This window comes from Heptranchias perlo, chromosome 27, assembly GCF_035084215.1.
Source record: "Heptranchias perlo isolate sHepPer1 chromosome 27, sHepPer1.hap1, whole genome shotgun sequence".
NCBI classification, from domain to species: domain Eukaryota; kingdom Metazoa; phylum Chordata; class Chondrichthyes; order Hexanchiformes; family Hexanchidae; genus Heptranchias; species Heptranchias perlo.
This window is the reverse complement of record NC_090351.1, coordinates 7,505,177-7,793,534: the sequence shown is the minus strand read 5'-3', so window position 1 is coordinate 7,793,534 and position 288,358 is coordinate 7,505,177. Positions and strand designations below refer to the sequence as shown.

Genomic DNA, 288,358 nt, shown 5'->3' with positions numbered 1-288,358 from the left:
GAGAGCTCTGTTATAAACCCAGCCAAACCCCATTCACAAAGCAATTACAATGCGAGGCGTCCTGGGCACCTTTTACTTGTGGTTAAGCACTTCGGTGATCAGAATGGAAAAGCTACTGGGAGGTCGAGGGGGAAATAGGCCAATTTTAAACAAAGGCAAAAGACCCACCTGAAAATCTCAAGGAAACATTTTCATTTTCCAGCTCTGGAGATCGCAATCATACTAGATCAGAAAGTCAGCTACATTCATTTGTTCTGAGTTTATTGCTTGATGAACGGGGCTTTTTTGTTTATCAATAACAACATTTCATGAGGGAATTGGATAAATAAATATTTGAAGGGGAAAAATTTCCAGGGCTACGGGGAAAGAGAGGGGAAGTGGGACTAAGTGGATAGCTCATCCAAAGAATCGGCACAGGCACGATGGGCCGAATAGTCTCCCTTCCATGCTGCATCATTCTACGACCCAGAATAGAATTTAGCATCAGCAACTTGTACTTGTGTACCAACTTTAACATAACAAAATGCCCCAACGTACTTCACAGAGGGGCTGATCAGATACCGAGCAGGAGTTGGGAGAAGAGTTAAAGAGAGATGACCAAACAGGCAGGTGCTAAGTAGGTTTGTGAAGGTGGGGAGAGACGTGCAAAGCCGGAGGGCTTTCGGGAGAGGTTTGTATATCGCAGGAGCGTGATAGCTAAAGGAAATGCAGTGAACGTGGCTTTTTAAAAAACATTTGATACGGTGAGAGACTTATAACTAAGATAATGACACATGCAACGTGGGCATATGGATAGAGAAATGGTCGGAGGGCAGAGGTAAAAGGAAGTTTCTCAGACTGGAAAGGTGTGGGGAGTGGTGTGCCACAGGACTCTGTGTTGGGGCCACACTTAGTTATTATAGATACATAAATGGTCTAGAATTGGAAACTGAGGGGTGAATATTGGAATTTGCAAATGACACGAAATAGGGTGTACGGCAAATGGTGAGGAGTGCTGTGAGGGGGATTTAGATAAGGCAGCAGGATGGGCAAGTCGGTGGCAGATGCAGTTCAATGGGGGGAAACAAAAACATTGTGGAGGCAAGAATAGGAAATGGAAATACATCTTAATGGTGAGATTTAAAATTAACCAGAGGAACAGAGGGACCTAGGTGTGCAGATGTACAAGTGATTAAAAGGTGGCAGCACGAGTAGATAAAAGGCATAAGAAAATGGCAAACAGAGTCCTTGGCTTTATGTTTAGAGGCACAGGATACAACAGAAGGTAATGTTGAACTATTACAAGATCTCAGTTAGGCCAAAGTTGGAGTATTATACACAGTTTTGGGCACCCCATTATGGGAAGGACATAAAAGCAATGGATAAGTCGCAGTGTTAATTCTCTGGCTTGCGGCTAGGGATGAGGGGATTGTAGTTACGAAAAGAAATTGAGAAGCGAGGGATTTATTTTCCGTTAGAGCCGAGAGGTTAAGGGGAGACATGATAAAAATTCATTGGCTCAATAGGTAAATGGAACAAGTACCATTTCTGCCATGTAGACCAGGTAGGTCCCAGGTTGGATGCCTGGTCTGTACTGAGCTAAGTGATTAGATCGAAGTAGAGGCCAGATGGAGGAAACGGGGGTGGGGGGGGGGGGGAAAAATAGAATCAGCCAATCTTCCAGCTCCTGATTCTGTGCAGTGACTCCCTCTGGACATTGTGGGTGGGTGGGTGGACGTGGTTTGCATCTGATGCTCTCCATCGTCTAGTGACCTAACCACATTCACTGTCTAGACTCTCATATGGATGGACAGTTGGGTGAGGTATTGCAGGGTTGCTGGTGTCTGTGGACTTGTACTCGAGCCTAATTGACTTCAGCTTCAGGAGAAGGAGGAAGAAAACCTTTAACAACAACAACTTACATTTATATAGTGCCTTTAAAGTAGAAAAACGTCCCAAGGTGCTTCACAGGGGCGCAATCAGACAAAAATTGACACGGAGACAAAGAAGGAGATATTAGGAGGGGTAGGCTCCAAGGAGGGTCTTAAAAGGAGGAGGGAGGAGAGAGAGGTGGAGAGGTTTGGGGAGGGAATTCCAGAGCTTAGGGCCTAGGCAGCTGAAGCAATCCTACCCCTGCCGTTCCTGAGACCAGTTAACTCGGCACAAACCAGGAACCCAACCGAGGAATGTTTTGTCTGCACAGCTGAGTCAGTACTTGACAATTAATTTACTAACTGAACCTTGGGGCTAATGTTTTAAACCTTGAACCCTCCCAGATCTCCGCGCTCCTCCATTTCTTGCCCCTTGCGCACCCCTGATTTTAATCGCTCCACCATTGGCGGCCGTGCCTTCAACTGCCTGGGCCCTAAGCTCTGGAATTCCCTCCCTAAACCTCTCCTCCTTTAAGACGCTCCTTAAAACCTCTCTCTTTGACCAAGCTTTTGGTCACCTGTCCTAATATCATCATATGTGGCTCGGTGTCAAATTTTGTTTGATAATCGCTCCTGTGAAGTGCCTTGGGACGTTTGATCACGTTAAAGGCGCTATATAAATGCAAGTTTTTAATGTTGTTGTTGATCTGACTGATGCCCCTTTTCTGCTTTCAATACTTGGAACCAAAAAAAACTTGCAACACATCTGGAGAAAAGAAAAAAAAGTCATAAATTGCTCAGATGGAGTCGAGTTGGTGAAATGCACTGAACCACGAGATTATTTAACTCGTGTTGTTCTGGTGACATGTGAATCGGAACCCTCAGCTTTCATTCGAACGCTCTAATTCCAAGTGAGCAGCCACAAACTTTCTTGTCTCATCATTTTCAGATGGGGAGGAGTCTGCATAAACAATGTTTGCCCGAATGCCCCCCTCCCCCCTACTGTAGAGGCTGGAATGGGAAGCCCCCCCCCACCACTGCAAAGGTCATTCGAGCGAGCGTGTAACTAGCAGTCACTTTCGAAGTCAACGACTGTAGAAAATAGGAGCTTAATCTGGGGCGGCGCGCTGAGCTGGGCTGTGGGGGTGGGGGGGGGGGGAAGATGGAGATTATTCCAACTCCATCTCCTCCCAACCATCGCCCCCCGCCTCACTGCCAACTTCCATGGGTGGGAGAAAAAAAGATTACAGTGTCCTGGATAGGGCCTTCCATAGATCAACACAACAGGCAGCTAGGATTACACATTAGACATCTCTTGTATTTGATCACACTGACTATTATAATTACAGCTTTGTGTGTACGTTCCACAAGGTGCCCTAATTATGATTTACTATTGGCAGGGAACAAACACTCCGTCTTCTGAAGCCTCGCAGATGCATAAACTCCGTGTCCTTTGAACACTCTGAACCTAAAAGGAAAAAAAACTGTAGGCCCAGGCATTAAATCACAAGACTGGAGAACAAAGCTCAGATTCCCCACGTACAGCAGACATTGCCATTTTAAGAAACTGGAACACGTTGATATATTTTTTTTTTCTTTCCCTCTTTCAGCCTTGAATCGCTCTGATCTCACCCTGCCTCCACTCTTCTGGCAAAACTGCTCGGTCCAAATAAGGAGAACAGCTGTACAGTCCAAGCTATGTGTGTGTGTGTTTGTGTGTGTGTGTGTGTGGGAGGTGGGTTGGGGGGATGGGGAGGATGGGTTTAGGCCACAGCTCCGTTTGAAGCAACTGCAACACCAGTAAGCAACAAGGTTTGGCAACTCCCTCCGTCTGGCTTTATTCTGTGAATGGCATTGAAAGAGAACACAAGCCGACTACTGGTAAATGAATAAAATGTTTTATTCACGCCATCCAACACATCTGGGGTTTTCAGAGTTCAGCCTTGACTGAAGGATTCAGCAAAACAATTTTGAAGATTCAGTCGAAACTCATTCAGACTTTTAATTGTAATAAAAACCTCCCATCAAAACAAACTGGTCCCAGGTCCCAGCTAAAGAGGTCGAACCTCAAAATGCAAAAAAAAAATCCTCACTTCACCGGTTCCTGTAGTTACCACACTTTCAAAAACCAAACTCCTCTCGCTAGTTAAGTTTAAGTGTTTGTAGATTAAGCAGAAAAGCCTCATCTTGCTCCAGTGGGGTTGATATTAAGATATTACAATGCATAGGGAAGAGGAGAGACTAACAGAAAGAGACAAGAGAGCCAGACAGAAAGGGAGAGAAAGAAAGGAGACACACAAAGGAGGGAAAGAAAGGAGAGACAATAGAGAGAAACAAAAGGAGACGGAAAGAAACAATGGAGAGGAACAAAGAGGCAGTGACTGGCCCCAGTCTGAGTGTATGAACCTTCTCCCAAAACCCCAGTAGATCGACAAAATAGGTGTTAGCTGTAATATTACTGGCCCCCCGAGGACGATGCCAAAGACTTTCGACTCGCCATCAAGAGGTTCTGACAATTGAGACAGTCACTTCTGTACCCTGCGACAGCACAAACTTTCAGAGAATTCAATCTAGGGTTCAGTTCACCAAGTCCAATACCCGCAGGCTTTTATTACCCTCACAGACACTCACTTTGTTTGTGGAGGTGGCAGTTTGCAGCCATTATGAATTCAGCTTAAAGACTTCCAGCAACTCTCCGAGTTACTCCACTAGTCTGACTGCGATCGGCTTGTGCAGTCTGGGATGTGAGCTCTCTCATATTCAATCATAAATACAAACACATGGGTGTTACACAAACAGTTCGGATTTGCTCATCCTCTATTACAAACCACATAGATTCAGGGAGTCCTTAATTTCATCACAGTCTGTCGCAAATAATTGCGCAAAGAAACCCAGAACTGGTTAGTTGAACTTCAATAACTCAGAACTATAATTATCTTCAATATTTTGCAAGTGAAGGAAATAGTTATCCATCTTCTAACTGGAATAGTTTATTAATACCTCCCCTACTGCAGTACCCACATCATTAATATACAAGAATACTTGGAATGAGTCCCACTCCTTCCACAGACCCTGTACAGTCTATCCCCTCATGGACACCACTCAGCTCATTTAATCTCCTGCAGCAAGTTCTGTAGAGGGCCTCCCTGATTAAAAGGTAATCAGACAAGACTCCAGAATATCCACCCATCCTCACATCATTGATTCTATCATACAGCACAGGAGGCGGACATTCGGCCCATCGTGCCTGTGCCGGCTCTTTGAAAGAGCTATCCAATTAGTCCCACTCCCCCTGCTCTTTCCCCACAGCCACAAAAATGTTTCCTTTTCAAGTATTTATCCAATTCCCTTTTGAAAGTTACGACTGACTCTGCTTCCACCACCCTTTCAGGCAGCGCATTCCAGATAACAACTCGCTACGTAAAACAAATTCTCCTCATCTGCCCCCTGGTTCTTTTACCAATTATCTTCGATCTGTCCCCTCTGGTTACCGACCCTCCTGTCAGTGGAAAGTTTCTCCCTATCTACTCAATCAAAACCCCTCATAATTTTGAACACCTCTGTTAAATCTCCCCTTAACCTTCTCTGCCCCAAGGAGAACAATCCCAGCTTCTCCAATCTCTCCACATAACTGAAGTCTCTCATGTCTGGTACCATTCTGGTAAATCTCCTCTGCCCCCTAGCTTAAGGTCTCTATTCAACCGACTTGCTGCTCTCCGAACAACATTCCCCTCTGTTGGAGCACGACAGGGATTCCTGGATCCCCAACACAGCGGCATAAATCCAACGGGATGGGACTTGTACCCACTGAAATCGGAGATCCTCGATGTGCCTCTCTTCTCTCTCTCCCCCCCCCCCCCCCCCCCCCCCCCCCACCACCCCACCCACCCACACAGACGGAAATCCCGGGGTCAGCTCATTTCAATAATGCTGGTGGGACAATGGCGGGAGTCCCACCAGCAGGGGGCCGGATAGGCTGGGGGAAATTCGGGAAGGGAGCGCATTTAAAAGGGCCTCATGCAATTAAAGGGTTGAGCAGGCTCTTGGAAGAGGGAGTGAAATGGCTGGAGCTAAAGAAGGAAAAAGGTGAGCACGTAGCTTTCTCAGAGGCTGATATGGAAGCACTGCCGGCCCAAATTAGGGGATGGAGGGGGGGATGGAGGGGGGGATGGAACAGTTGCTAGTCCCACGGATGAAGCCATCACATGAAGCAGCACGAGCCACGTGGACAGAAGCGAAAGTGGCTGTGAGTGGGACCTCCATTATCCCACGGGCCACCTTGCATTGTCGAAAGAAGTTTAACGACCTTACTAGGTCAACAAAGGCAAGAGTGTTTTAAGATGAATAACAGATAACAGAATCAGAGAAATAAATGGGTATTCTCTGGAACAAGAGTCAAATATTGCCCTTTGGAATATCACATGGCACCATGTTCCTTGTCCCAGAATCAAAGACACTTAACATCATTTGTGCCAATTGTCTCACATCCTGTAATGCCTGCTAGTACATTGAAGTATCTCATCTGAGGTCCCTGCTCCCTTACACCAGCCATTAGTACCAACCATCCCACCAATCCTGACAGACTGTGACTGCAGGATCTGGAGACTGCAGCAGCCAATTACCACTGTGCATTCCTCCAGCAGGAGAAGATGCCACACAATGCCAGGGGATGGCAGCCACTGGGAGGAGGTGCCAACTTCAGGCATTCAACAAAGGAGGAAACAATGGCAATAACGGGCTTCAATATTGACCAGAACACCAGGGAGAACCATCGAGGGACCAAAGGATATTCCAGCAGTGCTCTTTCAGGGATTAACGGATTGCTCCTGAATGCTTGAGGTGCATTCACCCACTGATCTCAGGTGACCAGAATCCTGTTCCCAGTACCAGAGGAGAAGCTGGTGGGCCCCTCATGGCAACAGCAACACAGGGGTGCTCTATCAGCTCCGTGCAGAAGCCCTCATCTTCATCATGGGCTCCTTGGCAACCTGATCCCGCAAAGAGCCAGGCTGTCCTCTCCGTGTCCATCCCAAGGTCAGGGAGCCCAGAGAGAAAGACCACCTCCATCCCAGGAGGGTCTGAATACTTTGCAGCAGTTAAGAACATTGCACATTGGCCATTTAGGACTGAGATGAGCAGAAATTTCTTCACTCAGACAGTTGTGAATCTTTGGAATTCTCTACCCCAGAGGGCTGTGGATGCTGAGTCATTGAGTATATTCAAGACTGAGATCAATAGATTTTTGGACTCTAAGGGAATCAGGGCATATGGGGATCAGGCAGCAAAGTGGAGTTGAGGTCGAAGATCAGCCATGATCTTATTGAATGGCGGAGCAGGCTCGAGGGCCGTATGGTCGACTCCTGCTCCTAATTCTTATGTTACGTGTCAGAATAGGGCAGAGAAAAACTCATGTGGTCACAAGGGATGAGCAAGTTGACAGAACCATACAATGGAATTAGTCGTAATAAATCAGTGGAATTTTTTTTTTACTCGTTCATGGGATGTGGGCGTGGCTGGCGAGGCTGGCATTTATTGCCCATCCCTAATTGCTCTTGAGAAGGTGGTGGTGAGCCGCCTTCTTGAACCTTTGCAGTCCGTGTGGTGAAGGTTCTCCCACAGTGCTGTTAGGAAAGGAGTTCCAGGATTTTGACCCAGCGACGATGAAGGAACGGCGATATATTTCCAAGTCGGGATGGTGTGTGACTTGGAGGGGAACGTGCAGGTGGTGTTGTTCCCATGTGCCTGCTACCCTTGTCCTTCTAGGTGGTAGAGGTCGCGGGTTTGGGAGGTGCTGTCGAAGAAGCCTTGGCGAGTTGCTGCAGTGCATCCTGTGGATGGTACACACTGCAGCCACTGTGCGCCGGCGGTGAAGGGAGTGAATGTTTAGGGTGGTGGATGGGGTGCCAATCAAGCGGGCTGCTTTATCTTGGATGGTGTCGAGCTTCTTGGGTGTTGTTGGAGCTGCACTCATCCAGGCAAGTGGAGAGTATTCCATCACACTCCTGACTTGTGCCTTGTAGATGGTGGAAAGGCTTTGGGGAGTCAGGAGGTGAGTCACTCGCTGCAGAATACCCAGCCTCTGACCTGAATGTAAGGGCAGCTTGGCTCTTTTGTCGGACAATGGGGAACAAGTAATGTGCTGATGTAGAAGCTCAGGATTAGGATGTGAGGGCGAGCTGTGAGAAGCAAGGATTTTGTTTAGAGGTTGGTGAAAGGAGGAGGATCTTTGATGGACTAAGACTTCCCAATAATAGTGCTCTATTTTTCTCTGAAGGTTTGATAAATGAATCTCAGCTCTCCAGCAGCCATCGCCTCCACACCTGGTTCCTGTTCCCCATGGGCCTGGTCTTCAGCAACACCAGTGTCATCAGCAGTCCCTCCAGCATCCTCTGGGGCATCTTCAATTGGTCCTTCCCCGATTGTGAAGGACACAACGAGCTTCTGTGATCCGCAGGATGGTACTGGGCATGACTGTATGGTACTTGGGCCAGAGCTCTCCAGTCAGATGGTACAAGAAGCAATATTAAACAGAGCTGAGGCTGTCCTGTGTCTGAAGGCTGATCTGGAGTGCTCAATCCTATTCCCTGGGGCATCACACAGCACCTGGAAAATTACTGCAATTATACATTCTACAACTGCAGAGGTCGACAATGGCCATGGGCTGATGCAACGTAGTCACATCGACCCTCCTGTGTTGTGCTGGATTCATTGGTATGTGAATCTAGCCCCCATTTCCCAGCACCAGAAACACAAAGCTCAGCACATTTTCCTCCCTTCGCCTCCTTGCTGAAACACACTTCCACACATGCTCATATCCTCCAGTGCCTCATCTGACTGGCCACGTGTGGGCCTTGATGGTGAGTATCGATAGGCTATTCCAACGTGTGTGATGGAGCCATTGCCCAGCACGATTAAAGTCCCTCTGGCTGAGTTCCCAGCCGCCTCCCCCTTCTCTTCCCTTCCTTCCCCCCCCTCCCCCAAATCCAGGAGGCGTGCGAGTCAATTGTAGCCCCGCTACCCCTGCCCCAGGTGAGATCAACTAGCTCAGGGCTCAGAAGTGGAACCTCCCTGGTCTCTACCGCTCAGCCACTCAAAGTTATTGAACAGAAAATTCCAGGGAGCATGCCCACGACATCCAGATACATGCTCCCCATTGGTGATCCTCATGGCCAGGAGTGCGATTTCCTAAATCAGCTCTTTCGTGCACACCGAATGCTGGGAACCCTTAAACCAATTTCAGTTCATATAGTCACACACAACCTGTCCATCACAGGATCAAAATCCTCAGCTTTAACAAACAGGAATTCCAGAGGTGAGGTGAGAGTGACGGCCCTTGACATCAAGGCAGCACTTGACCGAGTGTGGCACCAAGGAGCCCTAGTAAAATTGAAGTCAATGGGAATCGGGGGAAAACTCTCCAGTAGCTGGAGTCATACCTAGCACAAAGGAAGATGGTAGTGGTTGTTGGAGGCCAATCATCTCAGCCCCAGGACATTGCTGCAGGAGTTCCTCAGGGCAGTGACCTAGGCCCAACCATCTTCAGCTGCTTCATCAATGACCTTCCCTCCATCATAAGGTCAGAAATGGGGATGTTCGCTGATGATTGCATAGTGTTCAGTTTCATTCGCAACCCCTCAGATAATGAAGCAGTCCGTGCCTGCATGCAGCAAGATCTGGACAACATCCAGGCTTGGGCTGATGACTGGCACGAATGTTACTTGCCACTTAAGTGCCAGGCAATGACCATCTCCAACAAGAGTCAGAGTCTAACCACCTCCCCTTGACATTCAACTGCATTACCATCACCGAATCCCCCACCATCAACATCCTGGGGGTCACCATTGACCAGAAACTTAACTGGGCCCAACCAAATAAATAAGTCAGAGGCTGGGTATTCTGCAGCAAGTAACTCACCTCCTGACTCCCCAAAGCCTTTCTACCATCTACAAGGCACAAGTCAGGAGTGTGATGAATACTCTCCACTTGCCTGGATGAGTGCAGCTTCAACAACACTCAAGAAGCTCGACACCATCCAGGACAAAGCAGCCCGCTTGATTGGCACCCCATCCACCACCCGAAACATTCACTCCCTTCACCACCGGCGCACTGTGGCTGCAGTGTGTACCATCCACAGGATGCACTGCAGCAACTCGTCAAGGCTTCTTCGACAGCACCTCCCAAACCTGCGACCTCTACCACCTCAAAGGACAAGGGCAGCAGGCACGTGGGAACAATACCACCTGGACGTTCCCCTCCAAGTCACACACCATCCCGACTTGGAAATATATCGCCGTTCCTTCATTGTCACTGGGTCAAAATCCTGGAACTCCCTTCCTAACAGCACTGTGGGAGAACCTTCACCACACGGACTGCAGCGGTTCAAGAAGGCGGCTCATCACCACCTTCTCGAGGGCAATTAGGGATGGGCAATAAATGCCGGCCTCGCCAGCGACGCCCACATCCCATGAATGAACGAATTTTTAAAAAGGCAAAAAAGTGCCTCTCTTAAATCTTGAAAACATACAAAACACTTGGGCCAAATTGTTTTCAGTTTTGCTTCCATCATTTTTGTTACAATTTCCAACAAAAGCAGATTCTTCAATTAAATGCAGCTGCCAGGAATTCCCCCTCATGCTGTTATACACCAATCCAGACAGGGTACATGGGGAAGCTAGTGAGGGAGCTGGTTTCTCATACACCCGGGTATATACACACACACACGCACAATACTTCAGAACGTGATCCTATTATAAAATGACTGGTAATCGGTTGGATAAAAGACAAGTGGCTGATTTGCTAAATTACCATCAAAATTTTCCGTTCATTTTAAATATTGATTATGTGTCTTGTAATTGAGGTCAGATTGCCAAAGGCTGAAACTTGAAAGTTTGGGGAACGTACAAAATTGACGGGCAGGAAAAGGCCAGCTGGTCCATCAAGCCTGCCCCACACCAGGTTGGCTGGAGCATCATGACTAAACACACTCTCTCTCTCTCTCTCTCTCTCTCTCTCTCTCCCCTGCCAGTCATGTGATCTCCTGGGAGAGGCAAAAAAAGAGAAAATACCCAGGGCCAATAAAGGAAAAAATACTCTGGAAGATTCCTCTCTGCCTCCCTCAGGCAATCGAAACCAGTCCAGGAGATCACATGGTAAAGTCAGGAGTGGCTCCACACGTTCCTTCGTATTTTTAAGACATTAAGGCCAAAGAACCCGATCTTAGAAATGACACCAGAATTCCAATCGCAGACCTGGTTTGAAGGGGAAGTTTTAAAAAAAAAATTCGGTGTCTGAGCCTCAGGTGGTGGAGATCTGTTCCGATGTAGAGGCAGCTGTGGGCTCGGTCGATGTAGGGTGTGGGGCATGAGGAAGAGCCGTTAGACCAGCAAACACAATCTAAACTTGCTGCTAACATGACAAAGATCATAGTTACCCTTTATTTTTCTTTAACAAGGGAAGACTCTTCTGCCCCCATCACATTACAGGCTGCCTCTAGTGTATGCCTGTATTTACTGTTGCGATATCACTCTGCAAGAGGTAATCTTGACTGATGTTGGCCCTCTCTAGTCCAGGGGCGCTGAGGCCAGTTTTAGAGGTCCCATCACGCTGGGGCGTAGAGGGTTAAATCAGGTTGCACAGACTAGGCTTGTATTCCCTTGAGTATAGAAGATTAAGGGGAGATCTAATTGAGGTGTTTTAAGATGATTAAAGGATTTGATAGCGTAGAGAGAGAGAAACTATTTTCTCTGGTGGGGGAGTCCAGAACAAGGGGGCATAACCTTAAAATTAGAGTTAGGCTGTTCAGTGGTGATGTCAGGAAGCACTTCTTCACACAGAGGGTAGTGGAAATCTGGAACTCTCTCCCCTAAAAAATTGTTGAGGCTGGGATTCAATTGAAAATTTCAAAACTGAGATTGATAGATTTTTTTTGTTAGGCAAGGTTATTAAGGGATACGGAACCAAGGCAGGTAAGTGGAGTTAAGATACAGATCAGCCATGATCTAATCGAATGGCAGAACAGACTCAAGGGGCTGAATGGCCCACTCCTATGTTCTCATTTACGAGACAGAGATCAGCTAACGCAGCACTGACTGGGAATGGGACACAGGGCCTTCCTGATCTGCACAGCTCAGTTGCACGCTGCCTCTACTAACCAAGTGCAACTCATCACCCTCGTCATGGTCACACCGCGATTGAGGGGGAGTGTTCTGCTCCTTCCAGATGAGGGCACTGGGTGTAGGTGCGACATGCAAACCTCTGCCTTTTGACATACGTTCCAGAAGATAGATTGATGAGAGGCACTGAAGCGAGACGTGCAGAAAGCACCTTGGCTGCAGGGTGGTCCGGCCTCACGGGGCCCCGGAGGAACTGCCAGGACACAACGTTCTCAGTTTCAAACAGACAAAACGGGTTCAGCAGGTTCTTGTGCGTGTGTATGTTTATTTTCCAGATGAGAGAGTTTTCGGTCCTGATATGCAGGTCTAACCCAGAAATCACAGGCCATTAGCTTTAGTTAAAGGGGGATGGCGGTGGCGGGGGGAAAACAAGTTTAACTGGAGCTCATGTGTCTGATTTACGCAGGTTGGTCTGTCAATTCCACCACACCCACCCCCGTCTCATCACCTCACTCCCTGTTTATCGAGTGGCAACACATCAGAAGATTGCAATGTGTGTTCTGTAGGACCATCAGAAATTAAAGTGGCAAAACCTGCTGGAGTATTTTGTTATTCATAGGAACAGGTGTAGGCCATTCAGCCCCTCGAGCCTGTTCTGCTACTCAATTAGATCATTGCTCTGATCTGTATCTCAACTCCATCTACCTGCCTTGGTTCCATAACCCTTAATACCCTAACAAAAAAAACACTATCAATCTCAGTTTGGAAATTTTCAATTAACCCCCAGTCTCAACAGCTTTTTTGGGGAAACAGAGTTCCAGATTTCCACTACCCTTTGTGTGAAGAAGTGCTTCCTGACATCACCCCTGAATGGCCCCTTGTTCTGGACTCCCCCCACCAGAGAAAATAGTTTCTCTCTATCTACCCTATCAAATCCTTTAATCGTCTTAAACACCTCAATTAGATCACCCCTTAATCTTCTATACTCAAGGGAGCACAAGCCTGGTCTATGCAACCTGGCCTCATAACTTAACCCTTTTAGCCCCGGCATCATTCTGGTGAATATTCATGAAATTAGAGCTTCCACCGGTAATAAAATGGCTTGGTAGGTCGAATAGCTGATTCCTGTGATCCTAAAACAAGATCTTTTGCAATGCCGTAGGGTATCAGGAATTCGCTCGGTGTCTGTAATTTTCCACATCTTAACTGTTTATGCTGCCTGTCACCTCACCTCAGATGCTGGAAATCTGTGACAGGAACAGAAAATGCTGGAAACACTCAGCAAGTCAGGCAGCACAGAGAAGAGTTAACGTCCCAGGTGTGGACCCTTTGTTAAAAGGAACGCTCTGACAAAGGGTCCATACCCAAAACATCAAATCATCCCGTCTATCTACAGATGCTGCCTGACCTGCTGAGTGTTCCCAGCATGTTCTGTTTTTGCCTCTGGATGCTTCAACCGATGAGAGGGACAGATAAACAACCTGCTTAGTCATCTCCTGGATTCTGAGCCACTGGTTAGACGCTCTCTCGTCACATCAAGCACGCACAGGGCTAGCTATCATGAAGGTTAGATTCAGAATAAGCTCCTATGCAACGCCCACCATGCATTCCCTGGTCCTTATTTCCTGCTCTAACTCCTTAGCCCCTGCTTGAGCCAGGTCGCACATTTCCATTCCCCGTGCTAGCCACATTTATGGCACCGTCCCCACTTAGGACATATTTATATCGTTGCTGGGTCAAAATCCTGGAACTCCGTATCTATCAGCACTGCAGGAGAACCTTCATCACACGGACTGCAGCGGTTCAAGAAGGCGGCTCACCACCACCTTCACAGGGGCAACGAGGGATGGGGCAATAAATGCTGGCCTCGCCAGCAACACACATATCCCAAGAATGAATATTTTAACAAAGTTTGTCAGTTTAGTGTAACTCTGCCTTTTCGCACACGGAAGCTGGAATGTTGCAGTAATAATAATTTAATCCATATTAAATATATTTTTTCCTCTGTTAGTGTGTTAAAACTCTTGCACATAGCACTTTCCCCATCACACACCGATGGTACTGTTCCTATTGTCGTAAAATAGCTCAACCTCGGAGCAATGCCACAGGAGGTCTACTGGTATAACAAAGGGAGCGGTTTTGGAGAAGCTTCTTGCTGAAGGTTGCTAGGACATGGACTGCCCTTTGGTGGGGGGGGTGGGGGGGGGTTGCTGGGTCTACAGTCCATAATTGCTTTCAAAATAGAGGTGGGTCAATAATTTATGGATGAAGGCAGCCATTTGGCCCATCTTATTCCATCCATCCAGAACAATTCTATGCTCCACCCCAATTCCAAAACCGAATCGTTTCTTAAATGATTCCAGGGTTTTCGTCTCCACCCCTGACTCTGGAAGTTTACTCCGTTCATTGATCACTCAGTGTGAAGAATTTCCTAAGATCAGTCTGAAAATTACCTTTTACTTGTTTGCGCCTCTGTGCCCTTGTTCAACTCCCAAAATTTAATTTATAGTAATATTCCAAGTTTACTTTTTCCATTCCTGTAACAACGTTGTATATCCCCCTGTAACATCACCTGTCCCATTCCGCCTTTCTCGGGTGAAAATCCTAAGTTTCTCCAGTCTTTTCTCATAACATTCACCCCTGACACTAGAGGGGGGGGTGGGGGGTGGAGGGAAGATCAGCCTTCTGGTTCTCCTCTGCACTGCCTCCAGCACTTGAATGTCTCCCTGGCTTCTTGGCGACCAGAACAAGTACTCATGGTGTGGTCTGCCTGGACAACTGTACAGTTTGGTCCTCTTGACTTATATTCTACTGTCTTGGTTATTGTAGTTCATTACCCTATTGGCTTTGTTGATTGTTGCTCTGCATTGGTCGGACATGTTGAGTCCACTAAGACTCCAGGGTCTCTGAGCTGCATCTCTATCTATTTCAGCTCCACTCCTGGAGTACATGTTGCTTTTCCTCCTTCCTACATGTAGTATTTTACATTTGTCTGCATTAAATATCATGTCATTGCTCTACCCACTTGCCCAACTCAATCTGTAATTTCTGTCTTCAGATTCCACTTCGCCTCCTAGTTTTACATAGAATTTACAGCACAGAAACAGGCCATTCGGCCCAACAGGTCCATGCCGGTGTTTCTGCTCCACAAGAGCCTCCTCCCACTCTATTTACTTCATCTAACCCTATCAGCATATCTTTCAATTCCATTCTCCCTCATGTGTTTATCTAGCTTCCCCTTAAATGCATCAATGCTATTCGCCTCAACTACTCCTTGTGGCACATTCTCACCACCAGTTTGGTATCACCTGCAAATCTGACCACTTTGCATAGAGTTTGAGTCTAGATCGTTTGTGAATTAGAAACAGTAGTGGTCCCAGCACTAGCTGGGACAACTAGCTCAGTACTTCACTGTCCTTCCACCTAGACACAACGCCTTTTAATGAGTACTTGTTGTTTTCCACCCTTCAGCCAATTTCTTATCCATTCCCTGGGTTTACCCTGAAGCCCCAGGCTTTCATGTGGAACTTTATCAAAAGCCTTTTGGAAGTCAAGATACACCACATCGTAGGTCTTTCCACATCCTCAAAGATTAGTCAGGCAGGATCATTCCCTTCTGAATCCATGTTGACTAATGTTTGCTAGGTTATGATTGTACAGATAATCTTCAAGATTATCCCGATCATCGATTCCATTATTTTACATGGAATGGAACTGAGACTGATGGGTCTATAGTTGTCCATGTCTACTTTGTCATCACATTAGCCTGTTTCCAATCTACCAGTACCTCCCCAGTGCCCATTAACTCCTTCATCATAATAGTCAATGCCTCCCAAATCTCTTCCCTAGTCTCCCTCAGCACTCTGGGATAAATAACATCCATCCCTGGGGATTTATTAGAAAAACAAAAATTTAAGAAGGGATGGGAAAGGGCAGGAAAATGGCACTAAATGGGGCAGCACAGGTGTGATGGACAGAATGGTCTCCTTCCATTGTATAATTTTATCTCACACACACACAGACACGATGATATTGCTACGTCTTATACATTAAGACCAAGGGGATGTGCTTCTAAAACCCTTCAACTTGTTTAAAATGCTTCTTTAGAAAAGAAGTCTCGTCAGTAAAAGGCTACTTAAGTAACAGATACTTTAGGAAATGCTGCAATCAGTGGAATGCACCTTTTTGTTTATTTCTCCATTTACAGCCTAGGCTCCTAAAAGGTTCCACTTTTTGCGGTCTCTTGCTATTCAACAGCAGTAAGGCATCAGAGTGTCTGAAGGAAGGATATGCTCAGAAACCCTCCCTTTGTCTTGGGGAGTGCTGACGGGTCTCAATTGACTGGTCTGTCCTGACAGAGTTACAATAGCGAGAGAGGCGAGGCGTTCAACCAGACAGAATAAATCTCAGGGCATTTTAGACAGGTGGGATTAACTTTCTGTTGAAGTGAAGACAGGTCAGGAATCTTTGGCTTGCAAATTAGGAAGTCCCTAACTCATAAAACTGGTCAATTCCTTTAGCCAGGATGGTGTTGAGTTTTTTTTCAATTAAGAAACTCAGATGAAGGGCCAAGGCCCATAGAGCAGGACACCAAGGGTGAAACAAGAAGCAAATTTGAGGTAAATCAGCAAGTAATCACCAGGAGATGCCAAGAAGGTTTTCTAAGAGGGTTCATTCTATTTTCTTCCAGTTCCCAAGACAATGGACCTCTTAAGAATGACCAGGCCTCCTGAATTCCACTCCAAAGGCAGCTAGAAGCAGAAGTCTGGCAAGGGGACAACTCGGTAGTGAGATGGCTGGCTCCTGCTCAGTGCCTCCCCATGGCACTGTGACTGGGGAGGGGGCTCAGTGGTAGCACTCTCTCCTCGGAGTCAGAAAGTTGCGGGTTCAAGCCCCACTCCAGAGACTTGAGCACATAATCTAGGCTGACACCTCAGTGTTGTACAGTCAGGAGGTGCCGTCTTTCGGAGGAGATGTTAAACCGAGGCCCCGTCTGCCCCCTCAGGTGAGCGTAAAAGATCCCATGGCACTATTTCGAAGAGCAGGAGAGACCTCCCTGGTGTCCCGGCCAATATTTTTCCCCCAACCAACCTCACTAAAACAGATTATTTGGTCATTATCACATTGCTGTTTGTGGGAGCTTGCTGTGCGCAAATTGGCTGCTGCGTTTCCTACATTACAACAGTGACTACATTTCAAAAAAGTACTTCATTGGCTGTGAAGTGCTTTGGGATTTCCTGAGGTTGTGAAAAATGCCTTTCTTTCTTTACCTGATGAACCTTTTCTCCCTTCTCTGTGGTGAGATGGCAGACTCCCACTCAGTGCCTCCCCACAGCACTATGACTGGGGTCAAGACTCAGCAGTACGGGGTAGCTCAGCCTTCAGTGGTCACCGCAATTCAGGGACGTTGATTCAAAACGCTGGGACACCTCAGCTCTCAGTTTTGAGCAATATCACAGATACCCCTGACAACCAGAAGGTCCTGAACAAAGGCTGAATCTTAATATTCTTATCTGGTCGGCTGGTCAATTAATATACAGACATCTGGGCAGGGAACGAACAAGTGCTCAGCAGAAACAACTGGACCCATCACAGGAACGCAGCACGGCTGCCTGCAGGGGACATCCATCCAAGTTCGAAAAGCTGCTTGAATTACAAAAACTGTATAACGTAACTCCACAGGGACAGAACCATGTGGTTTACATTGGTTGGAGGGTCCACGATATTATCCCTCTAAATCAGTCACAGAATCTTCCGGAAACTGAATGTTTGCCTTCTCCAGGCAACTGTAGAATGTGCAATAAGTCATGAAGGGTAAACACAGAACAGGGGTTGGGGGAGTGGGGAGGGGCATTCAAACAATGAGGAACAGTGAACATGCGAGTTTGGATGCCAGGGGATGAAACAAAAAGGAGATTTTTTTTTTTCAATAATTAAGTACAGTAACATTACGATAAGATATTTTCTTCCTGGACAACACGCTGGCTTTACCCCATGCCAAAACATGCACCAGCATGGTGACAAGCATTGCTACAGTCTGCACCCACTTTGTACAGCTCCAGCAGTGGCACCGCCTAGCATCGTCAAAAGGAGTGGGGACTAGAGCAGGAGCTCTGCCAAATAAGGTCTTGGACAGTGAAGGGGTTAACGGATGCCACGCCACCCTTCAGCAGTCAACTCCGAGCCTTAAGTCTATTGAATGTTAGCACCTGGCCAAGCCTAAAGAGCTAAAACTCCTGTCAGTTCAGCTCCACCGATCACAGGCTCGTAGCTTAACCTGCACTTTACACAGACAACCTCTGAGGAGAATCCAAGTGGGCAAAGTGCACACACCTGCGGAAACGGGATCCGAATCGGTCCACATCATAGCCCTCGCATTCTTCCCTTCAAGGGCTTTCATCTATCACCACATAAACTCCATTCAGGAGTGCAGACGAGCAGAAAAGAAAGAACTTGCATTCATATAGCACCTTTCACATCCTCAGGATGTCCCGAATGACTTTACAGCCAATTAAGTACTTTTGAAGTGTATACACTGTTGTAAATGTAGGAAACGCGGCAGCTAATTTGCGCACAGCAAGGTCCTGCAAACAGCAATGAGTTAATGACCAGATAATCTGTTCTTAATGATGTTTTGTCGAGGGATAAATATTGTCCAGGACATCAGAGAGAACTCCCCTTCTCTTCTTCAAATAATGCCGCGGGATCTTATACATCCACCTGAGAGGGCAGACATGGCCTCGGTTTAAGGTCTTATCCGAAAGATGGCACCTCTGACAGCGCAGCACTCCCTCAGTCCTGCACCGGAATGTCAGCCTAGATTATGTGCTCATAATCCCCCTGGAGTGGGACTTGAACCAATGACCCTCTGACTCAGAGGCGAGAGTGCTCTTAAGACTGACTTGAAGGGGACAGTTAGTCACACATGATGATTCACACAGCAACATTGGAAAGATTAAACCCCATCGACACAGTGCCAAAAAGAAACCTGTAGCATTCCTCCAGTAGACTGGCTTGCAAAGATGTCTCAGGCTCTCCATAAACTAATTTACCCCGATTAGAAGTAATCTGTGCAACACTGAATACATTCCCACAGTACATCTTTACAGAAATGCAGCCACTCTCCAATATCAACTCACAAGTAAATAGTCCCCCCAAAACCTCCTCCCTCAACACTTCACATAAAAAGAAGCAGCTGGAGTGTGTGAAGGTGGCACATTATGTTCAAAACTGGAACAGTAAATAGTATGTTCTACACTCCCCCATAACATAAACAAATGGAGGCTGGGGGAGGAATTTCACCAGAAGATAGCAAAATACAAATCTCTTCAGGCCAATCGGTCGACGTAAAACTGAACTAGAAATCTGAATACTTGTAAAATCAACAGGTACTGAAGAGCCACTGGGGAAAAGTCAGAGTGTTAACACCTTTTAACACCAACATTCTCTATCGCAGTTTCAATAAGGGTCAGGGGTCATAGGTCAAACGGACTCCCAATGGAAAACAAAGAGTTTTGAAGTAACTTCACTAAAGTCCTTCAAAGACTGCCAGCCCCAGAGTGGCCAAGTAAGGTGAGGCTTTTCAGTAGAGTTGCCAACCCTCCAGGATTGTCTCGGAGTCTCATGGAATTAAAGATTAATCTCCCGGACACTGGTGCAAGTAACAGGTGGAAAAATCCAAGGGTCATTAAAAAAAAATTGCAGATTTTTTTCATTTTCTTTGAACGTTTTTGTTTATTAGTTATAGAAATATTGGCAGATGGTTAAAAAAGGCTGTTTAACTGACAGTCAAGAATCATCCAGTTGGGTAACGAAGAGTCTGTTGGCTTTCTAATTGGCGGCAGGAAGGCGGTGCTCCACGAGGATGGACATGTCAGGCGACCAATGGTGGGAGAGTAGGGGCGGGGCAGTTGGGGGCGGGCGGTCATATGATGAAAATTCCTGGGATTCGTCCAACCAGAATTGGCAATCCTACTTCTCAGTCTCAAAGATTGACATCATGTGCATTACAAGACAGATGGATTGACTGACCAACCATTATCCACCCAAAGGTGGCCATTATAGACGCCTTACACTTACTTTTCAAACATTAGCCTAGGTTTTCTTTTGTAAACAATTTTACAACACCAAGTTATAGTCCAACGATTTTTATTTGAAATCTACAAGCTTTCGGAGGCTTCCTCCTTCCTCCGAAAGCTTGTAGATTTCAAATAAAAATCGTTGGACTATAACTTGGTGTTGTAAAATTGTTTACAATTGTCAACCCCAGTCCATCACCGGCATCTCCACATCATAGGTTTTCTTTGATAGAGTATTCCAGCAGATCACTACCAGTGTAACCGTAGCACATTTTCCCCCCAATACATAAAATCTTACCGCACAAGAGGCAGCCACTCGGTCCATTGTGCCTGTGCCAACTCTCAAAGTACTATTCACACAGTCCCATCCCCCTGCCCTTTCAAATTTTTCTTTTTCAAATATTTATCCACGGCCTTTTATCGATTTCTCTTCCACCGCTGTGTCCAGTTGGGCATTCCATGTGCTAACAACCCTCTGTGAGAAAAAAAAATTCTCCTGACTTCTCCCTTTGTCCTTTTGGTGGCAATCTTCAATCTGTGACCTTTAGTTACTGACCAATGGAATCAAAGCCTCTCATAATTTTGAACTCCTCTATTATATTTCCTATTAACGTTCTAACGAAAGGAGCCCCAGACTCTATCGTCTCTCCATTTAACTGGAGCCTCTCATTTTTATCGTATTAGTGAATCTCTTCTGCGTCCAACCTCAACACCCTTCCGAAAGTAACTGTGGCCTAACCAATTAGTATAGATTTAGCATTACCTCTCTGCTTTTGTTCTCTATGCCCCCTTTTATAAAACCTAAGATCCTTGTAAAATTTGTTTAACAGCATTATAAATTTTCCCTCCCACGTTTAAACATTTGTGTCAACTTGTTTAAACAAGTGTTAGCTGTGGCGCAGTCGGTAGCACTCTCACCTCTGAGTCAGAAGGTTGTGGGTTCAAGCCCCACTCTGAGCACAAAATCTAGACTGAGACTTCAGTGGCAGTACTCTGAGGGAGTGCTGCACTGTCGGAGGTGCCATCTTTCAGATGAGGCATTAAATCGAGGCCCTGTCTGCCCTCTCAGCCAGGCGTAAAAGATCCCATAGCACTGCTTCGACAAAGAACAGGGGAGTTCTGTGTGTCCTGGCCAATATTTATCCACCAATCAATATCTTTAAAAACAGATTATCTGGTCATTATCGGATTGCCGTTTGTGAGACCTTGCTGTGTGCAAATTGGCTACCGCATTTCCTATATTACAACAGTGACTGCACTTCAAAAATACTTAACTGTCTGTAAAGCATTTTGGAACGTCCTGAGGTTGTGAAAGGCGCTATATAAATGCAAGTCTTTCTTATATCTGAACCCCCTGAGTGTCACTACTCCTTTTAAATTTTAACCATTTAGGGTATATGTTATTTCCTTATTCTTTTTACCATTAAATTTCATTTGACCTCTATCTGCTCAATCTACTAACCTGTCTGACCTGCTGTAGTCACTTAGAATCCTCTTCACAGGTAACCACACTCCTGACTTCCTTCTCTACAGCCATCACATCTCCTCCTCCTCGTGTACCCTTTCATTCCCATTACCACCCTCTCCGGTAAAATGCAAGGCCAAGTACTCATTTAGTATCTCTTCCAGTCCATCAGAAGATTTTGGCCCGGAATTTGCTCGGACTTTCTACTGCTGCATCATTGTAACTTCACCGTGGTTTCCGATGCACTTCCAGCAGAGTAATGACAGCCTCGTGACAGACGGTCCAAGGAAATTCAGGGTCTTACATGGGTAAGATGGGTATAGAGGGGATATGGGCCAAGTGCAGGCAATTGGGACTAGCTTAGTGGTATAAACTGGGCGACATGGACACGTTGGGCCGAAGGGCCTGTTTCCATGTTGTAAACTTCTATGATTCTATGATTCCTTTTCTTACCTCTAATTGGCCCTAACTTTTTTTTAAAAAAAACTATTCTTTTACTTTTTAATGTACTTAGAAAATCCTTTACCATTTCCCTTTGTGTTACCCGCAAGGCTATCTAATCACTTCTTGCTTCCCTCCTGTACTTAACTTGATTTCCTAACATACTATTAGCCCTAGACTTGTTAGATGTCTCATTTTACTTTCAATTTCTCTACCCATCCAAGAGACTCAGCTTTTGCTTGCCTTTATATCGAGAGTATGTCTAGTTTGTACCCTAACCCCCTCTTGTTTAAATGTTTTCCGATGTCTATACATTACCAATTTTTCTCTCACGTTTATCTGGGCTAAATTCCCTTTATGACTCATTAAAATTAGTCCCTCCCCCAATCTTTGTTCCCTCTCCTTTTCAATTTTTATATCGTAACTGTGTTATGGTTGCTGTCTCCTCGATGTTCCCCTACCCTCATACCACCTACCTGCCCCACTTCAGTTGCTAAAAGTAGATCCAGCACTCCCTCTTTCCACATTGGACCAAAGACATACTAATCCAGAAAGCAATGCCAGACATATTGTAGAAACATCTCCCTTTCTTTGCCGCTTGCATTACTCTTACATCTGTCATTGGATAATAATGACCAGATTGTCCTTGTATTTTTCTCTAATAGGTTAACATTATCTCCCCCTCTATTTCCCTTCCGCCATTCGGCAGTCTACAACATACTGCCAACGGAGTGAAAATTCATTTTCGATTCCTTAACTCTCACCAAGTAGATTCAGCCTTTGCACCAACCCCTAGATCATGTTCCAGCAACATAGTCGAATGTTTGATTAACACTTGCCGCCCTTCCTCCGTTTTTCCCCACTCTATCCTGCCTTGACATTTGTGACCAGGAATGTTCATGCCCCGAGCCCAACCCAGACTAAGCCACATCTCTTAATGCTATTCTATTGTACCTCCTATCCCATTGCAATTTGTATCTCTAGCCCAGAGTTTCCTTGGCAGCTCTCCCAATCCGCCACTGTAACCTCGGCAGAAGTCTGGTGGATTTCTGGCAAAGTTATGGAGCAGGAGCAGCGCAGAGCAAATTCCGGGCCTCCTTCTCAATAATTTTATTCACAATACTTTGCGCATTCATGTACATACAACTCAAACCTCCCAGTATCTGTTTGACAATGTGACTCATTTTCTTCCCTCCTCCTTATCTGTTCTTCTCTTATCTATCCTACAGTCCTGGGTCCTTTTGCTCCTTCATCATCTCCTCCACCCACCCCACCCGCCCAATCATATTAGTTTAAACCCTCCCCCACAGCAGTTGTTAGTCTCCCAGCCTTGTTCAGATGAAGCCTGTCCATCTTGTACAAGCCACTCCCATCCTAGAACTGGTCTCAATTCTTCCTGCCTACGCCATCTCTCCAGCCATGCATTTAACTCCCTAATCTTACTATTCCTTCACTGATTAACTGATTAACCAGGAGCAACCGAGATTACAACCCCCAATGGCCAGTTTGTTAATCTAACTACGGTGTCAGCCATGGCTCAGTGGTAGCACTCTCGACTCTGACTCAGAAGATTATGGGTTTCAGCCCCAGTCCAGAGACTTGAGCACATAATCTAGGCTGACACTCCGGTGCAGTACTGAGGGAGTACTGCACTATTGGAGGTACGTCTTTCGAATGAGACGTTAAACCGAAGCCCCGTCTGCCCCTCTCAGGTGGGCATAAGAGATCCCATGGCACTATTTAGAAGAAGAGCAGTGGAATTTTTCCTGGTGTCCTGACCAACATTTAGCGCTCAACCGACATCATTAAAACAGATGATCTGGTCATTATCACATTGCTGTTTGTGGGACCTTGCTGTGCACAGGTTGGCTGCTGCATTTCCTACATTACAACAGTGACTACACTTCAAAAGTTCATAATTGGCTGTAAAATGCTTTGGGACGTCCTGAGGATGTGAAAGGTGCTATATAAATGCAAGTTCTTTCTTTCTAGTTGTTGAAAGTCCTTTTGCAGCACCCAATTCCATTTTTTCCTACGTTACTGATTCGACACAAACCACGACTGGTGGCTGTTGTCCTTCCCCCTCCAAAATCTTTTATACCCACTCGCCGATATCCCTTACCCTGGCACCTGGCAGACAACATACCATTCAAAATCCCCAGTCTTTTTTTTTTGATACATTCGCAGAATGTGTGCATTGTTGGGATTTATTGCCCATTCCTAAAAGTAAAATAAATGACTAAAAATTTCAGTACTTACAGTACTCTCAGGCTCAACCCTACTTTCCTGGTCTTTTGCACTCCACTGGTCTCTCACAGCTCAGCATTAATCTCTTCCTGATCAGCTCAAACTTATTATCTCTTAACTTACACAATAGCCTAACTGCCCAAGAAATAAAACACCACGTACTTAATCAATTAATTAACTAACCTATTACCAACTCAAACCGGCCCATAGGTAAGACACCAGAGATAAACAAACATAAACAGCTCCTAGTACTGAACAGCTAAAATGAAGTAAGTTTTAATAGGACAGACACATAATAGTGTGGAGTTCTCCCCAGTATCCAGGCCAAAATTTATCCCTCAACCAACATCACCGTAAAAACAGATTATCTGGTCATTATCACGTTGCTGTTTGTGGGATCTTGCTGTGCGCATATTGGCTGCCGCATTTCCTACATTACAACGGCGACTACACTTCATTGGGACATCCTGAAGTCGTGAAAGGCACTTTATAAATACAAGTTCTTTCTATCTTCTTTCTTAATGCACAGTGTATTATTCTACTGCTAGCATGGAGCCCTGTTTAGCTCAGCCTGTTTCCTTAAGGCCACAAAATCTAATTGTGAGGAATAGGCACATCTTGAGCTCATTTAAGGCTAAAGCCTTTTTTTTAAAAAAAAAGATATTACTTGCACATTGGTTTCCCAATCTCTTCAGTTTGCTGCTTTATAAATATTAAATCTGAGGTAATCGGGTGTTTGGGGAGAGGACAAGGATGAGAAGGAGGATGAAGGTGATGAGGATGGGAAGGGGGGGAACAAAGGGAGCAGAAAACGAGTGGGTTAGAGATTGATAGATTTTTGTTAGTTAAAGGTTACGGAATCCAAAGCAGGTAAATGGAGTTAAGATACAGATCAGCCATGATCTAACTGAATGGCGGAACAGGCTCGAGGGGCTGAATGGCCTACTCCTAATCCTATGTTCCTGGAACACCGTATATTCAATTTTGGGACCTGGGTTCAAATCCATCTCAAGGAAGGGAAGACAGAGAGGTACAGAGTTCCAGAGTTTTAAGAATGGATTAGAATAGTTTTGATTTCAACACAGTGAGGGTGCAGAAAGCAGGAAGTGGTCCAGGAAGTAGGACAGTCTATATGCTGTGTAGAGGGAAGATGGATATATCTAATATGACAAGAAGGCTGGGCATGATGTGCATTAAAAGACAACATTGGTACACTGCCATTAGTCAACAGCACAATATAACCATACCTACCCATTAACACATCAAACCAGGAAACTGTGTCTTACACATTCACTAGCTCTCAGGCTCCAAGCTCCCCTAAAGGTACCGCTAGTATAGAACTAAACCACACAGTCCAGAAGGTCCCTCCCATGTTTCATCCCCAATCTCAGCAGTTGGGGTATTAAGTTGGCCTCAGTATTCCCAGACAAGGGAACAGGAAATCTGCCAGGTTTCCTGCCCCTGATCACTGCCCCCTTCCGATGGAATATGGATGTCGGGCGAGAACAAAATTCAAACCGGACCGTGCTGCTGCCTAAAGCTGAATAGCCTGCGGACACCCAAATGAAGATTGGGCAGCTGAGACCAATACAAGGCGGCATCCAGTGCGCCCAGGAAACTACACGCAGCACAAGTCGCAGCCTTCGGAAGGGAAGTGGGCGGGGGGGGGGGAAACAGGAAGGGCGAGAAGATATCTGGGGGGGGGGGGGGGGGGGGGGAGAAATGGAACGATCACCACTAAACATGGAATTCCTGTTGACAGTCACCATTCCCGGAAACATGCAACACGGCTCAGCAACTGCACTGTGTGAAAATGAGCAACACCAGTCCTCCGAGAGTTAACTGCAATTCCTCAGGGAAGATGCAATCACATTCCCGACTATTTAAATTTCCAAAATAGGATTTTTTTTTCATCCACTGGGTCAAATGACCCAAGGGCCAAGTTGTGTGTGGACATTTCTTCTGAAAAGAGGAGGGGCCACCGGGAGAGGCTACGTTAAAGGGGCTGATTTACAGACTGCTTCATCAAATCTGTTGGCAATAGATTTGCCAGACAGTCCCCACCCTCCCCCTACACACAATACCCAGCCAATCACACCCCCCACACAGAATCCCCAGACAATCCCCACCCCACCCACACACAATCCCCACGTGCGCAAATCCCCCCACCCACATACAAATATTCCCACCCCCCCACCCCGACGATCTACCCCCGATCCAACCCACCACCCCCCGCAGGGTGTCCCTACCCCCCCTGCCCAACACAATCCTCAGAGACTCCCCCACCCTGGATTGTGTACCAGCCCCATGTTAGACCATTAGGTGGATTTAAGAACAAAGAGCAATGTTTGAAACGTTGATTCTGCCCCTCTCTCACTGTGACACCATATGAACTATTGATCAGGTTTAGTAACCAATGCATCCAGCATCATGCCCAATTTCTCAGCAAGGAAGAAAGGAAATTCCCGTAAATTCTTGTTCCAATCTTCCTCTCCATAAGTGAAGGAACATTGGGTTCCCCAAAGTTTAAGTTCAAACAAGCCTGAGGCCCCTGCACTTTCTGTATGACTGTATAGCCTAGGCGTAAGCCTGTACTCTCGCCTCTGATTCAGTAGGTTGTGGGTTCGAGCTCCACTCCAGAAACTTGAGCACAAAATCTAGGCTCACACTCCGGTGCAGTGCTGCACTGTCGGAGGTGCCGTCTCTCGGATGAGACGTTAAACCGAGGCTCCGTCTGCCCTCTCAGGTCAACGTAAAAGATCCCACAGCACTATTCGAATAGGAGCTGGGGAGCTCTCCCTGGGGTCCCGGCCAATATTTAACCCTCAACCAACATCAATAAAAAAAAAACAGGTTTTCTGGTCATTATCACATTGCTGTTTGTGGGATCTTGCTGTGCATGAATTGGCTGGTGCGATTCCTACATTACAACAGTGACTACACGTCAAAAGTTCTTCATTGGCTGTAAAGCGCTTTGGGAGGTCGTGAAAGGCACTATATAAATGCAAAGATTTTTAAAAAATATTCCCTCAATCTCCTTCCCGCATCATGTTGGGACTGACCGGGGGCGGGGGACACAGGAGGGGAACCGAGTGTTTCCCCTATTTCATGGTTTAACAGTGAATCCTCAGGCCCCTCACAGTTAGGTACCTTTAATTATCAAATACCTAAAAGGTCTCCACTGGTTTAAACGCACACGTTCAAATTTAAGCAAACCACCCCCAGGATACCATGAAGGCAGAGAGTTTAATCAGATCAAATACACTGATACATTATAGCCAAGCACTTGCTGGTTCTGGTAGAAAATAACAGCTGGCGTTTAACAACAGGTCTGCCCCTCCGCCTTTATTCAAAGGCCCAGCTGGCCATGGTAGGACGGAATTCAACTACTGGAAGGGGTAGATGCTGAGGGGATGTTTCCCCCTGTGGGAGAGACTAGAACTAGAGGCCACAGTTTAAAAACAAGGGGTCTCCCATTTAAGACGGAGATGAGGAGAAATTTTTTCTCTCAGAGGGTCGTGAGTCTGTGGAACTCCCTTCCCCAGAGAGCGGTGGAGGCAGGGTCATTGAATATTTTTAAGGCTGAGTTAGATAGATTCCTGATTAACAAGGGAGTCAAAGGTTATAGTAGGTAGAGGGGAAAGTAGGGTTGAGGTCACAATCAGATCAGCCATGCTCTTATCAAATGGTAGAGCAGGCTCGAGGGGCCGAAAGGCCTACCCCTGCTTTTAATTCGTATGTTCGTATGTAACTGCTTCTAGCTTTTGTGAATAAATTACGCAAGTAAAGATTCCTGCAAATCCAAGATCAGTGTCTCTCTTCAGGGATATTCAAAATCTGCACCGTTTTGAGTTCTGTGTACTGATTTATGGGATTCATTTTGCAAGCTGTGTGCACACACGAAACAGATACGCTCACTAAAGGCCCACAATCTTTTTAAAAGGAAACAATCGAAAAAAGGGACGTTGAAAGTTTGGTTGGCACTGATCAAAATTACACGTTTTTAATCCTCCCCCCGGCCCACCCACCCACCCAACTCCCCTCTTCATTCTAGCTGGAAAATGTCCTTGCCTCTCAGCTTGGCAATCAGGCCTGGCCAGCCAAGTGGGAATATTGTCCAATTGTTGAGAAGGGAGGAGGAAGAAGACCAAAGGCACAATTGAAGAGGTAGATTTTGAAGAAGCTTTTAAAGGAGGGGATGAGAGAGCAAGGTAAAATGGTTCAGGAAGAGAATTCTGGTGGCCAGAGATATAACAGCAGAAGGATCGGCCGCCAGTGGAGAAGCAGAGTTGGGAGTCAAAGGGTAATGCAGTCAGAGGAATGAACAGGTCAAGTTAGCACTCATGCTGGAGATTTCCGAGATTTCCGAAATAGGGCAGGGTGGGCCACAGGGGGAATCAAAAAGAAGCAAGAGGCTTACAGTGGATTTACTGGAGCATGGGGGAGATGGGCCAGGGGACTAAGACAGCAGAGTCTGGATCAACTGCAGTTTCTGAAAGGTGGAATGAGGGACACCAGCGAGGGGTAACTATATGAAGTCAAGATGTTACTAATTTAAATAACTCACAAATCTTAAACAGACAGATTATTTATGCCAACTCGACCCAATTTTCACAGAGATACATATGGATATATAGTTGAAAAGGAGAAATTTGCAGGGCTATGGGGAAAAGAGCAGGGAAGTGAGACTAATTGGTAGCTCTTTCAAAGAGCTGGCACAGACACAATGGGCCGAATGGCCTCCTACTGTGCTGTGTTATTCTTTGAACTAAATTCAGAATAATTAGAAAATGGATTTTGGCACAAGCTGACAAACCATACCGCCTTTCCTTACATCTCACTGGATTTAAAAACCATAAAATTAATACTTACAGATTACATTAATTACATTAGTCTTTATTTTATTTCTTTTAAAATACCATTTTATTTCTTCCTCCTCTCCTGAAGAGATTGACTTGTGCGCACCATCACAATGAGTAGCAGCAGGCTAATGGACTGCGGAGGGCATCACAAAGCACTTTTGAAGTGTAGTCACTGTTGTGATGTAGGAAGCGCGGGAGCCAAAATGCGCACAGCAAGATCCCACAAACAGCAATGAGATACAAGACTAGAGAATCTGTTTTAGTGATGTTGGTTAAGGGATAAATGTTGGCCAGGACAGGGGAGAATTCTTCTTTGCAGTGCCGTGGGATCCTTTACGTCCACCTGAGGGGGCAGATGGGGCCTCAGTTTGATGCCTCATCTAAAAGACGGCACCTCCGACAGTGCAGCACCCCCTCAGTACTGGCACTGGAGTATCAGCCTAGATTGTGTGCTCTAGTCTCTGGAGTGGGACTTGAACCAATGACCTTCTGACTCAAGAGGCTGTGGGGAACCCTCAATGTGCCACCCCTCTCTGTCGCCAGGAGAGCAGAGGACAATTGTAGCGCCTCCTACTGAGATCCACTAGCTCAGCAAAGAACGGGGATCCAACCCTGGGACCCTCCTGCTCTCCGTGAGCAAGTTACACGCAGCCCTTACCAATTGAGCCATCAGGGGAGCTCCACAATGGCATTTGCTCTATGGTTTTAAATGCCCATTGCACAGGCAAGGTCCCACAGCAAGGACTGGATTTGTTTAACAACCTTTCACAGCTGGGTGACCTCCAACAAACAAACAAACACACACATGCATGCACTTAAATGAAGACTTTCACAGAGCTGCTGTAAAACTAAATGTTTCCACGTTGTGAACATTATTTAATATTCTGGCCATTTTCAACGTTTCCTGCCAGGGCTAAAAATATTCCTGCTCCCTCACATCATGTGTTTATCTAGCTTCCCCTTAAATGCATCTAAGCTATTTGCTTCAACTACTCCTTGTGGTAGCGAGTTTCACATTCTAACCATTCTCTGGACAAAGAAGTTTCTCCTGAATTCCTTATTGGATTTTTTTTTAAATGGCCTTGTTAACCTGCATTGCTACTTTTAATGATTTGAGAATCTGTACCCCTAAATCCCTTTTCTCCTCCAGCACATTCAGACTCTTATTTTCCATGGAGTATGTAGCCTCCTTGTTCCTCCTTCCAAAATACACCACCTCACACTGGTGGTGCTATATCACCAACAGGTAATACAACATTCCATTTGGTCCCAACCACACTAAGTGAACTGGGACATGCTTTAATCCCCCACTGTAGTATATCTAAATTCACTGGTGATTTCTATCAAGTCATCTGGCCCAAGTGATTAGTTGTTGCTCACTCAGACTGAACCAGACCGTGTTACACCTTGTCTTCTTGTTGGTCCCAGAGCTGAGCTTGAAACTCCACATCCTGTCCATCACCAAAATCCTGTTCGACATTGCTCACCTCCGCACCTACCTCAGCCGAAACCCCGGTCCGTGTTCTTCCCACCTCTAGACTTGATTATTCCACTGCCTCTTCCTTTCTGGCCTCCGCCCTCCACAAACTCCAACGTGTCCAAAACGCAGCCACCTGTCTCCTCGCGAAGTCCCACTTGCCCATCCCCCATGTCCTCACTGGCCTACAACGGCTCCCAGTGCCCCCAACATATTAAACTCTTTATCCTCATCTTCAAATCCTTCCATGGCCGCGCCTTCACCCTATCCCTACGGCCTCCTCCGGCCTTAGATCTCTGACTCAGTCCCCTCACCCTTCGCCCCACCATTAACACGGCCATCTGCCCCTACTCTCTGCAACTCCTTCTCTAAACCCCTACTGCCACTCTCTGCAACATTAAAAAAAACAAATTACAAAGAATTACAGAGAATGTACAACACAGAAACAGGCCATTCAGTGAGGCCTGTGGAACTGAATCCCAGCAAGAAGCAGGGCCTACAGGAGAGGGGAGGAGAGGACAGGACACTGAAGGGAGAAGTGAACTGGTACTCAGCCAGGCAACATCTTTGTAAAGACCACAAACCTAAATAATATCGATGGCGAGACGGCATGCAGCTCCAGTGCCTGTCGGTCCTGCAGTAACCAACATATATGGCCATGGCTCAGTGGTAGCGCACTCGCCTCGGAGTCAGAAGGCGGTGGGTTCAAGTCCCACTCCAGAAACTTGAGCACCAAATCAAGGTTGACATTCCAGTGCAGTACTGAGGGATTGCTGCACCGTCGAAGGTGCCATCTCTTGGCTGAGATGTTAGGGCAGACGGGGCCTCTGTTTCTCAGGTGGACGTAAAAGAAATAGTTCCATTCCAAGAAGAGGCGGGGAGTTCTCCCTGGTGCAATATTTACCCCTCAACCAACATCACTAAAAATAGATTATCTGGTCATTATCACATTGCTGTTTGTGGGATCTTGCTGTGCACAAATTGGAGGCCGCGTTTCCTACATTACAACAGTGTCTACAATTCAAAAGCACTTCATTGGCTGTAAAGCACTTTGGGACGTCCTGAGATTGTGTAAGGAGCTATATAAATACAAGTCTGTCTTTCATGTATCCCATGTGTACAACTGTACACATGTGCTACTTCTGAATTAACGTCCAACATGGAAACATCCACAGCTCTTAAAACCTTCAGGGGAACCAGGCACTGGAACGTAAACCCTTCATGGAGAAACCATCTTTAAACAGCCCTTGTGATCAGTCAGCTCCGACTGAACCCAGTTCTTTTACTCAACTTCCTCCAACCAACCTCTTCCCCCTCTTAGACAACACACCTGGAAACTATCGCTCCCTAATGGTCACTAGCTGAGGTCAGGGCACAGCTTGGGGGTGGAAGTGAGTCATCCAAGCCAGGAAACCCTCAGCTTCAATTCCTCGCCTGTGTTGAGATCGTTAATTGTTGTCAGCCAGTGTGGCACTAGGAGTGTTCTAATTGGCCTCAGTGCCCCCAGGCTAGGGAGGAATCACTGCCTCCAGGAGGGGAGTGGAGAAAACAGGAGAGCGAGATCTGGAGATTGGCAGTAAATGGAACTGGTTTCCTGAGAAGTGAAAGACTCTGCTAGAACTGGACAACAAAACAGTTGACAGAAAGAAGATTGTGAGCACGGATGGGCAGATTCTCCAGGGAGCTGAGGGTCAGTAGCTGGCAGCGCTGCAGTGGCTGGGCAGTGCAGCAGGCTCAGTCGCTAACTGTGAGAGAAAGGGTACAGGATATGACAGCCCAAGTGGCAAGAATGTCCCCAGATATCCCCACACCCCCATGAACCAGAACCCCTCCCAACCTGAGCAGTAGTTTTGTGGGGGGAGAAAGCTATTGGTGTCATGAAGAGGGGGACTGCGAAAATCACTCAATGTCCCACAGTCCCATACTGCTTCCTACATTTTGTACTTTTAAAAAGGGTCACCTCACCTTCACTAATAAATTGTCTTCAACAAAGAAACAGAATGAGGTCATTGTAAACGTAACTGTTTTAACTTCCCAAAGACTCAATGTTGCCAGGACTGGAGAATTTTAGCTATGAGGAATGATTGGATAGGCTGGGGTTGTTTTCTTTGGAACAGAGGAGGCTGAGGGGTGATTTGATTGAGGTGTACAAAATTATGAGGGGTCTAGACAGAGTGGATAGGAAGGACCTACTTCCCTTAGCGGAGGGGTCAATAACCAGGGGGCATAGATGTAAAGTGATTGGTAGAACGATTAGAGCAGAAATGAGGAAAAGTTTTTTCACCCAGAGGGTGGTGGGGGTCTGGAACTCACTGCCTGAGAGGGTGGTAGAGGCAGAAACCCTCAACTCATTAAAAAAAATACCTGGATGTGCACCTGAAGAGCCGTGACCTGCAGGGCTACAGACCATATGCGGGAAAGAGAGATTAGACTGGGTGGCTCGTTTCTCAGCCAGCACGGACACGATGGGTCAAATGGCCTCCTTGTGTGCTATAAATTTTCTGACACTCTTTCGAAGACATTTTTTGCAGTCAGATGATCTGAATGTGAGGGGGTTCGCAGGGTAAACGTGGAACTCCCCACAAGACCTCAACAGTGAGCTGTCTCCCCGACCTCAGCAAAGTGCCCACCCCCACCCACATCAGTGCGATGCTTGTCCGTTTGCCACACAGCCATTCCGAGCGACATGGCCAATTCAGCACCAAATCAAGGGCGGTTTTGTGCTGCTCACTAAGAACTGGATCGAGATCTCCCAGACTCATTTTATGAAGGACCCTTATTCATCCCATCAGTCTGGTTTGGATTTCAACTCCAGCCCCAGACGTACAAGTCCAGTGTCTAACCCACTGCACCAACTAGTTCTCTGCCTCCTCCCCCACTTATTTTTTAAATATTGGGGAAGGAGAAGATCTTTTGACCCTGATATTCACCCCCCCCTCCCCTGACCTTGAACTTGAAGTGTGCTCCATCTATCCAGGTTTCAGAGCCCCCTGAATGTGGTGGGTGGGGTCATCAGGGACTGGCTGCACCCCCAGCACAGGCCCATCCACCAGGAAATGAGGGCCAGGACACAGCCGCAGGACTGGCCAGCAGCTTTGGCGCGTTCTGGTTGCTGTTGGAGATGAGCAGTCAGGAGGCCCTGCCAATCCACTGGGAGCCTGCAACTGAAAGAGGGGGTGGTTTCTTCACAGCCCCCCTGGCCTGTCTCTCCCAGACGCTCCGATTAACGGTGGCCCCAGGCACGAGGAGCCCCCGCCTGCATCTTCGGGCGCTCCACAGAAAAAGGGCGCCCTTCTGAGGCAGAGGGGAGAGTGAGGTGGGAGGGCCGGCAACACAACCCAAAACAGGAGGTTGCCCTGGCCTTGCATCTGTTCTAAGTGGAGGCCCAGGACCAGCAGACTGGGGAAAGTTCCCATAGCAACGTAAAGGGGGCAGAACCCCCCAAACTAAGGGGTGCCCATCCTCGCTCTTCTCCACAGCGCCTGGGAAGGGTCTGATTCCCCCTTCCCCCAGGCACCATGAAGAATATCGGCGCAGTGTGCTCTTCATATCAGGGCGTGCGTTTACAGCGTTGGATCAAATTCATTAAAGGGGATTCCAAGATCTTCGATAGTTTGGGGATCACACTCCGTGATTCAGCTGGAAATTGCAAACCAGTGGCCTTGACCTGTGCCCAGGGAGGAGGGACACAGTGAAACACTGACACATTGCGCTCAGTTTAGTTACATGCATGTAAACAAATAGAGACTAAGGTTTGCCAAAGACTTCTCCATGCAGATGGTGCCCCTTTAAGACCACTCAAAAAGGGAATAACCATAAGTTACAAATAAATTCACGACACAAAGCGAAGGGCCAGAGAGTTTTAACAAATTATTTTAACTGTAAATATTGTTCAAATATTAGAGTCTTGCTAAAACATATGCTTCAACAGATAAGGAGAGACTTGAGATGGGGGGGGCTATATTGCAAGCGTGGGATTTGGTGCCTTAGTTCAGAGGTTTTTTTTTTAAATGGAGTAAATCTTGTTCTGAAGCCAAGGAGCCTCAGCCAGAGTCTGTGCTGAACTCTGAGTAACCACTCTATCACTTCCTGCAGCTTCCGCACTCCGATGTGTTCAGGAAACAATTGAAAGCCCAAACACCCAGATTCAAACTGCAGATTAGCCGAGATTTATTCTTTCATCTGGTTCCTCAAATCAATATTAATATATACATGCCTCGCTGGAGATCTAACCAGATGCTTATCAATTTTTCCCACTGCCCAAGGTGGATTTTTTTTGTTTTTTCGCTTTGTTTAAAGAGAATCTTGCAGCTTGTGAAACGGACCAGCTCTTTCCTGCTTCTCCAGCTTTGGGCAAGTGGTCTATAATCAGCCTCCCGCAGGCCCCTCACGGTCTATCTGAACCATTTACATTCCCTCCCTCAGTACATGAGGCTGAAATTCAGCATTTACAAAACCTTAGAGTGTGTGAGGGGTAAAGGCAGTATTTACAGAACCTCACAGTGTGTGAGGGGTAAAGGCAATATTTACAGAACCTCACAGTGTGTGAGGGGTAAAGGCACTATTTACAGAACCTCACAGTGTGTGAGGGGTAAAGGCAGTATTTACGATACATTACAGTGTGTGAGGGGTAAAGGCACTATTTACAGAACCTCACAGTGTGTGAGGGGTAAAGGCAATATTTACAGAACCCCTCAGTGTGTGAGGGGTAAAGGCAGTATTTACAGAACCTCACAGTGTGTGAGGGGTAAAGGCAGTATTTACAGAACCCCTCAGTGTGTGAGGGGTAAAGGCAATATTTACAGAACCTCACAGTGTGTGAGGGGTAAAGGCAGTATTTACAGAACCTCACAGTGTGTGAGGGGTAAAGGCAATATTTACGATACATTACAGTGTGTGAAGATTTAATGAGACATCTTTCAGGAGAGAAAAATTGAGCCCATCTTTGAAGATTGCAGTACCTGAGGGCCACTTCCTTCACCACTGATATGTAATATCAATTTATAAACAATATAAACATCATTTTAAAAATTCCAAAAAGTATAAAAGTTAATTAATAAATCAAAAGGAAATTAAAAATTAGATTAAAGGAATTTAAGTGAGTTATCACATAATTGGAGTTTAACTTCATTCTACAATATAACAGTTTTCTCTCTTAAACCCTGAAGCTTTTTGTTTGGTTTCCCAAATATGCGTAGATGGAATTAACAGTAAGAGCGAGGGCGGGGGGTGTACTTAGCACCACACACCCGCAGTATATTCGTTCCCTCTTTCTCTGTGCTTGTCCAGATTCAGCTATAGACGTGGTAGTTAAGGGAAAGAAGACCGACCTAGATTTCTATAGCTCCTTTCATGATGTCCCGAAGTGCTTTACTGCCAATGAAGTACATCTGAAGTGTATTGACTGTTGTAACATTGGAAACGCGGCAGCCAATTTGTGCACATCAAGCTCCCACAAACAGCAACGAGATAATGACCAGATAATCTGTTTTTAAGTGGTGTTGATTGAGGGATAAATATTTTCCAGGACACCGGGGAGAACTTCCCCGCTCTTTGCCCTCAGATGGACGTAAAAGATCCCACGGCACTATTTCGACAGACGGGGCCCCTCGGTTTAACGTCTCATCCAAAAGACAGCACCTCCAACAGCGCAGCACTCCCACAGCACATGGAAATGGTGGGTGGGAGAAAAAAAAGTCCGAGTTGCACAGTCCCCTGCTCCAGCTCAAGCCACCATGACTGGGCTTGGGATGGAACTGAACATTCACAAGGAATCAAAAAAAAACTTGGGATATTCTAACTAGGGGTAACCCAGCAGCACCAGCCTACAAGAATCTCAAGTAGAGGGCACGACTCAATCCCAGCCTCCACCAATATTCCCAATTCCTTACTTCCCCCGAGTGTTTCTGCCAATCTGGGTCCCCGAGGGTGGGGAAGGCTCCCTACTCATCGCTGAAGCATGCCCATTGGGCGAAAGCAATGTCTGTCGGCCACACCATCCCATCCTTCCCAGCGAGGGCGGGGTTGGAAATGGAGAACAAATATTCGGACATGCTGTGGTTTGTAAATAGACCATTGGGCTCTGTCGGCTGACTTGGTGATTGCACTGCCCAGTGTGGACAGAGGCCGTACAATCCATGAAGATCCCAGATTTAAATCCCTGGTCAGTTAGCTGATCTCAAATGGGACACCAAGTCACACACCATCCCGACTGGGACATATTGTGCACTGTGGGAGCACCTTCACCTCATGGACTGCAGTGGTTCAAGGTGGCGGCTCACCACCACCTTCTCAAGAGAAGCTAGGGATGGGAACAAATGCCAGCCTCGCCAGCGATGCCCACATCCAGAGGATGAATTTTCTCAGTTGTACAAGTGGCATCATCATCCCACTTGTGATCACCCAGTAACACCCACTGCAAGGGCACATGTGGACATCGGGCGGGGGCAAGGTGGGTCCATCCACAATGTCCCCCAAGGCCGAATAGCTATGTTGACACTCACCGTCTAGGTTAGTGCATGAAGCGTGGACCACCAGGCTCAGATACTGGTGGGACTGCACGTCGGCTTCAGGAGAGATGGAGAAAATTAGAGGTGTGGAGAGAAGCTGAAGGGTAGAACACTCATGTCCAAGGCTTTGCGGGTCCATCCTATTAGTCTACTGGCGGCCGAGGCGGCAGCGTCACAGGCCATGGAAAATATTCCACTCTCCGTTCCATGCAAAATAAAGCAAGTTATCCAACCTGCTTTTTTATTTATTTATAAACTGAACTAACACATGCCTTCTGATTTAGGGGAACTTTATTAAAAATAAAGTGCTTCCTCTTTATAAAGATACAATCACCCTTTCATTCCCTGCCAAAATTCCCACAGAAACACCCATAAATAACAATTAATTAATTCCTACCAGGTTGTGCATTTCTCCTCCACCCCCCACCTCCCCATATTTGCCCCCTTCTCTTTCCATCAATTTGCTCCCCCTTCCCTTCTCCTGAAGGCACTAACTCTTTGAAGGGTTATGATGAGATGGGATCTTGCTCACCTTTCAGTGTCTCATCCAGCCAATCTCCGCGTATGAGCCAAGGCAGTGCGTGTCAGCAGGTTGTTAGACCATAGAGAGCACCACAGCTGAGCCTGACCCTGTCCTCGGCTCCGACCAGGTTTATTAACTATCTCTGCTTTGTTATTCGATCAGATAAAGTCAGCTTCAGCACACTTAAAGGGACTTAACCGTGAGGCACTGCTCAGGGATCATGTGGGGAGCAGACAAAGTCACATGTCAGGCAAGGATTCCATCATACAGCGAGATGTTATAAGCACTCACAGATTGGTGGAAATAAAAGCCGGTCAGGTTTCACATTCATACCATGCTTGAATGTGAACGTGTGCACAAGAACAGGAGGAGACCATTCAGCCCCTCGAGCCTGTTCCGCCATTCAATTAGATCATGGACAATCTGTATCTTAACTCCATTTACTCACCTTGGTTCCATATCCCTTAATACTCGTGTCTAACAAAAATCTATCAATCTCAGTATTGAAATTTGCAATTCACCTAGCTTTAGCAGCTTTTCGAGGGAGAGAGTTCCAGATTTCCACTCCCCTTTGTGTGAAGAAGTGCTTCCTGACATCACCCCTGAATGGCCTGGCTCTAATTTTAAGGTTATGTCCCCTTGTTCTGGACTCTCCCACCAGAGGAGATAGTTTCTCTCTATCTACCCTATCAAATCCTTTAATCATCTTAAACACCACAATTAGATCCCCGCTAAATCTTCTATACGCAAGGGAATACAAGCCTAGTCTAAGCAACCTGTCTTCATATTTTAACCTTTTTAGTACCGGTATCACTCTGGTGAATCTGCGCTGCATCCCCTCCAAGGCCACTATATCCTTCCTGAGGTATGGCGCTCCGAACTGAATGTAGTGCTCTAAATACAGTCTAAACAGAGCTCTGTACAGCTGTGAGATAACTTCCAACCCTTTGTATTCCAGCCTTCTTGACATAAAGGCCAACATTCCATTAGCCTTTTTTTTGTACCTGTCCACTAGCTTTTACTGATTTTTATACTTGGGCCCCTAAATCTCTGTACTTCTTGCAATTAAGAAAGTACTCTGATCTCTCTTAGATCCAAAGAGGATGACCTCACACTTCTCCACACTGAACTCCACAGCCTGTTTTGCCTATTCATTTAATCTCTCAATGTCCCTTTGCAACTTTCTGCTCCCATCTACATTATTTATTGTCCCACCTAACTTGGTGACATCAGCAAACATGGATATACGGCTCTCTGTTCCTTCATCTAAGTCATTTATAAATATAGTGTAAAGCTGTGGCCCCAGTACAGAGCCCTGGGGGTCACCACTAGTTACATCCTGCCAATTTGAGTACATACCCATTATCCCTACTCTCTGTCTCCTACCTTCTAACCAATTCCCTACCCATGTCGATAGGTTGCCTCCAATTCCACGCGCTCTCATTTTTGTTAACAGTCTCTTATGTGGAACCTTATCGAATGCCTTCTGGAAGTCCATATAAATAACATCCATAGACACTCCTCTATCTACGTTAGTTATGTCCTCAAAAAATTCAACTAGGGTTAGTTAGTCATGACTTACCCTTTACAAATCCATGCTGACTCTCTCTGATCAGTTCATATTTGTCCAAGTGCTCAGTCACTCTGTCCCTAATAATAGATTCTAGTAACTTCCCTACAACAGACGTAAGACCTATAGTCTATAAATAGGCCTATAATTTCCCATTTTTCTCTCTTACCCTTCTTAAATAGTGGAGTTGGAAAATTGCCATGTGACAATTCCTGAATCAAGAGAGTTTTGGAAGATCATGACTACAGCATCTACAATTTCCTCACTGACTTCTTTTAATATCTTGGAGTGGAAACCATCAGGTCCTGGAGATTTGTCAATCTTGAGTCTCATTGGAATGAATGAGTGCACACACAGTGTTGGAACAGAATAATTCACAGGATTTTACTGCAATCCCACAGGATGAAGACAAGTGAGTACACTGTGGTTACCAATGAGCTACAGAATTAAAATAAGTTAAGACACACACGCAGATGGGACCAGGTTCTCCTAGCCCAGCAGCCTAGGAAAGGGGCACAGCACTAAGGAGCCAAGACCCAAAACAAAATCAAAATCCCACATCACACAACCAATTGCGAGCTGCAGTGGATGGTTTTTGGATTATGTCAGTCAATAAAACACAAAATCTGAGGAATACTCAACCTCGGAAAAATGCCACCTTGTCTGGTACGTGTCTGTTCAAGGCACCTGCAAAGGGCTCTTCGATGGCTCATTGGTAAATAGCTGGCTTGGTGTGGAAGCGAGCCATACCGACCAGGAAAGTCCCAGGTTTGGCCCCCTGCACTGTTTTGAGGTAGCTGATCTAAGCTGGGGCAGCATTCGGGGAGCTCCAATTGTCCTCAGCACCCCTGAGCGAAACTGGGACAGAGCAAAAGTCTCCCTACTCCCATTTGCTATCTAGTGACCTCTACTGGGATTGGTAAATTCTTAAACCTCAAGCTTGTCATCACCTAATCACCACTTCCCGATTTACCTCATCTTCTCTCCTGCTCTCATCAACATCTGTATCAGGGCAGGAGGGTCGGTAACCAGAGGACACAGATTGAAGATAATTGGCAAAAGAAGGGGAGATGAGAAGAATTTTTTTTTAAATGCAGCGAGTTGTTATGATCTGGAATGCGCTGCCTGAAAGGGCGGTGGAAGCAGATTCAATAGTAACTTTCAAAAGGGAATTGGATAAATACTTGAGGCAGAAATATTTGCAGGGCTATAGGGAGAGCAGGGAAGTGGGACTAATTGGATAGCTCTTTCAAAGAGCCAGCACATGCATGATGGGCTGAATGGCCTCCTTCTGTACTGTAAGATTCTAGGAGTCTCTAGATCAGACTTCACTGGGATGCCAAGCTTCATTCAGAGTCAATACCCTCCTGAAATTTACCATCCAGGCTCCCACATGAAGAATGGTCACTTAGATACCACACCTTCCCAGTAACGATGCTTGGCCTGTGGTCCAGTGGCGATCACTTTGAACAGCTGGTTTAATACAGTAATCCTTCTAAATAATGGCAAGCTCCAATTCACTTACAGGATGACAGATCTATTGGAGTATTTTTTTTTTGTTCAGCATGATTGATTACTTTGATACTGCAGAAACAAACGGGTACCTGAGAATGAATTACAAGGCTAAACTAAACATTCAAAATAAAGTGCTTCCTCTTTACAAAAATATAATCGCCCTTTCATTCCCTGCCAAAATTCCCACAGAAACACCCATGAATAATGATTAACTTGCAGCAGGTTAATCTAAGCATTAAAGTCACTATCATTTTTTAACCATCGTTGTTAAAAAATAAAGCAAAGAGCAGCTCACCTCCAAGCTCTGTTTCTCTCAACATTTCCACCACTGCTGTGGTCAATGTATCACCACTGAGCTTTCATTCCATGTTACTCCTCAGCTACGAATGTGCCATTTTACACTCTTTCTTCTCCCTGCATGCTCACTGTTGTAATCATGATGACTCATCAGACTGTCTCCTCTAGCTCAAAACTACAGAGCTCTTTATCTCCCTCAGCCTTCCCTTCCTCCTAAAACCGGCAGGCTTTTAAATCCGAAGCTTCACATCACCTAAATCATTTCTCCTCGTCTCCTCCCCTACTTTGATCATAGGAACAGGAGTAGGCCATTCAGCCCCTCAAGCCTGCTCCGCCATTCATTCAATCAGACCTCAACACCCTTGCTCCAGATCTCTTGATACCCTCTCCTAACAAAAATCTATCCATCTCAGTCTTGCAAATATCAAGAGTTCCAGATTTCCACTACTGTGTGTGGGAAAAAATGCTTTCTGATTTCACTCTTCAGATGGTGCCCTGCTCTGTGCACTTGGGCCCTTCTCTGAGAATTCTCAGTTTACAAAGATCTACAAGGTGTCTGGGAGTACGATGGCTGCAATGCAACATTGATGATTGAAAAATATTGACTGGTAATGCTTTGAATGCCTAGCTTAGTCCTCACTCGCTCGCAGGGTCTGTTTGCCTCTGCATTGTGAAGTAATCAACTATCAGCATGGTGATGGAGAGAGGGATAATCTGTCAGACGGGCAGCTATTCTTGTATCCTGTCCAGGAGTGTGAGAGAGAGAGAGAGGTGCTGGATGAGCCTCACCAGATATGGGAGTGGGATTCAAGTCTTGGAAGGCCGTGGGCTTTATACAGAGAGTTGGTGAGGAGAAAATCCATGTTTGCCTCCGAAGGGGAAACTTATTGATACATTGTGGTTTGCTTGGGGCGGGGGAAATTTTAGCCCCATTCATGCCTGCATTGTGCCCACCATACAGAAGGACATTCACAAAAAAAAGGGCAGGGGGTCAATCCCAGCGAGGGCCATTCCTGTAGCATTCATCCCACCTTTAATATCAGGGATTTACTGCAACCAGTGTGTAATTGATTAAATCAGCACAGCTCAAGAAACAGATACAGCATGATATTCGCATGATATTCGCACATCATAAACCACAAGGGGCAAAATCAAGCTCAGAAGATTTCGCTGTCACACTAGCCCTGAAATCAGGTTCCAGCCTTGAAATCCCTGACGTCCATTATGTGTGTGTATAATACAGTAAACAATGTTAAACTGATAGTTTTGTTACATTGCATACATAACTAAAGTCACTGCACTTCAAAGGAACTAACTGTGCAGCGCTGTGGGACACGACAGGTGCTATATAAATGCAAGTTCTTGTTCAAACTTTTGTACCAAACTCCACAGCACTTTCAGACTGAACGACCCGCGATATCATTAGGAAATAACTCGGGAGCGGATTCGCAATTCAAAAAACAACTCTAAAGTAAACAGCACAACTGGCTAAATCACTACCGCCAAAATACAAAACCTTTACATTGGGGGAGAGGGGAGAGAGAGAGATACAGATTCCAAAGAAGACTACAGTATCAGGACACAACTGCCTTTTAAAAAGAGAATTGCCATGAGTTCGAGAGAGAAATAGGCCCAGGGAAAAGGAAATCGGATATCTGGCTGTTATTATTGCCTCTGAAGTGTCCCGAGTGGGTATCAGGAGGAGAGACTATATTTAGAATAGAGCGGCCATTCTCTCATCTCCCTGTTGCTCCCAGTCCCACAGATGACACTTGATTTGGCTTAAAACCGGTCATCCATAAAAGATTTAAAACGCAAGCTGTTTAGGCACAGATAGGCGAAGTAACACGATGAATAATAAATGAAACGAACGCCAATGAGAGAGGGAGGGAGATTAAAAATGCTTTTTCCAAAAAAAAACAACACACAATTTCAATTGCTGCAGCGTTGGAAATAAATCATCGCCGACTCAAGAAGAGTTTTCACTTACCCTTGTAAAACCTCCCAAACAAAAAAAAACCGGGTGGAAAATAACCTCCGATCTCCTATAGTTATCCACCTGACCTCCAGACCAATGCGAGCTTTCTCTTTTTTTTTTCCAGGTAACAAATCTTCGGTTTGGAAAGAACAACAACAAAAAGTTTCTGGTGTCCGAAAAAAAAAACTTTTGGAAAACTTTCCGCAGCTGCGTGTGAGAGAGAGAGAGAAAAAAAAAACATGGTTAAATCCAACCAGAAGGAGAAAGGGAGAAAAAAAACAACCCCAACAAACGAGCATCAAACACCTCCACACATGAATCATTTTTCTTATTCCCCAACTCTCTTTTTCCTGCGGAAGTTCGCCTTTAAAAAAATGTAAAACATGACAAAGATTTGTTCAGACCTCTCGCTCGCTCCCTCCCTGCGCCGATTTCAACGGCGCGGATTCCGCGGTGAAATTGACCCAAATGAAATTGACAAAAGACTCACCTCCTCAAAAAAAAGTGCCCGTGTTATATAAACAAGGAGAGAGAGAGAGGGGGAGAAAACCCCCCTCCTAGACGGCGAGCAGTGGCTTAAAGGTTTCCCCCCAAAAAAGGGAAAAATAAAATATTTTAAAAAAAATTAATATGAAACTTGTTGGTTGGAGATGGATTTTTTTTTTCTATATTTCCCGAAGTTGACAGCGGAGTGGAATTCCAAGAATGAGATTTGGTATGAAATCAATCTCGCTCCAGAAGAACACAAGAGGAGGAGCCAAGCAACTTTGTGTGGAGAACTTCGTCAGCCTCCCAGCCCGAAACGCCACCAGTTTTAGCCGTTTCCACCGGCAAGATCCAACTGTTGGTCCTTTTTTTTTTTGGTGAGTGTTTTTGTGCTGGGACTTCCGACCGGTGCAGTGTGTTAGTGGGGCAGGAGGGGTGTGAGGGTTGTTTGAGGGTCAGGTCTGGAATCAGCATTCGTGCCTTTCCCCCTGCTGGATCGCGGTCTATTTTCTCAATAGGTCCTCCATTTGTTGGCGATCCCTGAAATTGGAGAAGGGAAATTGTGACCACTCCCACATCTTTAAAGTGACACTACCCCTGACGTCAGGCTTTTGGAAACTTTTTTTTTTCCCCAACCAAAGAACTCCATTGGATTGGTGGGAAAAGCTCGTTGTAAGCCCTGGAGATTCAACCTCCCAATAAAGGCGCCATCTAAGGAGTGGGAGACCCAGACAAGTGCATGAATCCCATCTACAGCAACTCTGGAGCAAAGATCATTGCTAACAGAGAGGGAGCCCTCACCTGGCTGTAGGAGGAACAAGGGCCCATTTTGAGAGAAACAGTCTCATTTCCTCTCAAAGTTATTTGTCATAAATTATTTATGAGTAGTTTTAAAAATGATCTGTCCTCCTCCCTCCCTCCCTCCCTCCAAGTGTTGACCCCACAACAACTTCTCTTTATCCCTCCAACAACACCTGAAACAACTCACATTTCTATAATGTCTTTAGTGTAGCAGAACATTCCAAGGTGCGTCACAGGAGCGTAATCAGACAAAAATTGACACCGAGCCAAAGAAGGAGATACTCGGACAGGTGACTGAAAGCTTGGTCACAGAGGCGGGTTTTAAGGAGGAGAGAGAGCTGGAGGGGCAGAGCGGTTTAGGGTGGAAATTCTAGAGCTTGGAAATGCACAAGAGGCCAGAGTTTGAGGTACACAGAGGTTCTGGGAGGGTTGTAGGACGGGAGGAGGTTACAGAGATAGAGAGGGACGAGGCCATTTGTACATGATAAGAATTTTAATTTGGGGGACCGGGAGCTAGCATAGGTCAGTGAGCACAGGGGTGACTGGTGAACAGGACTTGATGTGGGTAGCAGAGTTTTGTAGCATTAAAGTTCATATGTGAACCTAGGGCCTGTGAGTCTTGGCAGACTATTTGACAATGAAGGGCATCACCACCAAGGTCATTCCCTGAGACACACATCGACTTTCCAGCAGGAACCCTTAGTCAGGTGCTAGGACCCTAGCTCAGATATCCCTATCCCTAAGCCTGGGATGTTAAAACCAACTGAGACCAGTTTCAGCTTGCACTTGGAAGCAAACCTGGGACCTTCTGGCCTGTATGGGTTCGTGCTACACCAGGCAGTGCCCTTTCCACTGGACCATCCGGGAACCTGACATTGCAGTTTTTAAGGGTTTGGAATAAGTACAACTGTTGCTCTTCAGGCAATGACAAATCCTAAGGGAAGAAACATATTTCCTTGTAAGTTGAAAGATCTTGCATTTATATAGCACCTTTCACAATCTCAAGATATCCCAAAGGGGCTTTACAGCCAATGAAGTACTTTTGACATTCCATCACTGTTGTAATGTAGGAAATGCAGCAGCCAATTTGCACACAGCAAAGTCCCACAAACAGCAATGAGATAATGACCAGGTAATCTGTTTTAGGTGTTGATCGAGGGATAAGTGTTGGCCAGGACTACACCCCTACCCTTCTTTGAATAGTGCCATGGGGCTTTTTATATCTACCTGAGGTGGTAGATGGGGCCTCAGTTTAACATCTCATCAGAAAGACAGCATCTCCAACCATGCAGCACTTCCTCAGTACTGCACTGAAGTGTCAGCCTGGATTATATACTCAAGTCTCTGGAGTGGGGGCTTGAACCCACAACCTTCTGACTCAGAGGTGAGAGTGCTACCACTGAGCCATGGCTGATACCTTCAGTGCAGAACTGAGGGAGTGCTGCACTATCAGAGGTGCTGTCTTTCAGCCGAGACGTTTAACCGAGGCTCCGTCTGCCCTCTCAGGTGGACATAAAAGTCCCATGGACATCCCAAGCCGAGACATCTTTTGAGCGTTCCTTGCTTACAAGGTGAGAGAAGATATGACAGGAAAGTCTTCTTTGTCTATATTCAGTATTTAACTTACATTTTTACTGGTAGAAGCATCATGAAAGGGGTTAGCACCAATTCACAGCATCTTGTCAGCAGAAAGCCATCATCTCATAGAAACCAATAGAAGTTACAACATGGAAACAGACCATTTGGCCCATCCACTTCGTGTCGGCATTTACCCTTCACGCAAGCAAAAGTGTCAAACTGGGGGGCTTTATCCAACCAGATGTAATGCTGCGAGTTTAACTGTCACCATTACCCCAGTGGTAAGGTTAGGACCTGAACCCATATTTACACAATGGATGAGGAGCCCATTGCCTTAGCTACTTGGCTACCTTGCTACAACAGATCAGACATCTGGGAAAGGACTCCACAAGTGTACGTTTGATATGGCCCACACAATGATTGCCTGAAGTGTTAATTGGTTAACCTGGAGGGGGCCATTATTTTCAATCCCAAATACCTTATGCTATTGTCAAACGTTTCCCACAGTGTTCCTCAGAAATAATTTGAGATGCCTTGGTGCTTAAGGTGCATTCTATTCAGTTCACCCAGCGTGGCACACAGACAGTGAGAGTACGAGAATCCCTCTTCAAATCATAGGATTAGCCCCAGCCTGGGGTAGCGACTTTGACTGAGAGCTTTCTCGGACACCTTTAGAGAAGTGGGCAGGGTCATTGATTGGCTGAAGTGCTCATTGATTGCAGTCAGTGCACTCTTACAGTGTTATGTTGAGATTCAGTGTTCAGTCAGTGGGACGTCAGTGTGTGAACCTAGCAGCTAGCAACCAAAGGGCCGTCTGAGTTTTAAAGGGTTTTCTTGCAACATAACGAGAAAAGTTAGGTTAGTTTGAGGTTGTAGTGAGTAGGCATCTGTTCAGAGACTACTTTTAGACAGCAAATTAGTGGCAGATTTGTTGTTTTATATATTTAGAGGTATTTGATATCACTGTTAAACTTTGCACTGTTTGTTCACCTATCTTACGTAAATAAAATCACTTATTAATCCGGATCCTGTGTCTTGATTTGGTAAAAGTGTTCATCTAATTCACCATTCAAAGAGAGGAGAATCATGGCAGCATAGGATATAACCAGTCGTCAGTGTACGGAGTCACAACAACAACTTGCATTGATATAGCGCCTTTAACGCAGTGAAACGTACCAAGGCGCGTCGCAGGTGCAATTATCAAACAAAATTTGACACCAAGCCATATAAGGAGATATTAGGACAGGTGACCAAAAGCTTGGTCAAAGAGGTAGGTTTTAAGGAGTGACTTAAAGGAGCAGAGAGAGGTAGAGAGACGGAGAGGTTTAGGGAGGGAATTCCAGAGCTTAGGGCCTAGACAGCTGAAGGCATGGTGGAGCAATTAAAATCAGGGATGCACAAGAGGCCAGAATTGGAGGAGCGCAGAGATCTGGGAGGGTTGTAGAGCTGGAGGAGGTTACAGAGATAGGGAGGGGCGAGGCCATTTGAAAACAAGGATGAGAATTTTAAAATCGAGGTGTTCCCGAATTGGGAACCAATGTAGGTCAGTGAGCACAGGGGTGATGGGAGAACGGGACTTGATGCGAGTTAGGATACGGGCAGCAGAGTTTTGGATGAGCTCAGGTTTATGGAGGGTGGAAGCTGGGAGGCCAGCCAGGAGAGCATTGGAATAGTCAAGTCTAGAGGTAACAAAGGCATAGGCAGAAGAGCTGAGGCAGAGACGGAGATGGGTGATGTTACAGAGGTGGATGTAAGAGTTCTTTGTTCCTTGGGGCTTGCCCTCATTTACCTAGATTGTTTGACAGAAAAGGGTACACTCCGGATCGTAGGGGATGCGAGATCCACTCATGGAAGTGGCTGATGAAGCTGCACCAAGAAATTAAGTAGTGTGATAACACAAAAATGTGACAACAACCCTCAAGTCCCTGTCCAAAAACTGTTGTCTAGTTAAATGCTGTCCAGTTAAGAAGCATATATATATAGGCAGTGCTGTGAGGAAACAGATCTGCCCCTCTCCCCCACTTTCTTCCCCTCTCCCCCCCGATCTTCCCCTGTCCCCCACTATCTTCCCCTCACCCCCACTATCTTCCCCTCTCCCCCCGATCTTCCCCTCTCCGCCCCAATCTTCCCCTCTCCCCCCCAATCTTCCCCTTTACCCCCCCGATCTTCCCCTCTCCCCCAGTATCTTCCCCTCCCCCCCCGATCTTCCCCTCTCCCCCACTATCTTCCCCTCCCCCCCCGATCTTCCCCTCTCCCCCCACCCCCCGATCTTCCAGTCCATTACCAGGTCTTCCATTCTCCACCGCCCCCCCCCCTCAGTCTTCCATTCCAGCACCGGATGAGGTCTCGCTTTCTCTCTTTCTCAGCCCCACCTAGCGTTGCAGCTCCTGTCGGCAACCAGCCTGTCAATCAGAAACGGTACGTTTTGTTCATGCGGGTTTCCCACACGCACCTTCACCCCCCCCTCCCCCCGCTGCCAACCCGCCACCATTGTAAAATCGAGCCCTTTGTGTCTGTCTTCACGGAAGATGACACAAATAGTCTCCCAGAAATACTAGAGAACCAAGGGTCTGGTCAGAATGAGGAACTAAAAGAAATTAGTATTAGTAAAAAAAATAGTGCTGGAGAAATTAATGGGACTGAAAGTCAATAAATCCCAAGGACCTGATGATCTACGTCACAGGGTTTTGAAAGAGGTGGCTGTAGAGATAGTGGATGCATTGGTTGTCATCTTCCAAAATTCTATAGATTCTGTAAGTGTTCCTGCAGATTGGAGGGTAGCAAATGTAACCCCACTATTTAAGAAAGGAGGGAGAGAGAAAACAGGGAACTACAGACCTGTTAGCCTGACATCAATAATAGGGAAAATGCTAGAATCTACTATAAAGAATGTGATATCAAGGCACTTAGAAAATAATAATAGGATTTATTAGAGTCAACATGGATTTATGAAAGGGAAATCATGTTTGACAAACCTATTGGAGTTCTTTGAGGATGTAACTAGTAGAATAGATAAGGGGGAACCAGTAGATGTGATGTATTTGGATATTCAGAAGGCTTTCGATAAGGTCCCGCTCAGGAGGTTGGTGAACAAAGTTAGAGCACATGGAATTGGGGGTAATATACTGGCATGGATTGAGAACAGAGAGTAGGAATAAACGGGTCTTTTTCAGGTTGGCAGACTGTGACTAGTGGGATACTGCAGGGATCGGTGCTTGGGCCCCAACTATTCACAATCTATATCAATGATTGGGATGAGGGGACCAGTTTGCTGATGACACAAAACTAGGTGGGAATGTGAGTTGTGAGAAGGATGCAAAGAGGCTTCAAGGGGATATAGACAGGCTAAGTGAGTGGGCAAGAATGTGGCAGATGGAATATAATGTGGAAAAATGTGAAGTTACCACTTTGGTAGGAAAAACAGAAATGCAGAGTATTTTTTAAATGGTGAGAGATTGGGAAATGTTGATGTTCAAAGGGACCTGGGTGTCCTTGTACATGAGTCACTGAAAGCTAACATGCAAGTGCAGCAAGCAATTAGGAAGGCAAATGGTATGTTGGCCTTTATTACAAGAGGATTTGAGTACAGGAGAAAAGATGTCTTACTGCAATTATACAGGACCTTGGTGAGACCGCACCTGGAGTATTGTGTACAATCTTGGTCTCCTTACCTAAGAAAGGATATACTTGCCATAGAGGGAGTGCAACGAAGGTTCACCAGACTGATTCCTGGGATGACGGGACTTTTGTATGAGGAGAGATTGAGTAGACTAGGACTGAATTCGTTAGCTTAGAAGAATGAGAGGTGATCTCATTGAAATATACAAAGTTCTTACAGGGCTCGACAGGGTAGATGCAGGGAGGATGTTTCCCCTGGCTGGGGAGTCTAGAACCAGGAGTCACAGTCTCAGAATAAGGGGTAGGCCATTTAGGACTGAGAGGAGGAGAAATTTCTTCACTCAGAGGATGGTGAATCTTTGGAATTCTCTACCCCAGAGGGCTGTGGAGGCTCAGTCATTGAGTACACTTAAAACAGAGATCGATAGATTTCTAGATATTAAAGGCATCAAGGAATATGGGGATAGTGCAGGAAAATGGCGTTGAGGTAGATGATCAGCCATGATCTTGTTGAATGACGGAGCAGGCTCGAGGGGCCGGATGGCCTACTCCTGCTCCTATTTCTATGTTCTTATGATTAGACGGGAGCTGAGGGGAATTTTTTTAACCCAGAGGGTGGTGGGGGTCTGGAACTCACCGCCTGAGAGGGTGGTAGAGGCAGAAACCCTCAACTTATTTAAAAAGTACTTGGATGTGCACTTGAAGTGCCGTAACCTACAGGGCTACAGACCAAGTGCTGGAAAATGGGATTAAGTTGGAGAGCTCGTTTTCAGCCGGCACAGATACAATGGGCCGAATGGCCTCCTTCTGTCCTGTAACTTTCTATGATTCTATGATTCCATTACAATTCAAACACAGTACATACCTTATGTTACATGGTGTACAATACAAAGGTGGGGTGGCCTTACACGACGGCCTTTCCCCATCGAACCTTTGCGTAGGTCGCACCTCGCTTCAGTGCGTCCCGCAGCACGTACTCCTGGACCTTGGAGCGTGCCAGTCGGCAACACTCGGTCGTGGACAGCTCCTTCAGAACACCAGCCACTTTTTTTTAGTATTTCAAAATATTCTTTATTTCATAAAATTTAAAGATGCACAAAGTTCAATGTAAAAAGACACAATTTCAAGCAATCTAGTTCGAATCATTATATTGCAGATCATACACATTATGATCTCATTATTACAATACAAAACACAGTATATGTCTTCTAATACATTCTGTACATTACAAGATGGGATGGCCTTACAAGGTGGCCTTTCCCCATAGAGCCTTTGCGTAGGCCGCACCGCTTCAGTGCGCCCCGCAGCACGTACTCCTGGACCTTGGAGTGTGCCAGTCGGCAACACTCGGTCGTGAACATCTCCTTCAGCTGGAAGACCAGCAGGTTTCGGGCGGACCAAAGGGCCTCCTTCACCGAGCTGATGGTCTTCCAGCCGCAGGTGATATCTGTCTCGGTGTGCGTCCCGGTGAACAATCTGTAGAGCACAGCGTTCTGTGTTACCGAACTGTTGGGGATGAACCGGGGCAGATACCAACGCATCTCTCTCCACACCCTCTGTGCGAAGGGGCAGCCCATCAGGAGGTGGAAGATGGTCTCCTCCCCGCCACAGCCTTGAGGGCAGCTCGCGGAGGTGCTGAGGTTCTGTGCCTGTTGGAAGGACCGCACTGGGAGGGCCTTTCTCACCACCATCCAGGCTACATCCTGGTGCCTGTTGGTCAGTTCCGGTGATGAGACGTTCTGCCAAATGGCATCGACCATCTGGTCGGGGAAGAAACTGATCGGATCCACCCTCTCCGTTCCTTGCAGGACTCTGAGAACGTTTCGTGTCGACCACTGTCTGACGGCCTTGTGGTCGAAGGGGTTCCTCCTCAGGAACTTCTCCACCTGGGACAGGTGCGGGGGGGAGTGGTCCAGCTGGACAGGACATCCTGCGCCTGCTCAGCCAGCATGGCCAGACCCACCCTTCTCATTGTGTTGGACAGGTAGAAACCCAGCACGTAGTGACACTTGGGACCCGATATTACCAGGGCGATGGGTTCGTGGCGGGGGGTCGATTGGGCGCGTGGGTAACGGGCACGGTGAAATCAGTCTGCTCCGAACACAATCGCAGGCTGATTGGATCCACTTACCTCTTGTTCCGGGTTCCCCACTGCTGAGCTGCGCAGCGGGCGGGCTGCGCATGCGCAGTAAGGTCTGTCAGCTGGAGGAGCTCTATTTAAGGGGGCAGTCCTCCACTGACTGATGCTGCAAGAAATAGGAAAAATTACAGCATGGAGCAGCCCAGGGGGGAGGCTGCTCCCAGGTTTAATGATGCCTCACTCCAGGTATCATTGGATGGGGTGAGGAGGAGGAGGAGGACAGAGATCTTCCCCCCGGCGGGCGGGAGGAAGCGGCCTGCCTCTGCCACCAGGAAGGCCTGGCTCGAGGTGGCAGAGGAGGTCACCTGCACCACCAACATATCGCGCACCTGCATACAGTGCAGGAGGCGCTCCAATGACCTCAGTAGGTCAGCCAAAGTGAGTACACTTACTCATTCCCCTACACTCCGTCTGCCACATCACCGCCCCCACCCCACATCTCCTCCTGCACTGCCAACACTACTCTGTCACATCACCCCTCACACCCACTCAAACCTCATCCTCATCGTACCTGCACTTACTCACCTCGCCAGTACTCATCCCGCCACTACCACTCAACCCAATCCTCATACAATCTCATTGCTCTATCTCATACTCACCCTCTCATGCATCTCTTTCACAGTCAGCCTCACTCAACCTGCCACTACCTGTGCTGCAGCCACAGGGCATGTGTCACATATGTGCAGTAGGCAGCGTAAGGCAAACGTATCGTGAACATGAAGGGGATGCACAGGGGTGTTTGAGGGTTTGTCATGGTTTTTACTTATATTGAATTTCTGACCAACTCACATCACGTATTATATTGGCACCACTACTGCCATGTCTTTGCGAATCTTGTCTAGTTTGTGCAATAATGCCCTTTCCTGAGGATCACATTGAAGACCCACAACTGATGCCACCATTGTGTCACTGCAGAGTGGGTGTAGGTGTATTTGCAGGGCTCTTTTGTGCAGACGGCTGAGAGACGTCGGCGATGTCCCCGGTTGCACCCTGGAAGGATGCGGAGGAGAAGTTGTTGAGGGCAGTGGTGACTTTGAGAGCGACAGGTAAGAAGATGGTGCTCGGGCCAGCCGGGAGCAGCTCGGCATGAAGGAGACTGCAGATGTCCATGACTACATGTCGAGTGACTCTGAGCCTCCATGTGCACTGCTGCTCAGAGAGGTCCAGGAAGCTGAGCCTCGGTCTGTGGACCCTGTGGCGAGGATAGTGCCCTCTGTGACGCATCTCTCTCTGCGGTTGCCCTCCCTCCTGCTGTGCAGGTGGATGTGTCACAGCACTGTGTTGTGGAGCTCCACGTGTCAGAGGTGGACGGCGTGGCCGGCGAGGCTGGTGATGCTGTTCGCCCTCCGAGGAGGTCATGACTGCAGCTACGGCGGCCCCCATCCGGAAGATGTACATCTGAGGGGGTCCGCAAGGTAGGTACATGTGTCTGGACCCCGGGGTAAGTGTGCAAGTTGGTGACTTTTATTGTCAGGAGGAGGGTGGTGGAGGCCAAACTTTGTCCAAAGTGACAGAGTGGCCTCCTGCAATGAGTGAGGGTCTCTCCCCCCACTACCTGTCAAATGGACCTTTGCAGCTGCCACAGGCTGACAGCTGCAACACGTCTATTTGAACTGGGAGTGTTTCCCCCAGTACGGGAAACAGTCCCAGTTGTTTGTAAAATCCCAACCCTCCTAAAATATCTCGTTAATCAGGTCTCTAAACGACCTGAAATACCAAAATAAATACCTTAAGTGACACCCCGCTGGCTTTAATTGCCGGTGGGAGTCCCACATGCGGGGGTTGCGCGCATGTCAGTGCATTTGTGGGGAACCCGGAAGTGGGCGGGTTGGAGCCGGGCTCCGGACCCGCCCCGGGAATCCCCGATTTTCGGAGCCCCCCCCGCCAGGAACGCACCCGATAGCGGGTGCTAAAATCGACCCCTTGGTGTTTATGTACTGGGGCTCTACACACATCCTGAGGCAGCCACACACAAAGGTGGCCATCAGGATCAGAGTGGTGTTGGGGACGCTCTTTCCCCCTTTGTCTGGGGGCTTGTACATGGTGGCACTGTGGACGCGGTCTACCTTGGACCTCCAGACAAAGTGGAAAATAGCTCAGGTGACTGTGACGGTGGAGTTGTGAGGAATGGGCCAGACCCTGGCCACGTAGAGCAACACCGCGAGTACCTCACACCTTATCACCAGGTTCCTGCCGGTTATGGAGAGGGATCGCCCCAGCCACATGCCAAGCTTCTGTTTGGCCGTGGAAATCTACTCCTCCCAGTTCTTGGTGCAGGCCTGGGGCCCCCCCCAAACCAGATCCCCAGCACCTTCAGGTAGTCGGACTTGACAGTGAAGGGGACAAAGGACCGGGTCTCTCACCTGCCAAAGAACGTGGCCTCACTCTTATTTCAGTTCAGTCTGGCCGCTGAGGCCAGCTCAAGATGGCCGCAGATGCCCATCAGTGTGTGGACTGACTGCTGGTCGGAGCAGAAGACGGAGATGTCGTCCATGTACAGGGAGGCCTTAACCTGAGAGCCTCCATTGCCTGGGATTGTCACCCCCTGATACCTGCATCCCTCCTGATGGATGCGGCAAATGGCTCGATACAACTTACGAACAAGACCGCAGAGAGAGGACAGCCCTGCCTGACTCCAGATCTGATTGGAAAGCTCTCTGACTCCCACCCATTGATTAGGACTGTGTTATGGATGTCCGCGTAGAGCAGTCGGATCCAATCGAGGATTCCCTTCCCAAAACCCGTTTTAGACAGCACCTTCATGTACGTGTGGGATATTCTGTCAAAGGCCTTCTCCTGGTCCAGGCTGATGAGGCAGGTGTTCACTCCCCTGTCCTGCACGTGGACAATCATATCCCTGAGCAGCACAAGGCTATCAGAGATCTTCCTGCCGGGTACAGTACAGGTCTGATCCGGGCAGATCATCCGTTCCAGAGCAGACTTGAGCCTGATGGTGATGGCCTTAGACAGAATCTAATAGTTGAAATTTAGCGAGGAAATGGGTCACCAATTTTTGATTTCTTCCCTCTCCCCCTTCTGCGTGTAGATGAGGGTGATGATGCCTTTCCTCATGGACTCTGACATACTGCCTGCCAGAAGCATACCCCCGTACACTTACGAACATACGAATTAAGAGCAAGAGTAGGCCATTCGTCCCCTCGAGCCTGCTCTGTCATTTGATAAGAGCATGGCTGATCTGATTGTGACCTCAACCCTACTTTCCCGTCTACCTACTATAACCTTTGACTCCCTTGTTAATCAGGAATCTATCTAATTCAGCCTTAAAAATATTCAATGACCCTGCCTCCACCACTCTCTGGGGAAGGGAGTTCCACAGTCTCATGACCCTCTGAGAGAAAAAATTTCTCCTCATCTCCGTCTTAAATGGGAGACCCCTTATTTTTAAACTGTGGTCCCTAGTTCTAGTCTCTCCCACAAGGGGAAACACCCTCTCAGCATCTACCCCTTCTAGTCCCCTCAGGATCTTATATGTTAAGCTTCCATATCCCTCTGCCTGCCTTCTGGTCCTCCTACGATTGACGGTCGACCAGTAGGAGGCAGTGGTCAGAGACGTCGGTGGATCTGACCTTGAGCGTTGGGGACATAAATAGGAAGTCTATTCTGGAATGGACGGACCCGTCCAGTCCGGACCAGGTGTATCTCTGTGGCGCTCCGTCTGCAGGGTTGCTGAAGATGTCGTGAAGCTTTGCGACTTTCACCGCCTCTATCAGGAGTTTGGACGTGGTGTCCAGTATACCGCCGCCCCTGCTGGATCGTCCAGGCGCATCAATGATGGAGTTGAAGTCTCCGGCGAGAACGATCGGTCTGGAGGTCGCCAACAGCAACCGGAGATGCTGGAAGACCTCCATCCACTCGCTCCTGAGGGTCGGGGCGTACACATTGATCAGTAGGAGCTGGGCGTTCTTGTACAGAACGTCTGCTATGAGCAGACAGCCCCTGACCATCTCCTTAACCTCAGTGATGGTGAATTGTCCTCCTTGCAGCTGAATCCCCAGGTCCGAGGAATGACTGTCATTGCCTCCCGACCAGATCAATTGCTCGTGGGTCCACATGTGTGACCACTGCTGGTAGTTGCTGAGGTGCAGGATCCTGCACTCCTGCAAGAACAGCAGGTCCCTCTTGACCCTGGTCAGGTAGTCCAGGGTCGCAGCATATCGCATGGTCGATTTGATTCTACGCACGTTTATGGATCCAATTTTTAAATCCATTTTAAAATACAAAGGAAAACAAAAACTTTCAGATCTTACTATTGCATCAGCCCGGGATCTACCTTACCATCCATTTGGGACCTTGGGTCCAGATTCTGCATTTGTGTGGTGTGCAGGAACTTCTGGATGGTCCTTGGGCTGAAGAAGGTGGCCTGTCCTCCAGTGGGGGAGGGCCCTCGCTCAGGGATTGACGGCGGGATCTCGAGGGGTGGTGTGTCCATGAGATCCACAACCAGGTCCGGCTCCTTGTCTGTTGCCGGGAGTTCACTCTCCGCATCCGTTGTGCTGTCCCAGTTGCCCGGAATTGGGGGAACTCGCTCTCGGCATTGCTACTCCCGGTTGCCTGGAGTTGGGGGACCTCGCTCTCCGCGTTGCTGCTCTCAGCATCCAGAGTTGGAGTGCACTGGGTGCGTCGGTGTTTCCGGTGCCCTGGAGCAGGGTGTTGCTGCTCCCAGGTTCCTGGATTTGGAGTGCGTTGTCGGTGTCGCTGGTCACCGTCGGGTTTTGCCTCTTCCTTTGATGAAGGTGGCGTTTACCTCCCTTTCCTTGGTCGTCATCTGAGGAGTGGTCGCTGTTGTCCATTGGGGACTCTAAGCTCCTCTTGCTGCTGGCCATACCTTTGGTGTTCGTGCCTCTGATCCTATGGCACTTCCTCTTTCTCTTTGCTTGTATCACCCATCTTTCATCCATCCCTAGTTCGCCTTCCATTGGCTCTGTGTTCTCAGGGGTAGTCTTGGGGCTGGGTGTCGGGTTTTGGCTGGTTTCCTCCACGCTCCCTTCCTGCTCTTTGTCCTCCTCCTGGTCGTTGGCCCTTTCACGTGGGACCACAGCGGGGAGGAGGCCTCCTTTGGGGCAGCTACGACTGCTGCTCTCTTCTCCTGCATCACCTCGCCTCTTGCTGTCCGTGCATAGCTTAGTTTGTGGTTTGGCCAGATCTTGTACAGGTGACCAGCCTCTCCCCACAGGTTGCAGCATTCGGCCTCCTGACAGTCCAGTGTCTGGTGGCCCTCCTTCCTACAGTTCCTGCAGATCAGCACCTTGCATGAGGCCACTTTGTGCTCAGGTTTGCTGCAGGATTGGCACGCCCTGGGCTGCCTCGGGTACACCAACTACCCTTGACTCATCCCAATCGCAAAGCTTGATGGTAGGTGAATGATGTTTCCATCAGCGTCTGCCCTCAGCTTCGCCTGGATGTTCCTCTTGCTGGTCCAGATACCGTGCATGTCCACGATGTCGATGCTCTGATCCATGTATCGCTTGAGGAACATCAGCACATCCACAACGGGCACATGCAGGTTGAACATGTGGACCGTTAACATCCATTCCTTCTCCTGCTGGAGCGTGAAGAGCAGCTCTGCCGTGAGGAGCAACAGTGGTGCTTCCTTCTCCTTCTCCTTGAAGGCCTGGAACATCTTCAGGCATCCTTCGATGTTCTTGAAGGCCAAGTCGAAATAACCTCTCCTCGGGAAGTCCTGCAGGCAGAAGATGTCCGCTGGCACGAATCCTCAGGCTCCCAACAGAACCTTCCTCACAAAGACGTCCCGTTGCCATGGTGTGGGTCCTTCACCCGTCTTTGCGGTCAGCCGTGTTGCGCACCCTGTGCCCCGGTGCTTTGAAACCTCTGGTCACCATGTCCGCTGCAAAAAAGAAACCGTCTTCACCTTACTGGAAAAAGGTGTTAGACCGGTCCCCGGCCAGCATTGAGATCCACCTCTTCCTCAGTAAAGCTACAAACAGGTTATAGCTGTTTCTACTCATCCTGGGGCCCGGCCTTCGTGATCACTTGGAACGCCCCAGCTGTTCAAATTAAGTGCTAGCGATGGAATGTTTTTCATTCCTTCGGTTGTATATGTAAGTGTGAGCTTGGCTCAGGTGGTAGCACTGTTACCTCTGAAGCAAAAGGTTGCAGGTTCAAACCCCACTTCAGGATTTAAATATGTAAATTAGGCTGATATTCCTGTGTCTGCATTGAGAGGAGATGTTGAATTAGATATTAGTTACCTTTCAGCTAAGGTATTAAAGCAGGAACTGATCTGCCCATTTGTGTGACTATTACAGGTCCCATTGCACTGTTTGATAAAGAGCAAGGAGCTATCCTCCCTCATCCAAAACCAGATTAACTGGTCATTCACCTCATTGATATTTGTGGGAGTGGTATTTGCTTCCATGGCAACAGTTGTTATAATGCAAAGTAATTTCTTGCACAGTGCATTTAGTTCTTTGATGTGTTTCTTAGATACATGTAAATGTTCTCTTTTTTTTTGCTTTTCCTTCCAGTCTCAAAAACTCTTAGGTCAGGCATAACATGGGTTATTTAAGGGTTATAAAAGGACAAAGTCAGAGCAGGAGTTAAAGTTCTCAATTGGGGAAAGGCCAATTTTACTAAACTGAGAAGTAATTTAGCAGAAGTAAACTGGAAACAGCTACTTGAAGGTAAATCAGTATCAGAGCAGTGGGAGACATTCAAAGGGGGAGATTTAAGGGGTTCAGGGTAAACATGTTCCCACAAAGAAAAAGGGAGGGGCTGCCAAATCTAGAGCCCCCTGGATGTCAAGAAGCATTCAGGGTGAGATAATGCAGAAAAAGAAAGCCTATGATAGACACCGGGAACTCAATACTACGGAAAGCTTAGAGAGGAGTATACAAAGTACAGGGGTGAAGTTAAAAAGGAAATTAGGAAAGCAAAGAGAGGGCATGAAAAAATATTAGCAGGTAAAATCAAAGAAAACCCAAAGATGTTTTATAAATACATTAAGAGCAAGAGGATAACTAAGGAAAGAGTAGGGCCTATTAGAGACCAAAAAGGTAAACTATGTGTGGAGGTGGAAGATGTTGGAATGGTTTTTAATGAATACTTTGCATCTGTCTTCACAAAGGAGAGGGATGATACAGGGCTTGAAGTTAAGGAGGAGGAGTGTGAAATATTGGATGGGATAAACATAGTGAGAGAGGAAGTTTTAAGGGGATTAGCATCTTTGAAAGTGGATAAATCACCAGGGCCGGATGAAATATATCTCAGGCTGTTAAAAGAAGCCAAGGAGGAAATAGTGGAGGCTTTAACAATCATTTTCCAAACTTCACTGGATACAGGCGTAGTGCCGGAGGATTGGAGGACTGCTAACATTGTACCGTTGTTTAAAAAGGGAGTGAAGGATAGACCGAGTAATTACAGGCCAGTCAGCCGAACCTCGGTGGTGGGCAAATTATTGGAATCAATTCTGAGGGACAGGATAAACTGTCACTTAGAAAGGCACGGACTAATCAAGGGCAGTCAGCACGGGTTTGTTAAGGGGAGATTGTGTCTGACAATCTTGATTGAAATTTTCAAGGAGGTGACAAGGAGGATCGATGAGGGTAGCACAATTGATGTAGTCGACATGGATTTTAGCAAGGCTTTTGACGAAGTCCCACGAGGCAGATTGGTCAAAAAAGTAAAGGCCCATAGGAAACAAGGGAATGTGGCAAATTGGATCCAAAATTGGCTCAGTGGCAGGAAGCAAAGGGTAATGGTCGACGGATGTTTTTGCGACTGGAAGGCTGTTTCCAGTGGGGTGCCGCAGGGCTCAGTACTAGGTCCTTTGCTTTTTGTGGTACACATTAACGATTTGGACTTAAACGTAGGGGGCATGATTAGGAAATTTGCGGATGACACAAAGATAGGCCGTGTGGTTGATAGCGAGGAGGAAAGCTGTAGACTGCAGGAAGATATCAATGGACTGGTCAGGTGGGCAGAAAAGTGACAAATGGAGTTCAATCCGGAGAAGTGTGAGGTAATGCATTTGGGGAGAGCAAACAAGCAAGGAAATACACAATAAATGGGAGGATACTGAGCGGTGTAGAGGAAGTGAGGGACCTTGGAGTGCATGTCATAGAAACATAGAAACATAGAAAATAGGAGCAGGAGTAAGCCATTCGGCCCTTCGAATCTGCTCCGTCATTCATGGTTGATCCTCTATCTCAATACCATATCCCTGCTCTCTCCCCATACCCCTTGATGTCCACAGACCCCTGAAGGTAGCAGGATAGGTAGATAAGGTGGTTAAGAAGGCATATGGAATGCTTTCCTTTATTAGCCGAGGCATAGAATATAAAAGCAGGAATGTTATGCTGGAACTGTATAAAACACTAGTTAGGCCACAGCTTGAGTATGACGCACAGTTCTGGTCACCAACATTACAGGAAGGATGTAATTGCACTAGAGAGGGTGCAGAGGAGATTTACGAGGATGTTGTCAGGACTGGAGAATTTTAGCTATGATGACAGATTGGATAGACTGGGGTTGTTTTCTTTGGAACAGAGGAGGCTGAGGGGTGGTTTGAATGAGGTTTATAAAATTATGAGGGGCCTAGATAGAGTGGATAGGAAGGACCTATTTCCCTTAGCAGAGGGGTCAATAACCAGGGGGGCATAGATTTAAAGTGATTGATAGAAGGATTAGAGCGGAAATGAGGAACATTTTTTTCCCCCAGAGGGTGGTGGGGGTCTAGAACTCACTGCCTGAGAGGGTGGTAGAGGCAGAAACCCTCAACTCATTCAAAAATACCAGGATGTGCACCTGAAGAGCCGTGACCTGCAGGGCTACGGACCAAATGTGGGAAAGTGGGATTAGGCCGGGTGGCTCGTTTCTCAGCCAGCGCGGACACGATGGGCCGAACGGCCTCCTTCTGCGACGTAAATTTTCTATGATTCTATTTACAAAGTATACTTTCCTCTAATCTGCCTCGCAATGAGACTCAACCACAGGCACTGAAGAGCAACACATTCTTCTGCAATGTATCATCCCTATTACCTCTACCAGTCATCCTTGGGGCCCCACTAAGTGAGGCGGCCAATTGGTGCCTAATTACAGGCAGTTTTGTACTCTGAACTAGAAACTGGGTTGATACTGAATCATGACCATGCGATTCCATGTCACTTAGTACCCTTACAACAATTAAAGGCCAAGAAGGCTTTCACCTCATCAATCCCAAGGATCAGAAGTGCCACAGACAATCCCGAGTGGCGTTTTAAAAAAAAAGTTTTTCAATTCTGGAGTCAAGAGTTTTATGTTCAACTGTTAAATTAGTCTGTCCCTTTAAGTCACTGCTTAAATACTCCATATGGGGAAATTGTATAAATAGGCAAATCCATGTAATTCTGACTATTTGTAAACCCTTGGGGCAATCAGAGAGCAAGTGCCAGTAAGTTATTGACTGCAGGTCAAAAGAAGCCACCATAAAATGACTGGCTTTCATTCCCTTTTTAGAGATTGTTTTGTAACTGTAGGAAAGTGGGACAGGTTGATGTTGAAGATTTAAACTAGCTGGGGGGAATTGCACACTGTGAGTCAAATATGCCAGGCTATGGGATCTATAGAAAGGACAGGGAAATTGGGAAAGGAGGGAGAGTAGCAACATTGATAAAAGACACAATTACCTCAGTGGAAAGAAGGGATTTCAGTAAGGGCAATCGGGCAGTGGAAACGTACAAGTAGACTTAAGGAATAGCAAAGGATGCAAGACTCTGATAGGAGTTGTTTACAGATCTCCTCATAGTGGTGATACAGTGGGGGGGGATATATAAATATGGAGATCAGGGAAGCATGTAGCAAAATCAAAGTGGTTATAATGGAAGATTTTAATTTTCCATTATAATTTTCACATGGACTGGGAAGCAGAAGAGCTCCAGTAGTAAAGGCAATGAATTTCTAGAATGAATTCGGGACAGTTTTCTGGAACAATGAGGTTGAGTTTCCGCTTGTTTCTGCTCGTAGTATCAACACAATCCGGATGGAATAGGCCGAACCACAGCAAAAGATCAGGGAACATTAAACATAAGTGAGTTGTGCCCAAAACCACTTATGCTCATGTTTTCCGCGACATTTTACTCTGGTTCAAGATTCAATTGGCCCAAATCAGGCTCCGCCCACAGAACTGCCCTCGCCCACATTGTGAGATTTCACCGATTGCGCTGGTTTGGGAAGGGTTTTCAAATTGTGCTCATTTCCTTGGGCACACAGACACTTGTAGGTAAGTTTTAAAAGTTCTTTCATATCAAAAAATATTTAATTTATTAAGAAACTGACTAGTGTACCCCAATGAAACTATTAAATACTTCAGTATAGTTTTTTAAGCCACTTTCAGTGATTTTATATTAGGTTACTCACAGATGGAGGCCGAGACACTCTTATTAAAAATGCTTATTTTTGGTGGCAAACACATTTTCAGCTCTATTAATAAAACTGCACCAGGTTACCACACTTAATTAACTTTTTAATGGAGGAAAAAGTCACGATTACATTCTATTAAGCGGCCCGATTGCGCTGGTAACTTAACCAGTGCAATTCCAAGCCCATTTTGGGCGCAATTTCCTGATTGGGCTCAAAGTGGAAACTCTACCCCAGGGTGTCTTGGAACCAACAAGAGAACAGGCGATAGTGGATTTAGTGATGAGTAACAGATCAGAATTAGTTAACAATCTGATGGTAAGGGAACATTTTACAAATGGTGACCTCAATACGATTGAATTTGATATTAGGTATGAGAGGGAGAAGGGAGAGTCACAAACCAAGGTTTTAAATTTAAGGAAGGCAATCTTTGAAGGGATGAGAAAGAAATTGACCACAGTAAACTGGGCTAAGGTGTTAATGGGTCAACCTACAGACAAATAATGGGAAATTTTCAAAGAAGTATTTGGCACAATACAAAACCGGTACATACCCTACAATGCAAAGGTTCCACTTGTGTAGTTGAGCAGCCATGGTCAACAAATGAGGTAGGAGACAGTATCAAGCTAAAAGAAAAGGCCTACAAAAATACAAGGAATAGTGGAAACCCAGCAGACTGGGAGAGTTATAAAAAACAACAAAGGGATACGAAGAAAGTAATAGAAGATGCCAAAAGGGAATATGAGAAAACTTGGAAGGGATTTCAAAGCTAACAACAAAAGGTTTTATAAATATATTAAGAGAAAGAGAGCTGTACAAGGGAATGTGGGCTCATTAAAGATGGATACAGGTGAGACTATAATGCATAATAAGTATATGGTAGACTTCTTAAATGAATACTTTGGGCCCGATATTAGGAGGGAGGCGGGTTGCCAGCAGGGGGTCGACTGGGCGCGTGGGTACTGCACCCAGTGAAATCGCACACGATCGCAGCTTAATTGAATGTATTTACGCGTGCTTCCGGGTTTCCTGTTGCAGACCTGCGCAGCGGGCGCACTGCGCACCCGCATCACAGGCAGTCAGCAGGAGGAGCCCTATTTAAAGGGGCAGTCCTCCAGTGCTCCTCCTGTAGCAAAGAACCATTTTTGGAGCATGGAGCAGCTCAGAGGCAAGTAGCTCCTCACTCTAGGTGCTGCTCGATCGGGTCAGGAGTAGGAGGGAAACATTTTTCCCATCGGACAGGAGGAAGTGGCCTGCCTCTGCCACAAAGAAGGCCTGGCTCAAGGTGGCAGAGGAGGTCACCAGCAGCAGCAATGCCTCCCGAACCTGGGTCCAGTGCAGGAAGCGCTTTAATGACCTAACCGGGTCAGCCAAAGTGAGTATACTTATGCATTCTCCCACACTCCGTCTTCCACATCACCTCCACCACCACACAACTCCTTCTGCACTGCCACCACAATGCTCTCGCATCACTCCTCACATCCACTCAACCATCATCCTCACCTTGCCTGCACTTACTCACTGCCCCAGTTCCCATTCGAACACTATCACACAACCCAATACTCATACAATCTCACGGCTATGTCTCACACGCACCCTCCCATGCATCTCCCTCACGGTCACCCCCACCCACACCAATGCATGCAGCTGGTCACCATGCAACCATCACTCATTCACGCCTCCCTGTGTTTTGCCTTGATAGGAGAAGAGATGCCAGAATGCCTGGGAGAGGGCAAGGACTGGAGGGGGCCCGCCACATCAGGTGGTCCTCACCGACGCCGAGCAGCAGGCACTAGAAATAAGCCAGACGCTGGAGTGCCTGTCCGTGATGGGCGCCGAGACTGGGAGTGCACAAGTGGCTGGTGTCGGAGATCTAACACTCAGCACTCATGATAACGAATGATCTTAGCATCACTTGGCATCTGCAGCACCTCAACATCTGTCCACACGCTTAATATTGCTTTCTGTTCTCTTGCGGGGCCATCTGCGACTGCTGTGACTGCAAAGGGCGATTCCTCAGAGGACCTGCCGGCCTCTGAGGGTGCATCGTCACATCTGAGCCAGCCATCAACCAATGCAGATACACACACCTCGGTGGGTCCCCGTCCTCACTTAGTTGGGCTTGCACATGGTGAGTCACCATGCACGTGTGAGCACGAGCAGACCCTGGTGGCAGGGGCAGCCGTGGAGAGTCCGCCTCGGTGGGAGCACTCTTCTCCAGGCTCTGCTCAGCTGGACCCAGATGCTGAACCCTGGGGGCCAGCCATGAAAAGGAGAGTCATCGAAGGCCAGCAGCACATTGCTGAGGTACTGGAACAGTTGCCATGCGCACTCTCCACAATCGCGCAGAGGATGGAGGAGTCCAACTCCTGCATGAGTGGAATGGTGGCACAGGTACAGGAGGGTATCTCCGAGATACTGTCACAGGGACGTGAGGGCTTCTCTGAGATAATGTCGCGGGTAGGTGCAGGAATGTCTGCATTGAGCTTCAAGCACGGCTCAAGAATGAGTCCATTCAGGTCCAGACAACGGACGTTCGGATTCAGGGTGAGGAACATTCTACCGCCTTAAACAGGCTGATAGATACGTTACAACTGGTCTTCCAAGGCTTCACACAAGTCCTCCAAACTGTCATCCAGCAGGGTGGAAGGAGTGATGTGGGCCTGGCCCAGGAGAGGGATCATAGCAAAAGGGGACATGGAAGTGGGGACGCCACTCAAAGCGCTCCCACGTCTCACGCTTTGCCTCCCTCTCAACCAATACCCGCAATGCTGCCCCCTCTCCAGGTGGTCAAGTCTGCGCCTGCACAGGTGCAGGTGGAGCAGTCTTTGGAGAGGCCCTCATGGGCACCGAAACCGGACCCGCTCCTGGAATCCCCAATTTTAGGACCCCCACTGCCACGAACACACCCACTCGGCCATCCGAAAATTGACCCTTTTGTGTCTGTTTTCACATTGGATGAAGAGGACAAAATACCAGTGGAACAAGGGAATCTAAAAATATGTCAAGGGGAGGAACTTAGTGGATTTAATATAAGTAACAAAATGGTAATGGAGAAAATAATGGGACATAAAATAGACTAATCTCCAGGACCTGATCATTTTCATCCTAGGGTATTAAAAGAAATATGTGAGGAAACTGCAGATACATCAGTCATAGTTTTCCAAAGCACTCTAGATTCAGGAATTGTGCCTTTGGATTGGAAAATTGCAAATGTCACTCCATTGGCAACTCGCCAAGGCTTCTTCGACAGCACCTCCCAAACCCGTGACCTCTACCACCTAGAAGGACAAGAGCAGCAGGTACATGGGAACAACACCACCTGCACGTTCCCCTCCAAGTCACACACCATCCCGACTTGGAAATATATCGCCGTTCCTTCATCGTCGCTGAGTCAAAATCCTGGAACTTCCTACCTAACAGCACTGTGGGAGAACCTTCACCACACGGACTGCAGCGGTTCAAGAAGGCGGCTCACCACCACCTTCTCAAGGGCAATTAGGGATGGGCAATAAATGCCGGCCTCGCCAACGACGCCCACATCCCATGAACGAATAAAAAAAAAATTTAAGAAGGGAGGGGGAGAGAAATTAGGAAACTACAAACCTCTCAGTTTAACATCAATTGTGGGGAAGTTACTCGAATTTATCATCAGTGACTGTGCTTTTGGACAAGTATCAGCTGATCAAAGAGTGTCAGCATGGATTTGTGAAGGGTAAGTCATGTCTGACTAATATAGTTAAATTTTTTGAGGAGGTCACCACTTTGAGACGGTTAGGGGAGTGTCTACGGATGTTGTCTTTATGGACTTCCAAAAGACAATTCATAAGGTACACAAATCACTAAAAGTTAGCGCGGAGGTACAAAATTTAATCAAAAAAGGCTAATGGAATGTTGGCCTTTATCTCAAGTGGGTTGGAATTCAAAAGTGAGGAAATAATGCCCAAGTTGTACAGAGCCTTGATCAGACCCCAGCTGGAGTACTTTGTTCAGTTTTTGTCACCAAAACCTCAGGAAAGATGTATTGGCCTTGGAGGGGTTACAGCGCAGATTCACCAGAATGACATCAGGGCTTAAAGGGTTAAATTATGCAGACAGGTTGCATAAACCTGGCTTGTGTTCCCTTGAGTTTAGAAGGTTGTCGAGGGATCTAATTGAGCTTTTTGAAACGATTAAGAGATTCAATAGAGTAAATACAGAGAAACTATTTCCTCCGGTGGGAGAATCAAGAGCAGGACGGCATAATCTTAAAATTAGAGTGAGACCATATAGGAATGAAATCAGGAAGCACTTTTTCACCCAAAGAATAGTGGAAATGTGGAACTCTCTCCCTCGAAAGGCTGTGGGTGTTGGGTCAATTTAAATTTTCAAGACTGAGATCGATAGATTTTTTGTTAGGTGAGGATACCAGTCTGGCCTGAATGTGACTCCAGGCCCACGACGTGGTTGACTCTTAACGCCCTCAGGGCAGGTAAGGGTGGTCAGTGAATGCTGCCAGTCTTGGCCACAACTCAAGAACAAATTTTCTTTTTTAAAAAGGGGAAAAGGTTAAGAGGAGGGGGAAAGGGAAGAGAAAATGAGAAAAGGGAAAAAGAGAATTTGGGAATGAAAGAAAAGGAATGAGTTTCCCTGATGTCTCACTTTGGGAGCAGCCCCTCACAATGCATGAGCAGTGCACAATGGTGTAGGTATTCCTGAGCATTGGAGGTGCCACACTCCTGATTCCAGGGGAGATGTTGTTTCAGGTCATCTTGAGGCTCAAAACATATTGAAGTTCATTTAAATTGGCCTGCCATGATCTTCTGCCTGTGTAGAGAATTGTTCATCCACTTGAAATGGACACTGGGCTGTTCGCTACAGAATGTTAAAACCTGAGCTTCCTAGTTTTTAGAAGGTTGCTTTTGGCTGTTGTAGCTGACTTGCTATATTGCTGTTTCTGCATCATTGTTTTACATAGAATTACATAGAATTTACAGCACGGAAACAGGCCATTCGGCCCAACTAGTCCATGCCGGTGTTTATGCTCCACACGAGCCTCCTCCCACCCTACTTCATGTAACCCTATCAGAATAACCTTCTATTCCTTTCTCCCTCATGTACTTATCTAGCTTCCCTAAAATGCATCTATGTTATTCAGCTTAACTACTCCTTGTGGTGGCTAGTTCCGCATTCGAACTCTCTGGGTAAAGAAGTTTCTCTTGAATTCCTTATTGGATTTATTAGTGACTATCTTATATTTATGGCCCCTAGTTTTGGACTTCCCCACAAGTGGAAACATCTTCTCCACGTCTACCCTATCAAACTCTTTCATAATTTAAAGGCCTCTATCAGGTCACCCCTCAGCCTTCTCTTTTCTAGAGAAAAGAGCCCCAGCCTGCTCAGTCTTTCATGATCAGTATAACCTCTCAGTTCTGGTATATCAGTTTGTGCAATAATTTTTTTTTGCTCCTATATATTTTTGTAATCCTTTCCCACAGATCTCCAGCCACAGCATTCCTCCTGCCCCCAGCAACCAACCTCAGCTCCAACCACACTTCTCAATATGGCTATTTCATTAAGCATGGAACATAGGAACAGGAGTAGGCCATTCAGCCCCTTAAGCCTGGTCCACCATTCAATTATATCATGGCTGAACTTTGTTTTAACTCCATTTACCCGCCTTGGTTCTGTGACCCTTAATACCTTTGCCTAACAAAAATCTATCAATCTCAGTTTTGAAATTTTTAATTAACCCCCAGCCTCATCAGATTTTTGGGAAGATAATTCCAGATGGCAATGGCTGTCCTGGATTTGGAGAAGGAATAGAAGTTGAGGTAATTGAGCTTGCCTCTCGAGTATCTGGCACTCATTCACAATTGACCCAGGAACGATGCTCTCCGATTAGGGCACACTTCCTTGGCCATGTCCAAGGAAGCTTCCTCTCACCTTCTTCACTTCTCCAAGGAGCTGTGACTGAGTAATGCCATCTACTGAAGCCCAAACTGCAGACAAGACAGGGACAACCCTAACTGTGGCTGCGAGAATCACCACAGCATTGTACATTTACGCCACATCAGTCAGACTTCACTCCAAAGATGCATCAAGCCCGTCAGAGAAGCCTTGTTTGCCAGGGGCAACACTTTTACCAATATCCTCATGGTAGTGTCAGCCCCGGCTCAGTCTAGTGGTGATGTCAATGGATCAGTAATCCAGAGGCCTGGACTAATAATCCAGAGAATCTGAGTGCAAATCCAACCATGGCAGTTTGAGGACTTGAATTCAGTTTTAAAAATCTGGAAATATAAAGCTGGTATCAGTAAAAGTGACCATGAAGCTCTCAGATTGTCGTAAAAACCCAACTGATTCACTAATGTCCTTCAGGGAAGGTTACCTGCTGTCCTCACCGGTCTGGTCTATATGTGACTCCAGTCCCACACCAACATAGTTGACTATTCATTGCCCTCTGAAGTGGCCCAGCAAGTCACTCAGTTGCATCAAAATTCAGGGCAATTAGGGATGGGCAATAAATGCTGGTTTTGCCAGGACACGCTCATATTCCGAGAATGAATAAAAAAAAGTTAACCTTCAATGCCTTCCCTCAAGGCACATCAGAGAATATGAACATACCTTCAGTTGGGAATTACAGGCACAAACCTGTGTCCTATCACCTCATGGTATAGAACTACAGATGTTTACAGCAGAGAAGAAGGTCATTTGGCCCATTCTGTCTGTGCTGGCTCTTTGCTAATGTATAGCGCGTTGAGTACCAATGTGCCATTGGCTGACTTTACAGTTAAAGGTCCCACATTCAGTATCCCACACTATAACGTGATACTGTCATGCAGAATAAGCGTCAACAACCATCACCCAGTACATTTTTTACCCAATTTCAGTTTCCATCTGCAAAATGGTAGTAACCTAAAATATTTAGGCAAGACTTTCCTTCCCTTTCACTCCACTCTCTCGTCCCTTTACTCTTATCATTTATTCCTTTCTCCCCAGTCTCTCTCCTTTTCACATTCTCCCTCTCTCCCCATTCTCTCTTCCCTTCCTCATTATGTCTTCCATTTTCTTTCATTGGGGGTAATTTTGACTTTGTGCGATAGTGTAAAACGAATCGGCAGCCCGTTTTACATCTCTCCCGGTTTTTATTTCCGTTGAAGTCAAAGGCAAAATTGTCTTTTCCGGTTTACCCACTCACTTTCTTTTTCTGACAATTTTTTCTCCTTCTCCACAGTCTCATTTCCCTTTCCCCAATCCCTCATCTCTTATCAGATTCCCTCTTCCCTTATCCTCTTTCTCCTTTCCCCATTCCCTCCCTCCTTACTAGATTCTGCCTTCCCTTTGCTCTTATTCTCATTTCTCCACAGGAAGACAGAAAATGGTGCCTGGCTTCTTATTTAATTCCAATACGCCTCCCAGTGGCCATGAGCAGCAGCACTGAGACGGACCAGGGAATTGATTAGCTGCTGCTCTCCCCCTCTCCACCCAGGAAATTATGTGAAACCATGAAGGATGACATCTGTACAAAACCCACAAAGCAATGCAGAGCACCATTAAAAGAAAGCAAATCAAAGCACAGGGTCATTTATTCCATTGTTTCTTGGAATGCAAAAGCAAAGATGGAGAAGATTGATCTGGTGGTGAGTTACTCTACCACCCAGTAAAGGTGTGCAGTATCTTTGCGCTGTGCTCGGCATTGCATAATTTAGCAATAAAAAGGGGCCCAATAACTTCAATCAGATGAACATTTACATGCGATAGAAACAGAGCAAAAGGAAATTCAATAGCTTGCCCTAGGAGCAATGGCCTGGCATTGACTGGAGAGTTAAGTAGCCAAATATTGGAAAACCATTTCATATGAAGTATCGCTGAATCACATGAAAGTAATAAAACTGTCCTTTGCTGTTAGTTATGTAACATTGTAAATGTGGTTCCGAATAAATTTATCTATATGGCATAGCCACATAGTAATACAGTTTCAGCACGAAGACCAAACAGTGACCCTTTAACCTCTGATCTACTGAGGTGGTCTGATGTTACATAGACTCTTTGTGCACAAATACTGGACGACCAAACAATTTGCCATCCAATGGGTCTTGAGTTCCTTTTCTGGTGGAGAGTATTTAAATGGTTCTTTCTTCTAACTAATGTAATAGACAGGGGAATATCTATGCCCATAGTTTATATGGACTTCCAGAAGGCATTCGATAAGGTTCCACATAAGAGACTGTTGGCTAAAATTAAAGCTCATGAAATTGAAGGCAAATTATTGACCTGGTTAGTAGATTGGTTAGGCGGTAGAAGACAGAGGGTAGGGATATTGGGTATGTACATGAGTTGGAAGGAAGTGACTAGTGGTGTCCCACAGGGGTCTGTGCTGGAAACTCAACTATTCACTATATTTATCAATGACTTAAATAACATATTAGAGAGCCATATATCCAAGTTTGTTGACGACACAAAGATTGGTGGCATAGTAAGTAGTGTAGACGGGAGCATAAAAGTACAAAGAGACATTGATCGATTAAGTGAGTGGGCAAAACTGTGGCCGATGGATTTCAACGCAGTTGAGTGTGAGGACATCCATTTTGGACCAAAAAAGGATCAATCCGAGTACTTTTTAAATGGTGAGAAGCTAGGAACAGTGGAGGTCCATGTGCCCAGATCACTAAAATGTAGTGATCAGGTACAAACATAATCAAAAAGGCTAATGGAATGTTAGCCTTTATATCTGGAGGGCTAGAATATAAAGGGGATCAAGTTTTGCTAAAGCTATACAAAGCCCTGGAAAGGCCCCATCTGGAGCACTGTGTACAGTTCTGGGCACCGCACCTTAGAAAGGATATATTGGCCCTGGAACGAGTGCAGCGCAGATTCACCAGAATGTTACCAGGGCTCCAAGGGTTAAATTATGAGGTGAGATTACATAAACTAGGCTTGTATTCCCTGGAATATAGAAGGTTAAAGGGCGATTTGATTGAGGTTTTTTAGGATTTTGAAAGGAATTGATAGGGTAGATAGAAAGAAACTTTTTCTGCTGGTGGGGGAGTCTAGGATAAGGGGACATTATCTTAAAATCAGAGCCTGGCCAATCAGGAGAGAAGTTGGGAAACACTTCTTCACACAAAGAGTGGTAGGAGTGTGGAACTCTCCCACGAAAAGCAGTAGATGCTAGCTCAATTAATAATTTTAAATCTGAGATCGATCGATTTTTGCTAGCTAAGGGTATTAAGGGATATGGAGCCAAGGTGGGTAAATGGAGTTAGGGTCTCATTGAATGGCAGAACAGGCTTGAGGGGCTGAATGGCCTGCTCCTGTTCTTATGTTCCTATGTTCTGCCATCTTATTCCAAAGGCTTTAATTCCAATTGTTGTCTCCTCATATCATCCATCTGTTTCTTCATGAATTTATTTTTTTATTGTGCCAAGGCTGTACAATATTACAATGCTAACCTGTAAAAGCAATGCTCCTGTGAATAGTCACAGTGAGATTCATCTAGTTTGTGTAGTAGCAGTGTCAACTACTGACCCTTCATTCCAAAAGCAGATCTTCTAGTTTTCGTTGACTAACCTTGATGAAAGGCCAGCCTCACAGGAGACCAACAAATAGTAGGAGAGAGAATTGTTATGATTTAGGTTCTCTCCAGATGCTTTTTATTCACACCCAATGAAAACATCAGCTTCCAAAGGCAAGGACACGCTTCCGAGGAACTGAAACCTTGGGGGGTGATTTTAAACCCCAAGAATGGGTGGGTTGGGGGCGGGTGGGAGTTGAAAATTGTTGTTTCTTGGATCGCGACCGCAACCCGGCTTTATTTCCGGGTTTGACGTCGGCGCGAAAAAGTACAGGCTTCCCACTGGGAACGCAAAGTCCGAAAATTTTGCGGTTGCCACCCATAAAAACAAACTATTTTCAACTCCCTCCCGCCCCCAACCCACCCGTTCTGGGGGTTTAAAATCATCCCCCTTGTGTGCAAAGTACCTAGGATAATGGGCTTCTCGGAGATCAATCAACCCTTTTGCACTGGGGTATCCACTGGAAAGATTACGGGATACCACTGTACACCCCTGATCCCTCTGACTGATGGAAAACATCACGCTGAGAGATTGTCCGTGAATTCTGATTTATTAAGCAGCAAGATTATACAGAAGCAAAAAAGAATAGAACAGCAGATTTAGATAGTTTATAGAACTTCACTTAACCTTACACCACCTGTTTCAAAATGATAAATTCTTATCAATTCTCTTCAGTTACTTTGGACCAAATGTCGATGATGAAAACCCTTATGTGAGCATTCAAACCCATGGAGTCCTTCAAATATCTCTCACTGAAATAACAGCACAATGATATAAGAAAACTGGAGGACATCGGGCACAAGCCCATGTTTATATCTGTCTCTCCCTTTCTGCTCTTTGATGTCCAGGTTGGCATATTGCAAGATAATAGGATCGCCTGTACAATTAATCAAATCTGTTTCACATCGAATCCCTTCTTCCAGTCACAGATCTATCAATCAAGTCAGGTTCATCCAAAGGCTGCCTTTTGCCTTTCCCTGGTAGAATTCTCATGTCTACAGAATAAAGCAAAACTGCCACAGTAAAGGTCAAAGGCCATGTTAAGCAATCAAAACAGGCCAAGGTGAGTCATCTCTCTTTGTAGTGGGCATCCACACACTAGACGGGAATGTGGATTCTCTCCCAGACAGCAGCCACAGATGATATTTTAAATTGCATAGCTACTTGTTAATATAGAGTATTTAACATAATCTGAAAGAGAATCATCTTTTAGCCTGTCAGCAAGGAATAGGATAGCGGACAGGGTAAAGCAAGAGATAGCGAGTAAATGTTACCCTAGCTCAGCTTTCAGTAGTCTGTTGAAGATTGTAGAATGAACTACAATTTTCTAAAATCTACATTTTGACTTGACCTGTCCTTACCCTTCAGGTCACTCACTAAATCAGATGAATTCTCCCTCGGGATATCTCTGCTATGGGTCTATTATAAACAATTTTACAACACCAAGTTATAGTCCAGCAATTTTATTTTAAATTCACAAGCTTTCGGAGGCTTCCCCCTTCGTCAGGTGAACGATGTGCATCGTTCACCTGACGAAGGGGGAAGCCTCCGAAAGCTTGTGAATTTAAAATAAAATTGCTGGACTATAACTTGGTGTTGTAAAATTGTTTACAATTGTCAACCCCAGTCCATCACCGGCATCTCCACATCATGGGTCTATTAGTAATTTATTGCTAACCAGTCAAATTAATAGTGTTGATCCCAGTCTGTCTGAGACTCAATCTATCATAAAGTAGATATTTAAACTGCTTTTGCTGTGATACCACAAAAGCTGTTCCTGGAATCCTCATGACCTTGCTTATGACCTCGCAGTACTGTCTCCATGATGGAGGCAGTTGCTAGGCAACAGCTCTCTACACAGTTGCTGGCATGAAGTCATCGATCTGACATCATCCAATTGTTCCTCAGTACTCCCTGCACAAAACCGTGATGTCACCAGCACACGAGTCCACAAAACTCATCATAAAATGTAAAGTTTAAAATCTTCACAGTTTTTGAAATGGACTCGGGCACATACTGTCATGGGCTATGGAGTGTGTATGTTGTAGAAATGTTCTCTCACAGCCCCACAAGGTCACAGGAAGCCAATAGATAATGAACGACCTATCAAACTAAACACCGCACTTGTCCCCGTTCAAGGACTTTTGGAGAAGAAAGGGAGGTTGGGGATGTGGTGGTAGTTTGCAAGGACAGAGGGGGGTCAGGGGTGGGTTTTTTGAGGAGGGGAGTGTTGACTGCAGATTTGAAAGGGAGGGGGACAGTACCGAAGAAGAGGGAACCATTAACAATATCAGCTAGCACGGGGGCCAGGAAGGGAAGTTGGATGGTCAACAGTTTAGTGTGAATGGGGTCAAAGGAGCAGGAGGTGGTTCTCATAGACAAAATGAACTTGAAGAGAGCAGGAAGGGAGATAAGAGAGAAACTAGAGAAGAATGCGGGATCAGGGCTTGGGCAGAGGGGAGCCTGGGGGACCGGGGGGAAGGTTTGACTTGGTGGGGGAAGCGGCAGAGGCTGCTGAATGGATGGTCTCAACCTTGGAGGTGAGGGTGGAGGGGGAGGGGAGAAGGGTAGAAGGAGATGGTTGATAGTGGAAAAAAGAAGCGGGGGGGGGTGGTTATCGTTGTTCTCTGGGACGTTCCTGGAATAGTGAACAGTTTGCATGTGAGTACATGTACCACCTCCCTGCAGGTGGTACGAGTGACATTCCTGCCAGGTGTGCTGACACCTAGGAGTTTGTGGCCTCCTTGATTTAAGGGCTTGGAGATCCAAGTCAGAAAAAATCTGAGTTCTTCTTCTGTGCCTGGGTGTCACGCCCCGCTGCCTCATAATTTAACCCTTATAGCCTGTATTTCTATAGTGCTTTTCACAACTTCAGGACATTTACAGCCAATAAAATACTTGCTAAGTGACAAAGTTGGGCAAAAATTGATTTATCCAAAAACAAGGGGAATGGTAATGTTTAGTCCAAGACTGCTAACTCGTAACAGCGAAACTATCAGAACTGAACAAACCTTTTTGAACTGAATAACCAAGCAGGTGAGCACTGAACGTTAACCCACAACTGGGGGAAACAAACTGACCCCCAAGGGTGGCATAGCCCCTTAAATCCTGTATGTACGTGGAGTTGTTTGGACGTGGGGTAGTTCACATGGGTGTTGGCTCTTGATGTTGTGATGTCACAAAACCTCTCAAAGGGAAGCCTTCCCTTACATGACTTGCATCTCAAAGAAAAGGGTTGGGCTGAAGATGACAAATGACGTTAGACAGCTCCTCGGCCTGTTTTAACATATCTCCCACTGACCATGCAGCTCTGGCTAAAGCCAGGAAACTGGTAGCTTGACCATCTCCTCAACCGAGAACAGTGTCGAACCATGGCTGATGGCGCCTCTGCCAACCCAGCATCGCCAACGCGTGTGATTTTGGTAACGATTAATTGGATTTTGCTCTATTTGTTTTAAAGGGCATGATTCATGGAGATAGAAGAGAGGAGTGCCTTCCCTTCTATTTGTGTGAGCCTCACACATTGAAGAAGTAGTCCTGACAAACTGTTAACAAAATCGTGAATGTTGGCAATGTGGCAAAACCCATAAAATGAAGCAGAGGCTCATTAAATGAGCCACATAAAAAGCACAAGATTGACTATTCAGCAGATGTGTGGAATGCTGAGGCAAAGAGAGAGCTGCCTGGATTCCCAGGATATACATAATTCCCAACATCTTGTTTCTGATTCTCCTAAAAACCTGAATCCCATTATCTGTCACCCAGCCTCCTGGCATCACTCCTGTGTCCAAAGAACAAGGAAAATAACGAAGAGACAAACATCAATGAGGCAGGCAAAGAAAGGAGAAAATGAATTCTGAGAGAAATCAGAGGTGGCAACGTGACTCTCTGGAGCCCGAGCAAGGGGGCCACACTACTAGAGAGAGGTTGGTTTGACCCCCTCAACCCTCCATCTCCAGACACTCCTGGGCTCCCAATCTAGGCCACGTTATGCTTTTTGCACTTTTTGTAACTGCAGACAGAGCTGATCAAATACTCTGTTGAACAGAATGGGTCTTTTGCTGTTGGGACCATCGACATGTGTGAATGGAACTACTCTGAGCCGGAAGTGTGAGTAGGTCCTTGTGACTCGAATTCTGACGTTTTGCTCAGTGGCTCTATGGGGGTCTGGAGGAAATTTCACCGAGCATTATTTTGGATGTTTAGCTGTAGTCAGTTGCCTCTCTCAGGGTACAGAATGGGGCTTACCCACATTCCACATCAGCTTGAGACAATGGAGGTTCATTTAGGTCATTCCAGTAAACATCCATGCATGGTATATTGGAATAGTTTCTTTCATATGAGATCGGCGAGGGTTTAACTGCCAGTGGCCCACACTTGGGAGGACAGTCAGAGGTTTAATTAACAGCTCAACTGGGCCGTAGAGGAGATCTCCTGTTTGTGAGGATGCTGGGTCCATTCGTGGGAGAGTCTGGTGACACTGAACCTGAAAATGATCCAGTGCACACCTCAAATTTGTAACGTGTACCTTCACCACCCTCACTTTACCAGGGAGGCCTTTCTCCGAGGGAACTCGTCATTTGGGGAGCGTGAGAAATGGACTGGCTCTTAAGCCAATCAGTGTGGACCTGGAGGAGATCCATATGGGGGGGGGGTCGCTGTGCAAGGACCAGCACTGGCTGCAGAGTTTTTGCGGGGCCATGAGGAGCAGGATTGCTTCACTACAGAAACAATAAAAAACAAATTCGGCCATTTTTAGAGTGACCACTGGTTCAGCCTCTCCACGTCAAGGACCAATGAGTGGGCAGTGCATGGTACACATTTTAGCCATTGGTCCACGAAAATCACATCAGGGTCCTACAATGGGCGTAAGACCCCAATTTAAATATTTAAAGAAGGCGAAAGCGCTGGACATCTATTTCGAGGCCCACTCAAAAATCAAGTCAGGCCGGCCTTGGTGGCCAGTGGGCGGGACTTTTATTTTTCAAATTTTCTTTTGCCTACCTCCCTGTTTTCCAGCATAAACAGGCGGTAGACAAACGACAATCACCCCCCCCCCCCAACAGCATTATAGCAGCTTCGGGAACAAGAGATGCTCCCTATGTGCCTTTGACTGAGGGTGGCACTCCGGATACCACACACGGTGTGGCAGACAGCAGTGATGTGGCTGGCAGACACCTCCACACTGGTCCCTGAAGTTCGCAGCGTGCGATCCTCGCTGAGACAAATGATTTGTGTAGGTAATCCTACTCAGACATCAATGAAAACGTGGCCTGTGTGAATCCCAGCAAGGCCAGTTGCCATACAGGACCTCGTCCCAGCAGATGCTTGGCTTTGTGCAGCCAATACCACTTGTTCTTTCTCATGCACGCACTGGGACTCATCCTGTGCTCTCTCTTCCAACTCATTACCTCTGGCATGTGTATCCGTGCTGGTGCTCGGATGGGATGCTGTGAGGCAGAGGTTTGCTTGGAGATATTGGCTGGTAGATCACATTGTTCCTCCATTACTGCAAAAACAGCAGAGAGCAAAAGTCTCAGGATATGAGCTCAATTTACCAGTCACAGCATCACTGCCATTACCTGGTATCCTTTGTGTGCCTGCATGACTATTATACAGTTGGGCATAAACATTAGGGTCTCCGGTACCCCATCTATGCTCTCCCTGCCAGTGATTCCTCCTCGAATGGGATGCTCACTAGTGTTACCGCCAGTGCGGGACATTGCCCGCTGGCTGTAGGGTCTTTGGCCTTAAACGTAAAGAGCAGCATTGATGATTTGAAAGTACATCGAGCACTGGCAGCACTAGAGAGTAGCACGGTCCTTGTAGCACGCTGGGTAATTCAGGTGAATTGGCACCTACCTGCTGGGTTTCCTTCCAAGCTTTCGCTGTTTAATTTTGCATGTGGACAACATGCAAAATTATGGTGAGGTGAGTTTCCCACTCCACCACCAAGAGACGCTTGATGTTCGCCAATGTTCCCCGGGGACAGGAATTGGCCACGCGGTGTGAAGCACAGAGTGGGCAGCAAATGGGTGAACGATTTTCTGGCCTCTCCTCACACAATTCCCATCAATGATTTCTACAATATACTACAGAAGTGCACAGCACTGTATCCATAATTCAAAGAATGCTCGTGTGCATTGTAACTTCCATTTCTGTGATAGTAAAACTGTCCCTTTCAGACAACGCTGTCCATGTATTTTTCATACGTCAAACATTGCTTCAGATTCTGATGACTCCGTCAGAGTGTTCATGGATCACTCTATTTTTATGATTCATAGATCATTCCTTCCCCACAGTGGTTGAGAAATATGAACTAATTCTTGCTTATTTTTGCCTACATGACAATGGTGACGTTGAAACATGGTTAGATGCAGAGTAGAAGCTCCTCCTACTCTGACCCAACTGTAGACAATCACCCTTCTACTGAACTAGCGTGACACTTTTTCCATTTCCCTACGCAAGCTTTCCTGAGACCTTTCTGAGTGAGATTACCAAGTTAATGTGAAATTAGGGGCTGGCTAGAAACCACCCCAAATTCATTCCCTTATTGGAAGTCAGAAGGCAGCTTCATCCCTTCAGTCTGGGCTGGATTTGATCGCGGGCCCCAGAGATTCACTTCTAGAGTCCAACCCACTGCTCAGCTCAATCTCCATATAAGGGTTGGTTCTGATAGAGCACTGGTGTGACACAGTGGGAGGTCTTCAAATCTGCCTTAGATTTTGTTGTCATCCATCGTAACAAAAAAGAGACTGCAGCAATTGGTAGTTACGATTATTCTAATGCGATCCACACCTTCATAATCAGTTTAATTGGTACTTTAGCCAAAGTGCGGTTTTCATTCCATCTGGGTTTGATTGTACTGTACATGGAGATGTAATAATCACTCTAAGTGTTGCATTCCCTCCGATGGAAACAACCCAGAATCTGCAGAAATATTGTGTGCAGAGGCTGCTCCAAATGCTTAATGAAATCAGTCACTCCAACATGAAGCTCAATGCTGCCCTTATATCATAGTGGGATTGAGCTATGACCAGCGTGAACTGGCTCAGATTTATCAATAAGTGGATCCTTTTCTTCTTCCTCTTGTTGTTGTTCTCCTGGAGTTCAGCCCCCCAGGCACCAGCTGCCCTCAGGATTGCACCTTAGTGGCCATTCTTCATGCGTGAGCCTAGACATCGAAGGGACGATTTTCCAAGTAGGTGCTGCCTTGTGTGCTAGCTGCCATCTTGGGGGCCTACGGGCGCGCTGTCCATGGTCTCCCGATTCGTGTAGCTGGCGGGCGATGCTCTTCGCAGTGGCACTCTGTCAGAAGAAGGCACCATGGCATCTCTCAACCCCTCTCTTTCCCAGGGTATTGAGGCCAGTTCGAATATCATCAGCCCGGAAATGAGATGAGCCAATTCAGCACAGATCGTGGAATCGAGCCTGGGACCTGCTGCTTTGGTTTAGCGCAGTGTTGTCCTATAGAAATCGCTGACTAGCCACAGGTGTGGCTATGGAGACATTTTTAGCCACATGCACTAATTTTAGTAGAAAACACCTTACACACAATACAGGTAAATGTTCTTCACATGTGTATATTGACTTAAAGTTGTTTACTAAAAGGTTGTTACACAAGATAAGGACTCATGGAGTTGGGGGTAATATATTAGCATGGATAGAGGATTGGTTAAAGGACAGAAAACAGAGAGTAGGAATAAACGGGTCATTCTCAGGTTGGCAGGCTGTACTGCAAGGATCGGTGCTTGGGCCTCAGCTATTTACAATCTGTATTAATGACTTAGATGAAGGGATCAAATGTAATGTATCCAGGTTTGCTGACGAATCAAAGCTAGGTCGGAAAATAAGCTGTGAGGAGGCCACAAAGAGTCTGCAAAAGGATATAGACAGGTTAAGTGAGTGGGCAAGAAAGTGGCAGATGGAGTATAATGTGGGGAAATTATTCACTTTGGTAGGGAGAATAGAAAAACAGAATATTTTTTAAATGGTGAGAAACTATTAAATGTTGGTGTTCAGAGAGATTTGGGTGTCCTCGTACAAGGAACACAAAAAGTTAGCATGCAGGTACAGCAGGCAATTAGGAAAGCAAATGGCATGTTGGCCTTTATTGCAAAGGGGTTGGAGTACAAGAGTAAGGAAGTCTTTCTACGGTTCTATAGGGCTTTAGTAAGACCTCCCCTGGAGTACTGTGTACAGTTTTGGTCTCCTCATCTAGGGAAGGATATACTTGCCTTAGAGGCGGTGCAACAAAGGTTCACTAGATTAAATCCTATGATGAGAGATTGAGTAGATTGGGCCTATACTCTTTGGAGTTTAGAAGAATGAGTGGTGATCTCATTGAAACATATAACAAGGTAGATGCTGAGAGATTGTTTCCCCTGGCTAGAGAGTCCAGAAGTAGGGGGCATAGTCTCAGGATAAGGGGTTGGACATTCAAGACTGAGATGAGGAGGAATTTCTTCACTCAGAGGGTTGTGAATCTTTGGAATTCTCTACCCCAGAGGGCTGTGGATGCTGAGTCATTGAATATATTCAAGGCTGAGATCGATAGATTTCTGGACTCTAGGGAATCAAGGGATGTGGGGATTGGGCAGGAAAGTGAAGTTAAGGTCGAAGATCAGCCATGATTTGATTGAATGGCGGAGCAGGCTCGAGGGGCGATGAGCCTAATCCTGCTCCTATTTCTTAGTCAAGGAAGTAAAGAAGTTACAACAATCAAAAAACACTCACACACTCTGCTTTTTGTCTTACCATTTTACCAATAAATGCACAAATAGGTTAAAGTTCAAATGCGTAGGCCATGCAAATATCGGTATTGAGATAACATCCCCATTGAGTGTCTATTACTCATTTTTTATTTGCTAATCAGAAATGCAGTTAGCCACACCTGGATTCCCAATTAGCCACATGCGGCTAGTGGCTAATGTATTGGACAACATTGCTTTAATGCTACACTGGTTGGTGCTCTATCCAACAGTCCAGTGAGGACTCTATTCCATACTCCCAGTTTCTCCCTCTCCATCTGTTATGACGATGCCACCTTCCATAGCAGTGCTTCCGATATGTCTTCCTTTTTCCTCAATCGAGGATTCCTTCCACTGTAGTTGACAGGACCCTCGAACATGTCCGTCCCATTTCTCGTGCTTCTGCCCTCACCCCTTCGCCTCCCTCCCAGAACCATGATAGGGTCCCCTTTGTCCTCACCTTCCACCTCACCAGCCTCCACATTCAACGGACCATCCTCCGCCATTTTCACCACCTCCAGCGTGATGCCACCACCAAACACATCTTCTCCTCCCCTCCCCTTTCAGTATTCCGAAGGGACCGTTCTCTCCGTGACACCCTGGTCCACCCCAACACCCGCTCCCCTTCCCACGGCACCTTCCTGAGTAACCACAGGAGATGTACACCTGCCCTTTCATCTTCTCTCTTCCCACCGTCCAGGGCCCCAAACACTCCTTCCAGGTGAAACAATGATTTACTTCCTGCCAAGTCGGGCAGATCATGAGTTTGAAACCCCCCTTCCCCCCCACAAGTCGGCCAAACCTAACTCCATTACTGACACAGAATAAATCTTCTCCCTTGTGTTCTGTCAAATTTGCCATTAATGTGCGGAAGATAACATTCTAATGGCTGGGCCACAACAATGTAGAGTTACCATGGCCTCTCTGCTAAAATACCTTGATTGGCTGTAAAAGGAATACAGGACCCATGGCCGTGCCGCCCGGGCGTTCCACTGGCGTTGCAGATCGGCCCGCCTGGTATAGAATTCGCCTGATTTCATTTCCATTTAAATCAATGGAAGCAAATTGAAAATCTACCCTATTGTTTCTAATCTCACACAGAAACTTGGATAACGTTTCCCCTCCTGAGCCCCATTGGTGACCAATTGTGGAATCACCACCGCCATTTGGCTGAGATCAGTTAATTCAGTACAGATATTGCCTACATGGATTTCCATAAGGTTCCGCCCAAGAGATTATCAGCAAAAATGAAAATGCACAGAATTGGAGGCAACCTTGTGACATGGGTTGGTAATTGATCGGCAGGTGGGAGACAGGCAGTCGGGATATAGGGTAGGTACTCAGATTGGCATGATGTGACGTTTGGTATCATCCAGGGATCGGTTCAGGGGTCTCAACTTTTCATCATATTTATTAATGTCTTGGATGAAGGAATAGGGTTGTATATCCAAATTTTTAGATGACACTAAGTTAGGAGGCACAGTAAATTGTGAAGATGGGAGCACAAAGTTACAAAGGGACATGGACAGACTGAGTGAATGGGCATAACTATCGCAGATAGAGTTCAGTGTGAGGAAGTGTGAGTCATTTACTTTTGATCTGAGAAAGGCAAATTGTAATATTTTCTTAATGATGAGAGACTAGGAGCTATGGAGGAGCAAAGGAATTTAGTTGTCCATGTACAGAAATCATTAAAAGCCACTGCACAGATACAAAAAGTAAGCAAAAAGGCTAATGAAATGTTGGCCTTTATCTCAAGGGGGTTGGAATATAAAAGTGAGGAAAGTTATGCTTCATTTGCACAGAGTCTTGGACAGACTCCATCTATAGTATTGTGTTCAGATATGGGCAACGCACCTCAGGAAGGATATATTGGCCTTGGAGGGGGTGCAGTGTCGATTCAGCAGAAAGATACCGGGGCACAAAGGGTTAAGTTATGAGGACAGGTTGCATAAACTTGGTATGTATTCTCTTGAATTTAGAAGGTTGAGGGATGATCTAATCGAGGTCTTTAAATGGATTTGATAGGATAGATACAGAGAAATTATTTCCTCTGGTGGGGGAATCCAGAACAAAAGAATGAGAGGTGATCTCATTGAAACATATAAAATTCTTAGAGGGCTTGATGCTGAGAGGTTGTTTCCCCTGGCTGGAGAGTCTAGAACTAGGGGTCATTGTCTTAAGGTAAGGGGTCAGCCATTTAGGACAAAATTTCTTCACTCAGAGATTTGTGAATATTTGGAATTCTCTACCCCAGAGGGCTGTGGATGCTCAGTCGTTGAGTATATTCAAGACTGAGATCGATGGCTATTTGGACACTAAGGGAATCAAGGGATATGAGGATAGGGCGGGAAAGTGGAGTTGAGGTCGAAGATCAGCCACGATCTTATTGAATGGCGGAGCAGGCTCGAGGGGCCGTATGGCCGACTCCTGCTCCTATTTCTTGTTCTCATGTTTAGGCAATCAGATCTTGGCTGATGACTGCAGCAGTTTGAGCAGCTGGTTCAGGAGCAATTCTGCCCCTGGTCCTTGTCTTCTTCAACTTCTTGCTGCTTATCTTCTCTTCACTACTCCACCATTAGGCCCCCCTTGCAGAGTAAAGCTATGGAGGACACAACAGGCAGCAATAACGTTACAGGCCTTGACTGCAGAACTCTCCCTGATCACTCCAGCAATGGAATCCCTGATTGAGGATACTAAGGACATGTTCCGCTATGATCCTGGTGAATGTGTGAGAACATTCTCCTGTGCTTCTCCTGAGCTTTTTGGGTACCATCCTGGTGTCATGAGACACAGCTACAGGTCCTCCAAATCCAGTCCCTGGCGTCTGCTTGGCCCTTTTGAATAAGGTTGGCACCGTAGACCGCTGAAGGATGAATGAATCATGGGACTTGCCAGGGTACCATGCATTCACACGCATGACTCTGTACCTCTGGCCGCAGATCACCTGTCCATTAATGGAATGGTGGCCCTTTCTAGTCACACATTTCGCTGTGCTTATTGGCCATGAGTGCCCTGCAATTATGGGAGTCCTGCCATATTGTGGGGGGGGTGGGGGTGCTTTTCGGCAGCTGGTTGCTTTCCACAGAAGATGTGATGGAATCCTTGGCCCCGGTAAAGGATGTGTCGGCTACCTGCCTGATACAGCAGTAGACTGAAGGTTGGGAGATGTGACGGAGATCTCCCACATCTGCTTGGAAGGAGCCCATCACGTACAGGCCCAAAGCGGCTGTAATCATTACAGGAACATGAGAGAAAATGTGTGCGACTCATGTGCTCACACCAGCAGCAATCACCTGTGAGCGTGTCAACGTGCAGTGCCCAGGTAACCTTGTGTACGCAATGTGCTTGGTGTTTGTTACTTGTCACATTTCACGGCTGCAGAGCAAAATGTTTCGCGATGGCCACAACACAGAATGTCCTGGTGAAAGGTGGGCATGGCTGTGCATTTGGAAAGCAAATGAATAGATGCACAGGATATTGCCCCTCTGTGATGCTGCACCAAGTTTACACTGAAATGCAACTAAGATGCCTTGTAAGGCAACATTGTTTATATTACGCAAACCTTATATGGGCACCAATTTATTTCCTCAGTCGCTCCCAGATTCAGGGCATTTACTGTCTGGGTGCTCTGGTGATACTCTTGACTGGAGGGTATCCCCACTGCTCCAAAAAAAAAATCCACCCTTCTCTGTAGCACCTCCCACAAAAGCACCTTCAAAGCAGGAATTGGGAATAGTGCTGGTCCTACACCGTGCTTTGCTTCCACCATTTTAAAAATTGCAGCCAATTTCCCTTTAAAAGTGAGCAGCGCTCCTTTATGAGCTGCTGTTGTTGAATGCCCTGCCCTTGACCCCCTACACGCTCTCAGTGCATCATGCGCTATACGCCTGGAGTGTCAAAAAGGAATTTAAGTGAGCTGGCCTTGCATTGTAGCACGAGGTCAACTCTGTAGAGGGCAGGTGCATGCAGCATCCAAAAAGTAGCCGTGCATGCAGCACACAGAGAACAGCCGTGCATGTAGCACCCAGAGAGCAGCCGTGCATGCAGCACACAGAGAGCAGCAGTGCATGCAGCACCCAGAGAGCAGCAGCGCATGCAGCACCCAGAGAGCAGCCGTGCATGAAACACCAGAGAGCAGCCGTGCTTGCAGCACCCAGAGAGCAGCAGTGCATGCAGCACCCAGAGAGCAGCAGTGCATGCAGCACCCAGAGAGCAGCAGTGCATGCAGCACCCAGAGAGCAGCAGTGCATGCAGCACCCAGAGAGCAGCTGTGCATGCAGCAGCCAAAGAGCAGCTGTGCATGCAGCAGCCAAAGTGGTCGTTCTTTACGTGCGAGCCTAGACAGCGAGTCCCAGCCAGCTGTTTGACCGTGGGAGGGAGGGAGACCCCACAGCTAATGGTGACCTCACCCGAGGTGATAAATGGACACTTGCTGGCAGCAGTCAGCGGGCAGCCATCGGGAGCGGGAGCCCCAGCTGATATTTCTTTTCCCCCCTTCCTCCGTGCTGAGGGCAATTGTAATGTTCCCACTGCCACTCCCAGCTCAGGTCAGCCGACTGAGAATCGAACCTGGCACATTCCTGGAATTCCTGAAATGGTCACCTCCTCATTCCACCAGTGATTGCCCTTTGAACCTGAACTGATGCAAACGTGGGCAAAATTCAAGTATTTGTGACAAAACCTGAAACCCGTGGGGTGACTGGCTAATTTCATAGAATCATAGAATGATACAGCACAGAAGGAGGCTATTCGGCCCATCGTGCCTGTGCCAGCTCTTTGAAAGAGCTATTCAAATTTTCCCCTTTAAGTCTTTATCCAATTCCCTTTTGAAAGTTATTATTGAATCTGCTTCCACCACCCTTTCAGGCAGTGCAATCCAGATCATAACAACTCGCTGCTTAAATAATTTCTCTGCATCTCCCCTCTGGCTCTTTGCCAATCTGCGTACTCCGGTTACCGACCCTTCTGCCAGTGGAAACAGTTTCTCTTTATTTACTCTATCAAAACCCTTCATGATTTTGAACACCTCTATTAAATCTCTCCTTAACTTTCTCTGCTCTAAGGAGAACAACCCCAGCTTCTCAGGTCTCTCCATGTAACTGAATTCCCTCGACCCTGGTACCGTTCTGGTAAATCTCCTCTGCACCCTCTCCTTGGCCTTGACTTCCTTCCTAAGATATGGTGCCCAGGATAAGACACAATGCTCAAGCTGTGGCCTAACCAATGACTTATAAAGGTTCACCATAACTTCATTTACAAAATAACGCAGTTGATTAGATAAACAATGATAAAGAATAATGTCCTTTATTAACACCATCACATGCCGAATGTGGTAGAGAGAGCTCCATGGGTACAAGGAGAACAATGGTGATAATGGGCTAGGATTTGAAGCTATATGGTATGAACTGACTGGTCCTGTACTACAAGTTGTTTTGGCAGTGCTTACGGGAAGTCCCTGATCATTGAATAACCCACACGCCTGGTATTTTTATACAATATACTGATTTGTTTCTTGCTTACTTCACGTACATCACCTGTCAAAGAAATAATTGAAAACATTTTTCAAAAACACACTCACACTCATTCAAGTTATTGACACTGATAATATTATGAGTTTATTTTAGTTTCATTAGATTTTATGTTTAATTATATTAGTAGTGCCTCCTCATGTTGAAGGGGTACTTCTGTTAGTGACACCGGGACAATCCAGCGTCACCCCACAATTGGTTATTTAAAGTCAGCAAGTGAGCACTGACTCATTGAGCAGAATCCCCCTTTATATGGACAATGGATGGACTCTATCCCGCTCCAGTCTGCTCCGGCTGCCACTTCAACCCTGCTCCAGGTTGCAAGAAAGAATGCTTTTTCTCAGGGACCCACACCGTGCCTGAGAACATCTCACGGACAGCTCCAGAAACATCTGCTTCAACTTAAGCAAACAATCTCAGTCTTCAGTCTCGGAGCCGAGCCCTCACTCAGTGAAGCACATAAAATGTCTAAGGGCGCTGCTGAAAGTCTTCAGCATGATCAAAAGGGTAGAAAGGCTGCTCTTTCAACAACCTCCCTCTTCCTTCCCCCCCCCCCCCCCCCCCCCCCGGGGAAAGCCTTTGTGAGAAGTTTTGACACATTCCTGTTTCACTGTGGATGCAATTTAAACCCTTGCCAAGGTTGAGGAAAGACGAACAACAAAACTGGAAGATCAGGTTTGATGGAAAAAATAAAGGTTGAGCTCTTGACACTTGTTTTTGAAAAGACAAAATCCTCTCCCTCCCTCAACACTGACAATGTTGAACGATCCCATTAAAATCACGTTAAGTAGCTGTGATTGTCCCTGGACTGGGTGGGGTTTGAACACCACCAGTTAGAGCATTTACAGCTTCCTCTCATCAATATCTAAACGTGGGGTGGATCTCACATGCTGTCAGGGGGTGAGAGGTAATGGTGTCTGTGTGGTAAGGTTTGATTCAGACTCTCTTACATTGAGTTGTACAATATTGAATACGCCTTCTTAGGCTCTGTTACAGAACCAGGTACACACTGCGTTAAATTGCATGTCAACAGGTATCTACACCAAAGCCTCAAAATCCCTGGGTGGCCACTCTACAGGTGCAGGTTTAAGGGGATGAAACCCCCGACTGCTCCAGCCTTCAGCTGCCTAGGTCCTAAGCTCTGGAATTCCCTCCCTAAACCTCTCCACCTCACTCTCCTCCTTTAAGATATTCCTTAAAACCTACCTCTTTGACCAAGATTTAGGTCACCTGTCCTAATATCTCCTTATGTGGCTCGGTGTCAAATTTTGTTTGATAATCACTCCTGTGAAGCACCTTGGGATGTTTTACTACATTAAAGGTGCTATATAAATGCAAGTTGTTGTTGTTGGTGTTGAAGTTAAATTTTTCTTTCAGCCCAGTTGGGCCTAATGTGACCTCAGGCGGAACAGGTCTGGGCAGGACTGGGCGGGTCTGGGCAGGTCTTGGCAGGTCTGGGCGGGTCTGTGCAGGTCTGGGCGGGTCTGTGCGGGTCTGGGCGGGTCTGTGCGGGTCTGGGCGGGTCTGGGCGGGTCTTGGCAGGTCTGGGCGGGTCTGTGCAGGTCTGTGCGGGTCTGGGCGGGTCTGTGCGGGTCTGGGCGGGTCTGGGCGGGTCTGCGCGGGTCTGCGCGGGTCTGGGCGGGTCTGCACGGGTCTGGGTGGGTCTGCGCAGGTCTGGGTGGGTCTGCGCAGGTCTGGGTAGGTCTGGGCAGGTCTGGGCAGGTCTGGGTGGGTCTGCGCAGGTCTGGGTAGGTCTGGGCAGGTCTGGGCGGGTCTGGGTGGGTCTGGGCCTGTGTGGGAAGGTGGGGGTGGGTGCCGTTGATGTGTCTTTGCAGTTCCCAGCGGCCTACCCCGGGCATTAAAATGACTCTGTCCCCAGGATTTGTAACAGGGTCGGATGGAAGCTGAAGGCTGAAGCGATTAAAATTGGGGATACGCAAGAGGCGGGAATTAGAGGAGCGCAGAGACCTCGGAGGGTTGTAGGGCTGGAGGAGGTTACAGAGATAGGGAGGGGCGAGGCCATGGAGGGATTTGAAAACAAGGATCAGAATTTTAAAATCGAGGCGTTCCCCCAGACCGGGAGCCAACTTAAGTCAGCGAGCACAGGGGTGATGGAAAAATGGGACTTGGTGCGAGTTAGGATACGGGCAGCAGAGTTTTGGATGAGCTCAAGTTTATGGGGGGTGGAAGATAGGAGGCCGGCCAGGAGAGCATTGGAATAGTCAAGTCTAAAGGTAACAAAGGCATGGATGAGGGTTTCAGAATCAGATGGGCTGAGGCAGGGCAGAGACGGGCAATGTTACGGAGGTGGAAGTGATCTTGGTGAAGGAGCGGATATGTGGTCGGAAGCTCATCTCTGGGTCAGATAGGACGCCAAGTCTGTGAACGGTCTGGTTCAGCCTCAGACAGTGGCCAGAGAGAGGGGTGGAGTCGGTGACTAGGGAACGGAGTTTGTGGTGGGGTCCGAAGACGATGACTTTGGTCTTCCCAATATTTCCACACCGCCTGAGGAAGGGGAAAGCCCCCGAAAGCTTGTGGGATTAAAAATAAAATCGTTGGACTATAACTTGGTGTTGTAAAATTGTTTACAATTGTTAACCCCAGTCCATCACCGGCATCTCCACATCACAGATATTCTTAGTGTGGGCTTGTATCAGCCATGGCTCAGTGGTAGCACTCTCACCGCTGAGTCAGGAAGTTGTGGGTTCAAGTCCCACTTCAGAGACCTTACACGTAATCAAGGCTGACACTCCAGTGCAGTACTAAGGGAGTGCTACATTGTTGGAGGTGCCGTCTTTCAGGATGACGTAAAAGACTCCATGGCACTATTATGAGGATGTGGAGATGCCGGTGATGGACTGGGGTGGACAAATGTAAGGAATCTTACAACACCAGGTTATAGTCCAACTGTTTTATTTGAAAATCACAAGCTTTCGGAGAAGAAGGAGAAAGCCTCCGAAAGCTTGTGATTTTCAAATAAAACAGTTGGACTATAACCTGGTGTTGTAAGATTCCTTACTATTATGAGGAAGAGCAGAGGAGTTCTCCCTGGTGTCCTGGCCAATATTTATCCCTCAACCAACGTCACTAAAACAGATTATCTGGTCATTATCACATTGCTGTTTGTGGGACCTTGCTGTGCACAAATTGGCTGCCGCGTTTCCTACATTACAACAGTGGCTACATTTCAAAAAGTATTTAATTGGCTGTAAAGCGCTTTGGGTCGTCCTGAGGACTCTAAAGGTGCTATATAAATGCACGTTTTCTATACAACGCGAGGGTGGTGGGGAGATTATAGTGCGATTTGAAGTTTCCTACAAAAGTCACGAGCTCCAGCAGTAGAAAGTTATATTTGCTGGACTATAAAGGGCTCCATGGTCATCCACTAACTCGAGTGGGACAGCTTACCTAACCTCCGATTTAACCTGTGCTCCGACTGTCTCCCCAGATGGACCAGCTAGTGTCAAGAATACGGTTGTCTTTTGGAGCTAGGTTAAGGGGTAGGGTGACAGCTCGAGTTCTGGTGACGTAAGTTCTCCGAGAGCCTGAATAATTAATTCGTTGATTAATAAATGCCTCCACACCCATAAAATGTACTTTGATTTGAAATATTAGACCATTGCCGCCTGGTTTACATTCTAGCAACTTCTGACAGCCCATTCAAAACAAAACCAAACGCCTCAGACAATTGGTGACTTAGATCAGTAACTCACCGTGATCAAGTAATGAATTCAGGAGGAATTTCTTTACACAGAGTGGTGAAAATGATGTGGAACTCGCTGTCACATGGAATGGTTGAAGCAGATAGCGTAGATGCATTTAAGGGGAGGCTCGATTCACAGACAAGGGAGAAGAGAATAGAGGGATATATGGGGGGGGGGGCAGAGTTGGAAAAGGTAATTAGAAAGGGAGGGGGCTTGTGTGGAGTATAAACATCAGCATAGACCAGTTGGGCCGAATGGCCTGTTTCTGTGTTGTAGAATTCCATGTGAATTTTATTTCTGGGAGAGCTGACCATCGACAAATGGGCATTGTACTCTGGTTTGCCAGTGAGCAGTGAAACAGGACCAATGAGCTGAAATGATTCCTGAATCGGCTAACACAATCCTACAGAGGTCTCTGACAGGACACAACCTTCTCCCTCTGATCTCCCTCCTCTCTCCCAAGGTTGGTGTGGTCCCACAGTGTGACTGGAACACCTGATAGAGGTGGACGTGGCACCATCTGCTGCCCAACGGGAATACTACAGACCACGTAGCCTGGGCCGATGGATCACTCACCTCCTGTCATTGATTGGCAGCGGAAGAGCTTTACCAGTAAATTATTTTTTTACTGTTTTTGTTTTAAAGCACCATACACTCAGCTTTTCCTTGAGGCAACTGTCATATCGCCCAAGTTTGTGGATCAACAACAACAACTTGCATTTATATAGCGCCTTTAACGTGGTAAAACATCCCAAGGTGCTTCACAGGAGCGATTACCAAACAAAATCTGACACTGAGCCAGAAAAGGAGATATTAGGTCAAAGAGGTAGGTTTTAAGGAGCATCTTAAAGGAGGAGAGAGGGGTTTAGGGAGGGAATTCCAGAGCTTAGGGCCGCCAATGGTGGAGCGGTGAAAATCGGGGATGCGCAAGAGGCAAGAATTGGAGGAGCGCAGAGATCTCGGAGAGTTGTGGGGTTGGAGGCGGTTACAGGGATAGGGAGGGGTGAGACCACGGAGGGATTTGAACACAAGGATGAGAATTTTAAAATTGAGGCGTTGCCGGACCGGGAGCCAATGTAGGTCAGCGAGCACAGGGGTGATGGGTGAACGGGACTTGGTGCGAGTTAGGATACGGGCAGCAGGGTTTTGGATGAGCTCAGGTTTACGAAGGGTGGAAGATGGGAGGCTGGCCAGGAGAGCACTGGAATAGTCCAGTCTGGAGGTAGCAAAAGCATGGATGAGGGTTTCAGCAGCAGACGAGCTGAGGCAGGGGCGGAGACGGGCAATGTTCTGCAAGTGGAATCTTGCGGTCTTGTGATGGAGAGGATATGTGGTTGGACGCTGAGCTCAGAGTCGATCGTAAAAGGCAAGGACCCAAGGGATGTGATTGTTCCCAAATCCCTCCTCACAGATTGAGGAACTGTACACCACAGTGAGCTCTGTTTAGTGACTCTCTTCCCTCCACCCCCAGCGCATATTTAACAAGCTTCTATAGTGAGCAGGTACACTTGTCTGAAGATATTTCTACCTCTCTTCCACTGAGAGGCCATTTTAATCCCCAGTGGTCTTGTGCTAAGAATCAAAGGCCAACTGCGCAGGACACCACCAAAGATAAAAAGAGCGGGGGAAAAGATGAGGTAAATCAAGTAATGGTAGCCAGGGTTTTAGAAGCCTGTAGGCTGTAGGAAGAAGGGGTGACTGAGGAGATAAAGAGCTCTACAGTTTTGAGGTCTGGTAAATTTAGAGTAGAAGACCATGGATTAAGTCTTCATTTCAACAGAGGATGCAGGGAGCAGGAAGATTGCACAGGACGCTATATTTGCAGCTTAGGAGGAACAAGAGAGGAAGGTTCAGGGGAGCACAGACACATAATATCAATAAAATAAAGAGAGACAAAAAACTGAGATGGAGAAAGAAAGGGAGATTAGAAGCTGTAAGGGAGAGCTAATTACCAACAGAGAGCATGTCCACCATACCCATCACCGCTGGTAACCCGGTGACCGTAATCCATGTGTCCACTGTACCCATCACCGCTGGTAACCCGGTGACCGTAATCCATGTGTCCACCATACCCATCACCGCTGGTTACCCGGTGACCGTAATCCATGTGTCCACTGTGCCCATCACCGCTGGTTACCCGGTGACCATACCACACAGGTCCACTGTGCCCATCACCGCTGGTTAACTAGGGGTATGCGGCTGCTCAGTTTGTCACTTGGTGATGTAAGTGTTTGTTCGAGACGTGTGTTCTTCGGCTCGTGAGATGCTCTCAGCTGTTTCCTGACTTCCATTCCTAGCGAAGGCCTCAATATCTCTCTCTCTCTCTCTGGCTAAAAGTGTAGATCATTTCTGTCGCATGGTTGAGACCCTTTTGTTGAGATTGTATTTATTAATGTAATCATTTCTGTATTTATTCTCAAAATTATTCTCCACCCGTTTTTTCTCCTCACCTCTTTCTTTCCTCAGAAAGAAAACCGTGCTACAGTTCCACAGGGGCTGGTCATCCTCTGATACTCTGCTAGTGTGTGAGTATTGGCAGGAAGTGATGGTGGGCCATTTGGGTACAGGGACAGCATATCCAAGCCCGACCCTTTCCTCACACGATGTCCCATCACCTTCAACGTGCGCACACTCTCTCTCAGGCGCGCCCTCGCCCTCTCCCTCTCTCAGGCACGCCCTCGCCCCTCCCTCTCCCTCTCTCAGGCGCGCCCTCGCCCCCTCCCTCTCCCTCTCTCAGGCGCGCCCTCGCCCTCTCCCTCTCTCAGGCACGCCCTCGCCCCTCCCTCTCCCTCTCTCAGGCGCGCCCTCGCCCCCTCCCTCTCCCTCTCTCAGGCGCGCCCTCGCCCCCTCCCTCTACCTCTCCCTCTCCCACGCGCGCCCTCGCCCCCTCTCCCTCGCGCGCCCTCGCCCCCTCCCCCTCCCTCTCTCAGGCGCGCCCTCGCCCCCTCTCCCTCTCCCTCTCCCTCGCACGCCCTCGCCCTCGCTCCCTCTCCCACGAGTGCCCTCGCCCCCTCGCGCCCTCGCCCCCTCTCCCTCTCGCGCCCTCGCCCCCTCCCCCTCTCCCTCTCACGCCCTCGCCCCCTCTCCCTCTCGCGCCCTCGCCCCCTCTCCCTCTCCCACGCGCGCCCTCGCCCCCTCTCCCTCGCGCGCCCTCGCCCCCTCTCCCTCGCGCGCCCTCGACCCCTCTCACGCGCGCCCTCGACCCCTCTCACGCGCGCCCTCGCCCCCTCTCCCTCGCGCGCCCCTCGCCCCCTCTCCCTCGCGCGCCCTCGACCCCTCTCACGCGCGCCCTCGCCCCCTCTCCCTCTCCCACGCGCGCCCTCGCCCCCTCTCCCTCTCCCTCGCGCGCCCTCGACCCCTCTCCCTCGTGCGCCCTCGACCCCTCTCCCTCGCGCGCCCTCGACCCCTCTCCCTCGCGCGCCCTCGACCCCTCTCCCTCGCGCGCCCTCGACCCCTCTCCCTCGCGCGCCCTCGACCCTCTCAACAGCGCGCCCTCGCCCCCTCTCCCTCTCCACGCGCGCCCTCGCCCCCTCTCCCTCCTCCCACGCGCGCCTTCGCCCCCTCTCCCTCTCGTGCCCTCGCCCCCTCTCCCTCTCCCACGCGCTGCCTTCGCCCCCTCTCCCTCTCGTGCCCTCGCCCCCCCTCCCTCTCCCACGCGCGCCCTCGACCCCTCTCCCTCGCGCGCCCTCGACCCCTCTCCCTTGCGCGCCCTCGACCCCTCTCCCTCGCGCGCCTCGACCCTCTCACGCGCGCCCTCGCCCCCTCTCCCTCTCTCATGCGCGCCCTCGCCCCCTCTCCCTCTCCCTCTCTCATGCGTGCCCTCGTCCCCTCTCCCTCTCTCATGCGTGCCCTCGCTCCCTCTTCCTCTCCCTCTCTCATGCGTGCCCTCGCTCCCTCTCCTCGCCCCCTCTCCCTCTCCCTCTCTCATGCGTGCCCTCGCTCCCTCTCCCTCGCCCCCTCTCCCTCTCCCTCGCCCCCTCGCCCTCATCCCTCGCCCCCTCTCCCTCTCCCTCGCCCCCTCTCCACGCGTGCCCTCGCCCCCTCTCCCTCTCTCATGCGTGCCCTCGCTCCCTCTCCCTCGTCCCCTCTCCCTCCCTCTCCCTCCCCCATCCTCTACCCTCTCTCATGCGTGCCCTCGCTCCTCTCCCTCGCCCCCTCTCCCTCTCCCTCGCCCCCTCTCCCTCTCCCTCGCCCCTCTCCCTCTCCCTCGCCCCCTCTCCCACGCGTGCCCTCGCCCCCTCTCCCTCTCCCATGCGTGCCCTCGCCCCCTCTCCCTCTCCCTCTCCCCCGCGTGCCCTCGCCCCCTCTCCCTCTTCCTCTCTCATGCGTGCCCTCGCCCCCTCTCCCTCTCCCTCTCCCCCGCGTGCCCTCGCCCCCTCTCCCTCTCCCTCTCCCTCTCCCATGCGTGCCCTCGCCCCCTCTCCCTCTCCCTCGCGCGCCCTCGACCCCTCTCCCTCGCGCGCCCTCGACCCTCTCCCTCGCGCGCCCTCGACCCCTCTCACGCGCGCCCTCGCCCCTCTCCCTCTCGTGCCCTCGCCCCCTCTCCCTCTCCCAGCGTGCCCTCGCCCCCTCTCCCTCTCGCGCCCTCGCCCCCTCTCCCTCTCCACGCGCGCCTTCGCCCCCTCTCCCTCTCGTGCCCTCGCCCCCCCTCCCTCTCCCACGCGCGCCCTCGACCCCTCTCCCTCGCGCGGCCCTCGACCCCTCTCCCTCGCGCGCCCTCGACCCCTCTCCCTCGCGCGCCCTCGACCCCTCTCACCACGCGCGCCCTCGCCCCCTCTCCCTCTCCCACGCGCGCCATCGCCCCCTCTCCCTCTCCCTCTCCCACGCGCGCCTTCGCCCCCTCTCCCTCTCGTGCCGTCGCCCCCTCTCCCTCTCCTCTCTCATGCGTGCCCTCGTCCCCTCCCTCTCTCATGCGTGCCCTCGCCCCCTCTCCCTCTCTCATGCGTGCCCTCGCTCCCTCTCCCTCGCCCCCTCTCCCTCTCCCTCTCTCATGCGTGCCCTCGCTCCCTCTCCCTCGCCCCCTCTCCCTCTCGTGCCCTCGCCCCCCCTCCCTCTCCCACGCGCGCCCTCGACCCCTCTCCCTCGCGCGCCCTCGACCCCTCTCCCTCGCGCGCCCTCGACCCCTCTCACGGCGCAGCCCCTCGCCCACCCTCTCCCTCTCCCACGCGCGCCCTCCGCCCCCTCTCCCTCTCCCTCTCCCACGCGCGCCCTCGCCCCCTCTCCCTCTCCCTCTCCCACGCGCGCCCTCGCCCCCCTCTCCCTCTCCACGCGCGCCCTCGCCCCCTCTCCCTCTCCCACGCGCGACCCTCGCCCCCTCTCCCTCTCCCACGCGCGCCTTCGCCCCCTCTCCCTCTCTCATGCGTGCCGTCGCCCCCTCTCCCTCTCCCTCTCTCATGCGTGCCCTCGCTCCCTCTCCCTCGCCCCCTCTCCCTCTCCCTCTCTCATGCGTGCCCTCGCTCCCTCTCCCTCGCCCCCTCTCCCTCTCCCTCGCCCCCTCTCCCTCTCCCTCGCCCCCTCTCCCTCTCCCTCGCCCCCTCTCCCACGCGTGCCCTCGCCCCCTCTCCCTCTCCCACGCGTGCCCTCGCCCCCTCTCCCTCTCCCTCTCCCCCGCGTGCCCTCGCCCCCTCTCCCTCTTCCTCTCTCATGCGTGCCCTCGCCCCCTCTCCCTCTCCCTCTCCCTCTCCCCCGCGTGCCCTCGACCCCTCTCCCTCTCCCTCTCCCTCCCATGCGTGCCCTCGCCCCCCTCTCCCTCTCCCTCTCCCTCGCGCGAGCGCCCTCGACCCCCTCTCCCTCGCGCGCCCTCGACCCCTCTCCCTCTCCCTCTCGTGCCCTCGCCCCCCCTCCCTCTCCCACGCGCGCCTCGACCCCTCTCCCTCGCGCGCCCTCGACCCCTCTCCCTCGCGCGCCCTCGACCCCTCTCCCTCGCGCGCCCTCGACCCCTCTCACGCGCGCCCTCGCCCCCTCTCCCTCTCCCACGCGCGCCATCGCCCCCTCTCCCTCTCCCTCTCCCACGCGCGCCTTCGCCCCCTCTCCCTCTCGTGCCGTCGCCCCCTCTCCCTCTCCCTCTCTCATGCGTGCCCTCGTCCCCTCTCCCTCTCTCATGCGTGCCCTCGCCCCCTCTCCCTCTCTCATGCGTGCCCTCGCTCCCTCTCCCTCGCCCCCTCTCCCTCTCCCTCTCTCATGCGTGCCCTCGCTCCCTCTCCCTCGCCCCCTCTCCCTCTCGTGCCCTCGCCCCCCCTCCCTCTCCACGCGCGCCCTCGACCCCTCTCCCTCGCGCGCCCTCGACCCCTCTCCCTCGCGCGCCCTCGACCCCTCTCACCGCGCAGCCCTCGCCCCTCTCCCTCTCCCACGCGCGCCCTCGCCCCCTCTCCTCTCCCTCTCCCACGCGCGCCCTCGCCCCCTCTCCCTCTCCCTCTCCCACGCGCGCCCTCGCCCCCTCTCCCTCTCCCACGCGCGCCCTCGCCCCTCTCCCTCTCCCACGCGCGCCCTCGCCCCCCTCTCCCTCTCGCGCCTTCGCCCCCTCTCCCTCTCTCATGCGTGCCGTCGCCCCCTCTCCTCTCCCTCTCTCATGCGTGCCCTCGCTCCCTCTCCCTCGCCCCCTCTCCCTCTCCCTCTCTCATGCGTGCCCTCGCTCCCTCTCCCTCGCCCCCTCTCCCTCTCCCTCGCCCCCTCTCCCTCTCCCTCGCCCCCTCTCCCTCTCCCTCGCCCCCTCTCCCACGCGTGCCCTCGCCCCCTCTCCCTCTCCCACGCGTGCCCTCGCCCCCTCTCCCTCTCCCTCTCCCCCGCGTGCCCTCGCCCCCTCTCCCTCTTCCTCTCTCATGCGTGCCCTCGCCCCCTCTCCCTCTCCCTCTCCCTCTCCCATGCGTGCCCTCGCCCCCTCTCCCTCTCCCTCTCCCTCGCGCGCCCTCGACCCCTCTCCCTCGCGCGCCCTCGACCCCTCTCCCTCGCGCGCCCTCGACCCCTCTCACGCGCGCCCTCGACCCCTCTCCCTCTCGTGCCCTCGCCCCCTCTCCTCTCCCACGCGCGCCTTCGCCCCCTCTCCCTCTCGTGCCCTCGCCCCCCCTCCCTCTCCCACGCGCGCCCTCGACCCCTCTCCCTCGCGCGCCCTCGACCCCTCTCCCTCGCGCGCACCTCGACCCCTCTCCCCTCGCGCGCCCTCGACCCCTCTCACGCGCGCTCTCGCCCCCTCTCCCTCTCCCACGCGCGCCCATCGCCCCCTCTCCCTCTCCCTCTCCCACGCGCGCCTTCGCCCCCTCTCCCTCTCGTGCCGTCGCCCCCTCTCCCTCTCCCTCTCTCACGCGTGCCCTCTTCCCCTCTCCCTCTCTCATGCGTGCCCTCGCTCCCTCTTCCTCTCCTCTCTCATGCGTGCCCTCGCTCCCTCTCCCTCGCCCCCCTCTCCCTCTCCCTCTCTCATGCGTGCCCTCGCTCCCTCTCCCTCGCCCCCTCTCCCTCTCCCTCGCCCCCTCTCCCTCTCCCTCGCCCCCTCTCCCTCTCCCTCGCCCCCTCTCCCACGCGTGCCCTCGCCCCCTCTCCCTCTCCCTCTCCCCCGCGTGCCCTCGCCCCCTCTCCCTCTTCTTCTCTCATGCGTGCCTCGCCCCCTCTCCCTCTCCCTCTCCCTCTCCCCCGCGTGCCCTCGCCCCCTCTCCCTCTCCTCTCCCATGCGTGCCCTCGCCCCCTCTCCCTCTCCCTCTCCCCCGCGTGCCCTCGCCCCCTCTCCTCTCCCTCTCTCACGCGTGCCCTCGCCCCCTCTTCCTCTCTCACGCGTGCCCTCGCCCCCTCTCCCTCTCTCACGCGTGCCCTCGCCCCCTCTTCCTCTCCCTCTCTCATGCGTGCCCTCGCTCCCTCTCCCTCGCCCCCTCTCCCTCTCCCTCTCCTCGCCCCCTCTCCCTCTCCCACGCGTGCCCTCGCCCCTCTCCCTCTCCCACGCGTGCCCTCGCCCCCCCCTCTCCCCTCTCTCCCTCTCCCTCTCCCACGCGTGCCCTCGCCCCCTCTCCGTCTTCCTCGCGTGCCCTCGCCCCCTCTCCCCCTCTCCCTCTTCCTCTCCCTCTCCCACGCGCCCCCTCGCTCCCTCTCCCTCTCTCATGCGTGCCCTCGCCCCCTCTCCTCTCATGCGTGCCCTCGCCCCCTCTCCCTCTCATGCGTGCCCTCGCCCCCTCTCCCTCTCTCATGCGTGCCCTCGCTGCCTCTTCCTCTCCCTCTCTCATGCGTGCCCTCGTCCCCTCTTCCTCTCCCTCTCTCATGCGTGCCCTCGTTCCCTCTCCCTCGCCCCCTCTCCCTCGCCCCCTCTCCCTCTCCCTCGCGTGCCATCGCCCCCTCTCCCTCTCCCTCTCCCATGCGTGGCCCTCGCCCCCTCCCCTCTCCTCTCCCACGCGTGCCCTCGCCCCCTCTCCCTCTTCCTCTCCCTCTCCCTCGCGTGCCCTCGCCCCCTCTCCTCTTCCTTCGCGTGCCCTCGCCCCTCTCTTCCTCGCGGCTCGCTCCCACGCGCGCCCTCGCCCCCTCTTCCTCTCCCTCTCCCACGCGTGCCCTCGCCCCCTCTCCCCCTCCCACGCGCGCCCTCGCCCCCTCTCCCTCTTCCTCTCCCTCTCTCATGCGCCCCCTCTCCCTCTCCCACGCGTGCCCTCGCCCCCTCTCCCCTCTCTCATGCGCGCCCTCGTGCCCTCGCCCCCTCTCCCTCTCTCCCTCTCTCATGCGCGCCCTCGCCCCCTCTCCCTCTCTCCCTCGCCCCCTCTCTCATGCGCGCCCTCGCCCCCTCTCCCTCGCCCCCTCTCCCTCTCGCCTATGCGCGCCCTCTCCCCCCTCTTCCTCTCTCTCTCAGGCGCGCCCTCACCCTCTCCCTCTCCCTCTCCCTCTCTCACGTGCGTCCTGTCTCACGCGCACACCCTGTCTCTCGCAAACACACAGCAGGGACCAGGAGCTGGAATGCTGGCTGGTTTTCTCCTCTGCAGCCCAGGGTGCTGAGGGCAATAGTCGTGCCCTTACAACTACCCAATTAACTCAGCACGAAGCCAGGAGTTAATTCTGGGCCTTCCCTTTCTGGTTTGATTCAGATACTCACCGGAGAAACTCTCTGGCCATTGTGAGAGATGAGTTCTGGGTTTCTGTGTACAAATTTGGCTTTTTCCCCAAAGGAGTTCCAAATATCAGCTCCCTCAAATAAAGGGCATCTAATACAGAAAAAACAAAGCCCACATCCACCACCCTCTACCTGCACCTGGTCTGTTTTACATTGAGCTTCCAACATGATTCACAGAGCAGATCATAAGGAGGATTTCCCCGCCTTGTAAACTGTCACTTTCTCTTTGTGTGAGTTTGTACCAATGTGTTCTGGTCTGTCCAGCTTTCCTTGGAGATGAAAGTGAGGTGAAGAGATGAAGGAAAGTCGGACACAGCTTCTGACACACTAGAGAGGCAGCAGAGCAAGTCAGTGCCGTCTGTGTCTCAATTCTCCAATACAGTAAATGAATCTCATTTGATTTGACTGTTAGGAATAAACACTCAAGTTGGGTGTGGCAATATAATGGCTGCTTTTATTTCAGACTCTGGAATACCCTCCCCAAAGATACAACATTGGGTTAAATGGGGAGGCCCTGGAGTGTGCTACAGTATGTCCAGGGCACCCTCTGGTGTTCAACTAACAACATGCAAGTACAATGGTCAGCATATACATCACACACTCGGTCCATGGGGCTGGAGCCCGCCTGTGAATAACCTTACAGAAAGGAGTCATTTGATCACCTCCCAGAGCTGTAGGGGCTTTACTATTGCCCTCTGCTGGCTGCTCTCTCTCGCTGCACAATCCCAGCAGTTTAACTGATGAAAGATACACACCCAAATGTTATAACCCGTCTTTTCTCGATACAGATGCTGACTGACTTGCTGTGTAATTCCAGTATTTTTCTGTTTTTATTTCAGATTTCCATTATTCGCAGTTTTCTTTATAATTTTCGCCGGTTTGACGGCTCTTTTTAAGAACACCTACAATCTGTGAACCCCTTAAAGTGAAAGGGGGAAACTCGAAGGTGTTCACATTTACTCAGGTTATTCCCTCAGTCTCTGTCTGGAAGACATAACAGGCGCACCGATATTAAAATACCGTGCTTTGTCTCGCCTCGTGAAGCCTGTGGTTTGGATCTTCCTCTCCCGAGGAGCCATTTCAACACAGTCACTGATGGGGAGCAACACACCTACACCCCAGAGGGTGGCTCTGTTCATTTTAAGGGGTGCTGCCACTTCAGAACAGCCTCTTGACATGGAGCGACTCACTCCCCCCACCCCGGAAACGTGCTAGCGACACAGGGCGAGGTGCACTAAACCGGTCAATACATTTGCGGAAAATTCCTCGCTGTGTTATTTTAAAATAGCGCGCGAAGAGACTTCACGTGAACAAGTTAACCAGAGAATGTTAAACTCCCAGTATGCATTGTACCAAGGCTAGGCCCTCCTTCCCTATCGTAGTGCCAATTCCAATTCGTAAGAAAATGGTTGCTACAGCACAAAACGTACGGGTACCTGACCTCATCAGAGATATTTTTATTTTATTCTGCTGCTGAGAGGATAATTAGAATCAGACATTTAAAAAAAAAATGGTGATATGAACTAGAAACATCATTCTCGTCTCCAACCCTCCCCCTCCCCCCCCCGAAGAAAATATGACTCAAAATGCAACAAATACTAAAGTGTCTTCGCCATTTTGGATGACGCTGCCTCCGCCATTTTGGATGACGCCGCCTCCGCCATTTTGGACGCTGCCTCCGCCATTTTGGACGATGTACTTTCCAGTCACACAGTTTAATCACGGAGCCAATCATTTCTTCAGTTCCCTGTCCTGTTGCCCTGGTCCGCCATTGAGAAAACTCTCGCACAACATTGCAGACACACTTGCCACCTACTTCGTCTCTTTATTCTAACACTAGATTTACACCTTAAGTTAAAGCGCACTTCAGTAAAACGATCTGTGTGGCACGGGAGCTCGGCCGCACGCGTCATTCACAAGCCAGTTTCCCGTCAAAGCTGGAAAGGGCGATGGCGAACGCCTGGACAGCGCACATCGGGTACCGGTAATCCATGGTGAAGGCATCATCTGCCACACGCCCAAACTGCATCACAATGTAGTCAGCTGTGAGGGTTGGAGAAAAGAGAGGCTGCCTTAATACCAATAGAAAATGCATTCAAACCCTCACCGAACAGCTTTTAAAATGGCCACATCACTCTAGGGAGCGCTCAAAAATTCATTTTATTCTTTGCCCCCTCCCCAGGGTTACCAACCCCCCCTTCCCAGGATTGCCCTGGAGCCTCCAGGGATTAAAGACTAATTTCCTGGACACTGCTGTGAGCAACTCCAGAAACAAAATAGGGACAGTAAACAATATTGTCTGTTACTTTCATTTTCTTTGAACAATTTCATTTATTAGTTATAAAAAATATTGGAGATTGGAAAATTTGGCTGTTTGACTGACAGTCAAGAATCATCCAATCGGATAACCAAAAACCAACATTCCGCTCAGCGGGAGAAGGCGGTGCCCTGCGAGGATGGACATGTCAGGTGACCAATGGCAGGAGTTTGCGGGCAGAGCGGTCGGAGGCGAAGGGTCATGTGATGAAACCTCCAGGAATTTGTCCTACCAGGGTTGACGACCCTCCCCTGCCCTCTCCCCTAAATGGAAGGTCGGATGTTTCCTGTGACACGGCTACAGACAGCCCCTCTGGTATCTCACCTAAGTGGCCATTCTTTACGTGCGAGCCTAGACAGCGAGTCCCAGCCAGCTGTTTGACCGTGGGAGGGAGGGAGACCCCACAGCTAAGCCTGATGGTGACCTCACCCGAGGTGACAAATGGACACTTGCCGGCAGCAGTCAGCGGGCAGCCATCGGGAGCGGGAGCCCCAGCTGATATTTCTTTTCCCCCCTTCCTCCGTGCTGAGGGCAATTGTAATGTTCCCACTGCCACTCCCAGCTCAGGTCAGCCGACTGAGAATCGAACCTGGCACATTCCTGGAATTCCTGAAATGGTCACCTCCTCATTCCACCAGTGATTGCCCTTTGAACCTGAACTGATGCAAACGTGGGCAAAATTCAAGTATTTGTGACAAAACCTGAAACCCGTGGGGTGACTGGCTAATTTCATAGAATCATAGAATGATACAGCACAGAAGGAGGCTATTCAGCCCATCATGCCTGTGCTGGCTCTTTGAAGAGCTATTCAAATTTTTCCCCTTCAAGTATTTATCCAATTCCCTTTTGAAAGTTATTAGTGAATTTGCTTTTCAGGCAGTGCATTCCAGATCATAACAACTCGCTGTGTAATAAAAATTCTCCTCATCTCTCCTCTGGTTCTTTTGCCAATGATCTTAAATCTGTGTCCTCTGGGTACCAACACATCTGCCACTGGAAACAGTTTCTCCCTAGCTACTCTATCAAAACCCTTCATGATTTTGAACACCTCTAATAAATCGCCCCTTAATCTCGGCTCTGAGGAGAACAACCCCAGCTTCTCCAGTCTCTTCACGTAACTGAAGTCTCACATCTCTGGTACCATTCTAGTAAATCTCCTCTGCACCCACTCTAAGGCCTTGACATCCTTCCTAAAGTATGGTACCCAGAACTCCAGTTGTGGTCGAACTAGTGTTTTATAAAGGTTTATCATAAAATACTTGCTTTTGTACTCTATGCCTCTATTTATAAAGCCCAGGATCCCGTATGCTTTTTTAACCACTTTCTCAACCAGCCCTGCCACCTTCAACGATTTCTGCACATATACCCCCAGATCTCTCTGTTCCTGTACCCATTTTGCCTCTCCTTGTTCTTCCTACCAAAATGTATCACTTTACACTTTTCTGTGTTGAATTTCATCTGCCACGTGTCCGCCCATTCTACCAGCCTGTCTATATCCTCTTGAAGTCTATCACTATCCTCCTCACTGTTTTGTGTCATCTGCAAATTTTGAAATTGTACCCTGTACACCCAAGTCCATGTCATTAATATATATCATAAAAAGCAGTGGTCCCAGCACCGACCCCTGGGGAACACCACTGTACACCTCCCTCCAGTCCGAAAAACAACCGTTCACCACTACTCTCTGTTTCCTATTCTGTATCCATGCTGCCACTGCCCCCTTTTATTCCACTGGCTTCAACTTTGATGACAAGCCTATTATGCAGCACTTTATCAAATGCCTTTTGGAAGGCCATATACACAACATCAATCATTGTCCTCATCAACCCTCTCTGTTACCTCATCAAAAAACTCAATCAAGTTAGTTAAACACGATTTGCCTTTAACAAATTCATGCTGGCTTTTCTTAATTAATCCACACTTGTCCAAGTGGCTGTTAATTCTGTCCCGGATTATCGTTTCTAAAAGTTTCCCCACCACCGAGGTTAAACTGACTGGCCTGTAGTTGCTGGGTTTATCCGCACACCCTTTTTTGAACAGGGGTGTAACATTTACAATCCTCCAGTCCTCTGGCACCACCCCCATATCTAAGGAGGATTGGAAGATTGTGGCCAGAGCCTCAGCAATTTCCACCCTTACTTCCCTCAGTAACCTAGGATACATTCCATCTAGACCAGGTGACTTTTCTACTTTGAGTACTGCCAATCTTTTAGAAATGAAAGACATGTAAGATATGAATGAGATGTCACCTAGGTTCGCCATTCTACTTTGAAGCAGTAATGCGAAGCATTGGAATATGGATTAATGTTTGGGAATGGTTGTGTAGTGGTTATCTCACAGACTAATAATCCAGAGAACGTGAGTTCAAATCCCACCAGGGCCGTTTAAGAAATTGAATTCAGTTTTAAAAAATGTGGCAAATATAAAGCTGGGGATCAGCAAAAGTGACCACAAAGCTGTCGGATTGACGTAAAATTCCAATTGGTTCACTAATGTCCCCTCGGGAAGGAAACCTGCCGTCCTTCCCCGGTCTGGTGGATACGGGACTCCAGTCCCACACCGATCTGGTTGAATCTTAACTGCGCTCTGAAGTGGCCCAGCAAGCCACTCAGCCACATCAAACCGCTACTGAGTGCCTTCACCACACGGACTGCAGCAGTTCAAGAAGGCGGCTCACCACCGCCTTCTCAAGGGGCAACGAGGGATGGGCAATAAATGCCGGCCTTGCCAGCGACTCCCACACCTCGAGAATGAATAAAGATTAAAAAAAGCATGCACACTGCTGATCTCCCAGACTCAGCTTTGTCACTGACTGGAAAGCCAGACATCCCCTTCAGACAGCGAGACGAGACGAGACGAGACGAGGGATAGGCTGCTCTGACAGTGGGCCAAAGTCTGAGTGTAGTAGTGGAGATCTGAGGGAAGTTCCTCTGTGGCCTCCCAGTGGGGAATGCTACATGGAGATAGGGGAAGGGGGAAAAGAAATCCAATTAGGGAGGGGCTAGAAGCAGTCACATTCACAAAAAAAAAGTCTTGCTTTATAAAGACGTAAAGTGTTACAGCACTCAGTGTAAACACGACAGATCAGAGATGTTACTTACCATCGTTCTCATGAACGATCTGGAAATTCTTCACTGAGGCGTGCGTCACTCTGCCGTGGAAGTTCAACACATAGGACTGAGTATCATCGTTCCACACCGGGCTCTTGTTGTGCACCTCGATTAAGTTCTCCATGTTTTTATTTTGCCATCTCGAGAGCAGGCTATCTTTGTCCTAAAGGGACGGCCACATTCATTTAGCCTACAGTGCATATCACCTCACGTTCATCTCCAAACACAGGCCCAGCAGGCCTCAACAGCCTGGGGAGACATTAATGTGGAACCAAATTTGCTAGGGTGTCGAGGGGGGGATGAATGGAGGGGTTTACTCCGGTTGTGGTGGGGGGGGGGGGGGGGGGGGTGGAATGGTTTACTCCAGTTGGGGGGGGGGTGGAATGGTTTACTCCAGTTGTGGAGGGTTGGTGGAATGGTTTACTCCAGTGCTGGGGGTGGGGGTTGGGTTGAATGGTTTACTCCAGATGCGGGGGAGTGGGGGAGATGGAATGGTTTACTCCAGATGCGGGGGAGTGGGGGAGGTGGAATGGTTTACTCCAGATGCGGGGTAGTGGGGGAGGTGGAATGGTTTACTCCAGTGCTGGGGGTGGGGGTTGGGTTGAATGGTTTACTCCAGATGCGGGGTAGTGGGGGAGATGGAATGGTTTACTCCAGATGCGGGGTAGTGGGGGAGGTGGAATGGTTTACTCCAGATGCGGGGGAGTGGGGGAGGTGGAATGGTTTACTCCAGATGCGGGGGAGTGGGGGAGGTGGAATGGTTTACTCCAGATGCGGGGGAGTGGGGGAGGTGGAATGGTTTACTCCAGTGCTGGGGTGGGGGGTTGGGTTGAATGGTTTACTCCAGTAATGGGGGGTTGGTGGAATGGTTTACTCCAGTGCTGGGGGTGGGGGTTGGGTTGAATGGTTTACTCCAGATGCGGGGGAGTGGGGGAGATGGAATGGTTTACTCCAGATGCGGGGGAGTGGGGGAGGTGGAATGGTTTACTCCAGATGCGGGGGAGTGGGGGAGGTGGAATGGTTTACTCCAGATGCGGGGTAGTGGGGGAGGTGGAATGGTTTACTCCAGATGCGGGGGAGTGGGGGAGGTGGAATGGTTTACTCCAGATGCGGGGGAGTGGGGGAGGTGGAATGGTTTACTCCAGATGCGGGGTAGTGGGGGAGGTGGAATGGTTTACTCCAGATGCGGGGGAGTGGGGGAGGTGGAATGGTTTACTCCAGATGCGGGGGAGTGGGGGAGGTGGAATGGTTTACTCCAGATGCGGGGGAGTGGGGGAGGTGGAATGGTTTACTCCAGTGGCCAATAGTTTCCAGAAACAGGTGCCCTGGTATCTAGGATCAGAGCCTGGTTGCGAGACAAGGAACTCAGTTGCTTGGAATTAGATCATAAGAATGGATCATAAGAACGTTCCAACTCACGTTGCGTGGTCGGAAGGGAATGCGTTCTTGGTCCTCATCCATCGCTGGGATAATCACCGTCATCTTCCTGGGCCCTTTGAATCCAAGCACATTTATCTCCTGTAAACAATTTACAACTTTGTGTTAAGCTACATAAAAACACGTGAGCACAACATTGATCAGAACACCGTAACATGGTTTATCTGCACTTACAAAGAATCTCTGACTAGTTCCGATTGCAAACCCTGCCTGACATTAAATACCCTGATCTGACATTCCAACATGGAGCAACAGGAGCAGTGTCAGGGGAGCTCGAGGGACAGAGCTTCAAAGTGTAGACCTGTTTCTCTCACAGACGCTGTGACTGGATATTGAGACTTGCGGTTCTAATTTACAGGAGGGTCCCACTTCTGGATTGGTGAGGGGATCAGCTCGAGAGAACCTTGATGGTGGAGGTCATGGTGTGTCGGAGAGGAATTTCACAATTTTTATTCCACTAATTGGCCTGCTTTCTAAAAAGAATCTATTTTTCTGCCTCACCCGGGAGATTACACGGCCTTGGGCAGGTGGGGAGTGTCTGTATTGTGCTGCGTGAGGCATCACGATCGTGTGGGTCAGGCTGAACAGACCAGTAGATCTTTTCCTGTCCATCATCTTCATACGTTGGTATGTTTTCAGTCGTATGTGTTCCCATGTTGACTCCTGGTCATCTGTAAGGAACACCTGCAGCCAGAGCATGTTACAGTGGAGGTAACTTTTGGGGTGACGTCACATCTGTCCAGCCCAGCCGGCCTCCCCCTCAAAGGGCTCGGGAAATGCCAGCCTGTGGGCAGAAAGTGCCAGCCTGTGGGCAGGAAGTGCCAGCCTGTGGGCAGAAAGTGCCAGGTTGCAGGCAGGAAGTGCCAGCCTGTGGGCAGAAAGTGCCAGGCTGTGGGCAGGAGCAGCCAGCCTGCAGGCGGGTCCCAAGTGCTGGCAGTAATTGCAAGGCCAGCTCATGACCCAGCACAAGAAGGCACCGCCCCAGAGGCACGTCTCATTGAGGAGGAGTCTGTCGTCACACTCACTCCTGCTACTGAGGTAGCACTGAGAGTGGGAGCCCTGGGCTAGGTAGGTGTAGACACACACACACACACACAAACACACCAGGGTGGATTATGTGATCAATTACCCCCTGTTCAATGGCTGTAAAGTGGGCGTACCTGATTGGATGAATGGGCAGAGATGCATGACACCAGAGTCCCACCCATGGAGCACCCAGACTAATTTTCTGTTTGGGTTTTGGACTGGTGCCAACTGCCAGTTTGCAGTTAAACAAAAACTTAGGCACTGATGTAATTTAGACATTCACACAATTTTCTGCTGCTTGCACTGGTATAGCACTCAGTCATTTATCCACCTGTAGAAAATAGCATCCAGGGCTACTGGGGTGTGCTGTTATGGAAGTGTACAATAGAGCTGATACAGCCAGTGTGACCTGTACAATAGAGCTGATACAGCCAGTGTGACCTGTACAACAGAGCTGGTACAGCCAGTGTCACCTGTGCAATAGAGCTGGTACAGCCAGTGACACCTGTACAATAGAGCTGGTACAGCCAGTGACACCTGTACAATAGAGCTGGTACAGCCAGTGACACCTGTACAATAGAGCTGGTACAGCCAGTGACACCTGTACAATAGAGCTGGTACAGCCAGTGACACCTGTACAATAGAGCTGGTACAGCCAGTGACACCTGTACAATAGAGCTGGTACAGCCAGTGACACCTGTACAATAGAGCTGGTACAGCCAGTGTCACCTGTGCAACAGAGCTGATACAGCCAGTGACACCTGTACAATAGAGCTGGTACAGCCAGTGACACCTGTACAATAGAGCTGGTACAGCCAGTGTCACCTGCACAATAGAGCTGGTACAGCCAGTGACATACAAACACACGAATTAAAAGCAGGGGTAGGCCATTCGGCCCCTCAAGCCTGCTCTGTCATTTGATAAGATCATGGCTGATCTGATTGTGACCTCAACCCCACTTTCCTGTCTACCTACTATAACCTTTGACTCCCTTGTTAATCAGGAATCTATCCAACTCAGCCTTAAAAATATTCAATGACCCAGCCTCCACCGTTCTCTGGGGAAGGGAGTTCCACAGACTCACGACCCTCTGAGAGAAAAAATTTCTCCTCATCTCCGTCTTAAATGGGAGATCCCTTATTTTTAAACTGGGTCCCCTAGTTCTAGTCTCTCCCACATGGGGAAACACCCTCTCAGCATCTACCCCTTCTAGTCCCTTCAGGATCTTATATGTTACAATAAGATCACCTTTCATTCTTTTAAACTCCAGTGTATACAGGCCCAACTTGTCGAACCTTTCCTCATAAGATAACCCCTATCCCAGGAATCAGTCGAGTGAACCTTCTCTGAACCACCTCCAAAGCAATTATGTCCTTTCTTAAATAAGGAGACCAAAACTGCACACAGTATTCTAGATGTGGTCTCACCAATGCCCTGTACAACTGTAGCAAAACATCTCGACTTTTATATTCCATTCCCCTTGCAATAAATGACAACATTCCATTTGCCTTCCTAATCACTTGCTGTACCTGCATGCTAACTTTTTGTGATTCATGTACTAGGACATCCAGATACCTCTGTACCTCAGAGTTTTGCAATCTCTCTCCATTTAAATAATATACTGCTTTTCTATTCCTCCTGCTAAAGTGGATAAGTTCATATTTTCCCACATTATACTCCATCTGCCAAATTTTTACCCACTCACTTAACCTATCTATATCCCTTTGCAGACTCCTTATGTCCTCTTCACAACTTACTTTCCGACCTACCTTTATGTCATCAGCAAATTTAGCAACCATACATCCGGTCCCTTCATCCAAGTCATTGATACAGATTGTAAATAGTTGAGGCCCAAGCACTGATCCCTGTGACACTCCACTTGTTACATCTTGCCATCCTGAAAATGACCCATTTATGCCTACTCTCTGTTTCCTGTTCGCTAACCAATCCTTTATCCATGCTAATATGTTACCCCCTACACCATGAGCTCTTATTTTGTGTAGTAGCCTTTGATGTGGCGCCTTGTCAAAAGCCTTCTGGAAATCCAAGTACACCACATCCACAGGATCCCCTTTATCCACGTTGCTTGTTACTTCCTCAAAGAACTCTAATAAATTAGTCAAACACGATTTCCCTTTCACAAAGCCGTGTTGACTCTGCCTGATTGCATTGAGATTTTCTAAGTGCCCTGCTTTAACCTCCTTAATAATAGATTCTAGCATTTTCCTTATGACAGATGTTAAGCTAACTGGCCTCTAGTTTTCTGCTTTCTGTCTCCCTCCTTTCTTGAATAGAGGAGTTACATTTGCTATTTTCCAATCTGATGGGACCCTTCAAGAATCTAGGGAATTTTGGAAAATTAATACCAATGCATCTACTATCTCTGCAGCCACTTCTTTTAAAACCCTAGGATGAAGTCCGTCAGAACCTGGGGACTTGTCAGCTTTTAGTTCCAATATTTTTTTCAGAACCCTTTCCCTGGTGATTGTAAATGTTTTAAGTTCCTCCCTCCCTTTCACCTCTTGATTGACAATTATTTCTGTATCCTCTACAGTAAAGACGGACGCAGAATATCTGTTCAATTCATCCGCCATTTCCTTATTCTCCATTATTAATTCCCCAGACTCTCTCTAGAGGACTAAAACTCATTTTACTTACTCTTTTCCTTTTTAAATACCTGTAGAATCTCTTACTGTCTGTTTTTATATTTCTAGCTAGCTTTCTCTCGTACTCTAATTTCTCCCTTCTTATTATTCTTTTAGTCACTCTTTGCTGTTTTTTATATTCTGTCCAATCTTCTGATCTGCCACTAATCTTCGCGGAATTGTATGCTTTTTCTTTCAATTTGATACTATCTTTAACTTCTTTAGTTTGCCACGGATGGTACGTCCTTCCCCTAGAGTCTTTCTTTCTCACTGGAATGTATCTTTGCTGAGTGTTATGAAATATCTCATTGAATGTCTGCCACTGCATCTCTACTGACCTATCCCTTAACCTAAGTCCCCAGCTCACTTTAGCCAGCTCTGTCTTCATGCCCCCATTATTGCCCTTATTTAAGTTTAAAACACTAGTCTTAGACTTACTCTTCTCTCCCTCAAACTGAATGCGAAATTCAATCATATTGTGGTCACTGCTACCTAGAGGCTCCTTTACAATGAGGTCATTAATTAATCCCGTCTCATTACACATTACCAGATCTAGAATAGCCTGCTCTCTGGTTGGCTGTAGAACGTGCTGCTCTAAGAAACTGTCCCGAAAGCACTCTGTGAACTCATCTTCCAGGCTACCTTTGCCAATCAGATTCTTCCAATCTATATGTAGATTAAGATCACCCATGATTATCGCTGTTCCTTTCTCACAAGCCCCCATTATTTCTTCCTGTATACCTTGTCCAACAGTGTGGTTACTGTTAGGGGGCCTATAAACTTCTTGCCGTTACTATTTCCTATCTCTACCCATACTGATTCAACATCTTGGTCTTTAGAACTAAGGTCATTTCTCTCTATTATACTCATGTCATCTTTAATTAACAGAGCTACCCCTCCACCTTTTCCTAGCTTCCTGTCCTTCCAAAATGTCAAGTACCCTTGAATATTCAGGTTCCAGCCTTTGTCATCTTGCAGCCATGTCGCTGTAATCGCTATCATATCGTACATATTTATTTCTATTTGAGCTGTCAATTCATCCATTTTGTTACGAATGGTACGCACATTCAGATACAAAGCCTTTAGTGGTGTCTTTTTACTATTTTTGTAACCTCTAGCCTTATCTGCTGGCGCACTCTTAATTTGCACACTGTCCCTACCTGCCACTCTCTGATTATCATTTCCCTTATTGCTACCTTGTTCTTTTGCCTTGTCATCTTTCTTTAATTTATCACATCTTCCCCACTTGATCCCTCGCCCCCATTATTTAGTTTAAAGCCTTCTCTACCGCCCCAGTTATACGATTCGCCAGAACACTGGCCCCAGCACGGTTCAGATGAAGCCCGTCCCAATGGTGAAGCTCCCACTTTCCCCAGGACTGGTGCCAGTGCCCCATGAATTGAAACCCATTTCTCCCACACCAATCTTTGAGCCACGAATTTAACTCTCTAATCTTATTTACCCTGTGCCAATTTGCTCGGTAATAATCCAGAGATTATTACCTTTGAGGTTCTGCTTTTTAATTTAGCCCCTAGCTGCTCATACTCCCTAAGCAGAACCTCTTCCCCTGTCCTACCTATGTCATTGGTACCCACGTGGACCACGACAACTGGATCCTCCCCCTCCCACTGCAAGTTCCTCACCAGCCCAGAGCAGATGCCCCGAACCCTGGCACCGGGCAGGCAACACAGCCTTCTGGTGTCAGGTTCTCGGCTGCAGAGAACTGTGTCTATCCCCCTGACTATACTGTCCCCTACTACCACTACATTCCTACTAACTCCCCCGCTTGAATGGTTTCCTGTACCATGGTGCCACGGTCAGTTTGCTCATCCACCCTGCAGCCCCCGCTTTCATCCATACAGGCTGCAAGCACCTCAAACCTGTTGGACAATTGCAAAGGCTGAGGCTCCTCCACTTCTACCTTCTCGATCCCCTTACCTGCCTCGCTCGCGGTCACATCCACCTGTCCCTGACCACTGACCAATTTAGACGACCTTATCCCAAGGGGTGTGACCACCTCTTGAAACTGAATGTCCAGGTATTTTTCCCTCTCCCTGATGTGTCGCAGTGTCTGCAGCTCGACCTCCAGTTCAATGACTCTGAGCCAAAGCTCCGCAGACACTTAATGCAGACGTGTTTGCCCTGGATCACACTAGCGTCCAGGAGCTCCCACATTCTGCAGTCACTACACATCACCTGCCCTGCCATCTTTATTATGTGTTAATTAATTTATTATTCTTCTTAATTAAATTTATAATTTATAAACCCTACTACTCCCAATAAGCTTTACAACTGCTAGTAAACCTTTTACTACTACTAAAACCTTACAATTACTAAGTTACATCTGTTTTGAAAGTTAAACGAGTTAATTACCCACCAAACTATCACTTCCGTGTTTCCCTATGACGTCACACTTGGATTTTTCTCAGAACGTGGTAGGTGGGTTCTGACTGGCAGAGACCGAACTCCCGCTTTCTCCACACTGATTATACCCTCGCTCTGCTCTCGGTCTTTCCCGCCTGACACCTGTACAATAGAGCTGACACTTCCAGTGTCACCTGTACAATAGAGCTGACACTTCCAGTGTCACCTGTACAATAGAGCTGACACTTCCAGTGTCACCTGTACAATAGAGCTGGTACTGCCAATGACACTCACCCGTGTCACCTTCCTTCAGCTCCCACCAGGCATGCTGCAACACTGTCCTTTGGGGCGGGTGCCCTGGATTGCCAAGCAGAGCCTCCTTCCTCACAACCACCTCATTCAGCCCACATCCACTTCTTCTATTTCATCTTTCCACTCGGTTCCTGCCTCCATGTTTATTGTGCTGGTCATTGGGTTTTACCAGGGGGTTTTGTTACCCAAGCAACTTTTGCAAAAGCTGAGACACCTACATATTGTAATGGAGCATATGGTATCCATAGGGCCACTGTATTGTGCTCAGTAGACCAGGACTGTGCTTTCATGGGCAGAATTACAGACTTGGGCGTAAGTCCTGTCACTCAATGATTGATAGCCGGCTTTCCCTGACCTCATGACACCTTCAACCATTTCTTCCTCCTCCTCCACCAAGGGTTGAGCTCGTGTCTTCTCGTCCTGTTGGTTACTCTTCACTGGATGGCAAAACTGTGCAATATGGGACAGGTGCAAATGCTTTTGGATGTCTTGTTAGGACTAAGCCCCTCTGATCTGTCCAAACAATGGAATTTCTGCTTCAGCGTGCCAATGAAGCGTTCCACCAGAGTTTGGGTGGACGTATGAGCTTCATTGTATCTGCATTTCCATGGGTTTGTTAAAGAGGCCATTAGCCATGACTACAATAGGTATCCTTAGTCTTCCGTCCAGTCCGCCTGCTCCTTCAAATAGCTTAAGACGCTATACCAAACAAAACACCTTTAAGGAAGAGACTCCAAACAACCAGGTCAACAGCACTGTTGTTTTATAGAACTGCTCAGCACTAATGGAAAAATATCAGTGATTTCTTCATTGGATCAATTTACTTGGAATCTTAAAATTGACAGAAAGTCTAAGGAGGTTGTCACAGCTTGTTTCCAGGCGATCAAAAAGTTGCTAAAATCTTTTACCTCTGAGTGTGATGCCTTGTGATTTGGGTGCTCCGGCCTACTGGTTGGAGTGAGGTGTGCTTAAAGAGTCTTGCGTCTACTCACAGAGTACACAGAGCTAAACTAGCTCTTCTTTCTTGAAGGATGGTGATTACCCCTTGTATTTACTCCCTACTCCTGATGTTCACTTAGATGCCCCAAGCTGATGTAAAAGATCCCATGGCACTATTTCGAAGAAGAGCAGGGGAGTTCTCCCAGTGTCTTGGCCAATATGTATCCCTCGACCAACATCACTGAAACAGATCATCTGGTCATCATCTCATTACTGTTTGTGGGACCTTGCCATATTTCCTACATTACAACAGTGACCACACTTCAAAAGTACTCCATTGGTAGTAAAGCACTTTGGGACATGACTGAGGTCGTGAAAGGCACTGTATTAATGCAAGTTCTTTCTTTCTAACTAAATAACAATGTGAAAGTACGTTATAAGCCTGAAGCTGACCAACAATTAATTTGCTGAGACAAGCCCTTCTCTTCACCACAAGCACTTACGTAAATGACAGCACAAAGCTCCTGACGGACGTTGGAGCGATCGGCCTTTCCCCTCTCAGGGTTGACCCCATTGTCAAACACTGTAAACTTGGTCCCCATCAGGTTCGACCTTAGAAAGTTCAGAGAGATTGAAATAAAGCTGGTGTACATCAAGGGGCAAATGATTAGCACGACAGTCAAAACGTTTCCTCAAGCGAGTAAGGGAGGGAAAGAGTTCAAGAGGTGAACATATGAACATATGGACAATGATGGACAAAGGAAAGTCCTTTTGGTCAACTGTGCACTGGGTTTGTGCATCTCCTAATGCATCCACTCACTAATGTTAAGAAGAAGTTTACAACAGATTCCAGGGAGTGTTTCTTTACACAAAAGGTGATCAACAGCTGGAATTGGTCATCAGGAAGTTTGATCGAAGCCAGGACACTGGACTCATTTAAAAACAGCTGGATGCTGTAAAAGGAGATGGTAGGGTTTGCATTCTGGAAGGATGAGATCAAATGGGCTGAAGAGTCTTCCTTCAGACTTATCTTGTGATCTTTTCGTTGAAACCCATAGTCCCAAACACTTCTCTCACTCTATATTCTATAGATCCGGCTCCAGCATTATCTCAGAGCTGGGAGGCTGTGGATGGAAGCCCACAAACACATGTAGCAGGACATCGACTGAGGGACCCAGGTAAGGGGGAGTATAGATTTAGCAGCTGGTAGTGGTGAGGCCCCAGAGAAGGCCTATCCACCTACTCAGCTGGAAACCGTTCACAGGACAGGTGTGCCCAAGAAAGAAGAAGAAGACAAGATACTTAAAAAAAATTAGGAGTTCCACCTTCAACAAAAAGAAAAGAGAAAGAAACTGGGGATCGAGCCTGTGTTGCTTAACAATATTTTAAAACTCTTGACTATAGTTTAAAATAATGGCCACTGAGCTATTCAAAGATTTATTGGGTGAATGCACCATGCAGTTTAATACAGAACAGGGAGGTCCCAGGCTTTGTGAAAAGTGCTTTTGTTTGGATATAAGCTGAGGATAGGAATGGGCTTGATTGTAATGTGCCTACCCCAGCCTAGTACAATGGCCTGCTAACATTCACTCTCTCAGTCCATACTTGGTTAAGGTTCCAATGACTTGTCATTGGTTGTGGAACAGTATTAGAGCATGGGCCAATGGGCTGGTTTCCCTGTCTCCCTTCTTTCCCAGTGTAAGACGGGCATTGTGCTACTGCACTGCACCCAACTGGAGCGCAACTGGACCTGGGATGAACGTCCGGGTCCAGCTCAATTACATGGCCTGGCCTTCACCCAAAGCCTGGGACCTCCCTGCTAAATGTATACACTCCCTTACCTGCGTGAAAATGCCCCTGGGAGTGGGTGGGTATTCCAGAATGGGGGAGGGAGCTTGCCCGCTGCAGATTTGAATGGTCAGCAGCACTATTTTTGTAAGCGTCTTAGGGTGTTTTTCTACATTAATGGTGCGATATAAGTGCAAGTTATTGTTGTTGTAGCCAGTTCTCGCCAGCTTCGGGCCTTCTGGCTGCTGTGAAAAACAGACGGCCTCCAGCCCTACTGCTGCTCCTCGCTGGCCCATTACAATGTAAAACTTACCTCTCTGAAGGTGCTAGGAATCTGCATCTTTTTACATCCTCCACTATCTAAGGTAGGGTTTCCAAGATTGTCCTGGAGCCCCCAGGAATTGAAAATTAATCTCCAGGACACTGCTGTGAGCAACAACCGGGAGAAAAATCATAGGGGTATTAAAATAAATTACGTATTTCTTTCATTTTAAGAACATAGAAACAGGAGTTGTTCATTCAACCCCCCGAGCCTGTTCTGCCATTCAATTAGATCATGGCTAATCAGTATCTTAACTCCATTTACCCACCTTGGTTCCGTAACCCTTACTACCCTTGCCTAACAAAAATCTATCAAGCTCAGTTTTGAAATTTCCAATTGATCCCCAACCTCAAGAGCTTCTTGGGGAGAGAATTCCAGATTTCCACTACCCTTTGTGTGAAGAAATGCTTCCTGACATCACCCCTGAACAGCATAGCTCTAATTTTACGGTTATGCCCCCTTGTTCTGGACTCCCCCACCAGAGGAAATAGTTTCTCTCTATAAACCTATCAAATCCTTTGATCATCTTAACTGTTCTTTGAACACTTTTATTAGTTATATTGGAGATGGGGACAGGTTGTTTGACTGAATGGGGCAAATGGAGGCGAGAGGTCATGTGATGAAACCTCCAGGAATATATCCAACCAGAGTTGGCAACCCTAATCTAAGGGCTGGTCAGTCTAAGGCCTACTTTCTCTGGGTGATCCCATTGATTGTCCAGCAGGTGGAAATCCAGGAAAATGACACGGGAGGCTTTCTGACATCAACCCAGCATCATTAACATATAAGTAAACCCCGTGCCTGCCTTCAAGTGGAAGCTTCCCGCCTACACCACGGGGGGGATGTTCCAGGAAATGTGCGTCAAGTGCAAACATGGGCAGAGATCCGGCCTAATGGGCCTCACATCGCAGTGTCCTCTGCCTCACATCCCATAACCAAGTGCTCAAGGGACATTAAGCAGAGTAAAATCAGCCTTCGGCCTTCAGCAAAGAAGTGGAGAAAAGTGGGAGACAATGGGAAGGAGACCCCACTCTCCCAAAACCACGGAAAAATACTAATTTGCTTTAAAGATATACATCAGTTTGTTCATCAGTTGACTGGTCATTGCTGTCATGGCTCAGATGCAGGAATAGGTAGCTTCAGGTGAGTTGCAGAGACAACTCTTATGTGGAGGTGTTTACCTGTGGGAGACCAATCCTTCTTTCTCACACCAACACTCCTCCTCAATTAGCTCCTTATGTAAATGAACCCTTCCCTGTCTTTGCCAGGACAGGCACAATCAATCAATCCAAGAGATCACATTATTGATAAATGGTAAAAATTCAGTACCCTCTACCATATCCTAAGTCATATGTTTTTTTAGGAGACGAGGGGCTAATGGAGGTCAGCGAGGGGTGATGGGGTGCAGGACAGTGTGGATGGGTAGAGTTTTCAATGAGTTGTAGTTTGTGCAGGATGGAACGCAGAAGGCTGGCAAGTGTGGGAGAAGTTAAACCTTGAGGCAATTAAGGCCTGGATGAGGGTTTGAGTGGTAGCAGGGGTGAGGTAAGGGGTTGAGGCAATGTTGCTGAGCCGGAAGTGAGCAAGTGATAGAGTGTAAGTGTTGTTGTTAAGGCTTCAGGAAATGTCAGATTTTAAAATGTGAAAGCTTTCAAAGGGTTAACAGTTAAGGTTCAGAGAAAAGCAATCTTAGTGTTAAATACATAGGAGGTGGGTCTGTATCAAATGCCTGCTCATTGTCTAGGCACCAATATAGCCCAGAGCTATCTCTGGATCTGGGCATTAACATGGTGCTGGACGCCAGAATAATTAACAGTGAAAGGAGTGTGACAACCATGCCTGGCGGCTGTCTGACTGACAACTTGTAACCCTTGGGGCAGCAAGCAGTGGGAAGGAAGTGGCACAGTTTGGTTGGATTTTCAAAGCCTCACTGGCTTCCTGTGCAGTCTCTGGTCTGGACCTCTTGGGAAATTGCAGTTTACAGGAGATGAGAACTGGAGGCCTGAGTGTGATGTGGGGCCAAGGTCCCAGTGACAGGTGCGTTCTGGAGTATGAGCGAGAACTGATCCAGCACTGCAGAGTAAAGTCACTGCTTACATGCTGTCGGCATTCGCTGGAACACCGAAACATAAGTATGCAGTTACACTTACACTTATGTTTACATTTACACTTCTATATACATTTACAATTATATTTATATATACATTTACACTTCAATTTAAAAGTACTCATATTTAAATTTACACTTCTATTTATATTTATACTTATATTTAAATTGTTATTTATTTTTAAGTTTACACTTCTATTTACATTTATGTTCATAGAAATTTAAATATCTATTTACATTTACACTTATGTTTAAGTTTGCTGTAATATTTACATTTAGTCTTATAACCCCCCGACTCGCACTAACACACGGACCCATTACCGAGTCTGGTTTTATTTATCTGTTTCAGATTACCGGCATTTGTTGAATGTTTAAACTATTTTATATTTTGATCACTTTGATTGCCTTGGATAATAAACCTTTTATTTGTGGGATCAGTGTTATCTGATCCCTGAGCTGGCCCACAGCGTAACAGAACCCCATGCTCCGTGTACATTACACACTCAGCTTGGGTGAAGCCACTCTCCTCTATACTTTAGTATGTGCCCAACTTCTGGCTGCAGGTGATGTCCTTTCCAGCACCAGGGACAGCTCCACCTGCAGATGAAGCTAATGGTGCTGTTGCCCTTAAGCCGATTATGCTCCAGGGGTACCCTACATACTTGGGGTTCTGAAGCATTGGCTCTTGCTAACTTGCTCTTTGTGTAAGTGTGGTGCTCACTCCATATCAGGCAGACAGAAAGTCTACTGAGGATGTTTCAATAGTTTGCTTTGAAGACTCCTGAGCGTGGTGATGGGTTTCCACACGTATCAGACACCCAGCTGACCGAAACACTTTGCTGACAAAAGGAGAGTTGGGAGGAGATTAGTAAATACTCCTCAGAGTCACTTGAATGTCCTATCCACACTGACGCTGGCAATGCAGAGAGTGCAGAGTATAATTGGGCTATTTGGAAATAATCCAAAGGCACCCAAAGTGATAGCGACAATATTCTGAACAATATCTGAGATTCAGTGAGTGGCCTACTCCTGTTCCTATGTTCCAGTGTTTAATGTAATAGTTCTGTTTTAGATCTTACTAATTACAACTGATGATTGGTGTGTTGGGCACTGATGAACTATAGTAGGGAATAGTAGGTCACAGTTTGTAACCACAATTCTCTACAAGCCAGTATATACTGGTCTGAGCCATGACATCCTGCAGATGTGCTGAACAGAAGCCAGTGGCTTCCTCACACAACAGAGTGGACAAGGAAATCAGAGGGAGAAGCACTACAGGACTGCCTCACACACCTCATGGAAGCTGGTTCAGGGCGAGATTGGCAGAGGCTGGGAGCATGTCACCTGCTTGCCTACTAATCTGAACACGATAGGGTGTGGTACAGAGGAGCTGGGAGAAAGAGAAAAAAGAGACAATGACTTAAAGCAGTGGGTCCCTTAGTCAATCAGTGGCTAAGCGATAAAGATCAGGAATGGTCTCAGGTTCAACCCTCAACCTGCGATGAGCGTTAGCTCCTCTGAGCAGAAAGAGAGCACGGTTTTCGTCAGTGGCCCTGGATAGGGAGGGAGAAGATCAGCCAAGGTTCCTACAGAGAAAGACTTTAATCCTTTGAGATTGGCTGGATTTGAAGCCAGATTCTAGAGGTGAAAATCACAGTGGGGTAGAAATCTGTCCTGGGCAATAGAGCAAAACGGGCGTTATCAAATCAGCTGCCCGATATATTCTCCGCCCGATATATTCTCCGCCCGTTATATTCTCCGCCCGTTATATTCTCCGCCCGATATATTCTCCGCCCGATATATTCTCCGCCCGATATATTCTCCGCCCGATATATTCTCCGCCCGATATATTCTCCGCCCGATATATTCTCCGCCCGTTATATTCTCCGCCCGTTATATTCTCCGCCCGATATAGTCTCCGCCCGTTATAGTCTCCGCCCGATATATTCTCCGCCCGTTATATTCTCCGCCCGTTATATTCTCCGCCCGATATATTCTCCGCCCGTTATAGTCTCCGCCCGTTATATTATCCGCCCGTTATATTATCCGCCCGATATATTCTCCGCCCGATATAGTCTCCGCCCGTTATAGTCTCCGCCCGTTATATTATCCGCCCGTTATATTATCCGCCCGATATATTCTCCGCCCGTTATAGTCTCCGCCCGTTATAGTCTCCGCCCGATATATTCTCCGCCCGATATAGTCTCCGCCCGATATATTCTCCGCCCGTTATAGTCTCCGCCCGTTATAGTCTCCGCCCGTTATAGTCTCCGCCCGATATATTCTCCGCCCGATATATTCTCTGCCTGATACTCAATCCCATTGACCTCAATAGAACTGAATCTCAAGCAGGCATCTAACAGCTGTTAAGCGCTCATTTAACCGCTCGTTTAGCGCTAATGCCCCAGGCAGATTTCTACCTACAGTCCTGGACACAATACTTGATCTATATACTCCACTCCATGCTCCACTCCACACTCCACATTCTCCACTCTCCACACTCCACACACTTCCATGCTTCACTCCACATTCTCCACTCCACATTCTCCACTCCACACTCCACCACTACAGAGGCCTGTTAGATAGGAAAGGTGGGGGTTACAGAATGGAAACACATGGTATCACATCAGATTGGTGTTGAGAATAGTGACTGCAGAAGGGAAACAGTAACAGGCACAACCTGAGTTTTCCAATGAAGTTTTCTCCCCCTCGGGACAGGTCGGTCGGATCTATTGAAATGAGGTAGTTGGACGTCTTGCTCTTCTTCCGCTTCCTCCCAGCTAGCAAGAAAACCTGGGAAGAAAGAGAAAGGTTTACTTGGAAGCAAATCTGTTCTTTCCTGGGACTTTCAGCACTGAGTGACATCCAGTTAATGAGGACAAGTGTAATATGAGCTTTAGTGTCGGGTGTAATGACCTAGTGAGCAGGCCTGGGATGTCAGTCAGTCTACAACATGTGAATGCGTTTGGTAACTCTGCTGATAGAGCAAATGGCCCAAATATTCAGATCCCTACAGTTACTGACATTCCAGTTTACCCACCCTCACTGGTGACTTTTCACCATTTTCAGAGAGGCTACTAGAAGGAGCCCAGTGAACTGAAGGAAATTTCCCTTACTTTCTTTCTGGAGAGATGAACAGTTTCATACCCTCCCCTCAGAAGCATATCTGTGACACACTAATATTGATGGATGTGGGGGAAGTCCACAGTTGTCCTTAAAGCAGGTATCTTCTGCTGAATTACCCACGGTTCCGACCTGTTCTAACAGGAGATGTTGAGATATTTACTAGTACCCCTCTGCCACCTTTTGTTGGTGATAAACTGCTGGCTACGGAGAGTCTGGGAAGTAGTGAAGAATTCTTCCTGATGTGACAATGAGAAGTTCCACTCCAGTGACATGTTGAATAGCAGACTGTAGGCCCCTCTCCTCAATCATGTTGAATAGCAGATGGTAGGCCACTCTCCTTGGTCCCGGTGTGCAGAGCTCTGAGCTGATGCTCTGTGTGGAGCTCTGTGTTAGAATCATAGAACGGTTACAGCACGGAAGGAGGCCATTCGGCCCATCGAGTCCGAGCCGGCTCTATGCAAAGCAATCCGGCTAGTCCCACTCCCCGCCCTTTCCCCGTAGCCCTGCAAATTTTTTTCTTTCAAGTATTTATCCAGTTCCCTTTTGAAGGCCATGATTGAATCTGCCTCCACCACCCCCTCGGGCAGTGCTTTCCAGATCCTAACCACTCGCTGTGTAAAAAAGATTTTCCTCATGTCACCTTTGGTTCTTTTGACAATCACCTTAAATCTATGTCATCTGGTCCTTGACCCTTTCGCCAATGGGAACAGTTTCTCTCTATCTACTCTGTCTAGACCCTTCATGATTTTGAAAACCTCTATCAAATCGCCTCGCAATCTTCTCTGTTCCAAGGAGAACAACCCCAGCTTCTCCAGTCTATCCACGTAACTAAAGTCTCATCCCTGGAATCATTCTCGTAAATCTCTTCTGCACCCTCTCTAAGGCCTTCACATCTTTCCTAAAGTGCGGTGCCCAGAACTGGACACAATACTGCAGTTATGGCCGAACCAGTGTTTTGTAAAGGTTTATCATAACTTCCTTACTTTTGTACTCTATGCCTCTATTTATAAAGCCCAGGATCCCGTATGCTTTTTTAACGGCTTTCTCAACCTGCCCTGTCACCTTCAAAGATTTGTGCACATATACCCCCAGATCTCTCTGTTCCTGTTCCCCTTTTAGAGTTGTGCCCTCTAATTTATATTGCCTCTCCTCATTCTTCCTACCGAAATGTATCACTTTGCATTTTTCTGCATTAAATTTCATCTGCCACGTGTCCGCCCATGCCCCCAGCCTGTCTCTATCCTCTTGAAGTCTATCACTATCCTCCTCACTGTTTACTACCCTTCCAAGTTTTGCGTCATCTGCAAATTTTGAAATTGTGCCCTGTACACCCAAGTCCAAGTGTTGATGCTGATAGTGTTTGGAGCTCTGAGCTGATGCTCTGTGTGAGGCTGACACTCTGTGGAGCTCTGTGCTGATGCTCTGTGTGGAGCTCTGTGCTGATGCTCTGTGTGGAGCTCTGTGCTGATGCTCTGTGTGGAGCTCTGTGCTGATGCTCTGTGGAGCTCTATGCTGATGCTCTGTGTGGAGCTCTGTGCTGATGCTCTGTGTGGAGCTCTGTGCTGATGCTCTGTGTGGAGCTCTGTGCTGATGCTCTGTGCGGAGCTCTGTGCTGATGGTCTGCGGATGGTCTGCGGAACTCTGTGCTGATGCTCTGTGTGGAGCTCTGTGCTGATGCTCTGTGTGGAGCTCTGTGCTGATGCTCTGTGTGGAGCTCTGTGCTGATGCTCTGTGTGGAGCTCTGTGCTGATGCTCTGTGCTGATGCTCTGTGTGGAGCTCTGTGCTGATGCTCTGTGTGGAGCTCTGTGCTGATGCTCTGTGCGGAGCTCTGTGCTGATGGTCTGCGGATGGTCTGCGGAACTCTGTGCTGATGCTCTGTGTGGAGCTCAGTGCTGATGCTCTGTGTGGAGCTCTGTGCTGATGCTCTGTGTGGAGCTCTGTGCTGATGCTCTGTGTGGAGCTCTGTGCTGATGCTATGTGTGGAGCTCTGTGCTGATGCTCTGTGCTGATGCTCTGTGTGGAGCTCTGTGCTGATGCTCTGTGCGGAGCTGTGTGCTAAGGCTGACAGTGTTGGAGCTCAGTGCTGATGTTAACAGCTGCTCAATCTATAAATAATCATTTTTATTTTTTTCTTTTCTAGAATATTGGCAGTCACTGGACCAGTCACATTTACAGAACAAACATGTGGAAAACGATCCTATATGTAGTTAAAATCTTTTCTGACTGTAAACTGTAACTGGGATCCTCCTCACTCACAGTATGACCCAGTGTTCCACTGATCCCTGCCAAGCATCCTCTGTGTTTTAAAAAGAATAATTTCCCAACCAGCCAAAGCAAAGTTTACACTGTGGAAACCAGAGACTAAACAGCAGTAACAATCCCTGAGGAGGGTGGCAGCTCACTCAGACATATTCATCGGCTAAAATCTGAGGTAAAGGCGCAAAGACCATTCCTAAACATAGTAGATTGGATGATCCGTGTCCATCAACAGCACCTGAAGGAAGGCCAGCGGTTTCCGTCTGTGTATTTTGGTTCTCTACCTTTTTACTCTCGTCTGTGTCCAGATGGAGGTAATACGTGGGATAAAGGCCTCGATCCATGCCTTTCTTGTCTCTCGTGACTCTGCATTTGATGGTCATGCCCTGCGCTGCAGGCCTCAACACAAACTTCTCCAGGTCATCAACCTCCACGACGGGAGACTCTGTCCTGGGTGGGACACTGTCCTGGAAACAGAAAATGGGTGATTACCAGCCGCGAGGTGATCAATTCTGGACTGCGGACTCAAGCACTACAGCATCTGATCTGCTCGAGCAAACATTACTTGTTCCATCCTTGGTTTGGTGGATCACTGGACGGTCCAGTAGATCTCAGTTCCAATATACTCTGGAGCAAATACAGTGCAGTTTATACACAAACAGGAGGAGACTAAAGACTTTTAGAAATTGGTGCTATCTCTTGATATTAAGTGTTGGTCAGGAATGACGGTGCAAAATTTAACTCCCGGGTGGAAAAGCGGCCTAGTGAGTGGCCGGCCAGTCTGTGAATGGTAGCGGGAGGCTCAGACTATTTTAATGACCGGGCTTCATTAACAAGCCGTGCCTGACTTTCCGACTGGGAAGTTGGCGGGAAGCGGCAGAAAATCAGGCAGCCAGAGGCCGAATGTAAGTGCTGGGTCGGGGGGTTCCGGAGGGGTCGGCGGTTTGGGAAGCAGGGAGGGGGTTCAGGACAGGGGTGGCCTGCAGACTCCTTGTGGGGCCTGGAGGAACACATTCACTGCTCCTGGCCCGACGAGGGAAAGTTTTAACTTTGGTGGTTTGACCAGGTTCTTGCTGTTGGGTCGGCTGCACTGCTGATTTCCTGGTTAAGATGACGTCCCGTATTCGCATAAATGTATGAAGCTCCCCCCTGACTCAGGTTGGCTTCCACTACCCCTGGAAAATCAGGTATATTGAAAGCTCAAGGGATCAGGGACAGGGCGGGTAATTCACCTGCTCCATTTTAACTGCCCCCCAACCTGGTTTCTGTCACATGGTTGAGCTAAAATTCGGCCCCACAAAGTCTGTAACGTGTGCATAGTGGGTGCGATCCATTGGTTTACCTCAGTCCTCCCAGGTTTAGGGCTGAGGAGTGCTGGATTCTCAAGTCCTGTAGATTAATGGTGGAAGTATTAATTTAGCAGTCAACGCCACTAAAATAAGGCTAGTGTCACAACCCCCTTCTCCCTGCACTCATGGTCATCTCAATCCATGCCCTGTCTCACTGCCTAACTCCTTTTCAATGGCCAGTGAAAATTTCAGTGACCAATCATTTCACTGATCTCTGATGGATATATCCATACAAGATAGTCATGTGTCAAAGATATTCCTACTCCTTTCTTTAATCCTTGCCAGTCCCCCGGATTTTGCCCATAGCCATTCTCTTCCGTGGCCATCCCAGTTCCAGACTGCCAAATTTGCTCTATTACCAGGTCTCCTCCCAATTCCTGGATCCCATACACTTGCAGGCTGGGTCCCAGTCCCTGACTGACATCAGTTCCACTCTCCAATTCCTGTCAATGGCCTGTTGCCATTCAGTATATCAGCAGTTAGTCAACAACATGTGGTTCAATGGGATCATTAAATACTTCAGAGAGCCTGCGTTATACTAAAACAAAACTTACATTGTTTGATTTTTTCTTTGACGATTTTCCCTTTTTGTTGCTGTTCTTTTGTGCGGTTGCGTTTTCTTCATCCTCATCATCGGATCCTATCAGATCAGAGACATACGGTTACTCACAGCCAGAGTATCTCAAACTGCTGCTTGTGGTGAGCACTGGTAACTTGTAATCACCAAGACCAGAATCTGGCCCAGCCCAGCAATGCAGGCACTGAGTGCGGGAGGCAGTCAAGATTATATCAATGTGTGGACTGCAGGTTTACTTCCACTGAAGGGTTTTGTTTGGGACTAGTAATGACTATTAATGAGCTGTAACTATGTCATTAACTTCATCCTCTTCCCATATTCACTTTGCAGCTGGGGTCTGCTTTGAGTCAGATACAGAGGACAATGTGATGGCTCACTGAATGGGGGAGGAGTTCTCGGAGAGCAGCCTATGAGTTCTGAACACTGCTGTGATTTTAAGAGTTGGTCGTAAAGCAATATTAATTTATCTTTTACTCTACTGTCCCACCGTAATCTCTGCTGCTGATAGTCTTCCCGCTGCCACTGCGGGGGCGGGGGGATGATAATCAGTTGGCTCCCTTGTGGGTACCCTCAATGGTATACCATGCCCTGCCAACAGGAAGTGCTTCTCTCCAGAGTACGGTTGGCCCACATTCTTTCCTTTCTCCCAGGGTGGTGGGCCATTCTGCCACAAATTGAAGGGTTGAAATTACACTTTGAAAATGGGGCTTCCTTGGTGAAAGTATGCAGACAATAAAGTAAGTAATGTGGTAAGTAATTAACTGGCACACTGCTTCCCAGTTCAACACTGGCACAGTAGTCTGTCATACGATGGGAATTCATATGATCTAGGATGGGACACAGGGACGATGGATTTCCAGAGACCTTTACCATAACGTAGACATAAACAATTACTCTGAGATTTTTTAACTTTAAAATCCCTATTCCATTTATTGTTGGTTAATATATTACTACAACAGCAACAACTGTTGCGCCTTTAATGTAAAAAAAAAGTTCCAAGGTGCTTCACAGAGGCGTAATCAGAAAATAATAGGACACCGAACCAAAAGAGGAGATATTAGAACGGGTGACCAAAAGCTTGGTGTTAAGGAGGATCTTAAAGGAGCAGAGGGAGGTGCAGAGACGGAAGGATTTAGGGTGGGAATTGCAGAACTTTGGGCCTAAGCAGCTGGATGCAAGCTACCAATAGTGGTATATGCAGAGGAGGCCACCCTCAGTGGAGTGGAGAGTTCAGGGGAGGGGGGTGGGTTGTAGGACTGTTGGACGTTACAGCGATAGAGAGGGATGAGGCCATGAAGTGATTTAACTACGAATGGAAATTTTATATTTGAGGCATCGATGGGCCTGGAGCCAACGTAGGTCAGTGAGCACAGGAATGATGGACGGATGGGACTGGGTGTGAGTTAGGATGCGGGCATCCGAGGTTTGGATGAGCTGAAGTTTTTGGAGGGTGAAAGATGGGAGGCCAGCCAGGAGAGTATTGGAATAGTCAGGTCTGGAGGTAACTAAGGCATGGATGAGGGTTTCAGTGGCAGATGGGCTGAGGCAGGGTGGAGGTAGGCGATGTTACAGAGGTGGAAGTGGGCAGTCTTTGTGATGGAGCGGATATGGGGTTGAAAGCTCTCCTTGGGACCAAATAGGACGCCAAAGTTGTGAACGGTCTAGTTTAACCTGGGACAATGGCCGTGTTAGGGATCGAATCGGTTACAAGGGTATGGAGCATGGCAGGGGCCGAAGATGATGGCTTGGATCTTCCCAATGTTTTACTGGAGGACGCTGCAGCTCATCCTGGGCTGGATATCAGACAAGCAGTCTGACAACACAGAGGTAGTGGAGGGATCGAGAGAGGTGGTGAGGTAGAGCTGGGTGCTGTCAGCTAACAAATGGAAGCTGACCCCATGTCTGTGGATGATGTGTCCAAGGGGCAGCATCATGTAGATGAGGAAGAGAAGAGGGCCAAGATAGATTTAATTTATTTAACAGTATTCACTGAATACATTTTTTCCACTGACTCCTGGTTATTGATCCAGCAGGATAAGTAGTTGTCTGGGTTTGTAGTAACCAGTTGAATTCATAGTCCATGCAGCTAATATTCAGCCTCTGGCCTCTGCACCCGGTTGGCAGCAACTTGCCAAGGCTCCTTCAGCAGCATCTCCAAAACCCACAACCTCAACCCCCTAGAAGGACAGGGCAGCAGGTACATGGGAACACCCTCCCCTCCAAGCTCCCCGCCATGTCACACACCACCCTGACTTGGTTCCTTCATCGTTGCTGGGTCAAAATCCTGGAACTCCCCACCTAACCGCACTGTGGGAGAACCTTCACCACACGGACAGCAGCGGTTCAAGAGGAAGGCGGCTCACCACCACCTTCTCAAGGGCAACTCGCTGGTTACATGAGAACATAAGAAATAAAAGCAGGAGTAGGCCATACGGCCCCTCGAGCCTGCTCCGCCATTCAATAAGATCATGGCTGACCTTTTACCTCAACTCCACTTTCCCGCCCTATCCCCATATCCCATGATTCCCTTAGTGTCCCAAAATCTATTGATCTCAATCTTGAATGTACTCAATGACTGAGCAACCACAGCCCTCTGGGGTAGAGAATTTAAAAGATTCACAACCCTCTGAGCGAAGAAATTTTCCTCATCTCGGTCCTAAATGTCCGACCCCTTATCCTGGGACTATGCCCCCTAGTTCTAGACTCTCCAGCCAGGGAAAACAGCCTCTCAGCACCTACCCTGTCAAGCCCTCTAAGAATTTTATACATCTCGATGAGATCACCTCTCATTCTTCTAAATTCCAGAGAATATTGGCCCATTCTACTCAATCTCTGCTCATAGGTTACCATCAGGGTACCATTCCATCCCCATGTCCATCTATCAGCCATGCTCAGCCCAGCCCCCTGACCACTGGTAGGCTATTGCCCTGTGGAAGCCATCACAAACAATCTTGCCCTCAGCTGACCCCAACACAGGCACGCCTTCCAGCACGGGATAGTCATCTGGAACAGGCACCTGGGCTGATTTTTGCCCTCCCTTAGCCCAGGGATTCTGAGGTCAATTATACCATCATCATCATCACTGCTCTGGGCTGAGAGCAACTAACTCAGTACCGGGCACAAATCAAATCTGGGCATGGTGAAAGATCACCCCACATGGTATCAGAATTAATGATACCTGACAGATGTTCTCACACTAACCGTTGCGGTAAGTTGTTCTGGGACAGCTGTTACTTTGGTTTCCTGTTTAAGTTTCTTGAAAACCTTTATTCATCCATGGACAGCATTTTTATGTTATTGTTACTGAGAAGCCCAGCTGAAGGGTCAAGGTCCATGGTGCAGGAGAGGTTAAAAGTTAGAAGGAACGATGGAGAAGGCGAGATATATCAGGAAGGAGTGATTAGGTGACACCAAGGTTAGGTATTAAAAAAGCTGTAGATTTCAGGAAGAGGAGGAGACTGAGGAGGGTAAGGTGCTCCACAGTTTTGATGTCCTGAACCAAACGGAAGGGAAAATGAGATGGGTCGTATAATGGGCGGCCAATTTGCTATTGTCCATTTTATACCATCGCCCAAAGTTTGAATGACCCCCATGATGTCTTGACTTCAGAGCAGTCAGGATGCAGTAAGCATAACTATCACCATAATCCTATTGAAATAAGCCTTTTGTCCAGGGGTCTGCCATAGATTGTGGGTTACATCTAGCGTAGGACAACCTGACTCATTGAGGATGGTGAGGGGGGAGTGAGGAGGGTGGTCCGAGGAATACTTGGTGAAATAATGAGCTACAGTGACGTAAACTAATGTAACCTTTCTTTTTGCTCTTTTTCTCCTTTTTAGCAACATCAGCCTGGAACATGTTGGCTGTGTTCTTCTTCTTTGCTTTTGTGGCTTGTGGAGTGGTTTCTGAGTCCTCGTTCTCATCCTGCTCTGACTGTGCCTCTGGGCGGTGGAGAGACAGAATGTATGGAAGGAAAGGAAGGAAAGATTAACAGAATGAATCAAAAAAATGGAAGGAAGCAAATGATTCAAAGAGCCTGAAGCAAATTAAAATACATTAGGTATAATCGTGTAAAACAGGTGATATTGATTTAACCGTCCGTTATACATCTCTCCCCATTTCTAATGAAGTCAATGGAAATCCCCCGTTTTACATTATCACCCAAAGTTAAAATCACCCCCAATTGTGAGCGATAGATTTAAATTGATTTTACTTTCTCAAACACCTATGTCAGTGGAGAGTTGGTGATTTATACCAGTTTTAAGGGTGGATGGCAAGGGCAGCATGGTTGAACAGACCAGTTTCCTTTACCATTGGGACGACTAGATGGCCTCAGACTGAAATTAAGCCAAACCTAAACCAGCACCTTCCCAAATCCAGAAATGATTTTTCCAAAGTCTAAGGGAGGTGATTTTAAACCCCAAGAATGGGGGTGTTGGGGGCAGGTGGAAGTTGAAAATAGTTGTTTTTTGGGTCACGACCGTAACCCGGCTTTGTTTCTGGGTTTAACGTCGGCGGGGAAAAGTACAGGCTTCTCACTGGGAATGCAAAGTCCGAAAATTTTGCGGTTGCCACCCATAAAAACAACTATTTTCAACTCCCACCCGCCCCCAACCCACCCGTTCTTGGGGTTTAAGAACTTAAGACTCCATTGAAAAGAAAGAATCCCATTGCTGGGATTTACACTTGCCTGGTTTTCAACCAAACAGCCCAGTTTTTCAGTGGAGTCTCTGGAAATAAACTTCTATATCTTACATCGTGAAGGCGTCAGTTATTAAGGTTTTCAATCAATCTCCCATCCCTCACCCCTTGCCCAGTTTTAGACTTGGAATCTGGTATTAAACTTCTACAATGTCTTTATCTGCTCAACCCCCCTTTGCCATATAGAATAATACGCCACAGAAGGAGGCCATTCGGCCCATCAGGCCTGTGCCGGCTCTTTGAAAGCTAGCCAATTAGTCCCACTCCCCTGCTCTTTCCCCATAGCCCTGCAATTTTTCCCTTTTGAAAGTTACTATTGAATCTGCTTCCACCGCCCTTTCAGGCCGTGATTTCCAGATCAGAACAACTCACAGCCTAAAAAATATTCTCCTCATCTCCCTTCTGGTTCTTTTGCCAATTATTTTAAATCTGTGTCCTCTGGTTATCGACCCTCCTGCCAGTGGAAATAGTTTCTCCTTATTTACTCGAGCAAAGCCCCCCAGTGCGTGTGTTATATCTATTATTCCACAGGGAATCCTAGAGAGCAGAATAATGAAATAAAAGTATTGGATTTGAAGTGAAAGAATGAATAAAAGGGGGAATGGAGCTGACCTTTCTTTCTGCTTTTCTCTTTTTTCTCGCTCCCAGCCTGAAACGCTAAGATCGGATCCTTTCTCGGAGTTTTGCTGGCTTTCCCTCTGGTTTTGGACTCGGGCTCACTTTTGTCTTGCTCTGAGTATCAGCCGGTGAATGATGCAAAGGGCAAGCGGGGGGGGGGGTGAAGAAGGAAAGTGAGTGAGGGCGGAGAAACAGGAAGGGGACAGAGAGGGCCTCAGAAAAGCTGCTCTAAGAGGGGAAACTTAGCAACGTTTCAAACACTTGTCATTTCATTAATAATTTTAACAATTGTTTTAATGCACAAAAATTCACAGGAAGAGAAGAGATAATTTTGCTCTTTAATCTTTTCTTAATGAATAATGCACATTATAAAAAGTACAATATCAATAAATTTATTAACTGAATCACAGATCCTGAGAACACTGCCTTGTTTGACCGGGTAAGTACAAGAGATGTAAATGAATCCCAACATCAGTCCTTTAGTGTAGGGATGGCAACAAGGAATAGCAAGTACTTTAAAAAAGCAAAACACAGACACGTACATAAAGAAAAGAGAGATGTGCACTTTTATAGCAACTTTCACGACTTCAAAACATCCCAAAGCGGTTTCCAGCCAATGAAGTACTTTTGAAGTGTAGTCACTGTTGTAATGTTGGGAAAAGCATATCTGCCATAAAGCGACTAAAACTCCCGTTTAAGACCTGACTTATCAGTTATCCGGGGGGACCCTACTGATGAAGGGCTGGATACAGACAAACCTTACCAGGTGGAATTGAGTTTCCTTCCCTTCCATAGTCAACAAGGGAAAAACTACACCCATCAAATTACCAGAAAGAGTCTTCATCTGGGGCCACATAGTTCCCTTGCCCAAAATGACATGTGTTATCACGATGTTTTGCTGATGTAAGGCAACTGTTTATTAAATCGCTGCGGTATACTCTCGATGAGATAAGAATGCAATATTGGAGGGTGATGTACAGAACCTGTGAAGTGTGCAATGAGTATTTGTCTGTGTTTGTATATGTGCATGTATGTGCATATGTTTGTTATTGTGTACGTGTACATGTATATATGTAAGTCTATGTGTGTATGTGTGCCTATGCATGTGTATGTGTGTGTATGCATACATGTGTACATGTATGTATGTAAGTCTATATGTGTATATGTATATATATGTATGTGTATATGTGTGCGTGTGCACATGTGTGTGCATATATATATATATATATATTTATATGTGTGTATGGGTGTGTATGCGTGTGTGTATGTGTATACATGTGTGTATGTGTATGTATACATGTGTGTGCATGTGTGTGTGTGTTTGTGTGTGTGTGTTTGTGCGTGTGTTTGTGTGTGTGCGTGTGTTTGTGTGTGCGTGTGTGCGTGCGTGTTTGTGTGTGCGCGTGTGTTTGTGCGTGTGTTTGTGCGTGTGTTTGTGTGTGTGCGTGTGTGCGTGTGCGTGTGTGTATTTATATATAAGAAGCTCTGTGCTGGGACTGAGAATTTGTAAAATGACCCATTACAGTTTAGCAATGATGCTGCTTGATATTAGGGTTCAGATTTTTAAATTAAACAGGTTAAAGCCTCCATTAAAAGAGCAAAGACGTTAATCTTTCAGATGCTAATATCACACCGTGTAGTTTATAAGTTTGCTTCCTTCCCTTCTTTCAAACGTGCACAGTTCAAAGATGACACGAATGCTACTGCCAAACTTACAAACTTTACTACTTGGCAGGGACCAACTAACTTTTTGAGGTGATTAGGAAAATAAGCAGCTCACTCAGAACTACACATTCTCACCGTCGAACTGTAGCATACTCAGTCACACTGACACTAGCCGAACTCAACCTCACATCGATAACACCACCAGGTAAATCCCTGACATGTTTTCCCGATTCTGGTAGTTTTATTTGCAGTAAATTATTTTTTGGTTTGCACCTTTTCCATTCTTGAAGTCACACATCCTATCATGAGGTGTGCTCACATCATTACCTGACAACAGCCCCTCATGCCAATGATTTCAGTCAGTTACAATTGCTAGAACCCTAGCTGTGTGAGTAAAGACAAGCCGGGCTATCGAGCTGGAATACAGACCAGTGAGATATCTGGATAGAAACAGCAGATATCTGCAGCATTACTCAGCCTCTGCACACATACATTGTGCACACCCACCTTACACAACTACACACCCACACACATTCACCATGCACTTCTGCAAACAGCATCCATACACACATCCTCACACATACACCCGACACACCACCATTAGATTACCCCTACACACAACCATACACACACATACCATGTACACACCCACACTCTCACACACACACGCACATACACATATACCCAAACATACATAGACACCCATATATGACCACATATTCCCATACAGCCAAGTATAGAGGCATGCACCCACACATGCTTAGGTACGCATATTTGGACACACACATGCGTACACACACACACACACACACACACACACACATAACTTTAAATGTGATTCCAGTTGAATGTCTGACCTTTCTGTTTTGGCTTTTTCTCCCTTGGGACCTTCTTTTTAGTGTGTTTTGTAGAAGTTGCCTCTGCTGCCTCTTCCTCCACCTTGTTCTCGTTATCATCATTCTCCTCCTCTGACTCCTCTGTGATGAAGTTTTAATAAATAAAAAGAACATGTAAATTAACAGCTGCTCACCAGTCAGGGCATTAATTGCAGGCATTCTTTGCACAAACAAGCACAGAGTCAGTGATATTTGAGCCCCCACAGTGTGGTGTCCAAGCATCAGTGGGGCTGAACAGACGGGTATTATTGTGTCATGCTGAGAGAAGCTTACACTATCAATATTCTGATATAATGAACAATGACCCCATGAACAGCACCTTCAGGGAGGTACGGATTAACACTAGAGTGTATTTATTGTTAGGCGTCACAGTTTCTGGGTTTTTGCACTAGGGTTCAGTGTCACTGGTCACTTTCATAAGCGGATCTCGCGTTCCCTATGATCTGGAGTGCATCTTTTTCTACCCAAAGTATAGATAAACAATAGTATGATCCAAAGATCACATCAGTGAATCCTTACTCCATGTAATGGCTACTTATATATATTGAGCTGAATCTTCCTGGAACAATAACGGTGTGTTCACAGGTCACCGTTTGCTACGCACAAATGACATCTTGCCTTTCGCCTCCCTGTTATTTTTAAGAACTTGCTGGATTTGCACATTAATTGCCCATTATCCTTACTGCAGAAAGTTAGGACTGGTGGTTAAGAGCATAAGTACCTTTTTAACGATAATTGTTAATGCAATGCCAATCAACCTCTCTGGCCCAGAAAGGGAACAATTTAAACTGTTCAATCTCATTCCTGCATGTAGTCAATTCTTCTTAGAGATTTTTTTAAAAATTCAAATTTTAAGTTTAACATTCTTTTCTTACTTTTCTTTTCTGTGTCTTTTTTCTCTCTCTTAATCCAATCTTTCTTTCCCTCTCTCTATTTCTCTTTCTGTACCTGATTTGACTGTCATTCACCCTGCTTCTCCATCGTTCCTCTGTTTCTTTCTTAATCCTTAAATCTCATTGATTTGACTAAGGGGGCACATCACGAGATGCCCCCACTCCAGCAGGATTTGGCCCATTATGTCCCGCCATGTGAATTCTCCTCTCTTTGCGGACAACAGGCTGGATAAAACTCTACTGAGTCAAGACATGGCCTTTGAACCAACGCATGGCTTTATTTACATGTTATAACTGAATGAACAGTACACAGTTTAACGCAGCGAGGATATATATTTCCCTGCACATCTTGGTATATGAAAACAATAGAAATGCAACTTGCTTTCTCTCAAAACTAAACATGAGCCCAACAACAGACGGACACTTACCAGCTTAAATCTCCCTGGCTAAGTTGGTTTAGGCTTTTAAACACAGACTGCTGGCTTCAAAATTCACACATTCTCTGGCCGTCTCTGGACCCATCTCCATGACAGATACCACCTTCAGTATGTGATATATTCCCTTGAGTATAGAAGATTATGGGGTGATCTAATTGAAGTGGTTAAGATAATTAAAGGAATTGAGAGGGTAGATAGAGAGAAACTATTTCTTCTGGTGGGGGAGTCCAGAACAAGGGGGTATAACCTTAAAATTAGAACTAGGCCGTTCAGGGGTGATGTCAGGAAGCACTTCTTCACACAAAGGGGAGTGGAAATCTGGAACTCTCTCTCCCCAAAAGCTGATGAGACTGAGGGTTAAATTGAAAATTTCAAAACTAAGATTGATAGATTTTTGTTAGATAAGGGTATTAAGGGTTACGGAATCAAAGTGGGTAGATGGAGTTAATTGAATGGCGGAACAGGCTCAAGGTGCTGAACAGCCTACTCTGAGGAAAAATCTTTCAGGAGGCTGTAAACCAGCCTTCTCCTGAAGCCAATTGGCCTTAGCCATCCTGATGGATGCAACTAAAATCAGCCATCTTCATTTTGCTAGCATAGTGAGCAGTGACTTGGCAGTGTGTTTGGAGGATATGATTATGGTGAGCTGTGTGCAGACTGTTGTTCTGTTTTGGTGACCACTTCCATGGTCTAGTGGCAGAGCAGCATATAGGTAAATGTTCCTATGATAGGAAATACCTACCCATTGAGCTATCAATCACAGAGGGCTCTAGTCAATCAAGGACTTGCCCTTTCTTCAAAGGCCTCAGAAATTGGTGTCAATCAAAGTCACTACCCTGAGATTGCTGGCCTACCCTCTGATGTGTGACCAGGGGGCCTCCAGAACTCTGCTTCGTTCTCCCTGTCTTCAACATTGTGCAAATGGAATTAAACTCTGCTGCCCGTATCCTAACTCACACCAAATCCGGTTCACCCATCAACCCCGTGCTCACTGACCTACATTGGCTCCCGGTCCGGCAACACCTCGATTTTAATATTCTCATCCTTGTTTTCAAATCCTTCCACGGCCTCGCCCCTCCCTATCTCTGTAACCTCCTCCAGCCCTACAACCCTCCGAGATCTCTGCGCACCTCCAATTCTTGCCTCTTCCACAGCGCCGATTTTAATCGCTCCACCATTGGCGGCCGTGCCTTCAGCCGTCTAGGCCCTAAACTCTGGAATTCCCTCCCTAAATCTCTCCGCCTCTCTACCTCCTCTCCTCCTTTAAGACGCTCCTTAAAACCTACCTCTTTGACCAAGCTTTTGGTCACCTGTCCTAATATCTCCTTATGTGGCTCGGTATCAAATTTTGCTTGAAAATCGCTCCTGTGAAGCACCTTGGGACGCTTTACTACGTTAAAGGTGCTATATAAATGTATGTATGTATGTATGTATGTTGTTGTTGTTGTTGTTGTTGTTGTGAAATTAAGCCTTCATTAACCAGGTATTCTAATGATACTCCTGTAGAACAATGGAGCTGTCTCTCCATCAAAACCGTGACATGTTTGTAATTATAAATTCAGCCCCCCGCCCCCAGGGTCTAATAGTATTTTGATAAAATTCCAGTAACGATAAACAGAAAAAGGATGGTGGAAAATACTGAAATGTCAGATGATCAAATAGACTAATTATCACATCGACGTCTAGTGAGTCCTTGCTCACTAGTTTCAATAACCCACCATGCGTGATCTTTTACCCCAAATTCCTGGGATCATGTATGGGAATGGCAGAATGTGGGATTGGGAGGAGCGCTCCTGATCCTCCTGGCTCCACATTCAGGAAAGTTACTTACTTTTTTTGTTGCGGGTGAACCCTCAGGGTGGTTTGCCTGAGTGCAGCCGGTGCTGGAAATAGCACTGGTTACCCTCAGGGAAAACCAACGTTGGAGCGGGGACCTATTTGTATATGCAAAGGGCTTAATACCCGCTTCAGGTGTGGGTAAAGGACGCCTCTTGTTTCTCCTTACCCAACGTGGCGAACGGCGCACTTCCTGCCCGAAATTTTGGGGTCTCAGTAGGTTGCGTAGCGCCTGAAAAACGGACACCACGTGGCCCAATTTCTAGGCCCATGACTCTGGCACTTATGTCAGGGTCATGCTTAATGTTGCCCTTCAGCGCTAACCCTGACTGGAGTTCGCAGGGTCAGTGGCTGGGCACCTCATTTAGATGGGACAGGTGGAGCTTTATGGTAAAGATGGATGGTAATCTGAGCTGGTGTGGAGAGTGACTCCTTCAGTTGTCAAGCAGATGCTGCTTTCAAACAGGCTGTGATGCCATTAATATTTTTGTGATAGGAAAAGGGGCCAGGCCCTTGAAATGACTCTGTGCAAAATTAATCGTACGATCGCGTAACATGTTTGTATTTAATTCCTTTGTCCACAATTTTAACGCCGTGTAATTATAAGACCAGGACCTCGGTAAGGAAAGGGTTAATCAGACTGTCCTGAGGTCTACGATATATAATACTATTGATTTTTCTTTATACTGTAGCAATGTTAACCTTTAGCCTTTGCTTGTTAAGCAGGGAAGTATAAGCCAATTTAAAGTACCCTGGGCAATGGTCAGTTTCAGCATGAAGTAATAAGAGGTTTAATTAAAGACTGCCGTTGAATCATTTGATAACAGTGAGGCAAAACAGCTAGTTCTACAAAGGAAAACCTCTGGGTATACATCATCCTTTTTAATTGGGGTTGCTATAGAAGCAGGACATTGATTAGTGTGAAATGGTACTGAATCAAGGACAGATATATAATTAAAAGTTTCACTTGGTGGTAATTACATATAATCAGTGTGAAACCATCGATAAGATAACAAAGTAGGGGAGTCTACGGAGAAATAGCTCGTTAACTAAGGAAAACTAAAGTTGTTGATAAAGGGATAAGTCAATTAAAATCTCCCTATATGGAGTTGTATTTTAACTTTTATATAATTACGTAATGCAAAATTGTGTGGATTGTCACGTGGAGGGTGTGGGAGAAATGTATAAAATTGAGTGTTTGTGATGAATATTTGGAGTCGTAAAGGCCTAAGACACTGAGCTCAGAACTGTAACACATTTAAATCCCCAACCAACCATCATTAGGTCTGGTTGTAAATATTACCTTTTAAGTGTATGTTCACATATTATTACATGTGACACCTGATATTCAATGTATAAGAACCTTATTGATTTGTAAACAATTTTACAACACCAAGTTATAGTCCAGCAATTTTATTTTAAATTCACAAGCTTTCGGAGGCTTCCTCCTTCGTCAGGTGAACGATGTGAAAATTTTCACATCGTTCACCTGACGAAGGAGGAAGCCTCCGAAAGCTTGTGAATTTAAAATAAAATTGCTGGACTATAACTTGGTGTTGTAAAATTGTTTACAATTGTCAATCCCAGTCCATCACCGGCATCTCCACATCATGACTTATTGATTTGATAACCCCTCATCTAACACCTTCACATGGCACATTCTACACAGGACGTGCCAATAAGTTGGACTGTGGCTTTTCATCAACTCTCCATACAAGGACTGCAGTCTGTAAAAATAAAAATAAATCTTCACACTAGAAGCCACGGAAGGATCAGATAAACCAGGCAGGAGTGACATGGAGCCTGTGCTATCTGAATGGTGAAGCAGCATGCTGGCATTCCCACTGTGCAGTGGAGTTAGCCTGCTTGGTGTTAGTATGCTGAGTACAAACGCTGTCAGTGTAGGGTATGTTAAGGAGAAATTCAGCCTAGATGTGTGCAAGTATAGAAGAAGTGATCGGCCCCAAAATTCCTCAGGGTTCCTCCAGCCTCCTGCCCCAACTCCGATGGGAGACAGGTGGAAGCCCCCGGGAAACGGCAGAGACTCAGTTGCACTGGTTCTGGGAGTTTCCTGGTTGCTTGCAAGGAATGGAACCTCCATCCATCCCTGACAAGACAAATGACGGCCAGGGGTCAGGACTGGAGCTGGGACTCCTGCAGGCTGGCGAGCGAATGGAGGGGAACTGGCCTCCACAAGGGTCTGTGTGAGCCCCACCGGGGGTGTTGGGGCAAGACAAAAGGCCTGGAACCACAAGGGGTTCTCACTGATTCCCTTCCATCGTGTAAATGCTGTCAGCTGTCTCTCCTTGTTGAGGTTGACGCTGACATTTTAACAGGCGATGTTGAAGCATCATCGAGTCTAGTTAAACTGTAGGGCCCCAGACCAAACCCCGGAAAGTAAACACCATCCCTGCTGACAATCTGATAGATGCTTTTAGAGCGTTTGCTGTCTCGTGAATAACCTAGGGATCAAACAAGCCCACCCAATACCAGCTACATCGCGGCCTTTTCATTCAGAAAGCTGGAATAATCTCAAAATCTATGTACCGATCATCTGCTGATAAACACTCGCACTATACAGCTCAGGTGTGAAGGGGGTGGGCCAATGAATTCTCAGCCTTACCCACTAAAGCTTCTTCAGGGGGCTCCTTCCTTCTTAGCCTTGATTCTGTCAGCCGTGGCTCGATGGCAGCACTCTCACCTCTGAGTCAGAAGGTTGTAGGTTCAAGTCCCACTTCAGAGACTTGAACACATAATCTAGGTTGAAGCTCCAGTGCAGTACTGAGGGAGTGCTGCACTGTCAGAGGTGCTGTCTTCCAGATGAGACATTAAACCCTTTCAGATGGATGTAAAAAATCCCATAGCACTATTTCGAAGGAGAGCAGGGGAGTTCTCCCTGGTGCCCTGGCCAATATTCATCCCTAAGCAACATCATTAAAGCAGATTATCTGGTCACCATCACTTTGCTGTTTGTGGGACCTTGCTGTGCACAAATTAGCTGCAGCGTTTCCTACATTACAACAGTGACTACACTTCAAAAGTACTTTATTGTCTGCAAAGTGCTTTGGGACATCTTGAGGTCGTAAAAGGCACTGTATAAATACAAGTTCTTTTCTTTCATCTTGGGGCATAAATAATGTAAATATTGGGTCTATTTTTCTATATTATTATATATCGAAAAATGTACAGTGGCGGACTCCAGCCCTGCGCGTGGCCTATGTACCTTGCTGTTGTTTTTTAGACATCTTTCCGACAGTGAAATAAGAAGCAGGGTTCTCCTTCTTCTTCTTGGGGTCTTTGATGAACTTGGCGTACGGATCTTTGTCTGGCTCCGGATCCTTCGTCTCGGCCTTCTGTTTCTTCTTTCTTGCCTTCTTTTCTGTACCGTCTTATTTGTGGTGTGCACGTCAGGAAAGGGGGAAAGTAAGCAACGTCATTGGTGAGAGACTTCCAGAACAACCAAAAAAAAAATCTGTTGAGCAAGATGGCACTGGGTCTATATCTGGAGGGAGCGGAGAACGACTGAGGACCTGGGCGGGTGGGGTCAGGGGTCAGGGGTGAGGAATGAGGGCACCTGATGGACACACATTGAGGAATAGTTTGATAAACAATTCATCCTATGACTCAGGCTATGACACGAAGGACATCAGAGGAACTTAATAGATATTGAACACATCTTTATATAAATGGGATAAACACACTGCTCCCCTCTGTGAGCTCTGTACACTGACAGCAAAAAAAGGAAAATGCATAAACCCTGTGGTACGTTTATTGAATATTAACTTTTAATTAAGTTGGAAAGAAGTGCTGAGCTGAAAGGAGGCAAAGTGTCCTCCTCTATTAAATAGTTTGCAGGTCATTCAACTCATTAACTCCCCCTCTGTCATCGGAGTATCTGTTCTTTCTTCCCCTCCACTTTTTCGTTCTATTCTTTTTCTAACACTCACTGTAACGCTTGTTCACCTTTCAGTTTCCAGTTCTAATGAAGGATTATACCTGCAGCACTAACCTGCCCGCTCTCTCCACAGATGCTGAATGACCTGACGTGTGTTTCCAGCATTTTCGGTTTTTAATTTCAGAATCCCAGCATTTGCAGATTTATTTTTGTTTTGGTTTACTTTCTCTCGCTAAATGTTCGTTAAGTTACCTCTTACACTCATATATGATATGAAATGTGAAGTGTAGATTGGCTTATGAAAATTTCTAAAACAATAAACGGGGAGTGGGGGGGGGAAGAATTCCTTTGGTCACTGTGGGTAGCGACATCATCCAGCAGGTTTTTGAAGATTTCCTCCTCTCCCCTTTCCGAATAATATGGTCCTCATTCACCTACATAGCAAGTCACTGTATATTCATCCCAGATTTAGGTAGAAGCCTTGTCGGGAGACATTTTCATGAACACTCCAGATGCAACTGAACATGGAACAGAAGAATACCTATCCATTGGTGACTACTCATGTTCGAAACCTATGTTAGAGGGAGATGGCATTCTCCCGCTGGCTGGTTTCTGATCATGCATGACTAAAATGGCAGTGAGGATTTGACTTTAAAGACACACTGGGGTAGACCTTGACTTTGTGTGTCAGTGTAAAACGGGTGATAGCGAATCGCAGCCCGTTTTACATCTCTCCCGATTTTTATTGAAGTCAATGGATATAAAAATGGGGATAGATGTAAAATGGGCGGCCGATTCACTATCACCCATTTTGCACTATCGCACAAAGTCAAGATCTACCCCATTGGGTTTATTCCAGGGAGCAAGCACCAGACCAGCCATCTCATTCTCATCCTAATAATGTCAAGCAGAAGCTATATGAAGATATTTCAAATAGAAACCTTCTTCAGATTCTCTTTACTCCCCTCCTGGGGGGACTGATTCATACTGTTATAGGGTTACAGTAGCCATAATGTACCCCACCTATGTCCATTCTTGTGTGAGTCCAGACAAAGAGTGTCAATAGATCACTGAATCATGGACGGTGGCACTGCTGACCCTGATCCTGTTGTTACCTGACCAACGCTCAGCCGTGGCTCAGTGGTAGTGCTTTAGCCTGTGAGTCAGAAGGTTGTGGGTTCAAGTCCCACTCCAGAGACTTGAGCACATAATCCAGGCTGACAGTCCAGTACAGCACTGAGGGAGTGCTGCACTGTCGGAGGTGCCGTCTTTCAGATGAGATGCTAAATCAAGGCCTTGTCTGCCTTCTCAGGTAGACGTAAAAGTTCCCATGACACTATTTGAAGAAGAGCAGGAGAGTTTTCCCCGATGTCCTGGCCAATATTTATCCTTCAAACAACATCACTAAAGCAGATTACCTGGTCATGATCACATCAGGGAATAAGGAAATGGCAGAGACTTTAAACAAATATTTTATATCTGTCTTCACAGTAGAAGACACAATAAAATTTCCTGGAAATAGTGGGAAACCAAGATTCTAACAAGAGAAAGCAACTTAAAGTAATTAAGATTAGTAAAGAAAAGTTTTAGAAAAATTAATGAAACTAAAAGCCAACAAATCCCCTGGAACTGATGACCTACACCCTAGGGTTCTAAACGAGGTGGCTGCAGGGATAGTGGATGCATTGGTTTTGATCTTCCAGAATTCCCGAGATTCTAGATCAGTCCCTGTGGATTGGAAGGTAGCAAATGTAACCCCGCTATTCAAGAAAGGAGGGAGAGAGAAAACGGGGAACTATAGGCCAGTTAGCCTAACATCAGTAGTAGGGAAAATGCTAGAATCTATTATTAAGGACGAAGTAACAGGACACTTAGAAAATCATAATATGACTAGGCAGAGTCAACACGGTTTTATGAAAGGGAAATAGTGTTTGACAAATCTATTGGAGTTTTTTGAGGGTGTAATTAGCAGGGTCAATAAGGGGGGACCAGTGGATGTAGTATATTTGGATTTTCAAAAGGCATTTGATAAGGTGCCACATAAGACGTTGTTATTCAACATAAGGGCTCATGGGATTGGGGGTAATATATTAGCATGGATAGAGGATTGGTAAATGGACAGAAAACAGAGAGTAGGAATAAATGGGTCATTTTCAGGTTGGCAGGCTGTAACTAGTGGGGTGCCGCAGGGATCAGTGCTTCGGCCTCAGCTATTTACAATCTATATTAATGACTTAGATGAAGGGACCGAGTGTAATGTATCCAAGTTTGCTGAGGATGCTAAGCTAGGTGGGAAAGTAAGCTGTGAGGAGGACGCAAAGAGTCTGCAAAGGGATATAGACAGGTTAAGTGAGTGGGCAAGAAGGTGGTAGATGGAGTATAATGTGGGGAAATGTGAGGTTATTTATGTTGGTAGGAAGAATAGAAAACAAAGTTTTTTTAAATGGTGAGAAACTATTAAATGTTGATGTTCAGAGGGATTTGGGTGTCCTTGTACACAAAACACCGAAAGTTAACATACAGGTACAGCAAGCAATTAGGAAGGTAAATGGTATGTTGGCCTTTATTGAAAGGGGATTGGATTAGAAGAGTGAGGAAGTCTTGCTGCAATTGTACAGGGCTTTGGTGAGACCACACCTAGAGTACTTTGCACAGTTTTGATCTCCTTACCTAAGGAAGGATATACTTGCCTCAGAGGCATGCAACAAAGGTTCACTAGATTGATTCCTGGGATAAGAGGGTTGTCCTATAAAGAAAGATTGAGTAGAATGGGCCTATACTCTCTGGAGTTTGGAAGAATGAGAGGTGATCTCATTGAAATATATAAGATTCTGAGGGGGCTTGACAGGGTAGATGTGGAGAGGTTGTTTCCCCTGGCTGGAGAGTCTAGAACTAGGGGGCATAATCTCAGGATAAGGGGTTGGACATTTAGGACTGAGATGAGGAGGAATTTCTTCACTCAGAGAGTCGTGAATCTTTGGAATTCTCTACCCCAGAGGACTGTGGATGCTGAGTCGTTGAGTATTTTCAAGGCTGAGATCGATAGATTGTTGGACTCTAGGGGAATCAAGGGATATGGGGAATGGGCGGGAAAGAAGAGTTGAGGTTGAAGATCAGCCATGATCTTATTGAATGGCGGAGCAGGCTCGAGGGGCCGTCTGGCCTACTGCTGCTCCTATTTCTTATGTTCTTATGTGCATTGCTGCTTATGGGACCTTGCTGTGCACAAATCGGCTGCCGCATTTCCTACATTACAGCAGTCACTATACTTCAAAAGTACTGAACTGGCGTAAAGCACTTCGGGGCGTCCTGAGGTCGTGTAAGGTGCTTTATAAATGTAAGGGGTTGAGTTTCCGTTTGTTTCCGCGAGTATTATCAACGCAAAAGATCGGGCAATTTTAAATGTGAGTTGCACCCAAAACCACTTATGTTTTCCGCGGTCTTTTACGCTGGTCCAAGATTCAATTGGCCCGAATCAGTCCACGCCCACAGGTCAAAATTGCGAGATTCCACCGATTGCGCTGGTTCAGGACTGGTCTTCAAATTGTGCTCATTTCCTTGGGCACACAGGCACTGGACGGCACATTTTCAAAGTGTACATCAATGAAACTATTAAATGGTCCAGTATAGTTTTTTTAAAGTCATTTTCAGTGATTTTAAGTTAGGTTACTCACAGCTGGAGGACTGGACACCCTATTAAAAATGCTTATTTTTGGTGATCAACCCATTTTCACCTGTATTAATAAAACTGCACCTGGTTACCGCTCTTAAATACATCAAGGAATAGATTTTAATGGAAAAAAGAAACAATTCTGTTCTATTACGCTGCCTGATTGTGCTGGATTGTGGAAGATTTTAAGTTTGTGATTATGCAAATGAATTTTAGCAGAAACTTGAACTGTAACCTAACCAGTGCAATTTCAAGTGCATTTTGGACGCAATTGAGAAACTCTACCCAGAAACTCTTTCTTTCTTTAACCATCACACACTTGCACTTTCCAGCTAGTGGCTGTGGATAGCAGTCAGGAATCCCGCCTGTGATTTCCCCTCTCTGGCCTAGGAGAGGCCAATTGTAGCGCAGTGACACTGATCTAATGGATTGAGCTCACTTGCTGCTCCCAGTGTGACAACTGACTCAGATGGTACTGATAACCATGCATCACATTTGGATGTTTGAGCTGGATTTTCATTGTCAGCATTCCTGGTGCTGCCCGGGAATGCCTGTTGGACATTTTGAACTCCCAGCCTGGGGGTTCAGAGTTTCTCACCGTTATGATTAATAGCACGATTGGCATGTCTTACTTTGGTTCACAGTCTTTGATTCGACCAGTGGGGCCTGCTCGTCGCAGCGTTTTGTTCTCGTCTTCTTCAACTTCTTGTCCTCGGTGTTGGATTGAACCATCAGAGGCTCCTGACGTTTCTTTTTCTGTTTCTGCTCCAGCAGTGCACGCTGTGTGGACAGAGAAGGCAGGTTTTAGCCAGTGTAATTCAGGTCATCGGGAATGAGAACTATCCAAAATCAGACATGGGACCAAAAAAAGGAGAAGGAAAGAGCAAATGTGGAATACTCTCAATATAAAATGTTACCCACATCTAAATCATTTAGAGTTGTATACTCCCCGGACGTCCCCTCCTCTAATATCAGTTCAATACCAGTCGTTGTATACTCCCTGGACATCCCCTCCTCTAATATCAGTTCAATACCAGTCGTTGTATACTCTCTGGACGTCCCCTCCTCTAATATCAGTTCAATACCAGTCGTTGTATACTCCCCGGACGTCCCCTCCTCTAATATCAGTTCAATACCAGTCGTTGTATACTCCCAGACGTCCCCTCCTCTAATATCAGTTCAATACTCATTGTATACTCCCTGGACGTCCCCTCCTCTAATATCAGTTCAATACCAATTGTTGTATACTCCCTGGACGTCCCCTCCTCTAATATCAGTTCAATACTCATTGTATACTCCCTGGACGTCCCCTCCTCTAATATCAGTTCAATACCAATCGTTGTATACTCCCTGGACGTCCCCTCCTCTAATATCAGTTCAATACCAGTCGTTGTATACTCCCTGGACGTCCCCTCCTCTAATATCAGTTCAATACCAGTCGTTGTATACTCCCTGGACATCCCCTCCTCTAATATCAGTTCAATACCAATCGTTGTATACTCCCTGGACGTCCCCTCCTCTAATATCAGTTCAATACTCATTGTATACTCCCTGGACATCCCCTCCTCTAATATCAGTTCAATACCAGTCATTGTATACTCCCCAGTACTTTCCCTTCTTTAATATCAGTAAACAGTTAATTTCTGACAGAAAAATGTGAATGTCAAATCTCTTGAATCTGTTTGACACAAATCAGTCTCAGTCATTGCCTTTGACCTCTTGAGATATGGCTAAATCTACCCAAAATTCATGTCCCTTCTCTGAAAAGCATGCACTGAAATCCATTAAGTACCAATCTGTCCAGTGAAGTTTGCCTTGGAGATCAATTTGGATTATGCAAAAAACTAGACAGAAAATGTCAGGTGGAACCTCTTCACAAGAAAAATCCTCCCTGGTCCTGTGGAATTTTCACTAGTGTCAGTAGAGCAGCTCAAACCTTGACCGAGCTCCTCCCACCACCATCACAGATAGACACATCCCTACAGAGCTCCTCCTAACACCATCACAGATAGACACGTCCCCACAGAGCTCCTCCCACTTGATCTAATAAGATGTACTGTCAACCCCGAAGATTTACCAACAAGTTCTGACTGCATTAACCTCACTGGAGATGGGCTGGTCTATCAGCCTTGACTTTGTGAATCTAAGCTTATCTGATCTTTAATTTAACCACTGGCCTCCACAGAAGAGGCAGAACAATGAAGAAATAAAACTGGGCAGTATTTTATAACCACTTTCTGTGCAGGATTATAATAAAAGTGATTGTTTTGCACTACAGGGAAAATTAGGGTATTATTCCAGCAGAATGCTGGCGTGTGACTGCCTCAGTGGTTATGGGACTTCTGACTCAGTGATATAATAGCAGCTCCTGCAAAAATGCTCAAGGCTCTCTTCTCATCAGGAATCTGGGGACGGGAGTCTCGATCCAGACTTTTTCCACCTATTAGGAAAAATCTGCAAGTGTCTGCGTACTCTCCTCACTGGGCCACCAGCAAGTTAGTCTTACCAGATCGGTAAGGTTAAAGGTCACGTAAAGACCAATTGTAAGCAATATTACATCTGCAATTTTTGATGTGCAACTGGATTCCCCTCACTCTCGTTGCTGCCCCACCACAGTCCAGCACTAAACTAAAAGGAGAACAAAGTACGTTGTTTTCATTTGATCGAGGCAAAAGATTTTTTGTGTTAAGGAATATTTTGCCATTGCCGTTAAAACCATCACAATTGTGCTATTAACCTTTGGCCTTCTGAATAAGCGGTGAGTACAATCGACCCTGTGAAATTGCACTTTAAGGATTAACGGAAGGACAATCCACCTTAGGAATTAAATTGTCCCACTGCCTGTCAGTTTACATATTAGAAAAGAGAAGATAACTGTACAGGCACTTACCGACCGAGCTCCTCCCACCACCATCACAGATAGACACGTCCCTACAGAGATCCTCCTACCACCATCACAGATAGAAACGTCCCCACAGAGCTCCTCCCAGCACCATCACAGATAGACACGTCCCCACAGAGCTCCTCCCACCACCATCACAGATAGACACGTCCCTACAGAGATCCTCCTACCACCATCACAGATAGAAACGTCCCCACAGAGCTCCTCCCAGCACCATCACAGATAGAAACGTCCCCACAGAGCTCCTCCCACCACCATCACAGATAGACACATCCCCACAGAGCTCCTCCCAGCACCATCACAGATAGACACATCCCCACAGAGCTCCTCCCACCACCATCACAGATAGACACATCCCCACAGAGCTCCTCCCAGCACCATCACAGATAGACACATCCCCACAGAGCTCCTCCCAGCACCATCACAGATAGACACATCCCCACAGAGCTCCTCCCAGCACCATCACAGATAGACACATCCCCACAGAGCTCCTCCCAGCACCATCACAGATAGACACGTCCCTACAGAGATCCTCCTACCACCATCACAGATAGACACATCCCCACAGAGCTCCTCCCAGCACCATCACAGATAGACACATCCCCACAGAGCTCCTCCCAGCACCATCACAGATAGACACATCCCCACAGAGCTCCTCCCAGCACCATCACAGATAGACACGTCCCCACAGAGCTCCTCCCACCACCATCACAGATAGACACATCCCCACAGAGCTCCTCCCAGCACCATCACAGATAGACACGTCCCCACAGAGCTCCTCCCACCACCATCACAGATAGACACGTCCCCACAGAGCTCCTCCCAGCACCATCACAGATAGACACGTCCCCACAGAGCTCCTCCCACCACCATCACAGATAGACACGTCCCCACAGAGCTCCTCCCAGCACCATCACAGATAGACACATCCCCACAGAGCTCCTCCCACCACCATCACAGATAGACACGTCCCCACAGAGCCCCTCCCAGCACCATCACAGATAGACACATCCCCACAGAGCTCCTCCCACCACCATTACAGATAGACACATCCCCACAGAGCTCCTCCCACCACCATCACAGATAGACACATCCCCACAGAGCCTCTCCCACCACCATCACAGATCGACACATCCCTACAGTGCTCCTCCCACCACCATCACAGATAGACACATCCCCACAGAGCCCCTCCCACCACCATCACAGATCGACACATCCCTACAGAGCTCCTCCCACCACCATCACAGATAGTCACTTCCCCACAGAGCTCCTCCCAGCACCATCACAGATAGACACGTCCCTACAGTGCTCCTCCCACCACCATCACAGATAGACACATCCCTACAGAGCTCCTCCCAGCACCATCACAGATAGTCACATCCCCACAGAGCCCCTCCCACCACCATCACAGATAGTCACATCCCCACAGAGCCCCTCCCACCACCATCACAGATCGACACATCCCTACAGTGCTCCTCCCACCACCATCACAGATCGACACATCCCTACAGAGCTCCTCCCACCACCATCACAGATAGTCACTTCCCCACAGAGCTCCTCCCAGCACCATCACAGATAGACACGTCCCCACAGAGCTCCTCCCACCACCATCACAGATAGACACGTCCCCACAGAGCTCCTCCCAGCACCATCACAGATAGTCACATCCCCACAGAGCCCCTCCCACCACCATCACAGATAGTCACATCCCCACAGAGCCCCTCCCACCACCATCACAGATAGTCACATCCCCACAGAGCTCCTCCCAGCACCATCACAGATAGTCACATCCCCACAGAGCCCCTCCCACCACCATCACAGATAGACACGTACCCACAGAGCTCCTCCCACCACCATCACAGATAGTCACATCCCCACAGAGCCCCTCCCACCACCATCACAGATAGACACGTCCCCACAGAGCTCCTCCCACCACCATCACAGATAGACACGTCCCCACAGAGCTCCTCCACAGTGGTTAATATGTTTTTACAATTTAATTTTCTTCATACTGATTATTTACATGGCTGCAATCATGAGTTAGAGTAAGACATGGTGTGATGTGACGTGATTTAAACAAAGTGAGCATGTAGGAAGTCAGTAGAGTGAAAAGAACAGTGTATTTGGAGCTTATCGAAGCACTGATCCTGGAATTAGTGATAACATAGAGAAGAACAAGAAAGATTGTGATGGAGACTCAAGGGAAGAGACAGATCATCGAAAAGAAAGAGGAAACTGAGCTTCGTGGAGAGGATGTGAGAATTTCACCTGCCAAGTGGCATAGTGAAGGCAAGAATGTCACTGGAGGAACGGAGGACTAAGATGGAGCCAAAGATGGTCACTGTTGGGCTGAACTTGAGAGAGACCTGAGAAAACTGTGGGGGTAATTTCTAGCTTCACTGTTTAGGGGGGGAACCAATGGAGCGGATCGTCCGGCCGTTCCAATACTGTCCGATTTCCACTTCCAACGGTTTCAATGGAAATGAACATCGGGCTAATTCTATAATGTGCATGTGATCTGTTCCACTGGTAGACCGCCCTGGTGGTGAAGGTGAAGATTACCCCATGAGTCTTTGAAGAATTGAAAGATTGAAATTTGAAATGGGCAGGAATGCAAACAGGGCGGAATTCCATCGGCCGCCTGTTATACCTCCCACTCGTTCAGTTACATTGACTTCACTAGAACGGAATATTGGGCGGGATGTTTAACTGGCGGCAGATGTGACACCATCTGTTTTACGTCCCCGCCCAAGTTGAATTTGACCCCTAAGATTTTCATCACCCCGTTAGAAGGCGTGAAGAAAATCACAAGTAGCGTTTCAGCCACTGGAGCGTAAGAAGTAGTGATGATAAGTAGTTGGAGGGAGCCAGATCCTGCCTAAGGCTTGTGTGATGGCCAACCCGATTTCAAATGATTAATCAAGAGCAGAGTTACAGAAGCATGTAACATAGACAACAGTGAACTGGGCATCCTGAAAAGCGTTCTGCAACGTCAGGAAACTAGCCAGAACTTTCAAGATTAATGGATAAATTGAAAGTAAACGTGCCAGTCTTCAGTTAATTGTGTTGTACCAATTGTGAGTTGTGGTAAAATATTCTATGCTGTAGCGTTAGCTCTCTGGGAGTGGTTTCAAACGTACTGAAATGCCTTTAACTAAGGAATCTCAACTTCCATTGAATAGAAAAGTCCATCATCCCATCGATCAAAGTTGGATTTTAAATGGGAACTGCAAGATCAGTATTCAACACAGTGCCACTCCTCAGCAAAGTAGGCTTTCCTATTGTAATGACACCTCATGAAGGGGTTTGAGAGAGTAAATAGAGAGAAATTGTTTCCACTGGCACGGAGGGTCGGTAACCAAAGGACACAGATTTAAGGTAATTGGCAGAAGAACCAGAGGGAGATGGGGAGAAATTTTTTTCACGCAGTGAGTTGTTATGATCTGGAATTCACTGCCTGAAAGGATGGTGGAAGCAGATTCAATAGTAACTTTCAAAAGGAAATTGGATAAATAATTGAAGGGGAGAAAACTGCAGGACTATGGGGAAAGAGCAGGGGAGTGGAACTAATTGGATAGCTCTTTCAAAGAGTCGGCACAGGCACGATGGGCCAAACGGCCTCCTTTTGTGCTGTAAGATTCTATGATTCTATGATCTCAGCCCTGAAATGATACCATGGGATACTAAAGCATGAATGTTGAACTCATTGACCTGTTATCACTATTTAAGCCAAGGCATTAAACTAATAATAATAAATGGGTTAACACCTTCACTAAAATGGAGGAGGATGGAACTTCAGACCAACACATTAAAAATTCTGTGGCGAGTGACTCACCTCCTGACTCCCCAAAGCCTTTCCACCATCTACAAGGCACAAGTCAGGAGTGTGATGGAATACTCTCCACTTGCCTGGATGAGTGCAGCTCCAACAACACTCAAGAAGCTTGACACCATCCAGGACAAAGCAGCCCACTTGATTGGCACCCCATCCACCACGATAAACATTCACTCCCTTCACCACCGGCACCCCGTGGCTGCAGTGTGTACCATCCACAGGATGCACTGCAGCAGCTCACCAAGGCTTCTTCAACAGCACTTCCTAAACCCGCGACCTCTACCACCTAGAAGGACAAGGGCAGCAGGCACATGGGAACAACACCACCTGCACATTCCCCTCCAAGTCACACACCATCTCGACTTGGAAATATATCGCCGTTCCTTCATTGTCGCTGGGTCAAAATCCTGGAACTCCCTTCCTAACAACACTGTGGGAGAACCGTCACCACACGGACTGCAGCGGTTCAAGAAGGCGGCTCACCACCACCTTCTCAAGGGCAATTAGGGATGGGCAATAAATGCTGGCCTTGCCAGCGACGCCCACATCCCATGAATGAATTAAAAAAAAATTCCTCCACTATTATCCCACAATGTAATTTCAGAGCCCCCATATGTTCAAAAGTAAACCCCACCTCGTGTACCACCTCTCTCCCTCCCAGGCCCCACCCTGCACCCCCACCCGATCCACTAAGCACTCTACCACTCTCCTGTAACATAAGTTTCTACCAATTCATCAAACACAATTGCTCCAAAGCTAAGCAACAGAAGGTGAAAGGAGATATTTGGCTCATCATTCATTGCAGGGGCTCAGTTCATCCCCTCCCAGTGTGTCCTCTCAGTGTTTTATATTCTGTTCTACAGCACACTGTCGCCATTGTTTCAAACACCAAGCAGCCGCTGACATGTATTTTTGGTCTTTGAGTGCATTTGCCATATGGATTCACTGAAGGAAGTAATGCAGACAAGCTGTCGCTCACTCAGCATGATGTCAACATGTCACCAGGAGACACCCAGGCCCATCAGAAGTGTGCCATTCTCTTACACTTTAAGTTTGTGGGGGTCCAATTAGTTCCCATTCAGGTATTGTTTTCCACATGTGGGTTGAAATTGTTAACATTTCTGTATTAAATTCCTCTCTCCTCTATTTTAACAAGGGTGCTGACCATTCAAACACATCGGTCCCAAGTTTCTCCAGCCCAGAGGAAACTGCAGCTCACCATCACGTTTCACAAGAACCAGTCAATATTCCATTTACTGTTAACTGGAGGTGTCAGCCATGGCTCAGTAGTATCACTCTCGCCTCTGAGTCAGAAGGTTGTGGGTCCTCGTCCCATTACAGAGACTTGAGCACATAATCTAGGCTGACACTCCAGCGCAGTACTGAGAGAGTGCTGCACTGTCAGAGGAGCCGTCCTTCAGATAAGGCCCCATCTGCCCTCACAGGTGGACATAAAAGATCCCATGACACTATTCAAAGAAGAGCAGGGGAGTTCTCTCTGGTGTCCTGGCCAATATTTAGCCCTCAATCAACAACTAATAACAGTTTATCTGGCCATTATCACGTTGCTGTTTGTGGGATCTTGCTGTGCGCAAATTGGCTGCCGTATTACAACAGTGACTACATTTCAAAACTAATGCACTTTGGGATGTCCTGAGGTTGTGAAAGGTGATGTATAAATGCAAGTCTTTCTTTCTAGATATAATTTTCCAGAAGTCAGCTTGACATCTCAACCTGCTGTAATGATGTAACGATCATTAATGCCCTAGGACGGGGACAGGTACATGATCAGACACAAAGGACGCAGAGCGCACCGACAGGAAGTGCCAGCTTTGACAGATGTGACTAGAAAACCAAATTTAACTGTCTTGACCCCAAACCAGCAACCAAAGCTAGCAGGTATAGATTTTAACATAGAGAGCACAGAATCATACAGGTCAGAATGAGGCCATTCGGCCCATCATGCCTGTGCCGGCTCTTTGAAACAGCTATCCAATTAGTCCCACTATCCGCTTTTTCCCCATAACCCTGCAATTTTTTCCTTTTCAAGTATTTATCCAATTCCCTTTTGAAAGTTACTATTGAATCTGCTTCCACCGCCCTTTCAGGCTGTGCATTCCAGATCATAACAACTCACTGCGTAAAAAAAATTCTCCGCATTTCCCTCATGATTCTTTTGCCAATTATCTTAAATCTGTGTCCTCTGGTTACTGATCCATCTGCCAAAGGAAACAATTTCTCGCTATCAACTCTATTAAAACCCCTCATCAATTTGAACACCTCTATTAAATCTCCCCATAACCTTCTCTGCTCCAAGGAGAACAATCCTAGTTTCTGTAGTCTCTCCACATAATTGAAGTCCCTCATCACTGGTAAATGTGGTAAAACTCCTCTGCCCTCTCTCCAAGGCCTTGACATCCTTCATAAAATGTGGTGCCCAGAATTGGATACAACCTAGAGCTCATTTTCCAGTGCGACACAATTAAAAACGACATTTGTTTCTGTGCTCATCACTCTGAGAGATGGTGGCGTTGGGAAATGGAACACACTGCCCATTTCATGTATCAAAAGGATAATTTTTCTGCCTTCACACTCCTGGTGGGGAGCCTTGTCTATTGGGAGCAGATAAGGAAAACCATCTGCAGCATGTACCTGGATTTTGATAAGCACTCTAGGCGGGAGAGGGTCCCTGCTGGGAGACATACCTCTCCAGTCAACATCAAGCACTCCCAGGTCAGATGCACCACAGTTAGAAAAAGCTTCCTCAATCAAGCTTCCCCCATCTTGTCCCAACTGAATACCTCAACCACAACCTCAGAAGAGCCATTCTTAATGCACCAGTGTGAGATTTTACATTTACTTATGTGGCTCGGTGTCAATATTTGTCTGTTGACGCTCCTGTGAGGCGCCTTAGGTCGTTTCAGGGTTAGGGTTATGTTAAAGGTGCTACACAAATGCAAGTTCTTGTTGATACAACACCAGCTAGCCTGTGCCCTCTCTGGGTGAGACTGGCAATGTTAAGCAGAACTAAAGGCAGCTTTGTACAGCCATGCTCACATGGAACTGCATCGACACTGGCCAAAGTCACTTCACGCAGGATCCATAGAACCATAGAAAAGATACAGTACAGAAGGGGGCCATTCAGCCCATCGTGTCCGTGCCGGCTTGAAGAACAACCAGGTGCCCATTCTAATCCCACCTTCCAGCACCCAGTCCGTAGCCCTGCAGCTTACAGCACTTTAGGTGCAGGTCCAGGTGCTGTTTAAAAGATTTGAGGGTCCCTGCCTCTACCACCAATTCGGGCAGCGAATTCCATACACCCACCACCCTCTGGGTAAAAAAGTTTTTCCTCATGTCCCCTCTAATCCTTCCGCCAATCAGCTTAAATCTATGTCCTCTAGTTCTTGAACTCTCCGCTAGGGGAAACAGGTACTTCCTGTCTACTCTATCTGGGCACCTCATAATTTTGTACACCTCAATCAAGTCTCCCCTCAGCCTCCTCTGCTCCAAGGAAAACAACCCCAGCCTATCCAATCTCTCCTCATAGCTGCAATTTTCAAGCCCTGGCAACATTCTTGTAAATCTTCTCTGCACTCTCTCCAGAGCAATTATGTCCTTTCTGCAATGTGGTGACCAGAACTGCGCACAATACTCCAGCTGTGGCCTTACCAGCATTTTATACAGTTCCATCAATACATCCCTGCTTTTGTATTCTATACCTCAGCTAATAACAGAGAGCATTCCATATGCCTTCTTCTCAACCTTATCTACCTATACTGCCACCTTCAGGGACCTGTGCACATGCACTCCAAGGTCACTCACTTCCTCCACCCCTCTCAATATATTCCCTTTTACTGTTTGCCCTCCCTAAGTGCATTACTTCACACTTCTCCGGGTTGAACTCCATTTGCCACTTTTCCACCCACTCCACCAACCCATTGATATCTTCTTGGAGTCTACAGCTATCCTCTTCACTATCAACTACACGGCCAATTTTTGTGTCGTCTGCAAATTTGCCAATCATGCCCCCCTACATTCAATTCCAAATCATTAATATATACCACAGACAGCAAGGGACCCAACACTGAGCCCTGTGGCACACCACTGGAAACGGATTTCCATTCGCAAAGACATCCATCGACTTTTACCCTTTGTTTCCTGTTACTGAGCCAATTTTGGATCCAATTCACTACATTTCCCTGTATCCCATGGGATTTTACCTTTCTGACCAATCTGCCATGTGGGACCTTGTCAAATGCCTTACTAAAATCCATGTAGACAACATCCACTGCACTACCCTCATCAATCCTCCTTGTCACTTCCTCAAAGAATTCAATCAGATTTGTAAGGCATGACCTTCCCCGAACAAATCCATGCTGATTATTCCTGATTAAACCATGCCTTTCCAAGTGACAGTTTATTCGATCTCTCCGTATTGATTCTAATAGTTTGCCACCACTGAGGTAAGACTGACCCGCCTATAATTGTTTGGCCTTTCCCTCGTACCCTTTTTAAACAATGGTACTACGTTTGCAGTCTTCCAGTCCTCCAGTACCTCCCCTGTATCTAGTGAGGATTGGAAAATGATCCTCAGAGCATCCACTATTTCCTCCCTGGCTTCCTTCAATAGCCTAGGAAACAATCCTGGTGACTTATCAACTTTCAAGGATTCCAGTCCCTCTAGTACTTCCTCTCTCGTTATGTTTACCTTATCCAGTATTTCACACCTCTCCTCTTTAACTACTACATCCGGATCATCCCTTTCCTTTGTGAATACGGAGACAAAATATTCATTTAAAACCCTACCCACATCCTCTGCTTCTACACACAAGTTACCCTTATCATCCCTGATAGGTCCCACCTTTTCCTTAGCTATCCTCTTGTTCTTAATATACTGATAAAACATGTTTGGGTTTTTTAAAATCTTACTAGCTAATATTTTTTCATGCCCTCTCTTTGCTTTCCTTATTTCCTTTTTTACGTGATCCCTGTACTTTCTATACTCTCGGCTTTCTGCAGTATTTAGTTTTCTGTGACAGTCATAAACTTTCTTTTTCTGCTTTATCTTACCCCGTATACTTCTAGACAACCAGGGGGCTCTAAATTTGGCAGTGCCACCCTTTTTCTTTGAGGGGACGTGTCTGCATTGTACCTGTAGAATTTCACTTTTTAGTGCCTCCCACTGGCTTGCCACTGATTTCTCCTCAAGTAGTTGTGTCCAGTCCACTTCTGCCAAATCACCTCTTAGTTCTGTAAAATTTGCCTTCCCCCAATTTAAAACGTTTACTCCTGATTTTACACTGCCCTTTTCCATAATAATGCTAAAACTAACTGAATTGTGGTCACTATCCCCAATATGGTCACCCACTGTCACTTCACCCACTTGCCCATCTTCATTTCCCTGGACTAAATCTAGAATTGCATCCCCTCTTGTTGGGCTTGTCACGTACTGGCTAAAAAAGTTCTCCTGGACACCGATCAAGAATTTTGCGCTGTTTGAATCTCAGTTGATGTTCGGGTAGTTGAAGTCCCCTACTATTGTTGCCCTCTTATTTTTGCACTCAGAAATTTCCCTACATATTTGTTCTTCTATCTCCCTTTCGCTATTCGGGGGTCTATAGTACACTCCTAGTTGTGTGACTGCCCCTTTTTTATTTCTTAGCTCAACCCATATGGCCTCGATTGATGATCCATTTAGCATATCATCCCTTCTCACAACTGTAATTAATTTTTTCCCCAATAATGCTACACCCCCTCCTTTTTTTTATCACCCACTCCATCCTGCCTGAAAACTCTATATCCAGGGATATTGAGCTGCCAATTATCCCCTCCTTAAGCCAGGTTTCCATTATAGCAATGATATCATGCTGCCATGTGTCTATCTGTGCCCTTAGCTCATCTGCTTTGTTTGTAATACTCCTTGCATTGAAGTATACACCCTTTAACCCCGTCAAATTCCTGTGCTGAACACTATTTAACCTTTGTTTCTTTTGCCTTTCTGAGTCGCGAACTACGTCACTAACTGCTTTTCTACTTCCCGTTTCCTGGTCTGAATTTGTTCTATCTGTACCAGTCCTTTGGTTCCCATCCCCCTGCCATACTAGTTTAAACCCTCCCCAACAGAACGAGCAAATGCCCCCGCGAGGATATTGGTCCCGGTTCTGCTTGGGTGCAACCCGTCCAGCTTGTACAGGTCCCGCCTTTCCCAGAATCAGTCCCAATGCCACAGAATTTAAACCCCTCCCTCCTACACCATCTGTTTCTGCTCTCGCTAGCACGTGGCACTGGGAGTAATCCTGAGATTAATCCGTAATTTGTACTGCCATTCATCCCATCAGTCTGGTCTGAATTTCAAACTAGGCCCCAGGATGATAAGGCCAAGTTGTTACCCACTGCATCACCCAGTCACCAGAAGGTTTGTTGATTTATCATAGAATCATAGAATCATACAAAGGTTACAGCACAGAAGGAGGCCATTCAGCTTGTCGAGCTCGTGCCGTCTCTCTGCAAGAGCAATCCAGCTAGTCCCACTCCCCCGCCCTTTCCCCATAGCCCTGCAAATTTGTTTTCTTCAAGTACTTATCCAGTTCCCTTTTGAGGGCCATGATTGAATCTGCCTCCACCACCTCCTCAGGCAGTGCATCCCGGATCCTAACCACTCGCTGCGTAAAAATGTTTTTCCTCATGTCACCTTTGGTTCTTCTGCCAATCACCGTAAATCTGTGTCCTCTGGTTCTCGACCCTTCAGCCAATGGGAACAGTTTCTCTCTATCTACTCTGTCTGGACCCCTCATGATTTTGAACACCTCTATCAAATCTCCTCTCAACCTTCTCTGCTCTAAGGAGAACAACCCCAGCTTCTCCAGTCTATCCACGTAACTGAGGTCCCTCATCCCTGGAACCATTCTAGTAAATCTTTTCTGCACCCTCTCTAAGGCCTTCACATCCTTCCTAAAGTGCGGTGCCCAGAATTGGACACAATACTCCAGTTGTGATCGAACCAGTTTTTTATAAAGGTTCATCATAACCTCCTTGCTTTTGTACTCTCTGCCTCTATTTATAAAGCCCAGGATCCCGTCTGCTTTTTTTAACCACTTTTTCAACTGCCCTGCCATCTCCAAAGACCTGTGCAGATATGCCCCCAGGTCTCCCTGTTCCTGCACCCACTTTAGAATTGTGCCCTCTAGTTTATATTGCCTCTCCTCATTCTTCCTACTGAAATGTATCGTTTTGTATTTTTCTGCATTAAATTTCATCTGCCACGTGTCCGCCCATGTCACCAGCCTGTCTATATCCTCTTGAATATCACTATCCTCCTCACTGATCACTACCCTTCCAAGTTTTGTGTCATCTGCAAATTTTGAAATTGTGCCCTGTACACCTGTTAAGGTCTGTTCACAGCTCAGATTTACATACAATGAATGTAAGAGAGGTCACTTACCGTCAGAGAGCAATGGAATGAAAGCAAGAAAGGAGGACAGAGAAGGATGTGTTAGATCAGGCTGGCAGAACAATAAATGTCAACTTTAACACTCATAAATAATGAGATAAAAGGAGGGAAAGGTGTAGATTGTCGTGGAGTCTGGTAACGGTTGATCCCAGTGCTGCTACCTGAACCCACTGCGGTACTGTACATTGCATTGTTTGCACCATTGTGGTGTTTTCTGGAACTAATTATTCTACCTCTTTGCCCAATGACACTGACTCATGCTGAGTACAGGTCCAGGAGTGCTGCACCTCGCACAAATTCATTGTTCTTTACATATACATGGCTAGACGTGACTCTTTGACCATGGGGTGCATTAAATCTGTGACTTCACCACACATCCCCACTTTCCAGCAGGGGTCACTGTACACATGTGCACACACATAACACACACACGACACGCACATATGTGCATGCACACGCGCACACACATGTGCACACATACATGCAACATACACACATGAAGACACACATGCGCCCACAAGCTCGTGCCCGCACACACATACACGCGCGAGAACGGATGTGTGAGCGTGCATACACAAACGAACATACATACGCACACACAGATGCGCACAGACACACTATACACACACACATTGTACACACACACGGGGCACACTCTGGGGTTAATTTGATTTTTGGCTGGACGTCCATTCCGCTGGCGAAGAGGCGGCCATGACTTTGAGGCCCCTGCCTCGTTTAAATTTGACAGGCGAGCTGCGGATGCCATCGGGCTTCCCGATGCAGCTTGTCGCTCTTCAGCCTCAGGAATGCCCAGAGGTAGGTCCTCGGTGCGGAGCCAGTGCTGGGGCGGGGAGAGGCTGGGCCGGCAACGATCTGCAGTATTTCAGTGGAACCGGGACAAACTGCTCCTTCCCACATTACAAAACATCCATTTTGATCATTTTTCTGTCCGTTTCCTGATTGGATCATCAGTATACATGGGTGGAGCGTCCGTGTTGTCAGCTCTGCCCATGTACCCCTTAAAATTGCAGTCGGGGTCCCAACTACATCATTAGGACCCCGATTTGATTGGGAAAGAGGCCGACCTCTTGTTTCAGGCACGAGCTCTGAGCACCCAGCGGTCGGCCTCTGTGTGAATCGCAGTGGGGCGATGACCCGGGTTAAGGGGGCAGTAAGGTTACCGACCCCATTTTTAGGCCATTGCCGCCCCTGTTAGCACCGATATTACCCAGTGAAAATAATCCCCGCTGTCTCAAGCTCCAAATTTAATTCCTGGAAGGTCGGCCTCCCTCCAGTTCTGTCCTGATGGATCTCTCTCCGGTCACCTCATCGTGAGACCATAGTTACTGCACTAGTTTAACGTGTTAGTGATAAATTCCAGTGTGTGCTGTTGAACAAATTGATAAAATGTTTGTAAGTGTTACACAACGGGGTGGGGAGGGGGTTAACTCGGAGAAGGATTTGGCCTGTGTTGGGGGGTTGGCAGGATGGGAGGGGGGGCAAACGAGCCCGACTCCGACAGCATGAGTCTCCGGGGGATTTTAACTCCCAGGCCTTATCTGTATGCCACCGGGCGGGAGCGGATATTCGGGAGGCAGGAGGCTGGCACTGAAGGGAGGCTCACCGGTTATTGGCAGGGAGGGGGTCTCGGGAGGGTCTCGGGGGGGGGGGGGGGGAGGGGGGAGGGAACGGTGGAGCCCGGGGCAGGGGAGACCTAAACATCCCTCCATTCGCCTGCTCCTCCTGGCCCCACAAGGAAGGTAGAAGAACTTACCTTCAGCGGCTCCTGATCCTGGATCCCCTTCCCGCTGTCTTCACCTGGCAGGAAAGCTACAGCAGCTGCCCCCCACCCCCCGCGATGACATCATCGGATCCTGATCTGCATATTTAAAGAAGCACTCCGCCGGTTTTTAGGCGGAATGCCTTTGCCTCCTGCTCGGAAGGGCCGGTTAAAATGGAAGACAGTGGGATCCGGGCGGGACATCGACCGAGTGCGAGTTTAACTGCCCTGCCAGACGGGTAGGGTTAAAATCCCCCTCCCCCCGGAGTGCCAAAAGTAACACAACAAGGAAACAGACAAGCTCCGACATGAGAAAAAACAAATAAAAACTTGGAGAAGATGGGGAAAAATGGAGACAGCAACCAACAAGGAGAATGCAGACTGCAGATACTTCCGCTTATTTGAAGTAAATTAGCACGTGTAGGAATTTGACACAAATGTGTTAACCAGTCTGCTACACTCAGCACTGAGAGATTTCAAACAGCTGCAGGCCACAATCGGACGTACTGTATAAACTGGCGAGCAATCATGCTTTACACCGTTACCTAGTAGATTCTATGCAAGGATAAGAAAGAAAAGAAAGACTTTCATTTATATAGTGCCTTTCACAACCTCAGGATGACCCAAATCACATTACAGTCAATAAAGTATTTTTGAAGTGTAGTCACTGTTGTAATGTAGGAAACGCAGCAGCCAATTTGCGCACAGCAAGATCCCACAAACAGCAATGAGATAAATGACCAGATCATCTGTTTTTTTTTAGTGATGTTGGTTGAGGGATAAATATAGGCCAGGACATTAGGGAGAACTCCCCTGCTCTTCTTCGAAATAGCCTGATTTCCGTTCCCTAGCGCAGGATTACTGAAGTCAGTTGTAGCAGCATTGTCCCACCCTGGGACAGATCAGCTGACTCAGTACTGAGGTCTATCGATTCTACATGGGATATCTATTGACGGAATTAGCAGGTGAGCTGTCAGAACAGTCACATAAAAACCTCAACCAACATTGGAAGACAAGCGACTCTATCTAAACCTTTTCTTTCTCATTTATGAAGTTTTAAGACTGATGAGGAGGGCAAGTAGTTTGTTATCTCAGAGCCAATCACTAACTCTCACTGGGTCCTGGATTTCTTGTGCAAAATTACACCATTTAAATGACAAATCCCGCTGGTGAGTGTAAAAAGCCACAGGGTTCATTAGGGGATGCCATACTGTGTCTAATCGCTTGGCCTATCAATGACTACAACAATAACTTGGATTTATATAACACCGTTAATGTAGGAAAATGTCCCAAGGCGCTTCACAGGAGCGTGACCCCGAGCCAAAGAAGGAGATATTAAGACAGATGACTGAAAGCTTGGTCAAGGAGGCAGGTTTTAAGGAGGGTCTTCGAGGAGGAGAGAGAGGTGGAGAAGCGGAGAGGTTTAGGGAGGGAATTCCAGAGCCCAGGGATGAGACAGATGAAGGCACGGCCGCCAATGGTGGGGCAAAGGAAGTGGGGGATGGACAAGAGACCAGGATTGGAGATCTTGGAGGGTCGTAGGGCTGGAGGAAGTTACAGAGATAGGGAGGGGCACGGCCTTGGAGGGATTTGAAAACAAGGATGAGAATTTTAAAATCGTGGCGTTGCCGGACCGGGAGCCAATGTAGGTCAGTGAGCACAGGGGTGATGGGTGAACAGGACTTGATGTGAGTTAGGATACGGGCAGCAGAGTTTTGGATGAGCTCAGGTTTACGAAGGGTGGAAGATGGGAGGCCGGCCAGGAGAGCATTGGAATAGTCAAGACTGGAGGTAACAAAAGCATGGATGAGGGTTTCAGCAGCAGATGGGCAGAGGCAGGGGCGGAGATGAATGATGCCGTGACTCAGAGTCTTACCAGTTGCTTTCTGAACTTTTTAACAGCCTTCAGAATGTGGTCATTCTCCAGCAATGGAGCCTGGATTTCAGATTTACGACAATCAATTTAAGGCTTGATTTCGGGCCTTTCCCTTGCCGATGTTAACTCCACCATTCCCCCCTCCTCTTCAGAAGATGCTGACTGTTGCTGGGTGAGATTCCATAGCCACCAGCAGCCCACCTGCATCTCACTCAAGTGGCTGTTCTTCATGTGTGCACCTGGACGATGAAAGCTGACAGGCTATTTGACAGTGAGGGGCATCACAGCTGAGCCTCAGTCGACACTCACACACTTTATAAGAGGAGTAACTCAATGACGATTTGTTTCCTACTTTACAATAGTGACTACATTTCAAAAGGTACTTCATTGGCTGTAAAACGCATTGGGATGTCCTGAGGTTGTGAAAGGCGCTATATAAATGCAAGTCTTTCTTTCTTTCCCTTTGCTGAGGGAACACTAAAGGCCACTAAAGGCACTCTTGCCGCTGAGATCAACAAACTCGTCAATGAACAGGGATCGACCCTGGACCTTGCTCAGTATCCCACTGGGCAGCACACTTAGCAAGGTTTCCTTTTATAATATTTCCATTCAGTAAGTGTTTGGGAACTTTACTCTAGATGCAGATAGCGGGTATGGAGTCAGTGCTAAGCTAATTCCCTCAGCTTAGCAGCACTGCAGCTCCCAGCCATGCGTAAAGCAGATCATTCAAAGCTCCAGCAGTGATGTAAGAGACAAGGGTTAGAGGAGATATTCTTAAACTAATTAACGTGCCACATTGTGCATTGATTTTTCTCTTCATATGATTCCTACCCCATGCTCTACATTCGGAGACATGAGTTCAAATCCCGCCGCAGCAGCTGGGGAACTTAAATTCAGTTAATTAAATAAAATCTGGAATATAAAGCTAGTATCAGTAATGGTGGCCATGAAACTACCGGATTATCGTAAAAACCTATCTGGTTCACTAATGTCCTTTAGGGAAGGAAACCTGCTGTCCTTACCCGGTCTGGCCTATATGTGACTCCAGACCCACAGCAATGTGGTTGATTCTTAACTGCCCTCTGAAATGGCCTAACAAGTCCCTCAGTTCAAGGGCAATTAGGGATGGGGAACAAATGCTGGCCTTGCCAGCGACGCCCACATCCCATGAATGAATATTAAAAAAATTCTGTTTCACTGGACTGATACCAGGGCGTAGAGGGTTACATTATGGGGACAGATTGCATAAACTTGGATTGTATTCCCTTGAGTATAGAAGATCGAAGGGTGATCTAATCGAGGGGTTTAAAATGTTACAAGGATTGGATAGGGTAGATGCAGAGAAACTATTTCCTTTGATGGGGAATCAAGAAGGAGGGGATATAATCTTAAAATTAAAGCTAGGCCATTTAGGAGGGAAATCAGGAAGTACTTTTTCACACAAAGGGTAGTGGAAATCTGGAACTCTCTCCCCAAAAAGCTGTGGATGTTGGGGGACAATTGGAGCTTTCTGGACTGAGATCGATAGATTTTTGTTGGGCTCGGGTATCAAGGGATCTGGAGCAGAGATGGTCTCCTCCTGGATCACAATGTTCCTGTATATTTCTTGTACTAATCACTCTGCTAGTGACACCCTCGTGTGACGAAATATCCTGTAAGTGCAGAGAGTGAATAATCATTATAGTTACTCACCGAATGTACAATTACAGAGGATCAATGGAACTAAATTCCACAGAGTGTTAGCAGGACCAGGCCTCAGAGCTGTGGCTGAGGCCACTGAGCAGTAGGATGCTGAGAAGGGTAGGATTGGTGCCACAGTGACTTTCAACTAAGAGTTTAATCACAGCTGGCGCCAACCACCTCCCAGAACAACATCATCACATAATAACAGATGGATATAATAAGGGTTCGCTTGGTTTCTATTGTTTTCCCTTTTGTCTCCTGAAGCCACTGACTGTTGCTGGGATACCTTACCACATGTGGCAGTCACCCTTTAGTACCTCATCCAAAGCAGTCAGCCTTCACACAGGAGCCTGGAACCATTAAACCGAGGAGTTTTACATCAGATCAGGAGGCCACTCAGCTCACCGTGCCTGCGAGCCGCATTGTTCCGTTCCCCTGACCTTTCCCTTATCCTTTAAAATTTTTCTTTTTCAAAGATTTATTGACTTTCCTTTTAAAAGCTATTATGGATTTTGCATCCCCCACTCTTTCTGGTCAGGCATTCCACCGCCTATCAACCCTCTGTGTAAAAAAAAAATTCTTTTATACGCTCCAGTTGGTAGCACTCTCGCCTCCGAGTCAGAAGGTCGTGAGTTCAAGTCCCACCCCAGAGACTCGAGCACAAAATCTAGGCTGACACTCTAGAGCAGTACTGAGGGAGTGCTGCACTGTCGGAGGTCCCATTTCTCAGATAAGACTTTAAACCGAGGCTCCGTCTGCCCTCTCAGGTGGATGTAAAAGATCTCATGGCACTATTTCGAAGAAGAGCAGGGGGGATTCTCCCTGGCATCCTGCCCAATATTTATCCCTCAACTAACACTATCAAAAACAGATTATCTGGTCAATATCTCATCGCTGTTTGTGGGATCTTGCTGTGTGCAAATTGGCTGCCGCGCTTCCTACATTACAACAGTGACTACACTTCAAAAGTACTTCATGGCTGCAAAGTGCGTTGGGACGCCCTGAGGTCATGAAAGGTGCTATATAAATGCAAGTCTTTATTTCTTTACTGTCACAGGTTGTTGTCATGACTGACAGTGACAATGAGAACATTGGAGGCAGCTGATGCCTGATCACGTCACACTAAAGAATTAATGCAATCATTGTAAGTTTTTGTCTGACAAACTCCTGTGAAGTGCTTTAGGAGGCATTAAAGATGCTATTTAAATGCAAATTGTTGTTGTAGCTTAGCGATTGAAGATGTGATAGTGATCGTTCTCTGGTCAGGCTGGGTTCGGTTCTGGTCACCAAGACAGGGGAGGAACATCCCAGACCTGGAAAGATCATGAGACTGACCCCTAGTGTTAGGGGATTGAGTTATCAGGAAAGGTCAGAAAATAAGACAGGGCCTTATCGAGGAGTTTTAGATACTAAGTGAAATAAAAAAGAGCACCATTTCAGGGTAATCCACAAATAGAGACTAAAGTACAGGATTTTCCATCTCAGCCCATTAAACTGAACGGGAAAAACCATCGCAGGAGGGTGAATAAAGAAAAGGAAAATCCTGGCCAAGGGAACATGGGTATAAACTGGAAAAAGGGGACAGGGTATAAACTGGGAAAAGGGGACAGGGTATAAACTGGGAAAAAGGGACAGGGTATAAACTGGACAAAAGTGGACAGGGTATAAACTGGGAAAAGGGGACACGGAATAAACTGGGAAAAGGGGACAGGGTATAAACTGGACAAAAGGGGACAGGGTATAAACTGGGAAAAGGGGACAGGGTATAAACTGGGAAAAAGGGACACGGAATAAACTGGGAAAAGGGGACAGGTTATAAACTTGGAAAAGGGGACACGGAATAAACTGGGAAAAGGGGACAGGGTATAAACTGGACAAAAGGGGACAGGGTATAAACTGGGAAAAAGGGGGCAGCGTATAAACTGGGAAAAAGGGACAGGGTATAAACTGGGAAAAAGGGAGCAGCATATAAACTGGGAAAAGGGGACAGGGTATAAACTGGGAAAAGGGGACAGGGTATAAACTGGACAAAAGGGGACAGGGTATAAACTGGGAAAAAGGGGGCAGGGTATAAACTGGGAAAAAGAAGTCAGGGTATAAACTGGGAAAAGGGGACAGGGTATAAACTGGGAAAAGGGGGACAGGGTATAAACTGGGAAAAGGGGACATGGGTATAAACTGGGAAAAGGGGACAGGGTATAAACTGGGAAAAGGGGGCAGGGTATAAACTGGGAAAAGGGGACAGGGGATAAACTGGGAAAAAGAAGTCAGGGTATAAACTGGGAAAAGGGGGACAGGATATAAACTGGGAAAACGGGGGCAGCGTATAAACTGGGAGAAGGGGGACAAGGGATATAAACTGGGAAAAAGGGACAGGGTATAAACTGGGCAAAAGGAGACAGGGTATAAACTGGGAAAAGGGGGCAGGGTATAAACTGGGAAAAAGGGACACGGGATATAAAGAGACATCTGGATGCTGTGACGGGGAAATTGTAGGTTTCCACAGAAGGATGAACTGGATGAGTCGAAAGCCTTTTCGCCTCTGAATTTATCTCCTGATCTTTCTGTAATGTGCGTTTTATTACAAGGAAAAGCGTAGTCAGATTATAAATCAACTACAAATAAGAAGTGCAGTTTTCATGTAAAAGCTCTTAAAAAAGGCTCTAATGAATCTGTCAGGGAACTCCTCTACTGAATGACCGTCATCTTTGGCAATGAAAGCAAGATGTTTGAGTTTATAAATGGCAATGTTTTGCTTGCGAGGCAGATATTGCCAACAGTGCATCTTTTGATGAGTGGCGTTCCCCATTTTATTCTCAGACTGCTCCATCGGTTTCTGCTGACAGCTATGACTCCACGAGCTGCCTTATTGTGGTCTGTACATTTTTCCTCCCTTTGATCCTTCCCATAGTTTGGTCTGAGTTGGTGCCAGAGGTAATGGTTGGAGGATCTGCAGTCACTGACTCACCATTGGAGAAGCTGAAGATGTACATTGAGGCTGTAGGGAGGGCAGGTTTCAGCAGAATCATCCTTCTGAAAGCTGAAATCGAGCTATGTTTTTTAAAAGTTGTGCCTTAAGGCCAATGATGTTTGTATTGTGATGTGGTATTCACTGCTGCCACAAGCAGATAGAACGTGAATGGAAGCTTTCACTACTTCCTGATTTAGCTCATCTTCCCTCCGACCCTTTTTAACCTTGCTGATTTCTTTTACTGCCAGGCTTGGCTGTTTATTTAGATTTCTCAAGATAAAAAAAATACATCCCATCTCTGAGAGTGAACTATGACCCTCTTTCAGGAGGATGTATTTCACTTTAAACCTGAAGTGGGTGTTACCCTCCTCATAAGGGCAGCACTTAGACTATGGCCTTTCTTAAGATTGTAGTTTGAGGGGCTTCTTTGCACTCTAATGTGCTGCCATCTTCCCTGCTGTTAGGATCTGGAACGCACTGCCTGAAAGAAGCAGATTCAATAGTAACTTTCAAAAGGGAATTGGATAAATACTTGAAAAGGAAAAATTTGCAGAGTTATGGGGAAAGGGCAGGGAAATGGGGCCAACTGGATAGCTATTTCAAAGAACCAGCACGGGCACGATGGGTCGAATGGCCTCCTTCAGTACTGTAAGATTCTATGAACCCATGGCTATTCCTTTCCAAGAGTCTATTTGGGTGGAGTGGCAATGATTCCATAATCAGGCAATGTGGAGTGTATTCTCTGAGACAGGACAGGTGATTGGACAATGTGGAGTGTATTCTCTGAGACAGGACAGGTGATTGGACAATGTGGAGTGTATTCTCGGAGACAGGATGGATGATTGGACAATGTGGAGTGTACTCTCTGAGACAGGACGGGTGATTGGGCAATGTGGAGTGTACTCTCTGAGACAGGACGGGTGATTGGGCAATGTGGAGTGTACTCTCTGAGACAGGACGGGTGATTGGGCAATGTGGAGTGTACTCTCTGAGACAGGACGGGTGATTGGGCAATGTGGAGTGTACTCTCTGAGACAGGACGGGTGATTGGGCAATGTGGAGTGTACTCTCTGAGACAGGACGGGTGATTGGGCAATGTGGAGTGTACTCTCTGAGACAGGACGGGTGATTGGGCAATGTGGAGTGTACTCTCTGAGACAGGATGGATGATTGGACAATGTGGAGTGTACTCTCTGAGACAGGACGGGTGATTGGGCAATGTGGAGTGTACTCTCTGAGACAGGACGGGTGATTGGGCAATGTGGAGTGTACTCTCTGAGACAGGACGGGTGATTGGGCAATGTGGAGTGTACTCTCTGAGACAGGATGGATGATTGGGCAATGTGGAGTGTACTCTCTGAGACAGGACGGGTGATTGGGCAATGTGGAGTGTACTCTCTGAGACAGGATGGATGATTGGACAATGTGGAGTGTACTCTCTGAGACAGGACGGGTGATTGGGCAATGTGGAGTGTACTCTCTGAGACAGGACGGGTGATTGGGCAATGTGGAGTGTACTCTCTGAGACAGGACGGGTGATTGGGCAATGTGGAGTGTACTCTCTGAGACAGGATGGATGATTGGACAATGTGGAGTGTATTCTCTGAGACAGGACAGATGATTGGACAATGTGGAGTGTATTCTCTGAGACAGGACAGATGGGACTCAATAAAGAACCTGTGACAAAACAGCTCATGACTGGCGACATGTGGTTCAGAGTCTAGTGTTCCACAGCTCCAACACTCACAGAGCTGCAGCACATTTCAAAGAAAGAATTTCACCACCAGCCTCCCTTTAAATAAAAAATCTCCCGAGGTCTGGGTGATGTAATGTTTTACACTCTGGCTTTATATCTCACAGACGTGGGTTCAGACCCAACCCAGGCTGATAGGATGGAAGTCTCCTCAATCTGATGGCTGGAAGGTTCCTCAGGGAAATAAGCTTGGGAACTTTCGATCCAGTTCCTTTGTAGGCATGGAACCACAACACAAAACTACCCCTAACATTGCGCTAATTAGCAATAACTTTGACAGTAAAGAAAGAACTTACATTTACATAACACTTTTCATGCCCTCAGGACATCCCAAAGCACTTTACAGCTAATAAAGTACTTTTGAAGTGTAGTGACACTGTTGTAATGTAGGAAACACAGCAGCCAATTTCCGCACAGCAAGGTCCCACAAACAGCAATGTGATAGTGACCAGATAATCTGCTTTTTAGGTGAGGGATAATATTGGCCAGGACACCAGGGAGAACTCCCCTGCTCTTCTTTGAAATAGTGCCATGGGATCTTTGAGACGGGGCCTTGGTTTAACGTCTCACCTGAAAGATAGCGCCTCCGACTGCACTGGAGTGTCAGCCTGGACTACGTGCTCAAGTCTCCGGAGTGGGACTTGAACCCACAACCTTCTGACTCAGAGGTAAGAGTGCTGCCCACTGAGCCACAGCTGACACCAAGAGTCAGCTGTGGCCTGTCTGACTCAGAGAGGAGACAGGATGACTGGGTGAGATATGGGGAGAACGTCACACTGGTGCAGCTACAGGACCTCACCTGAGAGGGTCGGAAGCACATTGTTGGGGCAAATTAGAGGGAGCTTTACGTTACATCAAGCCTTCTTGTACCTGACCTGGGACCGCTTGATGCCTGAAATGGAAAGTACTCTTTCCCACGGCACTAATATCCCTCACCTTACAGAACACAAAAAAAAAATCAACATTTTCAAAGAATTTTTCTTGTTTCATTTGTTGAATTCCTGAATATTTTCCCCCCAAGCTGCGAGTTTTGATGGTACGACAGTGAGAATTGACCTGAAGACGTCAGTGAGCCTGACAGTGCGATGGATCTGGATTAATGATCCTGGCCCGGTGACGCAGCACCTGAACTTCTTGCTGATGTTAATTCAAATCCCTCACGCTGCTGTTGTCAGCGACTCCTCCCAGCCCACAACCCCTTCGCTTCCATGAAGTCAACAGCAGCCACTTAATAAACAAGAAACAAGTAAAGAAACCGGACCAAATGCAACCCAAAATGGTGCTAAGGTTTAACAACAACTCTTGGGAGCTGTTTGATATTTGAAGGGCTCCTGACGGAGAGTCTCCCTCTTTATCCATCTCCCAGTCATACCGCGAGGTTTTACGATTTTTTTAGATTGTTCAAAATACTTTATTGGAAAGCTACAAAAAGTTGTCGTTTTTGAGATCTGCTGAGAAGTCACAGCTGATACAATCATACAGCACAGAAGGAGGTCACTCGGCCCATTGTGCCTGTGCCGGCTCTTTGAAAGAGCTATCCAATTAGTCCCACTCCCCTGCTCTTTCCTCATAGCCCTGCAAATTTTTCCTTTTCAAGTATTTATCCAATTCCCTTTTGAAAGCTACTATTGAATCTGCTTCCACTGCCCTTTCAAGGAGTGCATTCCAGATCAGAACAACTCGCTACTTACAAAAAATTCTCCTAATTTTCCCCTTGGTTCTTTTGCCAATTACCTTAATTCTATGTCCTCTGGTTACCGACCCTCCTGCCAGTGGAAACAGTTTCTTTCTATCTACTCATAACGCAGAACCCCTCATAATTTTGAACACCTCTATTAAATCTTCCTTTAACCTTCTCTGCTCTAAGGAGAACAATCCCAGCTTCTCCAGTCTCTCCACATAAGTGAAGTCTCTCATTCCTGGTATCATCCTGGTAAATCTCCTCTGCACCCTCTCCAATCGCCCCTCTTGAAAGCTAGGATAATGCCAGGAGAATGGTCTCCTGGTTGGCCTCCCACCTTTCACAAACTTCAACTCATCCAATACTCTGCTGCCCGTATCCAAACTCGCACCAAGTCCCATTCACCCATCACCCCTAGTTCGCTGACCTATACTGGCTCCCGATCCAGCAACACCTCGACTTTAAAATTCTGACCCTTGTGTTCAAATCACTCCATGGCCTCGACCTTCCCTATCTCTCTGACCTCCTCCAGCCCTACAACCCTCCGACATCTCTGCGTTCCAACAATTGTGGCCACTTGTGCCTCCCTGATTTCCTTCGCCCCACCATTGGTGGCCCTGCCTTTGGCTGTCTCGGCCCCCAGCTCTGGAGTACCCTCCTTAAACCCCCGTCTCTCCACCTCTCTCTCCACTGAAACGCTCCTCAAAACCTGCCTCTTTGACCAAGCTTTTGGTCTCCTGACCTAATATCTCTTTTTGTGGCTCGGTGTCAACTTTAGTTTGATAATAGCTCCTGTGAAGCACCTTGGGACGTTTTACTATTTAAAAGGCGCTAAATAAATGCAATTTTTTGATGATAAAACATGGCGGCACCAGTCCTGCCTCACAATGCGGATTTCTTGGAGCCTGACCATGTGATCAGTGAACCTTCCTTTCAGTTGCTGATTGGCTGACTCTAAGCTTCCAGCATTTCCGTTTTTTTTAATTGAACAGTCTAAAATCAATCCCCCAATCATATTATATTCCCTTTGGTCTATGGTACGTGCAATTTGTAATACAGAACGTTCGGTTCAACAGAGAAGTGAGAGCCTCTGTAAACCCGGCCTGCTCTGTGACCTGGATTAGCCCCCTGCCCCCCCACCATCTGAGACCAGTGTGCGACACTCACAGAAACCCCAGGCTTTGCCAAACAACTGATAGGAAACCCAGACCTAACTTTAAAAAGAAGTATCATCCAAAAAGGGAAATGAATCAGGACGAGCATTTTGAAAAAGCTGAGGCAAGGTCATTCAGTAGTTCAAGGGTTAATCATCACAACAGACTAAGTCTCAATCCGCTTAGACGCCAGGGAATGACAAATCCCTCAGGCTCAACAACATTATTTCCATTCTGAACTCTTGCTGGGTTGCTTATGGCAACGAGAAACTGGTTCCATTTTTTAAAAAAAACTTATTATTTCCCGACAAACCCGTTTCAATCTCTGCGAGCTGACCGCCCTCCTTCTCCCACGCGCTTTCTCACCTTCTCTGCAGACATCCTCGGCCGCAGGCAGACTAGACGGACGCACCTGTCAGACACAGGCACTTAGGCTTCTGTCAGTCCCTCAGACCGAGCGATAGTGAACAGAAAAGAATAAATGAGAAAATAAAAAAATGTAAATTGTCCCTCAGTGGTGGGCGGGAAGTTAAGCCGAGCTTCGTTGAGAGAGGATCCAGTGGAGAGCGTGGGAGAGATAATGGGCCTTGCTCGCAGCATGAGCCTGATGCCATGTAACTGGGCCGCCAATCACTCAGAGCGGATTGACTGCTGAGGTAAAGCTTCTCACTCGAGGGGTCACTGGCACGGAAGCTACCAAGGAGCTGCACGGGGAGGGGTGTGGCAGATAAACCTGATTAATCTGTCTACTAGTCACATCTAGGTATAGACTCATCCCCCTCCCTTCCTGTGCCACTGTCCATAACTGTGCCATTGAAATGGTGGATATGCCTTTAACATTGTTACACCCAACAGCAGAACATCCTGCCCCGCCCCCACACAAAAAAGATTTGTGCTACCTGGGATTAAAATTTCAGCGAAAAGGAGTATGTTCAGTTTTTTGATAAATGATAACCGTTCATGTTGTGCAGAAAGGGGCTGAAGTAATTTTCAATCTCCAATGATCTCGACAGCAGCCAGATAGAACATGGGTGAGCTGTAGGGGGTAATTTTCACTTTGGGCGACAGTGTAAAAGGAGTGATAGCGGATCAGCCGCCCGTTATACATCTTTCCTGCTTTCCCTTTCTATTGAAGTCGACGGAAATTAAAATGGGGAGAAATGTATAACGGGCGTTCTACTATCACCCAAAGTCAAAATGACCCTTGTGGAGCGAAGCTCCCTCTGCTCCAGGTCAGCAAAGGGTCGCATTCTCCCATTTGGTCGTGAGCTGGTTAGAGGCCCGTTTACAGTGTAGTTTATGAAATTGCCAACAAAATGAAGCAAACATGAAACGTACGTTTTCTGGGAATGTGATTTTGATTGCGATAACGAAAAAATAAATCACAAAAAAATCATGATGTATCTGGAACACCAATCATTTAACATTGCTCAAGCAGCTTACAAGCCATTTAAGTGGAATAAATGGCAAACAAAATGCCATTAATCCAGCGACAGAATGTACAATTATTTTGGTAGTTCACACTGTGAAAATTCAGTTAATTCTGATTTACCCATGAGGTCTTGCATTGATTATGGCTGACTTGCCTCCTTGTCAATAGTTTAAATGACAACAGCCCAGAATTTACTGTAACCAGTGAACGAACAGCACCCATCGTTCATTAGACTTACCCTGCCCGTTTAATCTCGATGATAGTTTTGTGTCGCAGGTCGCTGGAAGTGGGAGATGAGAAGGGCGCGGCACCCTCTACAGGGCATCTGGGACCTGAGTGAACAGGGCAAGCGACTGTGTATCTCCTTAACCAATCAGAAGGATTGTAGAATTAACAGCACAAGGACAGAGAAGGAATTGGAGTGGGTGAATTCTATGTCAAATTAGGGACAGAAAGAGAAATAAAGAGAGGGAAAGAAAGATTGGGTTAAGAGAGAGAAAAAAGAGAAAGAAAAAGTTTTAAAAAATATTAATTTAAAAAAAAACTCCAACAACAATTAAAACCTGAAGGAATGAGACTCCACACTTGTAATAGTTAATTTTCAGTGCCAGAGAGGTTGACTGGCAGTAATTAACACTTATCACATCGTTAAAAAGGTAATTAGACTTGAAATGACTTGACTTAACTTTCTGTGGCGAGTTTAGTTTGTATCTACCGTGCAAGTACAGGAACTTCACGCTGTTCTTTTTTTATTATTCATTCATGGGATGTGGGCGTCGCTGGCGAGGCCAGCATTTATTGCCCATCACTAATTGCCCTCGAGAAGGTGGTGGTGAGCCGCCTTCTTGAACCGCTGCAGTCCGTGTGGTGAAGATTCTCCCACAGTGCTGTTAGGAAGGGAGTTCCAGGATTTTGACCCAGTGACGATGAAGGAACGGCGATATATTTCCAAGTCGGGATGGTGTGTGACTTGGAGGGGAACGTGCAGGTGGTGTTGTTCCCATGTCCTGCTGCTCTTGTCCTTCTAGGTGGTAGAGGTCGTGGGTTTGGGAGGTGCTGTCGAAGAAGCCTTGGCGAGTTGCTGCAGTGCGTCCTGTGGATGGTACACACTGCAGCCACAGTGCACTGGTGGTGAAGGGAGTGAATGTTTAGGGTGGTGGATGGGGTGCCAATCAAGCGGGCTGCTTTGTCCTGGATGGTGTCGAGCTTCTTGAGTGTTGTTGGAGCTGCGCTCATCCAGGCAAATGGAGAGTATTCCATCACACTCCTGACTTGTGCCTTGTAGATGGTGGAAAGGCTTTGGGGAGTCAGGAGGTGAGTTACTCGCCGCAGAATACCCAGCCTCTGACCTGCTCTTGTAGCCACAGTATTTATATGGCTGGTCCAGTTAAGTTTCTGGTCAATGGTGACCCCCAGGATGTTGATGGTGGGGGATTCGGTGATGGTAATGCCGTTGAATGTCAAGGGGAGGTGGTTAGACTCTCTCTTGTTGGAGATGGTCATTGCCTGGCACTTATCTGGCGCGAATGTTACTTGCCACTTACCAGCCCAAGCCTGGATGTTGTTCAGGTCTTGCTGCACGTGGGCTCGGACTGCTTCATTATCTGAGGGGTTGCGAATGGAACTGAACACTGTGCAATCATCAGCGAACATCCCCATTTCTGACCTTATGATGGAGGGAAGGTCACTGATGAAGCAGCTGAAGATAGTTGGGCCTCGGACACTGCCCTGAGGAACTCCTTCAGCAATGTCCTGGGGCTGAGATGATTGGCCTCCAACAACCACTACCATCTTCCTTTGTGCTAGGTATGACTCCAGCCACTGGAGAGTTTTCCCCCTGATTCCCATTGACTTCAATTTTACTAGGGCTCCTTGGTGCCACACTCAGTCAAATGCTGCCTTGATGTCAAGGGCAGTCACTCTCACCTCCCCTCTGGAATTCAGCTCTTTTGTCCATGTTTGGACCAAGGCTGTAATGAGGTCTGGAGCTGAGTGGTTCTGGTGCAACCCAAACTGAGCATCAGTGAGCAGGTTATTGGTGAGTAAGTGCCGCTTGATAGCACTGTCGATGACACCTTCCATCACTTTGTTGATGATTGAGAGTAGACTGATGGGGCGGTAATTGGCCGGATTGGATTTGTCCTGCTTTTTGTGGACAGGACATACCTGGGCAATTTTACACATTGTCGGGTAGATGCCAGTGTTGTAGCTGTGCTGGAACAGTTCAATGCATTTCAATGGTGAGTCAGACGGCAAGATGCCGTTTTCATGAAGCTAACGGCGGAGCAGTGTCACTCGGACAGCAACTGTTGGATTTCCGCATTTAACCGCACACCTGTCCCTGGCCTGAAGTTGCTGTACCATTTGGGCATAAATCACACTGAGCGCCATTTGTCTCACCATCATTTTGACAGCAAATTCTGCGCCAATAAATCTGCTGTTACGTTATGGCATTTGAGATAAAGAGAAAACAAAATAAATTATATTCCTTTGGCCCTCATTTAAATTTATCATAACTATTAAATTGTTACTTTTAAATATTAAAACCTAAACGTGCAAAGCAGGCTAGCAAAAAGTTAGTTGAATAAAGCTGATTTAAAAAAAATAATGCTCACTGTTTTGGTTCCAGTTCCTTAGTTTATGTTTTACTGAGCCTGAGATTTTCTTATTACAAATGACAATTTGCGACTCTAGCAAAACACATGTATTTATATAGCAGTTTTAACGAGAGAAACATCCCAAAACACGTCACAGAGATGCAATCCAAAAATGGACATCGAGCCAAAGAAGGAGGTATTAGGAGGGGTGACCAAAAGCTTGGTCAAAGAGGTGGGTTTTAAGGAGGGTCTTAAAGGAGGGGAGAGAGGTAGAGAGGAGGAGCGGTTTAGGGAGGGAATTCCAGACCTCAGGGCCTAAATGGTTGAAGGCACGGCCGCCAATGGTGAGGTGATGGGAGATGGGGGTGCACAGGAGGCCACAGTCGGTGGAACATGAGAGATTTGGAGGAGGGGTTGTAGGGCTGGAGGAGGTTACAGAGATAGGAAGAGGTGAGGCCATAAAAGGGACAAGAGAATTTTAAATTGGAGGCTCTTGGAGACTGGGAGCCTAGGTCAGCGAGCACGGCGGTGATGGGTGAGTGGGATTTGGTGCAGGATAGGAAATGAGCAGCAGAGTTTTGGGTCAGCTGACATTTATGGAGGGTGGAGGCTGGGAGACCAGCCAGGAGAGCATTGGAATAGTCGAGTCTGATGATAAAGGGATGGATGAGGGCTTCAGGGTCATTTGGGCTGAGGTAGGGACGGAGATGGGCGATGTTATGGAGCTTTGAGTGTGAGTGTGAGTGTGTTGGTTTGCAGCCAGTCTGTGTACAAGCCCAAACTCAAGGGTGGCCTGGAACGCACATGTCTGTAATCCATCTCTTTCTGTTTGGAACACGATGGGCCCTGTTCTGGTCTGGCTAACATGTGTGGAGTGCAGCAGATCAGGGCTGAGTCTTCTAGTTCTGATTGATGTCCTGGGGTTTCGCTGGAGGGGGCCAGGGAGAAATCTCACAGGGTTTTAAATTGGGCAGAGTCCAGGGCCATTGTACACGATCTGTGGCAAGGAGAGACTCATCCTCCGCTCTTTACAGCCTGGGTGGTCTCCCGCACTATTGGTTTCTGGCTTTTCACATAGTAAATAATAAAACACTCGGCTTACAATCCCTCTGTGTCGATGTGAACCAGTGTATGTGTCTGCTCAAGGAGATGTAAGAACGAAATACAAAGGGCTACAGAAAATAGCCTCACAATATAACACTTCATGCCGCACACAGGGGAACATAGGAATGGGAGGTGGCCATTCAGCCCCTCGAGCCTGTACCGCCATTCAATGATCTGTACCTCAGCCCCATTCGCTTGCCTTTGCTCCATATCCCTTGATACTCTTACCTAACAAAAATCCATCGATCTCAGTCAGAGTTCAAAGATTTCCGATTCCCACTCCTCCGCCATGACTTTTATTTGATTCATTCTCGTGTCGTTGGCAAGGTCGGCTTTTATTGCTCATCTCTAGCAGGTCCCGAGAAGGTGGTTGTGAGCCACCTTCTTCTTCAGCGGTTTTGATACAACAAAGCAGCTTGCTGGGTCACATCAAAGAGCAGTTAAGAGTCGGCCACAGAGCAGGAGTCGTGCCCACTGGGGTTTCCGGTGGAAGTTTAAACAAAGCAGGTGGGTGTCCACGCCCGTATGGCTGCATCTTGGGTGCCCACTAGAGGGTGGGCACTAAGATGTGGCACTCAAAGGCTGCATGGGGCGGAGTTGGTGGGCCCGGCTTATAAATGCACAGGTCTCTCATAAACAGCCCCCTTTATAAGAGGAGCGATTCGAAAACTTTTAATGCAATTCCCATGACATGACTCCATCTTGTGAACTCCTGTTGGGCACAATTTCCTCTTCAGAAAAGTACTGTACTCCTGTACTTTGCCAGTGTACTCCTGTATTTTGCCGGCCTATGCCTGTACTTTGCCAGCCTACGCCTGTATTTTGCTGACGTGCGCCTGTACTTTGCCAGCCTACAATAGGTTGGGTGCTCAGGAGGCGTGAGCTGCAGGAAACACCATCCCATTGACCCCGCCTACTTTTTACACATCAGGCCTTCATGGAGTGGACATAATTTCCATCTGCCCCACCCCGCTCAGGCTCCGATCTTCGGGGCGGGAACCTGGCCTGACTGGGTCCCTGCTCCATCAGCCACCCTGCACCCGATATACATCGCTGGCCTACAGGGAAGGGTGACTTGAGTAGCCCAGGGTAATACCTACAATAACTGTAGGTATTAATTATAGTTCGATCATATTTCTAGCCCTGTGGTATAACAACCTGCTCACTTCACCTCCCTCCCATTCATGTTATCTGACGAAGAGTTCCTCCCAAAACATTAACCCACTTTACACTCTCAGATGCTGATCGCCTGGCTGTAAAGAAAGACTTGTATTTATACAGCGCCTTTCATGACCTCAGGACATCCCAAAGCGCTTTAGAGCCAATGAAGTACTTTTTGAAGTGTAGTCACTGTTGTAATGTAGGAAACGTGGCAGCCAAATTGCGCACAGCAAGATCCCACAAACACCAATTAGATAATCCGTTTTTTTAAGGTGTTGGTTGAGGGATCATTTATTGGCCAGGACACTGGGAGAACTCCCCTGCTCTTCTTAGAAATAGTGTCATGGGATCTTTTACATCCACCTAAGAGGGCAGGCAGTTTAAAGTCTCACCCGAAAAACGGCACGTCCGACAGTGCAGCACTTCCTCAGTACTGAGCTATCCCATTAGTTCCACTCCCCTGCTCTTTCCCCACAGTCCTGCAATTTTGTCCCCTTAAAGTATTTATCCAATTCCTTTATGAAAGTTACTATTGAATCTGCTTCCACCGCCCTTTCAGGCAGCGCATTCCAGATCATAACAACTCACAGCGTAAAAAAAATTCTCCTCATCTCCCCTCTGATTCATTTGCCAATTATCTTAAATCTGTGTCCTTTGGTTATCGACCCACCTGCCAGTGGAAACAGTTTCTCCTTATTCATTCTATCAAATCACCTCATATAATTTAAATCTCCCCTTAACCTTCTCTGCTCTAAGGAGAACAATCCCAGATTCTCCAATCTCTCCACATAACTGAAGTCTCTTATCCCTGGTACCATTCTGGTAAATCTCCTCTGCACCCTCTCCAAGGCCTTGACCTCCTTCCTAAAGTGTGGTGCCCAGAATTGAACACAATACTTCAGCTGAGACATAACCAGTGATTTATAAAGGTTTAGCATAACGCCCTTGTTTTTGTACACTATTCTGTTAGGTAGATTAGTTATTACACTTAATGCTTGGAAATTCCTTTTGTCACTAATTCTTTCCTGGTCAGCAGAAGTTTAATTAACATAAGTGAAGGAGCACAGATTGGAATGAGGGAGGGGCAGCTGCTTTAGACTTAACACAATAGGACATAGGACTCATCTCACATTTATTTTGGCATGGTTTACATTTTGGGACCTCTTACCCCTGCCTCTTTCCTCTCCCTGATCCTCCGGTACAAGCTAGTGAGATTAGTACATTATATTAGGGAGGTTCATCTCTAATTAGATCCAGATCCAGATACAAGCACAAAATCAAAGGGGCCCTGAAAAAGCCATACCTCAGAGACAACACTGATGAAAGAGCATTGGCCAACAAGAGCTCATCCAAAAAGAATGCAGCCATATTGCAAGGATGTGCCTATAGATTACCTATCATATAGATACCTCTGTAAGGATGAGCAGTTGATGGCCCTCCTGCTTTGGGCACCAAATGATTGAGATGTTGACCCTCACCGACTGACTGTTTGCCTCAGTATCCCCGAGTTAGGAAGGTGAAAGTTCAGCCAAGGCTCCTGCTCCCGATTGCCCTCTAGTAGTTTCTGCTGGAAAGTGCATGTGAGTAGTGGCCGGCTGAGCACAGGATCTGGATCAGGATCGGGCTCTGGAGTGAGTGACACTCACCATCTAGGTTCACAGATTAAAAATGGCCGGATGGTTGAAGTACCAGTTCGTAACTATGGAAACACATCCCAGCACTCCTTTTAATTAATGTAAAAAGTGAGACTGGAGAAGGGCAGGGAGACAATTAGCAATTACCTGCCTGTAGTGGGAGGGAAGATGATCAGATGACAGTATCTACAGTGCGACAAGTCAGTACGTGTACAGACATATACACACACATTGACTTGTCATACTTATATATATAAAAATATATATTGGTCCAGAATTTGCTGTAGCATGGCAACGAACAGCACCCGTCGTTCATTAGACTTGCCCTGCCCGTTTAATCTCGATGATATTTTGCGTCGCAGGTTACTGGAAGTGGGAGTTGGAAACAGCACGGTGCCCTCTACAGGGCATCTGGGACCTGAGTGAACAGGGCAAGCAACTGTATATCTCCTTAACCAATCAGATCGAAGGATTGTTAAATTAACAGCGCAAAGACTGAGAAGGAAGTGCAGGTTAGAGTGGGTGAATTCAATGTCAAATCAGCTACAGAAAGAGAAATAAAGAGAGTGAACGAAAGATTGGATTAAGAGAGAGAAAAAAAAGCGACAGAAAGAAAAAGTAAAAAAACTCAGGGAGTTCTGTCGAAGATGTCATCTTTCAGATGAGACCTTAAACCTCTTAATTTCTCACGGCATTGTTCGAAGAAGAGTAGAGGAGTGCTCCCCAGTGTCATGGCCAATATTTATCCCTCAACCAACATCACTAAAAGCAGGTTATCTGGTCATTTATCTCATTGCTGTTGTGGGACTTTGCTGTGTGCAAATTGACAGCACTTCAAAAGTACTTCATTGGCTATAAAGCGCTTTGGGACGTCCTGAGGTCATGAAAGGCGCTATATAAATGTAATTCCTTTCTTCCTAGTTTAGTGCCTGCAGGTAACACTCCTAATGATTTTCCAATGTCATGTGACACTCAGCAGCGCTCGGTGACCACTGTACTAACAGACCTCGACCACCAGGCAGTGCTGCAGTTGTGGAAGCCTGAGCCACTTGGCCATGTTATCAACTGTGCCAGGAAGGAAATTGCAGTAACTTTACATCTGGTGTGGCCTCAAAATGGATCAAATGGCTGACTGCCTTCATTTTCTCCTTCTAGGAAAGTGTTTTTGTTTCCCCCCCAGGTTGGGCTGCTGTCCCACTGTACCTTTATAGGCAGACATGTAAGTTTATGAACGATTTATGTGGTAATATATGCTAAAACATATAGGCACGAATTTAAATCTTGTATATAACATAATTCCATCACACACATATCTCTATATACATATTACACACTATAGGTTAAATAGAGCTTTTCCAAGTAAATTTACATTTTGAAGAATATTTATAGTGTATTTAATATTTGTACATGGTGGAACCTCTATATTCCCCCACAATGCAAGAGATTGCCCCTTTCCCCCTACTAGGTGCTAATAAGAATTGGCAGATAATCCCAAATTTTTATCTTGCATGTATGCCGGCTACAGTAATACCCTGGACCGGGGCTTTTGATGTTTTGATTTTTGACCTCACAGTTTTTAAAAATTAATTCTCGGGCGTCGCTGGCAAGGCCAGCATTTATTGCCCATCCCTATTTGTCCTTGAGAAGGTGGTGGTGAGCCGCCTTCTTCAACCACTGCAGTTTTTGTGGTGAAGGTTCTCCCACAGTGCTGTTAGGAAGGGAGTTCCTTGGAGGGGGATTCGGCGATGGTAGTGCCATTGAATGTCAAGGGGAGGTGGTTAGACTCTCATTTGTTCTCCAGTTTGAAGGTGCAACTCGGTACTTAATGATTAATCTTGTGTGTTGCCCCACTGCTGGGCCAAGGCCTCTCATTAGAGACCGGACTCCTGCTGGTCTCCCAGCCCTGTAACCCCAGCTCCTGCTGATCTGCCTGAATCCCTGCTGTCCCCAGCGCAGATTTCCTGTAGCTCCAACATCCACTGGTCTCTCTCACCCTTCTGTCCCACAGAAGTTCTGCCAGGTAATTGGGAAAGTGGATTAATGGGGTGCAGGTAGTGGAGGCTCCACTCTGTAGTGTTTCAGATTTTTATTTTGAAGCTTTCAAATAATCAAATTCACTGCAAAGAAAAAAAAATGTGATTGTGATGAGAAAATATTAGAGCAGAGAAGGTTAAGGGGAGATTTAATAGGGAATAAATAGGGAGAAACTGTTTCCACTGACAGGAGGGTCAGTAACCAAAGGACACAGATTTAAGGTAATTGGCTAAAGAACCAGAGAGCAGATGAGGAGAATTTTGTTATGCAGCGAGTTATTATGATCTGCAATGCGCTGCCTGAAAGGGCGTTGGAAGCAGATTCAACAGTAACTTTCAAAAGGGATTTGGATAAATACTTGAAAAGGAAAAATTTGCAGGGCTATGGGGAAAGAGCAGGGGAGTGGGACTAATTGGATAGCTCAGGCACGATGGACCGAATGGCCTCCTTCCATGCTGTAATATTCTATGATTCTATGGTTGAAGACAATGAGAGAGAATCGATATTTCATGACAAGGGCAAGTCAGTAAATGACAGATGAATAAGCTTCTGGTGAAAGGAATTCATTCACAACTCTAAGGAGTGAAATTGCAGCAGGAAACACACTTACAAAAAATACTCTGCACTCTGACAATTCAATTTCCCTACAGCTAAGTTGAAGGTTAAGGAAAAATTGTGGGAGAACCTTCACCACACGGACTGCAGCGGTTCAAGAAGGCGGCTCACCACCACCTTCTCAAGGGTAATTAGGGATGGGCAATAAATGCCGGCCTTGCCAGCGACGCCCACATCCCATGAACAAATATGTAAAAAAATACTTCAGGGCCAAAGGCTAGTTATATAGAATGTACAGCACAGAAATAGGCCATTCTGCCCAACAGATCAATGCTGGTGTTTATGCTCCACACGAGCCTCCTCCCTCCCTACTTCACCAAACCCTCTCAACATATCCTTCTATTCCTTTCTCCCTCATTTGTTTATCTAGCTTCCCCTTAAATGATATAATAATGAATATTGATGATTTTGATGTGCCCTAAATGTTCCCTCTATGTGAGAGCCATGATACTTTAAGAGCTTTTGGATTCTAGATGATTTCCAGAAGGGGCAAAGTGATTTCCCGGACTAGTTTTGATCGCCTAAGGGGGTCGGAGTAGAATTTCCAAGATTTTTTCCTTCAAATTGGTTTGGGTTTTTAATCTTTATTTTTTGCTTCTCCCAGGAGATCAGATGGTTTCGGGTGGGGTATGGAGTGTATATATTGTGATGCACAAGACATCGCAATTGTGTGGGCCAGGCTGGATGGAGCAGATGGTCTTTTCCTCAGTTATTGTTGGTATGTTCATATGTAGCAGCTTAAGGAAGTAATGAAGCATTGAGATACCTGTTGCTCCAGTCGTCTCTGGGGAGTCTCAGCTTCATTGACGAGAATGCTGCAAGGGAACACAAATACTGTCAGCTACAAGCTGCATCCACAGAGGCTGGAGAAGAGCCAGAGTGTACCGCAGGATTGGCCAAGAGGAAGAGCTCGGCAGCAAGTAAAATCCACCTTTTATCCAACCCTTCTTACCAAGCAATTACCAAGCAGTCGGTAACAATCCTCCAACTTTATTGGCAAGTTAACATTGGAACGATCTGAGACATTGAGCTAAGACTGGACAGGTTATCCATCAATCGCAAAAGGTTGTGCAATTATAGTCAAATGAAGATGCAGGCTCGGTTTGATCAATTTATGAAAAGTTCATAACCAGCCCTGGTCACAAAGGTTAAAGAGCAGGGGATTGCTTTTTGTTCCAATTAAAACAATGCCCCATTTTAATAAATAGACTTACCAGACTGTTGACTTTTTAAAAAAGCGCCAATGTTCCTTCCAGTAATGGAGGTGTTCAAGTTGGGTCTCCCTCCCTGCTAGACGGCCCCGGTGACATTAGTTATGGGGAGTATCTCAGAACAGCTTCATTGTACAGAGTACAGGGTTTCAAACCAGCCCGAGAGCCATTCTAGGGCCATCCTGCCCGAGGACTATTTTGAGGTGGACCAGTGGTGTGGCATTGGGCTAGCCCAACGCCACCAAGACACAGGCATGGTAACGAGTGCCCACCCTCAGGAGGCGGGCACCACTAATGCACTCTTACACTGATGGTCTACTCAAACCAATCTGTATACAAAGCAAAAAGACAAATAATACTCCGGCTTTTGCTTATCGAAAATGCAGTCGACATCCTGCGGTCCTGCTTCCCACAGTCAGCCAACTCCGGAGTGGCTCTCAGTTTCAAATGGTGTTCCCCACTGTTTGCAACTAAGCCACTGACATCACCGGGGCGGCCTAGCAGACAGGGAGGCCTGGCTCAAAGTCTCCATGCCAGCAACAAAACTGACATTTCTTTTAAATAGTCAAAGAAATTCATGGTGCCCTTATTATACATTCCCTGGTGTTCTGGCCAATATTTATCCCTCAACCAACATCACTAAAACAGATCTGGTCATTATCTCATTACGGTTTGTGGGATCTTGCTGTGCGCAAACTGAGTGCCACATTTCCTACATAACAACAGTGACTGCACTTTAAAAAGTACTTCTTTGGTTGTAAAGCAATTTGGGACATCCTGAGGTAATGAAAAGCAGTATATAAATGCACGTCTTTCATTTCTTTTCTGCTCCTTTAACTACCTGCAATTCTGCCTGTTGCTTTTGTTTTTATTGTCTAAATCAATGATATCTCCTAATTGAGCAATGGATAAACTATAGCACTGGCTAGTCCTACAAAGCAGCTGTTTATTCTACTGCACTGTAGGGGGAGGAACCTGCCCCTTTGTGTGTGCTCTCGTCAACCTGCTCCTTACTGACATCCCATTCAGAGTGTTCTGTTACTTTAAATCAGAATATATACTGACACTGTGCTTTCCACTTCCTGAAATGATGAGGTCATTTCCGGCTTGTGATTACATCATTTTCGGTGCATGCTGGGATGTGGTGCCATAGATGTTGATCTCTGGATGGTTTCCCACCCAAGTGACCACTCTTCCTGTGTGTGGCTACACAGTGAATGTTGAAAGGATGTTTGGCTAAAGGTAGGCCTCATAGCTGAGCCCGATTCTGTCCTCACAAGCACATTCCCAGCAGGAGACACTCGATAGCGATCAGGAGCAGGGACCTGCCTGGTTTTCTCCTCTCCTGCCATCCCATCCCATCCCATCCCATCGGCATTGAGAGCAATTGTATTACCTATACTGGTGCCTTAGCTTAGAACAGGGATCGAATATACATAATCAGTGACCATCGATTAGTTAATGCTGAATATAGGTAATCTATCCAGGACCATAGATCAATGACCAATGGTTAATTAAAGCTAATATAGACAATTGAACAGTCACCATCGATTAGTTAACACTAAATATAGATAATCTATCTGTGACCATCGATTAGTTAATGCTGAATATAGGTAATCTATCTGTGACCATTGATTAGTTTACGCTGAATATAGGTAATCTATCTGTGACCATTGATTAGTTAACACTAAATATAGATAATCTATCTGTGACCATCGATTAGTTAATGCTGAATATAGGTAATCTATCTGTGACCATTGATTAGTTTACGCTGAATATAGGTAATCTATCTGTGACCATCGATTAGTTAACACTGAATATAGGTAATCTATCTGTGACCATTAATTAGTTAACGCTGAATATAGGTAATCTATCTGTGACCATTGATTAGTTAATGCTGAATATAGGTAATCTATCTGTGACCATTGATTAGTTAACACTGAATATAGGTAATCGATCTGTGACCATCGATTAGTTAATGCTGAATATAGGTAATCTATCTGTGACCATCGATTAGTTAATGCTGAATACAGGTAATCTATCTGTGACCATCGATTAGTTAACGCTGAATACAGGTAATCTATCTGTGACCATCGATTAGTTAATGCTGAATACAGGTAATCTATCTGTGACCATCGATTAGTTAACACTGAATATAGGTAATCTATCTGTGACCGTCAATTAGTTAACACTGAATATAGGTAATCCACGAGTCATCTGTTGTCTCTCACCCCCTGTTATTGACGAGGAAGTCCCTCCTGAAACTACATGGATCGTTCAAGGCATGAATCACTGATTTGGGATTCTCCACAAGTTTCGACCAGAAGATGGTATACTCAGCGAGAGCTCCAGCCATGGCAGTAGCAAGGACTGCGAGTGCCCCACATCAGCACCACTTGACACTGGCAGTGCTAACAGGGGTGGCAGGGAGGGATGCAGCAGTTCCATCTGATCCGATGGTCATTCAGCATAATATGATACCAGTTTGGTTTGTAACATGTTTGTGTTGCTGGGCAGCAGGCTTGCTTCATGTTAGTAAATCTGATACACAGGCTCTTAACCCTTTCAAGGAAATCTCTGCCCTCCTTTAAAGCTGATTAGAACACAATGCTTAGAACTTAAACTGCTGTTACCACTCCTGTCATATAGCCATTCTTCAGGTGCCGGCCTGGACAGTGCGTGCCAGGAACTATTCAACGTGGGGGCGTCACACCTAAAAAGTAACTTGCATTTCTATAGCACCTTTCATGACCACAGGATGTCCCAAAGTGCTTTACAGCCAATGAAGTACTTTTGAAGTATAGTCACTGTTGTAATGTAGGAAAATCGGCAGCCAAATTGAGCACAGCAAGATCCCACAAACAGCAAGTGATAGACAGCAATCTCTTTTATTGGTGTTGGTCGAGGGATAACTATTGGCCTGGACACCGGGGAGAACTCCCCTGCCCTTCTTCAAAATAGCGCCATGGGATCTTTTACCTCGACCTGAGAGGGCAGACGGGGCCTCGGTTTAACATCTCATCCCAAAGACGGCACCTCCAACAGCGCGGCACTCCCACAGTACTGCACTGGAGTGCTAGCCTAGATTCAGTGCTCAAGTCTCTGGAGTGGGACTTGAACCCACAACCCGACTCAGAGGCGAGAGGGATACCACTGAGCCTTGGCTGACACCTAAATGAGGTCCATACAGATCCTCATCCAACATCCATGCACATACACTTTGCAGTCAGGGGGTCATTGTGTAGTGATCAGAGGCAAGAACTTGACTGATTCTGACCTTTCATACCTCAGTGGCTCTGAGGTCAATTCCAGTACCCTAACAACCACCTCAGCTGAGATCAGCGAACTCAGGAGCGGTGAAGGACCAAGCCTTGGGGCCTTGATTTTCTGTATGGCCCCTGTCACGCCAGGTGGTACTTTGAAGCACTGAGCACGGTGGGGAGCAATCAATGAACAGAGATCGTCATGGAAACGGATAGTGGCACTCAGAGCATTGTGGGAGTGCTGCTTTGAAGCTGAAACCTTTTGCTCTTCGTGGAAAGGATGTTCTGCCCTTGTAACCTGACCGATCGCGGAGAGAAAATTACTTTCCCTTTTGAAATATTAATGCGCCATCTGTGGTGCGTGGTGCGAACTAAAGACAATCGAAGCACCTGTAATCTAGGAGGGCGAAGCCACTTGTTCAGGCCTTTGTACTGACGTTACATTATGGGTGTCAGCTGTAGCTCAGTGGGTAGCACTCATGCTTCTGAGTCAGAAGGTTGTGGGCCCTACTCCAGAGACTTGAGCCTGTACTCCCGGCTGATGCTCCTGTGCAATGCTGAGGGAGTTCTGCACTGTTATTTTTTGGATGAGACATTAAACCAAGACCCCGCCTGCCCTCTCAGGTGGATGTAAAAGATCCCATGACACCATTTCGAAGAAGAGCAAGGGTGTTCTCCCCGGTGTCCTGGCCAATATTTATCCCTCAACCAACATCAAAAAACAGATTATCTGGTCACTATCACATTGCTGTTTGTGGGACCTTGCTGTGCGTAAATTGGCTGCCGCATTTTCTACATTACAACAGTGACTACACTTCAAAAAGTACTTAATTGGCTGTGAAGTGCTTTGGAACGTCCTGTGGCCATGAAAGGTGCTATGTAAATGCAAGTTCTTTATGATCAGTTCCTTGGTAGGTTCCCTATGAAACCCCCACAGCCAGTCAGCGCACTTACTGCTTCCACAAGGAAATCGCCTAGGTGTCAGGCTAGGTGCAAGACACCTGCTACCAAGCCCAAGCACGAAGAAACAGTATAGGCCTAACCAAAGCTGCCACCATTCACACAGTGCAGTCTACTCGTCAAAGTCATTTCTGGCTTGAAATAAATTGAAATATCCATTAGTACGAATGAAGCAACTGCCCTGAACAGTAGGTGGTGACAAAACATAGGAAATATCAGCAGTTAACCCACCCAAAAAAATCACCTAAAAATCATCTAAAAAATTATAAATTCACTGACTCTTTCTGATTGAGGGGACATATACCTTTAAGAACCTGAGCTCTGTGTCAGGAAGCCAGTATATGCTCACACACACACAAACGCACATACATTCTCTCACATTACAAACACAAACATGTTCACATATACAAACACGTTCGCACACAAGAACAAACATGTTCACACAGAGGAACATCTAAGCAATAGTGATCATAACATAATAAGGTTTAAAATAATGATTGAGAAAGGCATAAGTAAGACATAAAGACCAAAGTGATAGATTGGAAAAATGCTAGTTTTGAGGGGATGAGAATGGAACTAGGGAAGGTAAACTGGAATTTTTTTTTGGTAGACAAAGAAATAGACCAGCGGTGGGAAATATTTAAAGCGGTGATCAATAGAGTTCAGGAGAAATATATTCCTCTAAAAAGCAAGAACAAACTATCCAGTATTGAAACACCATGGATGAATAAAGAGATAAGGGTAAAATTGAAACTAAAGAGAAAGGCATACACTAAGTACATAGACAATAAAGGAGAGGATGACAGAAGGGAATATGAAGAGTTTAGGGAAGAAGTCAAAAAAACAATTAGGAAAGCAAAGAGGAACTACGAGATTAAATTATCAAGGAATATAAAATGAAATAGTAAAATATTTTACAGACATATAAATAACAAAAGAAAAATCAGAATAGGGATAGGCCCTCTGAGGGATAAACTCACAGGTAATGACAGCGAAATGACAGAAATATTGAATAGTTACTTTGCCTCCATATTTACCAGGGAGACTAACAAGGTGGGCAGGACATTAGAAGAAAAGATCAAAAAAGATATAAAAACATTTACGATAGAAAGGGGGGAGATAATTGATAAACTAAGGGAGGATAAGACCCCTGATCTGGACGGATTACATTCGTGAACACTAAAATAAGTCAGGGAGGAGATAGCAGAGGCACTATCACATGTACATAATAATTCACTGGAAAAGGGAAAAGTGCCAGAGGACTGGCGAATGGCTAATGTTATTGCTATATTTAAAATGGGAGATAGAACAAGACCAGGGAGCTATAGACCAATTAGTTTAACCTAGGTGGTAGGAAAGATAATGCAATCCTTACTCAAAGATGTAATAGAAAAACATCTAGAAAACAAAAATATAATAAAGAATAGTCAGTACGGATTTCAGAAGAGAAAGTCATGCTTGACCAACCTTATTGAATTCTTTGAAGAAGTAACTGAAAGAGTAGACAAGGGTAATGTAGTAGATGTAATATATTTGGATTTTCGAAAGGCCTTCGATAAGGTACCGCATTGTAGACTCATGACTAAGGTCAGAGCATGTGGAGTCAGGGGACATGTAGCAGAATGGATAACAAGCTGGCTACAAAATAGAAAACAGAGAATAGGGGTTAAGGGTAGCTTCTCAGACTGGCTAAAGGTGGGAAGTGGTGTTCCACAGGGATTGGTGCTAGGACCACTGTTGTTCACTATTTACATCAACAATTTGGATTCAAGAATTGGAAGTACAATTTCAAAATTTGCAGACACCAAATTGGGGAGTGCAGTTAATACAAAGGAAGAATGCATCAAAATGCAAGAGGACTTTAATAAACTTGCAGAATGGGCATGTTATTGGCAAATGAATTTCAATATAGATAAGTATGAGGTGGTGCATTTTGGTAGGAAGAATAAGGAGGCCACATACTGCTTGGATAATAAGAGTCTAAATGGGATAAAGGAGCAAAGGGATCGAGGGGTACAGATACACAAATCACTAAAAGTAGTGGCGTAGGTTAATAAGGCCACAAAAAAGGCAAATCAAGCACTGGGTTAATTTCTAGAGGGATGGAATTGAAAAGCAAAGAGGTTCATAGAATCATAGAAAATTTACAGCACAGAAGGAGGCCATTCGGCCCATCGTGTCCGCTCCGGCTGAGAAACGAGTCACCCGGCCTGATCCCACTTTCCCGCGTTTGGTCCGTAGCCCTGCAGGTCACGGCTCTTCAGGTGCACATCCAGGTGTTTTTTAAATGAGTTGAGGGTTTCTGCCTCTACCACCCTCTCAGGCAGTGAGTTCCAGACCCCCACCACCCTCTGGGTGAAAAAACGTTTCCTCATTTCCACTCTAATCCTTCTACCAATCACTTTAAATCTATGCCCTCTGGTTACTGACCCCTCCGTTAAGGGAAATAGGTCCATCCTATCCACTCTATCTAGACCCTGCATAATTTTGTACACCTCAATCAAATCACCCTTCAGCCTCCTCTGTTCCAAGGAAAACAACCCCAGCCTATCCAATCTGTCATCATAGCTAAAATTCTCCAGTCCTGACAACATCCTCGTAAATCTCCTCTCCATCCTCTCTAGTGCAATTACATCCTCCCTGTAATGTGGTGACCAGAACTGTGCACCGTACTCAAGCTGTGGCCTAACTAGTGTTTTATACAGTTTCAGCATAACCTCCCTGCTTTTATATTCTATGCCTTGGCTAATAAAGGAAAGCATTCCATATGCCTTCTTAACCACCTTACCTACCTCTCCTGCTACCTTCAGGGATCTGTGGACATGCACTCCAAGGTCCCTCACTTCCTCTACACCTCTCAGTATCCTCCCATTTATTGTGTATTCCCTTGCCTTGTTTGCTCTCCCCAAATGCATTACCTCACACTTCTCCGGATTGAATTCCATTTGCCACTTTTCTGCCCATCTGACCAGTCCATTGATATTTTCCTGCAGTCTACAGCTTTCCTCCTCACTATCAACCACACGGCCTATCTTTGTGTCATCCGCAAATTTCTTAATCATGCCCCTTACATTGAAGTCCAAATCATTAATGTATACCATAAAAAGCAAAGGTTATGTTAAACTTATATAGAACCTTGGTTAGACCACACTTGGAGTATTGTGCACAGTTCTGGTCTCCATATTATAGAAAGGATATAGGGGCATTGGAGAGGGTGCAAAAAAGATTCACAAGGATGATACCAGAACTGAGAGGATAAACTTATGAAGAAAGGCTGAACAGACTGGGATTCTTTTAGAATCATAGAATCATAGAAAGGTTACAGCACGGAAGGAGGCCATTCAGCCCATCGAGTCTGTGCCGGCTCTATGCAAGAACAATCCAGCTAGTCCCACTCCCCCGCCCCATCCCCGTAGCCCTGCATATTTTTTTCCTTTCAAGTACATATCCAGTTCCCTTTTGAAGGCCATGATTGAATCTGCCTCCACCAGCCCCTCGGGCAGTGCATTCCAGATCCTAACCACTCGCTGCGTAAAAAAGTTTTTCCTCATGTCACCTTTGGTTCTTTTGCCAATCACCTTAAATCTATGCGCTCTGGTTCTTGACCCTTCCACCAATGGGAACAGTTTCTCTCTATCTGTTCTGTTTAAACCCTTCTTGATCTTAAATACCTCTATCAAATCTCCTCTCAACCTTCTCCGTTCCAAGGAGAACAACCCCAGCTTCTCCAGTCTATCCACGTAACTAAAGTCCCTCATCCCTGGAATCATTCTAGTAAATCTTTTCTGCACCCTTTCTAAGGCCTTCACATCTTTCCGAAGTGCAGTGTCCAGAACTGGACACAATACTCCAGTTGTGGTCGAACCAGTGTTTTATAAAGGTTCATCATGACTTCTTTGCTTTTGTATTCTATGCCTCTATTTATAAAGCCCAGGATCCTGTATGTTTTCTCAACCTGCCTGTCACTTTCAATGATTTGTGCACATATACCCCCAGATCTCTCTGTTCCTGTACCCATTTTAGAGTTGTGCCCTCTAGTTTATATTGCCTCTCCTCGTTCTTCCTACCAAAATGTATCACTTCGCATTTCTCTGCGTTAAATTTTATCTGCCACATGTCTGCACATTCCACCAGCCTGTCTATATCCTCTTGAAGTCTATCACTATCCTCCTCACTGTTCACTACACTTCCAAGTTTTGTGTCATCTGCAAATTTGGAAATTGTGCCCTGTACACCCAAGTCCAAGTCATTAATATATATCAAGAAAAGCAGTGGTCCCAGCACCGACCCCTGGGGAACACCACTGTACACCTCCCTCCAGTCCAAATAACAACCGTTCACCACTACTCTCTGCTTCCTGTTACTTAGCTAATTCTGTATCCATGTTGCTACTGCCCCATTTAATCCATGGGCTTCAATCTTGGTGACAGGCCTATTATGTGGCATTTTATCAAACGCCTTTTGAAAGTCCATATACACCAGAAGAACCGCATTACCCTCATCGACCTTCTCTGTTATCTCATTAAAAAATTCTAACAGGTTAGTTAAACACGATTTGCCTTTAACAAATCCATGCTGGCTTTCCCTAATCAATCAATACTTGTCCAAGTGACTGCAAATTCTGTCCCGGATTATCATTTCTAAAAGTTTCCCCATCACCGAGGTTAAAGAGTGTAACATTTGCAATTCTCCAGTCCTCTGGCACCACCCCTGTATCTAAGGATGTTTGGAAGATTATGGCCAGTACCTCCGCAATTTCCACCCTTACTTCCCTCAGCAACCGAGGATGCATCCCATCCAGACAGGGTGATTTATGTACTTTAAGTACAGAATTATCTACTTTATTAACTTTATCTACTTTATTTACTTATCTACTCCAGAAAAGAGAAGGCTGAAGGGTGAACTGATAAAGGTCTTTAAGATAATGATAGGGATTGATAGGGTAGGCTTAGAGAAAATGTTTCCACTTGTGGGGAGCCCAAACTAGAGGGCATAATTATAAAATAGTCACTAATAAATCCAACAGGGAATTCAGAAGAAACTTCTTTACCCAAAAAGTGGTAAGAATGTGGAAACTGCTACCACAAGGAGTAGTTGAGGCAAATAATGTAGATGCATTTAAGGGGAAGCACATGAGGGAGAAAGGAATAGAAGTGTATCCTGATAGGGTTAGATGAAGTAGGGAGGGAGGAGGCTCGTGTGGAGCATAAACGCTGGCATAGACCTGTTGGGCTGAATGGCCTGTTTCTATGCTGTAGTTTCGATGATGTGACTTGATGTAATATACACAAACACAAACGTGTTCACATACAGAAACACAAACGTGTTCACATACACAAACACAAACGTGTTCACATACACAAACACAAACACAAATATGTTCACACTGACACAAACATTAACACATACATAAACTCTCAAACTGACATCAGCAAACCCCTCTGCAGCAAAGGGGGTCTCAGAGGGAAGACGGGGCCCTTACAAAGGGGGAACCCCTTGGCATAAAGCTAGAATTGCCATCTCTCCGGGATTGTCCTGGAGTCTCCAGGTATTAGTGATTCATCTCCTGGACACTGCTGCGAGCAACCCAAGAGAAAAATCATAGGGGCATTAAACAAAATTTAAATATTGGAGATGGGAAAAGAGGCTGCTCGACTGGTAAAGTTGAAGGTGGGAGGTCATGTGATGACACCTCCAGGAATATGTCCAAACCCTACGTGAAGGGCTGTTGATTCTCAAAAAGATATGATCAAAGCTACAAAGCCCCATGTGTCCCTCACAGGCTAATTAGAGTAGGTGACTAAACCATTGCTTAAATCTGCACACAAAGCTTACTGGCTAATCCAGAGTGAAATTAGCTTTCATCCTTCCACAGTACACCTGTTACGGTGGCCCGGTGATGCCAGCCAGCTTACATATCAACATCCTTTTAAAGAAAATTGCCCAGTGTGCAGTCCAGCAGGAGTTTCACACGTGAGGACATAATGTCTCCCTACAGATTGCAATCTTGCTCATGCATGTGTGTAGAAAAATAGGACGTAGGAACAGGAGCAGGCCATTCAGCCCCTCCAGCCTGTTCCGTCATTCAATGAGATCATGGCTGATCTGATTCCGAACTCCATTTATCCGACTTGACTTCATATCCCTTAATACCCTTGGCAAGCAAAAATCTATTGATCTCAGATTTAAAATGATTAACTGAGCTAACATCTACTGCTTTTTGTGGGAGAGAGTTCCACACGTCTACCACCCTTTGCATGAAGAAGTCTTTCCTAGCTTCTCCCCTGAACGGCCTGGCTCTGATTTGAAGGTTATGACCCCTTGACCTAGACTCCCCCCACCAGTAGAAAATGTTTCTCTCTATCTTCCCCATCAATTCCTTTCAAAATTCTAAAAACTTCAATCAAATCACCTCTTTACTTTTTATATTCCAGGGAATACAGCCTAGTTTATGTAAGGACAGAGTAGATAGAGAGAAACTGTTCCCATTGGCGAAGGGTCAAGAACCAGAGGACATAGATTTAAGGTGATTGGCAAAAGAACCAAAGGTGACATGAGGAAAAACTTTTTTACGCAGTGGGTGGTTAGGATCTGGAATGCACTGCCCGAGGGGGTGGTGGAGGCAGATTCAATCATGGCCTTCAAAAGGGAACTGGATAAGTACTTGAAAGAAAAAAATTGCAGGGAAACGGTAAGATTTTATTAGTCGGGTTACTCGCGCATCCATTAACCCTCCCACTGCCATTCCCGCCGCACTTTGAAAATTGAGCCCTATGTTTCTGATGAGAGATTCCTGTAACTGCCCCACAATTGATGTTAAACTGACAAGCCTGTTGCTACCTGGTTTCCTATTCCCTCCCTACTGAAATAATGGAGTGACATTTGCAATTTTCCAATCCAAAAGGCACAATTCCTGAATCTCGAGAGCGTTGGAAAATTATGACTAATGCATCTGCAGCTTTCTCTTAATACTCTGGGGTGGAAACTATCAGGTCCTGGAGATTTGACTACCTTAAGTCCCATTACTTTCTCCATTACCAATTTAAAATTTATATTAAATCCACTAAGTTCCTCCCCTTCAACTATTTTTCAGTTCCCTTGCACTGCTAGTATTTTGTCCTCTTCATCCACTGTGAAAACAGATACAAAGTATTCATTTAACAAGTCTATCATTTCCTTATTATCCATTATAGTCTCATCTGCATCCATCTTTAATGGGCCCACGTTCCCCTTTATCACTCTCTTTCTCTTAATATAATTATAAAAACTTTTGCTGTTACTATTGCAACCCTTGCTATTACATAGAATTACATAGAATGTACAGCACAGAAACAAGCCATTTGGCCCAACAGCTGGTTCCACGCGAGCTTCCTCCCTCCCTAGTTCATCTAACCCTATCAGCATATCCTTCTATTCCTTTCTCCCTCATGTGTTTATCTAGCTTCCCCTTAAATGCATCTATGCTATTCGCCTCAACTACTCCTTATGGTAGCGAGTTCCACATTCTAACCACTCTTGGAGTAAAGAAGTTTCTCCTGAATTCCCTATTGCATTTATTAGTGACTATCTTATATTTATGACCCCTCGTTCTGGTCTCCCCTGCAAGTGGAAACATCTTCTCTGCGTCTACCCTATCAAACCCTTTCATAATCTTAAAGACCTCTATCAGGTCATCCTTCAGTCTTCTCTTTTCTCGAAAAAAGAGCCCCAGCCTGTTCAAGCTTTCTTGATTGGTATAACCTCTCAGTTCTGGTATCATCCTTGTAAATCTTTTTTGCACCATCTCCATTGCCTCTATATCCTTTTTACAATATGGAGATCAGAACTGTTTACAGTACTCCAAGTGTGGTCCAATCAAGGTTCTATACAAGTTTAACATAACCTCACTGCTTTTCAGTTCCATCCCTCTAGAAATGAATCCCAGTGCTTGATTTGCCTTTTTTATGGCCTTATTAACCTGCGTCGCTACTTTTAGTGATTTGTGTATCTGTACCCCCAGATCCCTCTGCTCCTCTACCCCATTTAGACTCTTATTTTCCAAGCAGTATGTGGCCTCCTTATTCTTCCTACCAAAATGTACCACCTCACACTGAATATTGAAATTAGTTTGCCAATTACACGCCCATTCTGCAAGTTTATTAATGTCTTCCTGCTTTTGTCGCAGTCCTCCTCAGTATTAACTATTCCCCCAATTTGGTGTTGTCCGCAAATTTTGAAATTGTACTTCCGATTCCTGAATCCAAAACATTTATGTAAAGGGTGAACAACAGTGGTCCCAGCACCGATCCTTGTGGAACATCACTTCTCACCTTTTACCAGTCTGAGTAACTACCTTTAACCCCTACTTGCTGTTTTCTTTTTTGTAGCCAGCTTGCTATCCATTCTGCTACTTGTCCCCTGACTTCACATGCTCTGACCTTAGTCATGAGTCTATTATGCGGTACCTTATCGAAGGCCTTTTGAAAATCCAAATATATTACATCTACTGCAATTACCCTTGTCTACCCTTTCTGTTACTTTTTCAAAGAATTCAATAAGTTTGGTCAAGCATGACCTTCTCTTTTGAAATCCGTGCTGACTATTCTTTATTATATTTTCAGTTTCTAGATATTTTTCTATTACATCTTTGAGTAAGAATTCCATTATCTTTCCTACCACCGATATTAAGCTAATTGGTCTCTAGTTCCCTGGGCTTGTTCTATCTCCCTTTTAAAATATAGGAATCACATTAACTGTCCGATGGTCCTCTAGCACTATTCCCTTTACTAATAAGTTTTTATATATATGGAATAGACCGCTGCTATCTCTTCCCTAACTTCTTTTAATATGCGCAGATGTAATCCATCCAGACCAGGGGTTTTATCCTCTCTAAGTTTGATTAGTTTATCAATTATCTCCCCCCTTTCTATCTTAAATATCTTTATACCTTTTTTGATCTCTTCTTCTAATATCATGTCCACCTCGTTAGTCTCCCTGGTAAATACTGAGGCAAAATAATTATTTAATATTTCTGCCATTTCGCTGTCATTACCTGTGAGTTTATTTTGTGCATTCCTTAGTGGCCCCATCCCTATCCTGATTTTTCTTTTATTATTCATGCATCTGTAGAATACTTTACTATTTCTTTTTATATTCCTTGAAAATTTAATTTTGTAGTTTCTCTTAGCTTTTTAAATTGTTTTTTTTACTTCTTTCCTCACCTTTTCGTATTCCCTTTTGTCATCCTCTCCTTTGTTGTCTATGTACTTAGTGTATGCCTTTATCTTTAGTTTCAATTTTGCTCTTATTACTTTGTTCATCCATGGTGTGTCATTACTGGCTAGTTTGTTCTTGCTTTTTAGTGGGATATATTTCTCCTGGACTCTTTTGATCACCGTTATAAATGTTTCCCACTGCTGTTCTATTTCTTTGTTTATCAGTAAACTTTTCCTGTTTATTTTCCCTAGTTCCATTCTCATCCCCTTAAAATCAGCTTTTTTCCAATTTATTATTTTGGTCTTTGTCTTACTTATATTCTTCTCAAACTTTATCTTAAACTTTATTATATTGTGATCGCTATTGCCTAGATGTTCCCCTATGCTTATTTCTCTTGTCTGTTCTGGTTCATTTCCCATTACTAGATCCAGCAGTGTTTTCTCTCTTTTTGGGCTTTTTACTTACTGGGTAAGAAAGGAATCCTGCACACATTGTAAAAACTCCATTCCCTGTACCCCTTTACCTACCTCTTCTTGCCAGTTTATTTGGGGGCAGTTAGAATTTCCCAAGATTATTATTCTACATCCTTTACTCATTTCACATATTTGCTTACATATTTCTTCCTTCACTTTCTTTCCACTATTAGGTGGGTATACCCCTACCCCTATTAGCATGAGAAATCCCTTCTTATCTTTTATTTCAATTCATATGGATTCTGTTTCTATCTTTCATCCTGGGATGAGAGGGTTGTCCTATGAGGAGAGATTGAGTAGAATGAGCCTATACTCTCTGGAGTTTAGAAAAATGAGAGGTGATCTCATTGAAACATATAAGATTCTGAGGGGGCTTGACAGGGTAGATGCTGAGAGGTTGTTTTCCCTGGCTGAAGAGTCTAGAACTAGGGGGCATAGTCTCAGGATAAGGGGTCGGCCATTTAAGACTGAGGTGAGGAGGAATTTCTTCACTCAGAGGGTTGTGAATCTTTGGAATTCTCTACCCCAGAGGGCTGTGGTTGCTGAGTCATTGAGTCTATTCAAAGCTGAGATAGATAGATTTTTGGACTCTAGGGGAATTAAAGGGTATGGGGATCGGGCGGGAAAGTAGAGTTGAGTTTGCAGATCAGCCTTGAACTTATTTAATGGCTGAGCAGACTCGAGGGGCCGGATGGCCTACTCCTGCTCCTATTTCTTATGTTCATATGTTAGTTATGTCCCTTCTTTCTACCGCCATTATATTATCTCTAATTAGTACAGCTACTCCACCCCTTCTTCCTTCCCTATCATTTTGGATTATGTTATGACCTGCAATAGTTGCCAGTCCTGTTCTTGATGGAGCCATGTTTCAGTTATTCCTCACAACGGATTATTGCCTCCAATTCCCCTGTTTTATTTTGGACGGTGTCTGGATATTGCTGTACAGGCAGATTAATTCATCTTTAAAAGTTATTTCTTTTAGTTTATTTTTAACAGTCTTTTCATACTTCTGTTTTATAACTGTATTTGTTCCTTGACAGTTTATTTTATCTTTATTCCTTACTCTGGTCTGACCTTCACACTCATCTCCTGTTTCTTTTATCTTTAAGCTTTTGTTATTGCAACCAGATCCCTCCCCCGATCTTGCTAGTTTAAAGCTTTATGCACCGCCCTATTTATCCTTTCCGCTAGGACTCTGGTCCCATTCCTGTTCAGGTGGAGCCCGTCCCACTGGTACAGCTCCTTCCTGTCCCAGTATTGGTGCCAGTGCCCTATGGAATGGTACCCCTCCTTCCCACACCACTCTTTCAGCTACACATTCACCTTTCTGACCTGCCTATCCCTTTGCCAATTAGCACGTGGCACTCGTAGTAATCCTGAGATTACCACCTGTGAGGTCCTGCTTTTTAATTTAGTTCCTAGCTTCTGATGTTCCCTTAGCAGGACCTCCTCCTTGTTCTTCCTTATGTCATTGGTGCCCACATGGACCTAGACAACTGGATCCTCCTCCTTCCTTTCCAATTCCTCTCCAGTTGCTCCGAGATGTCCTTTACCCTGGCACCAGGTAGGCAACACACCCTCCTGGACTCTTGGTCGCGAACTGCAGAGGACACTATCTATCCCCCTGATTATAGAGTCCCCTGTGACTACAATCTTTCTATTCTGATCCTCCCACCCCCTTGGGCTATCTCGTGTTCCACAGTTTATATTATCTTTATTCCTTAGCCTGGTCTGACCTTTACACTCATCTCCTATTTCTTTTATCTTCAGGCTTTTGTTATTGCTACCAGATGGTTAGCATTCTGGGCATCCTTCCTGCAGCCTTCATCCTTATCCTCACGAGTATCAAGTACCTCGTACCTGTCGGAGATGACATCTGGTTTGTCAGCTCTCCCAGGAGATGACATGGTTCCCGGGTGGAATGGGCAGTGTTTATATTGCGATGCACCAGCCATCAAAACTGCTTTCCCTTATTCTTTTTTTCCACCTTCTATTACTTTCTTCGTATCCTTTTGTTGTTTTTTATAACTCTCCCAGTCTGCTGGATCTCCACTATTCCTTGCATTCTTGTAGGCCTTTTCTTTCAGCTTGATACTGTCTCCTACCTCTTTTGTTGACCATGGCTGTTTAACTACACAAGTGGAACCTTTGCCTGTTAGGGGTATGTACTGGTTTTGTATTATAGCAAATATTTACGAACGTACAAAAAATGACAGACAGGAATAGACCTACAGTTTTGATGTCTGGTGCATCACATTCTAAACAATCCCTGCTCCAACCGGAAGCAATCTCCTAGGAGAGCTGACAAACCAGAAAAAAACAAGCCAATTAGGGAAAATAATTCCTCTCTGACACCCTTAAGCCATTGAAACTAGTCTAGGATACCACTCTGGCCTGATAAACGTGACCAGGTACCGATCTCTTGTAGGAGGTCATCTCCGCCCCAGCCAGAAACAAGTCTAGTTCTGGCTTGAATTCTTCCCATTGTGCGTGAACAGCCCTGCACAACTCAACGGGTCACCGCACCCTGTACAACTCAACCAGTCACCGCACCCTGTACAACTCAACGGGTCACCGCACCCTGTACAACTCAACCAGTCACCGCACCCTGTACAACTCAACCAGTCACCGCACCCTGCACAACTCAACCAGTCACCGCACCCTGCACAACTCAACGAGTCACCGCACCCTGTACAACTCAACGAGTCACCGCACCCTGTACAACTCAACGAGTCACCGCACCCTGTACAACTCAACGAGTCACCGCACCCTGTACAACTCAACCAGTCACCGCACCCTGTACAACTCAACCAGTCACCGCACCCTGTACAACTCAACCAGTCACCGCACCCTGCACAACTCAACCAGTCACCGCACCCTGTACAACTCAACGGGTCACCGCACCCTGTACAACTCAACGAGTCACCGCACCCTGTACAACTCAACGAGTCACCGCACCCTGTACAACTCAACCAGTCACCGCACCCTGTACAACTCAACGAGTCACCGCACCCTGCACAACTCAACGGGTCACCGCACCCTGTACAACTCAACGAGTCACCGCACCCTGTACAACTCAACGAGTCACCGCACCCTGTACAACTCAACGAGTCACCGAACCCTGAACTAAACCAGATCCCCCATCTACTGTTTCCAATTCTCCCCATCTTTCTTGAAGAGCATCACCGCTGAATCCAGTGCTGTTCTCACTCGATGTCCATAACACTCTCCTGGTGGTGTTATTGGATAGTGATCAAGAGCAGGAAGCCTGGCTGCTTTTTCCCTCCCTAGCCCAGGGACAGTGTGGTAAATTGTAACAACCACAGATCAAGTAACTCAGGAGAGGCCGGGAATGAACTTGAGGGCCTTCTGGTCTTCATAGCTTAGGACTATTACACTGGATTGTGCTTTTACACATTTGACCAATGGAGAAATCCACCTTTTGCTTTCCATCACTGTAATACTTTCTGTATCAAGATATATTACTTATTTTAGAACAGGCCCACAGAGCACATCATCTCAAGCTGCAATCTATATTCCTACATGGCTCTGATTCCCTGTGTCTTTTTCCAATGACCTGATACTACTTGTGCCTAGATCCACTCAGGGGAAGTGCTGCATGACCATTGAAAGCATCAACACAAGGCAGAACAGCCTCCTCCCATCCTAGTTATTTCAAATTTGCTGAATACTCAATCTCTTATTGCTCAAGATAAAGAATCACTGGATTGGGGGTAATATTCCGGCATGGGTGGAGGATTGGTTATCTAACAGGAAGCAGAGAGTTGGGATAAATGGTTCATTCTCGGACTGGCAACCTGTAGCCAGTGGTGTTCCGCAGGGGTCGGTGCTGGATCCCCAACTCTTTACAATCTATATTAACGATTTGGAGGAGGGGACCGAGTGTAACATATCAAAGTTTGCAGATGATACAAAGATGGGAGGGAAAGTAGAGAGTGAGGAGGACATAAAAAACCAACAAGGGGATATAGACAGGCTGGGTGAGTGGGCGGAGATTTGGCAGATGCAATACAATATTGGAAAGTGTGAGGTTATGCACTATGGCAGGAAAAATCAGAGAGCAAGTTATTATCTTAATGGCGAGCAACTGGAAAGTACTGCAGTACAAAGGGATCTGAGGGTCCTAGTGCAAGAAAATCAAAAAGTTAGTTTGCAGGTGCAACAGGTGATCAAGAAGGCCAATGGAATGTTGGCTTTTATTGCTCGGGGGATAGAATATAAAAACAGGGAGGTATTGCTGCAGTTATATAAGGTATTGGTGAGACCGCACCTGGAATACTGCATACAGTTTTGGTCTCCATACTTAAGAAAAGACATACTTGCTCTTGAGGCAGTACAAAGAAGGTTCACTCGGTTAATCCCGGGGATGAGGGGGCGGACATATGAGGAGAGGTTGAGTAGATTGGGACTCTACTCATTGGAGTTCAGAAGAATGAGAGGCGATCTTATTGAAACATATAAGATTGTGAAGGGGCTTGATCGGGTGGATGCAGTAAGGATGTTCCCAAGGATGGGTGAAACTAAAACTAGGGGGCATAATCTTAGAATAAGGGGCTGCTCTTTCAAAACTGAGATGAGGAGAATCTTCTTCACTCAGAGGGTAGTAGGTCTGTGGAATTTGCTGCCCCAGGAAGCTGTGGAAGCTACATCATTAAATAAATTTAAAACAGAAATAGACAGTTTCCTAGAAGTAAAGGGAATTAGGGGTTACGGGGAGCGGGCAGGAAATTGGACATGAATTTAGATTTGAGGTTAGGATCAGATCAGCCATGATCTTATTGAATGGCGGAGCAGGCTTGAGGGGCCGATTGGCCTACTCCTGCTCCTATTTCTTATGTTCTTATGTTCTTATCTCCTAATTTAGAGCAGGCAGGGCAGTCTGGAGTTGCCATGGATACGAACATATGAACAGCAGTGAGCCTGTTACGCCATTCAATTAGGTCATGGGCTGATCTGTATGTCAACTCCATTGTCCTGCCTTTGCTCCATATCCCTTGATACCCTTACCTCACAAAAATCGATCAATCTTAGTCTTGAAAGCTTCAAATATCCCCCAGCATCCACAGTCCTTTGGGGAAGACATTTCACGATTTTTACTACCCTTTGTGTGAAAAAATATTTGCCGATTTCCCTCCTAAACTGCCTAGTTCTAATTTTAACATTATATCCCCCCTTGTTCTCAATTCCCCCATCAGAGGAAATAGTTTCTCTGGACCTACCCTATCGAACCCTTTTAACATTTTAAATATCTCGAACAGATCACCCTTTAATTTTCTATACTCAAGAGAATACAGGCCAAGTTTATGCAGTATGGCCTCATAATTTAACCCTTTAAGCCGTGGTACCATTCAGGTGAATCTGTGCTGTACCCCCTCCAAGGCCAATATATCCTTCCTGAGGTGCAGTGCCCAAAACTAAACGCAGGACTCTAGATAGAGTCTGACCTAGGCTCAGTACAGCAGAAGTCTAACATCCTCCCCTTTGTATTCCAGTCCCCTTGAGATAAAGGCCAACATTCCATTAGCCTTTTTAATTATTTTTGTACCTGACTAAATGATTTGCATACTTGGAATCCTAAATCTCTCTGCTCCTCTACATTCTCACCATTTAGAAAGTACTCTGATTTGTCTTTCTTAGGTCCAAAGTGGATGTCCTCACACTTGCCCATATTGAACTCCATCTGCCGTGGTTTTGCCCACTCACTGAAAAGTTTTAGAAATGCAAACTCACGCTTCTGAGGCCCAGATCTCGTGCAAGGTGTCTGACTGGAGAGGCATCCTTTGGGAACGACGCGTCAATCCGCTGGAAGCCCAGGCTCCAGAAGGCAGACGGAGAGATCTGATTAGCAGAGCAACTGATGGCACTGAATAAGATTTCATTAGCAAAGTGCGAGCGGATTCCCTTCAGACAGCAAGTGTGCTGAGAGAGGCTCATGACATCTCCATCTGCCCTGTGTCATTGGAGATCGTTTGCAAAAAGAGAAACCTGGGTTTGCTGTTTTAGAAACCACAACCGCTCTACAGGACTCAAAGTGATAGGTCAGGTTTCTACCTGTGACCCAGGGCTCAGAAGGCTCAGAGGAAATAGGGTGAGAGTGGGGAGGGGGGGTTCGGTTCTCCCCATCTCCTGTTTCCTCCATATTGTCCCTGCCCATCATCTCTTAGGCTGCATCTTCGAAATGGGTGAGGGGATTGAGTTTGAGTTGTGGATCCTCTAGACTGGCTTCTCTCCCTCTTGTTATGGCATTCTGCTCCTTCAAGAGGACTACTGGGGGGGCGGGGGGGAGAAATTTTAACCTAACCCGCCTGTGGGAAAACTGACGGGACGGGTGGAACGCTGGTCTTACACCACGCCTGATTTTACTCGCCATTGAAGTAGTGGAGAGCAATATTGGGCGGGGTATAAAATCGGCATTCCATCCGATCCCGGGGGATTCCCCGCCCGGCGAGTCAGGATAAAATTATGGATGGTCTAGTGATGATTTTCTGGGAAGAAGGCTGTTGTTATGGAGGGTGATTTGGGTAGACGTGATAGTGAAGGCAGAGGGGATTTGACCCGGCCTCTTGATATTGGGACAAGTGGAGCACAGAGAGGACGTTGGGCTGTTCATACAGAGTCTCCAGAGCTGCTTTTTACTAAAGCCTGGTCATTATTCTTTGATGGTACCTGTCTGCCTGGTCATGCTTCAGCTGAGGCCACTTCTCCTTCTCTTCCTCGTCGTCTGCAGTCAAGGGTCCAGGCTCACCCTTCTGGACTCATGGGTTCACGGCCGCACGACCCCCTGATCTGTCCAGACATTGGACGAGTTGCTCCGACACCCCAATACTATGCTCATTGTGAGAATTAGGCTGGAGGCATGAGTCCTACAATTTTGTTTTGGCCTCAATGAGGGGGTTCTGGACTGGTGTCAATAACCAGGGCAGTCGGCTGTATCCGTGGTCCCCAGCAACCACCTGTCCACTTGGTCTGCTCCTTCAAGTAGTTGTTAGTAGCAGTCAAGTACACTGCTGCCCGTATCCTAACTCGCACCAAGTCCCGTTCACCCATCACCCCTGTGCTCGCTGACCTACATTGGCTCCCAATCCGACAATGCCTACATTTACAAATTCTGATCCTTGTTTTCAAATCCCTCCATGGCCTCGCCCCTCCCTATCTCTGTAACCTCCTCCAGCCCTACAACCCTCCGAGATCTCTGCACTCCTCCAATTCTGGCCTCTTGCGTATCCCCAATTTTCACCGCTCCACCATTAGTGGCTGTGCCTTCAACTGCCTAGGCCCTAAGCTCTGGAATTTGCTCCCTAAACCTCTCTACCTTGCTCTCCTCTTTTAAGTCGCTTCTTAAAATCTACCCCTTTGAGTAAGCTTTTGGTCACCCGTCCTAATATCTCATGTGGCCTGGTATTAAATTTTGTCTGATAATGCTCCTGTGAAGCGCCTTGGGATGTTTTACTATGTTAAAGGGGCTATATAAATGCGAGTTGTTGTTGTTGTTGGTGGTGGTGGTGGATATGAGCAATTGCTATATGAATGAAATGATTCATACATGTTGGGGGTTGTTGGTTGGCACCCAATGGCAACACCGGGTGCCATAAATATGAGCCTGCCCGTTTGGAAACCCGGGCACCTGGTAGAAGGGCCGGGTCATGTCCAGTTCTTCCTCCTTTGACAGACCAAGGTGCTCCCCCTGGAAAGCAAAGCTGGAGGGACCTGCCTAATGCATCAGTGTGCGGACAACTGACAAATGCCACCAGCAGTGCCATGAAATGAGCCAGCGGCACAAACGTTCAACTTTAACTGCAGCAGCAGGCCTGCCCCATTGCTGAGTGATGTTTGAAGGTCATCCTTGCAGTAGATGGCAATATTCTGTGACTGCCTCCCCGCTGAAGCACAGATTGCAAAGGCAGGTCTCTTCTGACATTCCCAAATAGTTGTGCCTGGGTTTTTTATTATATTCATTCTCGGGATATGGGCATCGCTGGCAAGGTCAGCATTTATTGCCCATCCATAGTTGCCCTTGAGAAAGTGGTGGGGAGCCGCCTTCTTGAACCGCTGCAGTCCGTGTGATGATTGTGCTCCCACAGTGCTGTTAGGTAGGGAGTTCCAGGACTTTGACCCAGCGACGATGAAGGAACGGAGATATGTGTTCAAGTCGGAGTGGTGTGTGACTTGGAGGGGAACTTGGAGGTGGTGGTGTTCCCATGCACCTGCTGCCCTTGTCCTTCTAGTTGGTGGGCTTATGATGGAGGGAAGATCATTGATGAAGCAGCTGGTAATAGTTGGGCCTAGGACGCTGCCCTGACCAACTCCTGCAGTGAAGTCCTGGGGCTCAGATGATCGGCCTCCAACGTCCACATCCTTTGTGCCAGGTATGACTCCAGTCACAAGAGAGTTTTCCCCCTGATCCCCATAATGCCTGGGCCACCTGCTGGTTTGGGGGGTTTGGGGGGTGCTGGCCACCTACTTTGCCAGTGCTCCTGCACCTGCTCCCTCCATAGGAATTCCTCTTCCTCCTCCAAATCCAGCACTGCCAACGGCAGGCCCAATACAACGCTCATGGGCCGCAATGCTTGAAGCTGCTGGGGCAGAAGGATTACAGCTGTGGGAGGTGTGGGTTAAAGGGCTGAATTGAAGGAAAGCAGACACAAGCAGTATGAAAAATAATGCACCAATTCTACTGCACAAAATTGGATTTGTCAGAATGCAAGTCTCACAGTTACGGCAACCTCGCTTTAAATGGCGGAGTTCTTCGATGAACAGACTGCGGGTCTCCCTACGCCTGTTTTATACTGGTGCCCATTGAATCAGGAGCTATGCTGCAAAATCGCACAGGGAATTTGACGTGGGACCTATTTCCCCCGCAGATTACAGACTCCCGTAGAGACTAATGAGACTAGCAACGTACAAAACCTTTGGTCCCACAGAATCGGGAGTTCATCACCAAGATCACTGAGGACCAGCCACCTGATTCAGCTGCTGTTAAAGGGCCGCTCCCTGAGAACACTGAGGACCAGCCACCTGATTCAGCTGCTGTTAAAGGGCCGCTCCCTGAGAACACTGAGGACCAGCCACCTGATTCAGCTGCTGTTAAAGGGCCGCTCCCTGACAACACTGAGGACCAGCCACCTGATTCAGCTGCTGTTAAAGGGCCACTCCCTGAGAACACTGAGGACCAGCCACCTGATTCAGCTGCCGTTAAAGGGCCGCTCCCTGACAAAACTGAGGACCAGCCACCTGATTCAGCTGCCGTTAAAGGGTCGCTCCCTGAGAACACTGAGGCCCAGCCACCTGATTCAGCTGCCGTTAAAGGGCCGCTCCCTGAGAACACTGAGGACCAGCCACCTGATTCAGCTGCCGTTAAAGGGCCGCTCCCTGACAAAACTGAGGACCAGCCACCTGATTCAGCTGCCGTTAAAGGGCCGCTCCCTGAGAACACTGAGGACCAGCCACCTGATTCAGCTGCCGTTAAAGGGCCGCTCCCTGAGAACACTGAGGACCAGCCACCTGATTCAGCTGCTGTTAAAGGGCCGCTCCCTGAGAACACTGAGGACCAGCCACCTGATTCAGCTGCTGTTAAAGGGCCGCTCCCTGACAACACTGAGGACCAGCCACCTGATTCAGCTGCCGTTAAAGGGCCGCTCCCTGAGTTAACCATCACAAATGCAGCCCTGTGAAGACAGGGAGTTAGACTGAGAGTGCAGGGGGTCACAGGCCTGTCTTAACCAAACCTACAGGTACACACAACATTCTATCAGCTGTAGTGCAGAGGGAGAAAACACACAAGAAGGGATGGTTTTAGAAATGACTAAAGAGATGCGAGTACTGAGGCATGAGATGTAATTTCTAGAAGGATCTAGGGGTATACCACTCCTCCCCCAAGTAAAGTTTGATTATTGGCATTTTATTTGACGCATTTCCGGAATGTAGGACAGTATGAAAGTCAGGCTGATGATTATACAGAAACAGTAGGAACCCAGTTGACGATGCAGAATTTTGATCTCATGTAGCAGAACATTCCCCCGTTGAGATGGAGGCCTCCATCGTGCTCTGCTGTTGATCGAGTGGAGCCAATTCTCCTCAGACTTGGCCGGTGATCCTGGGAAAGAAGAGCAGATTAAACCGGCCTGGTGAAGAGAGCGGCTGACTTCCACGTCCTGTCCCTGGACTGCAGCTGCTATTACCCGGCAATTCCACTAGAGCACGCCAGGGACTAACAGTCAGCTGCCACCATCAGGAAGAGTTTGCACTGAGAGAGGGCTCGTCACATGCTCAGAACGGCCTGGGCCACTTCACAGCCAATGAATTACCTTTGCACTTTAGTCACAGTTCTTTTTACAGGCCAATTTGCGCACAGCAAGATCCCACAAACAGCAAATGAGATAAATGACCACATTATCTGAAGTTACGTGCTCTAACAGGGCCTCAGTTTAACATCTCACCTGAAAGACGCCACCTCCGACAATGCAGCACCCCCTCGGTGCTGCTCTGAAGTCTCAACCTAGCTTACGTGCTCAAGTCACCAGAGTGGGGCTTGAACCCAATATTGGGCCTCGGGCCTCATTTACATTCGACCGGCGAGCTGCGGACCCCTGCTGGCCATCCTCGGACAGCTCGGCAGCAAAGACTATTTGAATTTTGGACCGCTGCGTCGACAAGTGCGGTCCACGGGAAGGTCTTGGAAGAAAGGGGAAAATGATTGAGGGGGGGGGGGTGACCAGGAGAGGTGGTGTGGGGGTGGGGGAAGTGGTCAGGAGGGGAGAGGGTGAGCTGTGGCTGGCTGCGGCCTGTGATTTTAACGTGGAGCCAGGATGAGAACTCCTACACTTCCCGGCTCCACACTTAGGTTTTTTGCAAACGCACCTTTTCGATGGCGGCCTGCGGAGGTCCCTCTAAAGGACTGCTGGCTGGGCCAATTGTGAACTGGTTTTCCTGAGACATGTCCACAGTTCTGACCCTCTGCTCTTCATAGTAAATCAGCAGCATACAGAAATTTCCCTGCTATGCAATTCTCACAGGTCACATCCCTGTACCATGAACACCACCCTTTCTATTTAAGAAGAATGATCGTTTACAGATTTCACAAACAGCCAATTGGTGCCTCGTTGGACAGTCATACACAAACTAATTGAACCTTCCACGAGCAATGCTTAACGATTCTTGCTCGATCTGTATCGATGTGCAACAGCATAGAAACTAGGAGCAGGAGTAGGCCATTCGGCCCTTCGAGCCTGCTCCGCCATTCAATATGATCATGGCTGATCCTCTATCTCAATACCATATTCCCGCTCTCTCCCCATACCCCTTGATGCCTTTTGTGTCTAGAAATCTATCTAGCTCCTTCTTAAATATATTCAGTGACTTGGCCTCCACAGCCTTCTGTGGTAGAGAATTCTACAGGTTCACCACCCTCTGAGTGAAGAAATTTCTCCTCATCTCAGTCCTAAATGTCCTACCCCATATGCTGAGACTGTGATCCCTCGTTCTGGACTCCCCAGCCAGGGGAAACATCCTCCCTGCATCCAGTCTGTCCAGCAGGACAAATCCAATCCGGCCAATTACCGCCCCATCAGCCTACTCTCAATAATCAGCAAAGTGATGGAAGGTGTCGTCGACAGTGCTATCAAGCGGCACTTACTCACCAATAACCTGCTCACCGATGCTCAGTTTGGGTTCCACCAGGACCACTCGGCTCCAGACCTCATTACAGCCTTGGTCCAAACATGGACAAAAGAGCTGAATTCCAGAGGTGAGGTCAGAGTGACTGCCCTTGACATCAAGGCAGCATTTGACCGAGTGTGGCACCAAGGAACCCTAGTAAAATTGAAGTCAATGGGAATCAGTGGGAAAACTCTCCAGTGGCTGGAGTCATACCTAGCACAAAGGAAGATGGTAGTGGTTGTAGGAGGCCAATCATCTCAGCCCCAGGACATTGCTGCAGGAGTTCCTCAGGGCAGTGTCCTAGGCCCAACCATCTTCAGCTGCTTCATCAATGACCTTCCCTCCATCATAAGGTCAGAAATGGGGATGTTCGCTGATGATTGCACAGTGTTCAGTTCCATTCGCAACCCCTCAGATAATGAAGCAGTCCGAGCCCGCATGCAGCAAGATCTGGGCAACATCCAGGCTTGGACTCATAAGTGGCAAGTAAACATTTGCGCCAGAAAAGTGTCAGGCAATGACCATCTCCAACAAGAGAGAGTCTAACCACCTCCCCTTGACATTCAACGGCATTACCATCGCCGAATCTCCCGCCATCAACATCCTGGGGGTCACCATTGACCAGAAACTTAACTGGACCAGCCATATAAATACTGTGGCTATGAGAGCAGGTCAGAGGCTGGGTATTCTGCGGCGAGTGACTCACCTCCTGACTCCCCAAAGCCTTTCCGCCATCTACAAGGCACATGTCAGGAGTGTGATGGAATACTCTCCACTTGCCTGGATGAGTGCAGCTCCAACAACACTCAAGAAGCTCGACACCATCCAGGACAAAGCAGCCCGCTTGATTGGCACCCCATCCACCACCCTAAACATTCACTCCCTTCACCACCGGCGCACAGTGGCTGCAGTGTGTACCATCCACAGGATGCACTGCAGCAACTCGCCAAGGCTTCTTCGACAGCACCTCCCAAACCCGCGACTTCTACCACCTAGAAGGACAAGAGCAGCAGGCACATGGGAACAACACCACCTGCACGTTCCCCTCCAAGTCACACACCATCCCGACTTGGAAATATATCGCCATTCCTTCATCGTTGCTGGGTCAAAATCCTGGAACTCCCTTCCTAACAGCACTGTGGGAGAACCGTCACCACACGGACTGCAGCGGTTCAAGAAGGCGGCTCACCACCACCTTCTCAAGGGCAATTATGGATGGGCAATAAATGCCGGCCTCGCCAGCGACGCCCACATCCCATGAACGAATAAAAAAAAAGCCCTGTCAGAATTTTATATGTTTCAATGAGATCCCCTCTCATTCTTCTAAACTCGAGTGAATACAGGCCGAGTCGACCCAATCTCTCCTCATACGACAGTCCTGCCATCCCAGGAATCAGTCTGGCGAACCTTCGCTGCACTTACTCTATGGCAAGTTTATCCTTTCTTGGGTAAGGAGACCAAAACTGCACACAATACTCCAGGTGTGGTCTCACCAAGGCCCTGTATAACTGCAGTAAGACATCCTTGCTCCTGTACTCAAATCCTCTTGCAAATTTGCCTTCCTAACTGCTTGCTGCACCTGCATGTTTACTTTCAGTGACTGGCGTACAAGGGCACCCAGGTCCCTTTGTACATCAACATTTCCCAATCTATCAGCATTTAAATAATACTCTGCCTTTCTGTTTTTCCTTCCAAAGTGGATAACTTCACATTTATCCACATTATACTGCATCTGCCATGTATTTGCCTACTCACTCAACTTGTCTAAATCGCCTTGAAGCCTCTTTGCATCCTCCTCACAGCTCACGATCTCACCTAGTTTTGTGTCGTCAGCAAACTTGAAAGTATTACATTTGGTTCCCTCATCCAAATCATTGATATATATTGCCTATAGCTGGGTCCCAAGCACTGATCCCTGCGGTACCCCACTAGTCACTGCCTGCCACCCCAAAAAAGACCCATTTATTCCTACTCTCTGTTTCCTGTCTGTTAACCAATTATCATTCCATGCCAGTATATTCCCCCCAATCCCATGTGCTTTAATTTTGCACACTAACCTCTTATGTGGGACTTTATTAAAAGCCTTCTGAAAATCCAAATAAACCACATCCACTGGTTCTCCCTTATCTATTCTACCAGTTACATCCTCAAAAAACTCCAGTAGGTTTGTCAAACATGATTTCTCTTTCATAAATTCATGTTGACTTTGTCTAATCCCGTTGATATTTTCTAAGTGTCCTGTTATCACATTCTTTATAATAGACTCTAGCATTTTCCCTACTACTGATGTTAGGCTAACCGGTCTGTATTTCTTGGTTCTTAATTCAGTCCGTGATGCATCAGCTGAGACTTTCATTGGTCCTTCACCATTTGATTTTTCCTGTGAAGCACACTGGGACGTTTTTCTACATTAATAAAACGCTATACAAATGCAAGTAGTTGTATTCTGCAGCACTACCTTCCAGCGAGTGCAGCCTTTGCATCAAGTACCGGGAACACGCCTCATCCCACCTAAATAGGGGATTGTCGAAACCTTGATGGCACAGCCAAAACCCACTGGGCACTGACACAACCAGGAAGCACAGTAGTATACAATGGTGGCTCTTTCCCTCTCTGGAATCGGTCTCTCAGGAGATCCACAAACCCGGCTACTTAGTAATGTACCAAAATGTACCATGTATACTACATTGTGTAGGTTGTATGCTATCGTGTCCCCTGTATATGACTGTGTATGCTGTACCATGCACACTGTATATTACCATGCGTATTATGTCATGTACATTGTATACCATTCATACTATGCCATATATAGTATACTATGATGACATACTATATCATGTATATTGTACACTATAAATTTAATGAATGTATACTACTTACATGATGCAGTAAAGAGCAACTGCAAAAATATTTTTATAAAGTAACAGAAAGGATGCAGTATGTCATTGTACAGATGGTAACCAAGGCTTTCTGTCGACTCTGCTGATGCAGTAGTTACACTAATTACTAATCCAGCCATCACTTTTTAATTTCTTCAGGTGTCCTTGTCCACCATTTGCCAAGAGTGTATTTTTCTCAGATTCTCTTTACAGGCTGGGCATGTTCCTTGAGTTGGAGTCGGCCTTAGGATCTGAATTTGTACCCGAGTTCAAGCCTCACCTGGACTTCACTGGGAAGCCAGGTTCATGCTCAAATTGAAAGTCATGCCTGTAAATTGAGTCAACGTCCAAGGTGGAGCCAGGGCCTGAGACGAAACTGAGATCTGGATCTGAATCTGTGTTTGGATCTGGGCGTATGCCGCTTCTCATTTCTGGACCTGCTCACCAGCTAACATCAATCGGTTGGTGAACATTCTGCGATCAGCAATAGGGCACAAAATTAGCATTTCCATCTTCTCCATTGCTTAGTCTACCTTCAAGAAGCTCAGTTACTTCTGAGGCAAATATTTCCCCTCAACAACTCTCAATAAAATCCAGATCCATCCAAGACCGGAATACTGGTGCAAGGGGTGGGACTGGGGGGCTCTTCTAAAACCCTTCTCACACTCCCAAACAGGATGCAAGAAAAATCATCTCATTTCTCGCCTCTCGTTCTCCATTGTAGTCCATCTTGTCTCTTTCTATTTTATTGATACCTCAATGGCTAGGGCTTCTCTGAATTCAACTTCGAAGGGGGCACAAAACGAGTGGTTAATCAGATGCCTGTCATACACTAAGCCTGACTCTCCTTTGTATTGACTTCAATGAAAAGGAGAATCATGCGGGTTGTACAATGAGCTGCCGGGCCACGACCATCCATTCTGCGCCCATTCCAAAGTTGAGTTTCACTCCCTTTGTCTCTCGATCCTCCTAAGCTGCAACTCCACCGTCCTGATGTACATCTCCCTGCATTCTCACTATGTTCAAATCAAAACTCATCGTACAACCTCCTAGTCTAGCTCATTCTTTCCCAGGACTTCAAAACTGAGCAACTCCTCTCCCACCCCACCCTCACTCTTTCCTTCCTCCTACAATCTGCTGGCTTTTAGAACAAAAACTTGGTACCATCTCATCTCTTGTACTCTTTTCAGTCTTGAAACATATAAAATTCTGACAGGGCTAGACAGACTGGATGCAGGGAGGATGTTTCCCCTGGCTGCAGGGGGTCCAGAACGAGGGGTCACAGTCTCAGGATACGGGATAGGAATTTAGGACTGAGATGAGGAGAAATTTCTTCACTCAGAGGGTGGTGAACCTGTGGAATTCTCTACCACAGAAGGCTGTGGAGGCCAAGTCACTGAATATATTTAAGAAGGAGCTAGATAGATTTCTAGACACAAAAGGCATCAAGGGGTATGGGGAGAGAGCGGGAATATGGTATTGAGATCGAGGATCAGCCATGATCATATTGAATGGCGGAGCAGGCTTGAAGGGCCGAATGGCCTACTCCTGCTCCTATTTTCTGTTTCTATGTCTTGCTGTCCTTTATTGTGGGTCTTTGTCTTTGTCATTTTGATTTCTCAATAATAAAACACACATCACACAGCACATTTACCTCACCAGCCAGCTTAACAGTGGTCACTTCAGATCTAGGCTTGGCATCTCCGGGCAGTTTCATCACATGACCTCTCACCTCCAACTGCCCTGTCCAGCGAAACAGCCTTTTTTACCATCACCAATATCTTTATGACTAATAAATGAAAGTGTTCAAAGAAAATGAATAAAAATATAATTTTTAAATGTCCCCTATAATTTTTTTTGTCAGAGTTGCTTGCAGCATTGTCCAGGAAATTAATTTTTAATTCCTGGAGACTCCAGGACAATCCTGGAGAGTTGGCAACCCTACTTCAGACTCATTGTAGGAGTGAGGTATTCAGAGTTTCTCATTCCCCCTCACTTATGTTTAACACTTGGGACATTTGATCAACAGCGACAACTTGCATTTATATAGCACCTTTATCGTAGTGAAACATCCCAAGGCGCTTCACAGGAGCGATTATCAAACAAAATTTGACACCGAGCCACATAAAGAAACATTAGGACTGGTGATGGTGGAGTGATTACAATCGTAGATGTGCAAGAGGCAAGAATTGAAGGAACGCAGAGATCTCGGAGGGTTGTAGGGCTAGAGGAGGTTACAGAGATAGGGAGGACCGAGGCCATGGAGGGATTTGAAAACAAGGATGAGAATTTAAAAATTAAAGCTTTGCCGGACTGGGAGCCAATGTAGGTCAGCGAGCACAGGGGGTGATGGGTAAATGGGATTTGGTGCGAGTTAGGATACAGGCAGCAGAGTTTTGGATGAGTTCAAGTTTACGGAGGGTGGAAGATGGGAGGCCGGCCAGGAGAGCATTGGAATAGTCGAGTCTGGAGGTAACAAAGACATAGATGAGGGTTTCAGCTGCAGGTGAGCTGAGGCAGGGCGGAGACGGGTGATGTTACAGAGGTGGAAATAGGTGGTCCTGGTGATGGAGCAGATATGTGATCGGAAGCTCATCTCAGGGTCAAGTAGGATGTAAAGGTTATGAACGGTCTGGTTCAGCCTCAGACAATGGCCAGGGAGAGAGATGGAGTCGGTGGCTAGGGAACGGAGTTTGTGGCGGGGACTGAAGACAATGGCTTAGGTCTTCCCGACATTTAGTTGGGGGAAATTTTTGCTCTGGATGTCGGACAAGCATTGTGACAAATCAGAGACAGTGGAGGGGTCGAAAGAGGTGGTGGTGAGGTAGAGCTGGGTGTCGTCAGCATACATGTGGAATCTGATGTGTTTTCGGATGATGTCGCCGAGGGGCAGCATGTAGATGAGAAATAGGAGGTGGCCAAGGATAGATCCTTGGGGGAATCTAGAGGTAATGGTATGGGAACAGGAAAAGAAGCCATTGCAAGTGATTGTCTGACTACGCCTGGATAGATAGGCGAGGGCAGTCCCACCCAGCTGGACGATGAAGGAGAGGCGTTGGAGGAAGATGGTGAGGTCGACCGTGTCAAAGGCTGCAGACAGGTCGAGAAGGATGAGGAGGGATAGTTTACCACAGTCACATAGGATGTCATTTGTGACTTTGATAAGGGCCGTTTCAGTGCTATGGCAGGGGCGGAAACATGATTGGAGGGGTTCAAACATGGACTTGTGGGAAAGATGGGCACGGATTTGAGAGGTGACAACACGCCCAAGGACTTTGGGGAGTAAAGGGAGGTTGGAGATGGGGCGTTAGTTTGCAAGGACAGAGGGGTCAAGGTTGAGTTTTTTGAGGTGGGGGGGTGATGACGGCAGATTTGAAGGGGAGGGGGACAATACCCGAGGAGAGGGAACCGTGAACAATATCAGCTAACATGGGGGCCAGGAAGGGAAGTTGGATGGTCAGCTATTTGATGGGAATAGGGTCGAGGGAGCAGGAGGTAAGTCTCATGGTCAAGGTGAGCTCGGAGAGGGCATGAGGGGAGATAGGAGAGAAACTGGAGAAAGATGTGAATTCAGGGCTAAGGCAGGGGGGAACGGTAGGGGAAGTTTGGCTTGGTGAGCTAGGAGAAGGGAGGAAAGCGGCAGAGGCAGCTGAACGGATGGTCTCAATCTTAGTGACTGAGGAGTCCATGAGCTCCTGGCACTTCTTGTTGGAGGTGAGGGTGGAGGGAGCAGGGGAGAGGGGTGTAAGAAGATGGTTTGTAATGGAGAAGAGAGGCCGGGGGTTATCTTTGCATTCCAGGATGATCCTGGAATAGTGAGCAGTTACACGATGGGGCTCCGTGCTCCGTGTGGACTGCCTCCATATAATGGCACTACTTGTACTTCTTTAGCCAAGCTTCCAAAGTCAGCCTAATATTGAGACACTGATCACACAGAGTAAGTGTAACAAGGTGAATTGTTTTGCTGAAGCTTACAGACTCATAGAACAGTACCATCTGGTGTACAGGGTGAGCCATTACCTGTATCTTTATACGTATCTAGCACTTGTGCAACAGTGCTGATGAAAAGAAAATCTTCCCGATTGGAAGTACAGCCTCTAACCTTCTTGATGGTAAATAGAAGCCAAGATCTAGATCAGTAAGTTGCTTATACTGGAGTCACGTGCTTTTCATTCATTCTTCTAGGTCCACTTCTCCACTAGCCCAGTCACAAGAGCCAGACTGGGAGTAGACACAGCCCAGACCTGGGCCAGATTCAAGAGGCCGAACCTGGAGAGAATTGAAATGTAAGGTTGACTTCTTGGCATCAAAGAGAGCAACAGATGTTTAGTAACATGAACGTATCAAAATTAACATGTCTCTACTCTTCCATTTCCTGCAGATTATATGAAAGGTTTAGCGACCCAAAACCGAAAGGCATCAAACAAGTTAAATTAATCAAGAAGATGGAAAATTCATTATGACGCGGTTGAAAGGTAACACAAGTTAAAACAAGTGGAAACTTCCTTTCATTTAGATCTCTGCACTCTGATCAGAAAATGTTTCCTTGTAGAATATCGACTGGGAAAAAAATTGAGGTTTTCTGAAGATTTTGAGGTTTTAAATGTTCTGGAATTCATCCAGATTTCCCCTGGTACTTTTCTTGTGTTCACTACTAGACTAAAGCAGACTCAGCCCCTAACCTCCACCTCCTATCCCCTTCTCCGACTCCTCACTGCCCCATCCTCACTCTGCAGCTTCTCCCCGAGCTCCGACCAGGCTCATCTCCTGTAGGAGACCCATGTCCTCTTTTCTCAATCCCCTCCCCACCCAACTCCAGATTAATCATCGACCTTCACTTGCCCCAGTACTTGCTTACATTGTTAATTAGCTCATTTTCCTTCAAAACTGCCATCATCACCTCCCTCCTGCAAAAAAACAATCCACCTTCATCCTCATTGCCCCATCTCTGATTTCCCTTTGCTCTCTCATGTCCCTGAATGTGTCAGTGCCATCCAGCACCGTGCTCACCTCTCCTACAATTATCTGTTTGAATTCCCTGAGTCTGAATTTCACCCTGTCCCCAGCAGTGAGATTGCCTTGGTCAAAGTTACCAGTGACACCCTCTGTGATTGCAAATGTGGTGCATTATCCCCTCTTTCCCTCTTTGACCTCTCTGCGACATTCAAAATGGTTGAGTGGCCCGTTCTTCTTCACCGCACCTCCGCGTTGTTCTATATCCACTGAACAACTATCTGGTTCCACTCCTGTTTGTCCTCATATAACCAGTATGGCCTTTTTTCCGGATTTTGCACTGTCTCCTCAAGATTAGCCCCTCTCCTTTTCTTTCTTTCCATGTTGCCCCTTGACAACAAATTTCCGTATTTATACTGACGGCACCCAGCTCTAACCCTCTACCACTCTACCACTCTCAAATCCATGACCATTTGTCTGAAATCAGGTCACGGATGAGCCAGAACATCCTCGTGCTAAACATTAAAGCCATTTTATTCATCTCCTGCCACAATCTCTGTGCCCTTACTCCTAATTTCACTTCACTACCAGGCTGCTCACTCAGGATGAAGCAGATTGTGCAAAAGCTCAGTGTCCTATTCAGTCCTGAGCTAAATCTCGCACCTTACACCTATCCAATGGCCTCCTTGGTTACCTCACCCACAGTGCTGTTTAAGCCACTCAGATTCCTCCAGATTCAATTTCTCCAATGCCCCCCCTCCTCCCCACCCCGCCACCATGCCAGCCTCCCAAACTCCACCACACATAAACTCCAACTCATCCATCACTGTGTACATCCTCTCCTGTACTAACTCCTACTCATCCATCACTGTGTACATCCTGTCCTGTACTAACTCCAACTCATCCATCACTGTGTACATCCTGTCCTGTACTAACTCCTACTCATCCATCACTGTGTACATCCTGTCCTGTACTGACTCCTACTCATCCATCACTGTGTACATCCTGTCCTGTACTAACTCCAACTCATCCATCACTGTGTACATCCTGTCCTCCACTAACTCCTACTCATCCATCACTGTGTACATCCTCTCCTGTACTAACTCCTACTCATCCATCACTGTGTACATCCTGTCCTCCACTAACTCCTACTCATCCATCACTGTGTACATCCTGTCCTGTACTGACTCCTACTCATCCATCAACCCATTCCTGGCCGACCTCCATTCTCTCTCTGTCCCCCAACTCATTGAATTCAAAATATTTGGCCTTATTTCCAAATCCCCCCAGGGCCTTGCCCCACCCTAGCTCTGCAGAATCCTCCGGCCTTCCATTCAATCCCATGTTCTTCGTTCCTCCTGTGCATTCCCTCTCTCTCTGCTCCACCATCTCTGGCAGAGGCTCCAGCTGTTTCTACCCAACTCTTTGGAATTCCCACCATTAACCCCTCCCCCTTTGCTACGTCTCTCCCTGCCTCATATAAAGCTATGTTTTTGACCATGCTTTCAATCACCTCCAGGCTCCTTTTGGTTTCTGTTTCTTGGGTTGTTTCCTATATTGTGTCAGCTGTGGCTCAGTTGGTAGCATTCTCGTCTCTGAGGCAGAGGTTGTGGGTGCATGGTCCCACTCCAGGAACTTGAGCGTATAATCTAGGCTAGCACACCAATGCCAATACTGGGGAAGTGCTACTGTGTCAGAGGTGCCGTCTTTCAGGTGAGATATTAAACTGAGGCCTCGCCTGCCCTCTCAGGTGGATGTAACAGATCCCATGGCATTATTTGAAAGATCAGGGGAGTTGTCTCAGGTGTCCTGGCCAATATTTATCCCTCAAGCAACATCACTGAAACAGAATATCTGGTCATTTATCTCATTGCTGTTTGTGGGATCTTGCTGTGCGCAAATTGGCTTTCCTACATTACAACAGTGACTACACTGCAAAAAAGTACTTAATTGGCTGTAAAGCGCTTTGGGGTGTCCAGTGGTCATGAAAGACGCTATATAAATGCAAGTCTCTTTTTTTTATTAATGCTGTTATATAAATACAAGTTGTTGGCATGAACTTAAACTTGTGTTTTTATTCCCCAACATGTGCCAATTAGCATACTCAAGTTTAACTACTGGCCCAAATTACAGTAAATCACCTACTGGAGGGTGCCTAATATGTCCTCCAGTCACTTCAGAAGGCAGAAACTAACATCCCCTCCCTAGAACATACAGGCTAAACTACTGGTCAGATTTATTTGCAGTCAAAGTATACAGAAGCAAAAGGAAACCACAAATCAGCACAGTACTTAAACAATAGATGGAATCAGCTCACAAGGGGTTAAGTTAAATTACTTCTTATAGCCTGTTGCCTGGCAACTGCTCATTCGGATGCGACAGTTGGGATTTTCTCCTTCCAATGAGACGCCTCATGTTTAAAATAATTGGCAAAAGAACCAGAGGGGAGATGAGGAGAATTTTTTCACACAGCGAGTTGTTATGATTTGGAATGCACTGCCTGAAAGGGTGGTGGAAGCAGATTCAATAGTAACTTTCAAAAGGGAAATAATAAGATAAATACTTGAAGGGGAAAAATTTTGCAGGGCAAAGGGCAGGGGAGTGGGACTAATTGGATAGCTCTCTCAAAGAGGCGGCACAGGCACAATGGGCCGAATGGCCTCCTTCTGTGCTGTATTATTCTATGATTCACCCACAGCTTGAAAGCATTTGCTTGAGCTGAAAACTTATTGCCAAATAAGTTTTATCCCGTGGTTTTATCCCGTGAGGCTCCTTTCATGTAAAGCCAATTTTTTTGAAGTACATAAACAACCAGACATGTTAACAGTTTTTAGGCTTTGATATAGATATATTTCCCACAGACTGGGCTTCACACCTGACCATGCAGGTTTGAGCTTTCTTTTTTATTAATATAAAAATCTCAACATCTGTCCAACCGCATGCATTAATATTTCAAAGAAGCTGTTGCAGATACCAAAGTAACTTTATCTTAATTGGTTTCTGAATACAAGGCAGTGCCCCGTTACAGGGAGACTACGTGATCTTCCATTCTGAAAGTTAGAGGAGGTAGAAAAGCTTCAATTTGACCTGAGCCACTCTTAAAAGAACACACCAAATAAAGTCAGAAATTTCCCTTTTGCACAGCTGTTGTAATCTTTGTTTTTGTGATGTCAGTAGAATTATCTCTTTCTCTCTTTCTCTTCCTCTCTCCCTTTCCCTTTCTCCCCTTCTCTCTTGCTCTCTGTTACTCCCCCCCTTCACTCTCTGTTGCTCCATCTCTATTGCTCTCCCTCTTTCTCTCTCTGTTACTTTCTCCTGAGGTCTCTGTTACTCTCTACCTTTCCCTCTCTGTGATTCTATCCATGTACCTTTGTTACTCTCCCTTTTTCTCTCTCCGTTACTCTCCCCTTTTCTCTCTCCGTTACTCTCCCCTTTTCTCTCTCCGTTACTCTCCCCTTTTCTCTCTCCGTTACTCTCCCCTTTTCTCTCTCTGTTACTCTCCCTCACCACCTAGACACTGCAGAGCACCACTGAGTAGATGAGTTCACTTCTTCTTACATCGAGTTACATCGAAACTGCAGCACAGATATAGGCCATTCGGCCCAACTGGTCTATGCTGGCATTTATGCTCCACACGGGCCTCTTCCCACCCATCTTCATCTAACCCTATCAGGATATCCTTCTATTCCTTTCTCCCCCATGTGCTTATTTAGCTTCCCCTTAAATACATCTATGCCATTCACCTCAACTATTCCTTTTGGTAACGGGTTCCACATTTTTACCACTCTTTGGGTAAAGAAGTTTCTCCTGAGTTTCCTATTGGATTTATTAGCAACTATTTTATATTTATGACCTCTGGTTTTGGACACTCCCACAAGTGGAAACTTGCCAAAGTCATCAAAGAAAACCTTTGAAGAAAGATTTGTGACCTAACACATCTATGATAACTTGATTAATACTATCATTAACTTAAGGAGTACACTAAGTACTTGATAGATACAGATTAACTGATAAGAGTTTAAATCATTAAAGGTTCAATGTATCACAATAACTCAACATCAGCTGGGCTCCACTTGCCACAGGATAAAGTTACACTCAGTGTCCAAGATTAAAGTCAACATGGCTATTTAAGGTTAGATTCCTTGTGTAGCTGACAGGTTGACAGCTTTCAGTATTAAGTATGTCCAAGTGAGTTGAAGTCTATTTCAGCATATTGCTGATAAGCTACGAACTTCATTCGGCCTTGTCTTTGAGTGTTGGCTGGGGTATAGTGTGCATATCTGCCACTTTTTGGTCACCTTGGGGACCCCCTGCGAGGTTCACCTCTGTCTGTAGCTGCAGTGTTTCTTCCTTCCTGGTAGACCTAACCTTCCCTTCTGTTCTCAAAGACTCTCACGTACAAGTGACGCACTTAAACAGTTGCCCATATCTGGCTGGATTTCTTAAACTCAGAAGTCTCTCTCTTGGTGCATTCTTGGCTTAGCAGTCTTGCTTTATGAACTATTCTGAACTCTCAGATTTCTCTCAATGGCGATGGTTTTGACTTTAGACGATGGAGTAAAAGGTGCGATATTTCCATTGACCTCATTGGGAACGAGAATCAGGAGAGGTGTTTAACTGGCAGTCGAGTTGATACCCTAGGTTCGACACTATCGCCCAAAGTCAAAATTGCCCCCAATCTCTCCTGACTTCACTGCTCAAGACCTTCTCTCATCACTACTACAGCTTACCCCGTTAACTTCTTCTCCCACTACCGGTTTGAGTGTGAAAAACTCAATCCCACATACACTTGATTTTACAAAGTAAAGCCTCTTTTCCCCACCTATTTATTCGGTGAAGAACCGAGATGAACAGTTTTAAAATGGCGTTCACTTTTGGCAGACTTGCATCTTCCTGACCTTTTGCGGTTTCACTGTAAATAACATGAATGCATCATTCTCTGTCACCATACAACTTTACAAACACGGTCACTCCTCATCTGTCTCGGGAACAATGAACATCTAGTCTCTTCCAGGCAATATTGCTTCTTCAACAAGGGACCTTAGCTATCCAAACTCCTTTGGTTTAGCTCCAGCTATTAACACTGTGTCAGCTAATTCTAAGGCTCCTTGTTCCAAAAGTGGTGTTTAAGTGCGTCACTTGTACGTGAGAGTCTTTGAGAACAGAAGGGAAGGTTAGGTCTACCAGGAAGTAACTAGGGAGAGAGTAGGGCCTCTTAAGGATCAACAAGGTCATCTATGTGCGGAACCACAAGAGATGGGTGAGATCCTGAATGAATATTTCACATCGGTATTTACGGTTGAGAAAGACATGGATGTTAGGGAACTTGGGGAAATAAATAGTGATGTCTTGAGGAGTGTACATATTACAGAGAGGGAGGTGCTGGAAGTCTTAACGCGCATCAAGGTAGATAAATCTCCGGGACCTGATGAAATGTATCCCAGGACGTTATGGGAGGTTAGGGAGGAAATTGCGGGTCCCCTAGCAGAGATATTTGAATCATCCACCGCTACAGGTGAGGTGCCTGAAGATTGGAGGGTAGCAAATGTTGTGCCTTTGTTTAAGAAGGGCGGCAGGGAAAAGCCTGGGAACTACAGACCAGTGAGCCTGACATCTGTAGTGGGTAAGTTGTTAGAGGGTATTCTGAGGGACAGAATCTACAGGCATTTGGAGAGGCAGGGACTAATTAGGAACAGTCAGCATGGTTTTGTGAGAGGAAAATCATGTCTCACGAATTTGATTGAGTTTTTTGAAGGGGTAACCAAGAAGATAGATGAGGGCTGTGCAGTAGACGTGGTCTACATGGACTTCAGCAAAGCATTTGACAAGGTACCGCATGGTAGGTTGTTACATAAGGTTAAATCTCATGGGATCCAAGGTGAGGTAGCCAATTGGATACAAAATTGGCTTGACAACAGAAGACAGAGGGTGGTTGTAGAGGGTTGTTTTTCAAACTGGATGCCTGTGTCCAGCGGTGTGCCTCAGGGATCGGTGCTGGGTCCGCTGTTATTTGTTATTTATATTAATGATTTGGATGAGAATTTAGGAGGCATGGTTAGTAAGTTTGCAGATGACACCAAGATTGGTGGCATTGTGGACAGTGAAGAAGGTTATCTAGGATTGCAACGGGATCTTGATAAATTGGGCCAGTGGGCCGATGAATGGCAGATGGAGTTTAATTTAGATAAATGTGAGGTGATGCATTTTGGTAGATCGAATCGGGCCAGGACCTACTCCGTTAATGGTAGGGCGTTGGGGAGAGTTATAGAACAAAGAGATCTGGGAGTACAGATTCATAGCTCCTTGAAAGTGGAGTCACAGGTGGATAGGGTAGTGAAGAAGGCATTCAGCATGCTTGGTTTCATTGGTCAGAACATTGAATGCAGGAGTTGGGATGTCTTGTTGAAGTTGTACAGGGCATTGGTGAGGCCACACTTGGAGTACTGTGTACAGTTCTGGTCACCCTATTATAGAAAGGATATTATTAAACTAGAAAGAGTGCAGAAAAGATTTACTAGGATGCTACCGGGACTTGATGGTTTGACTTACAGGGAGAGGTTAGACAGACTGGGACTTTTTTCCCTGGAGAGCAGGAGGTTAAGGGGTGATCTTATCGAAGTCTATAAAATAATGAGGGGCATAGATAAGGTCGATAGTCAAAATCTTTTCCCAAAGGTAGGGGAGTCTATAACGAGGGGGCATAGATTTAAGGTGAGAGGGGAGAGATACAAAAGGGTCCAGAGGGGCAATTTTTTCACTCAAAGGGTGGTGAGTGTCTGGAACGAGCTGCCAGAGGCAGTAGTAGAGGCGGGTACAATTTTGTCTTTTAAAAAGCATTTGGACAGTTACATGGGTAAGATGGGTATAGAGGGATATGGGCCAAGTGCAGGCAACTGGGACTAGCTTAGTGGTATAAACTGGGCGACATGGACATGTTGGGCCGAAGGGCCTGTTTCCATGTTGTAACTTCTATGATTCTATGATTCTATGATCCCAGAGTTCTTGTTTTAACCCCTGTAGCTGACCCTCAGTCTGAGTGCAGCGCAATTCACAATTTTAAGGACATCTTCCATAGCCAGGGTCACTTTAAGTGTAGGGGTGCTGAGGCCAACTGGTCTCTCATGCCAGGGATGTCCACCTTCAGCCCATGGGCCGCATGTGAGTCCTGAACTCTGGCAATTCAATCAGCCCTAGTCTTATTTGTGCTTGCACTTTTTATTTGCTGTTTCTTTTCCTATTTAAAGTTGGTAAGGCTGGAGGTTGGGAGAGGACTGCCCTTGGAAGTGTTTACCTCATCGATGGACGAATGCTAACTCAGAAGACGAAGATCTGTTAGTATCAGCTGGGGGTATGTTTTCACCTTCAGTGTCTCGGCAGTAATCTGGTGGAGTGGATCGTCCGCCTGTTGTAGAAGACGCCCAACACTCACCCCATTGCCTTCAATGGGATGAAACTCAGTGCAGGTTCCACAACAAGTGGCCGGTCTGCTCCACCAAAGTACCGGCCAGTTGGTGATGGGGAAGCTGTCCCCCAGTACATGCACATTAATGGGATCACAGATTTAAACTTTAGCTGCGGCCCCTTGTTACATATCCACGTGGGCCTTGGAGACAGAAAATGTGGGCACTCCTGCACTAGGCAGTCCCAGGTGAGATCGATGAATTCAGACCAGGGATCAACCCTTGGGACTTTCTGCTGGGCTCAGTACTTCAATACATAACCCAGCAAAAAATAATGACTTAGCTATAAATGGGATGGATGTGCTGGACAGGCTAAAATGACCCAAAACAATAATCCCTCAGAGATAGGTGGTATTTATCCCAGAGTGCTAAAGGAGACTAGGGAGCAGATTTGTGAGGCACTGTCAATCATTATGAGGGAGTCAATGGACACTGGGAAGGTACCAGTAGATTGAAAACTGGATAATCTAGTCCCCATATTCAAAAAGGGTGACAACTACAGATCCAGTCATCTTACTTCAATCCCATGTAAAATAATTATCAGCTATAAACTTGAACGTTATTTGTAAAACAATAACTTAGTAAACAGGAGTCAGCATAGATCCAGAAAGGAAAAATCGAGACTGACAAATTTCCTTGAGTTTTTTTGAGGGACTGCCATCCCGAGAGGACTGTGATAAGTCCTACAATATGCTGCACCTCATCTTCCAGAAGGCACTTGACAAAGTTCCACATGAAAGCCTGTTTTCGGGCACGAACCGAACGGCGGCAACGACCGCCATACCTAAACTGGTGGGCGAGAGGACCACCCGATACTGGGCCGAATTGCCATCCTCCTCTATAATTATCTTATGATCATGTATTTACCCATAGATCATGGACTTTTAAATAAAGATAAAGCTGATCAGAAAGAAAGAAAAAACGCCTTTCAGAATCTCAGGACGTCCCAAAGTGCTTTACAGCCAATGGAGTATTTTCGAAGTGTAGTCACTGTTGTAATATTGGAAACACAGCAGTCAAACACAGCGAGGTCCCACAAACAGCAATGAGATAACCAGGGAGAACTCCCCTGCTCTTCTTCAAATAGTGCCATGGAATCTTTTACGTCCACCTGAAGGGCAGAAGGGGCCTCGGTTTAAGGTCTCTGAAAGACAGCACCTCCGACAGTGCAGCACTCCCTCAGTACTGCACTGGAATGTCGGCCTAGATTGTGTGCTCAAGTCTCTGGAGTGAATCCACAACCTTCTGACTCAGAGGTGAAAGTTCTACCACTGAAATAAAAATCACAGAGCCTAGGATAACAGCATCATTGGAAGCACCAGCAGAGAGCAGGGCCCCTCTTAAATAAGAGCTCCCCTTAGCTGCTTTATCCTTTCTTATGAACGTCTCGACTAATCATGTTTAGTCCAATCCGGCAGTTTACACCGAGCTGATCTGTTGTTGCCTGATATTGTGTTGTCAATGGCTTCGTCAATAAATCTAGAGCCTGTCAGTTGTGGAATTTCCTGACACCTGTGTACCTGAAGCCAAAACCAAAAGAGGATAAAACTAACGAGCAACCTTCATCACAAACCACATCTACAATTAGTCTGTGACTATTTTGTGACTATTTTCCATTTCTCTAAATCATATAACCACAAGCATTCGTTTTCCATTAACAAATCTGACTTGATTCATCAGAAGCTGTACTAATGTCTTTGGTTTTACTCAATAGGCCCTTTCTCCCTGACTGGTCAGGGCCCTAATTCACATTGTGATGACTCTCACTCTGGGCATCTTGAAGGGCTGAGATTGTGATATTTCTCCCTTTTCCTGCCTAATCCAAAGGCAGATTGCAAACCCCCTGGTCCCGCTGGTCACTGAGGCCATCGGAACGCCAGGGGTAGACGCAATTGCCAACGGCAGTGGGACCAGTGCTATCTCTTGTCAGGAGCACTCATCCAAGGTGCTTGATGAAACATGCAGTCCTCAGTCATCACCCTGCAAAAATTCAGCAAATTAATCATCAAATCACCACAATCACAAACAAGTTAATTCACAGCAAATTTGCTGCTGCCTCATGACCTTGTAAATAGAGTCGCTGTGATACTTTTACAACATAAAGATCATTATCTCCTTGTAACAGAGCAAACACAAAGCCAACAGCACATATTTGACACAACATTAGTACTTGTGGTGCTTTGAAATAATGGTAACCATGTGTTTCTTCAGAGGCAATGCAGCTGGATATCGTCATTCAAGAGCCAAACTCTCTACATTTTGTTCAGACAGGCAGCCTCAGGCTTGTGTTAATGCTAAGTGATATACTTTGAAGTATTAAAATAAAGCTTACCGTTGAATAATCCAATAACTGATGGCTTGGCTGTTTTGGTTTACCAATTCAAATTTTAAAAAGTTCATAATTAACAACTTACCTTTTTTTTATTTGGTCAATATGTTTTCTGAGACGCAGGCCTACAAAATGGGTTTGTGTCAGCCTGCCGGAGCAAACTGGGCACAGGGATCGATCCCTGCACCAGAACTGGGAGGCCCGAAGCCCACCCGATACTGGGCCTCGTTTACACCAGACCAGCAACGACATTTCAATTTCAGGCCATTGCGTTGCTGGCAGCGGCTCTCAGGTAGGTCCCGGATGGGGGGGCGGGGGGAAGTGACCGGGAGAGGGGAGCGACCGGGAGAGAGAGGGAGGAGGGAGTGACAGGGAGAGGGAGGGGGCAACAGAGAGAAGGAGGGAAGGGGATGAGAGGGAGGGTGGGGGCAACAAGGAGAAGGAGGGAAGGGGATGACTGGGAGAGGGAGGGAGTGGGTGACAGGGAGAGTGAGGGAAGGGGGCGACAGGGAGAAGGAGGGAAGGGAGTAACAGGGAGAAGGCGGGAAGGGGGCGACTTGGAGAGGGAGGGAAGGGGACGAGAGGGAGGGTGGGGGCAACAGGGAGAAGGAGGGAGGGAGTGGGTGACAGGGAAAGGGAGGGAAGTTGGAAACAGGGAGGGGGAGGAAAGGGGGGCGACTGGGAGAGGGAGGGAAGGGGGGCGACTGGGAGAGGGAGGGAAGAGGGCGACTGGGAGAGGGAGGGAAGGGGGGCGACTGGGAGAGGGAGGGAAGAGGGCGACTGGGAGAGGGAGGGAAGAGGGCGACGGAGAAGGAGGGAAGGGGGCGACTGGGAGAGGGAGGGGGCAACTGGGAGAGGGAGGGAGAGGCGAAAGAGAGGAGAGAAGTGGGCGTCAGGGAGAGGGAGGAAGAGGACGACAGGGAGAAGGAGGGAAAGGGTGACTGGGAGAGGGAGGGAAGGGGAAACGGAGAAGAAGGGAAGGGGTGACTGGGAGAGGGAGGGAGTGGGTGACAGGGAGAGGGAGGGAAGGTGGAAACAGGGAGAGGGAGGTAGTGGGTGACAGGGAGAGGAAGGGAAGGTGGAAACAGGGAGAGAGAGGGAGATGGCGATGGAGAAGGAGGGAAGGGGACGACAGGGAGAAGGAGGGGAGGGGGCGACAAGTAGAGGGATAGAGTGGGTAACTGGGAGAGGGATTGAAGGGGGAAACAGGGAGACGGAGGGAAGGGGGCTACTGGGTGAGGGAAATAGGGGGTGACTGGGAGAAGGTGGGGTTGACTGGGAATGGGAGGGTGTTCAGGAAGGGGTCCGAGGTGACGTGGGGGGGTTGCAGTAGGGTCCGGTAGTGGCCCGTGTTTTTAATGTGGGGTTGGGGATGAGCATTCCTGCACCTCCTAGTTCCACATTCAGGTAAGTATTTTTTTGAATTTATCTTTCTGGTGACGGCCTGCAGTGGTCCCTTTAAGGGCTGCGGTTTAGGCCGCACGTAGACCTGGCCTGTGCCAGAAGCCACCAATGTCCTTAGCAGCTATTCCTGGGATCTCCAGGATGATCTGCAGGCCATGAGAAACTTCCTGGAATGTATTGCAGATGCAGGTAGTGCACTCCCTCTGCCTCTCGTCATCTTACCCGTTTGTGTGGAAACCGTCTCCACTGCTTCAATAACAACTTGCATTTATATAGCGCCTTTAACGCAGTGAAATGTCCCAAGGCGCTTCACAGGAGCGATTATCAAACAAAATTTGACACCGAGCCACATAAGGAGATATTTGGACAGGTGACCAAAAGCTTGGTCAAAGAGGTAGGTTTTAAGTAGCATCTTAAAGGAGGAGAGAGGTGGAAAGAGGCGGAGAGGTTTACGGAGGGAATTCCAGAACTTAGAGCCTTGGCGCTGAAGGCACGGCCGCCAATGGTGGAGTGAAGAAAATCGGGGATGTACAAAAGGCCAGAATTGGACGAGCGCAGAGATTTCGGAGGGTTGTAGGGCTGGAGGAGGTTACAGAGATAGGGAGGGGCGAGGTCATGGAGGGATTTGAAAACAAGGATGAGAATTTTAAAATTGAGGCTTTGCCGGACTGGGAGCCAATGTAGGTCAGTGAGCACAGGGGTGATGGGAGAACAGGACTTGGTGCGAGTTAGGATACGGGCAGCAGAGTTTCGAATGAGCTCAAGTTTATGGGTAGGTGGAATATGGGATCCTCCACGTGAGATCGATTCTCCTGAGCCCCTGTGATCCCTGGGGTCCCGGAAGTTGCTCAGCCGTGGGTGGTCATTTCTCCCCCTTCTATGAAGGAACGGCACTCTGCCTCTCTTCTACTCCCAGACCCTTATGCTCGCTAATGTTCTACTTCACCCAGTGACAACCCTTCTCACTCACTAGCTGCTTCCTCCCCAGTAGGTGTCTCCCTGCTGGTGCTTGCATGAGTAAGATGCCGTGACAGAGGTGGTGAGGAACACAAGAACGTAAGAAATAGGAGCAGCAGTAGGCCTTACGACCCCTCGAGCCTGCTCCGCCATTCAATCAGATCACGGCTGACCTTTGGCCTCAAGTCCACTTTCCCGCCCGATCCCCATATCCCTTGATTCACTAGAGTCCAAAAATCTATTGATCTTAGTCATGAATATACTCAAGGACTCAGCATTCACAGCCTTCTGGGGTAGACAATTCTAAAGATTCACAACCCTCTGAGTGAAGAAATTCGTCCTCATCTCAGTCTTAAATGGCCGACCCCTTATCCTGAGACTATGTCCCCCAAGTTCTAGACTCTCCAGCCAGGGGAAACAATCTCTCAGCATCTATCCTGTCAAGCCCCTTCAGAATCTTATATGTTTCAATGAGATCACCTCTTATTCTTCTAAACTCCAGAGTATTTTTTTAAATTCATTCATTGATGTGGGCGTCGCTGGTGAGGCCGGCATTTATTGCCCATCCCTAATTGCCCTTGAGAAAGTGGTGGTGAACCGCCTTCTTGAACCGCTGCAGTCCATGTGGTGAATGTTCTCCCACAGTGTTCTTAGGAAGGGAGTTCCAGGATTTTGACCCAGCGACAATGAAGGAACGGCGATATATTTCCAACTTGGGATGGTGTGTGACTGAGAGGGGAACGTGCAGGTGGTGTTGTTCCGATGTGCCTGCTGCCCTTGTCCTTCTAGGTGGTAGAGGTCGCGGGTTTGGGAGGTACTGACGAAGAAGCCTTGGCGAATTCCTGCAGTGCATCTTGTAGATAGTACACACTGCAGCCACGGTGCGCTGGTGGTAAAAGGAGTGAATGTTTAGGGTAATGGATGGGGTGCCAATCAAGCGGGCTGCTTTGTCCTGGATGGTGTCGAATTTCTTGAGTGTTGTTGGAGCTGCACTCATCCAGGAAAGCGGAGAGTATTGGAATTACATTCCTGACTTGTGCCTTGTAGATGGTGGAACGGCTTTGGGAAGTCAGGAGGTGAGTCACTCGCCGCAGAATACCCAGCCTCTGACCTGCTCCTGTAGCTGGTCTAGTTAAGTTTCTGGTCAATGGTGACCCCCAGGATGTTGATGGAGGGGGATTTGGCAATGGTAATGCCGTTGAATGTCAAGGGGAGGTGATTAGAGTCTCTCTGTTGGAGATGGTCATTGTCTGGCACTTGTCTGGCGTGAATGTTACTTGCCACTTATAAGCCTAAGCCTGGATGTTGTCCAGGTCTTGCTGCATGCGGGCTCGGACTGCTTCATTATCTGAGGGGTTGCGAATGGAACTGAACACTGTGCAATCATCAGCGAACATCCCCATTTCTGACCTTATGATGGAGGGAAGGTCATTGATGAAGCAGCTGAAGATAGTTGGGCCTAGGACACTGCCCTGAGGAACTCCTGCAGCAATGTCCTGGGGCTGAGATGATTGGGCTCCAACAACCACTACCATCTTCCTTTGTGCTAGGTATGACTCCAGCCACTGGAGAGTTTTCCCACTGATTCCCATTGACTTCAATTTTACTAGGGCTCCTTGGTGCCACACTCGGTCAAATGCTGCCTTGATGTCAAGGCCAGTCACTCTCACCTCAACTCTGGAATTCAGCTCTTTTGTCCATGTTTGGACCAAGGCTGTAATGAGGTCTGGAGCCGAGTGGTCCTGGCGGAACCCAAACTGAGCATCAGTGAGCAGGTTATTGGTGAGGAAGTGCCGCTTGATAGCACTGTCGATGACACCTTCCATCACTTTGCTGATGATTGAGAGTAGACTGATGGGGCGGTATTGGCCGGATTGGATTTTTGTGGACAGGACATACCTGGGCAATTTTCCACATTGTCGGGTAGATGCCAGTGTTGTAGCTGTACTGGAACAGTTTGGCTAGAGGCGCAGCTAGTTCTGGAGCACAAGTCTTCAGCACTACAGCTGGGATGTTGTTGGGGCCCATAGCCTTTGCTGTATCCAGTGCACACAGCCGTTTCTTGATATCACGTGGAGTGAATCGAATTGGCTGAAGACTGGCTTCTGTGATGGTGGGGATCTTGGGAAGAGGCCGAGATGGACCATCCACTCGGCACTTCTGGCTGAAGATGGTTGCAAACGCTTCAGCCTTGTCTTTTGCACTCGTGCTGGACTCCACCATCATTGAGGAAAGGGGTGTTCACGGAGCCTCCTCCTCCTGTTAGTTGTTTAATTGTCCACCATCATTCACGACTGGATGTGGCAGGACTGCGGAGCTTTGATCTGATCCGTTGGTTTTGGAATTGTTTAGCTCTGTCTATAGCATGTTGCTTCTGCTGTTTAGCATGCATGTAGTCCTGAGTTGTAGCTTCACCAGGTTGACACCTCATTTTTAGGTACGCCTGGTGCTGCTCCTGGCATGCACTCCTACACTCCTCATTGAACCAGGGTTGATCCCCTGGCTTGTTGGTAATGATAGAGTGAGGAATATGCCGGGCCACGAGGTTACAGATTGTGCTGGAATACAATTCTGCTGCTGCTGAGGGCCCACAGCACCTCATGGATGCCCAGTTTTGAGCTGCTGGATCTGTTCTGAATCTATCCCATTTAGCACGGTGGTAGTGCCACACAACACGTTGGATGGTGTCCTCAGTGTGAAGACCCATTCTACTTAATCTCTCCTCATAGGACAACCCTCTCATCCCAGGAACCAATCGAGTGAACCTTTGTTGCACTGCCTCTAAAGCAAGTATATCCTTCCTTAGGTAAGGAGACAAAAACTGTACACAGTACTCCAGGTGTGGTCTCTCCAAAGGCCAGTAGAATTGTAACAAGACTTCATTACTCGGATGTGGCAGTAGTTGTAGTTCTGGCAGCTAATTCTCCGGTGGAAGTGCCTGGGTGGTCACTATCATGGCCGGCCTCTTCCTGAAAGGCACCTCCTGTAATGTGCAACACCGAAGGGCTTGTTTAGTTGTGCACACTGTGACATTCTCCCTTAAAGAAATAGTGGCTGAGTGTTAGGGAATTGAAATACTTTGAGAGAGCGCATAAAGCTGGCGCTACCTCTAATGAGCAATTGCCAGCTTTTACCAACCTTCTGTTCCTAACCTTGCCCTTTACCATAGATTCTCTTGTCTGACTTACCTTAGCTGCCCTTGTGAGATCATTAAATTTTCTCCAGCACCATGCAGCAGTAGTTAGCTGGTGGAGATGGCACTGACTGCCTCTGCCACCTCCCTCTACACAGCGTGAACTACTTTCCTACGGAGATTCCTACCCTCAGTGCCCAGCAGTCTGGTCCTGACTTCTGCCAAAAGGACCTCCAGGGAGGCATCTGAGAATCTGGGAGCCCTTCCGCCTGCTGACACTTGGCTGCTGCTTCAGCCATTCCTGCAGAAAAGTAGGTGTTGCCATTTAACTAGCTGCAGACCTTTAAAGGCTGCACCAGAAATGGATTTCCCACTCTCCTAGCAGCAGTAGACAAATTGGGAGCAGTATTACTGCTTCAAACCCACCCTGCTTAGCAAACGAGGGCCCAGGGAGGAAATTACAGCAGGTTAGAGGTGGATTCACACTGGTGGGTGATTTCCCCACCCTGCTGCTAACCCGCCAATGGGAGGGTAATGCAGCTCATTTTGTTTTAGTCAAGTAAGATGACCCTCTGATGTGGGGAAGCATAGTGTGTTCATCATTTTGTACTATTACATGAAGACAAGCTATACTCTTTGAACTATGTGTTCCCAACCGTCTAGCCTTTGGCCCTCCATTCACCACAACATTTCTGCCGCTGCCGATCTGCTCAATCACGCCCTCACCTCCACCTTGTCCCCATTACTCTCTCTCACCCTGGTCATCCACCCTGGTACAGCCTTCATCTCCGCTCCCTTAAGTCCAATGGACGCAGACTTGAACATTGCACTCCTCCAATTCTGGCCTCTTGCGCATCCCCGATTTTAATCGCTCCACCATTGGTGGTCGTGCCTTCAGCTGCCTAGGCCCCAAGCTCTGGAATTCCCTCCCTAAACCTCTCCACCTCTCTCTCCTCCTTTAAGGTGCTCCTTAAAACCTACCTCTTTGACCAAGCTTTTAGTCACTTGGCCTAATATCACCTTATGTGGCTTGGTGTCAAATTTTGTTTGATAATCGCTCCTGCGAAGCACCTTGGGACATTTTACGACATTAAAGACGCTGTATAAATGCAAGTTTTTGTTGTTGTGAGTTAAATTTTTTTGGTATTCATTGTTGGGATGTGGGCGTCACTGGCAAGTCTGACATTTATTTCCCATCCCTAGTTGCCCTTGAGAAGGTGGTGGTGGGCCTTCTTCTTGAACCACTGCAGTCTGTTTGGTGAAGGTGCTCCCACAGCGCAGTTAGGGAAGCAATTCCAGGATTTTGACCCAGCATCCATGAAAGAACGACGATGTATGTCCAAGTCAGGATGGCGTGTGACTTGGAGGGGAACGTGCAGGTGGTGATGGTCCCATGCAGCTTCTGCCCTTGTCCTTCTGGGTGGTGGAGGTCACAGGTTTGGGAGTTGCTGTCAAAGCAGCCATGGCAGGTTGCTGCAGGGTGTCCTGTGGATGGTACACACTGCAGCCACGGTGGGAGGAGATGTTTAAAGTGTTACTTTATGGGGTTTGATGGTACTTGGGTTCAGCATCACTCCAGAAGAGGACTCTGTGCCCCCTACAAACTACAACATGTCCAATATTGAGATAAATGTCACAAGACCTCAGGATCTAACAGAGAACCCATCCCATGGCATTTCAGCTCAATAGAATATATCACCTGCTGTCAGATGCTCTCCTTACCCTTGGTAGGAGGATAAATAAACACAAAGGCTCAGTCTATAAACTAGCAAAACAAAATTATATAACATTAAATGGGTAAATGAACAGTACTCAGTTCAAACAAGATATTTACAGTAGTTACAACCTTTATACTGTTCCTTGAAAGACCAAACGAGCAAACTCCTGTGCTACCGCTCAACATAAAATTGACCCTTGAACCAGGATCACACAATCCTTCCGCATCTTACTGAGGAGCCACTGAATGAGCTCAGTTTCTCTACTTGCTTCAAACCGCCTGTCAACTGGCACAAACTCAGCCTGAAACACATCATTCAAATTCCTTTGAAGATATAGAGGGAACACTGAAAAACGGTATCGCTCCTAACACAAATATAAAGACATTTGTTTACACACACGCACTCTCACAAATATAAACACACTCGTTAAAACACACGCACTCTCACAAATATCAACACACTCGTTTATACACACGCACTCTCACAAATATCAACACACTCGTTAAAACACACGCACTCTCACAAATATCAACACACTCGTTTATACACACGCACTCTCACAAATATCAACACACTCGTTGAAACACACGCACTCTCACAAATATCAACACACTCGTTTATACACACGCACTCTCACAAATATAAACACTCTCGTTTATACACACGCTTTCTCACAAATATAAACACACTCGTTTATACACACGCTTTCTCACAAATATAAACACACTCGTTTATACACACGCTTTCTCACAAATATAAACACTCTCGTTTATACACACGCACTCTCACAAATATCAACACACTCGTTTATACACACGCTTTCTCACAAATATAAACACTCTCGTTTATACACACGCACTCTGACAAATATCAACACACTCGTTTATACACACGCACTCTCACAAATATCAACACACTCGTTTATACACACGCTTTCTCACAAATATAAACACTCTCGTTTATACACACGCTTTCTCACAAATATAAACACACTCGTTTATACACACGCACTCTCACAAATATAAACATTCTCGTTTATACACACGCTTTCTCACAAATATAAACACACTCGTTTATACACACGCTTTCTCACAAATATAAACACACTCGTTTATACACACGCTTTCTCACAAATATAAACACACTCGTTTATACACACGCACTCTCACAAATATAAACACACTCGTTTATACACATGCACTCTCACAAATATAAACACTCTCGTTTATACACACGCTTTCTCACAAATATAAACACACTCGTTTATACACACGCTTTCTCACAAATATAAACACACTCGTTTATACACAGGCTTTCTCACAAATATAAACACACTCGTTTACACACGCGCACTCTCACAAATATAAACACTCTCGTTTATACACACGCTTTCTCACAAATATAAACACACTCGTTTATACACACGCTTTCTCACAAATATAAACACACTCGTTTATACACAGGCTTTCTCACAAATATAAACACACTCGTTTACGCACACGCACTCTCACAAATATAAACACTCTCGTTTATACACACGCTTTCTCACAAATATAAACACACTCGTTTATACACACGCTTTCTCACAAATATAAACACACTCGTTTATACACAGGCTTTCTCACAAATATAAACACACTCGTTTACACACACGCACTCTCACAAATATAAACACACTCGTTTATACACACGCTTTCTCACAAATATAAACACACTCGTTGATACACACGCTTTCTCACAAATATAAACACACTCGTTTATACACACGCTTTCTCACAAATATAAACACACTCGTTTACACACACGCACTCTCACAAATATAAACACTCTCGTTTATACACACGCACTCTCACAAATATAAACACACTCGTTTATACACACGCTTTGTCACAAATATAAACACTCTCGTTTATACACACGCACTCTCACAAATATAAACAAACTCGTTTATACACACGCACTCTCACAAATATAAACACACTCGTTTATACACACGCACTCTCACAAATATAAACAAACTCGTTTATACACACGCACTCTCACAAATATAAACACACTCGTTTATACACACACACTCTCACAAATATAAACACACTCGTTTATACACACGCACTCTCACAAATATAAACACGCTCGTTTACACACACGCACTCTCACAAATATAAACAAACTCGTTTATACACACGCACTCTCACAAATATAAACACACTCGTTTATACACACGCACTCTCACAAATATAAACAAACTCGTTTATACACACGCACTCTCACAAATATAAACACACTCGTTTATACACACACACTCTCACAAATATAAACACACTCGTTTATACACACGCACTCTCACATATATAAACACACTCGTTTATACACATGCACTCTCACAAATATAAACACGCTCGTTTACACACACGCACTCTCACAAATATAAACACGCTCGTTTACACACACGCACTCTCACAAATAGGAACACACTCCTTTATACACACGCACTCTCACAGATATAAACACACTCGTTTATACACACGCACTCTCAAAAATATCCACACACTCCTTTATACACACGCACTCTCACAGATATAAACACACTCGTTTATACACACGCACTCTCACAAATATCCACACACTCGTTTATACACACGCACTCTCAAAAATATCCACACACTCGTTTATACACACACACTCTCACAAACACACACATATGAACACAAACACATACATATACAGGAACATGCACACATAAACACACGCTATAGCATACACAAAATTTTCTAAGTGCGTGTGCATAAACAAGTGTGTTTATAATGTGAGAGTGCGTGTGTATAAAGGAGTGTGTGGATATTTGTGAGAGTGCGTTTGTATAAACGAGTGTGTTTATATTTGTGAGAGTGCGTGTGTATAAACGAGTGTGTTGATATTTTTGAGAGTGCGTGTGTATAAACGAGTGTGTGGATATTTGTGAGAGTGCGTGTGTATAAACGAGAGTGTTGATATTTGTGAGAGTGCGTGTGTATAAAGGAGTGTGTTGATATTTGTGAGAGTGCGTGTGTATAAACGAGTGTGTTTATATTGGTGAGAGTGTGTGTGTATAAACGAGAGTGTTGATATTTGCGAGAGTGCGTGTGTATAAAGGAGTGTGTTGATATTTGTGAGAGTGCGTGTGTATAAACGAGTGTGTTGATATTTTTGAGAGTGCGTGTGTATAAACGAGTGTGTTGATATTTGTGAGAGTGCGTGTGTATAAAGGAGTGTGTTGATATTTGTGAGAGTGCGTGTGTATAAACGAGTGTGTTGATATTTGTGAGAGTGCGTGTGTATAAACGAGTGTGTGGATATTTGTGAGAGTGCGTGTGTATAAAGGAGTGTGTTGATATTTGTGAGAGTGCGTGTGTATAAACGAGTGTGTTGATATATTTGAGAGTGCGTGTGTGTAAACGAGTGTGTGGATATTTGTGAGAGTGCGTGTGTATAAACGAGTGTGTGGATATTTGTGAGAGTGCGTGTGTATAAACGAGTGTGTTTATATTTTTGAGAGTGCGTGTGTATAAACGAGTGTGTGGATATTTGTGAGAGTGCGTGTGTATAAACGAGTGTGTGGATATTTGTGAGAGTGCGTGTGTATAAAGGAGTGTGTTGATATTTGTGAGAGTGTGTGTGTATAAACGAGTGTGTGGATATTTGTGAGAGTGCGTGTGTATAAAGGAGTGTGTTGATATTTGTGAGAGTGCGTGTGTATAAACGAGTGTGTGGATATTTGCGAGAGTGTGTTTGTATAAACGAGTGTGTTGATATTTGTGAGAGTGCGTGTGTATAAACGAGTGTGTTGATATTTGTGAGAGTGCGTGTGTATAAACGAGTGTGTGGATATTTGCGAGAGTGTGTTTGTATAAACGAGTGTGTTGATATTTGTGAGAGTGCGTGTGTATAAACGAGTGTGTTGATATTTGTGAGAGTGCGTGTGTATAAACGAGTGTGTGGATATTTGTGAGAGTGCGTGTGTATAAACGAGTGTGTGGATATTTGTGAGAGTGCGTGTGTATAAACGAGTGTGTGGATATTTGTGAGAGTGCGTGTGTATAAACGAGTGTGTGGATATTTGTGAGAGTGCGTGTGTATAAACGAGTGTGTTGATATTTTTGAGAGTGCGTGTGTATAAACGAGTGTGTTGATATTTGTGAGAGTGCATGTGTATAAACGAGTGTGTTGATATTTTTGAGAGTGCGTGTGTATAAACGAGTGTGTTGATATTTGTGAGAGTGCGTGTGTATGTACGAGTGTGTTTATATTTGCGAGAGTGCGTGTGTATAAACGAGTGTGTTGATATTTGTGAGAGTGCGTGTGTATAAACGAGTGTGTTGATATTTGTGAGAGTGCGTGTGTATAAACGAGTGTGTTGATATTTGTGAGAGTGCGTGTGTATGTACGAGTGTGTTTATATTTGCGAGAGTGCGTGTGTATAAACGAGTGTGTTGATATTTGTGAGAGTGCGTGTGTATAAAGGAGTGTGTTGATATTTGTGAGAGTGCGTGTGTATAAACGAGTGTGTTTATATTGGTGAGAGTGTGTGTGTATAAACGAGAGTGTTGATATTTGCGAGAGTGCGTGTGTATAAACGAGTGTGTTGATATTTGTGAGAGTGCGTGTGTATAAACGAGTGTGTTGATATTTTTGAGAGTGCGTGTGTATAAACGAGTGTGTTGATATTTGTGAGAGTGCGTGTGTATAAAGGAGTGTGTTGATATTTGTGAGAGTGCGTGTGTATAAACGAGTGTGTTGATATTTGTGAGAGTGCGTGTGTATAAAGGAGTGTGTTGATATTTGTGAGAGTGCGTGTGTATAAACGAGTGTGTTGATATTTGTGAGAGTGCGTGTGTATAAACGAGTGTGTTGATATTTGTGAGAGTGCGTGTGTATAAACGAGTGTGTTGATATTTGTGAGAGTGCGTGTGTATAAAGGAGTGTGTTGATATTTGTGAGAGTGCGTGTGTATAAACGAGTGTGTTGATATTTGTGAGAGTGCGTGTGTATAAACGAGTGTGTTGATATTTGTGAGAGTGCGTGTGTATATACTCGTGTGTTTATATTTGCGAGAGTGCGTGTGTATAAACGAGTGTGTTGATATTTGTGAGAGTTCGTGTGTATAAAGGAGTGTGTTGATATTTGTGAGAGTGCGTGTGTATAAACGAGTGTGTTGATATTTGCGAGAGTGCGTGTGTATAAACGAGTGTGTTGATATTTTTGAGAGTGCGTGTGTATAAACGAGTGTGTTTATATTTGCGAGAGTGCGTGTGTATAAACGAGTGTGTTGATATTTTTGAGAGTGCGTGTGTGTAAACGAGTGTGTGGATATTTGTGAGAGTGCGTGTGTATAAACGAGTGTGTGGATATTTGTGAGAGTGCGTGTGTATAAACGAGTGTGTGGATATTTGTGAGATTGCGTGTGTATAAACGAGTGTGTTTATATTTTTGAGAGTGCGTGTGTATAAACGAGTGTGTGGATATTTGTGAGAGTGCGTGTGTATAAACGAGTGTGTGGATATTTGTGAGAGTGCGTGTGTATAAAGGAGTGTGTTGATATTTGTGAGAGTGTGTGTGTATAAACGAGTGTGTGGATATTTGTGAGAGTGCGTGTGTATAAAGGAGTGTGTTGATATTTGTGAGAGTGCGTGTGTATAAACGAGTGTGTGGATATTTGCGAGAGTGTGTTTGTATAAACGAGTGTGTTGATATTTGTGAGAGTGCGTGTGTATAAACGAGTGTGTTGATATTTGTGAGAGTGCGTGTGTATAAACGAGTGTGTGGATATTTGTGAGAGTGCGTGTGTATAAACGAGTGTGTTGATATTTGTGAGAGTGCGTGTGTATAAACGAGTGTGTTGATATTTGTGAGAGTGCGTGTGTATAAACGAGTGTGTGGATATTTGTGAGAGTGCGTGTGTATAAACGAGTGTGTGGATATTTGTGAGAGTGCGTGTGTATAAACGAGTGTGTGGATATTTGTGAGAGTGCGTGTGTATAAACGAGTGTGTGGATATTTGTGAGAGTGCGTGTGTATAAACGAGTGTGTGGATATTTGTGAGAGTGCGTGTGTATAAATGAGTGTGTGGATATTTGTGAGAGTGCGTGTGTATAAACGAATGTGTTTATATTTTTGAGAGTGCATGTGTATAAACGAGTGTGTTGATATTTTTGAGAGTGCGTGTGTATAAACGAGTGTGTTTATATTTGTGAGAGTGCATGTGTAAAAGCATGTGAATTTATTTGTGAGAGTGTGGATATTTTTGTTAGGAGGGGTACCGGTTTTCAGTGCTCCCTGTATATCTTCAAAGGAGTTTGAATGATACACTGAAACACACATGCACACATTCATATATGCACACCCACACACACATACATGTACATACATAGATATACACAAACGATTATGCAGACACACACAGATATATACAAATACACATAAATACAACTCAAATTCACATACATGTGCACAAATAAACACAAATATATATTATAAACACACATATGAATGCACACACATATATCATATGGATAGTTGCAATCTGTGTAACATGAATAATTATAATCTATATAATATGGATTGTTACAACCTTTATAACATGGACAATTACAATTGGTGTTCCATGGATGATCACTACTTGTTTAAGATCACATAGAATCCAGACTAACAGATGTTACAAGCTCCAGACTCGGCACTAAGAGGAACTCACTTTGTTTTGCCATTGTGGAACTTTATAGTAACACGCTTATGATTAGAAACAATGTTTCACGAGTTGAATGCTTAACCTTTGAGTATCAGCCTGCCCAGTTCAGTAAACAGAGGGCTGGCTGCTGGAGAATTGGTGGCAAGTACCAGAGGTCTCACTGCTTGTGGAAGGCCAACCCTGGGCAGTAGGGAGACAGGAGATGCCACCTGAGGGTAGGAACCACTCTGTGCAATGCAGGGAGGGTGACAGTTTCGAGGCAATGATGTCGACAGTCTCAGAACTCTGAGGTATGTTTTTTCCGTAACTCAATCAGACCGATTAGTGTTCCTGGAAAGTACTTTCTGGTAGCTCCTCGTCTCGTGTGATATGGTCATTTTAACCTAACTCGCCGCTCGGGAAACCCACAGGATCAGGTGGAACGCCGATTTTACATGCTGGAATTTACAGCAGAGAAACAGGCCATTCGGCCCAACTGGTCCGTGCAAGTGTTTTTGTTCCACACGAGTCTCCTCCCACCATACTTCATCTAACCCTATCAGCATATCCTTCTATTCCTTTCTCCCTCATGTGTTTATCTAGTTTCCCCTTAAATGCATCGATTCTATTCGCCTCAAATACTCCATGTGGCAGCGAGTTCCAAATTCTCACCACTCTCTGGGAAAAGAAGTTTCTCCTGAATTCCCTATTGGATTTATTAGTGACTATCTTATATTTATGATCCCTAGTTCTGGTCTCCCCCACAAATTGAAACACCTTCTCTACATCTACACTATCGAACCCTTTCATAATCTTAAAACCTCTTTAATGTTAACATGGGAGTGTAATGGGTTACACACTCAACAGGAAGTAAATTAAAGATTGAAATTAAAGAGAAGATGCTGGAAATACATCACTCGATAGGTTTATTGTTTCAGAGACACTTTGCCAGAAATATTAAAACATTACACTGACTTTTCTCCATTCAGACACTGACTGTTTCTTTTATACCACATTTTCTGCTTCTGTTTTTTTTTATATCCATAATGACAGAACTAGGTTAGCTCTCCTTAAAAAGGGGCAGCTTGTATTTAATTTAACTATCTCCATACTTGTACATATGAGCAATGTGTGTGAGGAATTTAACCTCACAGGAGTGCAACATTCTCCAACCGAGTAGCAGAGAGCTGGTGCCGAGCTGTCCAATATTTGGGCACCAATTCCCCAAGTTGAGCCGACAAGTTTATTTAGGTCATTTCTGCTTTTCATCTTCTGAGCTACCTTGGTGAGATGGTCATTGTATTTAAGTGTGTGATCTGGAGTTACTACTAGATATAGTGAGCTATCTTGATGAGATTGTCCTTGTGGGTAAGTATGCAATCTAGTGTCACTCGTAGATATAGTGAGCTACCCTTGATAAGGTGGTCATTGTAAGTAAGTGTGCGATCTAGAGTTACTCCTTGATATAGTGAGAACCATGGTGAGATGGTCCTTGTATATAAATGTGCGATCTAGAGTTACTCCTAGATATAGGAAGCTACCTTAGCGGGATGGTCCATGTGGGTAAGTGTGTGGTCTAGAGTACCTCCTAGAAATACGGACCTATCTTGATGAGATGGTCCTTGTAGGTAAGTGTGTGAGCAAGAGTTACTTCTAGATATACGGAACTATCTTGCTGAGGTGGTCCCTTTGAGTAAGTGTGCAAGCTATATTTACTCATCGATATACTGAGCTACTTTAGTGGGATGGTTCATGTGGGTAAGTGTGCGCTCTCGAGTTACTCCTAGATATACTGAGCAACCTTGATGAGTTGGTCCTTGTAGGTAATTGTGCGATGTAGAGTTACTCCTAGATGAGATGGTCCTTTTGGGTAAGTTTGAGATCTAGAGTTACTCCTAGATATACTGAGCTACTTTAGTGGGATTGTCCATATGGGTAAGTGTGTGGTCTAGCTTACCTCCTAGAAATACTGAGCTACCTTGATGAGATGGTCCCTTTGGGTAAGTGTGCAATCTAGAGTTACTCCTCCATATACTGAGCTACTTTGGTGATGAGGTCCTTGTAGGTAATTGTGCGATCTCGAGTTACTCCTAGACATACTGAGCTACTTTAGTGAGATGATCCTTGTAGGTAAGTGTTACTCCTAAATATACCAGCTCCTGGTCATATACCAACCATCGTCCAAGAAGATGTTGAGTTCTCGTTGGCATGATTAAGATGGAAGCCTGACGTCATTGTCTTCAACCCAATTGGCTTAAATCTCCACTTTTTGCAATAGTCATGGATGGCTGTCGTCTCTTGTTTCAAGTCGTGCTCAATCATTTGGTTGAAGAATAGGACAGAAGAAGATGAAGCTTGAAGGAAGAGAAGACTGAGTGAAGTCAAGAATCATCAGTATTGGGTACCAACACAGCACTGTCCCCTGAACAGCTTTGAGGCCATTTCTGTTCCATTTTGCAAAATCCTCTTTTTCTTTCTCCTGGTGCCCAGGCTGTCCTGGGACTTTGTGCTCATTATTTTATTTCAACCCCAAAGTGTGTGTGTGAGTCACCAGAGTGACTCAGCATTGGATCTCTCCCTCTCCCGCCCGTGGGGAAGAGCTCGAGACTGGACGGGGAGTGTATGTTGACACAAAGCCATGTTGTTCCACCCTGCCATGTGACTGTCAATGTGAACCCTGAACCCTCAGCCTGTGACCTCAATGACCTTTCTCAGTGAAACATTTTCTCTGGTGATTATGTCAGTGAACTATTTGTTCAGTGAGACATTCGAAAAGAATGGGAGTGCTGTTTTGCTAAGGATAACTATCAGAGAAGATTTTCTATAATAGGATGCTGCTGACACAGGGGGACCGAGAGAAACTTTCCCCAGGGTATGGTCAGGATGTAGCAGACCTGAACGAAATTTGCAGCAATATCTTTACTTAAAGAGCATGATAAAAAAGGAAAGTTGGAACAAATAAAAGATTTTTTGCAGAACAAATTGAGTGCAAACAACACTGAAGTTAATAAATGCCACAGCATCTAATAACCTGCAATTCATTATCACAACCAGCAGGAGGTGTGGTTCACACATGTATGATTCCTAGATAACAACAGTGACCACACTTCAGAAAGTCCTTCATTGGCTGTAAAGCACTTTTGGACTTCCTGAGGTCATGAAAGATGCTATAAAATTCATTTCTTTCCTTTATGCAGCAGCACACTGCCTACTGGTGATGTCTTTCCATTTATTCACAAGCAGTCATTCTGCTGGGTTATCTCTACATACAGTGAGCTGTAGGAGACCCGTTAATTGTCACAAAGCAGGGTGGAATGATAAGAGTTTGTACACTCCCCACGCTGTCTGTCCACAGCCTCCTCGGTGCTGGCCTCAGCCGGGACAGCAGGTGGGGCTGACCTTATCATCTTTAACATGTTGCAGAAATTGCTTCAGTGAAAGCTTGCCAAAAGCAAATAAATGTTTACAGACCATCTGCATTTTAGAATTGATTTGTTTTGTTGCAGAACATTGAAGTGACACACAGCACAGCCCGAATTCACACTTTTGTTACTGTAATGGGACACCATAAGGGAACTCTCAGCTTTCCACTCTTACTGTTATTGAAATAAAAGGCATTGAATTACAGATCAGATCAGTTCTGCTGTGCTGTTTACCTGAGCACCAAAACAAAACGGCCAAAATGGCTCTATCTATCCATTTCGTTGTCTCGTTCCCTCTCTCTCTTTCCGCACGCACACACATGAGCGCACAGGCTCACACGCACACACACTTACACAAACACACACTCATGCACACTCACACGTAAATGCACATACACACATACGCAAACACACACTCATGCACGCTCACACGTAAATGCACATACACGCACACACACTTACACAAACACACACTCATGCACGCACACACGTACACACATACACGCTCACACACACATATGCAAACACACACTCATGCATGCACACACGTACCTGCGCGCACACATACACGGGCACACACCTGCACACACACACACACACACACCATGGAATCTGGTATCTAAATTCATGAAATGTTACACCAGAGTGGGGTTTAATTTCACGGGAGGTTCTCCTGATTTTCCATTGTAACTTCCGGCGTAAACCCGGGAGAAATGGTGTTAACGGCCATTTATGCTGTTGCTCGGGGCTTCCGCTGAGGTTACAGTGGACGATGGGAGAGCCCCCCACCATCCGCTGCAGAGACTCTGCGTCAGCTTAGCTCAGCTGGCTGCAACCCTCTTGCTTGGGTCAGAAGGTTGTGGGACTGAGCATCACATCTGGAGTTTGAGCTCGTCACCTCAGCCGACACTCCAGGGCAATACTGAGGGGGGACTGCGTTGTCGGAGCTGCATGAGATGTTTAACTAAAGCTGTCTGCCTGTTTGGGTGGTTCGGGTGGATGTTAAAGATCCCATGGCACTGTTCAAAGAAGAACACAGAGTTCTCCCAATATCCTGGCCAACATTCCTCTAACAGCACCAAAAACACATTATCTTGTCATTCATCTAATTGCAGTGTGTGGGATCTTTTGTGCAAAATGGCTGTCAGATTGTCTTCTTTATTTTTCATTCTCAGGATGTGGGCGTCACTGGCAAGGTCGGCATTTATTGCCCATCCCTAGTTGCCCTGAGAAGGTCCTGGTGCGCCTTCTTCTTAAATGGCTTTAGCCATTTGATACAACTAGACCACGTCAGAGGGCAGTTAAGAATCAACCAGATTGGTGTGGGACTGGAGTCACATGGAGGCCCAGACCGGGTAAGGACGGCAGGTTTCCTTCCCTAAAGGACGTTATTGATCCAGTTTGGCTTATGGACAATCCAACAGCTTTGTGCTCACTCTTAGTGTTACCAGCTTTTTATTTCCAGATTGTTTTAAACTGAATTCAAATCCTCAAACTCCCACAGTGGGCTTTAAATTCACGTTCCCTGGATTATTAGTCAAGTAAAATAGCAACCATGCTACCATAGCTGTGCCTACAAAACAGCACTCGCTGTTCTCCAAAGAAATTCACCTTGTGAGAGATGTGATAAGGTGCTGTATAAGTGCAAATGCTTCTCGTTAATTGATACGGGGAGCAATAAAATATACAGTTTGCTGATCACAAAACTGACCTGAACCATTGCACCATCCAGTTCTCAGAATACAGAATATTCAAATTAAAATCCGAACAGTTTAGCACAAAAAATTATCGCTGAATCATATCCAGGGCAGGGACATCTGGCCCAACGATTGGTGGAAGGATTAATTAGCCGGAATGTTTCGGTACACGGTTCCAAGCAGTAGCAGCTGCACGCGGTTTATTAGTGGAGGAAACGCCGTTAAGAGGAAAGGTCAGGTGGTGTGAAGATGGTGGGGGAGGAGGAGGGGAGCACGGGAATTAGCCAGGAGAGAGGAGCTTTCTTCCCCGTACCCCTTTGCCTGCTGAAGGTGCTGATTCTTGCCGGGGCGCAGTTCCACAGTTGCCAACAGGATCCAGTCTCTTCTCCGAGCCACCGTGCATGAGCCTACACAACATTCATTGGCCATGAAGAGGCCATGACCGGACCTGACATTCACACACGTGTTCCTCCGACAGGAGCCTCTAGGCCCCAGTGAGATGCAGAAACCCTGGTTGATATCCCCCCGTCTCCCACCCCTCCTCCTTCAACCCCAGCTCCGTTTGTCAAGCACACGAACGCTGAGCTCTGAGGAAGCTCAGTTGGCAATGCTCTTGCCTCTGAATCAGGAGGTTGTAGGTTCATAGTCCAATTCCAGAGATTTGAGCATATGATCCAGTACTGAGGGAGTGCTGCACTGTCACAAGTGCCGTCTTTCAGATGAGATGTTAAACCGAGGCCCTGTCTGCCCTCTCAGGTGGATGGAAAAGATCCCATGGCAAAATTGAAGCCCATGGGATTAAAGGGGCTGTGTGGATATGAAATTGGGTAAGAGACAGAGAGTAGTGGTGAATGGTTGTTTTTCAGACTGGAGGGAAGTACACAGTAGTGTTCTGATTCCCAGGGGTCAGTATTGGGACCACTGCTCTTCTTGATTTATAAATTAATGGACTTGGATATAGAGGGTATAATTTCAAAGTTTGCAGATGACACGAAATTCGGAAATGTAGTGAACAATGTGGAAGATAGCAACAGACTTCAGGAGGACATAGACAGACTGGTGAAATGGGCAGACACATGTACTTAAACTAGGTAAGTCACCCTGTCTGGATGGGATGCATCCCAGGTTGCTGAGGGAAGTAAGGGTGGAAATTGGGAAGGTACTGGCCATAATCTTCCAAACATCCTTAGATACAGGGGTAGTGCCAGAGGACTGGAGAATTGCAAATGTTACACCCTTGTTCAACCTGTAACCTATGATTCGGTGGTGGGGAAACTTTTAGAGATGATAATCTGGGACAGAATTAGCAGTCACTTTGACAAGTGTGGATTGATTAGGGAAAGCCAGCACGGTTAAAGGCAAATCGTGTTTGACTAACTTGATAGAGTTTTTTGATGAGGTAACAGCGAGGGTAGATGAGGGCAATGTGGTTGATGTGGTGTATATGCGTAAGGCGGATGATAAAGTGCCGCACGGTAGGCTTATCATCAAGGTTGAAGCCCATGGAATAAAGGGGCGGTAGCAGCATGGATACAAAATTGGCTAAGTAACAGGAAACAGAGAGTAGTGGTGAACGGTTGTTTTTCGGACTGGAGGGAGGTGTACAGTGATGTTCCCCAGGGGTCAGTGCTGGGACCACTGCTTTTCTTGATATATATTAATGACTTGGACTTGGGTGTACAGGGCACAATTTCAAAATTTTAAGATGACACAAAGCTTGGATATATGGTGAACAGTGAGGAGGATAGTGATAGACTTCAAGAGGATATAGACAGGCTGGTGGCATGGGTGGACACGTGGCAGATGAAATTTAACACAGAAAAATGCGAAGTGATACATTTCAGTAGAAAGAACGAGGAGAGGCAATATAAACTAGAGGGCACAATTCTAAAAGGGGTACAGGAACAGAGAGATCTGGGGGTATATGTGCTCAAATCGTTGAAGGTGGCAGGGCAGGTTGAGAAAGTGGTTAAAAAAGCATATGGGATCCTGGGCTTTATAAATAGAGGCATAGAGTACAAAAGTATGGAAGTCATGATGAACCTTTATAAAACACTGGTTTGGCCACAACTGGAGTATTGTGTCCAGTTCTGGGCACTTTAGGAAAGATGTGAAGGCCTTAGAGAGGGTGCAGAAAAAATTTACTGGAACGATTCCAGGGATGAGGGACTTTAGTTACGTGGATAGACTGGAGAAGCTGGGGTTGTTCTCCTTGGAACAGGGAAGGTTGTGAGGAGATTTGATAGAGGCATTCAAAATCATCAAGGGTTTAGACAGAGCGGATAGAGAGAAACTATTCCATTGGCAGAACGGTCAAGAACCAGAGGACATAGATTTAAGGTGATTGGCAAAAGAACCAAAGGTGACATGAGGAAAAACTTTTTTACGCAGTGGGTGGTTAGGATCTGGAATGCACTGCCCGATGGGATGGTGGAGGCAGATTCAATCGTGGCTTTCAAAAGGGAACTGGATAAATACTTGAAAGGAAAAGATTTTCAAGGCTACGAGGATAGTGTGGGGGAGTGGGACTAGCTGGATTGCTCTTGCATAGAGCCGGCATGGACTCGATGGGCTGAATGACCTCCTTCTGTGCTGTAACCTATGTTTCTATGATTCTATGCCAGATGAAATTTAACGCAGAGAAGTGTGAAGTGATGCATTTTGGTAGGAAAAATGAAGAGGCAATGTAAATTAAATGGTACAATTATAAAGGGCGTGCAGGAACAGGGAGACCTGGGGATTCACCTACACAAATCTTGGAAGGTGGCAGGGCAAGTTGAGAAGGGCTGTTAAAAAAGCATATGGGATCATTGGCTTTCTAAATAGAGGCATGGAGTACAAAAGCAAGGAAATTATGCTAAACCTTTATAAATCACTAGTTAGGCCTCAGCTGGAGTATTGTGTCCAATTCTGGGCACCACACTTTTGGAAGGATGTCAGGGCCTTGGAAAGTACAGAGGAGATTCACTAGAATGGTTCCAGGGATGAGGGACTTCAGTTACGTGGAGAGACTGGAAAAGCTGGGGTTGTTCTCCTTAGAGCAGAGAAGGTTAAGGGGAGATTTAAAAGAAGTGTTCAAAATAATGAGTGGGTTTTGATAGAGTAAATAAAGAGAAACTGTTTCCACTGGCAGGAGGGTCAATAACCAGAGGACACAGATTTAAAGTAATTGGCAAAAAAGCCAGGGGGGGAAATGAGGAGAAATTTAATGCAGCGAGTTTTTATGACCAGTCGAAACACCTGAACCTCTGTTTCAGCATCCCCACGGTGAGCTCAATATTGAATCTGATGGTCCCATGGCTTGGACTATATCTGTGCTGCTCGGGAGCAGACGATTGTAGTGTGGTGCCATGAACCACATTTATAGCACCCACAATAAGCACAGAAATCTCCCTGAGGGTGATAAGGAAAAGGAAAGTGTGAAAGAGGAGAAATGGAAGCTCCCCGGGCAAACCAGACAGCAAAAGTATCCCCTGATCTTTGAGCTGCCGCTGAGAGCCCCTTTCTATGCAGCTTCAGTGGCTCTGAGACACCAACCTTGCCAGGTCCTACGGGCAGGTTGGGCACTGGGCAGATCTTTCAGGATTTTCAGTTTAAAACGCGTCGGGGTCCTAATTATATCATTGGACCCTGACTTTCAATGAGGCCCCAGCCTGCCTGTGGCGGCCGCCTTTCCCATGACCAAATACAGCACGGCTAAAATGACGGTGAGCGGGAACAAGCCAGGGAACGCAGCGGGAATTGTCCGATGGCCATTTTAGCCACGCTGTTCAAAGTCGGGTGGGCAGGGTTAAAATCGACCCGTGGGTGCCCCAAAGGCTCAGTTCCACCTCCCGCACTTTCATAATTCCTGAAGTAAAATGAGTCGATGGGGGCCTGTGCAGATACTGGAAGCACATCCCAGTGACCCAGTAGGATGAGATGCTGTAGAACAACGCCCCCCCCCCTGGCATCAACATTTAGAATAGGATTGCGCTGTCATTGGGGCGTATTGGTCGAAGTGTGAAATTTTAGTCCACTCGAACTGCGAAGAACACCCAGCAATATAATCATGGAGTTTGGGCTGTGTCAGGAGAGCATATTTTGAGTGGGGGTGAAGGAGTGGTGGGCTCATGTCTGCTACTGATGATGATCATGATGTGGAGATGCCGGTGATGGACTGGGGTTGACAATTGTAAACAATTTTACAACACCAAGTTATAGTCCAGCAATTTTATTTTAAATTCACAAGCTTTCGGAGGCTTCCTCCTTCGTCAGGTGAACGATGTTTCACATCGTTCACCTGACGAAGGAGGAAGCCTCCGAAAGCTTGTGAATTTAAAATAAAATTGTTGGACTATAACTTGGTGTTGTAAAATTGTTTACAACTGATGATGATGGCAGTGGAAGCCCTATGAAGCATTGACGTAAGGGAAGTGCATTGCACAGCGTTAAAGCAGACGGACTTAAGTGGGATTTTAGCTGCAGTGTATTTTTTATCAAATAAACAAATTAATCCCAGTGAGGAACTCAAAGGATTACATTTAATCTAAGGCCGTTACTGCCGGGTGTACAAAGTTCATAACAAAAGCTTATGCACCACCTGTGTTGACGTGTATTGAGGGATGATTTTCAACCCCATTCTCGCTGGGATTTGGGGCGGTAGGTAATTGAAAACTAAAAGGGAAATCCCGTTCACTGGCTGCCCAAGGCCCTCCTGACTCGATTTCTGAGAGGGCCTCAAAATGGCTGGCGAGCAATCCCATCCAAAATATTGAAATATTGAAATCGGGGTCCTGTGCGAGTTACAGAATCCCGCTGCCATTTTCAAGTACAGACGGAAGGGGGGGTGGGGAGGAGGGGAATGTGTGCAGAGCACGGTTCACCGGTTGGCCTCAGGCGTCGGGTGGCCCAGCAGTCCTTAAAGAGCCGCTCAGAAAACACCCCCAAGCACTTTATCTTTTACAATGGATTTTGCGGGAGGCCGGGAGGAGTGTGGACAAAAGAAATCTTCTGGCCCGCTGCCAGCCACACAGTGGCTCCTTCCCCTCTACCCCATCTCGGGTTTCCTCCAACCCCACCACCACCTTTGGGGCCTGATTTCTGGCTCGGCTCCATGGAGGAATTGCACTCACTGAGCACTGGCAGCTCGCCCAACATATTTAGATGAGGCCCCACCATGGCTCGGGATTCTCGCTGAAGCCGCAGGGCAGGATGGCACGATCCCACCCATCACTGCTTGCCCGGTGTGCACTCCAGTTGAAAATTGCATGCCCCCAAATTGTCTTTCTGTTATTGAAGAGCTACTGGAACCAACAAATCAATGAACTGACGTCTCTCCAACTGACCACCTCTTCTTGATCTGGAATAAAGAGCGAGCGGGAATTTTGTCAGAAGCCACAGAATGGAAAATAAGGTTAGTTTCAAACTTTCCCTTGGCACCAGGACTCTCCATTTCAGCTCTCGTCGCTGCCCCACAAAAAAGTTTAAATCTGCCCTGCTCAGTGAAGGGAAATAACCGTGAGGCGACAGTCAGGTGTAAAGTGAGGCTGTTGGGTTCTGTGCTTTGTGCAATCTGCGGTTTGATCTTGTGCAAACCGCAGATCACTGTGACCTCCACCACTAATCCTGGGCTCCTGTTCAGGAGGTACTTTATTTAGTGGTTGTTTGTTACCAGGCTACGCGCGTTATAGTTACAGAGAGATGTGAGCTTTGCAGGGACTCGAGTCTGCATCTGTTATAAAAGAAAGAACTTGCATTTCTATAGAACCTTTCATGACCTCGGGACGTTCCAATGAAGTACTTTTTGAAGTGTAGTCCATGTTGTAATGTAGGAAACACGGTAGCCAATTTGTACACAGCAAGATCCCACAAACAGCAACGTGATAATAACCAGATATTAGTTGAGAGATAAATATTGGCCAGGACGCCAGAAGAACTGCCCTGCTTTTCTTCGAATGGTGTCATAGGATCTTTAATGTCCACCCGAGAGGTGCAGATGGAGCCTCAGTTTAATGTCTCATCCAAAAGACAATTGCTAAATTTAAATGTGAGATTGATAGCTTTTTGGCAACCAAAGGTATTAAGGGATATGGGCCAAAGGCAGGTATATGGAGTTAGATCACAGATCAGCCATGATCTTATCAAATGGCGGAGCAGGCACGAGGGGCTGAATGGCCTACTCCTGTTCCTATGTTCCTATGGTCCTAAGCTCAGGAATTCACTCCCTAAACCTCTCTGCCTCTCCACCTTTCTCTCCTCCTTTAAAACGCTCCTGAAAACCTACCTCACCTGTCCTAATATCTCCTTATGTGGCTCGGTGTCAATTTTTGTTTGATAATCGCTCCTGTGAAGCACTTTGGGACATTTCACTACGTTAAAGGTGCAAAATAAATGCAAGTTGTTGTTGTTAGTTAGTTAGGGTATTAAGGCTTCTGAAGGAAAGCAAGCCATGACTGCACTCCTTTTCACCCTGTACTGTCTCCTGTCTGTTTGTTTGACTTGGAAAAAGGTAGCAACCCTATTTAGAGGTTGAATGAAAGATGATATAAAGCTACATGGAATTACAGCATATCGACAGAACTCGGCCCCATCACCATGATAGCTGCTACCTAAGACCATCTTATGGGGAAAGAGTAACTATTCTTGAACTGCTGGATTTTACCTTACCCTGTGGACAAGAACTCAGTACGTATCAGATGGGCAGAATTCCTGATTGTTTATGAATACTGTAATCTCAAATTGCAAGTTGAATCTACGTATGACACTCACAAAGCCCTGGATTTTATTCATGGAACAAAACCTATCTGTCAAGTTCAAATAAGATATAACACACACCGCCTTCAACTGGTGGGTCTAACTTGTCAGTTCCCACAGTTTTGAAACTGTGCTTAAGTTAGTAGATTTGATTCAGGGAAAGAAAGAAAGAAAGGCTTGCATTTATATAGCGCCTTTCACGACCTCAGGGCATCCCAAAGCTTTACAGCCAATGAAGTATTTTTGAAGTGTAGTCACTGTTGTAATGTAGGAAACGCGGCAGCCAATTTGCGCACAGCAAGATCCCACAAACAGCAATGAAATAAATGAGCAGATAATCTGTTTTAGTGATGTTGGTGTAGAGGGATCTGGGTGTCCTCGTACATGAAACACAAAAAGTCAACATACAGGTGCAGCAGATAATCTGGAAGGCAAACGGAATATTGGCCTTTATTTCTAGGGGGATGTAGTATAAAAGCAGGGAAGTCGTGCTACAACTGTTCAGGGTGCTGGTGAGACCACACCTGGAGTACTGCATTCAGTTCTGGTGCCTTTATTTAAGGAAGAACATACTTACATTGGAGGCAGTTCAGACAAGGTTCACTAGGTTGATTCCAGGTATGGAAGGGTTGTCTGAAAGATTGAACAGGTTGGGTCTATACTCATTGGAGTTTAGAAGAATGAGAGGAGACCTTATTGAAACATACAAGATTCTAAGGGAACTCGATAGGGTAGATGCTGAGAGGATGTTACCCCTCATGGGGGAATCTAAAACTAGGGGGCATAGTCTCAGAATAAGGGGTCACCCGTTTAAGACGGAAATGAGGAGGAATTTCTTCTCCCAGAGGGTCGTGAATCTTTGGAATTTTTTACCCCAAAAAGCTGTGCAGGCTGAATCATTGAATACATTCAAGGCTGAGTTAGACAAATTTTTGATCAGCAAGGGAGTCAAAGGATATGGGGAAAAGGCGGGAAAGTGGAGTTGAGGTAAAAATCAGATCAGCCATGATCTCATTAAATGGCGGAGCAGGCTCGAGAGGCCGAATGGCCTACTCCTGCTCCTATCTCTTATGGTCTCTTATGGTCTTATGGTTGAGGGATAAATATTGGCTAGGACACCAAAGAGAACTCCCTTTGCTCGTATTCAAATAGAAGCTGTGGGGTCTTCCTGAGAGAGCAGAAGGGGTCTCGAGTTAAAGGCACCTCCAACAGTGCAGCAATCCCTCAGTACTGTACTGGAGTGTCAACCTGGATTATGTGCTCAAGTCTCTGGAGTGGGACTATGAACCTAGGACCTTCTGACTCAGAGGCGAGACGCTACCATTGAGCCACGGCTGACATCTAATGGAGGGCAATAATCAAAGCCAGAGGATCATTAGGAGAAACTGTGCTCTGTTCTGCAAACAATTAAGATGACAGCTGTCACCTGAGCAATATTTGTGCTAATATAAAGCAAGAAAACTGCAGGAGTTGGGAATCAGAAACAAAAGAAGAGCAGGAAATGTCAGAAACAGATGGCATCTGTGGAGAAAACCAACAGGTTAGTATTTCTGGCTGGGCCTTTCGAAACATTTCAAAACAATGTAAGAGCAACAGAAAGACCCTCGAAGGTTGTGGAAATATACATGGGGCCAATGCACACAGTCCCGAAGGTTCGATCCCTGGCATTTGCTGAATTAGCTGATTAAAACTGTGGCAGTAACTGAGGGGCGACATCTATCCTCAACATCCCTGGACTCGGAAAGGATAAAAATCAGTCAGTGCTCCTGCTCCTGATCCCTCTTAGTGATCCTCGCTAGAAAGTGTGAGTGTGTGACCACCTGATGAGGAATGGATAAGGTAGAGCTGTGATGGGCTTCACAACTCAGTGAGATACTCACCATCTAGGCTTACACATGTAGAGTGACTACTTGGCTTCTATATCAGGTACGGTAGCGTTGTGGTTATGTTACTGGAGTTGTAATCCAGGCAGGCCTGAAAAAGTAATCCAGGGTCATGAGTTCAAATCCTGTCCACGGCAGCGAGGGAATTTAAACTCAACTAATTAAATACAAATCTGGAATTAAAAAAAAACTAGTATATGGACTTCCAGAAGGAATTTGATAAGGTCCCACGTAAGAGACTGTTAGCTAAGATAGAAGCCCATGGAATCGAGGGAAAAGTACGGACTTGGTTAGGAAATTGGCTAAGTGAAAGGTGACAGAGAGTAGGGATAATGGGTAAGTACTCACATTGGCAGGATGTGACTAGTGGAGTCCCGCAGGGATCTGTCTTGGGGCCTCAATTATTCACAATATTTATTAACGACTTAGATGAAGGCATAGAAAGTCTCATATCTAAGTTTGCCGATTACACAAAGATTGGTGGCATTGTAAGCAGTGTAGATGAAAACATAAAATTACAAAGCGATATTGATAGATTAGGTGAATGGGCAAAACTGTGGCAAATGGAATTCAATGCAGACAAATGTGAGGTCATCCACTTTGGATCAAAAAAGGATAGAACAGGGTACTTTCTAAATGGTAAAAAGTTAAAAACAGTGGATGTCCAAAGGGACCTAGGGGTACAGGTACATAGATCATTGAAGTGTCATGAACAAGTGCAGAAAATAATCAATAAGGCTAATGGAATGTTGGCCTTTATATCTAGAGGACTGGAGTACAAGGGGGCAGAAGTTATGCTGCAGCTATACAAAATCCTGGTTAGACCGCACCTGGAGTACTGTGAGCAGTTCTGGGCACCGCACCTTCGGAAGGACATATTGGCCTTGGAGGCAGTGCAGCGTAGGTTTATTAGAATGATACCCGGACTTCAAGGGTTAAGTTACGAGGAGAGATAACACAAATTGGGGTTGTATTCTCTAGAGTTTCGAAGGTTAAGGGGTGATCTGATCGAAGTTTAAAAGATATTAAGGGGAACAGATAGGGTGGATAGAGAGAAACTATTTCCGCTGGTTGGGGATTCTAGGACTAGGGGGCACAGTCTAAAAATTAGAGCCAGACCTTTCAGGAGCAAGATTAGAAAACATTTCTACACACAAAGGGTGGTAGAAGTTTGGAACTCTCTTCATAAAAACGGCAATTGATACAAGCTCAATTGCTAAATTTAAATCTGAGATAGATAGCTTTTTGGCAACCAAAGGTATTAAGGGATATGGGCCAAAGGCAGGGAAATGGAGCTAGATCATAGATCAGCCATGATCTTATCAAATGGCGGAGCAGGCACGAGGGGCTGAATGGCCTACTCCTGTTCCTATGTTCCGATATTCCTATGTTCCTATGTACCAGTAATGCTGGCCATGCAACTACTGGGTTGTTGTAAAAACCCATCTGGTTCACTAATGTCCTTTAGGGAAGGAAACCTGCCGTCCTTACCCGGTCTGGCCTATATGTGACTCCAGAACCCACAACTGTGGTTGATTCTTGATCGCCCTCTGAAATGGCCCAGCAAGCCATTCAGTTGTACAATCTCACTAAAAAAAGTCATAATAAGGATAAAACTGGACGGACCACTAAGCACCGGACATGACAAAGGCAAACCAAGCCCAGTCGACCCTACAAAGTCCTCCTCACGAACATCTGGGGACTTGTGCCAAAATTGGGAGATCTGTCCCACAGACTAGTCATAGCAACAGCCTGACATAGCCGTACTCACAAAATCGTACCTTTCAGCCAACGTCCCAGACTCTTCCATCACCATCCCTGGGTATGTCCTGTCCCACCGGCAGGACAGACTGACCAGAGGTTCCGATACAGTGATATACAGTCAAGAGGGAGTGGACCTGGGAGTCCTCAACATTGACTCCGGACCCCATGAAATCTCATGGCATCTGGTCAAACATGGGCAAGGAAACCTCCTGCTGATTACCACCTAACGCCCTCCCTCAGCTGATGAATTAGTCCTCCTCCATGTTGAGCACCACTTGGAGGAAGCACTGAGGGTAGCACCGCCACAGAATGGTGGGGGACTTCAATGTGCATCACCAAGAATGGCTTGGTAGCACCACGACTGGCCGAGTCCTGAAGAACATAGCTGCCAGACTGGGCCTGCGGCAGGTGGTGAGCGAACCAACCTGAGGGAGAAACCTACTTGACCTCGTCCTCACCAATCTACCTGTCGCAGATGCATCTGTCCATGACAGTATTGGTATGAGTGACCAACGCACAGTCCTCGTGGAGATGAAATCCCGTCTTCGCACTGAGGACACCATCCAACGTGTTGTGTGGCACTACCACCGTGCTAAATGGGATAGATTCAAAACAGATCTAGCAGCTCAAAACTGGGCATCCATGAGGCGCTGTGGGCCATCAGCAGCAGCAGCAGAATTGTATTCCAGCACAATCTGTAACCTCACGGCATATTCCTCACTCTACCATTACTAACAAGCCAGGGGATCAACCATGGCTCAATGAGGAGTGTAGAAGAGCATACCAGGAGCAGCACCAGGCGTACCTAAAAATGAGGTGCCAACCTGGTGAAGCTACAACTCAGGACTACATGCATGCTAAACAGCGGAAGCAACATGCTACAGACAGAGCTACGCGATTCCACAACCAACGGATCAGATTAAAGCTCTGCAGTCCTGTCACATCCAGTTGTGAATGGTGGTGGACAATTAAACAACTAACGGGAGGAGGAGGCTCTGTAAACATTCCCATCCTCAATGATGGCGGAGTCCAGCACGTGAGTGCAAAAGCCAAGGCTGAATCGTTTGTAACCATCTTCAGCAAGAAGTGCCAAGTGGATGATCCATCTCGGCCTCCTCCCGATATCCCCACCATCACAGAAGCCAGTCTTCAGCCAATTCGATTCACTCCACATGATATCAAGAAATGGCTGAGTGCACTGGATACAGCAAAGGCTATGGGCCCCGACAACATCCCAACTGTAGTGCTCCAGAACTAGCCGCGCCTCTAGCCAAACTGTTCCAGTACAGCTACAACACTGGCATCTACCTGAAAATGTGGAAAATTGCCCAGATATGTCCTGTCCACAAAAAGCCGGACAAATCCAATCCAGTCAATTACCGCCCCATCAGTCTACTCTCAATCATCAGCAAAGTGATGGAAGGTGTCGTCGACAGTGCTATCAAATGGCACTTACTCACCAATAACCTGCTCACCGATGCTCAGTTTGGGTTCCGCCAGGGCCACTCGGCTCCAGACCTCATTACAGCCTTGGACCGGACATGGACAAAAGAGCTGAATTCCAGAGGTGAGGTGAGAGTGACTGCCCTTGACATCAAGGCAGCATTTGACCGAGTGTGGCACCAAGGAGCCCTAGTAAAATTGAAGTCAATGAGAATCAGGGAGAAATCTCTCCAGTGGCTGGAGTCATACCTAGCACAAAGAAAGATGGTAGTGGTTGTTGGAGCCGAATCATCTCAGCCACAGGACATTGCTGCAGGAATTCCTCAGGGCAGTGTCCTAGGCCCAACTATCTTTAGCTGCTTCATCAATGACCTTCCCTCCATCGTAAGGTCAGAAATGGGGATGTTCGCTGATGATTGCACAGTGTTCAGTTCCATTTGCAACCCCTCAGATAATGAAGCAGTCCGTGCCCGCATGCAGCAAGACCTGGACAAGTGATAAGTGGCAAGTAACATTCGCACCAGACAAGTGCCAGGCAATGGCCATCTCCAACAAGAGAGTCTAACCACCTCCCCTTGACATTCAACGGCATTACCATTGCCGAATCCCCCACCATCAACATCCTGGGGGTCACCATTGACTAGAAGCTTAACTGGACCAGCCATATAAATACTGTGGCTACAAGAGCAGGTCAGAGGCTGGGTATTCTGCAGCGAGTGACTCACCTCCTGACTCCCCAAAGCCTTTCTACCATCTATAAGGCACAAGTCAGGAGTGTGATGGAATACCCTCCACTTGCCTGGATGAGTGCAGCTCCAACAACACTCAAGAAGCTCGACACCGTCCAGGACAAAGCAGCCCGCTTGATTGGCACCCCATCCACCACCCTAAACATTCACTCCCTTCACCACCAGCGCACTGTGGCAGTAGTGTGTACCATCCACAGGATGCACTGCAGCAACTCGCCAAGGCTTCTTCGACAGCACCTCCCAAACCTGCGACCTCTACCACCTAAAAGGACAAGGGCAGTAGGCACATGGGAACAACACCACCTGCACGTTCCCCTCCAAGTCACACACCATCCCGACTTGGAAATATATCGCCGTTCCTTCATCGTCGCTGGGTCAAAATCCTGAAACTCCCTTCCTAACAGCACTGTGGGAGAACCTTCACCACACGGACTGCAGCGGTTCAAGAAGGCGGCTCATCACCACCTTCTAGAGGGCAATAAGGGATGGGCAATAAATGCTGGCCTCGCCAGCGACACCCACATCCCATGAACAAATTAAAAAAAAGACTGCCTGTACCTTAGGAGCTATACTGCAGGAGGTGTCACCAGCTCCAGTGGAGAAAACCAGAAATGAATCAAAAAGAGCAACTATAGTTCATAATTCCAGGCAGGAGAACAAAGCAGAAAGCCCCGTGAGTAATGGGACCATGTGCTTGTTGTCCAGTTGATCTCCTAGATGTAGGGTTGCCAACCCTCCAGGATTGCCTTGGAGTCTCCAGGAATTGAAGATTAATCTGCCATGAGCAACACTTAGGAGAAAAATCATAAGGGCAGTAAAAAAAATGTTTTTATCACATTCTTTGAATAATTTTGTTTTATTAGCTATGTAAATATTGGAAATGGGAACAATGCCTGTTTGACTATGCAGGGCCTTTGGAGGTGGGACGTCTTGTGATGAAACCCCCAGGAATACATCGAACCAGATTTGGCAACCCTACCTGGAAGGTAGTATTTCACCCACCACAACACATTCTTTTGGCTTTTCACTAGATTAATAAACAAGATAAAGTGTTCATTTATTGGTTAGAGGCGGCACGAACAACATTGTTTCTGCTGGTGCTAAATTACCTGTCAGTGGAACAAGGGGAGCAGAGCAAGCAATTGATGGAATTTTGCAAGTAACTTGGCCATCTACATTCCTGATTATGACGAGTGAGATTTATTCATTTTTGGACTTTGGGAGTAATGATTTGGTGCTAGTAAAGTTAATGTTGACTGGGATAAATTGGCTAACTAATATTCTGTAGGTTGATGAATGAGTCACGTTGCATTGTGTACTTACTACACTTGAAGCCAAACTAACTTTTAAAAAATTCGTCCTGAGGATGTGGGCATCGTTGGCGAGGCCGGCATTTATTGCCCATCCCTAATTGCCCTTGAGAAGGTGGTGGTGAGCAGTCTTCTTGAACCGCTGCAGTCCGTGTGGTGACGCTTCTCCCACAGTGCTGTTAGGAAGGGAGTTCCAGGATTTTGACCCAGCGACCATGAAGAAACGGGCAATATATTTCCAAGTCGGGATGGTGTGTGACTTGGAGGGGAACTTGGAGGTGGTGTTGTTCCCATGCACCTGCTGCCCTTGACCTTGTAGGTGGTGGAGGTCGCTGGTTTGGGAGGTGCTGTACAGACAAAACCGGTAGTGAAAGAAACTTACTTTTTTCCAAGTTAATGCCACAGTTTCTTGTAGAACAGTAGTGTTAACCGTGAACTCTAAAAGATGACGGTATTGGAGTAGAGAGATTGGTGTGGATTCCCCGGTTGATCGGCCAACTCAAGGTTCTAAAGGTCATGTGATTATTACGGAATCAGCAGCGATTGGGGGCAAAATTCTCATTTCGCAAAGACGACCGATTGACGCAAGTGTTCAAGGAAATGATTCATGAGGCCCGTCACTTTTAATCTGCAGGCTTGCTGCTGTCTGAGAAGGAAAATATGTCTTGTTGCAAACATGTGCAGATAACAAGGCATTAAAAATGGTCTATTGCCTCAGACTGATGATACTTACTTCTACATGGAGCTAAAACTTTTGAACCAAATCGCAGATCGAGGTTATTAAGGTGGCAAAAGAACCAGCAGGCAGATGAGGAGAAATATTTTTATGTAGTGAGTTGTTACGATCTGGAATGCGCTGCCTGAAAGGGTGGTGGAAGTGGATTCAATAGTAACTTTCAAAAGGGAATTGGATAATTACTTGAAGGTGAAAAAATTGCAGGACTATGGGGAAAAGAGCAGGGGATAGTTCTAACAAAGAGCCGGCACAGGCATGATGGGCCGAATGGCTTCTTTCGTGCTGTATGATTTGATGTTTTAAGACCACATTCACTGCTTAATATAGGTTGAATGAATTAACAGCCCTTCCAAATGCTCTTGCTACTTTCATGAATTGGAACGATGCATCTTGACCCCTGTTGGGACTTTTCACCATAAACTAAGAGGATACCTTAGTGTACAGTCAAAGGATTGGAAGTTGGAAGACCACAAAGCCTCACCTAAGTGCAGTCCTACAGTCTCTGCGGCAAGTTGGAGAAGTGGGCTATTATATTTTGCAAAACGCAGTTGCTCAGTGTTTCTCCTGAGGAGACAGAAATGAACAAGACTGAGCCTGTTAAAGACTGGCCCACACTCAGCAGTGTAGGAAATATCAGGAAACCCCAAAGGTAACATTTTTCAAGTAGGCAGATGCTGAACAAAACATGTTTTTTGTAAGGTACAGTAAGTCAACACACTGTCCTGCCAGGGAGTGGGTTTTGAATCTAACCGAGATTAATGGGATGAAAGTCCCCTCTCTCTGATGGCTGTAAGGGTCTAACAGGAAATGAGTTTGGCCAGTCTCCAACCCGTTCTGAGTGTCAAATTGCCCCTGATTTAACACAAAACTGGCAATGTGGGTGACTGGCGAGTGAAAAAGATTGGCCAATTTCTGTTGGTACTCGCTGAAGGATTCGTATTTTGCAATATCGCCTGAAGTAAAATCACACGCACCATCCTGATTCGAACCTACTAAGAACAACCAAAAATAAAAACAAGCGACCCTTTATTTACAAAAAGAAATGAGAAATTATATTGCACTCCAATGGGGGATGGTTTCTACTTTTAGTTTTTTCAGCTGTAACACTGACGCTCTCCCATGTGAAGTGACGTCATTCGAACAAATTGCATACTGTGATTCAGGGCTAACTTATCTCCTTTATCACTCCCAACTCAAAGCTTCAAACGCCATGGTCACATACCAGGAAATCAGGCAAGCAACCGATTCAACAACAACTTGCATTTATATAGCGCCTTTAACACTAATATATGTGATATATATTAATGATTTGGACTTAGGGAGCATGATTAGGAAGTTTGCAAATGACACAAAAATTGGCCGTGTGGTTGATAGTGAGGAGGAAAGCTGTAGACTGCAGGAAGATATCAATGGACTGGTCAGGTGGGCAGAAAAGTGGCAAATGGAATTCAATCTGGGGAAGTGTGAGGTTATGCATTTGGGGAGAGCAAACAAGGCAAGGGAATACACAATAAATGGGAGGATACTGAGAGGTGTAGAGGAAGTGAAGGACCTTGGAGTGCATGTCCACAGATCCCTGAAGGTAGCAGGACAGGTTGGTAAGGTGGTTAAGAAGGCATACGGGATACTTTCCTTTATTAGCTGAGGTATAGAATATAACAGCAGGGAGGTTATGCTGGAACTGTACAAAACACTGGTTAGGCCACAGCTTGAGTACTGAGTACAGTTCTGGTCACCACATTACAGGAAGGATGTACTTGCACTAGGCAGGGTACAGAGGAGATTTACGAGGGTGTTGCCAGGACTGGAGAATTTTAGCTATGATGAAAGATTGGATAGGCTGGGGTTGTTCTCTATGGAACAGAGAGGCTGAAGGGTGATTTAATTGAGGCGTACAAAATTATGAGGGGCCTAGATAGAGTGGATAGGGGAGGGCCTATTTCCCTTAGTCAATAACCAGGGGGCATAGATTTAAAGTGATTGGTAGAAGGATTAGAGGAATGCTGAGGAAACAATTTTTCACCCAGAGGGTGGTCTGGAACTCACTGCCTGAAAGGGTGGTAGAGGCAGAAACCCTCAACTCATTTAAAAAGTACCTGGATGTGCACCTGAAGTGCAGTGACCTACAGTGGGATTAGGCTGGGTGGTTCATTTTCGGGCAGCACGGACACGATGGGCCGAAAGGCTTCCTTCTGTGCCATAAATTTTCTATGATTCTATAAGAATATAAGAACATGAGAACATAAGAAATAGGAGCAGGAGTAGGCCATACGGCCACTCGAGCCTGCTCCGCCATTCAATAATATCATGGCTGATCTTCGACCTCAACTCCACTTTCCTGCCCGATCCCCATATCCCTTGATTCCCCTAGAGTCCAAAAATATATCGATCTCAGCCTTGAATATACTCAATGACTCAGCATCCACAGCCCTCTGGGGTAGAGAATTCCAAAGATTCACAACCCTCTGTGTGAAGAAATTTCTCCTCATCTCAGTCTTGAATGGCGACCACTCATCCTGCGACTATGCCCCCTAGTTCTAGACAGTCTAGCCAGGAGAAACAATCTCTCAGCATCTACCTCTAAATCTTACCTCTACTCACCTCTCCTTCTTCTAAACTACAGAGAGAATGGACCCATTCTACTTAATCTCTCCTCACAGGACAACCCTCTCTTCCCAGGAAATAATCTAGTGAACCTTTGTGGTACCGCCTCCAAGGCAAGTATATCCTTCCTTTGGTAAGGAGACCAAAACTGTACGAAGTTCTCCAGGTGAGGTCTAACTAAAGCCCTGTACAACTGTAGTAAGACTTCCTTACTCTTGTACTCCAACCCCCTTGCAATAAAGGCCAACATGCCATTTGCTCCCTAAATGCCTGCTGTACCTGCATGTTAACTTTTCACGTTTCTTATACGAGGACACCCAAGTCTCTCTGAACACCAACATTTAATAGTTTCTCACCATTTTAAAAATATTCTGTTTTTCTATTCTTCCTACCAAAATGAATAACCTCACATTTCCCCACATTATACTGCATCTGCCATCTCCTTGCCCACTCACTTAACCTGTCTATATCCCTTTGCAGACTCTTTGTATCCTCTTCACAGCTTACTTTCCCACCTAGCTTTGTATCGTCAGCAAACTTGGATACATTACACTCGGTCCCTTCATCTAAGTCATTAATATAGATTGTAAGTAGCTGAGGCCCAAGCACTGATCCTTGCGGCACCCCACTAGTTACAGCCTGCCAACCTGAGAATGACCCGTTTATCCCTACTTTCTGTTTTCTGTCCTTTAACCAATCCTCTATCCATGCTAATATATTACCCCCAACTCCATGAGACCTTACCTTGTGTAACAACCTTTTATGTGGCATCTTATCGAATGCGTTTTGAAAATCCAAATATACTACATCCACTGGTTCACCTTTATCTACCCTGCTAGTTATATCCTTAAAAAAACTCGAATAGATTTGTCAAACACGACTTCCCTTTCATAAAACCATGTTGACTCTGCCTAATCATATTATGATTTTCTAAGTGCCCTGTTACCACTTCCTTAATAATGGATTCCAGCATTTTCCCGACGACCGATGTCAGGCTAACTGGCCTGTAGTTCGCTGTTTTCTCTCTCCCTCCTTTCTTGAATAGTGGGGTAATATTTGCTACCTTCCAGTCCACTGGGACCGTTCCAGAATCTAGAGAATTTTGGAAGATCATAACCGATGTATCCACTATTTCTGCAGCCACCTCTTTTAGAACCTTAGGATGTAGGCCATCAGGTCCAGGGGATTTGTTGGCTTTTAGTTCCATTAGTTTGTCCAGTACTTTTCCTCACTCTCATTTACCCCTTGGTTCCTCACTATTTTATGCTTTTTGTGTCTTCTATTGTGAAGACAGATAAAAAATATTTGTTTAACGCATTTGCCATTTCCTGATTTCCCATTATAATTTCTCCTGTCTCAGCCTCTAAGGGACCCACGTTTACTTTTGCTACTCTCTTCCTTTTTACATACTTGTAGAAGCTCTTACAATCCGTTTTTATATTTCTTGGCAGTTAACTTTCATATTCTATTTTCTCCCTTTTTATCAATTTTTTGGTCGTCCTTTGCTGGATTCTAAAACTCTCCCAATCCTCAGGCTTATTACTCTTCTTGGCAACATTATAGGCCTCTTCTTTCAATCTAATACCATCCTTAACTTCTTTAGTTAGCCACGGGTGGACCACTTTCCCCACGGAGTTTTTATTTCTCAATGGAATGTATACTTGTTGAGAATATTGAAATATTTCTTTAAATGTTTGCCATTGCTTTTCAACGGTCAAACACTTTAATATAATTTCCCAATCTACCTTTGACAACTTGCCCCTATTACCTATGTAATTGGCTTTATTTAAGTTTAAGACTCCAGTTTCTGACTTAAGTACGTTATTTTCAAACTGAATGTGAAATTCTATCATATTATGATCACTCTTCCCCAGAGGTTCTTTTACTGCGAGATTATAATTAACCCTATCTCATTACATAACACAAGATCTAAAATAGCCTGTTCCCTAGTTGGTTCCATGATGTATTGCTCTTGGAAACCATCTCGAATACATTCCATGAACTCGTCTTACAAACTACCTTTACCAATTTGATTTGCCCAGTCTATATGCAGATTCAAGTCCCCCATTATGACTGCACTTCCTTTATTACCAGCTCCCATTATTTCATGATTAATACTCTGTCCAAGGTATTGCTACTATTGGGGGGCCTATAAACTACTCCCACCATTGTTTTCTGCCCCTTGTTATTTCTAATTTCCACCCACATTGATTCTACTTCCTGATCTTCCGAACCAAGATCCTTTCTCACCACTGTCCTTCTGTCATCCTTTATTATTAGGGCTACCCCCTCCCTTTCCATTCTGCCTGTCTTTTCTAAATGTCATGTACCCTGGAATATTTAGTTCCCAACCTTGGTCATCTTGCAACCATGTCTCTGTAATGGCTATTAGGTCAAACCCATTTATCTCTATTTGTGCAATTAATTCATCTATCTTGTTACGAATGCTCCGTGCATTCAGATAAAGAGCCTTCAATTTTGACTTTTTACCATTTTTTCCTGCTTTGACCTTACTTGTTGCACTATTATTGGTAAACTCTCTGTCCCTTCCTGCCACACTCTGCTTATCTTTACCCAGTCACTACACTGTTCTATTGTCTTAACTTTTCTCATTAGATTTCTAAATTTCCCTCCCCCCCCCACCTTTTTAGTTTAAAGCCCTATCTACAGCCCTAGTTATTTGATTCACCAGGATGCTGATCCCAGCCCGGTTTAAGTGGAGTCCGTCCCATCGGAACAGCTCCCTCTTTCCCCAGTACTGGTGCCAGTCCCCCATGAATCGAAACTCGTGTCTCCCACACCACTCTTTGAGTCCCAAGGCGCTTCACAGGAGCGTTATCAGACATAAATTGACACTGAGCCAAAGAAAGCGACATTGGGGGGGAATTTTAACCACCAAGGATGGGTGTGTTGGGGACGGATGGGAGGTAAAAATTGTAAATTTCTCAAACCCGACCTCAGCCCTCCTCCAATCCGCCCACTTCAACGGAGGCGGGTTGAGGGGTGGCCAGCCAATCCACTCTCAGGAGGCGGGTCGGTCACTAAAATATTTTAAGGAGGCTGCGGGCCTCCATTTTACCAAATTTTGTATTTTTAACCCCGGGTTTCCGGGCCATGGGAATCCCGGCAGGGAAGAGGAGGTGGGAAGGGCCGGATCCATGAGGTGAGTGCTTTTATTGCACTGCTTGTGCGCCAGGAGGAGCGGGAGTGCTTTCCCCAGCCATCCAAAGCAAACCTATTTACACACCCCGCAATTGGACCCCACAATCTCCGACTCCCCCATCCCCTTGTGATCTCCGACTCCCCCCACACCTCGCGATCTCCGACTCTCCAACCCCCTCGCGATCTCCAACTCACCAACCCCCTCGCGATCTCTGACTCCCCCCACTCCCCGACTCTCCAACCCCCTCGCGATCTCTGACTCCCCCCACTCCCCGACTCTCCAACCCCCATCGCGATCTCTGACACCCCCCACTCCCTCGCGATCTCCGACTACCCCCACCCCTGCGATCTCCGACTCTCCAACCCCCTCGCGATCTCCAACTCCCCCCACCCCCGCGATCTCCGACTCTCCAACCCCCTCGCGATCTCTGACTCCCCCCACCCCCGCGATCTCCGACTCTCCAACCCCCCCACAATCTCCGACTCCCCAACTCTCCCACGATCTCTGACTCCCCCCACCCCCGCGATCTCCGACTCTCCAACCCCCCCACAATCTCCGACTCCCCAACTCTCCCACGATCTCTGACTCCCCAACCCCCCCAAATCTCCGACTCCCCAACCCCCACTGCGATCTCCAACGGCCCCCACCCCCACGATCTCTGACTCCCCAACTCTCCAACGATCTCCGACTCCCCCATCTCCCAAATCTCTGACTCCCCCCACCCCCCAGATCTCCGACTTCCCCCACCCCTGCATGATCTCCGACTCCCCCATCCCCGACTCCCCCCGGCCCCGCACGATCTCTGACTCACCAGCCCCTCCGCGATCTCCTACTGCTCACCTCCCACCGCGATCTCCGATTCCCCCCACCCCCTGTGATCTCTGACTGCTCACCCCCCCCCCCCACGATCGGCTCCCACCCGCTCCCCAAATTCCGACTTACCTTCCATCCGGTCCCCGGTTGCTTTCCCACCCATCAGGCGGGAAACCTTTTGAAAAATTTTCGAACAGTTAAATTCGGTAGGACCTGCAGCAAACCCTTACCTCCGGGTTTCCCCTCCTCACAACATCACCCTCCTCTCTTCCCAGCTCCAAGTTAATATCGGAGCCGTCAGGACAGGTGAACAAACGCTTGGTCAAAGAGGTAGGTTTTAAGGGGCATCTTAAAGGAGGAGAGAGAGTTGGAGAGGAGAAGTGCTTTAGGAAGGGAATTCCAGAACTTAAGGCCTACAAGGCTGAAGGCACAGCCACCAGTGGTGGGCGAAGGGACTGGGGTCTACACAAGAGGCCAGTATTGGAACACAGAGTTCTCGGAGGGTTGTAGGAGGAGGTTACAGAGATAGGGAGGAGCGAGGCCATGGAGGGATTTAAACACGAGGAGGAGAATTTTAAGATTCACAGGCCCACACTTTTCTCCTCGTTAATTTGAATTCCTGATATGTACATGCACTATAGACACAAATTTACCCCATTGAGTCCATTGCACTCATCAGACTTTATAACTTCTGTGTGACCTCATGCCTCATGGATTTAAGGCTATGCTTATTCATGCATTAATTCGATGCTTCACCCCCTGTACACTCTTTTAAAATGTTCACTATAGTCGCAAGGAATAATGCCAGCTTCTCCTCCTTTGGTAGACAAGCACAAATGAAAGTGGAGGGAACACCAGATGGGAAGCATAATCCTCCTGTGCACTTTTAGTTATTTTGCACCTCGCTTACTGGAGTCTTCAGTAGATAGTTTGATGAGGATGGGAATTGTTGGAGTGCAGGACATTGTGCAGAGAAAATGGAGGCTCTTGCTGTTCTGAATGAGCCATCACAGTAATGGGTTCCGGCTTTACAGGAAGGTTTGAGTTAGATCAGTTCCACATCTGCAGAGTTGACGTAACAAGTCGATGCACTTGCAGTAAAACCAGGGGAACAGAGGATGAAGGTATCTCAGAGGAAGAATTCAGAAGGGTTCTCTCTACAGTAACGTTGGACGTGTTGAGATTATGATTACCGACAGATGTGAGAAATGAGAACATCTGCCAACCGGATCTGCAGCCCTGCTCTGAATCCGGTTTTAAGTGTTTTCTCCGAGGGTTTTTTCTCTACAAACAGGAAGCAACACAGAGTGGTCAAGGAATCGTACGGCACAGAAGGAGGCCGTTCAGTCCATCGTGCTTGTGCCAGCTCTTTGAAAGAGCTATCCAATTAGTCCCACTCCCCCCTGCTTTTTCCCCATAGCCCTGTAAATGTTTCCCTTTCAAGTATTTATCCAATTCCCTTTTGAAAGTTATTATTGAATCTGCCTCGACCACCCTTTCAGGCGGTGCATTCCAGATCATTACAACTTGCCGCCAAAAAATTTTTTCCTTGTCTCCTTCCCTGGTTGTTTTGGTCTAAATGTGATTTTACACCAGCGAGGGGGGAAGTGAACATCAAACCTGCCTGAAAGTCCACAACACTGATACAATGCCCGCTCTGTACACACAACCATTACTCACACCTTCAAAGAGCAAGATGTCAGAACACAATGTTCTAGATGTTTCTTGAGAAATGATAAACGGCAAAAACAAGACCAGCATTTCTCGCAGTCAGTTAGAACTGGGGCTGAGCCTTCCCTTACAAATTAATTTCTCTGTTCAAAGCTCTGTTGACTGAGCATTTTTAAAAACACACTCAACCAAAATCCTGTACTTGTGCCCAGTGATACTGTTACTAAATAGTCTTCAGTGCACCGATCTGTACTTATGACCCCGGAGAGCCTTAAAGAAGCACAAAGGATGAAAGCTGCTCATCGCAACACCTGAAGGCTCACTCAGTAATCTTCAGTCGCGCACGCACTCCAGGGTCCAGCTCTTCATGCCAATAGTTGGGCTCTTTAATGCACCCTGGATAATTCATTCCTTCAAATGTAGGTCAGTAAAACAGCTGTGCATTTTACCCAAAACGCTAGTGAAAAGGAGGCTTAATTGGCAACGGAGTACTTAAAATGAGCAACAATCTTTTAAGAACAAAAAAAACCCAATGAATTCTCAGGAATAATATTATTGTGCTTTTGTTCCGTGCGTTACTGTGTACTTTTCGCTTAAACAGTAAGTGTGGATGGTAACACAGGGGATTAGCTTAGGAAGGGTTCTGATACTGATTAACAAACGCATTCAAGGCTGAGTTATCCCTGAGTTTATGCTGTCAGGAGGTCGTGGGTTCAAGTCTGACTCCAAAGAATTGAGCACAAAATGTAGACTGACACCCCCAGTGCAGTACTGAGGGAGTGCTGCACTGTCAGAAGTCCCGTCTTTCGGATGAGACATTAAACCAAGGCCCCGTCTGCCCTCTCCGATGTACGTTAAAGATCCAATGGCACTATTTCGAAGAAGAGCAGAGGAATTCTCCCCGGTGTCCCAGCCAACATTTATCCCTCAACTGACATCACTAAATCAGATTACCTGTTCATTTATCTCACTGATGTTTGTGGGATCTTGCTGTGCACAAATTGACTGCCGCGTTTCCAACATTACAACGGTGACTACACTTCAAAAGTACTTCATTGGCTGTAAAGCACTTTGGGATATCCTGAGGTCGTGAAAGGCGCTATATAAATGCAAGCTCTTTCTTTTACAAATGTTTAATTCAGTTTCTGCACAATTCAGGCTTACTCCCTCCTTTGGGTCAGCCCTTGTGCTGTTAACGTTCATTGTTTAAATAAAACCAGAATTAAAACTGACAGACATGCAGAAACATTGCTGCACGGGGACAAAGGAACTGACCATTGGTTTTAGAAGGATTGGATTTCGAAAAGAGGTCCTGATTGCATAATTTTCTCCAGTGTTTCCTGGCTGTATAAAAGCAATGATACGACCATAATGTTAACTTAGCTAGAACGAGATGCAATAAATCCCACCCTTCTTCTCTGCTCCCCCTAGACTTGATCTCATTGGACTCAAAGCTCATCAACCAGTGCAACAAAAAATCTTCTTAAAACAAAAATGTCCTCCTCAATTTTCACTGCCAATTTTTCTCTGCTCCTCTCTTGAAGGCCTGGCCCCTTGATGTGTACATTTCCACAGGTGTTTGTGATTCCTTCTGGTATCTCATATGTGGGCTTTGGCAGTGAGTGACAGCAGGTTATTCACCCACAGGCAGAGTCATGGCCAAGTCTGATCCTGCCCTCATACAATGTCCACACAGGAGCCACTGGAACGTGCGCAGGCGGAAGACCCCCTCGGCCAAATTTCCCCGACCTAATCCAGAGTTAATGAGACCAACTGTAGTGCATCTATTGCCAGCCTGGCAAAGATCACCTGACTCGGCCCAGACTGGGGACTGAACAAGGGACAGACTGATACAAGGTTTTGATCATCTCCGGATGGGGGATCTTGTGGAGGATTCCAATCACTTGCCAGCAATCCAAATTTGAATCCTACTGAGCGGGATTGATATCAGTTCATGGGGTTCAGTAGTGTAGTTGTTATGTTACTGGACTAATAATCCAGAGGCCTGGACTAATAATCCAGAGTACACAATTTCAAATCCCATCGTGGCAGTTTGAGAATTTGAATTAAAAGTATCTGGAAATAAAAAGCTGGTCTCAGTAAAAGTGTCCACGAAGCTGTCGGATTGTCATAAAAACCCAACTGGTTCACTAATGTCCTTTAGGGAAGGAAACCTGCCGTCCTTACCCGGTCAGGCCTATAGGTGACTCCAGTCCCACGCCAATGTGGTTGACTCTTAACTGACCCTTGATGGCCGAGCAAACTACTCAGTTATGTCAAACTGCTATGCTGCAGAGAAGGACCATCTCAAGGCAACTGGGGATGGGCAATAAACGCAGTCCTTGCCCACGATGCCCACATCCCGAGACTGAATTTTAAAAAAGTTCGGTTGTACTATTCACCTTTATGGCAAAGGCTGGCTAAACCTTGTTGTTCAACAGTTTGTACCTCTGCCATATATATATATACACGCACATCTCTACCGCCTCCCCCTCCACCCAACCCCAGAAAATTCCCCTTTCCAGATCTCCTCAAACCTTGTGTCATTGCCAAGCCTGATTGATGAGTGGACAATATGTTCCCAAGCTTCTGCCAATGCAGCTCTGAAATTTCCTGATTTTGTTCGCCCCCTACATGCGGAAGCATTTAGTTTCTTCTGGGTGCATTTCAAAACGACGTGACTGAAATCAAGAATTCGACATGTGTTGGGTCAAGGGACGAGAGGAAGGGAAAAAAAATTACAGGGACGCGGGGGATGCCAGAATTGAACAAGCTCAATGGTTCCAATAAAGCCACCAATTCCCATCGCCAATTCTCTGTGTGTAAATATGGATTTGAGTCTTGAGACTAATAAAAGCTTACCCTCAGCAAGACTCCATTCAGATTGCTGTTTTTATTAACACCAAGTTCTCAATCCCAGGTGCATTTACAAGCAATGAAAGTCCACATTGAGAGTGCCAGGAACATTTTGAATTTGCCTTGAAAATCTGCAGGGAAGTTTTTCTCAAGTCACAATGTGTTAGTGAGATCATAAATTTAAATCTGTTGGAGCACTGTTTATAATTTCATTGGAAACAGTGACAAGGGGAAAGTTCCCCATCGTGATGTTTCAATAACTGGAAGTGAAAATTACTTAAAAGAGTGCCATCACTATAAGTGACTTCAGCTGACTGTAGATAAAGTGAGCAGGAGACATGGGCTAACTGGTTACTTCTTCCAGCAAGGCCTCGATTTTACAAGTCTCATCCTCTTCCATCTTCCACCTCCGTAAACTTGAGCTCATCCAAAACTCTGCTGCTCGTATACCAAGTCCCGTTCACCCATCACCCCTGTGCTCACTAACCTACATTGGCTTCCGGTCTGGCAACGCCACAGATTTAAAATTCTCATCCTCATGTTCAAATCCCTCCATGGCCTCGTCCCTCCCGATCTCTGTAACCTCCTCCAGTCCTACGACCCTCCGAGATTTCTGCGTTCCTCCAATTCTGGCCTCATCCACTCCCTTCGTCCCACCATTGGCTGTCGTGCCTTTAGCTGCCTGGACCCTAAGCTCTGGAATTCCCTCCCCAAACCTCTCCGTCTCTCTACCTTTCTCTTCTCCTTTAAGATGCTCCTTAAAACCTACCTCTTTGACCAAGCTTTTGGTCACTTGTCCTAATATCTCCTTATGTGGCTCGGTTTCAAATTTTTGTCTGAGTATACTCCTGTGAAGCATCGTGGGATGTTTTACTGCGTTAAAGGCGCTATATAAATGCAATTTGTTGTGCTTCAGTTAGGTTTGTTTAATGGAGAGGAATAAGATGTGGCATTAGTACTAATTCATGGAGAACACAGTGACTCTCTCAGTCAGACTCCCAACTAATGGATGGAACGCTTGTTTACTAAACAAACTGTCAAGTTCGCTTTGATTTAATTGGTATGGTCACATTTTAATGCCCAATAAAAACTAGTACATCAGACCATTCCATATTCCCAAAGTGCCCAAAGTCAATCAAAATGGTGGTAGCCATTTAATGAAAGTGTTTGCATTAATGCTTCCCCTGTTTTTAGTATGAAACATGCTTTTTATTACAGAAACACGCACAGTACTCAAGCATATGTAAATAACGGAATTCCCCAGACACTTTACCAATTAAGCTTTTATCAAAATATTTCCTGGATTCCCACTGGCCCTGCTAATAAGGAGAGATACAGTCAGTTCTGAGGATGGGGTGGGAGAAAGGGGAAATTATTTAGTTAGTTTATATACAATGGGATTTCAGAAGCCCGGCTTTCTATTAAAGGAACAAGAGGTATACGTGTAAAAACTATCAACCTGATTAAAAGGCAGGTGCCTTGCTTTGGGAAACCTGCAACTGGGACTGAATGCTTTGTAGAGTCGATGCAGGAAGCTACACCATTATCTCAGAGCCTAATCGCAGGGCTGTTTGATCTCTTCATTTCAGGACTAAAATCAACAGTCAGAGTAGGAGGATTGGAACCTTTATTTCTGTTAGATTCTGGAATGCTTAGGATTAGAAAAAACAAATTCACTCAAGGTTATGAAGCTTTACTGTGGCTCCTTGGGAGAGTCTGTGACTCACAGCTCTCATTGCCACACTCAATACATGTAGAGATCTCTGGCTATAATAATCCCTTTGTTCCTTTTTTTTTGGCAGAAAATATCTCCTTGCTCTCTTAAAATGGGGCACTGTCCTGCATTGAGTTGCTGGGGTGCAACTTGTCGCCTACTCGGATACCAGTCGTCTTGTCCTTCAGATGCGCGTGTTCCCTATTCATTCTGCTTCTCTGGGTTTTTTTTCTTCAGGGGAATCCTCTTCCACCTCTTTAAATATAACGTTTACTTTCTCCCTCGGAGATTTACTGGTTTCTCCCTGCAAGACACGGGCAGTGGATTAGAGAAAGCCATTTTGGATCGCAAAGAAAATGTCAGACTTCAGGCCTTTCTTTCAACTCCTTCTATTTCCAGATACTCCTCTCCCTGCTGCACATTCTGTCCATCGCTCAGGGGACAGGAAAGTGACTTGTGAACTGGCTTTTGCCGACGGTATTCTGAAACCAGCCACCAGGAGACGCAACAGAGAAGCCTGAGCTGACCCTCCCTGACCTTTGCTCAGTTCCCTCCCACAGCAGCACAGCCAAAATTGAGAACTTGGGACTAGGGGGAGGCGCAGACACCAACCTATGTCTGACCACTCCATGGCAACGGAGCTGGGACTTTAACAGCTGCTTATTTTCATCGCAAAATTGGACAGAAGAAGCCATCTACAATCGGCCAGCTGTTTTTGAAGGCGATTTTCACACTTGATCCCCTCAGATAGAAACGGTTGCCTTGGCAGACTGTTGTTTCACACATGGTTGATCTGAGTTCATGAATGAAATGATTCTAAGGTGACAAAGTCTACGCTCTTGCTCTGGGGACAGGGGAGAGAATCAGAGGACAGGTGTATGTCCTGGGGATAGGGGGGAGAAGCAGAGGCCAGGTATATGTCCTGGGGATAGGGGGGAGAAGCAGAGGCCAGGTATATGTCCTGGAGACAGGGGGGAGAAGCAGAGGACAGGTATATGTCCTGGGGATAGGGGGGAGAAGCAGAGGACAGGTATATGTCCTGGAGACAGGGGGGAGAAGCAGAGGCCAGGTATATGTCCTGGGGACAGGGGGTGAGAAGCAGAGGCCAGGTATATGTCCTGGGGACAGGGGGTGAGAAGCAGAGGACAGGTATATGTCCTGGAGACAGGGGGGAGAAGCAGAAGCCAGGTATATGTCCTGGGGACAGGGGGTGAGAAGCAGAGGCCAGGTGCATATCCTGGGGACAGGGGGGAGAAGCAGAGGACAGGTGCATATCCTGGGGACAGGGGGGAGAAGCAGAGGACAGGTATATGTCCTGGGGATAGGGGGGAGAAGCAGAGGCCAGGTGCATATCCTGGGGACAGGGGGGAGAAGCAGAGGCCAGGTGCATATCCTGGGGACAGGGGGGAGAAGCAGAGGACAGGTATATGTCCTGGGGACAGGGGGGAGAAGCAGAGGCCAGGTATATGTCCTGGGGAAAGGTTCTAAATAAAATATTCAGAACCATAAAAGCTTACAGCACAGAAGGAGGCCATTCAGCCCATCGTCTCGGTGTTAGCTCGTTGTTAAAGCAATCCAAAATTAAATTCACTGCCCTGCTCTCTCCATAGCCCTGTATATTCCTCTGCTTCAAATGTTTATCTATTTTTCCCTTAAAAGATGCAATGGTCTCTGTCTCAACCATACAGTTGGAGTATTTATCCACTAAAAGAAAAAAAAAACTTGCATTTATACAAAGCTTTTCACGACCTCAGGATGTCCCAAAGTGCTTTACAGCCAATGAAGCACTTTGAAGTGTAGTCACTGTTGTAATGTAGGAATCGTAGCAGCCAATTTGCGCACAGCAAGATCCCACAAACAGCAATGAAATAAATGACCAGATAATCTGTTTCAGTGATGTTTATTGAGGTAGCAGTGTTGGTCAGCAAACTGGAAGAACTCCCCTGCTCTTCTTCAAATGGTGCTGTGGGATCTTTTACATCTACCTGAGAGGGTAGATGGGGCTTTGGTTTAAGTTCTCCTCCAATACACCAGTACTCCCTCAGTACTCCACTGAAGCGTCAGCTACATTAAATCTCAAGGCTCTGGAGTTGGGGCTTAAACCCACGACCTTCTGAATCAGCAGTGAGAGTGCTACCACTGAGCCAAGCTGACGGTTGTGAGAAGTGGGTAATTACTGTATTGGCCCATGATAATAGTTTGTATAGGACAGAAAACAGCACAAACAACACATTAATCCCACAGTACAACAGTGACTACACTTCCAAAATACTTCATTGACTGTAAAGCGCTTTGGGATATCCTGAGGTCATGAAAAGCACTATAGAAATACAAATCTTTCTTTCTTTATTCATTCCTCCTGACCCCATTCAATTCACCTTTGAGTCTCTGTCTGCAAACTTTTGGAACATGTTGGCATAAATCTTTTTGTTCCTCTCGTGGTGCTCCTTCATCCTGTTCTGGCACAGGACAATTTGAGTCTTTGCGGCCTTGTTTTCAGGGTTGACCTGAAGCACCTTCTGGAAGTCTGCCTTTGCCAGATCAAACTCATTAACACAGAGCCTTGCCTCACCGCGTCTGTACAGTGCTTTCTCATTGGCTCTGTCAATCTCTAATGCCTGCGAGTAAAAAAGAAATGAAGGTTGAGTATTTATACCCTTACTGTAAATTAGCTGTATATTAACGGCATTTATTGAAAGTCATTTAATTCCAAAACTGATTGTATCTCATGAAGGCATTAAATAAGAAATTGTAAAAAAAAGGTCTAAAATACATTACCAACAGCCAAACAATTTAATTCCCTCAATAATTCTTAGGACTCTATTCTGCCCAGGTCTGTCCAAGACTTGAATACTGCTCCCATGTCTGGGAGAGACTCTTTCAGCATCTCTCTCACACTCCTGAGCAGGATACAAGACAAAGCTTGTTGTTTGGCGATCCCTTCCTCACCTTTAATTTCTAACTACACTCTCCATCCCCACCATCTCCTACTCTAAATCATCCTTTCCCCAGAGTTTCAAACTGTGGAACCTCTCACCTTCCCTTGCTCCTGCTATCTCCAGGCTTTGAAAGCCTAACCACCATTTTTTGATTTGCCTTATCGTCCCTCTTTGCAATCTTGGTGCTGTTCTGCGCTATCGGCTGTCTTACTTTGATCTAGGCCATGTTTTGTATCTGACTCTAGCGCAGGCTGATCAAGGGCTTCAGGTGACAGGCTAAAGGCAGCAGGAAAGGGAATGAGTAGGAGTTCAGGGGTCAGATCTGTAATAATGGTTTGAGTAGGAGTTCAGAGGTCAGAACTGTAATAATGGCCTGAGTAGGAATTCAAAGGTCAGACTTGTAACAATGGTCTGAGTAGGAGTTCAGAGGTCAGAACTGTAATAATAGTCTGAATAGGAGTTCAGAGGTCAGAACTGTAATAATGGTCTGAGTAGGAGTTCAGAGGTTGGAAGTGTAATAATGGTCTGAGTAGGAGTTCAGAGGTCAGAACTGTAATAATGGCCTGAGTAGGAATTCAAAGGTCAGACTTGTAACAATGGTCTGAGTAGGAGTTCAGAGGTCAGAACTGTAATAATAGTCTGAATAGGAGTTCAGAGGTCAGAACTGTAATAATGGTCTGAGTAGGAGTTCAGAGGTTGGAAGTGTAATAATGGTCTGAGTAGGAGTTCAGAGATCAGAACTGTAATAATGGTCTGAGTAGGAGTTCAGAGGTCAGACCTGTAATAATGGTTAGTGCAAACTATGTCGGTGAAGGGCGTTTGGGTTGCTTGAAGTAACTGTTCTGAATAACTTGTATCCTGAATCCTTATTCACTACATGGGCCTTGGCCTTTCTCCTAGGTCTCTCAGAAGCTGCTGCAGTCCAGGCTTACGCCTGACTGAACAGATCATGGACACCTGGGCGCACAGACGAGCTGTAACAGCAACAAAGCTCCTTGTAACCAAGGTACCAGGGAAACTAAAGTCAACTGAAACGGAACAGCAGCCTGAATGTTCTCGAGTGTTTCCATAATCTGCCGCGAGCTTTGTTTAAATAAATACAGCTGCAGATTCCCACTCTTAAATTATAATCACATCCAAAAACACAGCGGAGTTCAGCCGTCCAGTACTCATATTTATTCATAAGGTTGAAGCAGAGTAGGTCGCCCAGCTTGTCTATGGTTCCTCATTCAGGACCTAGACGATAAGCATCTCTCAGTATCAAATTCGATCTAATGTTTATCCACTCAGTTGGCAAGGTTTTCCGAACTTCCTCCTTTGTCACACGAGATGGATATTTTTTGAGAATACTCTTATAAATAATTGGAACCACGTCAATCTCTACAGGGCTCCAACAGTCACAGTGCCCCTGATTAGAGCAGTTAGCACTGATATCTACCCACTGTTTCCTGTTATCTTTTATGATTTATCCAAATTACGACATTATCTTTTGATCCCATGAACTTTTGCTTCAGCCACATGTTCCTTGTGAGGAACCTTATCAATTGCTCATTGAGGATCAATATTGTCGTCAACCAATTCTATCACAAGGAGTTCCAAATCATTTCTTCTTTCTATTTTTAAGTCCGCATTTTCTCACAGCTCGTTCAAACTGCAACCTTGAATCAATATCACCAGAACTGATCCAACTCAATACGTTTCTAACTTTTTGGGCTGAGCCCCATCAAACTGTTCTTAGCTTTTGGTGCCCTCTAACTAACGGCACCACTGGCAAAGCTGCAAAACAAGTCTCTCCCTCTCTTTCCACTGCACTTATTTCTCTTTTTCTCCTCCTCTACTTCTGCGTGTCTTTCTCCTCATCTTTCTCTCTCCTTCATTTCTCACTCCCTTATTCTCCTCCGCCACCTCATGCTTTCGTGTTCTCCCCTATCAGGTCTCATTGAAAAGAAAGAAGAAAGATTATGCATTTATATAACACCTTTCACGACCTCAGGACGTCCCAAAGCACTGTACAGCCAATGAAGTACTTTTAAAGTGTTGCCAATGTGGTAATGTAGGGAAAAGTGGCAGCTAATTTGTGCACAGCAAGATCCCACAGACAGCATTGAGATAAATGGCCAGATCATCTGTTTTAGTGATGTTTGGCGAGGGATAAATATTGGCCAGGACAATGGAGAGAATTCCCCTGGTCTTCTCCCAATAGTGCCATGGGATCTTTTATGTCTACCTGAGAGGGCAGACATAGCCTCGGTTTAACATCTCATCCAAAAGACAGCACTTCCGACAGTGCATCTGTCTATCTGACCATCATTTTCCAATCCTCCCTGGCTACAGGCACAGTGCCGGAGGATTGGAGGACTGCTAACGTTGTACCATAGTTTAAAAAGGGAGAAAGAGATAGACAGTGTAATTATAGGCCAGTCAGTCTAACCTCGGTGATGAGCAAATTATTAGAACCGATTCTGAGGGACAACATAAATAGTCATTTAGAAAGGCATGGGTTAATCAAGGACAGTCAGCATGGATTTGTTAAGGGAATGTCGTGTCTGACTAACTTGATTGAATTTTTTGAGCAGGTTACAAGGAGAGTCGATGAGGGTAACGTGTTTGATGTGGTCTACATGGATTTTAGCAAGGCTTTTGACAAGGTCCCACATGGTAGACTGGTCAAAAAAGTAAAAGTCCATGAGATCCAAGGGAAAGTGGCAAGTTGGATCCAAAATTGGATCAGTGGCAGGAAGCAAAGGGTAATGGTTGATGGGTATTTTTGCAACTGGAAGGCTGTTTCCAGTGGGGTCCCACAGGGCTCAGTACTAGGCCCCTTGCTTTTTGTGGTATATATTAATCATTTGGACTTGAATGTGGGGGGCTTGATCAAGAAGTTTGTAGATGATACAAAAATTAGCCATGTGATTGATAGTGAGGAGGAAAGCTGTAAACTGCAGGAAGATATCAATGGACTGGTCAGGTGGGCAGAAAAGTGGCAAATGGAATTCAATCCAGAGAAGTGTGAGGTAATGCATTTGGGGAGGGCAAACAAGGCAAGGGAGTACACAATAAATGGGAGGATACTGAGAGGTGTAGAGGAACAAAGGGACCTTGGAGTGCATGTCCACAGATCCCTGAAGGTAGCAGGACAGGTAAATAAGGTGGTTAAAAAGGCATACGGGATACTTTCCTTTATTAGCCGAGGCATAGAATATAAGAGCAGGGAGGTTATGCTAGAACTGTACAAAACATTGGTTAGGCCACAGCTTGAGTACTGCGCACAGTTCTGGTCACCTCATTACAGGAAAGGTGTGATTGCACTAGAGAGGGTCCAGAGGAGATTTACAAGGATGTTGCCAGGACTGGAGAATTTTAGCTATGAGAAAAGATTGGATAGGCTGGGGTTGTTTTCTTTGGAACAAAGGAGGCTGAGGGGAGATTTAATTGAGGTGTATAAAATTATGACGGGACTAGATAGAGTGGATAGGAAGGACCTATTTCCCTTAGCAGAGGGGTCAGTGACCAGGGGGCTTAGATCTAAAGTAATTGGTAGAAGGATTAGAGGGGAGCTGAGGAGAATTTTTTTCACCCAGAGGGTGGTGGGGGTCTGGAACACACTGCCTGAAAGGGTGGTAGAGGCAGAAACCCTCAACTCATTTCAAAAGTACTTGGATGTGCACTTGAAGTGCCGTAACCTACAGGGCTACGGACCAAGTGCTGGAGAGTGGGATTAAGCTGAATAGCTCTTTTTGGCCAGCACGGGCATGATGGGCCAAACGGCCTCCTTCTGTGCCGTAACTCACCTAAGGAAGGATATACTTGCCTTCGTGCAATGAAGTTCACTAGTTTGATTCCTGGGATGAGAGTGTTGTCCTATGAGGACAGATTGAGTAGAATGGGCCTATACTCTCTGGAGTTTAGAACACTGAGAGGTGATCTCATTGAAACGTATAAAATTCTTAAAGAGCTTGACAGGGTAGATCTGAGAGGCTGTTTCCCCTGGCTGGAGAGTCTAGAACTAGTCTCAGGAAAAGGGGTCAGCCATTTAGAACCAAGATGAGGAAAAATTTCTTCACACAGAGGGTTGTGAATCTTTGAAATTCTTTACCCCAGAGGACTGTCGATGCTCAGTCATTGAGTATATTCAAGATTGAGATCGATGGAAATTTGGACACTAAGATAGGGCGGGAAAGTGGAGTTGAGGTAAAAGTTCAGCCATGATCTGATTGAATGACGGAGCAGGCTCAAGGGGTCATATGGCCACTCCTGCTCCTATTTCTTACGTTCTACCCACTAAGCCAAGGCTGACAAGCGGTCAGTCAATCAGGCTAGCAAGAATGGGAGCACTGGGGGTGAGTGGGTGGATGAATAGGTTGGTTGCAATGCACTCATGGCCAGGAATGAGAAAAGGATACAAGCTGGGACACACTTGGGGCACTCAGAGGATGGCACTTGGGGCGGGCAGGCAAGCAGGTGGGTAAGAGACCACAAATGATCAGCTGTGCCAAGAAACACTTGGGGCAGGCCAGCTCCCGCCAGCTGGGAGGCATTTGGGGCAGAAAGGATGGATGGGCTCGGAGGTGCTGAGGGTAGACGGGCTTGGAATCACCTGAGATGAGAAGGTGTATCAGAAGCCATTTGGGTGAGTGGGCAAGGTATCTTCTCAACATGCCCTCTCTGCCTGGAGTCCTTTACATTCTGGCTTACAACAACTCACCCAGAAAAAACCCCACCCCTTTTGGATAGATATTATCCCCATCATATCCCTCAATCCCTTCTCTCTTCAAAAACACATCCAGCTGCTCTATTGAATCCATATCATCAGGTTGAATGTCCTTTCCTAGTGAGGTATTCCACAATTTGGTTACTCGTTGTCTGTCTGACTAATTGTTTAACCCATGTCCCTGGTATTTGAACTCCACCAGTGCCAGTGATTGTCAGAAGATGGTGGGTGTGCTCCCTGGAACTGTGTGATTTGTACTGGCGATGGGCGAGGTTCACTGTAAACCAGCGCGTCCTCTCTAAATTACCCCAACTGGGCTACTTCAACACATTTAACCCCGAGTTTATACTCACATTCTCCGTCTGATAAACATTCCAGTTTCCTTTAATGTTTCTCGCCTCCCAGATTTCTCCAATGTATCCTCCTCATAGAAAGGTTACCGCGCTGAAGGAGGCCATTCGGCCATTGAGTCTGTGCCAGCTCAATGCAAGAGCAATCCAGCTAGTCCCACTCCCCCACACTATCCCCGTAGTCCTGCAAATTATTTCCTTTCAAGTACTTATCCAGTTCCCTTTTGAAAGCCACAATTGAATCTGCCTCCACCACCCCTCGGGCAGTGCATTCCAGATCCTAACCACTCGCTGGGTAAAAAATGTTTTCCTCATGTCACCTTTGGTTCTTTTGCCAATCACCTTAAATCTATGTTCTGGTTCTTAATCCTTCTGCCAATGGGAACAGTTTCTCTCTATCTACTCTGTCTCGACCCTTCATGATTTTGAATACCTCTATCAAATCTCCTCGCAACCTTCTCTGTTCCAAGGAGAACAACCCCAGATTCTCCAGTCTATCCATGTAACTAAAGTCCCACATCCTTGGAACCATTCTAGTAAATCTCTTCTGCACCCTCTCTAAGGCCTTCACATCTTTCCTAAAGTGCGGTGCCCAGAACTGGACACAATACTCCAGCTGTGGCCGAACCAGTGATTTATAAAGGTTCATCATGACTTCCATACTTTTGTACTCTATGCCTCTATTTATAAAGCCTAGGATCCCGTATGCTTTTTTAACCACTTTCTCAACCTGCCCTGCCACTTTCAACGATTTGTGTATATATACCCCCAGATCTCTGTATTAATTGTGCCCTCTAAATTATATTGCCTCTCCTCTTTCTTCCTACTGAAATGTACCACTTCACATTTTTCTGCGTTAAATTTCATCTGTCACGTGTCCGCCCATTCCACCAGACTGTCTATATCCTCTTGAAGTCTATCACTATCCTCCTCACTGTTTACTACACTTCCAAGTTTTGTGTCATCTGCAAACTTGGAAATTGTGCCCTGTACACCCAAGTCATATGTTAAGAAAAGCAGTGGTCCTAGTACCGACCCCTGGGGAACACCACTGTACACCTCCCTCCAGTCCAAAAAACAACTGTTCACCACTACTCTCTGTTTCCTGTTACTTAGCCAATTCTGTATCCATGTTGCTACTGCCCCTTTTATTCCATGGGCTTCAATTTTGATGATAAGCCTATTATGCAGCACTTTATCAAACGCCTTTTGAAAGTCCACATACACCACATCAACCGCATTGCCCTCATCAACCCTCTCTGTTACCTCATTAAAAAATCAATCAAATTAGTCAAACACGATTTGCCTTTAACAAATCCGTGCTGGCTTTCCCTAATCAATCCACAATTGTCCAAGTGACCACCAATCTTGTCCCAGATTATCATTTCTAAAAGTTTCCCCACCACCGAGGTTAAACTGATTGGCTTGTTGGGTTTATGCTGGGTTTATCCTTACACCCTTTTTTGAACAAGGGTGTAACATTTGCAATTCTCCAGTCCTCTGGCAACACCCCTGTATCTGAGGATTTTATTTTTATTCATTCATGGGATGTGGGGGTCACTGGCAAGGCCAGCATTTATTACCCATCCCTTATTGCCCTCTAGAAGGTGGTGATGAGCCGCCTTCTTGAACCACTGCAGTCCATGTGGTAAAGGTTCTCCCACAGTGCTGTTAGGAAGGGAGTTTCAGGATTTTGACCCAGCGACGATGAAGGACCGGCGATATATTTCCAAGTCGGGATGGTGTGTGACTTGGAGGGCAACGTGCAGGTGGTGTTGTTCCCATGTGCCTGCTGCCCTTGTCCTTCTAGGTGGTAGAGGTCGCTGGTTTGGGAGGTGCTGTTGAAGAAGCCTTGGCGAGTTGCTGCAGTGCATCCTGTGGATGGTACACACTGCAGCCACAGTGTGCCGGTGGTGAAGGGAGTGAATGTTTAGGGTGGTGGATGGGGTGCCAATCAAGCGGGCTGCTTTATCCTGGATGGTATCGAGCTTCTTGAGTGGTGTTGGAGCTGCACTCATCCAGGCAAGTGGAGAGTATTCCATCACACTCCTGACTTGTGCCTTGTAGATGGTGGAAAGGCTCTGGAGAGTCAGGAGGTGAGTCACTCGTTGCAGAATACCCAGCCTCTGACCTGCTCTTGTAGCCACAGTATTTATGTGGCTGGTCCAGTTAAGTTTTTGGTCAATGGTGGAAGATTATGGCCAATAAATAATGAGATGATTGACGTATAGCAAATAGACAGGCATTACATTGCCCTATAAGTAGAGTTATTATATGATGCTCTGTGGGTGACTGTGGACACCCCCTGCTGAGGGAGCGCAGGGCGTGGGTACCTGGTCCACCGGCAGCAGGACTCCAGGCTGAGAGAATCAGATCTGCTCGTACTGCCTTAAAATCGTCTCCCTCACCTTTCTCAGACTGTCAGATCACTGGTGCATAGCTTGTCCCAAACCTTTCAATTTTTGTACCCTGTGTCCAGAGCTGGATTAAGAATTCTTGAGGCTTATTCAGGGACAGTCACAACCCCTCCCCTGCCCCCCAAAGACCCATTCAAACGCAAAGATGAAATACGAGGCAAGTGTCAGTATTTATATGGTAACAAATCTGCCAACTTCTGACGGTATCTTTAAATGCTAGCATGTTTTGAGCTGGAGGTTGTGTGCAGTTTTTTTTGTGTTGTGATGAGTTGTGCTGGGAGTGGGGAGAACTATATTTGGCTGGGGCCCCTGGGCACAAGCTCCATAGGCCTGTTATTTAATCAGCCCCTGCCTGTGTCAGTATGAAGCACTCCAGCTCTATGGAGACTGCCCCAACAATGCACCCTAACCACCACTCAAAAGAGGCCTCAGAATGTCCAATTTCCCACACCAACTATTCTCAACAAGCTAACACAATTGGGAGCCAAATTATCTGCAGTATTTTGCTGTGGCTTCAAACCCGCTAGGAACCTGGTCGTGCCTCCCTGTAGTATGCTTTCAAAACAGATACCGACCCCGTCATAAATGCGACACCTGTTTGTAAAGTGGGAGGAGGCTCGCGTGGAGCATAAACACTGGCATGGACCAGTTGGGCCGAATGGCCTGTTTCTGTGCTGTACCTTCTATGTAATTCTATGTAAAGGCACCTGCCTCACCGAGACAGTATTTCAATCACCCGCTCCGGTACAGCGGGTCCGCCTGGCGCTGCGCACACCTCACCTTGTCACAGCTCTCCACGGCCTTCAGGTACTCATTCAGTTTCAGGAAACACATGGCCACGTTGAGGTGTGCTGCCAGAACCAGGGCCTTGGCGCTCTGACTGTCCTCCTGTGCCAGGCAGTATTCCTGCTCCAGCCACGACACAATCTTCCTGTACTGGATCTGGGCCTGCTTGTATTTGCCGGCCTGGGATTGAGAAAAATTCCAGGGAATTGTACACATTTAGAACTATGCTAATCAGGAACTATGCTAATCACATTTAGAATACTAATCAGAGGACTTACTGCATAACGTAATCAGGGCCAGAGTGATCACCATGGAGAGGTATTGCCCAGATTTTTTAATTCCCCAAATTGGTTTGGGTTTTTATCTGTTTTTTTGCCTCTCCCAGGAGATCACATGGTTTCGGGTGGGGTGTGGAGTGTATATATTGTGATGCACAAGACATCGCAATTGCGTGGGACAGGCTGGATGGAGCAGAGGGTCTTTCCTGTCCACCATTATTTGTATGCTTGTATGTTAACTCACACTCGTGTGATCCATTCTGGCACTTTCTTAGTTTACTGTGCGCTGCTTCACAAACATACAATCAACAAAATTCTACACAGTCAGACCTGTTCCCGGAGTCTGCCAATGCCACTCCATAATCGGGCACTAGAAGCTGAGTGAGAGTCGGCAGAGGTGGCTGGCCTCTCGTGTTTCCCTCCTTTTGGGAGTCGTCTAAGCCAAATTTAGCTTCTCTCCATGACAGCACACTTAAGACCTCAGGCCATCTTTTGGGAAATAATGGACCAGAACTCCAATTATTTGCACCATGTGATGGTCCAATTGGCTGCAGCACTGTCCATTGCCATTATGTAGGAGCAATGACCCCTTGACACCAGCACCTTACCACAGATTTTATACTGGGGAGGCCGGGGGGGGGTTTGAGGGCAATTAATAAACTCTATCACTTAAACTGAGCTGTCACACAGAGACAGAAACTCATGAAAAGCGAGAGCACCAGTTCTGTTGGAGGTTGACCTTTACACACAGGTACCTTAAAATAGAACGTTCCCTTCTCCTTGACGATAGCCGCTCGCTCCAGTTTCTCTTGAGTGTTCATTTCCCAGGATTCTTTAGCCTGTTTGGTAAAATAAAACAATGGAGTGTGTGGCCAGAGTTCAAAGTGCCCTTCGCAAATCACACGCCACGTTTCACCAGAACATTCTCCAGAATAAATCCTGGCACTGAGAAGGTGCGTCTCACTCCCCCCGGGCAGAGGCTGGGCGGACCGGCCATGATCATGGCCATGAGGCCAGAGGCTGGGGTCAGGGCTGCAGCTTTCTTGGTGGGTGGAAGTCCCGCCATGCTAGAGAAATGCCCGAATTCCGAGGAAGCAGAAGGAATGCCCCACGGATTCTTGCCGAAGTGAGGTATATCTGAATGTCCATGGAATGTAATGATACGGGACTGATTAAAGGCTTCAAATAGCCAAGGTTCGTGTTGTTGAGGTTGTGCTGAAAGCCACGTGCACACACTGTAATCAAAAAGACTAATGGAATGTCGGCCTTTATCTCAAGGGATTGGAATACAAAGGGGAGGAAGTGATGCTTCAGTAGTACAGAGCCTTTGATCAGGTCACATCTGGAGTACAACATTCAGTATTTGGCACCGCACCTCAGCAAAGATACATTGGCCTTGGAAGGAGCATAGAGCAGATTCATCAGAATTATACCAGGGCTTAAAGGGTTAAATTAAGAGGCCGGGTTTCATAAACTTGGTTTATATTCACTTGAACTCAGAAGGTTGGGTGATCTAATCAATCTATTTAAAATGACAGGGTAAATACAGAGAACTTATTTCTTCTGGTGGGAGAGTCCAGAACAAGTGGGCATAACCTTAAAATTAGAGCTCAGCCGTTCAGGGGTGATGTCAGGAAGCACTTCTTCACACAAAGGGGAGTGGAAATCTGGAACTCTCTCCCCCAAAAAAGGCTGTGGATGCTGGGGGACAATTACAATTTTCAAGTGGAGATTGATAGATTTTTGTGAGGTAAGGGTATCAAGGGATATGAAGCAAAGGCAGGAAAATGGAGTTAAGATACAAATCAGCCATGATCTAATTGCATGGCGGAACAGGCTCGAGGGGCTGAATGGCCTACTCCTGTTCCTATGTTTGTATGAATGAGTGGAAGTGAATTCTTTGAAATCAGCCATAGGATGTGTTCCGCCAACTGGCGCTTTCTGTTCATCCAGTGCTATTAATCAGGTTAAACATGAATCAAGGTTCATCTGGCCGCGAGGGAATTAATAATCAGCCTTCACTCCATACCTTTTCAAAGTTCTTCAGCAATACTTCGTAATCTAGCTCTGCATTTGGCGGAACGTTGAATCCAGGTTTTCCGAGAACTCCAAAGCCATATCTAGAACAAATGATTCAAGTCTTTATTTTTTGACGTTTAATAAAATGGAACCAATAGATAACGGCATTAACCCCCCTCTCCCCATCCCTTACCCAGATGCCACGGGTGCTGGCTCACGCCAACTCTGAGCGTTTCCCAAACCCGTCCTTATTTATTTTGTTTGTACTGCTTTCTTGCTGCTGCAGGGCACGGATCACTGTGAGTAAATAGCTGGGCAGTGGGTGGTGGGTTTAGGGGGGGGGGTGAGGTCTATAGGCCCAGTGTGTACAGAATATTGAGATCGCCGCCTCTCCTCTCTGCAATACGTGTGGTCCCAAAAATAACAAATAATTCCTTGCAGCTGTTAGAATTTGGGCAAAAACAGAACAGCTTTGAAAGAGTCCAACATGTTCTGTGCTCAGTTATCTGACAAGGAAGGACAAAAGAAATAAAAACAAAAGCACATGCTGGGGCAATGAAACTTCCAGCAGTTGGTATTTAACTGCCAGACGCAGGGTGGGAGAGGGGGAGCACCGAGACCAAAGTTTCTCCTGGACACCAGTCACAACGTTCTTTGTGGGGAGGGGAAGGGAAGGGTATGGGAAGGGATGGGACAATAATCATTCTTGTCCTTGTCTCTATCCTATAACAGGGATTAGTTCTTGGGCGTCACTGGCTGTCCCTTCCTAAACTAAGGCGAGGGCATCTCAGGAAGCCTTCATGTAGAAGGTTAGAGTGAACTAATAAATTGGCCAAGTTATTCAGAGTGATCATGGTCCTCATCCTTTGAGTGCTCCTCCAACGCCTCTTCTCAGTTCAATGGGACTGCCCTCGCCTGGTTCCACTCTTACTAATCCAGTCGTTGCCAGAGAATCTCCTGCATCAGCTCCTCTTCCCATCCCCGCACTGTTACCTCTGGAATTCCCCCAAGGATCTATCCTTGGCCCCCTCCTATTTCTCATCTACATGCTGCCTCTCGGTGACATCATCCGAAAACACGTCAGATTCTATATGTACTCTAATGATACCCAGCTCTACCTCACTACCATCGATCCCTCCACTGCCTCTGTGTGGTCAGACTGCTTGTCCCATCCAGTCCTGAATGAGCCGCAATTTCCTCCAATTAAACATTAGGAAGACCGAAGCCATTGTCTTCAGTCCCTGCCACGAACTCCGTTCCCTAGTCACCGATTCCATCCCTCTTCCTGGCCACTGTCTAAGGTTGAACCAGACTATTCGCAACCTCGGCATCCTGTTTGATCCTAAGCTGAACTTCCGACCCCATATCCTCTCCATCATAAAGACCACCTACTTCTACCTCCGTAATATCACCCATCTCCGCCCCTGCCTCAGCCCATCTGCTGCTGAAACCCTCATCCATGCTTTTGTTACCTCCAGATTCGACTATTCCAACGCTCTCCTGGCCAGGCTCCCATCTTCCACCCTCCATAAACTTGAGTTCATCCAAAAACTCGGCCGCCTGTATCCTAACTCGCACCAAGTCCCGTTCACTCATCACCCCTGTGCTCGCTGACCTACATTGGCTCCTGGCCCACCAATGCCTTGATTTTAATATTCTCATCCTCATGGTCAAATTCCACTACGGCCTCTCCCCTCCCTATCTCTGTAACCTTCTCTAGCCCTCCAAGATTTCTGCGTTTCTCCAACTCTGGCTTCTTGTCCATCCTCTGCCACCTTTGCCCCACCGTTGGCGGCCGTGCCTTCAGCTGTCTAGGCTCTAAGCTCTGGAATTCTCTCCCTAAACCTCTCCACCTCTCCACCTCTCTCTCCTCCTTTAAGACACACCTTAAAACCCATCTCTTTGACTAAGCTTTTAGTCACCCATCCTAATCTCTCCTTTGCCTTGGTTAATTGATTACATTCCTGTGAAGCTTCTTGAGACGTTTTACTACATTAAAGGTGCTATATAAATGCAAGTTGTTGTCGTCAGCTTGCCTCAGTTGGTATCGCTCTTCCCTCTGGGTCAGAAGGATCACACCAGGACTTGAGCTCAGGACCTAGATTGACACTCCAGTCTGGTACTGAGGGAGTGCTGCATCATTGGCAAGTGCCGGTCTTTTGATGAGGCAGTAAACTTAGGCCTGTCTGCTCATTCAGTTGGATGTTAAGAAGAACGGAGAGTTCTAATTGTCCTGGCCATCATTCCTCCCTCAACCAACACCACCAAAATAACTGGGCATTCATCTCATGGCTGTTTGTGGGACCTCGCTGGTGAAGAATGGCTGCTGCATTTGCCCACATAACAATCACAGAGCTTTAACAAAATGCAATTGTGAGTGTTTTGAGATGTTTAAGAGGTTATAAGATGTTATATAAAAGCCAGTCAGTCGTCCTCCATATTCAGCCATGGGGGGCTCAGTGCAGGGACATCTCAAGGTTGTGGAATGTGATAAATGCCTTCAAAGTTGCCGCCTCCCAGAAACGGGGAATGCAGAGAGATTGAAATAAAAGAGGCTGCTCTTTGTGTCAGATACATTGCCCTGCAGTCACCAACATGTTAGCCTCACACTTACTTAGGCTTCAGATGGAGAATGCAGTGCTCTCCTCTCTGAATTTTCTCCAAGGCTTTGTCGATTCCTATGGGAATGTCTTGGTCTTCTCCTTCCCCGACCACAAACTTAACATCACGTTGGTCGAACAATACACCACCACTCCTTCCTTCTACATAAACTGTGGGCAGGAAAAGAAAAGATTACAAAGGCCCCTTTAATATCCTCACACCGCGCACCATTCCAGGCTGAGAGGCCTGGTGGGGAGCTGATCCATGAACTCCAAAGCCAGCTCCCCAGGAGATCCAAGAATATGACCCAGGAAACTGTAGCTTTGATCATTACTCCACTGCTGTGGGAGAGCTAGCCTCCATTCTGTGCCTGCCCATTACTGGTGAGCTAGCCATGCCGCACAGAGAACCACGGGCACAAATCTGAACTGCTGCCCAGCATGTCACTGCACTACTCAGAGTTGAAAACAGTCTGTGAAAACAGCAACTTACATGAAGTGAAGAGATTCCACCGAGAAAACTAAAGGCATGGTTAAAGAGATGGTTCTTAAAAAGACTTTCATCAAAACCCAACAAATCTTATCACCAAACTCCGTCTTGTTGGACAACAAATTTTCATTTCCATTTTCCACACCAGCCAACCCATGACCTCTCTGAGTGATATTAACGATTTTGCCTGAATTAGAGCCAGTTAGTGCCAAATTACTGGCACCATGCCCACTGGATGGAAATAATTTAGTAAGTGAGATTTTTGTGGAAGATGGACTTTCTTCTCTTTTCCACTCTTGTAGGATGTGATTACAGTTCTTGGGCGATTCCTGTGTAACCTTCATATAGGTAATAGGCATCAAGGACCCTCCAGTTGCAGCTATGCCTTCGGATGAGCTGTGATGAGCTCCAA

At 46.6% G+C, this 288,358-nt stretch overlaps 3 protein-coding genes and 1 long non-coding RNA gene across 4 annotated transcripts in view; 1 reads left to right on the top strand and 3 right to left on the bottom strand.

The window, feature by feature from the left end:
- LOC137344375 (uncharacterized) overlaps positions 1-43,909 on the bottom strand; it is a 142,332-nt gene extending 98,423 nt beyond the window's left edge. The window contains exons 1-2 of the long non-coding RNA XR_010968341.1: positions 43,415-43,909; positions 42,937-43,131 (exon numbers count right to left, since the gene is read on the bottom strand). This is a non-coding gene — a long non-coding RNA (uncharacterized lncRNA). The remainder of the gene's footprint in view (positions 1-42,936; positions 43,132-43,414) is intronic.
- Positions 43,910-92,008: 48,099 nt separating this feature from the next.
- On the top strand, positions 92,009-99,432 carry LOC137344331 (uncharacterized). The gene is made up of 3 exons (XM_068007194.1): positions 92,009-92,133; positions 93,230-93,308; positions 99,376-99,432. The coding sequence occupies exons 1-3, from the start codon at positions 92,009-92,011 to the stop codon at positions 99,430-99,432; spliced, it is 261 nt and encodes an 86-aa protein (XP_067863295.1).
- On the bottom strand, positions 98,977-203,564 carry LOC137344330 (tubby-related protein 3-like). Its single transcript, XM_068007192.1, has 17 exons — positions 203,348-203,564; positions 202,275-202,329; positions 201,339-201,558; positions 160,667-160,726; positions 143,456-143,603; positions 140,095-140,097; positions 138,482-138,646; positions 132,054-132,173; positions 129,526-129,645; positions 128,022-128,153; positions 124,190-124,275; positions 122,571-122,753; positions 119,584-119,696; positions 113,190-113,298; positions 105,383-105,481; positions 103,955-104,126; positions 98,977-100,579 (listed from the first exon to the last, which is right to left on the bottom strand). Exons 1-17 carry the CDS (start codon positions 203,562-203,564, stop codon positions 100,446-100,448), a joined length of 2,136 nt encoding a protein of 711 aa, XP_067863293.1. The 3' UTR covers positions 98,977-100,445.
- Positions 203,565-271,252: 67,688 nt separating this feature from the next.
- The window catches only part of LOC137344369 (peptidyl-prolyl cis-trans isomerase FKBP5-like), a 149,294-nt gene continuing 132,188 nt past the window's right edge, over positions 271,253-288,358 (bottom strand). Inside the window, exons 5-10 of the mRNA XM_068007265.1 lie at positions 287,471-287,627; positions 284,867-284,957; positions 283,593-283,676; positions 282,554-282,739; positions 273,735-273,974; positions 271,253-271,660 (exon numbers count right to left, since the gene is read on the bottom strand). Coding sequence (XP_067863366.1) covers positions 271,562-271,660; positions 273,735-273,974; positions 282,554-282,739; positions 283,593-283,676; positions 284,867-284,957; positions 287,471-287,627 — 857 coding nt within the window. The 3' untranslated portion in view covers positions 271,253-271,561. The remainder of the gene's footprint in view (positions 271,661-273,734; positions 273,975-282,553; positions 282,740-283,592; positions 283,677-284,866; positions 284,958-287,470; positions 287,628-288,358) is intronic.

What these genes read in the sequence shown, in the direction of transcription:
- LOC137344331 (XM_068007194.1), top strand. Translation starts at nt 92,009, where the DNA reads ATGGTGGGCCATTTGGGTACAGGGACAGCATATCCAAGCCCGACCCTT. An exon ending in TCGCCCTCTCCCTCTCTCAG is followed by an intron (nt 92,134 to 93,229) that starts GCACGCCCTCGC and finishes CTCGCCCCCTCT; the next exon opens with CCCTCTCTCATGCGCGCCCT. An exon ending in CCCCTCTCCCTCTCTCATGC is followed by an intron (nt 93,309 to 99,375) that starts GTGCCCTCGCTC and finishes TTTTTATTTCAG; the next exon opens with ATTTCCATTATTCGCAGTTT.
- LOC137344330 (XM_068007192.1), bottom strand. Translation starts at nt 203,564, where the DNA reads ATGAATATAATAAAAAACCCAGGCACAACTATTTGGGAATGTCAGAAG. An exon ending in GAGATCTGGGCCTCAGAAGC is followed by an intron (nt 160,727 to 201,338) that starts GTGAGTTTGCAT and finishes TCTGAAATCCAG; the next exon opens with GCTCCATTGCTGGAGAATGA. An exon ending in GAAAAAGCCAAAACAGAAAG is followed by an intron (nt 129,646 to 132,053) that starts GTCAGACATTCA and finishes GCTGATACTCAG; the next exon opens with AGCAAGACAAAAGTGAGCCC.